A 243,793-nucleotide genomic window follows, 5' to 3' on the forward strand; every position below is an offset into this window, starting at 1 on the left:
CGCTGTTGTGTTAGCCTCCACTGCACAACAAAATGAATCAGCCATACACATACAGACATCTCTTCCTTTTTGGACTTCCCTCCCATTTAGGTTACCACAGTGCATTAGGTAGAGTTCCCTGTGCTATACAGTACGTTCCCATCAGTTGTCTATTTTATATGTAGTATCAATAATGTATATGTGTCGATCCCACCCTGCCCCTTTCCCCCTTGGTATCCATACATTTGTTCTCTATGTCTGTGTCTCTATTTCTGTTTGCAAATAAGATCATCTATACATTTTTCTAGATTCCACATATATGCCTTATTATACGATATTTGCTTTTCTCTTTCTGACTTACTTCACTCTGTATGACACTCTCTAAGTCCATCCATGTCTCTACAAATGACCCAATTTCATTCCTTTTTATGGCTGAGTAATATTCCATTTTATATGTATACCACATCTTTATCCATTCCTCTGTTGATGGACATTTAGGTTGCTTCCACGTCCTGGCTATGGTAAATAGTGCTGCAATGAACATTGTGGTACATGACTCTTTTTGAATTATGGTTTTCTCAGGGTATATGCGCAGTAGTGGGATTGCTGGGTCATATGGTAGTTCTGTTTTTAGTTTTTTGAGGAACCTCCATACTGTTCTCCATAGTGGCTGTATCAATTTACATTCCCACCAACAGTGCAAGAGGTTTCCCTTTTCTCCACACCCTCTCCAGCATTTGTTGTTTGTAGATTTTTTGATGATGACCGTTCTGACCAGTGTGAGGTCATACCTCATTGCAGTTTGATTTGCAGTTCTCTAATAATTAGCGATGTTGAGCATCTTTTCACGTGTTTGTTGGCCATCTGTATGTCTTCTTTGGAGAAATGTCTATTTAGGTCTTCTGCCCATTTTTGGGTTGGGTTGTTTATTTTTTTGATATTGAGCTGTATGAGCTGCTTGTATATTTTGGAGACTAATCCTTTGTCAGTTGCTTCGTTTGCAAATATTTTCTCCCATTCTGAGGGTTGTCTTTTTGTCTTGTTTATGGTTTCCTTTGCCATGCAAAAGCTTTTAAGTTTAATTAGGTCCACATATGTAACTTAAAATCTTTTACTGCTACATTAAAAAAGGCAGAAACAGGTGAAATTAATTTTTATATTTTATTTGACCAATATTTCCAAAATATTATTGTGTCAACATGTAATCAATATAAAAAATTATTAGTGAGATATGTTCCATTTAAAAATTTTTATTTTATTGAAGTATAGTTGATTTAGTGTTTGCTGGTATACAGCAAAGTGATTCAGTTATACGTATATATATTCTTTTTTCATATTCTTTTCCATTATGGTTTATTATAGGAGATTGACTATAGCTCCCAGTGCTACACAGTAGGACCTTTATCCTACTGTTTATCCAGATATGTTCTTTTTTGTTGTTGTTTTTAGTCTTTGGAATTCAGGGTGTATTTAACTCTCATGGCACAGCTCAGCCAGATGCTACATTTTCATTGGAAATATTTGATCTGTATTTATATTTACAGCTGAAAAAGTAGAATCACATTCCCAAGTTGTTCCAGACCTGCTTAAAAGTTTTCTAATTACCGAATCAAGTACCAAAAATCACTTGCCTTTAATACTCACCTCCACATTGACAAAACAAATTCATCTTTATTAGAAGAATTGTTTGAAGCAAAAGCATATCAGTTTCAAAGCTATGTTTGTCCAAGTTATGTTAATACATTGTTTCTTGCATCAACTCAGTGTTATTCACGTGGAATGTAAAGGAGTATTGCACAAATTGAGAAGTAACTTTATCAATACCCACAAAAATTTTTCTTCAGATTTCTTCCAGTTTTTTGGTAGGTTTTGCAGATAATTTACATAGTGCTGGTTATTACCATTTAAAGTATTATGTACATTGATTCATATTAAAATGTAAAAATTATTGATTTGCACTATAAAAAAGTTTCAGTTTCAGTGTAAATCCTTGTACTTTTCTAGCTTGGTCACAAGTAAGCTTTTTCTCTTTCCTTAGAGCTTCAAATGTATCTCATTCATACACACTATGATATCAGTAAGAAAACATAAATCATGCTGCCATTTTTTTAATCTTTGATTGTTAAATATTTGGTAAGAATTTCTTCTCTTTCAAGTAAATCTTGAATTGGAATTGACAGTACAGTAAATCTTTGTAAAACTCTTCCATGACTCAACCCATGAACATAGATTAAGAAACAAAATCATCATATTCATTGCTTTCTGTTCCTTTCCATAAACTGGTGATGATTCACAGCATTTGAATGCATACGCTGAGTAATTTTAACAACTGTATCCATAACACTTTCCATAGAGTTTACTTCTGAAAGTGAACACAAATATTTTTCAATATATATCATACGGTGGGATGAAGCAATAAGGGAAACATCAGTCTCTTGTTTTGAAATTCCAATAAATCCACATTTTTGACTGAACATAGCTGGAGCACCATCTGGCATGATAGAAACTATTTTTTTTTTCATATCTAACTGAAATTCATCTTTATCAGATGTCAAAGATTCAAAAATTCTAATCTACAGTTTTTTTAGAGCCATGAATTTACAATGTTTCTGTATAAATTTGGAAGACCTTTATATACCCAAAGTATTCATTTGGCAGTGTCTCATGGCATGATTCAGCTAAAATTTGCTATTTTTCAAAATTTGAATAAATTTATCTTTGATAAATTCTTTTATTCTATGGGCATTTGTTTGGTGGCTTAATTGAAGCTTGTTCACTTGTTATGAAATATCTTTTTAGTCTCTTCATAATTTTCTAACAAAATTTTCATAACTGAAAAAATAATTTCTTTTACCATCTTTCCATTAAAAATTGTGTGTGCACACATATGTGTGTGCAAGAATCATTTTATAACTGGCCAAATTTGCAATCTCTGATTCTGTTAACACCTATTTAAAATTTTTTTTTTCAGCATTTTATTCTGATTTCAGGCAACTAATTTCAGTGTTGTGTGTGTGCGTGTGTGTGTGTGTTAAAACATACTGAACATAAAATTTACCATTTTAACCATTTTTAAGTGTACAGTTCTGTGGTACTGAGTACATTCACATTGCGCAACCATCACCACCATCCATCTCCAGAACTTTTAAAACCTTCCACAACTGAAACTCTGTACCCATTAAAGACTAACTCTCCATTTCCCTCTCCCTGCAGCCCTGGGCAAGCACTGTTCTACTTCCTGTCTCTATGAATGTGACTACTCTAGGTACCTCATATAAGGGCAATCATGCAATATTTGTCCTTTTGTGACTGACTTATTTCATTTAGTATATGTAATGTCTTTAAGGTTCATCCATGTTGTAGCAGGTGTTAGAATTTCTTTCTTTTTTAAGGCAGAATAATATTCCACTTAAGTACATACCACACTTTGTATATCCATTCATCCATTGGCGGACAAATGAGTTTCTTCCAGCTTTTGGCTATTGTGAATAATACTGCTACGAACATGAGTGTACCAATATCTGTCCCTGCTTCTGCTTCTTTTGGATATATACCAAGAAGTGGAATTGTTAGATCATACGGTATTTCTTATGTTAGTTTTTTGAGGAATTACCATGCCATTTTCCACGGCAACGCACAGGGTTCCAGTTTGTCCACATTCTCACCAAAGCTTGTTATTTTCTGGATTTGTTATTTTGTTCGTTTGTTTGTTTTTTTCAGTAATAGCCATCCTAATGGATGCGAAAAGGTATCTCATTTTGCTTTTGATTTGCATTTTCTTAATGATTACTGATATTGGGCATTTTTTCATGTGCTTCACCAATTCTTTTTTGAATGTTGAGAGAAAACTTCTTATCAAATTCAACTGTATATTTGCTGGAAATGCCTCTATTTTCCACTTTATTATTTTTTAAAATGTTTGTTTCACAATAACACAGCATTTTCATTTTGCTCTGCCACAGCAAATTACAATTGAAATTCATTGTGAAATTTGTGACATTATCTTTTGCCAGTCCCTTTTTTTTTTTTTTTTTTTTTTACTATTTTGGTCACTAGCTTCTGCAACTCCATTTGATTCTGCATCATTTGTACGCCTTCATTTTATACCTTTAAAATTGATTCCTACGTAAAAATGTAATTGAATTATAATTAAAATAATACATATTTTGATTTAATTACTAACTGCAATTTAAAAGCTATCATGCAACTCATACTGTCTGCATAAGATATTCCAGTAAACACATTACAGTGATTTACATCAGTGCACAGAAAAAAATCATTCAAACTGAATCAGTCCATATACACCAATTAAATAGGTGATGTGTTTATATATCATCCTAGGAACGTGCACAAGTGGCCTACCTATACCAATGCATATGTGTCCTACATTATAACAGTAATATTTTATGCAATGCAATTATTTGTTTGTCCTACCAAAATTCAATATAACAAAAAAAAAAAAACCTTACTCTGATTCAGTTTCAAAATTTTAAAAATTAAGTAAAGCTAAAAATTTAGTTCTATTTCAAGTGCTCAGTGGCTATATGTGGCTAGTGGCTACTGTATTGGATAGCACAGCTCTAGAAATACAAAACAACAACAGTAAATTGAGCAATTCCACTGCTTAGTTTCTTCCCTAAAGCTCTGTATATGGACACAGGAAGGCATATAGAAGGAAGTTCCTTGCAACATTGTAAACATTGTTTACAGTGGCCCCCAAACAGAACAATCTCATATCCATCAATTGGGTTATGGCCAAAAAAATTGTGGTGTATCCATTGTACGGAATTATATGTAGCAATTTAAAATAGATCTATGGTTAGATCTCTAAAACATATCACTATTTGGGGAAGGGGAAAAAGCAAGCTGTACAATGTGATGTCATTAAAAAAATACCACATTTTAAAATTGATTAGATAGATGGATAGATGAGAGAAAGAGAGAGAGAGAGAGAGAGATAAAGATAGATTCACACCAGAGTGGTTACTTCTGTGCCTCTATAGAGGGAGAGAGGAAACTTAGACTAACTTGGATTTAATAAGAAGAATGCATTCGTGTCTTACTCATGTAACTAAAACTAATTTGGAAAAAAAGATCTTAAGAAAAGGGAAGCCTTGATAGAAGTGGAAAGATGAACAAAGACACCAATTAAATAGAATTAACTGCAATAGAGATTATATGGTGTCTAAATAAGTATAATCACATGATTATAATATTTAATGAATATGTCAAAAGTAATTCTTCAAAAAGAAGATATACATATAGCACAGGGAACTCTACTTCACTTTGCTGTACAGTAGAAACTAACACAACATTGTAAAACAACTATACCCCAATAAAAAAAAAAGAAGATATACAAATTATATAGTGGCCCTTCTGTAAACTGAAAATGGGAAATGCCAAACAGTAATCGAAACTAATTTATGAGGCTCGCCTCTACCAGCGTTTTGGAGAACATCCATCACCAGCTGCTATTGCATTAAAAGCCTCCAGTCTAAGGTCCCAACTGGCATCCAACCCCCTGACCTCAACGTTTTCCAACACATCGTTTTTGTAGTTCCTACTTTCATATCTACTGTTCTTTTTCTTCTGCTTCCTTTGTTTCTTAAATATAGATGTTGATTCAGTGGCAATTAGGATCCAAACAAGTGGTGATGAGATCAAACGACATAACCTTTCTCAGGAAAGAGAGGGGAAAATATCTGTTTGGGATCCTCAATTTGCCCTTCTGTACCTAGAGAAACCCAATTTCAAATTAATAAACGCCCCAGTGCTAGTTTTTTGCCTTCCCATAGATCAAGTTTACCCCAGGGCCTACAGGACATGGATTGATTAATTTCATCCTGATCCCAAATTCCCCTCAGCCTACCTGACATTGATTGAGTAAACAGATTAGTCAAGACAATTAAATCAGCAGAGTGGCTTGGGAATCTTCTTGAACTTTGTGTAAAAGTGTCCTGAAATTGGAGCTTCTTGGGAGCATTCGCTTCAAACCATTTCCTAAATTGAAATTGCATTCCACTTCCCTAAGATCACAGCCTTTCACTAAGACAGGATTATGGAAACTCTGAACTACCCAAGCAGAGGATGTGTGTCTGGGAATAAAACAAATGAACAAATCTATAAAAAGTAGAACAGTAACACCAACAAAGGCAGAATGATTCATATTGCAAATGACAAGAGGAAAAAATAAACAAGGGAGCATTAACTTCAGAAAGTATAAAGTAAGATGACAATGATAAGACCTAACAGAACAGTAATGAAAAGACTTAACCAATCCCATTAAAAAACAAAGCCCTTTTAGATGAGATTTTAAAAATCTAGCTATATCATGTTTCCAAGAGACAAACCTATGGAAAGTGAATCAAAAGTGTTAAGCAAAAAAAAAAAAAAAAGGGAGGAGGGTGATCTAAAATACATCAGAAATATAAAAATAAAAGAAACAGAACAGTAATATTAATTTTAGAGGAAAGAGGACAAAAAAGCATTTTGGACAGAGTATTATTTTATGGCAGAAGGTACAATCCTCCTAAAGGATAATAGTATTTGTGAACATCTATGAGATAAAAAACAAAGCACTGCAGAAAAAAAAAATGATAGGAACTGTCAAAGAAAGTGAGATTCTACTTTGTGGTTTTAAATAGTTTCCACTGTAATCGCCATTTATTTCTATAATATGACTTCGGTAAGGAGAAAAGTCTTAACAAGAGCTTTTCCTTAACTCCAAGAGAATATACAGAGTTTATATGCTGGCTGGGTTCATTATAATTGCATCAGTAAGAAAAATTAACCTCCCGTGATAAATGTAGCTTAGAACATTGAGGAAACAAGCAAAATTCTCTACAACAAACACTCTAGCAAATGCCATTTCCTGTATCAAATATTTAATTTTTTAAGATTTTAAATTAATGGTCCTAGGAGTATTAAAATAATTTCTGACTTTAAGAAAGTTCCTTGCCTTTTATAGTTATCAGACTTAGACCAAAACTTAATTTTATGGTGACAGAAATTCATAAAAGTACATATTTAACTTAATTTTATCACTAGATTGTAAATATGTTTTTAACATGTTTTTTAAAAATCTATTTAAGTAAAAGCCAGTGTTTTGCATTCTCAAAAGAACTGGAGTCAACAGTTTTTTTATCTTAGAGCTTTCATTAAGTGCCTTTGAATTTATTACCTCAAATTTAAAGCAAGGCTGAGGCAAAGAATGTGGGGATTAAAAATAATTATTTCGGGGCTTCCCTGGTGGCGCAGTGGTTAGGAATCCGCCTGCTAATGCAGGGGACACGGGTTCGAGCCCTGGTTCAGGAAGATCCCACATGCTGCAGAGCAGCTAGGCCCGTGCGCCACAACTACTGAGCCTGCGCTCTAGAGCCCGTGCACCTAGAGCCTGTGCTCCAAGACGAGAGAGGCCACCACAATGAGAGGCCCGTGCACGGCAATGAAGAGTAGCCGCTGCTCACCGAAACTAAAAAGAAAGCCCACGCACAGCAACGAAGACCCAATGCAGCCAAAAATAAATTAATTAAAAAATACATATATTTCCAATAAAATTTTTTAAAAAAATAACTATTTCCATGGAATTATAAGAAATATTAACAAAAATAAAATTAAGCAAGAGATTAACAAGCTATTCTCATTCTGAAAGAACAAAATACAAGAAAATCAGGATTTGAATAAAAAATGATAACACGTTAGGTCAAATGAAAAATAAATTCCAAAGGCAGAAATTGTACAGGTCAAATTACATATTTGATAAAAACAAACTATAAATGAATAATGTCAGATTACTGAAAAAATCAAAATACTTAGAATTTTTAAAAATCCCCTAAAAAATTACTTTGGGGAAAAGAGGAAATTAAAACTTTAGTTTCTGTTTGTGTACAAAATAACACAAAAAGAACACTACCTTTCAAAACTGATGAGAGAGAGGCAACCTAGTAATCAGAGGCAAAATCATAATTTTAAATGCTTTTATTAAGAAAGCATAAAAAGAAATGAAATAAATTTCTGATAAAAAGATGTTATGCGAAAGAACTAAATGAACTAAAATAGGAGGTAGGTAGAATCAGTCATGACAAAATCAGCCACTACTATATTAAACAATAGAAAAAAACAAATGTTAAATAAATCCATGAACCAGATCTTTGATAAGATCAATAAAATAAAACTCTAGAGAGATTTACAAAGAAAAAGAGAGTGCATATTTCAAAAATTGGAAATAAAAAAGGTTTAGCCAGATATACAGTAGAGATTTAGAAAGACGTTAAGAGAATATTTTGTTGTCTATGCTAATAACATTAAAATTTTTATATTATGGCGATTTTTTAAAAAAACAAAATGTATGGGGAACAATGATTATTAAGAGATTTTTTGGGAGTTCCCTGGTGGCCTAGTGGTTAGATTTCTGGACTTTCACTGTCATGGCCTGGTTCAATCCCTGGTCTGGGAACTGAGATCCCACAAGCCGTGTGGCCAAAAAAAAAAGATTTCTTAACACTTAGCATTACCTACATTCCTGAAATATGTTAGGTTTTCTTTAGAATTATCTTATTTGAGATGTAATATTTATAAATGATCTTGGTATATGGTTTTTGTGACATGATTTTCATGTTTTGATGTGGCTTTCACAGAAAATATGAACGTCTTTTACTTCTGTGTGCTCTGATACAATTTACATAGAAGCAGAGTTGTCTATTTCTTGGCTATTTAGAAGAATTCCTCTAAGAAACTCTGAGTCTGGTGGGTTTTTGGTAGGGAGCTGGTTGATAACATTCTCAGTTTTGTTCCTGCTTACTGTTTTAAGATTTCTAGCATTGTATTTATTTTGGTACAGTTATTTATATTTTCCTGGAAAGTCATCTATTTCAGATTTTCAAATTTAATTGCACAAAGTTTTGCTAGATACTAAATCTTTTCATTTCCTCTGTATTATGTTGTTTCCTTCTCCTTACTTTTAATGTGTTTTTGGTGCTTTTTCTGTTTTGTTTTTGTTTTTTCTAATTAGTTCACTCTGTAGTTTATCTATTTCACTTTAACCCACCCCATCCCAAAGAGTCAGTTCTTGGATTAACCAATTGTACTTTTTAAATTTGTTTTGTATTCTAGTTGATTCATTTCTTTATGATTTTCTTCCTTCTAATTTCCTAGAATAGTTTGTTGTTTTTCTTCTTCTTTGAATACTAAATTCATTTGTTTTCTTTGCCTTCTTTACTAATATATTTGTTTAAGGCTCTGTATTTTCCTCTTAACAACGCATATTTGCCATATGACACAGGTTTTGATATGTATTGACTTTATTTCATTATTTGAGATATTTTTTAAAAATAAATTTATTTATTTATTTATGTATTTATTTATGGCTGCATTGGGTCTTCATTGCTGCTCACAGGCTTTCTCTAGTTGCGGCGAGCGGGAGCTACTCTTCCTTGTGGTGCACAGGCTTCTCATCGCAGTGGCTTCTCTTGTTGAGGAGCATGGACTCTAGGCACACAAGCTTCAGTAGTTGTGGCTCACAGGCTCTAGAGCACAGGCTCAGTAGTTGTGGCTCACAGGCTTAGTTGCTCCAGGGCATGGGGGATCTTCCCAGACCAGGGCTTGAACCCGAGTCCCCTGCATTGGCAGGTGGATTCTTAACCACTGCGCCACCAGGGAAGCCCTATTATTTGAGATATTAAGAAATTTTGGTTTAAAAATTTTCTTTGATCTCTCTCTCTCTTCCCGCACTTCTCCCCCACCCAGGTGGGTGGTAGGTTTTTCCCTCCTAATTTTGTGGTTAATTTCTAGTTTTCTTGTGTTATTTGAAAATGGTCTGTAATACTTCTACTTTTTGAATTTTGTTAAGATTTTCTTTGTGGCTTGATACGCAGTCCATTACTGTAAAAATTCCACAGGACTATGAAAAGATGTATCCTCTATTATCAGTGTACAGCATTTGATACAAAACTACAAAGTCAACCTAATTAAATGTACGTTGAGGTCCTCTAAATCTTCATTTTTAATTTCCTTCTCTATTGTGGACTGGGAGAGGTGAGCTACATAAGTCTGTTAGTCCTTGGTGTCTGTTTGTAGTTGATGCTCTGATCATTTTGATACTGTCTTCAATTGTATCCTCATATCATTGAAGTTTTAGACTAATTGTGGCGTGTACACACCCTTTGTCATTATCAATTGCCCCTGTTGGTCTCAACTACCTCGTGTAATTCTAGATTCAACTTTGTCTGATATTAATATCATGAACCCAGCTTCCTTTTTGTCATCTTTACCTGGTATGTCTTTGTTCATACCTTTCAACCTTCCTGAGATATTTTGTTTGACATATTCTTTTGTTTTCAGCCAAAAGTTGTGTTTTGCTTTTTTTTTTTTTTTTCACATACACTGTATTTTATTTTTACAAGAGATAAATAGACTGACACCAAGCATTGTACATGGATGACAACAAAAGCAACAATGATTGCAATTACCAAACATGAAACACACTCATACTATGTCATAATATTGACATTCAGTCCAATAATCCTCCACTGTAACAGCTCCTTTACTTTGCAGTGAAAATTGATTTGTATATTCTTTGCCTCTGAGTTCTTGTGGGATTTTTTCTTTTTTTAAATTCAACCAGAAAGTCACAAAAATTATACTCATCCTCATCAGTTCACTCAGTCCCATGTAATTAATTTTTTTTTTTTTTTTGTCTTTAAATTGCTTTTATAAAACTCCACATACGTTTATGGAAATAACAGATATGATTTGTTTTCATTCTCTCATCTTTTCTGTTTTTAATATTTTCTTTGTTTTCTACTATTTTGATACGAGGATTATGTTTGTTTTGCTCTCCCTTACTTTGTTTCTGGTAATTTTTAGCTTTATAATTTTAGGTTGCCTTTATACTTTTAGGTAATATTTTAAACCTCCATTTCCTGATTTGTCAACTTTAGTAAATGTCTATTGAGTTCCCCAAATAAAGGAAAATGGGTGAGCTTGCTGGGGTTCTGTTTTGTCAGTTTTTGCGTTGGGATAGGGTGGGGCAGGCAGCAAAGGGAAACAGAGCTAGGCTGAGCCAATGAGCCACAGTGGCTGCTGAAGGCTGGTTCCCGTTTTCTGCAGTTGTGTTAAATGCCCCATCACAGGGCTCACTCCACCTCTGTTATCCCCTCACCCAACTTTCCCAGAGGTTCCTCCCACTCCCCTCTGAGCCAGAAGGCGGGGGAGAGGGGGGACAGGCACCAGGTACTTCCGCCTGCCACACACGCCATCGGGAGACTTATCTGATGTACTGATAATTTCTTTACTGTCTCCTCTTCCGTCCAGTCCTTTTATGGCAGTGAGTAGGTAGAGCGAGGTGGTCGAGACCGGTCTATGTCTCCTTTCCTGCTTTCCTGCCACCTGGGATATACCATGCCAGACCCTACCTGTTTTTCAGCTCTCTGGAAGGACACCGAGATGGAAGCAAGGAGCTTCTCCTCCCGTAGGTGTGGGAGACTTTCCCCCCGGCTGCTGGCTTATCCCCTCAGTTGTCTTCTCTCCAGATGGGGGGATATTACTAAGGTGTTTCAGGATTTTCACCTTTACCTTCTACCCCTTCCTCACCCCTCTTCACACTTCCTGGGGTACAGAGCAGAAGCTGCCTGTTAATTGCATGAAGCTTCTGTATTTTTTTCCATTGACGTTTTAGAGCCAAAACCTGAGGTCATACATCTTCCTCTCTTCCTCTAAATGATCCTGGTGGTTTTTTAAATCTAGATTTTGTTAATTTTTGTCCATTTCATTATGTTGGGATAGGAAAAGTCTATCTCTTTGCTTCTCTTCACCTTTATTTTCCAGAAGCTTCCCTTATTCTTTGCAGCATAATATTCTGTAGTATAAGTGTCCCGTAATTTAGCTAACTATCCTCTTATTGGTAGAGCAATTTGTTAATTAATGGAGCAAGTAATTAATGCACAGTGTGATAAGGAAGCAGGGAAACAATCATGTTTGCATAGAACTGGTGAATTTTTAATTGATATAGTCCTCAAAGAAAATACTCTATCAAAGATCTTAAAAACACTCGTACTCTTTAATTAAGAAATACCATGTATAGAAATTTATCTTAAGATAATAATTATAGAAGAGCCTGATGGTTACTATGCAAGAATCTTTATTGGTGCCTTATATGGAAGAGCAAAAATGTTGGAAATAACCCAAGTATCTAACAATAGAGAACTGGTGGAAAAAATTATGGTACATCCATACGGTGGAATCTACACAGTCATTAGCTGTTGGGAGGAAGTGATGAAGAGACCTTCACCTTATTTGCAGAGAGGTACACTGCCAATTGTGTTTCTCATTCTACTTTCACTGGACTTACGGTGAGTGGAAATGATTTCTAGATTCTAGCAGAAAAGTAACTCCCAGCCCTGGTTCTGGTAATGGTAGGACAATTCTGTGTGTGTGTGCGCATGTGTGCATGCACACACACACACATGCTTACAAAGTAATATCTGCAAAAGTATGTAATAAGCTAGAGAAAATTGTTTTTACCAGCCTCATTTCCATGGAGAGCACTGAATTTATTTGAAAGAAATTTATTGATAAACTACTTAGAAGAAAGCATGAGACCCCAAATGATCTGCATATGGTCAGAATTGCCTTACAAGAGAAAATAGAGGACTCTTTAGTTTATTCCAGAAGAAGTGAAAAGAGAGAATAGGGAGTGGGAAGATGTGTCAGGGGTCCCCAAGACCACCCTCAGGTTTGAAGATTTGCTGGGAGGGCTCACAGAACTCAGAAAAGCTGTTATGTTCACAGTTAAAGTGTATTACAGTGAAAGGATGCAGATTAAAATCAGCAAAGGAGAAAGGTACACAGGGCAGGCTCCAGGCACTGGCTTTCAGTTGTACCCTCTCAGTGGAATCATAGAGATACTGCTTAATTCTCCCAACACAACCAGGGAAGCTTACCTAAAGCTTTGATATCCATGGTTTTTGTTGGGGGTCAGTCATGTAGACATAGAGTGACTGTGTCACTGACCTTAGTTACTCAGTCTCCATCCTCTCCGGAAGTAGAACTAATACAGCATGGCCCAAAGCTCTCACCATAAATCACACGTTAGCATAAACCATCTGGCATGGCCCAAGATCCCAGGTATACGAAGACACTCTTATCAGGCAGGATATTCTAAAGGCTTAGAGGTCATCTCCCAGAAGCAGATCAGAGGCCAGTCCTTTTCTTTGATATGTACATGGTTTGACCATCCCAAGCCTGCTGAGTTAAGCCCAAAGTGCACAGAAGAGAAGGGTGAATAAACGTAGGGAGATATCAGAACTCTCCTGGAAAGAGTGTCCTGCCAGTAATCCCCAAATATCCAAGAAGAGCCTATAGTAAATCGTGAAATCTTCCTGTATATGAAGGTCTTAGGAAAATCTGTGAGCAGGAAGAGTCTTGCATCGGAGAAAAAGTGTTTGTTTGGGGCAAGTGTGGTGGAAACAGACAGAAGCCAGGGGAAGTAAGCCACAGGACTCAAAGGAATTACGCACAGGGTTGCAGTCAGATTCTAACACCAGGGGAGCAAGAATCCGGGTGCAGAGGCTACTCTGACAAAGAGAAGGGGCAAACATATTTTTAAAAACATCATTTCACTATCTTATTTGTATGACTCATTGTCCGCTACTTTTCCTAAAGTAGTGGTTTTCAGCCCTAGCTGTACGTTACAATCACCTGGAAAGAATTTTTTAAATGGCCCCACCCCAACTGAGTCAGAGTCTTTGGGCATGGGGGCTGGGTGTTGGTATTTCAAGAAAATTTCCTGGATGAATCTAATGCCTAGCCAGGGTTGAGATCCACTGCTCAAAAGTGTTTGCATCATAGTCATAATGATGGTCTTGTTTACATGTTATCTTAGAACGGGGTCTGTCGACCTCGCCACGACTGACATTTTGGCCAGATAAGTCTTTGTTTGGGGGCATTGTCTTACGCATTTAGGCTGCATATTTAACAGCACCCCTAGCCTCTCTCCACGATATTCCAGGAGCACCTGCACTGCCCAGCTGTGACAATAAAAGATGTCTCCAGACACCACCGATGTCCCCTAGAGGGTCAAAATCACTTCTGGTTGAGACCCACTGCCTTAAAAGAATTATTGAAGGTGCCATTTGTAGAAAATTTTCTTGGGACCCAAGTCTTTTCCTGCTCCTCCTTTATCTATTGACCAAATCTTTTTGAGGTGATGGTGCAGGGCAGCTGTGGTCCACATTCAGTGGAAAGTTGTGAGCTGTGCTGAAAAAATGATACCTACCAATGTAACTGGGAAATCTCAGTGTTCCTGAGAAATAGTGTTTAAAAGCACAGCCTGGAGGGGAAAAAAAAGCATAGCCTGGGAACAAATCCTGACTCCAACATTTATACGCTGGGCTAGCCGGGTTTTTCAGTTAGCTTTTACTAACCAAAGTGGCTCTAAAACGAACTAACCCCACTCTCTACTGCTCATGAGTCTATGATCAGCTGGTGGTTGTTCTGGTCTCGCCTGGGCTCACTCTTGTGTCTGGGGTCAGCTGCAGGTTGGAGAAGTGGCTTTGCTGATCTTGGCCAGGCTCTGTCACATGCCTGGGCTGCAGCTGGAACAGCTGGACTCTGCCCTACCCGACCTCTCGTTCTTCATTAGGCCAAATGGGCCTTGTGCACGTGGTGATGTCAGGGTTCCAGAGGGATGAGCAGAACCATGCCTGGCCTCTTGAGACCTACGCTTGGAACTGGCCCATCGTCCCTTCCCTACATTCTTCTGGTTCAAGCTGACCCCAAGGCCAGTGGGTGGGAAAACAGATTCTGCTGTTGATGGGAGAAACTGCAGAGTCCCTTTGCAAAGTGACTACAATGTGACAAACACGGGGAAGGATGGAGAGTTGCGGTCATTTTTGCAATCTACCACATTTGGGCAGCCACTTAACCTCATTGAGGCGTAGTTTCCTCATCTGTAAAACAGGGATAATATTGCCCCGTTCAGAGTTGTTGTGAAGATTCGATGCCAAGTGTATAGTGGTGCTTGTAAACAATAGCTATTTTTACTCTCTTATTATTCTACTCTTTAATATATCTCAATGGTTGCACTTTACTCAGTGAATGAAATTGGAATCCCTTAGTGCAACTAACAAAGCCTTTGTGATTTGGACCTTGTCGGCCTGCCCCTCCCTGCTTCAGTGACTCTGAACTACTTAAAGCTGCCTGATGGAGCATGGTCATAACGTGTGCCCCCACGTTTCACCAATGTCGTTCCTTCCACTGGGATGTCCACCTGTGTCCTTGGCGGCCTGAACGATTAGAAGCAGTTGAAATGCAGTCTGCTCTAGGGCCTACCTCTTGCCCACCCCCTTCCCCTCAAAGAAGAGGTAATTATTTGTTCTTAGTTAAGGTCAGCGGTGATTTCAGGGGGACACACATGGAGCATAAGATATCACTGGACCATATAGTGAGAAATTCATTCCCCTCCAGTGGTTTTCAATACTTCACACAGGAAAGTTTCATTTTGGTGCTAGTGTATCTTTAACAACCTCTTGCCAACCTCCTTTATGAACAGAGAGGGTGAGCCCGAGTCTCAAAAGTTTCAATAGGAAAAAAGTATTAGCTAGAATTCAACAGCACTGAATCGTTTCCATCACTTTTATTTTTACAGTTACTTTCTTTCATGGCAAGTGATACTAGTTTTACATTTTTCATAGTGCTATAAAATTTCCTTCAAAACCACATTTATTTGGCCAGTAAAAAGGGAGTCAAGTTCAAGGGAAGAACCTGAAATAAAGAACGACGTGGGTGGTACTCAGGACAAAAATAGAGAGGGGATACTTGAGTGACAAGTTTGGAAAAAGTCCTGAAATACATCAGCTGTACAATCTCTTCTAATAAAGATCCTATTGTTCTTCCAGGATTCCCTAGTTGTCTGTGGAGTCATGCTTTTGTCTGACCCTAGATTCACAGCCAGTGAGGGCAACAACAAGGTCTTCCCAGTCTCTGACCCCAGCTCCTCACAAAGGCGCTGGTACCATTTAAGGGAGAAGAGGCAGTTGCCAGTGAGTCATAATCCTTACTCAGCTGATTTGTGTTATCCCCGTGGTGACAGGAGGAGGAAGAGGAGGAGTAACAGTAGTCATTGTTATAGTAATAGTAAGAATAGTAACAGTAATAGTACCAGTAGTAGTAAGAGTAATAGGTGGAATAATAGAAATAGTTGTCGTAGTAATAGAAATATTCACAGTAGCAAGAGTAGAGACCACTTATTGAGCATCTAATGAGGGTCAAGAATTGGGCTTAACTCTGTGTGCATCTATTCCCTTATTTCTCATCACAACTCTGTGAGGCAGCTACTCTTCTTACCTCCATGTCACAGATGAGGACATTGATCTTAATGAGGTAAAGTAATTAGCCCAAAGCCGCTCAGCTGGGAAGTAGCAGGGCTGGGAGTCTAAGGTCAGTCTGATTCCCAGGTTGGCCCTGCTCACGACCAGAGACATTCCTTCCACTAAGGTTTCCAGTGTGCAATGCTTTGCACCTTTCCGAAGGCAATGGGAATGCTGCTTCAGCAATTCATGTATAATTTAAGGGAATTCTGAGGCAGTTTGAATATTTAAATTATGTCTTATCAAGGTAATGTAAAAAATCTGCTTCTCTTCAATCTACAATTCCCAGAAATTCAGTAGAATATCTGAGAACTCTCCTGTTTCCACCTCCAAACACCCCCAGCCCCACCCGTGCCATTCCCAGCCTCTGGTCTCTCGTTTACTGAAGAAATGAGATTCAGATGGAAAAGTACTGGCACAAGCTTGACCGAGGTTCTCTAATAAAGACACTGTGCATCACGCATCAGCTGCTGCTGTTGCTATGGTGACAGCCACAATTTCTCCCAGACAGCTTGGGTCTGAAGGGAGGGTGGACCCTAGGGGAACAAGTGGATTTCTCCAACCTGTCAGTCCCTCTCACCTTTCCCGTTTCTCTCACCTCCCCCACTCCCACCAGCTTCCCCCCTGCTTCCTTAGATGACGCCGACAGAGGGTACCAGCACTCCCGGGCTATCGTAATTAGCATCTGGCTCTGAGCCCAGTCTTTTGGCAGCACATTCTTCACCTTCCTCACCAGCCAATCTCCTTTCTCCAGCATCCCTCCATCAGCACTGCAGCAGCTGCAGCACCAACAAACTCAGCACCAAGGTCACCACCAGAGCCAACAATGACAAAGCAACTACTTCCTCCCCAGGTGGACATTACACCGGTTAATGCCTCACTATCATCTGAGCCATTTTGTAGTAATAAATCTGTGATGCTGAACAAAGAGGGTGTCCTTAGGAGGATGGGTAAATGCTAACCACCAGTTCTTGGAGGGGCTAAGAGATTCACTTGGCTTAGGATTAATCAATTAAGTTCTCCAGGACAGAAGGAACAGAGCAAGATGAGCATAAGATATCCCAGAAGGGTGAGGAAAGAATCAGGAAAGTTTGTGTACAACTGCAGCTTGGAGCCTGCGGTGCTGAGGATGGTGGTGGTGATGAGGAGGATGTGGACGATGAGGATGAGGAAGATGCTGATCGTGATGTGACAATAGTACCATTTATTGTGTGCCAGGTACCGTACTTTCCCAGCATTATTGCGTTTAATCCTCACATCGACTATATAGTAGTATTTAGTAAGAACTGGCAGGTACCGTTACTGCACCCATGGGTATATGAGCCTAGAAAAGTTAAATATCACACCCTGCCTGAGGAAACAATCACAGAAATCCAGAATGTGGGACATTCTACAAGACAATTGGCCTGGATTCTTCACAATATCATTAACAAAAGGGTAGGGATATTTTCTAGAAAAAAAAGGAAAGTAAAGAGACATAAAAACCAAATGCGATTTGTGATCCTACTTGCACTTGATATGGAAAGTAAAAACAGTCATTAAAGACATTTGAGGGAGGGACTTCCCTGGTGGTCCAGTGGTTAAGAATCCACCTTCCAGTGCAGGGGATGCGGGTTTGATCCCTGGTCAGGGAACTAAGATCCCACATGCCACAGGGCAACTGAGCCCTCGCACCCCAACTAGAGAGCCCGAATGCCACAACTAAGACCCGATGCAGCCAAATAAATAAATGAATAGTTTTTTAAAAAGACATTTGAGGGAGATTTGGTAAAATTTGAATATGGACTGTATATTAGATGACATTAGGAAATCACTGTTAATTTTTGCTAAGTGTGAAAACGCTACGTAGGGTGCTTATGTTGGAGAATGGCCTTATTTTTACGTGATACAGGCCAAAATATTTAGAGAAGTGTTATGATGCCTGTAATTTAGTTGTACATATACTTACTCTGTGATGTTGTCCAACACCAGCAACCAATTCTCTGGTCCTCTGGACACCAGTGGGGTGTCCTACAATCCAAGGGCTCAGTTCCACTAAACTGCCCCACTTCAAATGCCAGTCATGAGCCCCAGTTGTCACCTACACTTCTCACTGATAGCCTATAAATTCAAGGGATTCCCACAACCCCCTCCCCAGGTTCAATAATTTGCTAGAATGACTCACAGAACTGAGGAAAGCACTTACATTTGGGGGCTTATTATAAAGGATATGACTCAGGAACAGCCAAATGGAAGAGATGCATAGGGCGGGGTGTGGGAGAAGGGGTGCAGAGTTTCCATGCCCTCTCCACATGTACCAGTATCTCTATGTGTTCACCAACTCAGAAGCTCTCTGAACACCATTATTCAGAGATTTCTATGGAAGCTTCATTACATAGGCAGGATTGATTAAATCATTGGCCATTGGTGTTTAGCTCATATCTCCAGCACCTCTCTTTTCCCAGGAGAAGGGTGAGACTGAAAGTTCCAACCCTGTCATCAAACCTTGGTCTCTCTGGGGACCAGCCCCATCCTGAAAATATATAGTGGCCCCCAGACACCAATCATCTCATTAGCGTACAAAAGACGCTCATCACTCCAGAGTTCCAAGGGTTTTAGGAGCTGTGTGCCAGGAACCTGGGACAAAGATCTTTTTTTTAATTATATCACCCTTATACGTAAGCATATATGGCAAACATAGCAAATATAGTAAAATGTTAACAAATGTTGAATCTAGGTGGTTCATCATTGGGTTATCAATATAGTACATCGTATATTACTGTATATTTATCATATATATCATAATAGTACTATTCTTTCAACTTTTCTGTGTCTGTGAAAATTTTCATAATAAGATTATGAGAGAGGGTAGAAAAGAAAGCTTAAGTAACTTGCCCAAGACCCAAGGTCACACAGCTATTAGGTGTCAGAAGTGAACTCAGATCTGAACCACTGGGCTTCAAAGCTCATGTCCTGGGGGCATGGCTCCGCTGCCTTCCCGGAGAGAGAGGACAGGGCTTTGCTCTCCTAGGGATGCCAGAGAGTTCCCTTTGCAGGACCATGTCTCAGGCAAAGGTAAGGAAGAAGGTTGTGGCAGCATATGAGAATCCCACTGGCCCAAGCAGTGAAACAACCCTTCAGCAACTCACTCAAGAAATATTTTTGCGAGACAACTAGGTGACCTTAACCAGCTAACAAAATGCAGCTGTGAATGAAAACGGACCAAAGTTCCCACCTTTGTGGTAATTACACTGCATCCACTTTAGACTACATTCTCCTTAGCAGCAGAGCCTGGCATCAGATACCATCAAAACATAAAACAGCCTCAGAAAGGGAGTCAGGAATATAGACCATAATTTTGTAGCATTTAAAAAATATCTGTGATATCAGTAACAACGTTGACATTAGCAACAATATCAAGAGTGTTTTTTAAAAGCACTATGTCCAAAATTTACTTTCAACACTAGCCTTAATAAGCCTTAAAGGCTCCTGCTGAGATTTGTCACTTTCTCATTTAAGAAAATGAAGTTATAATAGACTTGAACTTAATAAATGTCTTTATTGTTTTATCTGTGCTTGGCTCAAAATTTAGCGCTATGGGCTAGCTTTGCTGGGTGTTTTTAGCTTCTACTGATAAGCCAGGAGATAGGCAGTGGTTCTCATCCTGGTTGTACAATAGAATCACCTGGCAAGTTTTGACAACTGATAGCCAAGCACTAAGCTTTGGGGATTCTGAATAAAGTATGGTAGGGTCTAGTCTTAAATACACTATAGAAATAGAGTTAGTGACCTCCTTCTGCCCTCCTGCTCCAAATGTTGGTTGAAGCATCTACTCAGTCTTAAATGCATTCTAGGAACACATATATAGATCAACAAATTAAACTAATAATAGATTATCAGTGAATAAAAAATAAAATGTTGGAACTTATGAAAATATTTAATAGCATGAGATGAATTACAAAGATGAAAGAGCTCAGAAGAAAATGTTTCTCCTGATACAAAGATTTACTGCAAAGAAGGCAGCATGTTTGAAAAACAGTCTACACTCAATGAGATAATAGGCCAAGAGTGAAAAAAAAATGAAGCAGATACAAAGGAAAACTTAAAACATCAACTGAACAAAAATCTTACTGGAAGCAAGAAAAGCAGAAATGATACAGGAGAAGGTTGTATCAATGCAACAAAAGAACTTGTGAAATACAGAGGAAATAGGTCAAGAAGTGAAAAAAAAATAACAGAATAAAGTGATCATGGAGCTTCTGAATTCAGTGCAGTGGGAAAGGACTGGCTGGGAAACTTAACACTAAAATTAATGATATAACACAGCAATGGTTCAGTCCCCAGAAACATTATCATGGGGAGGAGGAGAATATGGAAGGAGCTACACAAATCCTCCTCCATGGTGCACTGTTATACATGATAAAAGTCTGGTTGAGGAACATCACGTCAGACCTGGATGAGTCTCTCCCAAGGAGTAAAGTCTACAGGTTACAAATCATTTTTATTGTCCATAACATTTTGCAAAACTTGCCTGTTTTCAGGTCCTAAATGCAAGTCTAATGTCTGAACATATATTAATAAAATGAAACTGGGGGGATGGCACAAAATAAAAACAAAACAGCTCTTTGGATATGATTATTTGGGAAGCAAGTGAACAAGAAAATGCCAATGGCAAATTAGTTCTAGAATTTCCCAGCCCTGGCCACCTCTTTCTAAATGCTACCTCCCAATAGAAGGTCGATTCAGGTCAAATGCTAATGTTTAGAAATGGTCTACTTTTTATTTCCAACTTGTAAGTGATTCAAAAGTAAAATAGTATTAAATGGATCAGTGGGTCCACAAAGAGCAAGGTGCCAGTTTTCCTGGGTGGGATTAATAATTTGGGACTAGTTAGAAACGGACTTTGCAAGTAATAGAGCCTGGATTTCAGGTGGAGGTGGGGACATCCTTTTCTCTCCATTGCAACAGAGTGACACACAAAAGCAGATGAATTGTTCAGTGTATTGTGACAGAAGGTGACACCTGTAAAGGAAACTTTTTAAGCATTGTTTCTCTTAAAACACCTCCCCCCCTCACCCAACACACATACACACACATATACAGGCTGGTCTACATCTGAACAATTATGTGAAGTAAATTTTTTCAAAAGGATCACAAGAAAGATTATGAAAAGACTGCCAAAGGAACCATGTCAGTCAATCCACTCAAATTCTCCAATCAACACCATCAATTTCATGCAGTTTTCTGATCCCCAGGGGAAGAAAAAAAATTAAAGAAGCAAGGCCTCTGGTGGACAGAAAGAACAAGTTTATACTGCAGCAGTCCAAAAAGATAGTTGGCGTGAGAAAAGCTGAGATTCTTCCTACTTAGATAGTAAATGCTTGAATTTTCTAAGAAAGATTCCATCTTGCTAAAGGATATGGACACATTTCAGCTTTGGAAGAGGATTCAGTTTAGATAGAAGATATTGAGTACCCATAAGGGATCTAGGACTTCACAGCACCTCAGCCTTTGCACTCCTGGAGACCTCTGCTTCTCTCTTGACCGGAGGTTACACAGCCTCACAATCACAGGTCAGAAAGATGTGTCCCCCCACCCCGGCTTTTCTTCCTACTCTCTCCCCACTTGTCAAAAGCAATCCTATCCTTCTTGCCTAATAGAACTATTCCCAACCAAAGTATTAGGACTGAATGAGAAAGGAAGAGCTGACAGCCTCGCAGACACTAAAATAACATCAAGGATGGACATTTAATTCAGATAATGCCTCGGTATTCATATATGTGCCAATAGGATTAAGAAAAGTCAAGAATGATTTACTCTCACTATCTCTACTTCCTCACCCCTCAATCACTCCTCAACCTTCTCCCTTCCCCACTCCCCACTTCTGAAGCTCTTCTCATCATGGTCACCAGTGACTTCTTTGCCCCAAGGGAGACATCTTAACTGGGTTTGACAGAGCTGCTCACTCCTTTTTCTTCCAATTCTCTCTTGCGGAATCCATGACACTCCCTCCCCCCTCTCTGATTGCTGCTTTATCTTCTCTCTCCTTTTGCCTCCTCTTTCCTTTTCCCCACCTCACAGATGTTCCAATTCCTCAGGGTTCCACTAGCCTTCTTTCCTCTCTCCATTCATTGGTGTGGCTTAAATATCACCACCACGGCATTGATGTCTTGTTCTCTGTCTTGAGTCCAGGCATCACTGCTGAGCTCCTAGACTGGTGTCCATTGCCTCCTGAGTATCACCTCGTTGTTCCAGAGATTCTTTAGACTCAACACATCCAACACTGAGCTTATTATCCTTCCCTAAGTCTATTCCCCCTCCAGTTTTCTTCCTCTTGGGCAAGGTACCAGAGTCCACTAGTTGCCCAGCCTTGAAACATGGGAATCATCTTGAACTCCTCCCTCCCCCTCACTCACCACATCCTGTCACCAACAGACTGTGGTGAGTCTACCTGTTAAATCCCTTATGAATTGCATGACCGCTGTCTTGTTTCTTAGGCTCATTACCTCTCTAGTTGCCTTGTCTTGCCTCTGCTATATTGTAAACTCCATGAGAGCCTGAGCTTGGTCTGCCTTGTTCATCATTTTTTGCTCAGAACCTAGATTAGTGCCTGGTCACAATACATAATTGTTGGGCTCAGTACTTGTTGAATGAATGGATAACTCCTTACACAGCTCCTGCCTTGAATTACCTGTGCTTCCTCTATTATCTTTCATCATATCCATTGTTCATGTGGTTGCTTATCTTTCCCAGGATAGGTAACGGCCAAGATGGTCCCCAATGATTCTTGCCTTCTGATATTCCTGCCTTTGTATAATCTTCTCGCCCTTGCATGTGGGCTGGACCTAGTGAATCATTTCTAATGAATAGAATGTGGCAAAAGTGATAGGACGTCACTTCTAAGATTCAGTGACAAAGAAACTCTGGCTTTCATTTCTCGTGCCTTCTCTTGCTTGCTGTCTCTGAGGGAAGACAGCTACTATGTTGTGAGCTAGCCTCTGGAAAGACCCATATGGCAAGGAACTGAGGAAGAACTTCTAGCCAACAGACAGCAAGGAGGCCTGACAACAACCATGTGAGTGAGCTTGGAAGTGGATTCTCTCTCACTTGAGCCATCAGATGAGACCACAGTCCTGGTCAACACATTGAGTGCAGGCTTGTGAAAGACCCTGGTTCATAGAATCTGTGAGATAGTAAATATTTGTTGTTTTAAGATGCTAAATTCTGGGGTAATTTATTGTGTAAAAATAAATAATTAAATCATGACCTAAGGCTTAATTTTAAATTACAAGCTCTAAACCTTCTAAGGGCCTAAATTAACTTGGTGTACCCATACTGTGAATACAATGGAGTGGTTAAGAGAAACGAAGCCAATCTTTTGGTACTAATGTAAGGCATTTACAACACTGGATTTTAGAAAGCAAGGTGAAGAACAATACTTATTGTAGGATATCATTCATGTAAAAGAAAAAAACTCAATACACAGTATATTTTCTGTAGCTACAAGTAAATGTATGTAAATGCATGGAAATAAATCTGGAGGTAAACATATCAACTCATAGCCGTGGTTACCTTGGAGTAGTCAAGAAGAACTTAAACTTTGTCTATATTTTTTGAAACTTTAACACAAAGAATGTATTTATGTATAACTTTTAAAATTAAAAAAAATACTACTTTAAATGGAAAAACGCAGGCTTAGAGAGTTTATTGTTCAAAGTGAAAATATATTTTTTAATTGGCAAAGCTTATTCCAATAAAACTCAAATAATATAGACTGTATAAAATACAAAATGAAAGTCCATAATTACCTCATTGCCCCAATTAATAATCATTAAGTTTGTTTTATATTCATCCATATTTTCTTCTAAATCTGACAAATAAAAATGGGATCCTATTTTACTTACTGTTCCGTAGCCAGATTTTTTTTCTGTTAATGATATATCATGGACATCTTTCTATACTCATACATTTGGAACTACTAATTTTTTTTGTCTTTTTGCATGTCATTCATTATATACATGTGCTGTAATTAATTCAACTGCTAAAATGTAAGCTCCACGAAAATAAGACTTCATCAAACTTGTTTACTGCTAGATCCTTAGGGGCTAGAACAGTTCTTGAAGCTCCGTAGGGACTCAAAAAAATCCACTGGGTGAATTAATTTATCTAGTCAACTACTGATAGACAATTTGTTTGACTATAATAGAACATCTTTTCACACTTGTATGATTATTTTCTTGAGATAAATTCCTAAAGATGAAATTACTGGGTCAAAGGGATGTCTTAACATTTTGAAACATGTTGCCAGATTCCCCTGCGTTTAGCCTTTACTGTATTGCATTCCTACCCATCAGTATATAAAAATACCTACATCCCCTACACCCTCACCAGTATGGGATATAATTCATCTCTGACATAAAGTTGTGATGGGATTCGCAACTACAAATATCGTGTTGGGGAATTGAAGAGCAGATCCTTTGTGAGACTGGGCAGAATATAATGAGCCTACCATGCTTGGGAAATTAATTTAAATGAAGAGTGTGCCAGTCGGGGTCCCAGCAGGAAAGGGCACACTCAAATTAGGTAATTTAAAGGGCGTTTAATAAAGAAACTCTTTCCAAAGGAGGGCAGAAAAGGAGGGTGTCAGAAAACCATAAGTATCCCCAGGGACTAATTACATTGGGCTCTGTTATCACCCCTAGACCTGAAGGGGCCAAGGGGAAGAGTGACTACTGTAACCTGGAGACTGAGAAGCCCGTGTGAAAAGGGCCACCAGGCAGGAGCTGTGACCCTAAGGAGGTCACACCCACCCAGCAGGGAGGAAGCTGGAGGTTAAATCCATCCAACTTTCTCCTCCCCCACTCACCTTCTCCAGCTCCCTATTGGTCAAAACCAATGGGAAGCCACAGGGCAAGGGAGCCCTGTGAATAGTCCATCTTTTGGGCCTCCCAAAGGCACAGGGCATACAGCATACAGTAATTGCCCAATAAGTGTGTCCCTGAATTCAACCCTCACAACAATCCTTCAAGGTAGGCGTTTACATTCCACTGGGAAAACTGAGGCTCAGAGAGATTAATTAATTGCCCAAGGTCGCACAGCTAGTTTTGGAGGGCTCCCAAGCCCTGTGCTCTGAAGCGCTGTGGAACTTGGATCTGAGGGAAAGTAGATGGTTGTCACCACAAACACTTTGTCAAATAATGAAGTCCCCCAACATGGGGCAGGATCCAAGGAGTTGTGGTGGTCTCGAAAGACTCTCCTGCAGCTTCTGTGACAGGTGAGGTGGTAGCTCAGGTGAGGTGCAGTGAAGAGTCGCGCTCTCAGCTGTAGGTCCAGCACGGCGTCCCCGGGGACACCGGCCTCATCACTGACGCCACCTGGGAGAGGTGGCAGGGCGCAAACTGCCCGCGTTCAAATGCTGATCCTGTCACCCACCAGCTGTGTAACCTTGGGCAGGTCCCAAGGACATCTGTCCTGTTTCTTCGTGTGTTAAGTGAGGATCATCATCGTACCTACTGTGGTGAGGACCTCAGAAGTCAACACACGTGGTACCCATCACCTTGTTACTCGCATCACCGCTAACTCGCAGGGAACTGCCGCTTCCCGGCCTCGCTGCCCTTCAAAGGTCCAGATGCTCGATTTCTACCTAATTACACTCTGCTCCGCAAAGCCGGAGGCGTCTTGTCCAGGGCTCGGCAACTTTCTTCCATCAGGGGTCAAACATTCAATATTATCGGCTCTGTGGGCGGTGCATCTCTGTCTCAAGTACTCAACCCGCTGGCGCGGCGCCAAAGCGGCCAGAGCCCACTGGCCAACGTGGGCGTGGCTGTGTTCCAATAACACTTTATTTAGGGACACGGAAATCTGAATTTCATATAATTTTCACATGTCACAGAATATTTTTTCAAATTCTTTTTCAATGACTTAAAAACGTAAATGCCATTTTTAGTTGGCAGGCGTGTACAAAAACACGCAGCTGGCCAGACTTAGCGCTCAGTCTGGAATTGGCTAGCGAACCCCTAGTGTAGGCCCCTTCAGGCAGGACTGACCCCTGACAGTGACCGTGAAACCTGACTTTCTTCTGTAATCTCACAGCATCAGGACTGGGAAGGAACCCCACCTCTTCCCATTAGAGAGAAATCTACCGTGGGTACTATGTGATCCAGCTTCTGGCACTCTCCATGCTGCTCGGAACTGCAGCCCCTCTGGCTTCCAGTTCTTCCAAGGGGCCAAATCCTTCCTGCTTCGGGGCTCCCAGGGGGGCACTTCCCTCTGTCCTGAATGTGCCTCTGTCCATCTATAAGCTGCTTGATCTTGGGACTGTATTTGTCTTCCATCCTGCTGTACTTTCAAGGCCCAACATAGTGCCCCGCATGCAGCAAGTGCTCAATAAACGTGCATTGGATTTAACCCTAAAACAATCCTTCAAGGCAGGTGCTCTATACCACTGGGGAAACTGAGGCTCAGAGACACTAATTAACTTGCTCAAGGTCACACAGCTAGTTTTGGAGGCTCCAAAGTCCTGTCTTTGTTTGTTTGGCCATGCTGCGAGGCTTGTGGGATTTTAGTTCCCCGACCAGGGATTGAACCCCGGGCCCTTGGCAGTGAAAGCAACAGAGTCCTAACCACTGGACCACCAGGGAATTCCCAAAGTCCTGTCTTAAGTGCTATACTCTGTTGACCAAGAACTGTCCAAGCACCTCAAATTCTGATGCCACCATCAACAATCTGGTGACCTTGGGTGAGTCACAAGGACTCTGTGCTTCAGCTTCCTCATCAGTAAAATAGGTATGACAATAACACAATGCCTTCCTCACTGAGTTGTCACGAGGATTGGGAGAGTTAATAGATCTTGCCTGGCACCCAGCAAACACCATATAAATGTCAGTCCTTGTCAGCAGGGAACCCCCAGCCGTGAAGGAGACTGAGGCCTTAGGTCCAGGCAGAAAAATGGCTTCCTCCTTCAGCCCTGGGGTGACACTGCTCTGGGGACCCAGAGCAGGCTGGAGTTGTCATTCAGCCCTTGGTGCTAAGGGTCCTTGGAGGAGAGGCCACTGGACATTTCTAAAGAAAACCAGGACCTCTTAGACTAGGAGGTGAGGCTACCCTGGCTTCGTGGGGGTTAAGTCCAACCAGAATGTGTTTATTTTCCCCTGTGTCTGGAAGGGCCTCTCTGGTCTCCATGGCAACGTGATTTCCTGTCCTGGTTTTCCCTTGGATGAGATACCTGCTGAATGCAGAGGCGCCTGGGCTAAAGCTTGGGGTGGAGGCCAGCTCTGAGGCAGGCTGCTTTCCCTGCCTCTCCCACACGGCCGAGTGGCCAGCCAGGGCCCCTGTCACACGAGCCTTTGTTTACCAGTCCAGACATCCAACTTCAGGGTGACGTCATGGAATCCAGCCCGGAATCCTTGTTACGCCCCATTTTCTTTCTTCCTTTTCAAGTTTTTTTTTTTCCTCCTGAGGCTGAGGAAACAGGCCAGTTTGCAGAGAATATTTCAAAACCCTCTCGATCACAGGCCATACCCTGGGTATGGAAACTTCACTTACAATTATTCATTCATTCATTCACTGTTTCATTCATTCAGCAAACATTTGCATACTGGATCAAATGCCAAAACTGTGCTAGAGCTGAAGAAACAGAGGGGAATAGATCAGGTCTTCAGTCTTGAGGAGCCTCTCTACTGGAGAATGGAGAAAGGCGTGGAAATAATCAAACATATACAGTATGGTGTCTCCACAAAGCCCTCTTCAGGGGTGGTGTGGAGTTGTGACGGGGAAGAAGCTCAGTCTCTGCCACCTGCCTGCTTTCAGGTTCAGCTCCTAAACTCCATGGCCTTAGGCAAATCCTAGCCTGCACCTCAGTCTTCTCATCTGTAAAATGGGGATGATGCTGGTACCCACTCGAGGGCATTACTTAGCGTGGTGTTTAGGAGTCTGCCTTCTGGAGTGGGACTGACGGGTTCAGGTCTCAGCTCTACCACTTACTAGCTCTGTGTCTTGGGGCAAGTTACTTACACTCGCTGTGAAATGGGGACGGTCCTGGTGCCCATCACATAGAGCTGTGTGAGGTCTACGTAAGTGAGTGCATGTACTTAGGACAGGGCTCTTAGACCTGTTGTGTTACTACCACTACCTCAGGGGACCCTGGGAGCCCAGAGGAGGGAGAAACGGGTCCCCCTGGAGAATTGGGTGATGAGCAGTGAGAGGGACCTTCCCAGAGGAGGTAGCATGTAGATAATTAGCTATCCAATTAGCTATACAGTTGGCCCTCCATATCTGGGTTGCACATATGTGGATTCAACCAACTTGAAAAAATCCAGAAATTTCCAAAAAGCAACACTTGAATTTGCCACCTACTGAGCACTGTACTGAATCCGCATGAATGCAGTGATGTGTAGGCACGCCCTGCTGTGGCCTCGGGCCCCTCACAGGTCCTCAGTATCTCTCCAGAGCTCCTTGCTTGAGCATTGTTTGCCTCACCTCTTGTTCCCTTGCTCCTTGTGTTGTGTGCACCCTTTGTTTCTGTGAAAAAAAAAATAGCTTCTAAAGAGCAATTAAGTGGTCAAAGCAATCCATCAAATGCTAAGAGGGGGCCTAAAGTGCCATCACAACAAGAAAATAAAAATCTTAATCTTTTGAAAAGCAGCATGTGGCTTGCGGAAGTGGGAATAAGGTTGCTAAGAACGAATCAAGCATTTACACAGGGAAGCAGAAAGAAGCTGAAATTCGTGGAAGGGTCAGTGCTGGCCCTACAATGACAAAAATGGTCTCTCTGGTTCGTGATAAAGTACCTGCAAAGCCTGAGAAAGCATTAAGTGTGTGGCCAGAAGACACGTCACAGAAGGATGTCCCTGATGGTGGCAAAATTATGTGTGAAAAAGCACCCAGTCGCTGTGAACACTACTGTGAGGGGCTTGAGGAGAGTGAGAGGAAGGAGATGCAGGCTGGCAGGGGTTGGCTGGCTGGCTTTGTAAAGCTGCAGCCTCAAGAACTTAAAAATCAGGGGGGAATCAGCATTGGCTGATGCTGAAGCAGCATCAGTGTTCCCAGGAGAGTTCAAGAAACTCATAGATGAGATAGGCTATCTTCCAGAGCAAGTTTTCCACTTGCTCTGGAAGAAGATGCCCAATGGTACCAACATGCATAAGCGTGCCAAGCATCTAGAGATGATTTAAAGTATACAGGAGGATATGCATAGGCTATATGCAAATACAATGGCATTTTATATAAGGGACTTGAGCATCCATGAATTTTGGTATCTGCGGGGGGTCCTGGAACCAAACCTCTGCAGATACCTGGGGGACGAATGTATCTCCCTATACTTCCTTGAGGTCAGGGATTATATCTGCATTATTTCATCATCTTATCCCTACCTCCTTGCACAGTTCATGAAGCAGGGAATCAAAGAATGTGTGAATGGTCGAATGACTAAAGAATAAATCCAACCTGTTTATCATGGCATTCAAGACCGTCTACAATTTGACTAAGACCCACTGTGATGGTTAATTTTATGTGTCAACTTGACTGGGCCAAAGGGTGCCCAGATATTTGATTAAACATTATTTATGGGTGAGGTGTGTCTGTGAGGGTGTTTCTGGATGTAAAGATTAACATTTGAATCAGTAGATTGAGTAAAGCACATTGCCCTCCCCAGTGTGGGTGGGCCTCATCTAATCTGTTGAAGACCTGACTGGAATAAAAGGCTGAGTAAGAAAGAATTCTTTCTCTCTGACTGTCTTTGAGCTGGGACATCGGTCTTCTGCCTTCAGACTCAGACTTAGGCCAGAACTTACACCATCAGCTCTCCTGGTTTTCAGGCTTTGGACTCAGACTGAAACAATACCATTGGCTCTCCTAGGTCTGGACTTCTCAGTCTCCATAATCCTGTGAACCAATTCCTTATAATAAATCTCTTTCTATATACAACCTATTAGTTCTGTTTCTCTGGAGAACTCTGAAACACTCACTTGGACTAATTCCTGGAAATTCTTCCCAGCCCTACCATCCTAGGCTCTAGTTGTAACAAACCTTAAGAAGTCTTGGCTTTATGGGCTGTTCCAACTTTCTTGAACATCTTTCATCTCTAGCAGATGAAACCCTACTCATTCATTTATTCATTTACTCGCGTTTATTCAAAATAATAATTGTGATAATTGAAGGAATAGTATACGGGGTGCTGTGAGATATATTGTGAAGCACATTGTGTTATTCCTTCAACACCCTTCCCACCTCCTCTCCACCATTCAGAAGCCACTAGAGGCATTGACTCTCAGCGCCATGGAAGCATGGGAGGAGCCTGATTGATAAAAACCAATTATGATACTACATCCTCCAAGTCAGTGATTGATTCGGAAATCCAGACCTAGGTCAACCAGAGCATGGCTTTCTCCTAGAGGCAGGGACTGATTTAAGAAGGGGAAATGACCCAACCTAGTCCAGAGGGAAGTGAGGCAAGGGCTCATGACATTTGAGAGAGAGCCTTAAGATGCATTGGTCTCTCCATGGAAACAACCTAAATGTCCATCAACAGATGAATGGATAAAGAAGTTGTGGCATATATATATATGTATGAATCTGCCTGCCAATGCATACATATATGTATATATATGTATATATATATATATATATACATACACAATGAAATATTACTCAGCCATATAAAAGAATGAAATAACGCCATTTATAGTAATATGGATGGACCTAGAGATTATCATACTAAGCGAAGTAAGTTAGACAGAGAAAGACAAATACCATGTGCTATCACTTACGTGTGGAATCTAAAATACGACACAAGTGAACATACCTACAAACCAGAGCAGACTCACACATATAGAGAACAGACTTGTGGTTGCCAAAGGGAAGAAAGAGTAGGGGAGGGAAGGATTGGGAGTTCAGGATTAGCAGATGCAAAGTGTTATATATAGAATGGATAAACAACAAGTTCCTACTGTATAGCCCAGGGAATATATTCAATATCCTGTGATAAACCATAATGGAAAAGAATATTAAAAAGAATGTATATATATATATATATATGTATAACTGAATCACTTTGCTGTATAGCAGAAATTAACACAACATTGTAAATCGACTATACTTCAATAAAAATTTTTTAAAAAGGTGTATTGGTCTCTCCTCTTCTGGACGTTGTTGAGTGAGGAAGCGAGGCCAGCATTGAAGCTGCTTTCTCTCTACGAGCCCATGAATGAAACCTACGTAGGACTGAGCCAAGGCCAATGGAGCAGGAGCCACGGGGTCAAATCAGACTCTTTACTGGATTCAATTCATGTCCACATTGTTTCAGTTGAAGGTATGTTTTCTGGTTTAAAAAAAAATCCAGGAGCATCCTAACTGGTATAAACATGTAACATGGGGATCTAGCCATCAAGAGGCAACATAGATTCTTCCAGAGAAGAGTTACATGACCAGATCCAGTGCTTTAAAAAGAGCCCTCTGGTGGCAGTGAGGAAAGTGAGCCGGATTTGAGACTGAAGCAGGACCATGTTGTTAGATGCCTGGTGTGGACATGGGTCAAGGACAAACTGAAGGAGACACCTAAGACTGGAGGCTAAAATATACACCTTGACAAGAATCCTTCCTCAGACTCCAAATGTTCTGAGATGGTGGGACCGTATGCAGACCTGGAAAAAATTTAGGAATATTCATTCATGCATCCAACACAATTTTTGGAGCTCTTATGTGCCAGCACTAGGCTAGCTGCCAGAGATGCAGCAGAGAACAAGACGGACACAAATCATTGCCCCTATAGAGCTGACGTCTCAGTGGAGGGACAGGCAATAAACAAAAAGAATAAATACACGGATAAAGTTGGTTAGGTGGTGATACATGCTATGAAGAAAAAAAATTTTTAAGGGAAAAGGAATAGGGAGTGTCAGAGAGGGAAATCATTCAGCCAGAAGTTCCCATTCCATGGTCTTCAAAAGTGAGGTTTTTCTCGACAAAAACCTTCAAGGAATGGTAACTTTCTGTATTATTTTGTGGCTGATAAGGTACAGAAACATCCTTCCTAGATAAAGTAACCCTAACATTGATTGGGTGCCTACTATATGAAAACCAAAAGCATTGTTCCAATCGGTTCACAAATACTAGTTTACTTAAGCTCCATTTTATAGATAAGGGAACAAAAAGTGAGTGATGTAAAGTATGCCACCCAAGATGGCACGGTGGCAATAGCTGTGAACCTGGGTTCGTTCAACACTGAGTCCCTTGTTTTGCTTTTTGACTGTATGATGGTAACTTAGGGAGTAACTCCGCTTAATCCCAAATAAATGTTTCTCAGCAGCTACAATTAGTAGTATTAGATAAGACAGCCAAAAAGAAAATAAATTTGTTATGAAAGCTATGTTTGATTAGATAAATGCAGTCTTTCAAATGTGTTCTGTGAGAGGAAATATAAAAGTCTCTGGAGAGTAAAGATAGGTCAGCCTGACCTCCAGACTTGGCTAGTCTTTTCACCAATATTCTGATTCCCTCTTGCTCCACTGCCCACATATCTCCTCCTTTTTGCTTCCAAATTTATAATCTCCAAGGGCTGCCTGGAGTTTTTGGAGATCTGGAACAGACCCAGAAAGGTGAAGATCTTTGATATTTGGAGCAATGAGTCAACCAGATTTCAGATAATGGGTTCCTTGTCCCTTTCTCAAACAAACAAACAAATAAAACTCCATGTGGGGCTTCTGGTGGCGCAGTGGTTAAGAATAAAACTCCCTGGTGGCGCAGTGGTTAAGAATCTGCCTGCCAATGCAGGGGACATGGGATCGGGCCCCAGTCCGGGAAGATCCCACATGCCACAGAGCAACTAAGACCGTGCACCACAACTACAGAGCCTGCACTCTAGAGCCCGTGCTCCACAACAGGAGAAGCCGTCGCAATGAGAAGCCCGTGCATGGCAACGAAGAGTAGCCCCCGCTCTCCACAACTAGAGAAAGCCCGCACACAGCAACGAAGACCCAGTGCAGCCAAAAATAAATAAATAAAATAAAAATAAATTTAAAAAACAAACAAACAAAAAAAAACTCCATGTGGTTATGGAAACCCCATGTTAGAGACCCAAGGGCCAAAAAGCAAAGCAAAGGGTGCTCTGTGCATACCCTTCCTCGGGGCTACTTGGCTCCTCTCCCGCCCACTTGTTTTTCAATCATAAGTTAACTTGTTAGAAAATGATTTTAATTGTACACAAAATATATGAATATCTTATCCTTAAAACAGTTAAAATGTAACAGGTAAGGATAAGTCCCCTTTAGTTGCCATTGCCAATCCTGGGCTCCCCTTCCCTGCCTCGGTTCAGTGTGCTTGGAGTCTATCCCTCTGGATGTTTTTCTAAACGTTTCTTTTTTTCTATAGAACCCACAGACTGTTGCTGTCTATGTGCTTTTTTAAAAAAATAAAGTGTCATACTATACATGTAATTCTGTAATTTTCAGTCTTTATTTAAAAGATAGTCAGCCCTAAAGATATGTGGACCCCAATGTTCATAGCAGCACTGTTTACAATAGCCAAGACATGGAAACAATCTAAGTGTCCATTGACAGAGGAATGGATAAAGAAGATGTGGTACATACATACAATGGAGTATTACTCAGCCATATAAAAGAATGAAATAATGCCATTTGCAGCAACATGGATGGACCTAGAAATTATCATATTAAGGGAAGTAAGTCAGAAAGAGAAAGACAAACACCATGTAATATCACTTATACGTGGAATCTAAAAAAATGATACAAATGAACTTATTTACAAAACAGAAATAGACTCACAGACATAGAAAACAATGTTATGTATAACTGACTCACTTCATTGTACAGCAGAAACTAACACAACATTGTAAAGCAATTATACACCAATAAAAATTCTTTTTAATTAAAAAATAAATAAAATAACTTTAAAAATAAAAAAATAAAAAAACAATGTTATGGTTACCAGAGAGGAGGTGGGGAGGGATAAATTAGGAGTTTGGGATTAACATATACATACTACTATATATAAAATGGATAATCAACAAGGACCTACTGTATAGCACAGGAACCTATACTCAGTATCTTGTAATAACCTATAATGGAAAAGAATCTGAAAAAGAATAGATATATGTAGAATCACTTTGCTGTATACCAGAAACTAACACAACATTGTAAATGAACTATACTTCAAGTAAAAAAAAAGAAATAATATATTGCCAGCCAGCACCTTAAAAGAAAAAAAGATAGTCAACCCTTAATATCTAACACCTCACCCAGAACTGTTCTTAGTGAACCTTCTGGGAGGAAAACTAATATTTATCATGGTTCCAGTAGGTGCCAGACACTGCACTAAACGATTGATGACAAATCCTTGAGGTCTCAGATTTGAGCCAAAGCTGTATTTATTCTAGGATGAACTGGCAAATATATTCCCAACTGAAGTATATTTAAAATAATAGTTTTAAAATAATAATAGTAGTAGTATGAAAAATAATCATATAAGCATACTCATACTATGGCAAGATAATTTAGCCAGCTATTAATTCATAGTGTGGTCCCAGTGGATTTTTCCCTCCCTTGCTCCAAGAAGGAAACCAGACTTTGTGTTCTCTCACCTGAAAGGGATTGGCTGATATGGAGGAAAGCAGAAGGAACCTCAAAACAGCCCCCATCTCTGGGTTTGTTCTTCGAAATATTATTTGTTGCAGGACTTACGTTGGGTCATCGCTGAGGATGAGGGGAAAAGGCAGGTATCTTAGATGGAGGGGAGACAGAGCAATGAATACCGAGTGAAGCTGAACTGTCCCCAGGACTAGACATGGGCCAGAGACTGGCGTGTCCCCACCCACGTCCCACCTCTTACAGCACCCTGGGGAGGTGGCAGTACCTCGGAGCGAAATGATTTCATGTGGCCATTTGGACTGTGGCCTGGGGCTCCCATCTTAGCCAAGGACCCTTTGTCCAAGCTCCACACAGCAGAAGCCAAGCCACTTATCTTTAAAAGCCCAACACATGGGCTCAGACAATGGTGCTCAATGCACTGATCCAAGAGCAAGGCCCGAGAGCTCTCCCACGACCATCACCCACCAGCACGGGCAGCTGAGCAGGTCCAGTGAGCTGATGAAGCTCCCAGGGTTTTAATTTGGCTTATTTGTTTGTTTGTTTATTTATTCATTCATTTAAAATTTTTGTTTTATATTGGAGCATAGTTGATTAACAATCTTGTGTTAGTTTCAGGTGTACAGTGAAGTGATTCAGTTATACATATACATGTATCTATTCTTTTTCAAATTCTTTTCCCATTTAGGTTATTACAGAATATTGAGCAGCATTCCCTGTGGTTTAGCTAAAAGCCGTGAAGCACTGTGATATTCCTTGCACCTGTGTGCTGGGCCCTCTCAATGAATCCCACCGTGAGGGTGTTTCTTTTTCCCACTCTTGAAGCTGAAGAAACTGAGGCTTTTGGAAGTGATGTCAAGCAGTTAGCAAGTGACAGGAGGGGAATTCAACTAGAGTTTGTCTGCTGCTGGAGCCCATGCCCATAACCATCCTAAGTTACAATGCCTGACGGTATTAGCCACATGCTTTCAGCTGCCAGTGACCAAAGCCCAATGCAAACTAGCTTAATTGAAGGAAGGAATGAAAACACCAATTTGAAAAGATATATGCACCTCAATGTTCGTAGCAACGCTATTTACTATAGCCAAGATATGGAAGCAACCTAAGTGTCCAGCAACAGATGAATGGATAAAGAAGCTGTGATATTATATATATGTATATATATATATACATACACACATATATATATAAAATGGAATATTACTCAGCCATAAAAATGAATAAACTCTTGCCATTTGTGACAACGTGGATGAATACAGAGGGTATTACGCTAAGTGAAATATCACATATTGTATAATCCCATTTATGTGAAATATCCAGAATAGGCAAATCCACAGAAACAAAAAATAGATTAGTGGTTGCCAGAGGCTGGGGGAAGGGAAGTGAGGAGGGACTGCTAGTGGATATGAAGTTTCTTTTGGGGGTGATGAAAATGTTCTAAAGTTGATAGTGGTGATGATTGTACAAGTCTGTCACTATACTGAAAACCGTCGAATTATACACTTTAAAAGGATGAACTTTATAGTATGTGAATTATATCTCAATAAAGTTGTTATTTAAAAAAATAAAAGTAATAGAAGAAGGGAAACAATTGATGGCAGGAATGGGCAGAATTTCACTATTCCATTGCCCTCCTTATGTGTATGACAGTTTGAGAAGCTTCCTGGGAAAGACTTCGTGCTAAAGGTGCTTGTTCAGCTCAAAGATTATGCACCATCCCTGAACCATAGAGGCAGAGAAAAATTATTTTACTAATCCCATAATTTTCTGAGAGTGACAAGAAGTGGTGTGTACATGAATCTGGGCATATGCACAGACTGGCTGGTATTGCCAGTTGCTTATCTCTTATGCATTCCTCTCATTCTTTCTCATTTTGTTTTAGGCAGGACTGTGCCCAAACACCTTCCCATCCTTCCTTGAAGCTAGTGGTAGCCATGTGAAAGCATTCTTGCCAATGAGATGTAAGCAGAGCTTTGTTAGAAGTGTGGGGGATAGCTTTTGCTTTTGTATTAAAAAAACATGCTCAGAACTGGCCTTCCTGTTGACCCATCCCCCTTCTTTCTGCCTGGGTCTTGGACTTGATGGCTGGAGCTGAAGCAGCCATTTTGTGGCCAAGAGAATCACAGACCCTGACAACATTAAAATGCTAAAACAATGGTAGCAACTACCTATGTCAGGGTACCTTTTGATTTCTTTCTTTCTAATTCTCTTTCTAATATTAACTTATATGCTTGTTTCTCACTTATTTGTGAGAAAAACCAATCCTTATTGTTTAGGTCCTTGTTAAGTCAAATGTGGTCTGTGGACCTACAACATCAACATCACCTGGGAGCTTGTTAGAAATGCATCATCTTAGGCCTGCCCCAGCTTCCAAATCAGAATCTACAAGATCCTCAGTTGATTCAGAGGCACATTAAAGTGGGAGAAGCCATGGTTTCAGTAATCACATGAGTGTGGCTGATTGCAATCTAACCGAGACAGAGGTTGCCTAAACTCCACAAGATTGGATTAGGTGCCATTTTGTTATCAGCAATAGTGGGAGATCATCACAGGCAGCTGGAGTGGGAGAGAAGGAGCATGGCGGGACAGCCAGGAGGACTGGTGTGGGGCATTTTCCAGATGTTTATTAAATACTTTCATGGTATGTACTACATTCCAGGCACTGTTACAAGCGTTATGCCAATAGTAACTTATTTAATCTCCATGGCAACCTTATGACTCATTTCATGGGTGAGTAAACTGAGGCACAGATAGGGTCAATCATAGAGCTGGTGAGTGGCAGAGGCAGGATAGGAACCCATGCATTCTGTTTCCAGAGTCTGTGCTTTCTTCCCTGGAGTCTCCCCACAGGATTTGGGGAGAATTTTAAGGGAGCCAAAGCACCTACAGAGAGGGTACAAAGTGGGTAAGTATTCTTTCGTGTTCCTAGTGTGTTTTGGGAGGCATGGGCTAAACCTGCATGATCTCACTTCATCTTCAAAACTTCATTTCATTAACATTTATCTGTTGAGTGCCCAATGTGTGCCTCGAACTGGGGGTACGACGGTAGCAAGATCCTGCTCCTGCCTCCACAGACCTGGCAGGGAGACGGACAGGTAAAGAGTTCTGATGGGGTGCAGTTAGTCCTGGGAAGGGGGTAAGCGAAGCGGGCATGAGAGGGACACCTAATCAAGAAGGGCTTGCAGGAGACAGAAGAGAGCCAGATGAGATGCGAAGGATGACCAGGAGATATTCAGGCAAATCTGGCTTGTGTAAAATGTGCTTCTGAGGGAACAACCAAAACAAAGGCCCAGAAATGAACAGGAAAGTAGCACTGGACGGCCACTGACACCATCTCCACAACAGCCAGCCCTGAAGAGAAGAGATATTAATTAATTTCCATTTTACAGATGTGGAAGCTGAGGCTCCAAGAGGCTAAGCAGTGTGTCAAATTCTAGTGTTACACAGCAAATAAGTAGCAGAGACAGGCTTGAAGTCTACATCTGAGACCAAAGGCTATGTTCCTTCAACCACACTTCATACTGTCCCTTCTAGAATCAGGAACCCTATGCCTCCTGGTGCCCAGAGACTTAGACCAGCAGTAACTCCAGTATAACTCCAATAGCTGGGGTCAAAAGATATTTCTTAGGGTTCCCTGGCACCCTCCCCTTTCTCTTGTGATACTCCTGAACCCTAATGGGCTGAGGATCTCCAGGGTAAAGGTGCTTGATTGGCTATGCTCAGTAATTAGGTTCAAGGTGATGGGTGATGTGCCAGTCTGGCTGGCCTTACCCACCCCTGGGGAATGTTACCCACCTATGTGTCTCCACCCTGTTCCCTGAGCCCACACATTTAGACATTCGCCAACATGTTAAATATCTTTCTAGCTTCTTTGACAAACCACTGGTCTCCTTCCACCCCGCATTTTCCCGTGCCTAACAAGGGGGGCTGATGTATTATCAGACAGATTTCTGTCTGCTCTTTGGATTTGTTTGTCACTGACCCAATGCCGTGAGGCTGCCAAGGGGAATCTAGTCATCTTAGGTTGAATTAATGAAAGCACAGGGCTCAGAACCAGGGAGGTGGACTTGGATCAGCCCTCACCGGCCAAGAACACTCAGTTCTGGGAGGAAGGTTGCCAAAGGCAGCCAGTTCAGAGAAGACTATCCAGAGAGTAAGAGGCTCAAAGCCAAAATGTATGAGTAATATTGAAAGAATTGGGGTTGTCTGGCCCGAAGCAGGAATGACTCAGGAGGAGATGGCTCCTGAACGAGGCTGCAGGGAAGAACTGCAGGGGTCTTGTCTCGACATCACTTCAGAATCTATTCCTCTGCTGGCAGCCGGGTCTTCAGGCTCCCAAGCCCCTCTGGGTTCCTCGCTCACTCCCCTTACTAAGCTCTAACTTTCCCCTCTCCTCAAACCCACGACCTTGATCTCTCTTCTCTTGTTTTTACAAATGATTTTACCTTCTTTCCAGAGAAGATTGAGGCCAGTAAGAAAAAAAAAAATTCTCTGCACCATCAACTAATTAGTATCTGAACTCATCCTCTCCCCCTTCCTTCTGGTCTTATGGGAGGGAGGCTGGACTCCTTCCCAGGTGATTGCTTCCGCCCCGACTCTGGAGGTCATCCATCAACCTTGTTCCTATCTCTTCAGCACCTCCCACTCTGCTGGTTCTTTCTCCTCCTCTTATATGGGAAGTCGAAGTCTCTCCCATCCTCAGCAAGCAAACAAACCTCCCGCTGCCCCCACGGGTCGCCTCCTTTCCTATCTTCTCATGCAGGTAGTCTTTATACTCCCTCTTCTGTTCCCAGATTCACACATAAACTCTATCAAATCTTCAAGGCATACCATATAAGCCAGTACTATTTAAGATAATGGACAATATTGGGTTGAACCATATGAAATTGACATGTTTCTGGCAACAGCTTTCTTGAGATATAATTCACATACTCTACAATTCACACATTTAAAGTGTACAAGTCAATGGGTTTTAGTATATTCACAGAGTTGTGCAACCATCGCCATAATCAATTTTAGAACATTTTCATTATCCCAAGAAGAAATCTCAATACCGTTTATCTCCCACCCCAGTCCCCCAACTCTCCATCCCAGCCCTAGGCAACCACTAATCTACTCTGTGACTCTACGGATTTACCTATTTTGGACATTTCATGTAAATGGAATCATATAATATGTGATCTTTCCCGAATGACTTCTTTCACTTAGGGTAATGTGTTCAAGATTCATTCATGTCATAGCTGGTATCAGTACTTCATTCCTTTTTATGGCCAAATCATATTCCATTGAATGGATATACAACATTTCTTTATGCATTCATCAGTCGATAGACATTTGAGTTATTTCTACCTTTTCACTATTATAAACAGAACTGTTAAAAACTTCTGTGTGCAAGTTTTTGGGTGGACACATGTTTTTATTTCTCTTAGGTGTATACTTAGAAGTGGAGTTGATGGGTCAATATATATGGTAACTATATGTTTAATTTTTTGAGGAACTGATAGACTGTTTTCCAAAGTGGCTGCACCATATTACATTCTCACCAGCAGTGTATGAGGGTGCCAGTTTCTCCACATCCTTGCCAACACTTGTTATTATCTTTTTGATTATAGCCATCCTAGTGCATGTGAAGTGATATCTCACTGAGGTTTTTTTGGTTTTGGTTTTTTTGCATTTCCCACATAACTAATGATGTTGAGCATATTTTCATGTGCTTATTGGCTGTTTGTCTTGGACAAATGTCATATAGATCCTTTGCACATTTCTTATTTGTGTTATGTGCCTTTTTTTAAAAATTGAAGTATAGATGATTTACAGTGTGTTAAAGGTGTACAGCAAAGTGAATCAGTTATATATATATATATATATAAAACTATATATATGTATACACACACACACGTACTTATATATTCTTTTTCAGATCCTTTTCCATTATCGGTTATTACAAGATATTGAATATAATTCCCTGTGCTATACAGTAGGTTCTTGTTGTTTCTCTATTTTATATATAGTAGTTTGTATCTGTTAATCCCAAACTTCTGATTTATCCCTCCTCCCCTTCCCCTTTGGTAACCATAAGATTGTTTTCTATGTCTGTGACTCTGTTTCTGTTTTGTAAATGACTTCATTTGTGTCATTATTTTTAAATTCCACATATAAGTGATATCATATGATATTTGTCTTTCTCTGACTTACTTCGCTTAGTATGATAATCTCTAGGTCCATCCCTTTGCTACAAATGGCATTATTTCATTCTTTTCTGGCTAATATTCCATTGTGTGTGTTTTATATTTATATATATATATATATGAGACATCTTCTTTATCCATTTATCTGTCAATGGATACTTAGGTTGCTTTCATGTCTTGGCTATTGTAAATAGGGCTGCTATGAGCATTGGGTTGCATGTTTCTTTTCTAATTAGAGTTTCTGTCTTTTCCAGATATATGCCCAGAAGTGGGATAGCTGGATCATCTGGTAATTCTATTTTTAGTTTTTCAGGGAACCTCCACACTGTTCTCCATAGCGGCTGCACCAATTTACATTCTTACCAACAGTGTAGGAGGGTTCCCTTTTCTCCACACCCTCTCCAGCATTTATTATTTGTAGACTTTTTGATTATGGCCATTCAGACTGGTATGAGGTGATACCTCATGGTAGTTTTTATTTGTAGTTCTCTAGTAATTAGCGATGTTGAGCATCTTTTCATTTAACGGTTGGTCATCCTTGAAGAAATGTCTATTTAGGTCTTCTGCCCATTTTTTGACTGGGTTGTTTTTTTTGATGTTAAGTTGTGCGAGCTGTTTGTATATTTTGGAAATTAAGCCCTTGTTGGTCGCACTGTTTGCAAATATTTTCTTCCATTCCGTAGGTTGTCTTTTCATTTTGCTTATGGTTTCCTTTGCTGTGCAGGGTTTTGTGTCTTTTTATTATTGAGTTCTAAGTGTTCCTTACATTGGTTTTCTAGATACAAGCCCTTCATCAAACATATGACTTGCAAGCATTTTCTTCCGTTATATGGGTTATCTTTTCACTTTCTTGGTAATGTCCTTTGATGCACCAAAGTTTCTAATTTTCATGAAGTCCACTTTATCTATTTAATTTACATATTTTGTTGTTGTTGCTTGTGCTTTTAGTGTCATATCTAAGAAACCATTGCCAAATCCAAGATCATAAAGATTTACTCCTATGTTTTCTTCTAAGAGTTTTACAGTTTTAGTTCTTACATTTAGGTCTTTGATCCATCTTGAGTTAATGTTTTTATGTGCATAAGTTAGGGGTCAAACTTCATTCTTTTGCATTTGACTATCCTGTTGTCCCAGCACCATTTGTTGAAAAAACTACTCTTTCTCTCATTGAATTGTTTTAATATCCTTGTTGAAAATCAATTGATCATAAATGTGAGGGTTTATTTCCAGATTCTCAATTCTATTCCATTTATCTATATGTCTATCTTTATGTCAGTATCAAACTGTTTATTTACTATGTTTTGTAGTAACTTTTGAAATCAAGAAATATGAGTCCTCCAAATTTGTTCTTTTTTTTTAGATGGCTCTGGCTATTCTGGGTCCCTTATACTTCCATATAAATGTTAGGACTGGCTTGGCAATTTCTATAAAGAATCCAGCTAGTATTCCAATACAGATTGTGTTAAATTTCTCAATCTATTTGAGGAGTGTTGCCATCTTAACAATATTAAGCATTCTGGATGTCCTTTAATTTGTTTAAATCTTCTCCAATGCAATTGTTGTTTCTGTAGTTCCAAAACAGTTGAATATTGGCAATTTATTAATTTTCAACCTACTGTATAAAGAAAGTCAACTTTTTCCACAAAGCCGGCATATTGTTGATAAACAAACCAGAATCCAGTAGCATCTCAAAACCATAATGCACCACAACCTGTTTGCTGTAACAAGGGTGGTGGTTTCCTGGGGGGAGGTGTGTCGGGGTGGAAACTGGGAGGGGGATGTGTGGAGTTACGTGTGTGTTCACTTTTGTAGTTCATTCAGCTTTTTTTTTCACTAATTGAAATTTTTGTTTTATCAATCATAAAAGCATCCCAGTAAACTTTTTAATAAATTTTTTACTGGAGTATAGTTGATTTACGTTGTTGTGTTAGTTTCCGGTATACAGTAAAGTGAATCAGTTATACATATACATATATCCACTCTTTTTTAGATTCTTTTCCCATATAGGTCATTACAGAGTATTGAGTATCATTCAGCTTTTTTTTTAAACAGCTATTTTTAAACATTGTTCTAGATGTACCAAGATTTAAAGATAAGAAGTTTAAGAATTCCAATGTGGAGACAATATAATGATTATTCGCAGGTAGTATAATTACATATCTAGACAATCCAAGAGTACTATTGAAAAATCTCTTTTAAAAAGTTAAGAAAATCTCTTAGACACAATGAATTAAGTCTGAAAGGTAGTTGGTTGCAAAACAAATATCCAAAATCAACAGCATTTTTATGTTTCAGAAAAAAAGCTATGAAAAAAAAAGGAAGAAAAATATTGTACTTAAAAGAGCACCAACACCCACTTTTACAATGTTGGCAAAACAAAAATGAAGGAAAATGAAAGAAGAAGCAAATGAAAATACATACCCTGTTCATCAATAAGAAGATTTAATGGTGTAAAGATGCATATTCTCCCTAAATTAACCTTTATTTTTAACTTTATATCAATAAAAATACATTATGAGTTTTTTTTGGAAGTAGACTCACTGAGTCTAAAGTTCAAATGGAAAAATAAACAAGTGAGGCTAGCCAGGAAAATTCTGAAGAAGAAAAGTAATAAAGAAGGATTAACCCTAGTATGCATTGAAGCATATTATAAAGCTGCTTTTATGAAAAAAGTTTGGTACTGGTACATAAAAAGAAAGGCAGATTAACGAAACAGGTTAGAATTCAGAAATAGACCTAAGTACATTTGAGAAGCTAGTATATGGTAAAGCTGTATTACAAATCAGGGAGAAAAGAAATAAAATCATACAATGCAGTAATCAGTACTGGGGTATTGGCTAGCCATTTGAGAAAATATAACTTAAAGCTGGGTGCTTATCTGATTTCTTACACCAAATAAATTCCAGACGAATAAACAATTTAAATGTAAATAAGTGACACAAAAAATAAGAAAACATGAACATGTGTACACACAGATATAATTTTGAACTGAAGAAAATCTTTATAAGCAAGCCACAAAACTCAGAAGCTGAACAGGAATAAATGGCAACATAAAAATTAAAATAACTGCATAGTATAAAAACAGCACACACACACACAAAAAAAACAGCACAGACTAAGTTAAAAGATAACATGCTAGAAAAAAAGTGTTTACAATTCAGACTACAAAAAACAATTTCTTTAATATACAAAGAGCTCATAAATAAAAAGGAAAATATGAATAGCTTTAAAATTGGACAAAGGATATGAAGATGTAGTTCACAAAAAAGAAATCCAAATTGCTTTTAAACACATAAAAAGTTTCTCAACCTTGCTAGTGACTAAAGAAATATAAATTAAAATGAGATAACAGATTGGCAAAGATAAAAGTGTTTAATAGTGTCCAAAAGGAGTGAGAGGAAATAAATGCTTTCATAAACTGTTGGCCAGGGTATAAATTGGCACAATCTCTTTGAAAGGCAATTTGGTGATACTTACCATTTAAAGATGTTCATAACCTTTGACCCAGTTAGTCCACTTCTATGAATCTGTTCCACAGATATCTCAAATACATTAACAAAGTTGTAAATAGAAGAATTCTTTTTTAACAATCACAAATTAACAGAAAAGTTGGAAGTACAGAAAAAGAACTTTTTCCCCCCTGAACCATTTGAGAGTAAATTGCTGGCAACCTGAAAATAGACCCAAATCCATGCCACATCACCCTGGAATAAATTAGTGTATATTTCCTATGAGCTAAGAAACTCTCCTGCATAACCTTAATACAATGATTGAAATCCAGAAATTAACATTGATATCATCTAATCCTCAAACCCTTTTCAGGTCCATAATTATCTGAATGATGTCTTTGTAGGGAAAGGATCCAGTTCAGAATCAAGCATTGTTTTTGTTTGCCATATCTCTTTAATCTCCTTCAGCCAGTCTTTCCTTGATTTTCATAACCTTAACACTTAAAAAAATTACAAGCCAGTTATTTTGAAGAATGCCCCACAATTTAGTTGCTCTGAGGTTTCCTCATGATCAGGTTCAAGTAATGCATCTTTGACAGGAACAGCACAAAATGATGCTGTGTTCTTCTCATTGCATCCTACCAGGTGGTGCTAGATTTAGAAGTATCCGTCTCTTGATGATGTTCACTTTGATCACTCGACTGAGGGGGTGTCTGTCAGGCTTCTCCAATGTAAAGTTACTCGTTTTCCTTTTACATTTTTGAGTATTTTGTGGGAAGTGTTTTGAAATTATGTAAATATCCTGTTCCTTGCCAAGCTTTTTTCTGGGGGGGGCGGGGAACAGCTTTATTGACTCACATATTTAAAGTGTATAATTTGATAAGTTTTGACATGTGTATACAGCTGTGAAACCATCACCACAATCAAAATAGTAAACATATCCATCACCCCCAAAAGTTTTCTCTTGCCTTTTTGTAATCTTTCCCTCTTGTCTTTCCCTGAATCTTCCCCATCACCTGGCAAGCACTGATCTACTTTCTATTACTATAAAATAAGTTGCATTTTCTAGAATTTTATATAAACTGAACCATACAATTTGTACTAATTTTGGTCTGAGTTCATCCATGTTGTATATAGCAATAGCTCATTCCTTTTAAGTGCTGAAGAATATTCCACCATACAGATTTATACCAGTTTGTTTATCCATTCCTCTGTTGATGGACAATTGGGTTGTTTCTAGTTTTGAAGTGTTACAAATGAAGCTTCTATGAACATTCATGCACAAGTCTTTGTATGGACAAATGCACTCATATCACTTGGGTAAGAATCTGGGAATGTAATCGCAAGGTTAAAAGGTAGGTGTGTGCTTATCTTTTTTAAAAAACTATCAAAATGGTTTTCCAAAATAATCGAATAATTTTACATTCCCACCAGCGGTGTATGAGAACTACAGTTGCTTCACATCCTTACCAACAGTAGTATAATGAGTCTTTTTAATTTTGGACGTTTTTTATAGGTGAGTAGTTGTATCTTATTGTGGTTTTAATTTGCATTTCTCTAATTACTAAAACTTTCCAGCATGTATATATCTTATTTACTGAAGGTCTGTTCAAATCTTCGGCCCATTTAAAAAAAATAGGTTGCTTTCTTATTGAGTTTTGTGACTCCTTTATGTATTCTGGATATAAATTCTTTATGTGATTTGCAAATATTTTCTCCCAGTCTGTGGCTTTTCATTCTCTGAACAGCATCTTTTAAAGAGTGGAAATGTTTAATTCTGATACCTTATGGACTGTGTTTTTGGTGACTATGAAATCATTGCCTAACCCAAGGTCACAAAGATTTCTCCTATATTTACTTCCAAAAGTAGTTGTTTTTTTTCAAAGTTTTTTAGTTTTTGTTTTCATATTTAGGTATATGATCTATTTTGAGTTAATTTTTGTATATGATATGAGGTAAGGGTTGAGGTACTATTTTTTGCATATAAATATCCAGCAAAATTTATTGAAAAGATTATCTTCACTCCACTGAATTTGCACCCTTTGCACCCTTTGCTGAAAATAGATTGACCATATGTGTATAGGTTTATTTCTGGACTCTCTGTTCTGTTACATTGATCCATTTGTCTATCTTGATAACTGCTGCTTTCTAGTAAGTCTTGAAGTTGGGTTGTCTACATCCACCAATTGTTTGGTCTTTTTCAAGGTTATTTTTGCTATTATATGTCCTCTACAGTTCTAGATGAGATTTGGAATCAACTTGTCGATTTTCACCAAACCGCCCCCCCCAAAAAAACCTGATGGGATTTTGATTATCATTACATTAAATCTATACATCAAATTGGAAGAACTGACATCCTAATAATACTGAGTCTTCCAATTCGTAAATACCATATATCTCTGTTTATTTAGGTACACTTTAATTTCTCTCAGTAATATTTTGTAGTTATCAGGGTATAGGTTTTGCACATGTTCTGTCAGATTTATCCCTAAGCATTTCATATTTTTGATGCCATTGAAAATGGTTGTGATTTTTAATTCCAAATTCCTATTGATCATTGCTATTGTATAGAAATATAAGTGATTTTTGTATGTTGCTTTTGTATCCTACAGCCTTAGTAAACCTACTTATTAATTCTAGTAGCATTTTTTAGATTCCATCGAACACTCTGCATAGAAAGTGAATAAAGACAGCTGTACTTCTTCATTTCCACTTTTTTGCATTGACTGGAACTTCCAGAACAATGTTGAATAGAAGACGTTCGAGCAGGCATCTTTGTCTTATTCCTGATATTAGAGGAAAAATATTCAGTATTCCATCATTAAGTACAATGTTAGTTGTAGAATTTTTATAGATACGCTTTATCATGTTGAGGAAATTCCCTTCTATTCCTAGTTTGCTATGAGGTTTTTTTTGTTTAAATAAGGAATAAATATTGGATTTTGTCCAAAGCTTTCTCTGCATCTATTGAGATGACTATGTGGTTTTTCTTTTATAGTTTTATAATATGATGAATTACGTTGATTTCATTTCTGGGATAAATACCACTTGGTTGTGGAATATTTATATGTCTTTTTATATATGGTTGGGTTTGTTTTGCAAAAAAATTTTAAATTCATGCATTTGTGTTCATTAGAGATGTTGGTCTGTAGTTTTCTTTTCTTGTAATATCTTAGCCTTTGTTACTGGAGTAATTTTGACTTCCTAGAAGGAAATGGGAAATAGTTCCTCCTCTTTAATTTTATGGAAGAGTTTGGTAGATTTTTGTATTATTTATTTCTTAAATATTTGCTAGAATAAATGAAGAAACCTTAACCTGGAGTTTTCTTCATGGGACGGTTTTTAACTATAAAGTTAAATTTTTAAATAGATAAAGGACCATGCAGGTCATCTCTTTCTTCTTGAGTGAGTTTTTGTAGTTTGTCTTTCAAGGAATTTGACCATTTTACCTAAGTTGCTGAATTTTTGGCATAAACTGGTTCACAATATTCCCTTATTATCATTTTAATATCTATTGAATTTGTAGTGTTATCACCTCACTCATTTCTGATATTACTACTTTGTGTCTTCTATCTTTTTTTCTGGCTAAACATTTATGAATTTTATTGATAAAACTAGTTTATCAAAGAACTAGTTTTTTGCCTCATTGATTTTTCTCTCTCTCTCTCTCTTTTTTTTTTCTGTTTCACTTATTACCACCCTGATCTTTATTATTTCCTTTCTTATTATTTTGGGTTTCATTTGCTTTTCTTTTTCTAATGTCTTAAGTTAGAAACTGAGGTCATTGATTTGAGACCTTATTTTCTAATATAGATATTTAGTGTGCTATAAATGTCCCTCTAAGTACTGCGTTAGCTACATTCTACAAATTTTGGTATATTTTCATTTTCATTTTTCATACTTTATAACTTCCTTTTTGATCTCTCCTTTGACCCTTGGGTTATTTAGAAGTGTGTTATTTTGTTTCCAAATATTTGGGGATTTCTCAGATCTTTTTCTGTTGTCAATTTCTAATTTTATTCTGTTGAGTATGATAACATGCCATGTATGGTTGGAATTCTCTTTAATTTATTGAGACTTTTATGACTAAGGATATTGTTTATCTTTGTAAGCAGTCTGCATGCAATTGAAAAGGATGTGTATTCTGCTGTTATTGTGTAGAGTATTCTGTATATGTGAATTAAGTCAAGTGGTTGATAATATTGTTCACTTGTTCTATGTTCTTACTGATTTTCTGTCTACTTGTTCTATCAATTATTGAGTGAGAGGTGTTGAAATCTTTGGCTACAATTGTGGATTTGTCTTTTTCTCCTTTCAGTTATGTCAATTTTTGCTGTGTTTTGAAGCCCTCCTAGCAGCTGCATAAACTTAGGATTGTTATGCCCTCCTGATGAAGTGACCCATTACCATTACAAAAGAATCATCTTTTCCCCTGATAATAGTCTTTGCTCTAAAATCTACTTTGTCTGGTATTAATATAACCACTTCAGCTTTCTTTGGATTGGTGTTAGCCTAGTTTATTTTTTCCATCCTTTTGCATTTGACTTGTTTGTGTCTTAGTATTTAAAGGGGGTTTCTTGTATGCAGCATACAGTTGGATCCTTCTTTTTTATCCATTCTATTTCTGCCTTTAATTGAGATGCTTAGACAACTTACATCTGATGTGACCTGGTAGATTTAAATTTTACATTTTGGCTATTTGTTTTCTGTTTCTCTTGTTTGTTCTTTCTTTCCATTTTCCTTTTTTTTTTTCCTGTATACTTTTAGTTCTGTAATTTTCATGACTTCATTTTACTACTTTGTAGGATGCCAAGAACTTTTAATGGTTGGAGGACAGTCTTTTAACAAATGGCGATGGGAAAACTGGATATCCACCTGCAAAAGAATAAAGTTGAACCCTTACTTTACACCTTTTTACTCCTCTGTTGGCTTATTAGCCATAACTATTTATTGTATTATTTTAGCAGTTGCTTCAGGGTTTGCATTTACAGTCTTAACTTATCATAGTCTACCTTTAAGCAATAATATACATCTTAGTAAACAGACATTACAACAATACATCCATTTCTCCCCTCCCAGATTTTGTGTTACTTTGTCTTACATTTTATTTCAACATATGTTGTCAACTCCACAATATGTTTTTCTCATTTTTGTTTTAAACAATTATCTTTTAATGATATTTAAATAATAAGAAAAATATTTTTCATATTTATCTATGATTTACCTATGTAGGTACCATTTGCAGTGCGCTTTATCATTTATATAATCTGGATTTCTATCTCGCTCATTTTCCTTCTGTCTGAGGACTTCATTTTACCACTTTTTTTTTTTTTTTTTTGTAGTACAGATCTGCTGGTGACAATTATTTCAGATTTTCTAAGCTTGAAAAGTCTTTTTTATCTTTAATTTTAAAAGTATTTTTGCAGGTAATAGGGTTCTAGGTTGACCAAATTTTTTTCTTTTAATGCTTGAAATATGTTGTTCCATGTCTTCTTGCTTGCATTGTTTCTAACAAGAAGTCTGTTGTTATCTGACTCTATTCCTCTAATCCTTCCAATATTTCCCAATCTTGAATTATTTCATGACATGAAGGTACTATTCAGTTCTCAGCTAAAGACCCAAACATGACCCTCTGCAGATCTCCAGAGCCCTCCATGTGTGTGGTTCTCTGCTTTCTGGGGCTCTGACCTGTCAATCTAGCCACCTTGACTGCTCCAGACTCTCAGCTACATTGTCTCAATTCAGGGAGTCCACTCTGCTTGGGCTCCCCCTCCCTGTACCACTGTACCATTGCCTGGAAACTATCCTCAAACAGTAGTCTAGGGCAATCATAGGGCTCACCTCATTTGTTTCCCCTCTCTCAGGGATCACCCTCATTCACTCCTTGATATTCAATATCTTAAAAACTGTTGTTTCATAAATTTTGTTTGTATTTTTAGCTTTTTCAGAAGGGAGGGTAAATAGAGTTTTGGTTGCTCCACCCTGGTTGGAAGTGGATGAGGAAGCCCCTATTCCTCACCTAATGTTTAATGAATGAATGAATGATATACATTTGTGTCTATGCAGATATATAGTTTCCTATTTTATTGAGAGGGTTGTAATCCCTTACTATCTTTATTTATTTTAGTGTTAAAATTACCCTAAATTTGGTCAGTGGGTATAAAAAATTTTAAATATAAAAATGCTCAATGCAGCATTTCTTCATCAAAATTAATGGACTGAGAGTAAAGGAGATTTGCCCTCAAGGCAAAGCAGGTGCCATTATCACTTGTTCAGTTCAGAGAAAAAGGGAAACAATAACTGATTACTTTAGCAGTAAATATTGAGGGACCTAGTAGGAGGTAGATGTACCTACTTTATCCTCAACAAAACAATGAAGATGCCTGGTGGATCTGGTGGAAAACAAAAGCATTATGAAAGAATGTTGCTTGCATCTGTAAGATAAAGCAAAACCCAGCAGATCTAAGAAAGTAAGCAGATGTCTAGGAGAATCTATTTCTTGCTGGTAGTCAAGATGGTCACAAGCAGGTACCTGGGAGAACAATGATGCTCCTTGACACACCTGGTGGGACTGCTTGGAAGAAAGACAACATTCATTCTTCATCATTCAACAAATATCAATTCGATGTTTGATACTCCTGGGCACCGCTCTAGGTCATGGGAATACAACTCTGAACATCACAGACAAGTCCCCACTCTTATGGACCTTACATGGCAGCAGTGACTGGATAAAATGAGTTATCTCATGAGAACATGTAAGATTCCAGCCCTAAATGCTCAAGGGGTCCTTTCTAGGGGGGCTGAGTTTCCACCTGAATAGGAGGGGAAAACAATCAGTGAAGTCTAGGTTAGTTTTGATACATGAATCCCATCTATATTAGTATGAGGTCCAGAGAACCTCAGCGAAGGTTTATTAAAGTAGGAAGCATTTGAGCTGGGCTTTGAAGTAGAAGTTTATGTTAAGTATACATAATAGGAGAGATGTTCCACCCAGAAGAAATAACATGTTTAAGTCAGAGAGGCTTTGGAAAACATGAGAAAGTAGCAATAACTCAGTGTCACTGGAACACAAAATAGGAATTCTAAGAAATAGGGTAGGTTATGTAGTAAGAGTTCTTGAAGAAGGGTTCTTTTATGCTAAGCAAGGGGGTTCAGTTAATATTCTATAGAGTACAGAGATCTCTTTAAGAATTTTTAGGTCCTTCAGCTCCAGTACGCTACCCCTCTGCTCTGTTGGAACCTGTGCTCAACATCCTTAATTACAGCCACTTGGGCTCTGGGAGAAATTGTGGAAAACTAGACAAGTAAAGTCAAAGTGAGTTTCAGATACATTAGAAGGGTGGTTCAGCTGTGTGGCTGACAGGGTCTTGGTGAATCGGCCAGGTGTCAGGCCTGAGCCTCTGAGGTGGGAGAGCTGAGTTCAGGACATTGGTCCACCAGAGACCTCCTAGTCCCACATAATATCAAACAGCAAAAGCTCTCCCAGAGATCTCCATCTCAACGCTAAGACCCAGCTCCACTCAATGACCAGGAAGCTACAGTGCTGGACACCCTATTCCAAACAACTAGCAAGACAGGAACACAACCCCACGCATTAGCAGAGAGGCTGCCTAAAATCATAATAAGTTCACAGACACCCCAAAACACACCACCAGACATGGTCCTGCCCACCAGAAAGACAAGATCCAGCCTCATCCACCAGAACACAGGCACCAGTCCCCTCCACCAGGAAGCCTACACAACCCACTGAACCAACCTTACCCACTGGGAGCAGACACCAAAAACAACAGGAACTACGAACCTGCAGCCTGCAAAAAGCAGACCCCAAACACAGTAAGTTAAGCAAAATGAGAAGACAGAGAAATACGCAGCAGATAAAGGAGCAAGGTAAAAACCTACCAGACCAAACAAATGAAGAGGAAATAGGCAGTCTACCTGAAAAAGAATACAGAGTAATGATAGTAAAGATGATCCAAAATCTTGGAAATAGAGAAAATACAAGAAAATTTAATGAGGACCTAGAAGAACTAAAGAGCAAACAGGGCTTCCCTGGTGGCACAGTGGTTAAGAATCCTCCTGCCAATGCAGGGGACACGGGTTCGAGCCCTGGTCCAGGAAGATCCCACATGCCACGGAGCAACTAAGCCCATGCGCCACAACTACTGAGCCTGCGCTCTAGAGCCCACGAGCCACAACTACTGAACCCATGTTCTGCAACTATTGAAGCCCCTGCTCCTAGAGCCCATGCTCCACAACAAGAGAAGCCACCGCAATGAGAAGCTCATGCACTGCAATGAAGAGTAGTCCCCGCTCACCGCAACTAGAGAAAGCCCACATGCAGCAACGAAGACCCAACACAGCCAAAATAAATGAATAAATAAAATTAATAAAGAGAAAAAAAATAAAGAGCAAACAAACAATGATGAACAACACAATAAATGAAATTTATAATTCTCTAGAAGGAATCAATAGCAGAATAAATGAGGCAGAAGAATGGTAAGTGACCTGGAAGATAAAATAGTGGAAATAACTACTGCAGAGCAGAATAAAGAAAAAAGAATGAAAAGAATTGAGGACAGTCTCAGAGAACTCTGGGACAACATTAAACGCACCAACATTCGAATTATAGGGGTCCCAGAAGAAGAAGAGAAAAAAAAAAGGGACTGAGAAAATATTTGAAGAGATTATAGTTGAAAACTTCCCTAATATGGGAAATGAAATAGTCAGTCAAGTCCAGAAAGTGCAGAGAGTCCCATACAGGATAAACCCAAGGAGAAACACACCAAGACACATATTAATCAAACTATCAAAAATTAAATACAAAGAAAAAATATTAAAAGCAGCAAGGGAAAAACAACGAATAACATATAAGGGAATCCCCATAAGGTTAACAGCTGATCTTTCAGAGAAACTCTGCAAGCCAGAAGGGAGTGGCAGGACATATTTAAAGTGATGAAAGGGAAAAACCTACAACCAAGATTACTCTACCCAGCAAGGATCTCATTCAGATTCGACGGAGAAATTAAAACCTCTACTGACAGCAAAAGCTAAGAGAATTCAGCACCACCAAACCAGCTTAACAATAAATGCTAAAGGAATTTCTCTCAGCAGGAAACACAAGAGAAGGAAAAGACCTACAATAACAAACCCAAAACAATTAAGAAAATGGTAATAGGAACATACATATCGATAATTACCTTAAATGTAACTGGATTAAATGCTCCAACCAAAAGACAGAGACTGGATGAATGGATACAAAAACAAGACCCATATATATGCTGTCTACAAGAGACCCACTTCAGACCTAGGGACACATACAGACTGAAAGTGAGAGGATGGAAAAAGATATTCCATGCAAATGGAAATCAAAAGAAAGCTAGAGTAGCAAGTCTCATATCAGACAAAATAGACTTTAAAATAAAGACTATTACAAGAGACAAAGAAGGACACTACATAATGATCAAGGGATCAATCCAAGAAGAAGATAGAACAATTGTAAATATTTATGCACCCAACATAGGAGCACCTCAATACATAAGGCAAATGCTAACAGCCATAAAAGGGGAAATTGACAGTAACACAATCATAGTAGGGGACTTTTAACACCCCACTTTCACCAATGGACAGATCATCCAAAATGAATATAAATAAGGAAACGCAAGCTTTAAATGATACATTAAACAAGATGGACTAATTGATACTTATAGGACATTCCATCCAAAAACAACAGAATACACTTTCTTCTCAAGTGCTCATGGAACATTCTCTGGGATAGATCATATCTTGGGTCACAAATCAAGCCTTGGTAAATTTAAGAAAATTGAAATCACATCAAGTATCTTTTCAGACCACAACGCTATGAGAGTAGATATCAATTACAGGGGAAAAAATCTGTAAAAAATACAAACACATGGAGGATAAACAACACACTACTAAATAACCAAGAAATCACTGAAGAACTAAAAGAGGAAATCAAAAAATACCTAGAAACAAATGATAATGAAAACACGATGACCCAAAGCCTATGGGATGCAGCAAAAGCAGTTCTAAGAGGGAAGTTTATAGCAATACAATCCTACCTCAGGAAACAAGAAACATCTCAAATAAACAACCTAACCTTACACCTACTGCAATTAGAGAAAGAAGAACAGAAGACCCCCAAAGTTAGCAGAAGGAAAGAAATCATAAAGATCAGAACAGAAATAAATGAAAAAGAAATGAAGGAAATGATAGTAAAGATCAGTAAAACTAAAAGCTGGTTCTTTGAGAAGATAAACAAAATTGATAAACCATTAGCCAGACTCATCAAGAAAAAAAGGGAGAAAACTCAAATCAATAGAATTAGAAATGAAAAAGGAGAAGTAACAACTGACACTGCAGAAATACCAAGGATCATGAGAGATTACTACAAGCAACTCCATGGCAATAAAATGGACAACCTGGAAGAAATGGACAAATCCTTAGAAAAGCACAACCTTCCGAGACTGAACTGGGAAGAAATAGAAAATATAAAGAGACCAATCACAAGCACTGAAATTGAAACTGTGATTAAAAATCTTCCAGCACACAAAAGTCCAGGACCAGATGGCTTCACAGGTGAATTCTATCAAACATTTAGAGAAGAGCTAACACCTATCCTTCTCAAACTCTTCCAAAATATAGCAGAGGGAGGAACACTCCCAAACTCATTCTACAAGGCCACCATCACCCTGATACCAAAACCAAAGATGTCACAAAAAAAGAAAACTACAGACCAATATCACTGATGAACATAGGTACAAAAATCCTCAACAAAATACTAGCAAACAGAATCCAACAGCACATTAAAAGGATCATACACCATGATCAAGTGGGGTTTATCCCAGGAATGCAAGGATTCTTCAATATATGCAAATCAATCAATGTGATACACCACATTAACAAATTAAAGAATAAAAACCACATGATCATCTCAATAGATGCAGAAAAAACTTTCGACAAAATTCAACACCCATTTATGATAAAACCCCTCCAGAAAGTAGGCATAGAGGGAACTTACCTCAACATAATAAAGACCATATATGACAAACCCACAGCCAACATCATTCTCAATGGTGAAAAACTGAAAGCATTTCCACTGAGATCAGGAACAAGACAAGGTTGCCCACTCTCACTACTATTATTCAACATAGTTTTGGAAGTGTTAGCCACAGCAATCAGAAAAGAAAAAGAAATACAAGGAATCCAAATCGGAAAAGAAGAAGTAAAACTGTCACTGTTTGCAGATGACATGATACTACACATAGAGAATCCTAAAGATGCTACCAGAAAACTACTAGAGCTAATCAATGAATTTGGTAAACTAGCAGGATACAAAATTAATGCACAGAAATCTCTTGCATTCCTATACACTAACAACGAAAAATCCGAAAGAGAAGTTAAGGAAGCACTCCCATTTACCATTGCAACAAAAAGAATAAAATACTTAGGAATAAACCTACCTAAGGAGACAAAAGACCTGTATGCAGAAAACCATAAGACACTGATGAAAGAAATTAAAGATGATACAAGCAGATGGAGAGATATACCATGTTCTTGGATTGGAAGAATCAACATTGTGAAAATGACTATACTACCCAAAGCCATCTACAGATTCAATGCAATCCCTATCAAACTACCAATGGCATTTTTCACAGAACTAGAAAAAAAAATTTCACAATTTGTATGGAAACACAAAAGACCCCAAATAGCCAGAGCAATCTTGAAAAAGAAAAATGGAGCTGGAGGAATCAGGATCCCGGACTTCAGACTATACTACAAAGCTACAGTAATCAAGACAGTATGGTACTGGCACAGAAACAGAAATATAGATCAATGGAACAGGATAGAAAGCCCAAAGGTAAACCCACACACATATGGTCACCTTATCTTTGATAAAGGAGGCAAGAATATACAATGGAGAAAAGACAGCCTCTTCAATAAGTGGTGCTGGGAAAACTGGACAGCTACATGTAAAAGAATGAAATTAGAACACTCTCTAACACCATACACAAAAATAAACTCAAAATGGATAAAAGACCTAAATGTAAGGCCAGACACTATAAAACTCTTAGAGGAAAACATAGGCAGAACACTCTAAGACATACATCACAGCAAGATCCTTTTTGACCCACCTCCTACGGAAATAGAAATAAAAACAAAAATAAACAAATGAAACCTAATGAAACTTCAAAGCTTTTACACAGCAAAGAAAACCATAGACAAGACGAAAAGACAACCCTCGGAATGGGAGAAAATACTTGCAAACGAAGCAACTGACAAAGGATTAATCTCCAAAATATACAAGCAGCTCATGCAGCTCAATATCAAAAAAACAAACAACCCAATCCAAAAATGGGCAGAAGACCTAAATAAACATTTCTCCAAAGAAGATATACAGATTGCCAAAAGAAACATGAAAGGATGCTCGACATAGCTAATCATTAGAGAATTGCAAATCAAAACTACAATTAGGTATCACCTCACACCGGTCAGAATGGCCATCATGAAAAAATCTACAAACAATAAATGCTGGAGAGGGTGTGGAGAAAAGGGAACCCTCTTGTACTGTTGGTGGGAATGTAAATTGATACAGCCACTGTGGAGAACAGTATGGAGGTTCCTTAAAAAACTAAAAATAGAACTACCATATGACCCAGCAATCCCACTACTGGGCATATACCCTAAGAAAACCATAATTCAGAAAGAGTCATGTACCACAATGTTCATTGCAGCTCTATTTACAATAGCCAGGACATGGAAGCAACCTAAATGTTCATCGACAGATGAATGGATAAAGAAGATGTGGCACATATATACAATGGAATATTACTCAGCCATAAAAAGAAACGAACTTGAGTTATTTGTAATGAGGTGGATGGACCTAGAGACTGTCATACAGAATGAAGTAAGTCAAAGAGAAAAACAAATACTGTATGCTAACACATATATATGGAATCTAAAAAAAAGAAAAAAAATGGTTATGCAGAACCTAGGGGCAGGACAGGAATAAAGACACAGACATAGAGAATGGACTTGAGGACATGGGGAGGGGGAAGGGTAAGCTGGGACGAATTGAGAGAGTGGCATGGACATATATACACTGCCAAATGTAAACTAGATAACTAGTGGGAAGCAGCCGCATAGCACAGAGAGATCAGCTCAGTGCCTTGTGTCCACCTAGACCGGTGGGATAGGGAGGGTGGGAGGGAGATGGAAGAGGGAGGAGATATGGGGATATATGTATACGTATAGCTGATTCACTTTGTTATAAAGGAGCAACTAACACACCATTGTAAAGCAATTATACTCCAATAAAGATGTTAAAAAAAAAAAAAGAATTTTTAGCAGCAGCAGCACCTGATGAGACTTACTTGTTAGGAAACCAGTTTGGTAGCAGTGTGGATATTTGGATAGAGGGAGGTAAGCAAGCATGGAAGAATCATTCCTTCATCCAATAAATTTTATTAAGGGCCTAATATGCACTAGGCAACGTGCTAGATGCGAAAGATATAGTGAGAACAAGGTAGTTATTGTCCTTGCTCTCCTGGAGCTTATAAAGAATCTGGAGAGGGGCTTCCCTGGTGGTGCAGTGGTTGAGACTCCGCCTGCCAATGCAGGGGACACGGGCTCGAGCCCTGGTCTGGGAATATCCCATATGCCGCGGAGCAACTAGGCCCGTGAGCCACAACTACTGAGCCTGCGCGTCTGGAGCCTGTGCTCCGCAACGAGAGGCCGCGATAGTGAGAGGCCCGCGCACCGCGATGAAGAGTGGCCCCCGCTCGCTGCAACTGGAGAAAGCCCTCGCACAGAAACGAAGACCCAACACAGCCAAAAATAAATAAATAAATAAATTAATTTAAAAAAAAAAAAAGAATCTGGAGAATCAAAAATTAAACAAATAATGATGGAAGTACTACATTACAAATGTGATCATGCCAGAAAGCAGAAGTAGAGGATGCCTTTAGAATATGTCATTGGGAGACCTAATAAAGTCAAGGCGGGTGGTGGTCAAAAAGTCTATCCTGAGGAAGTGACATGTGGTTGAGAGCTGAAGGATGGTAAGGCTGGGTGTAGAACTGGACACGTTTTAGAAAATGAAAGAAAAGCCCTTTGGAGAGTTCTCTGGTGGTCCAGGGGTTAGGACTTGGCACTTTCATGGCTGTGGACCGGGTTCAGTCCCTGGCTGGGGAACTAAGATCCTGCAAGCCATGTGACATGGCCAAAAAAAACCCAAAAGCCCTTGGATTGACTTGTCTGGAGCAAGGAGAGAGGGGTGGTGGCTGGGGATAACACTGGGAGACCTTGCAGACCATGTTAAAGATACTAGGCTTTGAATCAAGAGCCCTGGAAAGCCTTTGAATTATTTTAATAAGTTCAGGAGTAAGATGATCAAGTTTTCAATTTAAGAAAAATCACTGAGGCTTCTGAATGGAGAATGATTTCATGTGAACGTGTATAAAGCTGGTGAGGATGTGGCACACCAGAGCCCCTCCTGGGATTGGAAATGTAACCTGGTGTAACCACTTCAGAAACACTGTACAGCTTCTTATGTAGTTAAGAATGAACTTATTCTGTGATTCAGTATTTCTATTCCTAGCTGTTTATCCAAGAGAGATAGAAACATATGTCTACTGTCCACAAAAAAAAAAAAAGAAAGAAAGAAAAAAAAATACTTGTACAAGAATACAGCTTTATTCATAGCAGCTTTATTCATAATAACCTCAAACCGGAAACAAGTGTCAATCAACAGGAGGATGGTAAACAAACCGTGGTACATTCATTTAATGGGATAATTCTCAGTAACAAAAAGGAATGAACTTCTGACACGTGCAACAATACGAATGACTAGGATATGTTCAGCAAGAGAAGTTAGGCACAAAAGTATATATATACGCATACTATATGACTCCATCTATATGAAGTTCCAGAACAGACAGTACTAACCCATAGTGATATAAATCAGAAAAGTGGTTTCTTGGTGTCAGGTGTGTGTGGGGGGCCAGGGGCGGGGGGGATCAGGTGAGTGATGAAAAGGGGCTCAAGGGAATTTTCAGGGCTGACCAAGTGTTCTATATAGTGATTTTGGTTACACTAATTTTGGTATTTATTTTGACAAATTACTACACGGGTGTATTTATTTGTCAAAACTCGTCAATTTTTTTTTTACTTCAAATGTGTGCATTTTATTGTATGTAAACTATACCACAACAAAAAAGAGAGGGGAAGAAAAGTGAATCGGTGGCGTTTTCAGGGTATACCATGGGGGCTGGCAGTGGAGAAATAGAGGAAGGGAAAAGTAAGAGAAGTTTGGAAACAAAGTAACAGTGATACATTGGATGAGTGGGAAGGAAGAGTCAAAATTGACTCAGGTTTCTGGCTGGGGCAGCTTAGTGCGGGGTATTACTGCTACTTGGGGGAAATTGTCTCTTTGGGGACAGGTTTGTGTGTGGTGGGGGGAATGGGACAGAGAAGGAATAAGGCTAAATTCTTTTATTTATTTTTTTATTTTATTTTATTTTTGGCTGCATTGGGTTTTCGTTGCTGCGCGTGGGCTTTCTCTAGTTACCGCGAGCGGGGCTACTCTTTGTTGCGGTGCGCGGGCTTCTCATTGTGGTGGCTTCTCGTGTTGCAGAGCACAGGCTCTAGGTGCGCGGGCTTCAGAAGTTGCAGCACGCAGGCTCGGTAGTTGTGGCTCACGGGCTCTAGAGCGCAGGCTCAGTAGTTGTGGCGCACAAGGTTAGTTACTCCGCGGTATGTGGGATCTTCCTGGACCAGGGCTCGAACCCGTGTCCCCTGCATTGGCAGGTGGATTCTTAACCACTGCGCCAGCAGGGAAGTCCGGAATAAGGCTAAATTCTGACACATCAATCTGAGAAGCGTCATTTGTCCCCATTATACTACCCTTAATCCTGTTAATCGTGCCTTGCTAGGTTGTCACTGGAGTAGCATTCCTCTGCTCTTTCCTCAATCCACAGCAATGGTTCTCCATAGAGTAATATTTCACCTCCACTCCTCAGAGGGGTGAGGGAAACTGCTGAAGGGGTTTGGGTTGTCACAAAGAGGTGGGATTCAGTGGAGAGGGGCTGGACAGGGACAGTCCCACAAAATGTAGGACCCCCCCCCCCCACCCGGGACATTCTCATGAGTGAAAGCATGTTTATAATTATCCGAGGACCTAACTCTTTACTTTTTTCAGCGTTACTATACACTTAAATTTTCAGTAATTCAATGTTCCCCTAAATTGAAAGAGAATTGTTCTCTAGTTTTTCAGAACTTGACTGAGAGTTGTTCTCTCTTCCAGATAAATTACATCTCCAGCATCACTACAGTTCTTGGTGTATGAGTAGTTATTTCAACACTGCTGCATTTGTAGGAGTGATTCAACACATAGGTGCCAGGATCTGCCTACTTTACTGAGTCTTCCAGTGTAGACCATTACTGAGTATTTACTTAGTGAAAAACATTTTATTTTATTTACTTTTCTTTGACTTCTTTATTTCAGATATGTCATTTTATGTGATTTTAAAATTACATGTTAGGTAGCTTATACTATCTATGATGATCATTTAGGGATAGAAAGGGTGGTGTTACAAAATATTTCTTATCAAAGGGAGCTGCGGGGTCTAATTCAGTTGAGAAAAACAGATCTACAATGTAGTGGTTAGTGATCTAGGCTCGGAAGCCAAATTGCTTGATTTTTACCACTTATTATTTAGGTGACTCTGGGCAAGTTAATTATCCTCATCTGTAAAATGGGGATAACATCATTGGGCTGTGTGAGGACAATGATAATGATGAGTTAATATTTTTAAAGCACTTAGAGCAATGCATAATTGGCATGTATTAAGTACCAAATAGATTTTAGTTAAATAAAATAACTATACTCTTTCCAGCAAATCTCATTTGTGTTCATGTTTTCAATATCCATTTATACATTATTGTGAAAATTTTTCTAAATTTAAAAATATTTTGAGTGAGCTTTGTCTAAATATATATATATATATTTCACGATGGTATTTGGTAGAGACTTGGGAGAAAAAATAATCCTTTCAAGTACATAATTTTTCAAGTATTAGGCTAGTCATTTACCCTTCTTAGATAAGGAAGAGAGGGTTGAAGAATACTTAAGCTCTGGTAACCTCAGAAACCAAAGGAACAAAAAACCCAAGGAAGAAAGACAAATGGAGAAAAGATCTTATTTACGTTTAATTTTGTACAGCCTCTGTTTCTTACTATGCTCACTGAGAAGAAGCAAGAAGCTTCCTGAGATAATTACAGATTCTTCCAGAGCTATTCCATAAAAAGCTATGGTAGGAAAGTCATTTAATGTTATATACAAATTCTCAAACTGGAAACTTCAACCATAAGGCATGCAACATATTATAATTTCACTTAATCTAGAGAATATGCTTGTTGTAGGAAATGGCATTTGCTTACTTAAACCAGCTATGTTAGTGAAACCCATTACTCTGTAAAAACCTTGTTTCTGGTTTTGTCCCTAATTGTTTATACAAGTAAGTAAAAATGGTGGCACCAGTGGATTTAAAGCTAAATACAATACGAAGCCTGTTTTCATCCACAATAAGGACCCACAGTTTAAGCCTCCAGCCTGAGACCCTTCCTCTGCTGTTCCCTAGGTGCTGGGTTGGCTGCCCCTTATCTTTCAGCTCTCAGATGAAGCTTTACATTTTCAAAGAAACCTTCTTTGACCACACAATCTATGTAATGTTCCTTTGTTTCATGCTTAGCACAACATTTCTTTCCTTCTGTGCACTTGTCATAGTTTATAATTATACACTTTATAGTTTGCTTTAAAAAGAAAAAATCTGTCTGCCTCTTAAGACTTAATGCACAGGAGTAGTTGCTCCTGTATTGCTGAGAACTGGGCCCTAGCACGGTACTTAGCACATGTATTTGTTGCCCAGACAGACTGGAATTTTAGCATTCTGGGGCACACAGGTGAGATATGGGCTAAAAATATGAATTTGAGAGTCATCTACAGTTAAATATTATTTAAATACAAGAGAAAGGATGGAATTACTCATCCCAAGGAGGAAGTTGAGAGACAGAGAGGGGGAAGAGTCTGGAACAAAGCCTTGGGGTTCTCCAACATTTCTTTGGTACAAAGCAAGAGATGATGGCAAAGGATACAAAAACAAGAAATGGCTAGAGAGGTAAAAAGAAACCCAGGAGAATGTGCTGCCAAGACATTCTGGAAAAGAAGCTCTCTTAAGAAGGCAGGACTGGTCAGCCGTGGCAAATACAGCTAAGAAGTAAATCAGGGGCTTCCCTGGTGGCGCAGTGGTTAAGAATCTGCCTGCCAATGCAGGGGACATGGGTTCCAGCCCTGGTCCAGGAAGATCCCACATGCCGCGGAGCAACTAAGCCCATGTGCTGCAACTACTGAGCCTGCAAGCTGCAACTACTGAAGCCCACGTGCCTAGATCCCATGCTCCGCAACAAGAGAAGCCACCGCAATGAGAAGCCTGCGCACCACAACGAAGAGTAGCCCCCGCTCGCCACAACTAGAGAAAGCCCATGTGCAGCAATGAAGACCCAAGGCAGCCAAAAAAAAAAAAAAAAGAAGTAAATCAAGAGTAGGATAGAAATGTTACTATTGAGTTTGAGAGCTTCAAGGTCATTTCTGACTTTGATAAGAGCTATTTGGGGGGGGGAGTGGGGATGTCAGGTTAGAGTGGGCTGGGAAAGGAGGTGAGCAACTGGAAGCAGCTGGTATAGAACACCTTTTCAAGAAGTTTTTCAGGGAAAGAGAGAAAAAAAAGAAAAGAAATGAAGCTGGAGAGGAATGAGGCATCCATGGAGTTGTTTTTTGTTTTGTTTGCATTTTTTTCTTATTGTGGAAGTTACTAGAATATGTTTGTATGATGATGGGAAATATTCAATAGAGAGACTAATTATTAATAAAGAGAAAGAATAATAAGAGAAGACCCCTTAGTAGGCTTCTTTTCTTTTTTCTTTTTCTTTTTTTTGGCCACACCATGCAGCATGTGGAACTTCCCCAACCAGGGATTGAACCCATGGCCCCCTGTATTGGAAGCATGGAGTCTTAACCACTGGACCACCAGGGAAGTCCAGTAGGTTTCTGATAAGGAATCAGTGCTGGTTTTCTGTTGTCATTCTTCTTTGACCTACCCCTATGCACCAAGTTTAAGAGATAATCAAAAAGTGATTAGCATGACTTCATAATGCAGCCCTGGAGAAGTCATATGTGATTGTGTCAAACCACTCTGAAAAGATCTTCAAGAAATTATATCTTCTCAGCTTCCCTGGAGCTGAGAATTAGTTCCAGGGTTTCTCAACCTTGGGTGCTATCGGTATTTTGGTTCAGATACTCTCACGCTGGGGGGGAGTGGGGCTGTGCTGTGCACTGTAGGATGTTTAGCAGAATCCCTGGCCTCTACCCACTAGGTACCAGTAGCATCCAGTTGTGACCATCAGAAACCAGAAATTGCTAAATCTTTGTGTGAGGGTTAGGGAGCCAAATTGCCCCAAATGAGAATCAATGATTTATTCAAACCTAAGAAAGTCTAATTTTTTTAAAAAAATCAGTTAATCTTAACAGCTGTGTAAATGTTGACAAATATTACATTGCTTTATGCTCTTGTGGAAAACTATTCATAAACCTGGTATGAAAGCATACTGTTCTATATATAAATGTTCATTTTTTTAACTCCTAAAGAAATGCTGTAATGTAATTTTTAATGCTTTAAGTAGAAAGAACAATAAAAGGAAACAAACCCAAATATATGCATGGATGAATCAAACTTAGGGATATGGCAAGAAAAGGAAAGTCACTAGCATTTATTTGGTGCCCCCTACATTTTACATTTTGTAAACCAGATTTAAAAAAAATTTTTTTTTACATGCTCATTGTATAAAAATGAAAAAAAAAAAAAGCCAGATACATTAAGAGAAGGAAATTAAAAACTTAACTATATCATCAGTTAACATTTTTGTACATATGCTTTAGGACTTTCTGTGCATCCATTCATTCCTTTATTCATTAACTTATTACACATCTCCCTGAGAGAGGACAGGAACTGGGCAGTCAAGGGAGGTTTTGTTTCTTTTTAATGGAAGAGATTTGGGCATGTTTTAAAGGCAATGAAAGGATCAAAGCCAGTAGAAAGAGGAAAATGGGATGATCCGTAAAGTGAGGTTCCTGAGAAGGAATGGATTGCAAGCACAGAGTTGGAATCATCTTTAGGGGGAAGAAAGCGTCGTGAGGGACTTCCCTGGTGGCGCAGTGGTTAAGAATTCGCCTGCCAATGCAGGGGACACGGGTTTGAGCACTGGTCCGGGAAGATCCCACATGCTGCAGAGCAACTAAGCCCATGTGCCACAACTACTGAGCCTGCGTGCCACAACTACTGAAGCTCATGTGACTAGAGCCCGTGCTCTGCAACAAGAGAAGCCACCACAATGAGAAGCCCATGCATGGTAACGAAGAGTAGCCCCCACTCTCAGCAACTAGAGAAAGCCCACGCAGCTACGAAGATCCAATGCAGCCAAAAATAAAGAAAGAAAAGAAAAAAAAGAAAAAGCGTTTTGAGAGGATGGAAAGAATACACACATATGCACACGAATATATGTATCTTATTGTGTATACAGGTATGTATATTGCTGTATCTACCCGTAGGTATGTATCTTGTATCTACATGTAGGTATATATTTTTACTTTATGTACACATATGTATCTTACTGTCTTCATATATAAGTATCTTACTGTATCTACCTGCTTTCACAGTGTGAGCTACTTAGGAACTTGCTTTTTTACTTATTCTATTGTAACCATTTTCCGCTGTGCCATTACTCTTCCTCTCCAGCATTTTTATAGTATCCTAACGCATGCAGTAGTTCACTTTTTTTTAAAATAGATCTTTATTGGAGTATAATTGCTTCACAATACTGTGTTATTTTCTGTTGCACAACAAAGTGAATCAGCCATATGCATACACATGTCCCCATATCCCCTCCCTCTTGAGCCTCTCTCCCATCCTCTTTATCCCACCCCTCCAGGTCATGGCAAAGCGAGGAGCCGATCTCCCTGTGCTATGCTGCTGCTTCCCAGCAGCCAACTGTTTTACATTCGGTAGTGTATATATGTCGATGCTACTCTCACTTCACCCCAGCTTCGCCCTCCCACCCCATGTCCTCAAGTCCATTTTCTATGTCTACCTCTTTAATCCTGAACTAGTTTCATCAGTACCATTTTTTTTTTAAGATTCCATATATATGCGTTAGCATACAGTATTTGTTTTTCTCTTTCTGACTTACTTCACTCTGTATGACAGACTCTAGGTCCATCCACCTCACTGCAAATAACTCAATTTTGTTTCTTTTTATGGCTAATATTCCATTGTATGTATGTGCCACATTTTCTTTATCCATTCATCTGTCGATGGACATTTAGGTTGGTTCCATGTCCTGGCTATTGTAAACAGTGCTGCAATGAACAACCACTATGGAAAACAGTATGGAGGTTCCTTAAAAAACTAAAAATAGAACTACCATATGACCCAGCAATCCCACTACTGGGCATATACCCTGAGAAAACCATAATTCAAAAAGAGACATTTACCACAAAGTTCATTGCAGCACTATTTACAGGAGTTCAGTTTTTAAAGCCACGTCGTAATGTTGGACATTTTGGCCGTTCACAATTTTTCACCACCATCAACGCAGGACTTAATATCACGACGGTGACATTATCTGTAGCTATCTAGGATTATTTTTTGAACAGAAGTTCATGCAAGTGGAATTGCTGAGTCAAATGGTCTGCAAAATTCGAAGGATAAAAATCGCTTTTAAACCTGTCATCCTCAGGTATGCATTCTTACCTGAGGAGGAAACAGAGAAGCAGAGAGGTTAAATAATTGGCCCAAGGTCAAAAATAATTAGAAGTGGCGGATTTCAAAAGCAGCGCCGGATCATCATGCTGCGGCTGGTGTAGAATTTGCGTTTTAGGCGATTTTTTTTTTTCTGGTGTGTTTTGGTGGGGGAGGGGCCGGGCAGCAGGGAAGGAAACTTGTGTCGCAGCAAAGAAGGAGGAGGAGAGGGACTCAAGTCAGAATCCGAGGCGGCCGTGCCAAGAAAGGCTGGGCTCGGAGTTCGGCGAGGCCCCCTGCCGCTGTGCGGGGCGCCTCGGAGGCTGTGACTCCCCCTCACATCCCCCCAGGGAGGTCCAGCCGGGGGCCGCGTCGCGCCGGGGCGGTTGCCAAGGGCCTACCCCGTCTGCGGCTCTAGTTGCTAGGACCTCCATCTTGAGGCCGCTGGCCGCGGCACCCCCGGAAGGGGTTGCCGAGTGGGGCATTCACTTCCGGTTTGGGGCCTGCAGCGGCGGCGGCGGTGGCGGCGGCGGCGGCGGCGGGTCGGTGTAGAAAATGGCGCTGGTGCAGCGACTCGGGCCTCTCCCCGCGGCGCTACGGAGGGCTTGAGGCTCGCGAGCCTCACTCGCCGCGCCCCACTTGCTCGTGCACTTTACACACATGAGGTGAGCGGGGCGGGGGCCTCCCTCCGGGCGGGAGGAGCCTCGGGCGCTGCCGCAGGGCCCGCGACCGCGGGCTGCAGCGGCGGCGCCGGGCGTCCCCGAGACCTCGGGCCTCGGCGCGAGGGAAACCGGCTGCGCTGCTGCGGAGGCCGGACGGGAGGCCCGGAGGGGCCGCGCTGCGCGGCTGGGGCCGGGCCGGGGGCTGCGGCTCGCCCGCGCCGCCTGACCGCAGTCGGGGTTGCAGCCCCGCAGCTTTGTGAGCCCCCACGGGCTCCCGTCCCCCTCCCCCTCCCCATCCGGCCCCGGCGCGAGCCTCTGCCGCAGCAGCTCCGTTTTCATGCGCATCTCTCTCTCTCCCTTTTTCTTTTCTGTTCCAGAGAATTGGAAGCTAAAGCTACCAAAGACGTAGAAAGAAATCTTAGCAGGTAAGATGGGCGAGCTTACCGCCTCTCGACCTATTAATCTTGTATTTCCACTCTGGCTCGCCCTTGCTGGGTTTAGAAGTTACCCGGTGTCATTTTCTTTCGCACGCAGGGAGCAGACACGGAGAAGAGGCCGGAGGGAATACTGGATGGAGGGATTGCGGGGAGATGCGTAATTACGCGTGTGTTCCTTTCTTTGGGGGGGGAGAAAAAACCACAGCGAAAAGCAATTCTTGTAAACTTAGTTAAAGCATTCTCACCCTTTTAGAATTTAATTAGGGGACTTGTGCATTAATTACTATTGTAAATGGTTGCAGGCATTGTGTGACTCATGATTGAGGCGGCCCTTATGGCGGGCTGTCAAACTGTTTTGGCTTCCCCGTTATTACTTTGTAACTCAAATTGTTGCCTTTATAAAACGATACTATGTGTTTGCATTTTTTTTTCCAACACATTGTAGTCAGGCGGATTCTGTTGCACTGGAAACAGTGTTGCCCTTGAACTTTACCAAGCATAAGCTGCGTTTTGTTTTCTTTTGAAAATACATTTTTATCTACGTTCGGTGTGTGCTCTTTTTATCAGCTGGTAAAATAATTAAAAATCTGTTCCCAGTAAGTGGTTCTCATTCCTCTTGGACCTGAGTGCTTTTGCACTGGTAATTTAAATCATCACCACAAAGGGGTTTTTTGGTCTTTTTAAACGATGCCTTTATGGAAATGTTGAGCTTTATTGAGCTGTAATTGCTTAAGCATCAGGGCATTGCACCGTATTTAACTCTTTTTCACATTCATTTTCTGTCTTACAGTCTTTTCCTTTCTTATTCGCTGCCGTTTTCTTTTGCATCGTATTGGGACACTCAGAGAAACTTCTAGATTAACCTAATCAGTGAGCATCTTTCTTTCACTTGAACAGAATAAAATAAAATTTCTCTGTCTCAGGTCTTAATGTAGTTTGTGCTTGGTGATTGTAAGTTTTATGTTTGTGTTGAGGTTCTTAACATTCACAGTTCAAATCATCTGAATATTTTTTAGCATATAGAATCATTTCAAGCTGCTAGTCTTTTGCGTTTTATAGATATTAATTTGTTAAAGTGATCATTAAAGAATCTGTTCAGTCGGTGAAGGATGGACGTCATCGTCTTACCAAATAAGAGATTTTCTGTTATTCAAAATAATTACAGGATCATTTAAAGGAAATTAAACCCGATGTCACTGACTAAATAACTGTTGGATATTTAAATAAGTTTTGTCAAAAGCTATTAAAGAAATGTTAAGATATGAAACCGTTAAATAAAACAGGTTGAGTTTTTAAGGTGTAATTTCAGAAAGGAGCTTGGAGGTATCAGTCTCTCTGTTTTTGGTTTGTCAGGTAACTATATCAGTGTAATTCTTATGGAGGTTTTCTGGGACTATAAATTAAAAATGGTCTCTACCACAGGTATAATTTTTATATGCTATTACAGTTGGATAGAACTTGGAGTCGCTGTATCAGCTATGTATCAGAGTCTGAATCCCAGCTTTGGCACTTACAATATGACCTTGACTCTTGGCAAATCACTTAGCCTCTCTGTTCCTAATCTATAAAACAAGAGGTTTGGGCCAGCTAGTTGCTAAGGTCTGTTAGGTCCCTAGGGTTTTATAAAAAGGAGTCAAGTGTTGTCCCTGGCCACAGAGAGCATGTGCAATCTAGGAGGAGGACTGTCATGGGTACATAAATAACTAATACAAGGTAGATGATGTAAGAGTCAAAAGAAGATACCATTCCATTCATATACTTAAGTCTCTTCAGTTGGTCAGAAGGAATGAAAAGGAAAAACAACAGGGCACTGTGTACTGAGGACCCTGTGAGAGGGGAACACTTGCTAAAGGTTAAAAGTTTCCTGAGGAGGGAGAGAGATGATTAGGTGGGTAAATGCTTCCTTTCAACTCCATCCTTAGCTCTGTGCTTCCTTTTTCACAAATAAGGAGAGTATATGTTTACCCATTTGTGCTCTCCCCAGGAAGGCATTATCCTATATTCATTCAGTAAACATTTCTTGAGCATCTTATATGTTCCAAATGGAAGACTAGGCACTAGGGAAGGGAAGAATGGAAGTAGCTGAATTTATTGAATGTTTTTTCTGTCTGCCTGGCACACTTTTCTGAAGGTCTTATATTGACTCATCTGATCCTGGAACACTGTGAGGTAGGTACTTTTACTGTTCCTGTTTTATAGGTGAAGATTTTGATGTACAGAGAGGTTAAGTAGCTTTCAGGAGGCCACACCACTGGTATGCTTTGGACTGTATTGTGTTGCCTCACAAGAGGCATGGTTCTTCACCTTGAAAAATTTGAAAAAATCTTTGGGGAGGTACAACCCACACATACAAGCAACACTTCTAGATCAGAATTTCTCAACCTGGGCACTGTTGACATTTTGACCAGATCATTTATTATTGTGAATTCTGCCCTGTGCATTGTGGGATGTTCAGCAGCATCTACCAGAAATACTCAGATGTGACAATCAAAAATGTCTTCAGATACTGCCAGAGGTCCCCTGGAGGGCAAAATCACCCACACTGTTGTAGATCTTCATGTTTCACGAAGATAACCAAACATTTGGATTTTTAACGTTAAATCTTTAAATGTTAAATATCCTTTAATACCATGGAACTCCAAATTCCCATTGTGTAGACCCCCTGTTTGGAAACTCTAGTCTCTGAATGAATGACAAAGTTATATTGCCATTCTCCTTTCCCTTTGCTAAACTGCAAACCCTCAAGACAGCATGCCAGGTAGCCCGTGCCAGTTAAACAAAATTGGCACAATAGATAAGTTTAGTTGCCCACACGAGGTAAACTATCTTAATTTACTGTTGGCCATTAAAATTGTCACTTTTTGTCGGTATCCTGGGCATTCAAAAGAGAACTGTAATGTCTAGATCTGCGAGATTGCCATTGGAACTAAATTTTAAAGAATGGAATGAGTTTTGAAAGGCAGAGGAAAAGGCAATGTAGGAACAACAGCAGAAATGAAGGCACAAAATCCAGAAAGTATAGGGAATTTTGAAATAGCAGTAAGTAGTTCAGTTGGATTGGCGTATAAGGGTGGGGGCAGGTGTAGAGTTTCTTGAATATCAGGTTGAGGACTTCTTGCATAAATCTTACATTGTGGGAAGCTACTAGGTGCTTTTAGGTAGAGTGGTGGTAGGATAGAAAAATGATAACTAGTGATCTGGGCAAGAGGTGTGATGAAGACCTGAATTAAAATGGTAGTAGAAAAGAGGGGAGAGTGTGAGATACTGAAGATGTGGAATCTGGGGTTTGGCAGCTACTTAGTCTGTGATTAGTTGTCTAAATACACGGGGTCTCTATCTTGGCTGGATGGGAGATTGACCCAGCTTCTGAACAGAATAGATGTGAGAACAGAAATAGGAGTTTGGAGAGAAAAGATGGTAAGTTACAGTTTATAGTTGTAAAAAATCTCTTGTAACTCAACTTATCTAACTTAAAATATATATGTATATATATATATATCCAAAGTGATAGAATCATTGAATATTTAGATTTGGACTATGATCCCAGCCAATATTCTGATCCCTTCATTTTACAGATGAGAAAGCTATGGTCAAGGTTATAGTCTCTAACAAGTGACAGAGCTGGGATTCAAACAGGCCTTTTGGCTCTCACTATAGGGTTCTTACAGCTAGGCAGTATTTTATATTGCACAATAGAAAAAAGATAACTTTGGTTTCTCCTTTCTTTCTGAAAATGTGAGAACAATTCCCTCAATATATTTCGTGACCATTTTATTAATTTACTATAACGTAAGGTGTGTTGTCTAAAGTAGAACTACATGCTTCATGTTATGCTGATTTTTTTTCTCCCTAAACCAACCATTAAATGCCATCATTTAAGAGAAGTCGTTAAAGATGCTATGTACCATATAATGTAGCATCTAAATTGGAACGTTTTTATCTGAGACACCTTTACTTGGGACATGCTAAATAAGAAAAGACTAGGGACAGCAGGAGTAAACCAGGGCATTAGGTCTTCCTAGATAAGGTGGACCCTGCTCTTGGAATTCACCAAACTTTATCTGGAAAAAAAAAAAAAAAATCACCTTCTGATTTTGTTAAGCTTTTCTGTTGCTTTCCTGTGATGTAGTTTGTAGGCCAGCAGTTTCATATTAGTTGGTTTCTTTCTAGCTTTATTTGGTAGCTATGTGGTATATCAATTGGTAGAATAAATGAATCACAAACTGTAAGCTTAATTTTAAAATGTGTAACAACCCTCTGGAAGTTTTAAATATAAACATCATTAAAAAATCTGAGTACCATTCTGTAACTCTTGGGAGTTTTGGCATCTGAAGTAAGTGTGCAAGTATAAAATACAGTCCTTTACAGTTCTGTTTTATGACAACCTCAGAAGTATTGCCCATAATTGGAAAGACTAAAATAGATATGGCTGTATATATTCTTGTCAGACTGACTTATGACGTCTCTCACTCAAAATCAAGAAAATGTCCTCTCGTTTAAAAAGTTTAAAAAATCATTCTAATCTTCAGCAAAGTAGCAAGAATAGTGCAGTGAACACCTGTATCTCCACCTAGGTTTACCAGTTACTAATATTTTGCTAAATTTGTTTTATCATGCCCTCTCACCCCTAAATAAGACAACATGTATCTCCCAAGAACAAGGGCATTCTACATAACAGCAATCAAATTATCACAGTCGGGGAAGTTTAACTTTGTTACAGTACTATTTGGTCCATATTCAAATTTTCCCAGTTGTCCTAATAATGTCTTTTATTTTTTATTTATGGATCTTTTTTTGGGGGGGTCGGGTAGCTATTTAATTTTTTTTTTAAATTTATTTTATTTTTGGCTGCGTTGGGTCTTGGTTGTCGCGCGCAGGCTTTCTTTAGTTGCGGCGAGCTGGGGCTACTCTTCGTTTTGGTGCACAGGCTTCTCATCACGGTGGCTTCTCTCGTTGCGGAGCACGGGCTCTAGGCGCGCGGGCTTAGTTGCTCTTCAGCATGTGGGATCTTCCCGGACCAGGGCTCGAACCCGTGTCTCCTGCATTGGCAGGCGGATTCTTAACCACTGCGCCACCAGGAAAACCCCTAATAGTATCTTTTAAAATGTAGTTTGTTCTTTTCTCTCAGTTCTTTAATCCAGGGATGCATTTAGTCATCTGTAATTTCCTTCCATCAGGAGCAGTTCCTTATGCATTTCTTCCCCTTTCATGACATGGACATTTTGGAATAGTCCAGACAAGTTGTTTTTGCAGGCTTCAATTTGGATTTGTCTGGTTGTTTCTGTATGATTAGATTCAGGTTAAACCTTTTTGGCAGGAATATCACAGAGGTGACGTGTTTGTTCTTAGTGCATCACATCAGGTTCTCTCCCTGACCCCTTTGAAGGAAATTAGCTAAAAGTTTGCCCAGTACTTTTACCTTTACACTAGCTGTGTTTCTTCCATTTTAGGATATGCCAAACAATTAGTTGAAACTGAGGTATAATTTTAAGTAGTTGAGGTTACAGTAATTACAATCTTTTTTAAATTGACCAACTATAATGATTGCAGCTTTTTTGAAGGGTTATTCTGAAGGTAGCTCTTCTATTGTTAGACATAAAAGTTGCGTGTTTTTGGCTTTCACCAGTAGTAAATGGAACCCTGGTAAGAAAATGAAACATAGGACTGGGCTTGTGATATGCATTCTTCAGAAGAATACCCCAATGAAATTAGAGTGGCATTGTGCCACCAGAACAGGGTTTCTCATCCTGGATTCCACAGAGGGACCACAGGTGGTATGAGGTAGTTTGAAAAACTGAATGTGTGCTTTAAAAAAAAAAGAAAAAGATGATCCTCAGCATTTATCAGATTTCAAAGGCTCATGGCTCCCCAAATATTAAGAAACATTGTGTTATAGAGAGGATGTTAGAGGAGCTGAATAATGTCAGTAAAAGGGAGATTTTAAGATTTAAAAGGGAGAAAGTAAAATTTGACTAAGGCATAGGTTCTCTCAAAAAGAAAACAAACCCAAAAGACCAACAACATGAAAATACAGTTGTCCCTCAGTATCCGAGGGGGATTGGTTCCAGAACCCGCACCCCAGCCCATAGCAAAATCCAAGGATGCTCGAATCCCTTATATAAAGTGGTATATAGTGTTTGCATATAACCTGTACACATTCTCCTGTGTACTTTAAATCATCTTTAGTTTACTTATAATACCTGATACAATGTAAATACTATGTAAATAGTTGTAAATACAATGTAAATGTTATGTAAACAGTTGCCCATGTATGGCAAATTCAGGTTATGCTTTTTGGAACTTTCTGGAATTTTTTTTGATCCTTGGTTGATTGAATCTGTGGATTTGGAACCCGGGATATGGAGGGCCAACTGTATAGTTTAAATGTCATATTAAGGTGGTCTTATTTTTAAAATGAATTGCATATTCTGTGTGAGCTGGTTATGAAGCAGAAATCCTAACATTTCTACTCTTGTAACTAGGGAAAAGCATTTTGAATTTTAGGCAGTAGTGTGTTGTGTGACCATGACTCAGCTGACTTCCCGTTTCAGATGGAATGTTCAAAACAGATTGAAACTTGGTTAAGGAATTTTATACTTTGAACCTTACAAGATATTTTCTGCAAACAGCAATTGATTGGATTTTGTATAATAACAAACAGGATTAAACCAAGTCACTTGTTTTGCTATTCTTACTAGTGGTTTTGAGTCAGCCAGCATTTATTGAACAGCTTGCTGCAGTGATATTGAATATTTTTATAATTTCGACATCTGTGCTTTGTTGACTTGGGTCCCTTCTTTCTCTTATTCTTTTAGAGTATCCCCCTAAAACACAAGGAAATAGTGCTGTGTGGTGTGAAATATGCACTAATTTAAAATGTATTTTTAAGCATTACTTAGATAATTCACCATACAAAGGCTGTCAGAGAAATATGTTTTACTTAATATTCTTCTTGTGAATCCCTAGGTGATGTGAGGCATATAAATGAGAATCTTACCATGTAAAAATAGAAAGGGACATAAAATGTGCATTCTCTACACTGCTGCAAGTTAATCATGCTCAAGCCACAGTTCTGAGCCTGTCACTCACTATTTCTTAGAAACCTCTGCTGCCTCCCTAGTGACTCTGGAATTGAAGCCCAAACTTTTGTCTGTGCTAAGCTTATCTGTTTAGCTTTATCCCTTCTACCTTTTGCCCTGTCCTCAGTTCCTCCTTCTCTGAATGTCTCCTTCAATTTCTCCCTCAATTTTTTTTCTAACAGCTTTATTGAGATTAAATTCACATACCATAAAGTTCACTCTTTTAAAGTACGTGATTCAGTGGTTTCGTATATTTACAGAATTGTGCAATCATCACAACTACCTAATTCCAGAACATTTTTTTATACCCCCCCCCAAAAAAAAACCCATACCTGTTAGCAATCACTCCCCATTCACTCCATCCCCTGGCAACCACTAATCTATATTCTGTATGGATTTGCCTATTCTGGACATTTCATATAAATAGAATCGTATAATACGTGGCCTTTTGTCTTGCTTGTTTCACTTAGCATGTTTTCACAGTTCATACATGTTGTAGCACATACTTAATTCTTTTTATGGGCAAAAAACATTCCATTGTATAGCTGTACCACATTTTGTTTATCCATTCATCAGTTGATGGGCATTAAGGTTGCTTTCACTTTTGGGCTATTATGAATAGTGATACTGTGAACATTCGTGTGCAAGTGTTTGTGTGGACGTACATTTTCAGTTCTCTTGGGTATATACTTTGGGGTGGAATTGCTGGGCATATGGTAATTCTATGTTTAACTTCTTGAGGAACTGCCAAACTATTTCCAAAGCAGCTGCACCCATTTTACATTTCCACCAGTGGTGTATGAGTATTCCATTTTCTCCACATCCTCACCCATACTTGTTATTGTTCTTTTTGATTATAGTCATTTTAGTGGATGTGAAGTGATATCTTACTGTGGTTTTGATTTACATTTCCCTAATGACTGATAATGCTGAGCATCCTTTCACGTGCTTACTGGCCATTTGTGTATTTGATTTGGAGAAATGTCTATTCAAATCGTCTGCCCATTTTACATTTGGTTATATTTTTATTGTTGAGTTGTAAGAGTTCTTTATGTGTTCTGAATACAAGTCCTTTATTAGATACATGATTTACAAATATTTTCTTCTCTTCTGTGGGTTGCCTTTTCACTTTCTTGATGTCCTTTGAAGCACAAAAATTTAAAATTTTGGTATGGCCGATTTGCTGTCTTAACCATTTTTGAGTGTACATTTCAGTGAAATTAAGCACATTCACAGTGTTGTGCAACTGTCACTGCCAGTGACTCTTTTCGTCTTGCAAAACTGAGGCTCTGTACCTATTAAACAATAACTCCCCATTCTCTCCTCCCCTCTACCCTTGGGAACCACCATTCTACTTTCTGTCTCTATGAATTTGACTGTTATAGGAACCTCTCTTGAGTGGTTCCTAGAACCACTCGTAATATTTGTCCTTTTGTCACTGGCTTATTTCACGTAGCATAATATTCTCAAGGTTCATACATGTTTTAGCACATTAGCCAATTGATTTTTGTATGTTGATCCTGTATCCTGCAGCTGTGCTGAACTCGTGTGTGTGTGTGTGTGTGTGTGTGTGTGTGTGTGTATTTCTTAGGACTTCTATGTATAGCACCATATTAACTGTGAATAAAGAAAAGTTTTATAATTTCCTTTCCAATCTTGGTGCCTTTTATTTCTTATTCTTGCCTAATTTTCCTGACTAGAACCTATAGTAAAATGTTGAATAGGAATGGCAAGAGTGAACATCCCTGTCTTGTTTCTAATCTTAGAGGAAGAGCATTCAGTCTTAACCATTAAGTATAATGTGAACTGTGGGCTTTCTGTAGATGGCCTTTATCAGATTAAGGAAGTTTCCTTCTATTCCTAGTTTGAATGTTTTTGTCTTGTCATGAAAGGGTGTTGGATTTTGTCAGATGCTTTTTCTGTGTCTATTGAGATCATGTTGGTTTATCCTTTGTTCTATTAATGTTGTATTACATTGATTTTCATATGTTAAACCAACTTTGCATTCTTGGGATAAATCCCTTTTGGGCAAGGCATATAGTCCTTATTATATGTTGCTAGATTCAATTTATTAGTCTTCTGTTAAGGATTTTTGAGTCTGTGGTCACAAGGGTTATTGATCTGTAGTTTTCCTTTCTTGTGATATCTTTGTCTTTTGGTACCGGGTATGGTCTGGTTTGGAATCTAGAATCTGGGGTCTTGAGCTGTTTGGTTTGGCATCTACCTCATTCTGCATTGTGCATTAATAATTGTTTTTACATATCCAGTTCCATTTTTTCTTTTTAATTTTTTCCCACTTTATTAAGGTATGATTAACAAAATCAATTCCATTTTCTTTTTCCCCCCAGCAGTTAGTGCATTGCCCGTGTATGTGTGTGTGTTTTATTGAGATATAATTGACATCTAACTTTGTGCAGGTTTAAGGTGTACAGCTTGCTGATTTGAAATATTTATATGCATGTTTACCCTTGAACAACATGGGTTTGAACTGTGTGGATTTTTATATGTGGATTTTTTTTTTTCCACTAAATACATATTACAGTACTACACAATCTGTGGTTGGTTGAATCGGTAGGTGTGGAACTGTGCGTTTGGAGGGCCAACTGTAAAGTTATATGCAGATTTTTGACTGCATGTGGTCAGTGCCTCTAACCCCTGCATTGTTCAAGGGTCTACAGTATTCCAATACGATTACCATTGAAGCATTAGCTAACACCTCTATCATGTCACATAATTATCATTTCTTTTTTGTGGTGAGAACATTTAAAATCCAGTCTCTGAGCAACTTTGAAGCATATAACATAGTATTGTTGACTATAAACACTATTCATTAGATTTCCAGAACTTATTCCCCTTAGTTTCAGGAGTTGCAGGTTTGTACTATTTAACAACATCTCCTCAATTCTCCTATCCCCCAGCCCCTGGTAACTGCAAGTTCAGGTTTTTTAGAGTCCACATATGAGTGATAATCATATAGTATTTGTTCTCTGTCTGACTTACTTTACTCAGCGTAATGCCCTTAAGGTTCGTCCATGTTGTTGCAAATGGCAGAATTTTCTTCTTTCTCGAGGCTGAATATTATTCCTTTGTATGTGTATACAACACCTTCTTCATTCATTCATGGACACTTAGGTTGTTTCTGTATCTTGTGAATAATGCTGCAGTAAACATGGGAGTGCAGATATCTTTTTGATATCCTGTTTTCATTTCTCTTGGATATATACCCAGAAGTGGGATTGCTGGGCCATTAGTAGTTGTATTTTTAGTTTTTTAAGGAACCTCCATACTGTTTTCCATAGTGGCTGCACCAATTTACATTCCCACCAACGGTGCACAAAGGTTCCCTTTTCTGCATGTCCTCGCCAACACTTGTTACACTTGTTACCTCTTGTCTTCTTGATGACAGCCATTCTAAGAGGTGTGTCAATTCCATTTTCTGCTGTATGCTCTCCTTTCTTTGGTCGCAGTCTTCTTTGTGTTCTAACGTTAGTTTAGTGCCATATTTTGTACCTAGTTTCTTGTAGCTAATGTTTAGTGTACACTTATGTGCATCTCTTAAGCACTTCCTCTGCATTACCTAATTTAATCTTCACAACAACCCTCTCAGGGAGGTGCAGTTTAAGACCTCTTATAAACGAGGAGATGGAGGCTTTAGAGAAATTAAACAAGTTGCTTACACAAGTCGGTAGTGGAGCTGAGATTTAAGCCCACATCTCTTTGGGATCAGAGCCAGAGCTCTTAACCTCGTGCTGTGCTGCCCAGGAAATGCTTGTTTGAATAGATTGGATTTAAACTGGTCCTTAAAGAAGTAGAATGTGGGTAGAAGAAAGAGTGACAGGAGTGCATGTGTGGTGATGGATGGGGTTAGAGTGTTAGTAACAGCAGGGAAGAAGGAATTGGTATTAAATTGGAGTACTAATATAAGTAGAACTGGTTTTTGTCCCCAGAACAGTAATTAGTTCTATTTGGAAGAGTGAGATTAACATCTGAAATAATTAGAAAATGAGCATTGTTTAATTAGAGGTCAAGGGTGAGTTTTGTATGAGTTGGAAAGAATTATGAAGGAACTAGTAATTGTTAAGCCTCAAAAGAGGAGCAGATTTAGGAGAGTAGTTTAGCAAACCAGATTTGGGGTCAGCCTTTACCATTGTCTTATACTATACAGGTCACTTAGAGCTTCCAATCCTTGGTTTCTTTTAGTGTCAAATGGGAATAACATAAATTCTGTGTTTTGGCGTTGTGGGTTCAAAATGGATGATCTCTTCAGAGCACCTTGTAAACGGTACAGTGCTCCTGTTACTACGGTGGGGGGTTCCAGTTCTTTTAAAATTTTAATATCACTATCCTCGACCTGAGCTTTTTATTTGAAAATAATTTCAGTCCGAGAGAAATTTTACAAGAATAGACAAAAAATTCCTGAATAGCCTCCATCTGTGTTCCTCAAATGGTGATATTTAACCACCTTTGCTTTCTCATTCTCTTTTACATGCATACTGGGTTTTTTCCTGAACCATTTGAGAGTAACTTAGAGACATGATGTCCCTTTACCCCTAAAAACTTATTTATTTCCTAACATACTCAGCCATAAAAAAAGAATGAAATAATGCCATTTGCAGCAACATGGGTGGACCTATGTTGCTGCAAACATAGGTTATCATACTAAGTGAAGTAAGTCAGAGAAAAACAAACATTATATGATATCGCTTATATATGTAATCTAAAAAAATAATACACATCAACTCATTTACAAAACAAACAGACTCAGACATAGAAAACAAACCTATGGTTACTGAAGGGGAAGGGAGGGAGGGATAAATTAGGGATTTGGGATTAGCAGATACACACTACTATATATAAAATAAACAACAAGGACCTGCTGTATAGCACAGGGAACTATATTCAATATCTTATAGTAACCTATAATGGAAAAGAATCTGAAAAAGAATGTGTGTGTGTGTTTGTGTATAAACTGAATCACTGCTGGACACCTGAAACATTGTAAATCAACTATATTTCAATTTAAAAATAAAATAAATATTTCCTAAATTCAAAGACATTTTCTTAGTAACTACAGTGCCATTATCAAAATTGGAAAAGTATTATTCAGTACAGTCTTAATAGCAAATCTGCAGATCTTACTCAAATTTTGCCAGTTGTCTCAGTAATACCTTTTAGAGCAAATTTAAAAAAACAAAACTTCTTTCTGGTCAGAGATTCGATCTAGGAATACAGGCTGCATTTAGTTTTCAAGTTTGTTTAGTCATCTGTATTCTGGAACAGTTTCTCAGTCTGTCTTTGTTTTTGAAGACCTTGATATTTTTTAAAGAGTACAGGTTAGTTATTTGGTAGAATGTCCCTCAATCTATATTTGTCTGATGTTTTCTCTTGATTAGATTTACATTATGTGTTTTTGGCAGGAATAGCACAGGACTGATGTTGTTTTGCTTAGTGCCTCATATAAGGAGGTGCATCATGTCCATTTATCTCATTATTGGCGGTGGTAACTTAAACTACTTGGGTAAGTTGAATACCAACTACTTGGTATATGTCAGGTTTCACCACTGTAAAGTTAGTACTTTCTCTTTGTAATTAATAATTATATTGTTGGGAGTACTTTGAGACTATGTAAATGTATTATTTCTCATCAAGATTCTTGCCTGAGTCAATGGATTGCTAAATAGTGATTTTCTAAGTCCATTATTTTTGCTACATTAGTTGACATTCTACTGTATGATCTGTCCCTTTACCCTGTTAATTCATCCATTCATTCATTTATTCATATCAGTAGGAACTCATGGATTCTTCATTTATTCAGTGGGTTGTAATCCTTTACTAGCATTATTTTATTGCTTAGTTTATGAGGCCAGTAGAAGCCCCCTTCAAGCTCAACCTCCTACTTTTTGAGGAGATCCAGACTATGTATCATCTGTATCTTCACTGCTATCTCATCATATCCTATTTTCTTATTTTCTCTTCATTCTTAAGAGGAAGATATGCTGACTTCACTACCACCTATGCTTCACTACCTGCCTATGCTTTATGGTTCAAAATCAAGTGCTATCTAGAAATACACAGTGTTGCTGCCACCCTGTCTTTTGTCCTCTTTCTCCACATATTTCTATCACAAATAGGTATTTTTATTAGTTTCTGTATGTGTGTGCTTCTAGAATTCCTTTACGCAAATACAAGCATATGGGGGATATATATTCCTATCTCTTCCCCACTTTTAACACAAAAGATAGTATACTGAACCTTAGTTTTTTCCCTAGTTAACTATATACCTTTCAGATCCTTTCATATCAGAATATGGAGGCCTTCCTTATCTGTTTTACAGCAGCATAGTTATTCCATTTTATGGATGTATCAATTTTATTTGACTACTTTAGCATTTGCAGGTATAAACTATCTGTGACTGTAAACAAGCTTCTCTTGTGTTACCCCATCTATTATCACCTTCTCTGATACCTTTATTCCTTAACCCCTTTTCTACTTCCAAATAAGTACTAGTCTTCCTTATTTAAAAAAAAAAACTTCAGTTTTATCCTGGTTTTTTTTTTCATATCATGGCTAAATTTTTGAAAATCTGATGACTCTTAACCTCTTTTGCAGCAGTTTGGTTTCCATCTTTACTATCTGGTGAAATTATAGCTTTGAAGGTTACCAGTGACTTCCTGTTGTGTGGTGCTAGACTGGCTTTGGTGATTAATTTAGGCATAGGAGGACAAGAAGGAGGAAAAAAGAGGCTGACAAGCAGATAGGAAAAGGGGAAGCAGGAAGGCTGGGAGAATACAGAATAAAGTGTAAGGGAAAAAATAGGTGAACATTTTTTGGCAGAAGATGTGAAATTATTTTCAAAACTAGCTTGTAACATACAGCTGGCTTCTGTGTGAAGGTGAGCTGACTTATGGTAAGTTGTGACTGATAGGCTAGTTGGGCCCTGTGGAAAGTAACCCCCTATTTTCTATTATCATTTCTTTTTTTTTTTTTTCCTTTTTAAAATTAATTAATTTATTTATTTTTGGCTGTGTTGGGTCTTCGTTTCTGTGCGAGGGCTCTCTCTAGTTGTGGCAAGCGGGGGCCACTCTTCATCGCGGTGCGCGGGCCTCTCACTGTCGCGGCCTCTCTCGTTGCGGAGCACAGGCTCCAGACGCACAGGCTCAGTAGTTGTGGCTCACGGGCCTAGTTGCTCCGTGGCATGTGGGATCTTCCCAGACCAGGGCTCGAACCCGTGTCCCCTGCAGTTAGCAGGCAGATTCTCAACCACTGCGCCACCAGGGAAGCCCCTCTATTACCATTTCTAACAGCAGAGCCTCCATTTAAAAATTTTTGCTTTCTACAGTCTGGAGTTGTCATTAACCTGTCTCTCTTTTGTCATTCTTATTAATATTGTCAGCTATTCCAATTTCTTGTGATTATCTTGGATTTATTCTTTGCTATTCATTTCCACTTGCCACCACCATGGTTCAGGACATAGCACTTTTACTTGGATTACTGCAACAGTCTTCTCACCCTATTTAGCAAATTTATTTCCTACTTTTACCCAGTGTTTTTCCTCCCTTTTCTATCCCAGTCAACACTGGCCCCTGAAATTGCCATGCTAACAGGTCTCCATGCTTTGCTGGTGTCCATGCCCTTTTGTGCTCCCTTGCTTGAAAAAGCCCACCTCTCTTTAGAAATCCTGCCTCTTCTTTAAGACCCAGATCAACTTCTTACTGCTCAATGAAGCTTTGCTTAGCTGTGACAGCTCATATGCATGTCTTATTTTCCTGAACTTGCTTATGGCCTCTACCAAATGATTTCCTGTTTCCATGTTGCGGGTGTGTCCAGTTGTTGTTCCTACAAAATTGTAGTTTAAAACCATGTATTCTACTTGGGTTCTCCCAGTACACAGCAGACTGCTTGACTTTAGGAATCCCCAGGCACATTCTTATTGATTTATTGATTAAACATTGTGTAGGTTATTATTAAATGATTTTGGATGCAGAGAGTCAGATCATCCAGGTACCTTGAGGATCTGCTTCCTTGCTATCCTGTGGGTGTGTACTTTTTTTAATGGGATTTTGTTTTTGTTTTTCTAACAAATGATATACTGATCTGGACCTTGACCTTTTTTCAACTCAGCAGTGTGTCTTAGAGATCTTTTCTGTAAGGCCACATTTGGGGGGGGTTCCCCAAGACCACCCTCAGGTTTGATGATTCACTAGGAAGGCTCACAGGATTCAGCCATATAGTCATACTCATGGCTGTGAATCATTACAGTGAAAGTATACAAAACAAAATCCGTAAAGGGAAAAGACACATTGGACAAAATCCAGAGGAAACTAGGTGTAAGCTCCCAAGATTTCTGTCCCTGTGATGTCACACAGGATGTGCTTAATTTCTCTAGCATCAAATTATGATAACATATGTAAACTGTCTACCAGGAAAGCTCATTAGAAATTCAGTGACTAGGGGTTTTCTTAGGGGCTGGTTATGTAGGTACCCTCTGCCTAACGTGTACCAAAATTCCCAACTGCCATAAGAAAAGTAGGCTTTCAGCATAACTCTACTGTTTGTACTAAGCTTACCCATATCAGTTAGGGATTGGTGGGAACCTCCCTGAAATCCAAGTTCCTTGACACCAGCCAGTGGCCAACCTTGCAGTCCTTTCTTAGGATCACAGTCTCAAACCTGCTGTGTTAATAACTCCTTTCTGCACACCATGGAAATCTATAACTCCCCTCCTTTTTTTTTTTTTTTTTAAACTAATGCGTAGTATTTCATGGTATGAGTACATTATGATTTGTTTAATTTTTCCCTATTGATTGGCTTTTAGGCTATTATTTCACAGTATCTATTTTTGTACATTTCCTTTTGTAGAAGCTTAGATTGAAATTGATGGGTCATAAACATAGTGACATTTAAAAGTTTAGTATTAATAGATACTTCTAAGTTGCTCACCAGAGGTCCTTGCTAGTCCGTATCCAACAGCAGTTTACAAGAGTATCCTTTGGAAGTGATTGCTTTTAATGATACTCCTTTTGGGAATGTAGGGAAAACTGACCAAGCATCAGGAAGAGCAGTTCCAGGATGGGCTTTCTAGATCCCAGGTCTGCCTTGCTGCCATTATGGACACTTGTCTTACCCATTCTCTTCCTGTTCCCAAGACACTTGGTTCACACAGTTATCTGCTTCATCTATCTCTAATCTCCCACCTTGTTGCCTTTAATCATTTGAGTGGAGGCTTGTGGTCATTTTTGTCTTTTATTATGGAAAATTTCAAACGTACACAAAAATAGAACAGAATAAAGAACTTTCATATACCTATTACCCAGTTTCAGCAATTGTCAACATTTTGTCAATCTTGTTTCATTTTTCTGTTTTCCTTTTTTGGGAAGATGGGGTGGGGCCTGGAGTAGTAAAAGCAAATCCTAGACATGATGTTTTTAAAAAACATTTTTTTGGTACTAATTTACAAAAATAATGCATGTTTACCATAACATTTTCCATGGGGATATGCTTTTTAAAAAAGTCACAATTTCCCCAAACAGTTGGTTCAGTTGTGAGGTTACTCTGATGTCCTAGTTCAGGAGGGTATTTCCTCATGTCTTTCCTTAAATTTGTATAAAGTTATACAAATGTACAGACAACTTTAAAAAAATACGGGCTAACACTGTTCACAGTTCTGCAAATTGCTTTTTTTTCATTGAACAATGTTAGGGACATTCCTTCAAATCAATAAACAGATCAACTTCTTTTCAATACAATATGCTATGCTATTATAAAGCCATTTCTTTATTGATGGACATTCAACTTTTCTGCTTTTCAGCTCTTGTGAACCTTGCAGTGAACCTTCATACGCATATGGCCTTGTGTACTAGTGCTTTATTTCTGTAAGACACATTCTGAAGCATGGGGTGGCTGGTTAGATTATGTCTTCCTTCCTTCCTTCCTTCCTCCCTCCCTCCCTCCCTTCCACCCCCCCCCCCCCCCCCCCCAGCTTCCCTCCCGCACCACGAGGTATCTTAGTTCCCCAGCCAGGGATTGAACCAGTGCCCCCTGCAGTGGAAGTGCGGATTCTTACCCACTGGACCACCAGGGAAGTCTCAGATTATGTGTAACTTTAATTTTTAAAACTGTTACCACAATACTTTCCAAAAGGTTATAGTAGTTTTCTACCAGTAATATAAGCAAGAACCTCTTAACTTTCATTTTTGCCAGCACTGGATATTATTATTCTTGAACATTTTTGCCAATGAAATTAGTATAAAAAAATAGTGTAGCATTATAGTTTTTTGCCTTTATTAGAAAGAAAACTCAGCAATTTATTTTAAAAAATAATATATTGAATTGGCTTTATACTAGGAAGTACAAAGCTTGGTTCAATACTAGAAAATCCATCGATAGAGTTAATCTTATCAGTGATCAAAAGACAAAAATTCTGTAACCATTTCAATAGATACAGAAAAAAAATCTAACAGAATATAGCATGCATTCATGACTGAATCTCCGAGCAAACCAGAAACAGAACAGCCTTTTACTTTTTTTTTTTGGCTGCGTTGGGTCTTCGTTGCTGCGCATGGGCTTTCCTCTAGTTGCGGCAAGCGGGGGCTACTCTTTGTTGCGGTGCGTGGGCTTCTCATTGCGGTGGCTTCTCTTGTTGCAGAGCACAGGCTCTAGGCGCGCGGGCTTCAGTAGTTGTGGCACTTGGACTCAGTAGTTGTGGCTCGCGGGCTCTAGAGCACAGACTCAGTAGTTGTGGTGCACGGGCTTAGCTGCTCCGTGGCATGTGGGATCTTCCCAGACCAGGGCTCGAACCCGTGTCCCCTGCATTGGCAGGCAGATTCTTAACCACTGCGCCACCAGGGAAGCCCTAGCCTTTTACTTTTTAAATATTAAAATTTAATATTAATACTGGAAAAATTTTAATATTTAAGTTTTTGAATACTTACATGGCTCAGAAACTAAAATACTGTATGAAAAGGTTTATACAGTGAGATCTCCCTTCCTCTCGGGCCCCAGATGCCTAGTTCCTTCTGCTTCCTCCCTCACAATTACTGTTAGTTTCTTAGGTGTTCTTTTAGAGTCATTTTAGACACATACAGATGAATATGACTACATAGGCTCTCTCGCTTTATACACAAATGATAGAATACTATGTACTCTGTCATGCACCTTTCATTTTTCATGAGTGTTTTTTTAAAAAAGACAGGCATTTTTGCTCACTTCTGGTAGCTTTTTAGCTACTCTCCTACTTCTCTCTCTTCTTAAACAAACAAAAAAACCCCCACAAAAATATTGAACTCCTCAAATATGGACCTTACAACTATTCACTAGTTGTGGTCTAGTTGTTTCTCCCACATTGTCCTCCCACAAACATTCATAAAATAAAAAATACTGAATTTGCTGTCTTAAATATCACCAATGCCTGGTCCCCTCTTGTTAAAACCAGTGGTTGTTCAGTCTTTGTCTTTGAGTCTTTTGCAGTTCTTGCTCCTGATTATACACCCCATGGTTTTTGGAACTCCAATACTTTGTATTTCCTGTAGTACATTGTTCTTAAGTGTTCTTATAAAAGGTGGAAGGAAATAAGAAAAGGATTGTGGAGGCACACAGTCTGGAGAAAAGATAAAAGTGAGAAGATCTATCGCTTAACCTATCTAAAGGAAAAGGATTATTCTCTGTGGCTTCTGAAAAGAGAGCTAGTACTTTGGGAGGTATTATGGTGTAGGGGAAAGGAAGGACCATGACTTTGAGAACCAAGATTTGAATCCTTACTCCACTGTATACTAGCCATATGACCTTGGACAAGTCACTTAACCTTTCTAAGCTTCAGTTTCTTCATCTATAGAAGGGAAACCTGTCCCTATCATTTAAAAAAAGTGACAAATGGGAAAATAAACTGCCCAGCATAGTCACTGTAACATTTTAATCACTCAGAGGTTTGTTCTCATTCCTAGATCCAGAACTTGCATATTTAAGATATTTTGCTACTAACTTTCAAGGGATGAATGATTGCTGACTGGAATGTTGTCTTTGTGGAGCATGTGCAACTTAGCATGTACAGCATGGACAACTTAGACCTATCAAATCCATCAACCCTTATTCCTTTTGATAGATATGGTGAAAGAATCAAATATCTTAAATGACTCTCTACTAGCATTTAAATTCTGAAAGTCGAAGTGTTTGGGTATATTTATATATTTTTTTCCAGTTGGCTTTCTGAAGGAGATGTGGGAAAAGTGTGGTTAGTTGGTGGTGATGACAGTGTTGAAGAAGAGAACTTTTTTCTCTTATGCTTCTGGTATCAACTGATACTATAATATTTCCTTGAGGAAATATGGTTCATCTTTTAAGTACTAAAGAGACCAGTTTTGGTCAGGAAAACATTTGCTAATGTCATCAAAAAGTCTTCAAAATGAAGTTTGAGAAGGGAGAAAAAAATTCCGGGTAAATAGTAAAGGAACATCCTGTAGAGTAAAATTATAGTGATGTAGAACAAGGTTAGAAAAGGACTTGTCTGTAATTCACAGGCAAACACAAAGAACAAATGCTAAAGATTCCTGAGTTTCTGCATAATAAGTGACCTTAAATATCTTGACAAAAGTAGAGTGAGTACAGTCTTAGAGATGCCACTGAGAATTGGTGAGCGGGGTTCCTGACTAGGCATTTGAGTTGCTTACTCAAATGTGTTAAGTAAGCATTCTTCATTTAAACCTTACAAAAATGCTAGGAAGTAGATGCATACGGTAATTTATCCCCAGTTTTGATGACGAAACTGAGGCTGAAGGAGTTTAGGTATTTGGAGCTAGTACACAGCTTTGGTTGAGTAACATGACAATGATGTCACTTATTTGCTTTTGTTTACGAATTTACTCTTTCTCTCACATGCTGTGGCTATCTCAGCCTTGGCTCCCAGGATTACAGTGAGTGAGCTTGCTCACTCTCATCACCTCCCTCACACAGAACGCTAGAGAATGAGTCATGGTTACAGTTGGCTTGAATCTGTTTTGCTACTCTATTAGCCACATGACAGTGCTGCTTTGAACAAAACGGAATGAAATACAGCAACAGTTATCATCCTCTTCTTCCAACTTCTGATTTTAGCAGTTGTATACTTTACTAAATTATCATCAATTTACATAATGTCACTCATTTTGTTTTTCATGGTCTCCCTGCATCTCCTCTCAGTTTCTTCCATCAGCAAAGCCAACTTAAGTTTTGTGTAATCTCAATGGGATGCACCTATAGCACCCCTTCTAGTTTTGTATGTATTTGTCTGTGTTTCCCATTTTATCTTCTACTGCATCCCCACTGCCATATGCATTCCAGCCTTAATAAATTATTTACAGTTTCCCAAGTGTCTCGTTCATGTCCCTTGAACCTTCTCTGCCTGGTATTCATAATGTCCCCTCTGGAAAGCTTCCTCAGGGCAGAGTTAGGTACTTTTTCTTTGTGTATTGATTTTCTTTAAGTATCTCGTGATTTTTGGTTGTCTGTTGATATTATGAATGAAGGTTTAGGTTCTAGACTCTAGGGTAATTAATGTAGGTAACTTGAGTATGGTTCCTCCAACTTTGTGTAGATTTCATTACCCAGTAGCCCCCTACCTTGAAAGGGTTGGGGGATGCTGATGGGGAGCCCTGTGTATGTGAAGGGTGTTGATTGTTAGGCTTCACTTTAGAGTTGTTTTTTTGGTTTTAGGCTTGATTTAAATGCATTTGCTACCTGTGGCCATGTAGCCATATAGGAATGGAAAGTGGATGGAAAGAGCTGAGTAGTTGTGGCCTTTCTATTCCTTATGCAGTCTTTGCTCTGTGCCTATTTCTGCTAAACCAGCTCTAATCTTGGAGCCTCTCTGGAGCTCTACCAGAGGATGGCACATGCAGCCATTTAAGACTTCTCTTGTGTTTATTCTTAGGTTGCAGCTTCCTTTGCTCTTGTTTATTCATCAGCTCTGAATAGATTTAGTACCCTTTTCCCTATCATTTCAGTGAGGGAGAGTAGAAAGGAGAAGACAAATACATTTGCCCATTCATTTTGAAATCCCGAGCCAGAGGTTCTGTTGACAAATTTGAACATTTCTGATTTTAAGAATTGAAACAAACTTACATATGTTAGTGCATTATGGATTGTTTCCCAAGTATTGATAGAATAGTTTAGAATGTTTATAGGATATGAAATTAGTATAATGCTAAAATACAAGTCATCTATTTATGAATAAGTTGTGTTCTAAAAATAGGTATAAAGCTTTTTAGAACAAGGAGAGCTGAAGATACCCCAGATACCTGGTCAGGAGAGGATTGTGGGGAAGGTTCCAGGCATTGCCATTAGCTACTAATTGATAATTGGGGCCAGAAGCAAGGTAACTCTGCTCATGAGATGTTGTTTACATTCTAGAATTGGAGGAAGTTGCTTGTTTCCCAGTGTAAAATTTGCTAACTTTAGGTTGTCTTCCTTGATATAACATTAAGATAAAAGCTCTACTACTTGTGGCTTACTAAAGAAAAGTACTGTGCAGTGGCTGTATAGTTAGACTGAGGTTGCAAGTTGTGTTTTATTTCAATGAATGATAAAAGAATAATTTGCCATGTCTTTACTTCTAATAAGAGTGAAAATGAATCTATATGCAACATTACTGTTATTAATTCATTTTGGGAAAGTTAATTGCAACTGTGTGGTTCAGGGATTTAGTGCAAGAAGAAGAACAGTTGATGGAAGAAAAGAAAAAGAAAAAAGACGACAAGAAAAAGAAGGAAGCTGCTCAAAAGAAGGTAGTATATGTATAAACTAATTATTTATATTAAGCAGTTTAAACATAGATTAAAAAAGAAAATTACTCTTATCGGATTATTTAAAGCATTTGATTTAATGTTTTAACTTCAGTGGAGATTCATTTTAATATTTAATGTCTTTGAATATGCATTAATAGTAACTTGTTAAGTGTGTACAATTTAATGCATAGTTATTTGATTTTGCCAATAATTTTTTTCGAAGGTAAGTGCTTTGCATAGGTCTTTATTTTTCGATTAGGTGTTCCTAGGTTTTCATAATACATCATTTTATAGTGAGAAGAGCATGGAATTTGTAGCTGCATAGAGAGGCTTTGAAATCGGGCTCACCCACATAGCATACAGAACAGTGTGGCCTTCAACTTTATTTAGCCTCTCTGGGCCTTAGTTTCCTTATGTTTTGTAAAATGAGAGTTGAATAAAGTAAGTTAATGTAATACATACACATAATAGAAAATAAAGTAATAAAGGAAATAGTAATAAACAATAGGAAACAAAGTGTCAATTTCCTTTTCTCTTTTTATTTAGTACCTGGGCTGATTTTTTTAATTTGCAGATTATGTTAGGATATTTAAAAATAAGCCAAAGACATAATTGCTGCAAAAGATCTTTAACCAATACATTAATCAAAAACTGTAATCAAAGCAACACAAATTGCAGAAAAATAAAAGATGCCTGTAAAGATTTTTCCAAATTAATACTAGAGGCTGATGACAGTTAACTGAGTTAGGCACTCATCTCCTACTACATCAACGTTTCAAGGACCTTAAAAATGTTCCAGAAGACCCAGTGATGTTACTGTTCCATTTCTGTATTCTAATGAAAAGTTATGATTTTAATTTTTAATATATACCTTTCTTGTGCTAGGAACTGGATATAGACTAGAGCAACATAGTTATCTCCACACTATTTAGTAGAGAAAAACAGGATACAAAACTATGGCAGGTAGGGATCTGTTGAAGCACAGAGAGAAGTGCTTAACTCAGCCTGAAATGGGGTAGAGGGACAGGGAAATTTTCTTAGAATAGAAATTAGCCAAGTGAATAAGGAGCAGAATGGAAAATGATTCCAGCAGTATAAACTGAGAATTAAGTGTCTATAGCCTGTATGTGTTAAAGTATGGGTTTTGATTGCAGGGGGTGGTGGTGGGAAGGAGCCAAGTGTAGAAATGTCAGGATGAGACTGGAAGGGTTGGTCATAACTGTTGGCACTTCTCCCATTTTGGCCATCGGGTGTTGGGGAAAACACCAAAGACATTTTAGTAGAGTGACATAAAAATTTGTATTTTAGAATTATATTTAGAACCTTGGCCAATTGTGGAATTGGATTGGAAGGGGTAGAAGCTAGAGGCTGAGATATTGGTGAAGGGACTATTAAAAGAATCCATAGAACTTGTTGAAAGGATATGAAGGGAGAGTAACCTAGATTGACTTTTAGGTTCCAGAGTGAGTGGCTGAGTACATTTTGGGAGCAGTTAACCAGGCTAGGGGATATACAGAAAGGGGAAAAGAAATATAATTCAGTTCTGAACTTGCAGAGTTTAGGGGATGATGAAGCAAGTAAACAGGGGAAGAGCAGAGTACAGAGCACTGTGGAGGATTAAGAGTGATGAGGATGAGTTGATTTAATAGGTGACCCTTGTTGTCGGCCTTTTGTTTACTCAGGAGTGATGGGAAGAGATGCATTGGTAATTGTCATAGGGTTTGGAATAGATTCCTAGTATAGAGTTTTGGCATTGATGATGCCTTAGGCCGTTGTCAGAGGCCTGTTGGTGGTATAGGATGGTCTTTGCAATTTGATCAGTCTTTGCTTAGGATTTGTTATGAAAAAGTTGTGTCCTCTGTAAGTCTAAGGTTGGGAGGAAGGCTTATCAGACTCTTGTTCCGTGTGTGAAGGCCAGTTACTTAATGAAAAGAGCCTCTAAGAAACTTGAGATATATTGAGGAAGATGCTTGAGTATACTTTGTATAGAATCATTAGTTTGGCAAGCATCTGAGTGATGCATTAGGCCATGTTGATCCCTGCTTCTAAGGAGTTCAAAATTTAGCTGGTAAGTCAGGATGTATGTGAAATGACTAGAGAAGAGGCCTTAAGTTATTATATAATGAAGCATGTTTATTTGGAATTTACTCTATTTACTGAGGAAATTCTAAGAAAGAGAGGAGTCCCTCGAATGATTTCTTTAGTGTTTGTTTTTTTATTTGAGGTATAACTGGCATATACAACATTTTAATAGTTTCGTTTGTACAACATAATGATTCAATATTTGTGTATGTATTGTGAAATGATCACCCCAGTAAATCTGGTTAATCGTATCCATACTTAATTGGAGAATTTTTTTTCCTGTAATGAGAACTTTTAAAATTTTAAATATTGTCTTTTTAAATATGTAATGTGAGTATAATTTTTAAGTTGTAACATATATAAATAAATGACTCTAATTGTTAAAGTTTACCTTTATATTCTTTATAACCAAATCTAAATCACCAAGGCAGTGTCTTTAACACACGAATGATGATTTTCGTGGCATTTGGCCCCTCACAAAATCTGAAGTGAGTTCTTCATACTGTTTACCACTCCATCCCTGCCTCACTGAGGGTTCCAGGCTCTCACCCCAACTATGTCCCACTGGAACCATCATCAGAGATGTGGTTCCATAACCATTAGAGAGATGGGGAGGGTTTTTTTTTTCCCCCTTTCTTTTGTCAGATCTTCAGCATTGATAGGGATTCCTATGTATCCTATAGAAGAAGTAATATCTAGTGATTGAACACAATATAAAGGAATATTTAATATCTCTAATAAATGTTAAGCTTAGTAGACTAATGCCACTGTAAATAAGACTGTTCTCTAGTTAACCAGCTTACAACTGAATTTGAATACAACCCATTGGTGAAATGAGGACAGCTGGTATTTCTGTAGGCTGTTACCACATAGCTCTTTAAAAACAAAATAAAAGGAAAACTATCCCAGGTTGGCACACTTATAGCCCATATGAAAGATTGTGAGTCACAGGAGTTTTAAGATAAGTTTCCTGGAGCTTGTCTTTTGTCTGTAGTAGGAGCCAGCAGGTGTATCCAGGTAGGTGACAGAGATCTCCATAAGCTAGGGAGACAGGCCCATTTATATAAATGTTGAAACATGAATTCACTATGGTAAAAGCAGTCTGTTTGTTTTATGTAATCTATGCACACTTTGAAAAAAACTATATATTTTTGTTTCTGAAAAAGACTTCAGATACTATCTGTTTTAATCCATTCATTTTATGTATAAGGAGCACAAGCATTAAAATGAGTTAAGTGTCACCATCAGGGTGACAGAACAGGAATAGAATTGAAATCTTCTAATTCCCCCAGGTTTTCCAAAACTCGGTGCTATGGCTTTATCCTTTTGGTACAGAACATTATCTTATACTCTTACTTTATTTTTCATCAACTAAAGGTGAACTTTAAAGCTGGAAATAATATGGTGGTTTTTATAAGGCATTTAATAAGTCTTTATGCCATGAATACAGAAAACAGATTTAACAGTCCCTAACTGTGGTCTTTTAAAGAAATTTAAATTCAGACCAGAGTTAATTTAGTTTCTATTTTAAATAAAAAACTAGATACACAACTCCTTATATAAACAATTAGGCACCAAACAAAGCTCAGTGCACTATTTGTACTATGATAGTTTTTCTAATTTTGTTAATTAGTTAAATATCAATTTAAATATTTAAATTCCTTTAAAATTTTTTGACACAAAATTACATGGTTTTTATTTTATTTCAGTTCCATACATCTCTAGTTAATAATAGAAATCAATGGATGATTTTTTATTTTTTATTTTTTGAAAAGCCTCCTATTTCACATCTAAGAATTATGGCTATTTGCTTATCTTCTGATTCTAGGCTCAGAAAATAATTTGATATAGCACAAGAATGTAGTTTCTGTACTTAAGAAAAGGGTAACAATAGTAGTAGTAGGTTGTTACCATGGATTTATCTCTAGGTTCTGTTTTTAGAAGAAATTTCTAGATGGAATCTTGAGGGAAATGTAGTGAGGAGGAAAAAGGAGGATGAGAAATAGGTTAATTATAGAGGGATCATTTAGTATAAACTTTACTTTAAACATGTAATTGTAGTTCCTAGAAAGCATATAATGGTTGAGGGTTGGAAGGAGGCACCAACACAAATTGGGACCTTTCGGTTGAGAATGTTTAAAAGTCAGTGTTCATGGATATTTTTGTTATTGTGTTAAAAGCTTGAAGGGATTTTTATAAAAGGCTTTGTGGATTTAAATGTACTCATTTCGAGCTTAAATTGGACTTCCGTTGTAGAAAACTTCCAGTTTCATTCCTCCTTTTTGGAAATTTTAGTATTTACTAGTTATGTCTCCCAAAGGCTGTTTTGTTCTGAGACTAGAGATCATATTCAGCAGTCTAAGTAGCAAATTTTCTCAGTAACCTCAGTGGTAATATAACCAGGCCTGGAGCATTGCACTCATCACGGGCAGTTAGGTATTGTCTTTACAGTCCTGGCCCTTATTTAAGCTTACTCTTCTCTTTTCTTTTTTTAAAAAAATCATTCAGCAGACCTGGGTTCTAGACAGTGTGCTGCTTGCTGAGAAATCACAGAAAAGATCTCTAACCAGTAATTATCTCATTTAAAATAAGTGAATCAAACTATTAATTCTTTATTCCTTGTTTTAGTTTCTAATACCTGGCACTGTTAAGACATTTTAGATGATTAGAAAAAGAGGAAAAAAGTAAGACCTGGGAGCTGGGAGTGAGTTTGAGTCAAGTTTGTGAGAGAAAGGAGCCAAAGCATGGGCGAGTAGGGCACTAGGGAATATCTGTTGAATGCTTTCTGTGTGCTAGGCACTGTCCTAAGCGTGCTCTCTTTTTTTTTTTTTCCCCCCTAAGCTCTTTATATGAGTTAAATCCTTTTAGCCTCACAACAACTCTGAGGTAGGTGTTTTTGTTGCCTGTCTTATAGATGAGGAAACCGAGCTTTAGAGAAGTTAACTAATTTTGACCAAGGTCGCACTGTAAGTGGTGGAGCCAGTAGTCAAAGCCAGGCAGTCTGGCTTCAGACTCTGAGCTCTTAACCACCGAGCTATACTTAGGGGTCGAGGAGCTGGGATAAGTGGTGCAGAGCCTGACAGAAACAAAGCACCTGGCATGGACCTGGCGTGGGTGTGTCTGCCACTTGTCTGATGCCTTCACTAATAAACTGAGCCAATTGTGATGATTGCTTGTGGAATCACAGCTCAGGTTTTTTGTTTGTTTTTAAGAAAAAAATATTCAAAATAGAAATATTTTTGCTTCTCAGTTTGCCAGAATCCTTTAATTCTGTTGTACAAGATCCACAATGATACCTCACGTTTGAATAGTATTATTTATCCAGAAAAGATCTTTTTATATTTTACTTGAGCCCTATAATAGCCCTGAAAAGGTAAGCAGAACAGGTTTTTTTTCTCTTCCTCCATTTGAGGGATTAGGAAACTGAGACCCAGAGGGTTTAAATGACAAGGTCATTTAAAAGTAAGACAAACAAAAAAAAGTTGAAGTTAATTTTAATATATTTTATATAACCCAATATATCCAAAATATGACTATTTCAACATGTAATCAGTATAAAATATTATCAGTGAAGTTATTTACCTTTTTAAAAAATACTAAATAATAGAAATCTGGTATGTATTTTGTGCATATCACTTCACACTAGCTCTGTTTCAGTGGTCAGTAAACACATGGGGATAGTGGCCACCTTTTTGAACAGTGCAGACAAATATTCTTAAAATCACTGACCCCACTTGGAAAATTCTCTTTTTAATAGTTTGAGTAATACACAAGTTCCCTGGACCAACCAACAAAAACCTATTTGAACGAAATGGAACTCTTTCAGTTCCATTTCCTCCTAATCAGGAGCTCTTGGGTTCTATTACTTACATTCTTTCACTAGATCAGTTGGTGTTCTGATGGGCAGACTCCTTTGAGTGTCCCCTTGGTGCTGTTCTCTGTAGATGACACAGTACTGAATGAGGTTGATCATTGTTCTAAGGCAACATGGAGGTTTTTTCCCCAAAGGGGTTGGCATAGTAGATATCCTTCATGTTGTAAGGCCTAGAAGAGCAACACTGTATATCTTGGGGTTTAGTAATGTGGTCATGGTTTCTATGTACTGTAGCCTAGTTTCCTTTGGAAGTAAACCATGGAAGAGACCAGGTGAGTTAAACAAAAAAACAAAACAACACACAGAACAACACATAAAATCTGTTTTCAACATGTCGAATAATTTCCGTGTTTATTTTTTGCGTTTCAGAAAATTATGTTATCTTATAGTTTGACGTGATGCTTGTAATACTTGGAAGTATTCAGATACTGAGTTCTCTCTAATAAGACTATTTTTCTATTACCAGATTTTAAAAACAATTTCTTCCAGAAATAAATTAAGTGTTCAAGCTAGTTGACTGGTCTTCTGCCATTGTCCTTCCATCAATTTTTTTTTTTTTTTTTTTTTTTTTAATTTTCGATCCATATAAAGTAAAAGATGGGCCTCCATTATTTTATGTGTCACTAGTGCTCTAAAACTTGGTAAAGTACTTCAGTGCATAGATTCACTCTCTGGCTTTCCGGGGAAAGATTAATGTTTGGTGTGGCTTCAATATTATGGTAATTGCCATATAGTTCTTTACCATATAGTTCTATAATGATATAATTTTTAAAATGGTGTTTTTGGTAACAATTTAATATGACTAAGCAAAATGAATTATCCTGCCCTATGACAGTTAAGAAAAGCTTTATCTTCATTTAGAAACAATTCCTGGTTATTCAGTTACTAATTATTCAGTCTTCCCTCACCTCCCTGCCTATCCTTGTATCTTTTTTTTTTTAGGATTCGCACACAGTTGGGCATAATCAAAAAGTTGATTTTCACTTGTGGCCTTTGTCTGTAATCAGTTCTTTTTGAGGCCCTTGAAGTTTGAGCCAGACACCTTGAGACAGGCCTACTGTCCTCAGGCCCCTCTCCCTGTTGTGTCAGAGACAGTGGAAGTAGGGGCAGGCATGGGAAGCAGGGCCCATGTCAGTTTAACTTCAGAACACAGTAATTTTAATTGAATTGTCAGATGTGTCAGAAGTGACAAATGTTTCAAAAATTTTCCCACCCAAAAATACTTAAAAGTTCACCATGCTTAACTGTAGCAGCCTAACTTCCAGGAGTTAAATATATTACTAATTTGGCCAAAGAAGCTTTGTGCAGCTTTTCTTCCAGAAAACTTAATTCATGTTTTATCATGTGAAACAAGAAAATTTGAAGCCCTTTAAACATTTGCAAAACTCATTAGATCCATTAAAGGTAAAGGTGACAGTTATATAATTGTAAAACTAAATGATGAGAGAAGTGAAGTTCCATTTATCATTATTATTATTATATACTGTTGTACAGTGGTGTCTCTTCTGCTTTGTGCCTAAAGCATTTCAAGAATTTTTTTTTTTACTAATAAACATTGTGTCAGGGACAATGGGGCACATCTGTGGGAAAAGCATGCTTTCTTTGCATATCTTTTCCTATGCAGTTCATCTAAATGACAAATTCCTTATTTAATAAAAATGTATATGTCTTATGTAATAGTAATATATGAGCATTTTATCATAACAATCCATTTCTTTCAGTTTCATAATTACATTGTTTTTTGTTTGTTTGTTTTTATTTTAGGCCACTGAACAAAAAATCAAAGGTACGTTGTTTAAAGCTATTTTTTATTCTTTTTTCATTAAAGGAAGGTTGTTGATATGCATTTTTATTCACCTCCAGGATGGGAGAGAGAAGAGCGTGAAAGGAACAGGGGGTGGGGACAGACTTCTTCAGTGACATCACCGTGGAGTCATCTTTTGGGGTTTATGATTTATTGTAGTATATATTACCACCTTAAAAATATACTGTTTCGAGACCTACCTTACATTTATCTCCTAGAATAAACACCACTTCCTAACATACTTCCTTGATTGGAGTCTTTGAGCACATGTGCCTTTCCTTCAGTCTTCCATCTAAAAGTCTTCTTGTCTGGAGCTACCTTTAGGACTTTATTCCTTGTTCTCTGTATAATATTGTCCCCCACTCCTTCCTGTAGGCAGACAGTGACATCCATTCTATATTATCACTGAGAATAGTAGATTGCTAACCTTATGGTCAGGTTGAACAGCCCCCAGTACATGCCAAGCAAAAGACTTCAGGGTGGTAAGGAAACAAGAACCTAATTCCTCTCACATCCTGAATCAGGAGTTCTTCACCTTCCCAGGAGTTGACTACCTGTAATGAAAGGTGTAGGGCTCTCTGATGCTGAACTTGTTAGGCCTAAAGATTCTGAATTTTTACGTAAGCTATACCAAAAGTATAATCTCTGCATTTGGCTGATACCTGCACTCAAAACTGCTTGTTTTTATTAGAGGTTAAGGTAAGGCATTGCTTTTTTTTAAAATAAATTTATTTATTTATATTTTTATTCTTGGCTGCATTGGGTCTTCGTTGCTGCGCGCGGGCTTTCTCTAGTTGCGGTGAGCAGGGGCTACTCTTCGTTGTGGTGGCTTCTCTTGTTGTGGAGCACGGGCTCTAGGTGCGTGGGCTTCAGTAGTTGTGATGTGCGGGCTCAGTAGTTGTGATTCGTGGGCTCTAGAGTGCAGGCTCAGTAGTTGTGGCACACGGGCTTAGTTGCTCTGCGGCATGTGGGATCTTCCCGGACCAGGGCTCGAACCCGTGTCCCTTGCGTTGGGAGGCAGATTCTTAACCACTGCGCCACCAGGGAAGTCCAAGGCATTGCTTAAGGTAACATTTTTAGGTGCAGCTGTATGAGAGTGAACAAGAACAGATAAGGAAGACCTTTTTGAGGTTGTGAGTCTTAAAGATGAGACAGCCAGTCAAAGAAAGAATGAAATGGCAGAGGGATCTGCATGATTGAAGGCACAGAGACAAGACATAATGTGATGTTATGTGCATTGGTGGTATACCAAGAGCATTAAATACCTAGTGATAAGTGGTCAGGGTTGAAGGGTTTTTCTGAAGGAAGTAGGCAGGGACCAGGTCAGAGCGGGCCTTATATGTTAAATGTACTCAAGGAGCCACTGAAGAGCTTAAGAAGAGGGTGACATCATTTGTTTTTTCATTCTTTTAAATCTAGCAATCACTTACATGGAAAGTTTTGGTTGAAAGATGGGCAGGGATTTGAAAGATGGAGCTAACAGAAAAAGACACTGGGCAGAAGAGGCAGGTGGACAAGAAGAGGGAATATTCAGAGAACGAGTATAAGGGTGTTAAAGGGAAGGGGCCGAATATAGGCATAGAGGTAGGGGGAACCAGAGGACTTCGTGCCGCTTAAAGAGTGGAGAGCTAGCAAAGGTTCTTGCATTTAGAGGTCATGGTCATAAGCTATGCTTTAAGAACATTTCTTTGTCAGTTGTGTCTAGTGTCACCAAAAAGGAGCAGTACCAGAGAGAGAAGAGAAGGAATAGAGAGGGTAATGAGGATATGAACTGAGGTCTTGACAGTAGAGGTAGGAGATGGATGACAGATGTTTGAGATATAATTGACAGGATTGGCAACTGGTGAGATCAGAAGAGGACCTGAAGGTGATATTGTGGCTTTGAATTTGGATGTCTAAGAAAGTTACAGGGATGTGGAATGATGTAGGCAGTAGCACTGCCAAATTAATTTAGTAGGAACATGGGGAATTCCCTGGCCGTCCAGTGGTTAGGACTCTGAGCTTCCAGTGCAGGGGGCACAGGTTCCATCCCTGGTTGGGGAACTAAGGTCCCGCAAGCCTTGTGGCGTGGCCCCCAGAAAAAAAAAATTTTAGTAGGAACATGACCAAATTAGTTTTCTTAAAACTCCACTTTTCTCACACCACTCGCCTGGATAGGAATGTTAAGTTGTTCCTTGTTGCTTTGCTTCAAAACCAAACTCCTGGTTGACTTTCAAGTCCCTCTTTAATCTGACCTCCCATGATCTAACCAACTTGTTTCCCATCACTCCTTTATACTTTTCAGATCATTCGTTTTCATGTTCATTCCTGTTTGTTTCTTTTTGATCCCATTTCTTAGCCAAGGATGCCTTTCAGCTTTTCTAACCCTCTCAGAACTCATCTTCTAATGGATCCCTCTAACTGCCCTTGATCCTTCCCTTTCCAGTTTCTTAGGATGTTGTGATGTGTATTAAGCTTGGGGCATTCACTTATATTCTTAGATTTTTAACTGGTCCATGGATATTTGTTTCTTCAGACATGATCTTTGAGTACCTACTGTTTATATCCTTTCCAAGTGTAAGTCATTCTTTTACATCCATACATAAAACATGAACATATTTGAATCTTTTTTTTAGATTTCCCACAATTCTGAGAATGTTAGGCTGAGTATATGAAAGTCACTTCAAAATGCTTTATGTTGTTTTGCCAACTATTTTACTCACTTCATCCTTCTTTTGATGGCAGCTCCCTTCATACTTGGTCACGCTTATTCTGATTCATGAAAATGTATTTATTTTCATGGTGTGTACAATATATGGTGTTTATGGCAGTGATTAGATTATAAATTGGAGGCTTGTGGTATATGGGTTTGGCTCACACAGTTGTTTTTTTTACTAAACTTTATTGGAATAATTTATGATTTACTGAAAAGTTGAAAAGATAGTACAGAGAGTTTCCATATAGACCTCACCCAGTTCCCCGTTATTAACATCTTACATTTCTGTGGTACATTTGTCAAAACTAAGAAACTGACATATGTTGGTATTACTGAACTCCAGACTGTATTTAGATTTCACCAGTTCTTCCATTAACTTTTCTGTTCTAGGATCCAATGCAAGATAATTTGTTTAGTTGTCATTTCTCCCTGATCTCCTCTGGTCTCCACACAGTGTTTTTATTGTTATCCTTTAAATTTTTAATTGATTGCCAACATTTAAAAATCAGGAGAATTCATCTAATTCAGGATTGTAGTTTATACTGTCAGCATCATTTTTGTCTTTCTGTATTATAGAGTCTATATAAAGCCCAGGTTTAGTCACATGTGGCTATTAAGTACTTGAAATGTGGCTAATGTGACTGAGGAACTGAATTTTAAATTTTATTGGACCACATAGCTCTAGAGCCTTCTTGGTTGTTAAGAGTCAAGATTTTAGTGCTGAGACTGAGCACAACTGGTTAGGCCCGGCACTCCCTGCAGACTTCTGCCTTAATGAGCTATTTCCTTTTCTAAGGCTGCTGCCGTTCCCGACTAAATACTACCTACTGATGCTGCTCTCATTCAGTGGTGAAACTGTATAAAAGCTGGATTTTTGTAAGGTGTCATAAATTAAATTCTTGACCAGCTTTCTTATATGAAAACAATATGATGTTTATTTCTTGGTGCAGTGGACTCATGCGTCATCTCATAAAAATGTGGACCATTATAATGAGTGACATAATGAAATTTCTGAAAATTTTATTCTTACCTTGTGACTTGAACTTTGAAAAACTTGTAGGGAGCATAGCTACCTGAATGTTTGAATATTTGAAATTCCTTTCTAAAATATGTATATGATGAGTATCTCTTTGATACAGCAGGGGAATGAAGTGCTAAAAGAATTATGGTGAGGTATAGGAACGGATGGGTATCCTGTGGACCTATACATTGTAAAGACAGGGAAGGACTGGGAACTCTGTCAAGAATAAACGTCATTTTTTAAAAACGGCTTTCCAGCTCTGACACTGGCTTGTTTTAGAAGCATACTGATTGTACATTCCTTGCAAAAGAATAAGCACTGTTAATTTTTGACAGCTAATATTTATTTTTCTGTCTGTCTGTCTATATCATGCCAGTGCTTTCTTCAAGTGGTTTCATAAGCAAGCTAATTATAGAGAATAACAAACCCTAGAGCTCCTAAAGGAGATGAGGGGAGCCTGGGATGGAAGCAGGAATAGAGAAAATTTTGATACAGATTTTTTGTTTTCTGGTGATCACATAGGGAAGCATACTTTATTGTGGCTGTTCTCTTTCCGGATTAATTAAAAACTCAAGAGAATTGAATCAGCATTTAAAACACATTTTTGTTCCTGCCATAGTTGGAAACCATTATTTGTATTCAATTCTAGCCTTTCTGTTTTTCTATCAAACACAATTTCATTACTTAAATCCATTGATCTAGGGAGTGATCAAAATATTAAAGAGCTGTTAAATCAGCTGCATGTCACATTATATTGGAGGCGTCATGATAGCTAACTCTGAGCACTTACTCTGTAGCATGCACTGTGCTTTATATTTATATTGTGCTTGATTATATTTCATTTAGTCAAGGTGAGATTCTAAATATTTAATTACGAATAGTGAATGGGCACCAGTGATTCATAACACTGTACTGGAGCAGACCTAAGATCTTAATGTGCTAAGAGTAACCCTTAGCTATTGAATTTTGGGAAGTGTGTGGGACCCAGCGAAGGGACTAGGGCAGCAGCCTGGGAACTGTGAGATTTAATGCAGTGGATATTTAAAAACTAATACAGGAATAGGGCTTCATCAGTGTATACTAGCACAATATAAGCCTGCATTTAATCGTTTCAACAGCCCTATGAGAGTGGATAGTATTATCACCATTTACAGGTAAAATCAAGATTAAGAAAGGTTAAGTAACTTGCCTGTTGGTTATGCAGCTGATTGGTGTCTGAGTAAGGGTTGGACTACTAACCCTACTGGGCTCTACTGCTTCTTTTTCTTTGAAAATATCCCTGTAGTTAGTTACATGGAAGACAGAACAGGAGAGCTACACCATTGCCCATGCTTTAATAATATGCAACGAATGAACTAAAACAATGCATCTTTTAAACATATTACAGAAAGATCTTCCAGCAGATTTTATAGTATTTCCCTGTTGACTGAGCACAAAGAAATAAATAAAAAATTGTATTACCAGCAAAATTTTTTGAATCAGAGAGGTTTCGACAGTTTTGTGATGTGTGAAGTGGTTGACTTTTCAGGAATCATTTAACATTCATGAAGTGCTTATTTTGTGCCCACCCTGTTTCATGCACTGTTGTGGTCACTGTTGTGCATGAAACAAAACAAACTCCAAGTCCTTGACCCCACTGTGTTTCCATTCTCATCTTTGTTTTAAATGTTTTTACCTGTGATCTCAGCTTAGCACTCTGTTTTCCCATGAGATCATAAGTTTCTCAATCACAAAGCCACCTACAATAATGAAATTCAGGAACTTTGGTGGCCTGACAAAGGATCACTGTACTGCATAAATTTTCAGAGGAGAAAATTGAGGCCCAAATAGATTGTGACTTGAAGCACATTGCCTGACCTTGTTCACATAATGGCACATGTAGAAAATGACATTGGTGGGGCTATTGTAAACAGAAGAGGCTGCTCTCAGCTGAGGATGACGATCCTAGAGAGTCTGGTCCCCTGGCCTCTGAAGTGCTGCTCCCCTCAGCATCCCTGTAACCGACTCCTGTCACACAGGTTGGAAAGGTCTGCTGTTAGAATCGGGGTTCAGTTCAGTGTTTCTCTCCACAGTATGCATGGTAGAAACATGACTTTTGTACTACAGGCAGGTATTAGGTAATATTTGGAAGACCAGGTTCTGATTCCAAATGTGCCATGATAGTACTTTGGCTTTATGAGAGATTTTGAAGGCAAATGGGTACTGACCTCTTTGAAGAAGAAGAGGTTGTTACTGATTAAGAATTTACTAATGGTGAATGTGTTTCTATGAAGATGTCTTTGAGCTGTGTAACAAAAAGATTTCTAACTCTGCACTAACAGGAAGGGGGGAAATGGGCTTCTACTTCCATGGGAGTCAATAAAAAGTACTGTTTTTAGGTATATCAGAGTCACCATTTTTCCTTTTCTCCTATTGAGAAAGAAAAATGATTTATATAGATTTATACATGTAAATCTAGATTTATGTACTCAGGAGGTTATGAAGAATGCTAAGGACCCCTTTTTGTTTTAGGTAAGAACCATTTTATTTCTACCAAATGTAGATGTGTTTGCTTATAAATACTAATAAATTATTAAAATAAGTAGAAATTAAAGATTTTGGTGAATTCAGATGTCTGATGAGACTGGAGCAGGACAAAGGTGACAGGAAATAGATATGAGAAAAGCAGAGATTACTGCAGTTAACAAAGTAAACTATTGTCAAAAACTAGATTCAGAGACTAATGAGCCTATAGTTGTTGGAGGCATCGTATGGTTGTGTCCTGATCCCTGAGATACTCTGCCTGGGCAACAATTAGGTCTTCAATTTCAAAGAAAACAAATCAGGAGTCTTCTGGTTTAAATTTTGGAGTAGAAGTCGGGATGGATTAGCAAGAATAGCTTTATCAGTTATAACCAGGTAAAAGAAAGCTCCAGACTAGGAAAAAACACATTATATATCATAATTTTCACTTTTATATACTTGTAGTTCTAATTAGAATAGTAGCTGTGCTTCAGAATGCTTACTAAGAGCTCTCTCTCTCAGTGCCAGTAGCCTTAGTGAAAGTAGGCCTGATAAAATGTTACTTAAAGGCAGCATTTTGCCAGAAGCAAAAAGCATTGATTCATCTAATAAGATAATCCTGGAATTTTTGCGTAAACCAGGCATAGTGGTTAAAAGTCCAGTCTTCTGAGTCAGATAAACTTGGATTTGAATACTGCCTTTGTAGTTCTTATCTCTGTGACCTTGAGCAAGTACTGTAACCTCTAAACTTCGGTTTGACTCTGTTAAAAGGAGATAATCCAGGTTACTTAATGTGGGAATGAAATGATATATAATATAGAACATAAGTCACTGGAGGGTAGTTAATGCTGAGTATGTAATAGATAACTTATTATTATAAACACTGGTTAGAAAATTTTGATTTGTAGCTTTCGAAGTCATTAAGCCAGAATTAGTCATTCCTTTATTTTTGGAGAGTTTGATTTTGCTCTTATAAGTAAGATGAAAATGTATACTAGGAGGAACATTAGTTTGGAGGTCAGATTTGGTTTTAAATTTTAGCTTCGCCGTTTACTAGATGTTTAGTCATGGGCAGCCTTCTTCTGCCCTTAGTTGCCTTATCGGTAAAATGGAAGTAATAATTCAAATGCATAGAATCATGGTGAGGATAAAGAGATATTAGATAAATTGTGTGGCATCCGACTGATACTTGGTAAATTGTAGCTCCCACAACTATGGTTTTGCAGTATCCTAGCAACCTTTTAGTCCCTTGAAACATCATACTAGCAGTTTCCCCAGTCATTTCAGAGTTCCTCCTCAGCCAGACGATGACTTGCTTTTTCCTCTCATTAAAGTAGAACCCAACCCAGCATGGGTGAATCACAGTGCAGTGTCTCTGCCATAGTGCAAGGAATATGTCTTGCAACATAAGAATGGGATATATTATCTTTATAAATTTGTCAGGCCAAAATTGGTATTTTATTGCTTTGATTTAAATATAAATCAATTTGTTTACTGATAAAATGGAGTATCATATGTTTAATTGTTTGTACTTTTTTGCTCTTATGAATTGCCCATTCTTCTCTACCCATTTACCTCTTGGGCCTAGAGTTTTTGTTATCTATTTACATGAGCTCTCTGTATAAGAAGCTCATTAACATTCCATTTAATGTGTTTGATGCAAAAATTTCTAAGATTATGGACTGTATTATATGTTTGAGGTTGTTCTGAGGATGAGATACCAGGTAGAAATATCTAAGTATCAGACCCCATAGGGGGTACATATGCAGAAGATGCAAATATATATTTAGAAGAAGGAAAGCGAAATTAAATAACATTTATATTCTTAGTTTAAGACTCCGGTCCTAAACTCTAGTGACTCTGTTGAATGCTTTCCTATGTTAGGTTTAGCAGCCTTAAACCAAAACAGTACCTTTTCCCCTTTGGTTAGGGAAAATTGGGGTGGGCAGTGGGAGGGGAGGGAATGGGTCCCTTTAACTTGTTCCAAAGGACAAATATTTTCCAGTTTGCCTTTTAGTTTGGAATAAATATATACACACAGACACCTTTGAAAAAATAAAATATACTGCATAATTTTATTTGCTCAAACTTAACCAATTTTTACTCTTTGATTTCTTGACTCATTTTTATGCTGAGAAAACCCATCGTTTATCCAGATTTTAGAAAAAGTTTTGCGTGTGTTTTCTGAAAGCTTTTTAAAAATTTAGCATTGTATAGTATAACTGTTTAATTTATCTGAACTTCATTTTTATATATATTTGGGACCATTTTTTCTAATTAAGAAAATCAAATTAATCAAAAATTAAATTTAAAAATTCCTTTATTATATAACTTTTGCAAACTTTTTTTTTCCCCCAGTGTGTTTGGGACTTTTTTTGTTGTTCCTGTCACTAACTTGTAGTTGAATTGTTAGGTATTATCTTTTGTTTTGTTTTGTTTTGTTTTGGACTCACAAATGGAAGTCAAAAGCTCTGTAGATGTTGCTACAGTATCTAGTAGAACAGTTTTCCAAATTTACTCAGAAATGAGAGCCATGTGATATGTGCTTTTAAAAATACAGATTCTGATTTAGTATATCTGTGAGGCTTGAAAAACCTGTTTTTGTTTTAAACACATGCCCCATAGCACTTTTAATTAAATAAATTTGGGGATCACTTCTAGAATTGTTAGTTATGAAAGAGAGACTTGAGGGCAATCTGACTTTTTTAGTTTAATTTTTATTTTATATTGGAGTATAGTTGATATACAGTGTTGTGTTAGTTTCAGGTGTACAGCAAAGTGATTCAGTTATACATATATCCATTCTTTTTCAGATTCTTTTCCCATATAGGTTATTACAGAATATTGAGTAGAGTTCCCTGTGCTATACAGTAGATGACTTTTTTTTTTTTTAAAGCACGTGCCTCTGCCTGAAAAATAAATCTTTCATCATCCCCCTTTTCTGTGCATCTCACATATTTGGACAAAATTTGATGGACAGATTAACCAATATCTTGGAAATACCATATTGTGAATATTGTATGGGTATCCTCTAGCTCTTAAAGAAGATCTGTACGTTAGAACAGATGTACCTTGCCTAAGGTATTTTGCTGAAGAGCAGAATTTGTTAATAGGGTCGTTTCATCCAGAAATTCATTAATAAAGCTCGGTGGAAGAATTTATTCAGTCAGCTAAACCTAGAGGATTGTAGGACAAATCAGCTATGTTCCTCTTTGTGTTGGTAATTTAAGATGGGAAATTTTGGGTAGGAAGGTAAGAGTTCCTTGAAGAAGCAGAGCTAAGACCCAGGCAAAGGTATATTTCTGATTTCTCTAGGATTTTTGAACATGCCATTTGCTGTTCTTGGTGCTGGGAACACCAAGTGGAAAAAGGAAGAAGAAGTAAGAAACCTGCACTTACAGAGCACATGTAGTGTAAGGCAGGGGTCCCCAACTCCCGGGCCTGTTAGGAACCAGGCCGCACAGCAGGAGGTGAGTGGCAGGCCAGGGAGCAAAGCTTCACGTGCTGCTCCCCATCTCTCGCATTACTGCCTGAACCACACCGCCCCACGCCCATCTGTGGAAAATTGTCTTCCACGAAACCAGTCCCTGGTGCCAAAAAGGTTGGGGACTTCTGGTGTAAGGAATGCCTAAGAGTTTTATGGGAGTGCGGAGGGGATGTTGTCATAAAATACTTCTAAGATTAGCTGAATAGGTGGGTAGTGGGGGGTGATTAGTTGTTTCCTAGGAAAGGTGGTAGACAGAAAGATTTTCAAGAAAGGAATGTCATGAAAGAGCATGATGCCTTTCAGAGAATTGGAGGTATTTGATGCAGAAGAGGAGATGTGTGTGGATGTAGCAGGATATGAATCTGGAAAAGTGGTAGATAGGGGCTGTGCTAAGGACTTTGCATTAATTCTGAGAGCACTTTAATAATATAGATAATGTGGGGCAGAGAGATGATAGATTTGGGGAGAGTGAAAAGGAGGTGGGATGGGATCAACACTTAAGCCAAGGAGACCAATTAGGTTTTTGCAAGATGAAATTGATAAGGGCCTAAATCACAGCAGTGACATTGGAGATACAAGGACGCATTTGGATTGTATCAAGGAGATAATTAATCTGTTGGACCTTTAGACTGACTGGACCTAAAGGGATAGGGAGAATTTGAGGAAGATGTCCCTGCTTTAGTAATTAGATAGATAGTGAGGCCCTTGACTAAAATAAACAACAGCGCTCCTACTTCTCTGGCAGTTGTAACTTATTCTTGCCATGACTTCTCTTCTTCTGTCTGCTATTTAAACCTATTCTTTAGGTCTTGCCATTTCTTATTTTACAACTTCATAACTTCTTTTTCTACCTGTATGCTGAATCCTAAATCCATATTTTTAGTTCAAACTTTTACTAAATTCTAGAACCATATATTCAGTAGCATTCTTATAGCAGTGGTTTTCATAGTTTACCCGAGGACACCTGAGAGGCTTCCTGAAGCTTTCATGAGATTCACAAGGTTAAAACTATTTTCATAAAAAAGACTTTGTCTAGCCACTTATTCTCTCATGAGTATATAGTGGAGTTTTCTAGAGGGTACATAATGTGCAAGTCACAACAAATTGGATGCAGAAGTAGATGTGAGAATCCACCTGCCTTCTGTTAAGCCAGATGTTAAAGGGATTTGCAAAAATGTAAAACAATGCATACTTTACTTTTTTTGTTTTGGAAAATTTTTTTTAAAAAACATTTCTTTTAATATATAAAGGACTTTCTTAATGAGTCAATAAATATTTTAAAATTTTCTTTGTTTAAATTCCTAGTATGGTAAATATCTATAGATGTAACCCACATAAACAAAAGATTTTTGGTGTTCTCAGTAATTTTTTAAAGTGTAAAGGGGTCTTGAGACCAAAAAGCTTGAGAATGGCTGTCCAATAGTAATAACAAACCTAACAATTAAAAAAACAAACAAAAAAAAACTAAACTCATTCTCACATACTTCCCAAATTTAATTTTTGTCTTCCATTTCATATCTTAGTAAATGGTACTACTGTCTACTTGGATTCCAGGCCAGAAACCTGAGGTTCATCCTAATTCCTCCTCCCTTTTTTTACCCAGATGGTAATAGTAATCACTAACATTTATTGAGTACTAACCATGTTCCAGGTACTGTTTTTAGTTCTTTACGTCTATTATCTTGTTAAAACCTCACAAAAACCTGATGGGTGTACGTATTAATACTTAACTCTGTTTTGCAGATGAGGAAACAGGTACAGAGGGGATAAGTACTTTGCCCATGGTCATGTAGCTAGTAAGTTGGAGAGCCAAAATTTGAATCCAGCCAGTCTTTTGAACCTTTACTTCTTTGTTCTGGAACAGTTTATGTAAGATTGATATTATATATGCTTCTTGAGGATTTTATTTACATACTCCCTGTAAAGTCATCTGAGCCAGGTGCTTGTTAGGGAGGTAAATCTTGCAGGATCTTTCAGTGTCCTCTGCTGTTATTATTCCATAGGATCTTCTACTCCTCTGTGAGCTCATTTTGGTAAATTACATTTTACAGAGCAGAGGCTGGAAAACTACAGCCTGCAGGCCAGATCTGGCCCACTGCCTGTTTTTTTTATGTGAAGTTTTGTTGGAACACAATCATATCCATTCATTTACGTGCTGTCTATGGCTGTTTTTTTGTGCTACAGCAGCAAGTTGAGTAGTTGCAACAGAGACTGTATGGCCTGCAAAACCTAAAATGTTTACTCTCTGGCCCTTTACAGGAAAGATTTGCCAAGCCATGTTGTAGAACACTCAGTTTAGCTGGGTTTTCTGTTTTATTGGTATAGATTATAGTATTTTCTTGTCTTTACAGAATCTCTGTATTTGAAGTTATGTCCTTTTTTTCCCCAGTACTATTTATATTTCTTCTTTTATTTCCCCCATTGTTTAGGATTACGAAAATCTTGTCTGATTTATTTGTAACAGTGTTAATGTTGGTATCCCATCTTATGCTGTGCCCTACAACAATTTAAATAGCATTTGATTTAGAGATAAATATTTCTTAAAAGTATGCTAGTTAAAAAAAAAATGAAGAAGTATGCATGGTAGTATTGATCAAACTATGTGATCCTGATTGATGATTTCATAAATTTCTCCACCACTTCTATGCTAATTAATCTATTTTTTTCTGCCTCTTCTGGGATCAGTGTTAAATAATTCCCTCCTCCAGTTTTTCCAATTATTTATTGAGTTGAACCTTAAGAAATATCTTAATTTTAGAAAATCATTTCTTATTTTTTTTCCATTTTCTTTTTTAAAAATTAGGTTAATTGGTAGTTTACTTTTTTCATAGAACCATGCCTTGGATTTATTGGTTCTCTTATTTGCATTCCAAAAAACTTTTATTGAATCAACAATGTAAAATATTCCAGAGATCAAAATGTAAAATTATAGCATATATTGTTTATACTCCTTTTTTATATTTGTGTCATATATTTATTCAAATCTTTATTTGCTATTGGTTCACTTTTAAAGTCATTGATTTCTACTTTTATTTTTACTGATTCCTTCTTACTGCTTCCTTTAGTTCGATTTTTAACTTGAGTTGGTTGCTTCACATTCATTCTCATTTGTTGAAAATAATTAAGTCTATGATATCTTAAAATTTATTATGTGTATTGTTTTCACTATTGTTTTTTTTTATATATAATTCTACAGTTTTGGTATTTATTTCCTCTTCAACTCAAAATTTATTTAAGTAAGGCAGTTGTATTTGCTAGTGTTTCTAGTGTGATGCCATTGTAGTCCAGAAATACCATCTGTATTATTCCTACTTTTTGTAATTTATTGATGTTTTCTTTAGTGCTGAATAGTTTGTGTGTGCACTTCATGACTGTTTCTTGGGTACTTGTCAAAAAAGGTGTTACCTCATTTCAAGATATATGGTTTTGCTTTTTCTCAGTTTTTCTTTTCTGTCCCCACTTGGTTTACATGTTTTGATACTAAGATTTGGTATATAAAGGTTCTTAGCTGTTTATTTCTTCTTAGTTGTTTTCTTTTATCAATATGCAAAATCTTTATAATGCTTTCTCTTTGAATTTTAAAAGTCTGATATTAATGTTGCTTTCATCTAAGTTTTGTTAGCCTTTCTTGTTAGTATATCTGTCTCTGTACTTTTTTCCACCAATTTTCCTGAATTGTTTCGTTTCAGGAGTGATTTTTGATAAGTATATTCCTTAAGTTTGTTTTTTCTTTTCTTAACCCTGTTTAAGGTCTTTTATTAACTAGTTAATTTAACCCACTCACATTTTTATTGTGATTACAGATATTTTGAGTCTTACGCTTGACATTTCATTTTGTATTTCATGTTAACCACAATTTAAAAGTAATTCTCTTTACTGCATTTTCTGTGTCTGTTGAATGGATCGTTTTGTCATTTTTCCCCCTTCCAATGGTTTAGATATTTACTGACATAATTAACCTAAATTTTAACTACACATATACAGTAGCGAAAACTATTCAGTATTTATATCTGTTACCCAGCAACTCCACCCTTACCCTGGCACACCTGCATGCACTGTTAGCTTCTCCTCTACTCTTTACGACTATATCCCATGTTTACATCTGAGATTTTACTTTAGATTATTTAGTTTAGTTTTATAATCAGTAGTTACGTGTCTTAATGTTTTTACTGGTGTCAGTGAAGTTTTCTGGCCCTAGAAACTAGTATCTATTTCAGCCTTATTTTCCCCATGGCGCTTTATTGATAAGAAATACAGGAGTTCTTTGAATTTTTGAGGTAGGTGTGGGGTTGCTGGGTGACCGATGTAAATACTGCTTCTGAGTTCCTAGTCACTTCTGAAGTAGTGTTAGGGTTCTTATACACGTCTTCATGTAGGTTATTCACAGTGTTTGCATGAAGGATATCTTCTAATTCCTTGAATGTATTAAACAACACTTTACTGTCTCACATAAATAACATCTTGTTTGGGTATTAAATTGTTGTCACAATCTTTTCCCTTTAGTCATAAAGTGGCAGGCAAATTTGTATTTTAGCAGTGGGTAACTGTACCACTTTAAGGTTACATTCAATTGCCAAATACCATACTGAGCCCAATACTAGGCATGTAAAAGCTGAGTTAGAGTTTTTATGTGCCTTATAATTTCATAGTTACATATACTTGATCTTCTTTTGGTTTCAGAGGTACTTTAGAATATTCTAGTTCCTTATTTTCCTCATGACAGAGGAATATACATTATTGTTACATTCTGGGAGCATAAAATTGTCTAGGAGGCAGAATTTTCTACATAAAGTAATTAGACCTAGAATGCACTTGGCCCAAATGCTAATAAGAGGCTTTTCGGTTGCCTTCAAGAATGGAAGGAATTCCAAGCAATAGATGTAATGTTTGTGATTTTTCAGTGTAATTCCTCCTGAAATACAATTTTTTTGTATTACTTTAGAAAAATCAAAATCAGATTTTAAAAAATAAGAGGTCAAGATCATATATTAAAAAGTATCAGTATTAGTGATATAGACTAAATCCACCAGTTCAGAGAAAGAAGACAATAGTGAGGCTAGACTGTTAAATGAAAGGTAGCTCTAGATCTGAGGGTTTGTAAGAGGAAGTTGGGTGGCTATTGGAAACAACCCATGTGACCAACACTTTATCACAGAATCGTATACATTTTAGGCATTTGATAAATATTTCTTTTATTTGGGCCACAGCAATAGCTTTTGTTTACTGAGTGTTTACATTATGCTGGGTGCTAGATCAAGACTGTCTATACCATATAGACAAGGGAAAAGACACAGATATAGCGTAGCTAGTGAGTGGTGGGGTTGGAGCTCTTAACTCTTGAACAGTTTTCTCTGACTGTCCTCACCGATCACATGGAGACGAATCACTTTATTTATCTGACAGTGGCATCTGTGAAGATGCATCAAAATCTCAGAGAAACATTAAACTGCTACAAAAGTATAAAGTGGTATGCCAATCATTAAAAAATAGGCACTCTACAGGCATACCTCAGAGATATTGTGGGTTCGGTTCCAGGCCACCGGAGTAAAGTGAATATATATTTTTATTTTTATTTTAAAAACTAATAACTTAAAACGGCCACACACAAAATGATAAAGTGAATATCACAATAAAGCGAGTCACAAATTTTTTTGTTTCCCAGTGCATATAAAAGTTATGTTTGCACTATCCTGTAGTCTGTTAAGTGTTTAATAGTATTATGTCTTAAAAAATGTACATACCTTAATTTAAAAATACTTTATTGCTAAAAAATGCTAACCATTATCTGAGCCTTCTGTGGATCGTAATCTTTTTGCAGCGGTAACATCAAAGATCACCGGTCATAGATCACCATAACTAATACTAATGAAAAAGTTTGAAACATGGCGAGAATTACCAAAATGTGAAACAGAGACACAAAGTGAGCAGGTGCTGTTGGAAAAAATGGCGCCGATAGACTTGCTCGGTGCAGGGTTGCCACAAACCTTCCATTTGTTTAAAAAAAAAAAAAAAAAACCAAAAGAACCACCACCGTATCTTCTAAGTGCAATAAAGCGAAGCACAATAAACCAGAGTATGCGTGTATAGCTTTGTGTTTGGTGCTCTGTAAACATGAATATATTTAACCTTAGGATAGCTCTGCAAGCAATAGGTGTTATCCCTCTTTTACAGAGGAGACCACAGGCTTGGGTTTTTACAACTTGTCCAAAGACACAAAGCTTACTAAAGGCAGAGCTGGGATTGAAACCTGGGTCCATCTGGCACCAAAAGTTCATATACCACGCTGCCTCCCTGTAGTTTTAGAGATGGGGTATATTTTCACTGGTTTAGAGCATTTCCATCAGTTTATTTACTTATTTAATCTCTTTTAGGAGTCCAGAAATTCACTATAGTCTCTGACTGTTCATACAGTAGACAGATAGCTATTTTTCAGACTCGCTTAAGACAGGGTATCCAAGTTATTTCTCCAATTTTGGTTAGTCTCATAGATTTCAGTCTATGATCTTTTTATTTACATCCCAATTCTGAATTTGTCTTATTTGATTCAGGCTTTATATTTTAATAACAAAAAACATGTTAACTTTGCTGTTTTGTAAGGGAACTAGCAGGATTATTTTCTACCCTTACTCTTGTGTTGTCTTTCAAAGATGAAAAATAGGGACCAAACACATTAAACATGAGGCAGATTAAGAACAGTTACTGGGGAGTTGAGGATTCTTTTGGGATTACCAAAACTTGATTTGTCACCTTTGTTCTTTTAGTTATTGTGAGTTCCAGAGTTGTATAATCAGTGCTTGTTCCCTAATTGGAGATAATATGGGAAAGAGATGGTGAGCATGAACTGTCATCCAGGACAGGGAATGCTGACTGGTGTCCATTCCCTTACCGGATAGGTAGTTAGCAGAAGTAAAATTTGACACTTGGCAGTGATCCTTCTCAAGAAAACTGGAGCCCGTGAATGAGGATATCCCTGCACACGTAAAGCTTCTGTTCCTTTAGGATTGTTTTTCTTAGTGCCTTTTTACTTAGATGGCTTGCAATGGAGGTGCACTTTCCTGGCTAATCTTTTCCACCCCTTTTCTTTTGTTGGGATTAGTGCCAGAACAGATAAAGCCCAGTGTAAGCCAGCCTCAGCCTGCCAACTCTAATAACGGCACTTCCACAGCAACCAGCACTAATAATAATGCCAAGCGAGCCACAGCCAACAATCAGCAGCCGCCGCCACAGCCGCCGCCGCAGCCACAGCAGCCGCCGCAGCCGCAGCCACCACAGGCCTTGCCTCGGTATCCGCGCGAAGTTCCACCTCGATTTCGCCACCAGGAACATAAGCAGCTTCTAAAGAGGGGTCAGCATTTTCCTGTCATAGCAGCAAACCTGGGATCTGCTGTTAAAGTGTTAAGCAGCCAGTCAGAGAGCAGTGCTTTAACAAATCAACAGCCACAAAATAACGGAGAGGTGCAGATCAGCAAAAACCAGTCAGGTGAGAGAAGGCATTTCTTACGAGACTCCAACTGTCATCATTAGCAGTGTAGCAAGTTTATAAATTCATGCCTGTTTGGTGATGTATTTGTATTCATCAATATCTGTGTTGTAAAAATAAGAATTCTGTACAGAAGTTATGAATGGGGAATCTGAAAATGTTTCCTGTAGGTTAACTAGAGCTCTCCCTCCAGATCTTACCCATTTTAATACACAGCTTATAGCTAAAATTGAGCACCCCCCCCAAGTTACGTGCTAAGCAACTGTGCACGTTATTGCATTTAATCCTCAACAACCCTGAGAGGTGTAAGCTGTTCTTACCTCTGCTTTTCAGTAGAGGAAACTGAGGCACCAAGACAAAAATGGCTTGAGATCAGTTACCACGTGCAGTAAAGAGACTACCACCCATGAAAATTCTATTCAGAGCACATGCATTTCAGTTATTGCCTCAGAATGGCTTTTCTCAGCTCAGTAATGATTGTGAGGCAGAAGATATATCCAGTATGTGATTACAATTTTCTCAAAGCCCAGTTTGTTTTGATATGTTCTGACGACTGGTTTGTCCATTCACTTATTGAACTATTTTGACACTTTTACCACAAGTCACATAGAGAATTGAGGATAATCAGGGTTCCCACACATGAAAACAGTAGCAGACTGGTAATGAACAGAGTCTCTAGAGCCAGATGGACCTGGTTTTGAAGTCCTAGCTCCACCATATACCAGCATGTGTGACCTTGGCAGGTTACTTAATTGTTCCATGTGTTCGGGTCTCATTTGAGCAGCCTTTCCTAACTATCCCAGGTAGAATATTCACTTTCTACCTCTATGCTCTCTTATATATACCAGGAACTACTCTACATTGTAATATGGTATTTCACAGCTAATAAGTAGCAGAGCCTGCACTCACATCGAGATCTGTCTGACTCCAAAGCTATGTTCATAACAGCCGTGCTTTGCTTTGGCAGCATATTGGTAGTGATAGGTAAGGAGGAAGAGGACACAGATGTGATTTTTCTAGCATAGGTAATCAGAGAAGCACATTATTGGAAAGGATGCAAACTTAAATTATCAGCCCAAGTTAATACTTCTACTCCCCTACACACTTTCTTGCAAAAGCTTGGCCAAATCACTTAACTTATCTGACTGTCTTTGCTAATCTGTAAAGCGTAGTACCCAATCTGTAAGGTTGCTTTGAGGATGATTTTATGTGACATGTTAAAGCAGCTAGTTTAGTGCCTAATATTTAGGCACTGAATGAATTATCTTCCCTGAAACTTTTACCGAAGGACCTGCACTTTTCAGGAGGAAGAGTCTGGTTTAGACATGTTAGATCTAATGCCAAGCAATTAATAATTTGGTTTGAAGTTCCTCTGGGAAGTCAGGTTGGAAGCAAAGCAGATGTACTGAGTCATCAGCATCATTGTGGTTAAAACCTAGGAGAGGTTATTTATACAACAAATGCTTGAGTACCTACTGCAAGCTAAGTAATAGTGGTATGATAATTAACAAACAGGAAAGTGGGATAGTAGATTTAGAAAATATATGTTGAATATGCTTTTTCAATTTGGAAAATGAAAAAGCAAAGCTGTTTTTGAAATGGAAACAATGGGAGTATAAGAATCTTATTTCTCAAAAATTGATATGGGTCAGGAAACCCAAAAGTGTTATGGGTATACATTCAGATGAAAAGAAAGCCTAAGATGTGGGCATAGGAAGAAGTCTTCAAAACAAGGCTGAGAAGGAAAAATATCCCACCTGTTTCTAAAACAACTTTACAAAGGTGGACTGAGTGAATGTGGAGGTTAAGATGGAAATAAGGAGGGTGCAGCAATCTGACTGAGGCTTAAAATTAAATCCCCACACAGCTAGAGACTGCCGAGGATGAAAGCAAAGCATTCTGCAGAAGAACCAGACTTGTGCTTTTGTCTTTTTTTAAACATTTATGAACCCCCCTTTAACAGCATAGTCACATATTTACCTTGAAATGTTTTTTAGGTGCTACTAGAAATGATAATAGAAACACTAGTCACATAATAGAGCATTGGGTGTCTGTGAATTAGGGAGGACTTCTTAGGTCTGTCCTGGCTCCTGAAGGGCTAATAATAATATAACAACAATAATAATAATAATATAGTGACTAACCCTTATGGGGTGCTTAGGACCCACACACTGTATTAACATGTTTAATTTTCATTTTGCAGATTAGAGAATAGCCTAGCAATCAATGAAGAGCAGCGTACTGGACAGTACAAACAGCATGAACAATAGCCCAGAAACCCAAAAATTGCATGTTGTGAATTATATGTAGTTCAGAAATGTGGGAACATAATCTTAACTGTTTTGTCTGTTTGTACTTGTGTTTGGTTTTTTTGTTTCCTGAACAGAGATAGGTAATGGAATAGATTTGACATGTAAATTAATACATGCAATACATACATAGAAATTTACTTAAAAGTTTGCATGGTAAAGATGAGGAGTGCTGGATACACTTCCCTTGTACTCACAGAATGCATTTCTTGTTTATTCACTGCAATCAAGGAAGAGGGTTAGTACCTAGATGACATTAGGTATTTTCTAAATTAGAGGTCACAGAAACTAAATGCCTTCATAGGCTAGCAGGTAAGTGGAGTAAAGGATGAAAAGAAGCAATGGGAACTGTGGTAAATGTATTAATTTTGTACCCTGCCTGACTACCTTTACATTCTCATTTTAAGTTTTTAGAACCCTGTGCTGGTCAAACCACACAACTCTGCAGGCTGAGCTGCCAGTTTGTGGCTGTGCCTCAAACACTTAGCGATGGTTTCAGTCATCACTGAAGGCCCTCTCTTTTGCAGTTGATTTCTTAGAGCCTTAAGGTATCAGGCCCTGCTACTCCCACAAAAAACCCTTGAATTTGGGGGGCCTGAAGGCTATGTGATAAAGGATTTGGGGGGACTTAATGCTTAACAGGGCTGGCAGCAGTATTGTTCTTATGGGCCAGAGTGTTCCAACCCACATTTTTATCATCCAACTGACATGACACATACAGAAAAGTTAAACAAATAGATTCAAATCCATCCGTTACTAGTAGATTATATATACATACATATGCACATGTGTGCACAGATGTTCATTGCACTTCACCTTTAATACTTCCACAGGTAATTTCTTAAAGAATAAGGATAGTCTTCTATACAACCATGATACCACAGTCACTGTTAAGCAGAAGAGGAATATTTTCAGCAATATCCTGTGATACGTAGTTCATGTTCACATTTTTGCAGATGGTACCAAGAATGTCTTTTTGTTTATAGTGTGATATCATTTATATAAAATATAAAGCTTGCAAAACAACATATTTTGCTTATGAATAAACTCAAATATAGCATTTTATGTGGTTACCACTCAGTTACTTACTGTAGAAGAAAGGAGATGTAATCAAGAGAGGGGTACACAGGAGTTTTCTATTATATTAGTAGTATATTTCTTAAGGTGAGGGGTGTGTGAGTGTGTTTTATATTGCACTATAGATTTTCCTACATTTCGATTTTTTTAAGAAACTTAAAGTTTCCAGAGATGTTTAAAGATTAAAATACTGTCCATCCACCTGTGCTCTTAGCTGTCTTTTCAGTATAGTACACGTCCTCGCTGTCCTGTAACTTCCACTTCTTGCTCTCAGCTTGTCCCATGGTCTGTAAACATATTCAGGTCTTTATAATCTTTAAAATAAATTCCTTTAAACTCCCATTCTCTTGGGGCTATTGTAGAATTTCTCTCTACTTTTAGAGTTCTTAAAAAAATCTATACTTGGAATCTCTAATACATTACTTCATTCCTCTGTAACCTGGCTCCTGCTCACTTGATTCAAGTGGCTCTTACTAAGGGCACTGATCTTCTATATGCCAGATCCAGACTTTTTTTATTTTTAATTGTGGTTAAAAAACGGACTTTATCATTCTTAATATATATCTACATTTTTTATCATTGACCATTTCCTCCTTTTTAAAGCTCTTTCATTCTTTCATTTTTCTTTGACCAGTTTTCAGATTTTATTCCCTCCCATGGCTTTGTTTCATCTCTTTCCCCAGTTTTAGGTTCCCTGTCTTCTGGATGTCTTCAGCTGATGTTGGGCCCTTCAAACTCAGCATGTCCAGAGTCGAACTCATTATCTTGCCACATACCAGCGTCTCCTTCTGGATCCCATTGCTCAGAAGGTCGGCAACCCCGTTCATCCAGTCACCCATCTAGAACTCTTAAAATCATGCTTAACTCTCCTTCTTCTTCATGTCTACAGGCCACTGGTTTATCATGCCCTGCTGATCTTAACTCCAGAACATCTCTCAGCTTTCCTCTCTCCTCTGCACTGCTGCCACCATTGACCTGGTTCAGACACTCACCACCTGGTCTAGAACAACAACCCTATGAATGTCTTCTGTAGTCGTCTCCCCACAGTCCCTACCCCAGAAACCAGTCATGATCCATACATTGCATTTGGTTGTGGTATTGCATTTGTCTTCTTTAACCTGCCATGCCCGTTCATTTACATGGTATCTATGGCTGCTTTCTAGCTACTATGGTAAGTAGTTACAACAGAGGCCATCTGGCTGGCAAAACCTAAAATATTTTCTAATTGGACCTTTACAGAAAATGTTTGCCAGCCCCTGGACTAGAGGCTAGAATAACTAAGGATACATTTTTTTTTTTAATTTTTTTTGGCTGCGTTGGGTCTTCGTTGCTGCGCACAGGCTTTCTCTACTTGAGGTGAGCGGGGGCTACTCTTCGCTGCGGTGCGCGGGCTTCTCATTGTGGTGGCTTCTCTTGTGGAGCGCAGGCTCTAGGCGCGTGGGCTTCAGTAGTTGTGGCTCGCGGGCTCTAGAGCACAGGCTCAGTAGTTGTGGCGCACGGGTTTAGTTCCTCTGCGGCATGTGGGATCTTCCCGGACCAGGGCTCAAACCTGTGTACCCTGCATTGGCAGGCGGATTCTTAACCACTATGCCACCAGAGAAGTCCCTAAGGAAACATTTTTAACTTTCTCACTCAAATACTATTTGAAATTGTGCCTCTAAGGTTCTCTTATATTCCCAATGATAACAGTTCATACTTCCTGGAAATACTATAAAACCTAAATACTGTTAACTTCTGAAGGTCTTTCTTTTTGGTGAGATTGGAAGTCTTTAAGGCAGAAAGCACATATTTAGCCATTTTGTTACATGATACATATTTAATTAGAAAATTGTATGAATTTTCCTGGATCTAAATTCTTCTTGAATGAATTACGCAATTCCCTTGAATTATCACCAGTCTTTGCTCTACCCCACATATCTTCTTTCTGAATAGGTGCTACGTAATGCACTGCTATGTCCTTTTTTTTTCTTCTTTTGGCCATGCCTCATGGCTTGCGGGATCTTAGTTCCCCGACCAGGAATTGAACCAGGGCCCTCGGCAGTGAAAGCGCAGAGTCCTAACCACTGGACCGCCAGGGAATTCTTTTTTTTTTTTAATATTCTTTTTGAGGTGTGGTACTAGAGCTGCCCTCAGTCCTCCTAAGGCAATTTTGTATGAGAGTAGGATGCTGCTGATATTTTGAATTTCACATGTTTCTCAGTGCAGTCTTCCAAATTTTAGTTTAAAATTTGTATTTTGCATTACACTCAGTAATACTGAACTGTCCCCTTTCCTCCCATTTCCTGGGAAAGTGTAATTATCATCTTCTACTTAATGATGTTTCTATATGTTTGTCTTCCAGATCATTTGTAATGTTGGCTTTTGGCTTCCTTATGTGTAAGGGAAATATATTATTTGACTTCTTCCAATTCTGAAGTAGTCTCCGACTCTGAAATGTTTTAGTCGTGATTGCTGAGGAGTCCTGCACTTTTTATAATTTTAGTCAGGCTAGTAATCTCCCCACCCCCACCCCGACTCCCTACCCCACTCCCCTACTCTTAGATTTTTATTTTTCTATCTAAGCTGCAGTGTTTTTCATAACAAAAATGTCTTTGTGATCCAGCCTTGGTAAATGCAGGTTTTGAGATAGCCTTTTTTTTTTTTTTTAAATAAATTTATTTATTTTTGGCTGTGTTGGGCCTTCGTTTCTGTGCGAGGGCTTTCTCTAGTTGCAGCGAGCGGGGGCCACTCTTCATCGCGGTGCGCGGGCCCCTCACTATCGCGGCCTCTCTTGTTGCGGAGCACGGGCTCCAGACGCGCAGGCTCAGTAGCTGTGGCTCACGGGCCCAGTTGCTCCACGGCATGTGGGATCTTCCCAGACCAGGGCTCGAACCCGTGTCCCCTGCATCGACAGGCGGACTCTCAACCGGTGCACCACCAGAGAAGCCCGAGATACCTTTTAATTTAGGTTTTTGGGAAAGTGTCAAGTAGATTCCAGATTAAAAATGGAATTTTAGCTAATAATTACTGATGGCATCTCTTATTTTCCTAAAATGCATGGGAGTACACGGCAAAAGGCAAATTTAGAACATTACCACCTCCAAACTAGGTCATGACCAGATTGTGAGAGAAAGTTTCACTAACATTAAAGGTGATAGAATTGGTTTGCAAAGTGTATTCTGCTGTTTTCTGGGGCTTTTTGCTTTTGATGTATTTGGGCATTAAAAAAAAAAACAAACTTGTAAGTAGTCAAATCTCTGTTTTTTTAATGGTTTCTTTCTTTGCTTTTATGTATAAAAAATTCTCATTCACAAATAACTTCTTGGTTTCGTCTTAACACTGAATCATTTGGAATTGTTTTTGATAGGTTGTCCATTTAAAAAAATCTTTATAAAGTATTGAATATTCCTTTTCTTTTGCTGATTTAAAATGCTAACCGTTGACATATAACCTTAGATAATATACTTGGGTCTGTTTCTGGATTACTTTTTCTGTTCAATTGAAGTTCTTATGTACTCTGGTAGTACAATGCTATTTAACTGTTACATGATAACAAGAGTTTTTTTAATCCTCTTATTTGTTTTACGTGAACTTTTAAATCACTTTAATCAAATTACAGGCTCTTGTTAGTAATTTTTTTTATAATTGAATTAAACTTAAAAGGAACATTGTTATATCTTCCTATTGAGGAACAAGTTTCTATACTTAATCAAGTTGTCTGCTATGGCCTACAGTAAAGTTTAATCATATATGATTTTTTAAGTATTTATGTTAGCTTTATTCCAACTTTCTTTACAGTTTTTTATTTTTTGGCTGTGTTGGGTCTTCATTGCTGCGTGCGGGCTTTCTCTGGTTGCGGCAAGCGGGGCTACTCTTTGTTGTGGTGTGTGGATTTCTCATTGTGGTGGCTTCTCTTGTTGAGGATCACGGGCTCTAGGCACACGGGCTTCAGTAGTTGCAGCACGCAGGCTCAGTAGTTGTGGTGCACGGGCTTAGTTGCTCCGTGGCATATGGGATCTTCCGGGACCAGGGCTTGAACCTGTGTCCCCTGCATTGGCAGGCGGATTTTTAACCACTGCGCCACAAGGGAAGTCCCCCAACTTCCTTTATAGTTTTTGTGGCCATTACAATTAGGATCTTTTTTCATCCCATTTTGCTGTAGTCCATGAGATGATGATGATGATGGCTTGCTTGTTTTAGATTTGGAGAAAAGTGGATGGATTTGGGACTTCGTGATGTTTTGGACAGGAAGGAATCAAGGATAAATGTTAGGTTTTAGGAAACTTACGGAGATGAGGAAAACTAGTAAAGAAGCATGATTGTTTTTTTCCTTTGGGAGGAGGCACCTGTAGGGGTATAATCTAGGACCTGGCATCCTTTTTGAGATATCTAAGTGGAGATTTAAAGTAAGCAATTTCTTCTATGATTTCTAATTTTGTTCTTCATGAGGGAGGCATGGTGGAATGATATGCTTTAGAGATAGGACTGAAAAATAGTGATAATCACTGATACACATTAATTAGTGAAAATAATGGTCCTCATTTATTAAGTACCTAATCTGGATCAGATATGGTTCAAAGCACTTTTAATTATTAATCATTTAATCCTCACAGCTGTGTGAGATAGGTACTGTTCCTATTCCCACTTTACAGATGAAGAAACTAAGGCACAGAAAGATTGAGGATCTTACCTGTGGTCACATAGCTGGTAAATGGCAGAGCGGCTTTTAAACCCAAGCAGGCTGGCTTCAGAGTTTTGCTCTTAATCACTACATCAAACTGCCCTTCATGGAGCACTTATTTGAAACCGGCACTGAGCTACATACTTCGCATATGACAGTAGGTTAACTAAACAACCAGGTAAAGAAGTACGTATGTACTGTTTGTATCCCCATTTTGCAGGTTTGGTCATACAGCTACTACATAGAGTCCAGACTTGAACCTGGGTATCTCTAGAGTTCCAGCCATGTTCTGAGCCACCTTGCTTTTTTACCTAATGATGATTCTTGCCTTTCTTACCTTATTTTCTACAACCTTTGAGCCTCAATTTCCTCATCTGTAAAGTGAAGGTAATGCCTGTGCTCTAGGGTTGTTTCAAGGATTCTGTGACAACATTGCACATGAAGCACGTGCTCCAGGGTGTCAAATGGTGTTGCTGACAGTGCAGTGCTGGTCTGTTGACCTGCTTTTACCCAGTGAGACTGAGTGACATTTTAGTATCCTTTATTTCATGAGAAAAATCCTCCTCATGGGCACTGAAAGATGAAAAGCTTTACTTGGCAGCTTAAAACTGCCAAATGATTCTTAATCAGAGAGCAGAAGTCAGAGTCACAGAACTTTAAAATATATATATATATATCTATATCTGTATATCTATATTTGGTGAATTATGTATACATTTTTGGTCTCTGTCTAGTCCTTTTTTTTGCTACTCTTTCTAGCTCATCACCTTTTGCTACTTAACAGTTGTGCTTTGAGAGAAAATGATGCAAGATGAACCTGATTTTCCATATTAGCAATACCCTTATAGTGAGTGACACTTACTTTCTGGGCTTACAATGCCTGGTGGTTGGTTCATTGCATCTGGGACATGACTTGAGCATATGTATTACTTAGAAACACTACATATGATTCTGGTTACTACTGTAGTAGAGCACTACAATATGAGCAACCCTCTAGGGACAGTCTAAATGCAAACATCTTATGCAGGTTAATATCTCTGAGGAGTTCTAACTACCAGATCCTTAAACTGAATGAGAGTAATGAATTTGGGAAAGCATTAGAAGCACTAAAACTGCCTGCCCTACATGCAGTACAATAACTAGATGATAACATCAATACATAGCAGTAAGTCTAAGGATTATGTGACTAGTCATTAATGCCTTCAAATGTCAGCAGTTGATTTTTTAATCATAGTAACTTTGATCTTCAGCATATCAACCATTTTTCTGTTGTCTTCTAATAAACATGGCTATTAAGACATTTTTATGAAGGAGAGTAGAACTAAAATTATTTTTACTTGCATGCAGTATTTTTCAGATTGAATATGAACACTAATGAAATGGAAATATAATGGAAAGGGCTTTATAATTCTTATAAACTTGTTGTAATACCCAAAACAGTTGTGTGAAAAAGCTATTCTAAAAAAGTATGGATAGAAAAGGATTCCTAATATATTTCTAATACATTTTATCAAGTTTGGCCTGTTCACTTGTCCTTAACCATTTATATCCCAGCACCTTCTTTCCCATGTTGGGCCTCCAAGCCTGGGTTGCTCCATTATCCTAATACATCATTACTACCTTGTCCTTCCTGACTCCAAATTCTTTACTTGCTGATATGTTAACAATTCACTCATTCAGATATTTATTGTGGAACTCTTATGTTCCAGGTACTGCTCTAGGCTCTTGGAATAACATCCACGAACAAAGCAGCAAAATTCCCTGCCTATGTGGAATTAATTATTGGATATGGAAAATTGGTGGCTGAGATATAACCAGTGCCCTTGTAATTACACTGCCAAGTATTATATCTTGTTGATGTTGAGGAGCCACGTACATTTATAATATATTCATCAGTTTTCCAAACATTTCATACATTTCTGTGCTTCTCCTTTATTCTAGATATAAACCACAATACTTCAGGATCCCATTATGAAAATTCGCAGCGGGGACCTGTGTCTTCTACAAGTGACTCTAGCACAAACTGTAAGAATGCTGTTGTAAACGACTCGCCTGAAGAAGAAGCATGGCCCTCAGTCGCTGGCAGTGACCCAGAGTTGGCCTCAGAATGTGTGGATGCTGATTCTGCCTCCAGTTCTGAATCAGAGAGAAACGTCACTATCATGGCTTCAGGGAGCACAAGTGGTGAAAATGATGGCCTTCGGAATAGCACTGGACTTGGATCCCAAAACAAGTTTGTGGTTGGTAGCAGCAGCAATAATGTGGGCCATGGAAGTAGTACTGGGCCATGGGGTTTTTCCCATGGAGCCATAATAAGCACATGTCAGGTCTCTGTGGATGCTCCTGAAAGCAAATCAGAAAGTAGCAACAATAGAATGAATGCTTGGGGCACTGTAAGTTCTTCATCAAATGGAGGGTTAAATCCAAGCACTTTGAATTCAGCTAGCAACCATGGTGCCTGGCCAGTGTTAGAGAACAACGGACTTGCCCTAAAAGGGCCTGTAGGGAGTGGTAGTTCTGGCATCAATATTCAGTGCAGTACCTTAGGCCAGATGCCTAACAATCAGAGTATTAACTCTAAAGTGGGTGGTTCTTCTACCCATGGTACCTGGGGAAGCCTTCAGGAAACTTGTGAATCTGAAGTAAGTGGTACACAGAAGGTTTCATTCAGTGGTCAGCCTCAAAATATTACCACTGAAATGACTGGACCAAATAACACTACTAACTTTGTGACCTCTAGTTTACCAAACTCCGGTTCAGTACAGAATAACGAACTGCCTAGTAATACAGGGGCCTGGCGTGTGAGCACAATGAATCATCCTCAGATACAGGCTCCGTCGGTTGTAAATGGCACTTCCCTTTCTCACCTTAGCAATGGAGAGTCAAAAAGTGGAGGCTCTTACGGTACTACATGGGGTGCCTATGGTTCTAATTACTCTGGAGACAAATGTTCAAGCCCTAATGGCCAAGCTAATGGTGACACTGTGAATGCAACTCTAATGCAGCCTGGCATAAACGGGCCTATGGGCACTAACTTTCAAGTTAACACAAATAAAGGAGGAGGTGTGTGGGAGTCTGGGGCAGTGAATTCCCAGAGTGCATCATGGGGAAATGGTGCAAATTCTGGAGGAAGTCGAAGAGGATGGGGAACTCCTGCACAAAACACTGGCACTAATACACCCAGCGTGGAATGGAGCAAACTGCCTAGCAATCAGCATTCCAGTGACAGTGCAAATGGCAATGGTAAGAAGTTTACAAACGGATGGAAGTCTACTGAGGAAGAGGATCAGGGTTCTGCCACATCTCAGACAAATGAGCAAAACAGTGTGTGGGCCAAAACGGGAGGTACAGTGGAGAGTGAAGGTAGTACAGAAAGCACTGGACGCCTTGAGGAAAAAGTAACTGGGGAAAATCAGAGTAGAGATAGACGAAAAATTGATCAGCACACATTACTCCAAAGCATTGTAAACAGAACTGACTTAGATCCACGTGTCCTATCCAACTCTGGTTGGGGACAGACTCCTATTAAGCAGAATACTGCCTGGGATACCGAAACATCACCTAGAGGGGAAAGAAAGACTGACAATGGGACAGAGGCCTGGGGAAGCTCTGCAACACAGACTTTTAACTCAGGGGCATGTACAGATAAGACTAGCCCTAGTAGTAATGATACCTCATCTGTATCGGGGTGGGGAGATCCCAAACCTACTCTGAGGTGGGGAGATTCCAAAGGCTCAAACTGCCAGGGGGGATGGGAAGATGATTCTGCTGCTACAGGAATGGCCAAGAGCAATCAGTGGGGGAATTGCAAAGAAGAGAAGTCTGCATGGAATGATTCGCAAAAGAACAAACAGGGATGGGGTGATGGACAAAAATCAAACCAAGGTTGGTCCGTTTCTGCCAGTGATAACTGGGGAGAAACTTCAAGGAGTAACCATTGGGGTGAGGCTAATAAGAAATCTAGCTCAGGAGGTAGTGACAGTGATAGGTCCGTTTCTGGTTGGAACGAACTTGGTAAAACTAGTTCTTTTACTTGGGGAAATAACATAAATCCAAATAATTCATCAGGATGGGATGAATCTTCTAAACCGAATCCTTCCCAGGGATGGGGAGATCCTCCAAAGTCTAATCAGTCTCTAGGTTGGGGAGATTCGTCAAAGCCAGTCAGTTCTCCAGACTGGAACAAGCAACAAGATGTCGGATCTTGGGGAATCCCATCAGCTACAGGCAAACCTCCTGGTACAGGCTGGCTGGGAGGACCTATACCAGCCCCAACAAAAGAAGAAGAGCCCACAGGCTGGGAGGAACCATCCCCAGAATCCATACGTCGCAAAATGGAGATCGATGATGGAACTTCAGCTTGGGGAGATCCAAGCAAATACAACTACAAAAATGTGAACATGTGGAACAAAAATGTCCCAAATGGCAGCAGCCGTTCAGACCAGCAAGCACAGGTACATCAGTTGCTACCATCTGCAAGTGCCATCTCAAACAAAGAGGCAAGCAGTGGCTCTGGTAAGTTTTTATTTTATGGAGTCTGTGTTACAAAGTACTTCACAGTATTGTGAACCTTGTTTCAAGTTACTGTTATTATAAGATTTGTTTAACGAAGTATTTGGATGTGCACACAAAGCTTTTTTTAACTCTAATCCAGGAGAAGTTTATAGGGAAGAAAATTATGGGGAAGGTGTTTACCATCAGGGAACAGAGCTCTGCCTTTGGCAGTGTTGGCTGTGAATCCCACATACTCCATTCTCTGTTAGGAATGCTGTAGAAGGCAGAATTGGAAAAGTGATGTCAAGCTGGAATGCTGTACACTTTCTTCAGTTCTTCTGAGTCAAGCCATCACGTTTTGGTTTTATTATTTGACTAAAATATCCCCAGAAATAAAACAAGTATCTAATAAGCACAGTGCTCTCTAAAAAACTAGGTACTATATTTGGCCTTAGAAGGAATTTACTTAAGTAAGCATGAAATCTAAGTCTGTTGGATATAGCGTGTATGTATGTTTGCTTAAAACATTTAATAATATCTTTCTAGTATATTCCACTTTCGTCTTATAGCAAGGAACTAATTCCTATCTTCTGCAAATTATCTTGACAATGACATTTTTCATTAGTTGTCATTGAGATGTGTTGTCTTTGTTAATGGAGGTTTTATTGAATAATAATCCCATTGGATGTAGGGACGGAAGTGTTTTCATGAACTAACCTTTCAGCACCTATTTTTTTTTCTGAGTATTATTAATTCAGATATAATTCTTAGAAAAAACAGGTATGTATCTAAGGGAAAGGCTGTTTTGGTTCTTTTAAACAATGTGTTTATGGCTTGGCTTTGCCTTGCTTTGGACAACCTAATAAAAAATTTTTAAGAAGCATTGTTCAGCATGTATAAAAGTAAGATGCCTACCTATTATTAGTCTTATAGTAAATTGCTTTTTCCAGAACAGTGATGTTGAAAGGTTGTACGTATAGTAAAAATTTTATACACATACTGTACCCAGCTTGATCACCTGCTTTAATTCACTAGGTTTGACTCAGAATGACTTGACTTTTCCAGGAGTTAAATTCATCTTCAAAGGAGGATGACTTGCCATAATTAAGGTTATTCAAAAGAATCTGCTGTACACCCAGAGGGCAATTCTGAAAGAAGAGGTGAAAAAAAAATTCATACCATATAGTTAAATTATAATAATGGGAAATTATTTGTCTTCTTTACATAAAACAGAAGCCATCCTTTCTGCCTATCACAACATTATTATTTAATACATAAATGTGAAGGTCTTCTTTTTGTTCCCTAAGTATTCCTTATTGCCCCTACCATGTGCTGATGACTTCTTTTCCCACACTTTCTAAAGGCTGGGGTGAGCCCTGGGGTGAGACTTCTACTCCAGCCACAACTGTGGATAATGGTACTTCAGCATGGGGTAAACCCATAGACAGTGGTCCCAGCTGGGGCGAACCCATTGCTGCGGCATCCAGCACATCCACGTGGGGCTCCAGCTCTGTTGGTCCACAAGCATTAAGCAAATCTGGTAAGTTATTGATAATTCCTGGTTTCCGTTTTGTAGCAGTGGTGATCTCATTGACTATAATTAAGTAATTGGATAACGCTTACGTCACTGATAATGTATCTGTGTATTATCATACTAGAAGATTTCACTATTTGTTTGGCTCTTTGAACTTGTTAACGTGGTTTGCTTTATTACCTTTCTGAATTTCCTATCTTTTCTTTTTCTTAGAAGTGTATAACTATTAATGATTTGCATGTACTTCACCAAATTTAAATTATATTTTACCAAATTGGATTATTTAGAAATAGTCAAGCAACTTTCATGCTATCCAGCACGAGAGACTGAGTGTAATAGTCATGGGGACACATGTCCAAACTGTCTGGCTCAGGTTCCAGATAATTCCCTGAATATTACACAGAAAATGAACAGAGTTCAGGAAGGACCCTCAATATTCAGATGAACATTGTCACTATTCCCATAGGAATTCCAAAGGCCGAATATAGAGATGAAATACTTTCTGCTTTTGACTTGCTGTACTTCTGGGCCATTCTCCTTAAAAATATGTATTAAAATTAATTTTTAAAAATTCTGTTCATCCTCTTGGCCCTGTGCGTCACCATGCAGCTTGCTAAGCAGGTATGAACAAGAATGCCACCGATGTCCCATGTTTAGGAACCCTCTGATTTGTAAAAGCTTGGCAGGTGTTTTATTGAAAATTTTAATAAAAATAAATTCTTGTTTAATGTAGCTTTTAGCTCAGCATATAACGTACGTTTTTGCCATGCAGATCTGGTAAGGGAGATAAAAGAGGGTTTTTTAGGTTCTCCCCCAGCTCTGCCTGCTTAATGAATGCTCAGCCTCCAGAAAGAATTGTTTGATTAAAGCATGTTTCTCTTTATCACAAATCCACAATCAGGGCCAAAATCTATGCAAGATGGCTGGTGTGGTGATGATATGCCATTACCTGGAAATCGCCCCACTGGCTGGGAAGAGGAAGAGGATGTAGAGATTGGAATGTGGAATAGTAATTCATCTCAAGAGCTTAATTCATCTTTAAATTGGCCACCATATACAAAGAAAATGTCATCGAAGGTAAACATTTCAAGGGCAAAGCCCTTGAAACTTTAAATTCCAAAGGTAGTTTACCCACAGAAAACTAATGTCCTGCCTACCCGTTTATGGCAGTCAGTATAGTCTATGCAGTCCCCAACTTAGGTAGAACCTCTTGTATGGGCAGCCACCTAGAAAAACATAAGAGTACAGGAACTTCCTTTCTCCCCACTGCTACAGCTTGGGATTTCTCTCCTCCTCCTCCTCCTCCACCAGTGCTGCCTGGGACAACCCCTCGCCCCAGGGTGGTGCCTGCAGTGCTGAGGATGAAGAGAAGGGCAAATCTCCATGTTGACTCTTTCCATCCCACTGCCAATTCGTCTCCCATTCCACCTCCTCACCTGGAGTCCCCGACCTCCCCATTACCCAGTTACCATCCTTCTCATTCATTCCCCATCTTTGTCCCTTCTCCACCCTGAAAGGTCCTGTGACAAAAATCCCTAGGAATGAATAGAGTTTTGTTTTGCTTTTAAATGTGGACAGATCTTATCCCAAACCTGGCTGTTCATCAGAATTGTATGGCATTTGTTTAAAAAGTATAATTTCCTATACCCTAGGCTACTGTTGTTTTGGAAATTGGACCAAGTTTCTTGTCCTGAACAAGCTCTCTGAATGTTTCTGATGCAGAGCCAGGTTTGAGAACACTGGTGTCAGATTTTCTTGGGGACCATTTTGAAAATATGTGCCTAGTCCCCCAGGTGATTCTGATATATCCTCTCCACCCTATTTGAGAACAGTTTCTTTTTGAGGGACCTTAGAAGTCAAATACCCAGTAGCTAACTGCCAGGGGCCCTCCCTTTTGATCCTGGGATTCTAAGTCTAGGACCTGCCATTTTCATTTTTAAAATTTTTCATTTGGCTGAATTTGCCTATTGCCTCACCATATAGCTTATGAAGTGCTTTCCCATATTTTACATAAATCATTTGATCCTCATAACCTTCTGAGATAGAATACTGATGAGGAATTTGAGACTGGAAAAAGTGGTGACTTGCCCAAAGTTGCATAACTAGTAAGTGACAGAGCAAGGACTTAAGTTTAGGTCTTCCAATTCCAAACCCTGTGTTCTTCCCACTGGACCATGCTGTTTTGTGACTTTGTCTTTCCTTACAGGGTCTGAGTGGCAAAAAAAGGAGAAGGGAAAGGGTGTGTAGCCTTTTTACTCTTTCTCCTTTGTTTCTACTAGTAAAAATCTTTTAGAAAGCAACTGCAAATATTTATTTAGCCTCTGCTGTGTGCCAGGTACTGTGCTTGGTGCTGGGGGTTCAGAAACACTAGGATAAGAGCATACCTTCAGGGAGCTCAGGGTCTAGTATGGGGCATTAAGAGTTGCTCTAAGGAGTGTTAGCTTGAATTTGGAAGATGCCTGGGGGTGGGGTGTGTTAGGGAAAGTGTTAGCCTGATGTTACTAAAATACAGAATTTTAGGGAAGAGGTGACAGTCTAATCTGTAGTTAGATTAGGGGCAGATACCAAAGTGTTTTCAGTAACATGCCAGAGAATTTGAGCTTTATTTTGTATAAAATATGGAGCCAATCAAATTGAATAGAAGGCAACATCAGTTTGGTTTTTAAAATTAATTTCTTTAAAGAAAGCTAACCAGTGATAGTATGAAAGATAAATTGGAACAGAGGAGAGACCAGAGTTAGTGATCTTAGTTAGGAAGCTTCTGCATTCATTCTGGTTAGAAAGGACAGCCTGAATTGGGAAGCAAGAATAAATATTTAGTAGAAGGGATTGTTGTGAGAGACATTTGGAATAAAAGAGACAGGTCTTGGCAACCAGTTAGGCATGGGGTGGGGGTGAAAAAGGAAAAGGAATCAAAGCCCACTTCAGAAACCTTGGAAAGGGTTAGATGCTTGCTTCAGAGACCTGCAGTTAGGGGGAAATTACGAAGCTGTGTTCTGTTCCACAGTCAGAAGGAATAGGTAGTAGCAATGGGAAAGGGAAATGAAGGCAACAAACTGAGAATGGTTCTGTGATCCTCACGTTAATGGGAGGCCTTGGTCTCTATGGCTTCCAGCCTCCCTATCTACCAGACTGCTAATCATGGACCATTTATCCTCTCAAGTCATGTCTCCAAGTAGTTTCCGTACCTCCCATACCCTAAGCAGCCACAGAAAGCCAACACCAAGTAGGAGGAATCCCAGCTTTAGTTGCTGCTGGGGATATTGTGTTCTTGGCAGCATAAATTGGAATTTTAAAATGCTCTTTCATATGGAAACATATGGTGTTTTTTCAGTACAGTGCACATAGCATAATTAAATTATGGGTTTAATTGGTTTCTTTGGACTAACCTGAAACCTGGTGACTCTTCTTACTTTGGTTTTGTGTGAGAATTCTACAAATCCAAATTATAATTAATCTTGTAGGACACAGTTCATTTATAAATTGGAAACTGTCGGATGAACAGTTCTCCATTATCCAGAGGACCTTTTTACTTTTTGTGGGTCATCAAGGCCCTTTGCTTCTGTCTTTTCCTTCTGACTGCTTGCCTTTAGAGATTTCTCTGTGCATTACAGCTATACCAGAGGACTGGAGCAAAGGAAGTTGAAAATCAAATAAGTTGATTTTTAATTATGAACAACTCTGTGAGAAGAGTTGGTTGGAGGAGAAATTTATTGGCTAAAAATGAGAGTTGGGAATTGTCTTGAAGTTTTATTAATCCATCACTATACCCAGATAAATAGAGATGGCCATGGCATCTTTCTACTCTTTTATTTTACAAAGGGAATGATGAAAGGTGGAAACAAACAAGAAGAAGCATGGATAAATCCATTTGTTAAACAGTTTTCAAATATCAGTTTTTCGGTAAGTATGTTTTCTTGGCAACCTCCTCCCCTTTTAATGGTGATCCATAAACTTACCCTAATTTCATTTTCTTAACAAATAATTCTTTTGAGTCCTTATGAATATGCTGAGGTTAGAATAAAATTTTCCGTGAGGTCGTCGTCGTCTTTTTTTTTTTTTTTTGGCTTTGAGGTCTTCTTTATTTTTATAGTTTTAGCTAGAAACATTGATCACGTATCTTTTTTTTTCACGTCTTATTTTTTAAAATATTTTTTTATCATATTAGGCAGTGAAAAATGAAGTTTTATGAGCCACTTAAATTTCACAGATAAGGAAATAAAGTAAAATTCTTCACTTTTAATTTATTTTCATTGATAAATTAAGGTTTACTAACATGCTACTTCTTCCTTCTTCAGAGAGACTCACCAGAAGAAAATGTACAGAGCAATAAGATGGACCTTTCTGGAGGTAAGAAAAATTAAATCAGTTTGAGTTTTATATTCATCATTGATGGAGAAACTTATCTGTGACATGATCCTACTAAAAGAGCACTGACCTTGACCAGGAGAGGGAGACCTGGGTTTCTGTTTCAGTGTTCCTATTCTCTCTAGCATACATTAGAATGTGGGGATTTTATGAGTTAGTGTGCCTTTTAAAGTGTAAGTCACTGTGCAGATCTAAGGTAGTGGTACTGTTAGTCTTTGGTTACCTCAAATTTAGTCCTGTCAAGAATAAGTTATCCAGGTTGAGTGATATAGTCTTCTTAATTTAGGGAACAGTGTTTACAAAGACCCAGATACATGATAGAGATATCTTAAACCATACTGGAGAAATAACAAGTAGTTCCACGTAATGGAAGAAGAAATATAAATTGATTGTGGTGGTGGGAGTGTGGTGACGGTAAAAGCTTTACCTAGGTGAGGTTGCTAGAAAACTAGGTAGGTGCTAAATCATGAGGAGCTTGGGTGTCTGAGCTTTATTCTGAAAGTATGGGATTAAAGAATTTTAAGCCAGGAGAATGAAATGATTTGGTTTTATGTTTTACAAAAATAATCATGGCTGTAGATTGAAAATATCTTGGGACAGAAAACATTGGCAGCAGAGGAAGACTAAAAGATACTAAACATAGCAAAACCGATTAGAGATTTGTTGCTCTAGCCAGTGAGAATTTTCAAAGCTCTAAACTAAGACAGTTGGTGGGAAGAATCTTAATTCAGTGGAGATATAGGAATTAGAATCAATAAGAGTTGATAACTGGCTTGAATCGATTTGCTATGGAGGATGAGGGTGAGGGTGTGGTAAAAGATAATTCCCAGCTTTCTTGCCTGGACAGTTCAGTATGTGGTACTGTTGCTGTTGTATTAGTCTGAGTCCAGGCAGAAGAGAGAAACTACATAGTAATTTGAACAGGGAAAGTTTAATACAAATGTAAAGAATCACTATTAGACTAATGAGGGATTGGCTAGGAAGAGGTAATAACGAGACTCCTCAAGAATATATGAATATATGAATAGCAGATATAAGAAGTAACGTAAAGACTAAATTGTAAAATCAACAGCTTAAACAGCTGTTCAGCAGCTTAAAAAGTGAAAAAAGGGAAGAGAAAAGAAAATGGCCTATACAGATAAGCAATAGATAACATGCAAAACCACTGCCATCCTTATTTCTGTAATTGGTCACAAGCTCTTGTTGGTATCTTTGGCTTCCTTCTTTTACTACCCATTCCATACTTCCCCACTGTCAGCCAGCACCTCAGCTGCTCTGGGTTCTTTTGCTGGTGGAGTGACCCAAACCTTCATTCCTGCAGGGTCTGAGCCCTCAGTCATCTTGCCTTTTTTGGTTGTTATAGTTTTTTCATTAACCTTTGCTACTGGGCATGGAATTACTAAGAAGCACCCCCAGAAGCACACACCCACCCCCTGCCCACCTGCCCGGATTCCGGAGTCTTCGCTGCCTTCATTTTGTAGCAGGAAACCAGGTCCCCCTTGGTAATCAGAGTCGGTCACTCCAGCCAGCAGGTGACCCCCCCCCCGCCCCCTTGCCAGCTGGTTCAGTGACATCGGTTCTTAACTGCATCCTGTAGGACAGCAGCCCATCCTTTTAGGATGTTGTCTTTCAGCTTGCTTTGTAACTGGGTCTTCAGGAACCACTTGTACCTATCAGTTTGGCTAGCTACTTTCGGGTGATGATATATGTGGTAAGACCAGTTAGTTAAGCCCATTACTCTACTTCCTTTACTATGAAGTGAGTTCCTTGATCACTTCCTCACAGTGCTGTGAGGAGTGATGGGTAAGGCCTTTTGTGAGATCATGGATGGCAGGGGAAAAAAGTCCATATCCAGAATATGCGTCTATTCCTGTGATGACAAGGCTCTGCCTCCTCCATGGCTCACTGAATGGCAGAGAGGTTGCTGTGCTGCTGTGCTGTTGGAACTTGCTGGAAATCTACCCTTCTAGGGTGCTGGGAAAAGCTGTTCATGGAGAGATGTCTCACCTTAGACACTCTGCTACAAAGCTGCTTGGAGGTACGTGGGAATGCTGGGAGAAGCTGGCCTCCGAGTGAGGCTGACCACCCTGTACTGCAAGTGTAGGGCACAGGAGAAGCTGGAAGCACTGCCGAAGCCGCCAAGGGCATGTAGGCAAAACTTCCGCCTGCAGTGTCTCTCCAGCGCCCTCTAGTGACAAAGCCTCAGTGCCACCTGGCGAAGGAAAGAAATGTAGAGCCCAGATATTTTCACAGAGCAGTCAAAAAGTGTGAATTTGGAGCTGAGAGACAATAAATCAATAACTGGCCATTATTTGAGATAGGAAATATAGTAGGAGAAACAGGTTTGATAGACAAGGTTACTGAGTTTAAAGTTGCTATGACAACCATGTGGTGATGTCCAGTAAGCAGTAGAAAATCTGGATGTGGAGCTTAGAAGAGATAGGGCTGGAGATAATAAGTGTAACTAGACACTGATGATAGTACAGCCTCAAAAATAGGTTGACTAGGGAATTCCCTGGTCGTCCAGTGGTTAGGACTCCACGCTTTCACGGCCAAAGGCCTGGGTTCGATCCCTGGTTGGGGAACTAAGATCCTACAAGCTGCGCCAGCACGGCCAGGAAAAAAAAAAGGTAAAAAAGTTTAACAAAAAAAGAAGGTTGGCTAGAGGCTTATAGAGTAATGGACCAAAGACAAACTCTAGGGGGAATAATGACATTTAAGGAAAGATCTGAGGAGAAATGGAACAAGTTAGAGTAGAATAATTTTTCAGTAGTCAGATGAGAATAGAGATTTGAGAAGAGGAAAGTGATTGTCTTGGAATGGATTTGATCCTGGGGGTTAGGACAAGTCATTGGTAACTTTAGCCAAGGGCCTTCTTAAAGGATTGGTCAAGGGGCGGCTGCCACATTTGGCATTCAGATGGTTTTTAAAGTGATGCAGGGACTTCCCTGGTGGCCCAGTGGTTAAGAATCTGCCTGCCAATTCAGGGGACACGAGTTCAAGCCCTGGTCCAGGAAGATCCCACATGCCGCGGAGCGGCTAAGCTTGTGCGCCACAACTACTGAGCCTGTGCTCTAGAGCCCACAAGCCACAGCTTCTGAGCCTGTGTGCCACAACTACTGAAGCCCGTGTGCCTAGAGCCCGTGCTCCACAACAAGGGAAGCCACCGCAATGAGAAGCCCACGCACCGCAACGAAGAGTAGCCCCCACTCGCCGCAACTAGAGAAAAGCCTGCGCGCAGCAACAAAGACCCAACGCAGCCAAAACTAAATGAATGAATGACTGAATGAATAGTGACGCGGAATGGTTGGAGGAGTGGTTTGGAGAGAGGATGTATCATGCCACTTTTTGAAAAGATTTTATTTAGGTAGGCAAAAATAATGTGGATTGTTAGGAAAGAACAGCTTGGAGAGAGACTTGGAAGAAGAGTTGGTTGGGTTTGGTTACAAGATTAGATGTGGAGAGTGAGGAAAAGAGTTCAAGATGGCTAGCTTGGGTGCGTCAGTGAATGGTGACACCGTTAACGGGGGAAAGAGAACAGAGGAGAGGTTGTTGCAAAAGTTCATTGCCAAAAAAAAAAAGTTCGTTGCCATTTAAGGGAGAGCTCTTAATTACAAGTGCTGAAAGGTGGGTTATTCACATATCTGGACCAGTACTTCTGGAAAGCAGCAGCATTTGAAAATTGTACCTATTTTAAGAATACTTTCCTTTTGTTAAAATTTTTCTTTTCCACTTGCCTAGGATGAGGGTAGTAGGGGTGAGTGTTGTGGTGGCTGCAGCAGCAGGCATCTCAAAGAAGGACAGCAGTTGCAAAGAAATTATGGGTGAGATCTGAGGACTGAGAAAATGTGGAGCTTGAAGAACAGGGAAATGGGAGGAGAAGGTATTTTCGCAAGGTGAAAACCAAGGTCTCAAGGCTGTGTGACTAGGAGAATGAAGATGCCACTTTTGAGTCCCGTGAAGATCTAGGGGCGATATCATGTGCTTGGTTTCACCTGTTAAAAGTGACAAAGGGGCATTCAAGTGGCTGTGCTTAGCAGGCAGTTAAAGATGTGCGACTGAGCACAGGAGTGAAGTCAGAGTAGGCACTTGTATTTGAGGGTCACCTTGGTAGTGAATAAGCCTGAGGGAGGCCAGTTAGAGAGAATTGAAAGAGTGAGACCTTGAACATACTGAGTACATCCCAGCATTGAAGAAACACAAAGAAGTGGGCTCAGCTATGGAAAGAGGAGGAGAAAGAGAACCCAGAACGGGTATAATAAGATAAGGATGTGAAGTTAGAGATTTGTTTTAAGTAGGATTGTAGCCTGGGAGCTGGCTATTTTGAGTAAAGATTTTTTGCCAGACAGGGGCTTTCCATGAGAGGAGGTCATATTTATTGCAGCTTAGTCAGAATGAGGAGAGCGGAGCAAGCCCTGAGGAAAGAGGAAGACCTTTCCCTGTCTGCTAAATGGGGGTGATGATAGTAGAGTTATTAGCATTAAATGAGAATGCATGTTCAGAACGGTGCCTGGCACTTTGTAAGCATCTGCTAGATGATGGTTTGTCTTGGTGCTATTTCTGTTGTTTGTTATTGCAAACTATGTTGTTATTTTAAAAATTAAGCAGATTATAGATGACCAAAGATGTCTTAACTGTCTATTTCCTAGTCTATTTTCAAGTTAATTTGGTTCAATAAAATAACAGTATTCGCTAAACCCAACTTGTGAGGAATGCAAGATTTATTAAATGCTAGTGCATTCTTCACATGTCCTGGTCAAGGCAGAAGTCATTTTGGTTTGGAAGTGAGTATTTTTCTTTCTACTGTACATTTATCTGAAACCATCTAGGTTAATTATCTTCCTACTTGATAACGTAGTCTCCTGCATTTATTAGGAATGTTACAAGACAAACGAATGGAGATAGATAAGCATAGCCTAAATATTGGTGATTACAATCGAACGGTCGGGAAAGGCCCTGGTTCTCGGCCTCAGATTTCCAAAGAGTCTTCCATGGAGCGCAGTCCTTATTTTGATAAGGTAAGTTGTTCGTTTGTTTTTTGTTTGTTTTACCCTGTGGCTAAGAAAGCAATACACTTAATAGCATAATTTTCTCATTAACAGTTTAGAACATTTAATATAATATAAAGTGTTATAACCCAGTGCCAAATATTACTGGACTTGTAGTTCATTGTCCTTTTATGTCTCGATTTATCATAGGGGTTGCATTTATATTTTCCTCTTAATCCCATAAAGTATGTTTGGTTCTTTTTATGTACTCTAGAATTAACACTAATCCGATCTCTTCTGTTTTCTACCTGTTTCCTGTTGATGCTGGAATGTCATATGACTTCTCTTCTGTTCCTGCAATGATTTCTCCCTTCCACTTGTTTGCTTGGCTGGTGTTGCACATCTTTCTGTCTGTCCAATCAGGATGGCATTGTAGCAGATGAATCCCAAAACATGCAGTTTATGTCCAGTCAAAGCATGAAGCTTCCCCCTTCAAATAGTGCACTACCTAACCAGGCCCTTGGCTCCATAGCAGGGCTGGGTATGCAAAACTTGAATTCTGTTAGACAGGTAAGTCCACATGAGTATTTTAGGCTCTCTGTTGATTTGTATAAGTAATAAGATCTCTCTTACATGTAGTTGCTGTGTTTAAATCAATATTTCAGTGTGGTAATGAGGTGTTTATCCCTAAAGAATCCCAGTGTTATTTGGTGGTGGTGGTTTGTTTTCGTAGAATGGCAATCCCAGTATGTTTGGTGTTGGAAACACAGCAGCACAACCCCGGGGCATGCAGCAGCCTCCAGCACAACCTCTCAGTTCATCTCAGCCTAATCTCCGTGCTCAAGTGCCTCCTCCATTACTCTCCCCTCAGGTAAATAAATTCCCACTATATTCTCTACTCTTTATCTGGAAAAGAGCCTTGAATAAATTTATATTTGAATGAGATGACTAGTTGATCATCATAGTATTTATTGGCAACTCTGAGATGAAACTAATTCTGAATTAGTTATTATTACAGAGGGATGTGGGTAGGGTGAAGAAAATGAGTCAAAGATAATTTAAATCTAAAATTTATCATTCTCTTTCATAAAATACCTTGAGCGGAGGAAGACAATAGCAAAGTAAATTGACTGGCTTAAGATTCATCTCTGTCACTTTATACTTAACACGTGAAAATATATGTGAACAATAAATTAGTGAAGTCAAGAAAGACAATTATTAGAACACAATCCCCCCCCAGTAATAGTCCACAAATTTTAATTGCTCTACTGATAATTTAAAATACACAGTACATTTTGTTAGCTTGAGTTACTTTTATTTACTTTTATTATTAACCTACCATTGTGATCCTAAGGTTCCAGTTTCATTGCTGAAGTATGCACCAAACAACGGTGGCCTGAATCCGCTCTTTGGCCCTCAGCAGGTAGCCATGCTGAACCAGCTATCCCAACTAAACCAGCTTTCTCAGATCTCCCAGTTACAGGTAAGTAGAATCATAGCCTTATTCAGTATACATTTATTGAGTGTCTGCTATGTGCTAAACACTAGAATGTGCCCAGGAAGTGTTGCGGGAAACAAAACGGGCATAGTCATGGCCTTCAGGGAGCGTACAGTCCATGTGTGAAGACAGATGGTGAACTCGAAGGGCAGGGTGCTCTGTGAGCAAGGCCAGCCAAGTCTGGGCTGGTGGTCAGGGTATGATGATCAGGAGAAATTTCCCTGGTGAAGTGGAAGTTTAGATTGAGCAAAAGACTGAATTCAACAGAATGGCTGGAGGCCAGAGAGTCCAAACAAGAGATATTAGATGAGGCAGGGCATGTGGGCATTGACTAGATGAAACCATGCCTTTGTAGGTCCCTCTGCCACCGTCACTCTAGGGCACGCTAGTCTATGATGACGTGATACTGATGACCTTTTTGCAATCTTCCCTCCAGCGATTGTTAGCGCAGCAGCAAAGGGCGCAGAGTCAGAGAAGCGTGCCTTCTGGGAACCGGCAGCAGCAAGACCAGCAGGTAGATCTGATCCTTCCCCTTGCTTTGCTTGTACTCAACTTATATCAATTCCATCGTAAGAAGACAGTCGAAATGCCCTTATTAAACTATAATGGAAAAGGTTGTTTATTAAGTCTTCTGTCTGCCCAGAAGTCTTATTAACTGGTATATAGTGATTCTTCACCTTCCTGCTGAGAAGGAAGTGAATTCCAAAATGAAGAGGAATGAAGGTGTCTGTAAAGACTTTTCTCCACAATTTTTCACAGTCATCTTGTCGTTTTAAGGGTCGACCTCTTAGTGTGCAGCAGCAGATGATGCAACCATCTCGTCAACTTGATCCAAACCTGTTGGTGAAGCAACAGACTCCGCCGTCTCAGCAGCAGTCACTCCATCAGCCAGCCATGAAATCTTTCCTTGAAAATGTCATGCCCCACACTACACCTGAGCTGCAAAAAGGGCCATCACCAATAAATGCTTTCAGCAACTTCCCCATAGGTGGGTTTCTCCTTGGCCAAAGCCTTCGGCTGGTGCTTCATGACCACAAGTTAACATCCTGCTCTCTTACCTGTCCAGATATTCTCTTGTGAGTGCCACGCTGATCTTTAGCTGTTCCCTCTCAGAGAGTGGCCACGCCCCTTCTAGCGTTAGCCTCTTCATGCTTCAGGAAGGCCCCTCTCCATTCGAGAAAATCACGCTATTTAAAAAATCCCATGCTCTTTTGAAATGAGTTAGTGTAAAGATATTATTTCTTTTTAACACTCAGATATCTTAATTGTAGGATGTGAATTGGAGGGGAGGACTGAAATTATTAGAGCACGCCAGAGAAATTTTGAGCAGTGCTGCTTTGAGGAAACAACTGGGAACAGTCACATCTGAAATTTTAATTACTGTTTAAATATTTATAAATGATTACTGGCATAAATGTAGAAAATAGGGGTGAGAGAAGGGATTGCCTTTATTCCTTTTGCCGTGGCACCCCCCCCCCCTCTTTTTTTATGATGTCTCCAGGCTTTTTATTCCCTCTGGGAATTTCAGGCTTATATGTCTTCTCCTTCCTTAGGTCCCTTTTCTTCTTGTGCCTTTGAATATATTTTGACCTTTGATTGTTCACACCCTATTCATTTTACTTTTTCTTTCTCTTTTGTAAACCAGCTTTGTTGGTTAACAGGCCCAGTTTTGTTGAAGACAGTCAGTTAACTAGCACATTCTGGGCGGTGGGTAGGAGTTGGGCCTGCTGTTGCCCCTGGTGCCGTTTCACTTTGGCTGAACCTGATACATGATTTGGCTCTCCCTGGTATTGCCATGGACTCTCAGCTAGGACATAGGTGGAACTTTGAGTTTTAGGGGTTGTTAGCAATCTCTTTACATTCCCTTGTCAGTTACCACTGTAGGTGAATACCAGAGAAGCCGGGTCATCCCAGAGACAACAGTATAGTGGTAAAAGAATACCCAAGTGTACACTGAGAGGTTTTGGTCTCACTAGTGAAAGGAAGTGACTCTCACTGATTACATACTGGACATATAAATTGGGCCAATGAGGAGATAAGTTTCTAAGTAAGGGATTTCCTAGCCTCACTGCCCTGACAGCAAGAGACTTTTTCTTGATTAAGAAAGTCTGCTTAGTGGCTTCCCTGGTGGCGCAGTGGTTAAGAATCTGCCTGCCAGTGCAGGGGACACGGGTTCGAGCCCTGGTCTGGGAAGATCCCACATGCCATGGAGCAACTAAGCCCCTGCGCCACAACTACTGAGCCTGCGCTCTAGAGCCCGCGAGCCACAACTACTGAGCCCATGCGCCACAACTACTGAAGCCTACGCGCCTAGAGCCCGTGCTCTGCAACAAGAGAAGCCACCGCAATGAGAAGCCCGCGCGCCGCGACGAAGAGTAGCCCCCGCTTGCCGCAACTAGAGAAAGCCCGCGCACAGCAACGAAGACCCAACACAGCCATAAATAAATAAATTAAATAATTAAATAAATACATTTATTTTTTTTAAAAAAAAAAAAAAAAAAAAGGAAGTCTGCTTAACCCAGGCAAGCACCAGTATGGTTGTCTAAATCAGGCATTGGCAAACTACAGCCCATTGGTCAAATTTGGCCAGCTGCCTGATTTTATAAATAAAATTTTACTGGAACACAGCCATGCTCTTTTGTTAATGTATTTCCTATGGCTGCTTTTGTGCTGTAACAACAGAGTTGCATAGAGACACTGAGACCATGTGACCCATAGAGCCTAAGATACTTACTATCTAAGCCTTCACAGAAAAAACTTGCCAAGTATTGGGTCTAATTAATGAGTCCAGAGAGCAACAAATTTAATTACTCTCTCCAAATAGGGGTGATATTAGAGAATTTATATTATTAAAGTTTTAAGCTTGACCTGGTATCACAGGAACTCATCAGACCCAAGTATCTAAAAACCATTTGTTTCGAAACTTTAAGAACCACCTCGATGTGTGTTAAACAAAGATTCTGGCTCCCACTGAAAAGTTTTCTTTTTTTCTTTTTTTTTTTGGTCGTGCCGCATGGCATGCAGGATCTTAGTGTGAGTTTCAGCACTGAGAAGATTGAAGCAAGAAAGTAACAGAACCTGACTTACTTTTTAAGAACTCATCCTGACTTTTCGTTGTGTGCCCATTTATATACTTTTTTTTTTATTATTATTTTTAAACTGTATTTTTTAAATAAATTTATTTATTTTATTTATTTATTTTATTTATTTATTTTTGGCTGCGTTGGGTCTTCATTGCTGCTCCCGGGCTCTCTCTAGTTGTGGTGCGCAGGCTTCTCATTGCGGTGGCTTCTCTTGTTATGGAGCACGGGCTCTAGGCGTGCACGCTTCAGTAGTTGTGGCACGAGGGCTCAGTAATTGTGGCTTGTGGGCTCTAGAACGCAGGCTCAGTAGTTGTGGCACGTGGGATCTTCCTGGACCAGGGATCGAACCTGTGTCCCCTGCATTGGCAGGTGGATTCTTAACCATTGCGCCACCAGGGAAGTCCCTATACTTGTAATTTCTTACCCTGTGCATACTTCAGTTTAAGAAAACATCTATCATCAATTCTTTTCGGGGGGCGGGGGCGGGACACGCTGCACGGCTTTTGGGATCTTAGTTCCCCAAGCAGGGATCGAAGCTGTGCCGCCTGCAGTGGAAGCAGGGAATTCCGAAAAGTTCTCATTTTTAACAAGCATCTCAGATTATTCTGTTGATGATGGTCCCCAGGATCACACTTTAAGAAACACTGGCTTAATGGTCAGTTTTCTGACTATAGTATCTAAGATAGAAATTTCCATCTTTGTTCCAAGAGAATATCTAAGTCTGATGTGTGTCATCAGCAAAGTTCAGGTAAGTTGCACCTTGGGATACGGGAGTCTTGCCCTAAGGTACAATTGTTAGAGCAAGACATTTTTACTTTTAAATGATAATATCCTTTGGCGGGTGAAGCAGTTGAAAATTGTTTATAAGCAAAAGTTAGCAACTGAAAGTGATCATATGTAATTCTTCTCTTGGGAAGTACCTAAAAGGTATATTTTAATAGAGAGATAAACTTTAATATTTGGCTGTCGTAGAATTTTCTGTTATTTTGCCAAGGAATTTAAAAATAATCAAAATTATATGGAGTAGTTTCCCACAGTTAATGCAATTATAGTACTAACAGTTTTATGGTACTAACAGTTTTGAAAATGTTATATTAATGAGTGTTAGACAAGCTATTTAGGATTTCTGTGTGTTGCTTTCTTTGATAATCTAGCCATGGCTCTTTCTTCTGACGTTGTTTCTGCGTGGCATCAGCCAGGAGTCCAGAGTGTCTGTCCTGCCTGCCTTGCCTTTGTCTATAATCATTTGGCTGTGCCACATTTGCAGGATGATATTTATTAAGGAACATTAGAATTGAAAACATTAGATTAGCTACATATGTTTTTCTAGAAAATGAAAGTTGTGGTACCAGAAGGAAAATATGCTATATTTTATAAAGTGGTTTTTTAAAATTATTATCTTATTTTTAGGCTTGAACTCAAACTTGAATGTAAATATGGATATGAACAGTATTAAAGAGCCACAGTCAAGACTAAGGAAGTGGACTACAGTGGACAGCATTTCTGTGAACACATCTTTGGATCAAAACTCCAGCAAACATGGTATAAAATACATTCTTATATTTTGACTTTAAAAAAAAAACTGTAGAATACTAAATTTAGGCTTTATTTTATTTTAAATATATATTTTCATAGCTAAATTCTCTTAAGAACCTTTTCTCATTATTAAAAAGTGCTTTATTAGTTATTAAGTCTTAGTTAAAACCAAAAAAATTGACCTTTACTGTGCTATTGTGAAAAACAGATCAGATTACACATTTATTTTTTGATTATTCCCTCTTTAGATGGTCATTTAGTTTTTTGCTATTATTTTATTGTTTTAGTGTTCTACTTAACGTTTACTCAATTTAATCTGATATAAGGGATTAAAAACTTCCACCATAATTTGATTTCTAACGGTTTCTTTCCATTCATCTAGTAATTGTTAATGGAGTATTTTCTGCTTTCCAAGAACTGTGCTAGGCCACCTGGAATATACATAGATACATATGTACATACATGCGCACAATTGACTGTATGTAAACAAGTAAAAATACTTGCCCTGAAGAAGCTCATTGGTAGCAAAAATAAACATGTAAACAGCTTTACTACACTGTGATAGGTGCTATAAAAGTTAATACATACAATAGGATAAATAGTATAAGAATGTGAAATCTAATGGAGAAGTGAGTCAGGAATAACAAACAATGGGTCTGAACTGAGTCTTCAAGTTTACCAAAGGAGTGGAGAAAGAACACCATGGAGAGGATAGCATGTGAAACGTTCAAAGACAGGACCTCCTGGTGAGTTCTGCTAGGTGGGCATGTCTGGAGGTGAAGGTACAAGTGAGAGAAAGGAGGAAGGTGAAGCTGCAGTAGTAGGTATTGAGCAATCATGGAAAACTTTTGTGCCAAAAAAATCACCTTAAACATGAAAATGGTGGATATCTAAAGGCACCTAAGGCTTAAAGGAGTCTAAGTGAGAAAGAGGGCAACGGACATGAGAAGACGGAGTGCATTGAAGAGAGTGTTAGAATTAAGGACAAAAGAGCTTGGTAACTAACTTTAATTCATTCTGCAAATATATGATTATCTGTGATGTGCCTCCTGTGCTTCTTGCCTTCCCCAGTCCAACCCTATACCTTACCCTGGGCTCAAGAGTCATTTCCAAGAAGCCTCCTCCAGGCATTGTGTTCGAATAGCACCTCTTATGTGTATCTGTCTTGTGTAAGTATCCATTTAGGCCTGTTTCTGTCACAGGACATAAATTCCTGGAGGAGAGAGTCCATGCTTTGCTTACCTGTAGCCCCACTGAGCACATTGCAGCACTTGGGGGACATTTGCTAGGTGAAAGGATGAGTGGACGGTAATGCAGTTAATGGTAGAGTAAATGTAGGAATTGAAGCAGGCCTGCTGGGACAGGTAATGGATGGATTGTAGACTTGTCGAGTGTGGTATTTTAGGGATAGCTCAATGTGGAAAAGCCCAGTAAGAAATTAGAATTAGAGGCCTGGTACTCAGAAGAAAAATCTGGGCGAGAGTAAGATTTTGTGTTCATCAGAATGTTGATGTCGTCGACGTGGACGAGGTTGCCCAGAGAGACGGTGCATAGAAGGGAATAAGGGCACACCATCCTAGAGCCAGTAGTAGTAAAGAAACCTGGAGAAGAATGGGTAGAGAGATAGGACGTGGAGACCCAGAAAAATGTTTCTGCCGTATGGTTTTCTGTCTCCTCTGATGAAAATGAATTTTTCCGTGTCTGTTTTGCATGTCTGACCCTCAGTTTCTTTGTAAAAATGTTTCCTTCCTGTCACTGCTGTTTTAGGTGTAATGTATATCATATATTCTCAAGTGCTCGGCATACTTACCTAGGGCATACTGGTATATAGTATGCGTTATATAAATGGCGTGTCATCATGCAGCATAGGTTTTGAGGGCAGATAGACTGGGGATTTGATCCCAGTTCTTAACCTGTTTAAGCCACAGTGTTTGCATCTGTAAAGTGGAAACGATACATCATAGAACTGTTGAGGATTGAATGAGATAATAACTATTAAGCTCCTGTCTCATTGCCTGGCATGTGACATGCAGGTAGTGGGTGGTGGTGTCTTCTTATAAGCAGCCTATTATCATAAGTTTGTTTTTCATTCAATTCAATTAGTAATTTTATATTTTAATTTTGTATTTTATCTTCTCTCTTTTTTTAAACTTAGTATCTGTTTTTTGTCATTTTTTTCATCATGCATTTTATTGTTTGATTTTGCATAAACCTGGAATGTGAGCAGTGAGTTTTTGTTTTTTAGTAATTAGCTTAAACAATAAATAGTTTTATTCCTGTATACATAGCAATCTAATGAACATATTCTAGTAACATTCTCTTCTTCAGAATAAGGAGGTTGATGCTCTTCCTCCTTTACTTCAGTGTAGGTTCCTGTTATTCTTTTTTTTTAATTAAAATATAGTTGATGTACAATATTATATAAGTTACAGGTGTACAATATAGTGATTCACAGTTTTTAAAGGTTATATACTCCATTTGTAGTTATTGCAAAATATTGGCTAAATTCCTTGTGTTGTACAGTATATCCTTGTAGCTTATTTTATGCCTAATAGTTTGTGCCTCTTAATCCCATATCCTTATCTTGCCCCTTTCCCCACTGGTAACTACTAGTTCTCTATATCTGAATCTCTTTCTTTTTTGTTATATTCACTAGTTTGTTGTATTTTTTTAGATTCCACATATAGGTGATATACAGTATTTTTCCTTCTCTGTCTGACATATTTTACTCAGCATAATGCCCTTAAGGTTTGTCCATGTTGTTGTAAATGGCAGAATTTTCTTCTTTCTCCAGGCTGAATATTATTCCTTTGTATGTGTGTACAACACCTTCTTCATTCACTGATGGACACTTAGGTTGTTTCTATATCTTGTGAATAATGCTGCAATAAACATGGGAGTGCAGATATCTTTTTTTTTTTAATTATTTATTTATTTATTTATTTTTGGCTGTGTTGGGTCTTCGTTTCTGTGTGAGGGCTTTCTCTAGTTGCGGCAAGTGGGGGCCACTCTTCATCGCGGTGCGCGGGCCTCTCACTATGGCGGCCTCTCTTGTTGCAGAGCACAGGCTCCAGACGCGCAGGCTCAGTAGTTGTGGCTCACGGGCCCAGTTGCTCCGCGGCATGTGGGATCTTCCCAGACCAGGGCTCGAACCCGTGTCCCCTGCATTGGCAGGCAGATTCTCAACCACTGCGCCACCAGGGAAGCCCCAGATATCTTTTTGATATCCTGTTTTCATTTCTCTTGGATATATACCCAGGAGTGGAATTGCTGGGTCATTAGTAGTTGTATTTTTAATTTTTTGAGAAACCTCCATACTGTTTTCCACAGTGGCTGCGCCAATTTACATTCCCACCAACAGTGTACAATGTTCCCTTTTCTCCACATCCTCATCAATATTTGTTGTTTGTGGTCTTTTTGATGATAGCCATTCTGACAGTGAGAGGTGATATCTCATTGTGGTTTTGATTTGCATTTCCCTGATGATTAGCTATGTTGAGCATCTTTTCATGTGCCTGTTGGCCATCTGCATGTCCTCTTTGCAAAACTGTTCAGGTCTTCTGCTCATTTTTAAATTGGGTGTTGTTGTTTTATTTATATGTTGAGTTGTATGAGCTGTTATATATTCTGGATATTAACCCCTTATCAGTCATATCATTTGCAAATATTTTTTCCCATTCATTAGGTTGTCTTTTCATTGTCAGTGGTTTCCTTTGCTGTGCAAAAGCTTTTAAGTTTAATTCGGTCCCATTTGTTTGTTTATTTATTTTTTTTAAAAAAAATAAATTTATTTATTTTATTTATTTATTTTTGGCTGTGTCGGGTCTTCGTTGCTGCACACGGGCTTTTCTATAGTTGTGGCAGGCAGGGTCTACTCTTCGTTGCGGTGTGCAGGCTTCTCATTGCAGTGGCTTCTCTTGTTGCGGAACATAGGCTCTAGGTGCGTGGGCTTCAGTAGTTGTGGCACACGGGCTCAGTAGTTGTGGCTCGCGGGCTTTAGAGCGCAGGCTCAGTAGTTGTGGCGCACAGGCTTAGTTGCTCTGTGGCATGTGGGATCTTCCTGGACCAGGGCTCGAACCCGTCTCCCCTGCATTGGCAGGCGGATTCTTAACCAGTGCACCACCAGGGAAGCCCCATTTTTTAATTTTTGCTTTTATTTCCTTTGCTTTAGGAGACGGATCCAAAAAAATACTGCTACAATTTATGTCAAAGAGTGTTCTGCCTATGTTTTTCTTCTAGGAGTTTTATGGTTTCTGGTCTTACATTTAGGTCTTTAATCCATTTTTAATTTATTTTTGTATATGGTATTAGAGAATGTTCTAGTTTCATTTTTTTACATGCAGCTGTCCAGTCTTCCCAGCATCACTTATTGAAGAGGCTGTCTTTTCTCCATTGTATGTTCTTGCCTCCTTTGTCGTAGATTAATTGACCATAAGTGCGTGAGTTTATTCTACTATTCTTTATTTACTTGACATCTTGAAACTGTCATTTTTTCTTTTTTAAAATTATTTTTGTATTGTTAATACAAATTAAGTTTTTATATGCTTCCCCACCCCCAAAATGTTCTCATTTTCTTTACTTTAGCAGGCCCTGTAACTAATCTGAACCAGCCCAAGACTAGTAGTCTTCCCTTCATGGATATTATTTTGAGATCTCCAGGCTTTTACTTTATCCCCTTAAAAATCAAGAATGTTTGATAGAATTTCTCCTCTATGGTTGCTTTTATTCTTTCTTCATTGTTGTATTTTTTCCTTCCTTGTAAAAATGACTTCAGAAACATACCTTGACCTGGTGTGGTTTTGGTCTTCATCTCTAGAAAGAAAGACCAGGTTAGTTTTATATCTGTATATAAGAACCCTCTAAATTTCAGGTCTTAAAAGGTTGGGGTTTTGTTTTTGGGGGTTTTTTTTAAGCTTTTCAGTCTGTTTAAAGACAGTGCTTTTTCTTATCATAATAATTCTCTAATTGTTTATACTATCATTTTCTCCCAGAAGTGCTCCTCTTTGCTCTGTGGTTCTTTTCCTTCTCTTACTATCTCTCTTTCTCCTGGTAGAGACTTAGAATCTTCTTCTCAGGCACACTCTTTTTATTTGTTTGCTTTGTTTTCAGTTTTCCTTATATTAAAAAAATAGAGAAATGTTAATCATCTTATTTCCATTATTATTTTGGTGCAGTTTGTTCTTTTGTCCTTATAAAGATAAAATTGGCATCTAACTTTGTATTCTAGAAGAGATCCCAACACTGCTGGTCTGTGTGTTATGTTTTGTTAGACACTATTTTGAAAATAATTTTTTTGAACCAACATCTATTTAAGCATTCAGGAAATTTCATGTACAGATTCAGATTTCTGGCATCTCTGTAGAAATGTGAAGATCTGCCAGCACCAAGCTCGAGAGCAGTCACCACCCAGGGTTGAGTGGCTACTGCCCATGTGCTTACTGGCTCATTCTTCCCATTCCCCTCACACCTGTACCTTCCCTCCCATTGGTGGAGAAATATTTTTCTGTACCCCCTAACCAGAGAAATATTTCCCTGTAGTCATGTTTCTATCTGAGGAGGGACCATGGGATTTTTTTTCTGTAGGCAACTTGCTTCACTTGTATATGAAACCTGATTATCCCTCGCTGCGATCTGTTGAAAGTCAGCCCTCGACACAAGGGTTTGTAAAAAATAAAAAAAAAAAATGAATTTTTTTTAAATAACAAAAAAAGAAAAAACAATTAAAAAAGATTAAAAAAAAAAGAAAAACTGATTGGCCTCATTGGCGTTTGTATTTCCATGTTGTAGAAAACGGGGGTTGTTTTTCCATAGTACCAGAGTAGTGTAGAGATCATTTTTTAGGGGGGAATGATCTGATAGCAGTAGTCAGGCTGGGCTGAGATGGGCTGAGCCTGGAGACAGGAGAGGCCTGTGGGGACGCTTGGCTGGCTCTGATCTTTTGCATCACAGTCTTACATGGGTTCTATTTTTATCCCCATCTAGTGAAGCTTAGAGGGCTAGTAAGATAGTTGTGGAGCAGAGAAGAAAGGGCAAATTCAAGAGACTCTTCCGTGTCAGAGATCCCCAAGTACACTGGTTTCCTAGAAGAACTCACAGAACTCAGAAAAACAGTAATACTCATGGTTATGGTTTATTACAGCAAAACAATACAGATTAAAATCAACAAAGGAAAAGGGCACATAGAACAGAGTCCAGGAGAAACCAGGAGAAGCTTTTTGTTTTCATCTCGCAGTGCAGTTTCTCAGACTTAACTCTCCCAGCAACAATGTGTGAGAACATGTACAAAGTATTGCCAGCCAGAGAAGCTCACCCAAGCCTTAGTGTCCTCAGTTTTTTGTCAGGGGTCAGTTGTATAGACATGGAGCACACCTGCTTGTCAATCTCCAACCCCCTGCAGACCCTTCAGAGTTCAGACAAAAACAGCATGACCCAGGCCCCATGCAAACAAAAACAGATGTTCACCATAAATCACATTGTTATCATAAACTCTCTGGCGTGGCCATGACCCAATGTATGCAGAGGAACTCTTATCTGGCATGCTATTCTGTGAGTTACAGGAGCCCAGGAGCCATCAAGGGCTAGTCCCTGAAGCTCTTTGCCATGTGCAGTCTAGCCCTGTGCTAACCCTTTACTGCACACCTTCCAGAGTCAAAAAACGAGATTCATTAAGGGAAGTAGAGTAGAGTGGAGGCAAGGCCGTTTAACAGGGGAATTGTGGGTCAAGTGAGGTTCCGACTGGGGTATTTGTGATACTTTATGGTCCTAAGATTCTGTGACTTACCAGAGTTTATAAAATCCCTTTCCCCTCCTCATTGCCCAGAGAAAAGTACAATGTTCAGGAGCTGGAATACATTTATTTTAGTCTTAAGAGTTAGTTGAGGGCAATTGGGAACGGTTTCCAGGAGGCCTGTGATCCCTTAAGCTGAGATATGAAAGATAAACAGGCATTAGCCAGGCAGAGGTGGAAGGAGGGAAAACCATAAGGCGTGAGTAGAGGCTAGAGTTTTAAGAGCCTTACAAACTATTGAAGAGTTTGAATTTTACTCCTCTGTAATGGAGAACTGTTGAAGAGTTTTAAGCTGGAAAGTGACATGATCAGATTGGCATTTTTGAAGAGGCAATGCGAAGAACTGGGGAGTAGAAGTGGACAGAGAGATTAGTTAGGAAACGTCTACCTAATCCAGAGCGTGGCCAAATGAGAGATCACAGTAGTCTGATCTCATGTGTCATTATTCAAAAGCTATATGATCATTTCACAATGTATACAAGTAGCAAATCATTATGTTGTACACTTGAAACTAATATGTTGTATGTCAATTATATCTCAAAGTATTCTAAAAAGAAATGAAGATTAAATGTGTAAGTTATAAAGATACCCACTAAACAAAAACTGTAAGCCTTCCACAGTTTCAGAAAAGATAAATCAACATTTTCAAAGAGTTTTTAAAGAATCTATAAAGAAATGAAAAGAAATTCATATTGAACCATAAAGCAAAATCTGACTCTATTCTGTATACCGGGGGACCCAGAACAAAATAATTCAGAAATCTTTGCAATCACAGGAGGAGAAAAAAGAGCTAGGTAGGCAGCAGGATTGACAGGACTTAGTGATTTTAAAATAATAGGGAAGAGCCAGGAGAGACTCTTGTTTTCTGACTTAAGTAACACCAAATCATTGTTCCTCTGATTAGTATTAAAAGGATATTTTGTTACATTCATTCCTTCCCTTTTCATTGGATTTTAACTTGAAACTTTGACTAAACTTGGCTTAAAGGTCAGTTTGCTGGTTTGTAGACATTGGACTGATGATTATCAGAAATTAAAGGTGAAATTGTCATGTAATTGAAGGAACATTGGAACATGAAATCAAGCAGCCCTGAATTCTAAGCTAATTTGCCAGGCAGTGGTATATCACATTTGGAATTTTCCTTAAGAGAGGGAGTAGGAACTGAGACAATGGCAAAATGTCAAAATAAATATGGACCCTAGAATTGACACCTACCTCTGCTACTAATTAGCTCTGCTGTTTATTAGCTACTGGCAAGTAACTTAACCTTTCTGAACTTTGGTCCCTCATCTGCTAAATGGGAGTAATAATAGTACCCCTTATGATGTTTTGATGATTGATAAGGCAATAACTCTGAAGCACCCAAGCACTAGAACAGGGTTAGACACATAAGTGGCCAATGGGTCTCAGCCTTCATCATTATTGTTATTGCCATCATTGTCATCTCATGAGTGCCCTACCTCTAAGACAGCACCATTTCTCCAGTGTAAATCCAGCTCTATTTGCTTAAACTAAACCTACCACATAAATTTTACATTTCATTTTTCTGATGCTCTCCCATGCAGTGTCTAATAGAATGTAATTGGATCGTGGCTGCCGCTTAAGTTATGTCTATTGTCCTTTTTAATAAAATGAAGTTTGAATAAGTAGATATTGTTTCTTGTTAAAAAGGGGGGCAGATGCTTTTATCATTGCTGGTTCTTGCGTAAGAATTAATCACTTCAAATTTGGCGATTATGCTTGCTTACTGTATTACTTGCAACTACTACTTTATATATCCCACTTTATTTCCAAGTGGGTTTTTTTAAATTATTTATTTATTTATTTATTTATTTATTTATTTATTTATGGCTGTGTTGGGTCTTCGTTTCTGTGCGAGGGCTTTCTCTAGTTGCGGCAAGCGGGGGCCACTCTTCATCGCGGTGCGCGGGCCTCTCACTCTCGTGGCCTCTCTTGTTGCGGAGCGCAGGCTCCAGACACGCAGACTCAGCAATTGTGGCTCACGGGCCTAGTCGCTCCACGGCATGTGGGATCTTCCCAGACCAGGGCTCGAACCCGTGTCCCCTGCATTGGCAGGCAGATTCTCAACCACTGCGCCACCAGTGAAGCCCCCCAAGTGGTTTTAATTAGGCTAAGATACATAGTTCACTCAGATAAAAGTAATAACTAGATGAGGAAGCCAGAGAAGAGAGGGAAATGGAATTGGTGGAATAACTGAATCAAGTCAGGGATAGGTTAGTGCCCACCAGTGAGTGGCATGAGGTCCTGTATTTTACCAGAAGCTCATAGCTGGAGCAGCCTTGAGTCCATGAACCAGGGCTTTCCTTACATCTGTTTCAAACTCTACATGAATGGACAAGACACTTAGTTTTCCTTTTGTTGTCAAATCCAAGTTCGTCTGATGCACAGTGAGGCCAAACAAACTGAAATGTCGGAATTTGGAATAGAGAAAGGAGTATTGCAAGGCCAAACAAGGAGAATGGACAGCTTGTGCTCAAAAAGCCCAAACTCCCCAATGGTTTTCAGGAGGGGGAAGAATTTTTATGGCGAAATTGGGGTGGGGGGCTACAGGGGGTGTAACCTTCCTCTGATTGATTGGTGGGGAAATAACAGGGTGGTGTTCCAGGAGTCTCAGTCATTAGCCCTCTGGTCCCGTCCAGTCTGTGGTCCAGTGTTTGTGATCAGCCTGAAGTTACCATCCTCCACCTGGGTTGGGGGCCTCAGTTCCTGTAGAAGAACTCAGATTTCTATCAGGTTGTTATGTATATCTTTTGAGGAGGAACCAGGATCTGGCCCGTGGCTACACTATTGTTGCTTGACTGCCTTTCCTTTGTTTCTGCGTTCCCTCACTCCCCAGATTAGTAACTGTTTGAATCTGCCCTTTGGAGCTCAGGGAAGGTCTAGGAGGCTGAAACCTTTTTTCTACAAACAAGAAATGGGGGACATGGAATGGCTTTTGTACACGGGAGGACCCCACAGGGACCTGCTCAGTTTCACTTTCTTCACCCTTGCTCCTCCCCATTCCAGAAATTGTACCTCCTTCGATCAAGTTATTGAAGCTAGAAATTTAAGAGGCGTTCTCTTTTTCAAAAAGTTTGAGATAATTTACATATAATACAATTTCTCCTTTTAAAGTATAAAATTCTGTGACTTTCAGTAACATTCTCAGAGTTGGGTATCCATCGAACAATCAACTTTTTTTTTTTTTTGGCTGCGGTGGGTCTTCGTTGCTGCACGTGGGCTTTCTCTAGTTGCGGTGAGCAGGGGCTACTCTTTGTTGCGGTGCGCGGGCTTCTCATTGCGGTGGCTTCTCTTGTTGCAGAGCACAGGCTCTAGGCGCGCGGGCTTCAGTAGTTGCGGCATGCGGGCTCAGTAGTTGTGGCTCGCAGACTCTAGAGTGCAGGCTCAGTAGTTGTGGCTCACGGGCTTAGTTGCTCCGCAGCATGTTGGATCTTCCCAGACCAGGGCTCGAACCCGTGTCCCCTGCATTGGCAGGCGGATTCTTAACCACTGCGTCACCAGGAAAGCCCCACACAATCAACTTTTGAACATTTTCCTTACCCTAGAAGAACCCCTTAGGTGTCATTCCTCCCACCTCCATTTTCCCATCTCTCTAGCCATAAGTAAAAACTAATATTTTTGTTTTCTACAGATTTGTCTGTACTGGACATTTCATAAAAGTGGAAGCATATAATATCTGGTCTTTCATGACTGGCATTTTTGGCTTAGCGTAATGTTTTCGAGGTTCATCCGTGTTGTAGCATGCACATGTATTTCACTCCTTTTTATAGTTGAATTGGATAATATATACCACATTTTGTTTATGCATTCATCGGTTGATGGATATTTGGGCCTAAGAGATATTCTTGATTTCTTCCTTTCTCCAATCTGCACATTGAGTCCATCTGTGAATAGTACCCATTCTGCTTCCCAAATACATAGTTTATGCATCTGTTGTGTCTCCTAATGGTCTCCCTGCTTCTAGGCTAGCCTTCCTTCCATTTTCCACACTGCAGCAAATGTGACCTCAAAACAAATGGGATTGTATTACTTCCCTTCCTAAAACCCCTCAGTATAAAGAACTCCTTGCCAAGTCCTACAAAGCCCTGTCTGAGGGTGTTGTAAATTCTGATGCCTTTGGGGAACAGGCAGGGCATAGGCCAGTCTGGAGTGGTAGGGCCTGGGACAGCTAGAGTGTGCACACCCCACCTCAGGATCTTTGAATTCCAAGCATTTTAAACAAAATGTACTTGGTCATCCCGGCCCTTCAAGATCAGGGCCCCACTCCTTCATGTTGTTCTCTCTCCCATTTACTGTTTTTCAGGCAAAATGATCTTTCAGTTCCTCAAATGTGCTGAACAGTTTTTCTCCTCAAGTCTTTGTGCAGGCCGCACCCACTGGCTAGAATCTTTTCCCCCAGACTCTTTCCATGTGGTCCCTGCCCCCTCCTTGACACACATTCTCTCCTTCTGCCCTCTGTCCATTTACTTGGCTTTTTGTGAGAATATACTGTCATTGTGGGCAAGGACCTCATTCATATCAGAGACTAGAAGTGATTGAAGCCTGGAAGAAAGCACAGGGCTTTCTTTCCTCCTCACATCTTCACATAATCTACAGAACAGTTTGGAACCCACAGATCTAATAAGAAGTTTTCTTACTGTATTTGACAAACTACAAGAAATAAATGTGATACTATATTTTGCTCACAGTTCCCTTCCGTTTTCTCTTTTTAGGTGCTATTTCAAGTGGTTTCAGGCTGGAAGAGTCTCCGTTTGTTCCCTATGACTTTATGAACAGCAGTGCTTCACCAGCCAGCCCTCCGGGTTCCGTAGGGGACGGCTGGCCACGTGCCAAATCGCCCAGCGGCTCTAGCAGTGTTAATTGGCCACCAGGTAAGATGCCGACATCTTCTTTTATGAGAGTTTGTGTCCATTAAGATGTCAGTACCTCTAGATATACTAATGATTTGGCCCCGATTCTGTGTGATTGGACTGAACTATGCGAAGGATGAGCAAGAACACAGAAATGCGAATGGGAAGTTGAGCCCAGGTCTTGGGCTGATGAGTGACCTGGCCCATTACCAGTGCCTTTATGCTCCAATCTGTGAAGGTGGGATTAGTCCCACAGAGGGATTAGGCCAGTGCGAAGAATGATATAAACCTTCGTTCGCTGTTCTTCTCTAGCTGTGTCTGGGGACAGAGGTGACAGCATTTCCATTTATTGAGGAATCACCAGAAATGCACCTATGACCTGTTTCATCCTATCCAAGTTGCTGTGGCTTTGTGATTTGTAATAAAGCACTTTAAAATGTTACTTTTAAGAATATATAAACCCAGAAAAAATTTGCAAGTTATTCATAAAAAACAGTTTATATTAATTGTGATATTGAGTCAGCCTGTTAGGGTATTGGAAAATAATTTGAGAGTATTGGAAGATATTTGATAATTGCATAGACTTTAGGAATAAAACTTTTGGGTAGTTACTGATGGATTTTCAGATGATGATTAAGCCTGAACAAATTTTAAATTTTTATTTCCAGAATTTCGCCCTGGTGAACCATGGAAAGGTTATCCAAACATTGACCCTGAAACTGACCCTTATGTCACTCCTGGCAGTGTCATAAACAATCTTTCAATTAATACTGTGCGGGAAGTCGACCACCTCAGGGACAGGAACAGTGGTATGTAGGCGGATACGACTCAGGATTTCTGAATGATGCAGGACAGTGGCTCAAAGTAGATGTGAAACTTTGAGCAGCGAGAGTCACTCCAGCACAACACAGCGCCTGACCTCCAAGGGGCTCGTGACAGTGATAACAGAATTCTCGATTTCCCGTAGGTGACTCTTTAGCCACTTTTAAAATGATGAGGATTTATTATCACTTGATATGGTAAACGCAAAGGACCAGCAAACATTTGCTTTCCAGTAACTGTATTAACAACTGAAGGTTGTTACCCATTTTATAACAAGTTTCTGTATTGTGGTTATTAAGAAATGGGTGTTTCTTATGGAAGATGTTATATTATTATTTCTTTTTACGCTCTGGATGTTAAAGAACTTTCATCTGGAGAAGGAATTGGCTTTCTTTGTCTCACAGAGAGTGAAAATAAGAAAAATTTAAGGGTCCCTACAGTCCAGATGCACTTTTTAATGGGTTATCAAATAAAATCTTCCTCCTACCTACCACATGGTTATTTTTCACCCCAGGTATATACAAGTATTCCATGCATGCAGTAGAAGAAAGGTGAATGAAATGAATGACGATATCTTCTCTTTCTGTAACATACAGCCTCACAGCTCTCCCTTTAAACAGTTTGTAATAAAGAAAATGTAAAACAGTCAACACTTTTTGTTAAATACATAATTTGTTAACAGGTGTTTGCCAGATCACAATGGTAAGATAAGAATCCTCATCATTCTAAAATGACTGAATTTAGCAGACAACTATGTATAGAAATAGTTAAAGCCACTACTTTCACAGGAGAACGTGGGGACAGAGCCAACAATAAAACCTCACAGCCTGGTAGTTAATGAAAGAATCTGGCAGCAGGAGCTGTTGCAGTGATCCACATAATGGTCGGGTCTGGAGCTAAACTAGGGTAGTGGTCAAGGGGGTTTTTTAAAAATAGGAAGAAAGGCTAGGTTTTCGAGACTGAATGTGGGGCACGATGGGAGAGGACAAAGGCCTGGCTCGCTGGTAGTGCCAGTGCCAGGGGACCTTGGTGAGCTGCCCAATAAGAAGTCATTAGAGTTCAGAGACAGGCTGGGAGCTCCGGTGGAGCCCACTACTGAGAAGCAGGGCTGGTGTTGTCTCTTGCTGGATCCCATTGTTGGGGTGCGTTCTCACAGACAGTTATGAGAAGACCGGAATGGGAGGGATACCTCTTTTGAGCCACGGTGGAAACAGTGAGCAAGCTCTCCACATGCTGTTTTAAAGGCAGGAAGGAAGCTACAGTCATGGGCGCCGTTCCCATGGCCCTGAACATGGCTGTTTCCTTTCTGTGGCATACTGTTAAGTTGCAGGTTCACTGGGTGCTTTTGCTTCTTCTCTAATGCCGTGTCCCCTGCTCTGGGGATGACTGATTGGGCTCTTTTTCCCGTGTAGGGTCATCCTCATCCTTGAACACCACGCTGCCTTCAACTAGTGCCTGGTCATCCATTCGTGCCTCCAACTACAACGTTCCCCTCAGCAGTACAGCACAAAGCACTTCAGGTGGGCCTTGTCCTGAGTTTGCCAAGGCTCTGGCAGAGGAAGGGGCAGAACCTGGGGCCAGGGCCGTTGTGTTTACCTCTTCTTTTGATTCAATCTTCTTTTCAGGGAGCTGGGAGAGTATATTTCTGAGCCTGGGAAGATATTTTTAACACCATTTGCCCCCTTTTAAAATTTACTGTATCCAGTAGTCATTTACTAAAATAATCAGGTTTCACTGAATAGCCACTCTCATCTGAGAGCTGTCTCAGATTCAATGTAATTTAGTTCGAAGCAGTAGTCCTCAACAATCTGTAGTGAAGGACCTTTTATTTTTTTAATGCCCAATCCTTTGCAGACTGATAACTTTTGTAAAATACAGTAAACCTGAACTTGGAATTGCTCAAGTACACACGGGAGTTGCAGCAGCGTCCTGTTGCTGTTAGAGTTTACAAACGCTCACTCTGAATTTCTGTGTTTGTACTGTCACAGACCAGTAATAAACTGTGTTGTGACCAGTCTTCCCATCACACTTCAAGACGTGCTGACTTAAAGACATGCTCCTTATGAGCAGGTAGAAAAAATAATTGATGGTGACAGAAGGTATAAAATTTTCTATCCCCTTCTGCTCTCTCGTTTTTTTTAGTATTATTTCGATGTAGTTTTCTGTGTTCCTGGCTGTGCACTGGACCCATAGGCAAGTTGCTTAACCTCTCTGAACCTCAGTAGAATGTGTGTGAGGATTAGAGGTAGCGTACGCCAAGCGCCCAGCAACCCAGCGCTCAGCATAGAGCAGCCCCCGGCGAATGTCTGCTGTGAAGACTCCCTGAGTTAGGGCTGCTTTTGTAGTCCTTTTTTCATGAATGAATAACACAATGCTAAAATCTCATGGCCTAAGTGTTGGTCTTGAGCAACTCATTATGGTTGTTAAGGTATGGAGTTCCCACTTGCTACTTTAGAGCAGCTCAAAGCAGTGTTCAGTGTAGTTGTATACGCTGGGCTAAGGGTCTCACAGGTCTTAAAACTATTAATAAGAGACATACAGTCTGTTTTGAGGCAAGGGAGCAGTTTCCTTTTGGCTTTTTGTTTTTCTTCTGCAGTTTAGTTTGATTTGGGGTTTTTTTAAAGTTTTTTTGTTTGTTTGATTTGCTTTTAGTGGGGGAATGGGTGTTGTCATTATTTAATTTTCTCTTTTCTGAAAGCATTTGTCTCCCCTCTTTCCCACTTTGTTTTCTTCCTTTGAGTAGCCAGAAATAGTGATTCCAAATTGACATGGTCTCCTGGTTCAGTTACAAACACGTCTCTGGCTCATGAGCTGTGGAAGGTCCCTTTGCCACCTAAAAACATCACTGCTCCGTCCCGCCCACCTCCGGGACTGACTGGTCAGAAGCCACCCTTGTCTACGTGGGATAATTCTCCCCTTCGTGTAGGTGGAGGATGGGGAAATTCTGACGCCAGGTACACCCCAGGTGAGACGACATGCGTAAGGTGGTTTCATGTGGCTTATTTGCTGAACACTAACCAGTACCAACAGTCTAGTTTAACAGAGACCTAAATAGCAGACTGTTGCATTATCCTCTGTAAAGTAAGATTAGAACTTAACTAAACATAAGATTCCTAGTTCATTGCTATCTTCTGCAATTTCCATGCTTTTGAGAGTCTTAAATTTTATTTTAAATTTTGCCCAGTTTACTTACATGTCCCCAAAGACACACACCTGTCAGTGATAAAGTTAATGGAATGGGGATCTCCTTTCTTTCAGAAGTTCCTCAAGGGCTCATCTTATTAGGTATAGTAACTTCCTGCTCATGGCAGGCTTGTCATGATACCGTGTCACATGGAGCAGAGGTGTCATGTGACAGGCCTGGGGAGGTGGGAGCAGCCCATCTGGGCCTTGAAGAATGGGGTCTGTTTGGGTGAAAGCTTGGCCTGTACTTAGGATGATCATAAAATTTATTGATTAAACAGGGACGTTTGAGAGTGAAAAGGGGTGCTGTTAATTAATTGTACAGGCCTAAACCAGACTGTCCCAGGAAAACTGGGACAGATGGTTCCCTTACCTCTCTACTCCTTCCGTAAATGACTAGCGCTGGATTTGTACTGGCATCATGTCCCCGCCCTCCTCCCCCCAACACACACAACACACACAACACACACAACACACACAGCCACAAACACAACTCAGAGCTCGTCTGCCAGTTCATCCGTTCTACCCCGCCCCCCAGATGCACCACACTTTCTCATCTCCAGGCGGAAAATTGTAGTAAAACCTCATTAATAATTTTCTGATCTTTGGACAGGTGATTGGCTGAAATAAAACTTGCAGTGTTTCCTTTGGGGGAAAGTTTTAATTGTGTGAAAAAAACACATGAGTCTGTTCCAAGCTACTGAATGCAAGTTAGTGTAATTGGTGTCATGTGTAAGTGGTTCTTTCAGGCCACAGACGTCTTTTGGGTGCCAGCTAAGTGCCTGGTGGCACACTCCCCCCTCAGGAGGGTTGGTGGAGTTGAGTGGGCTCAGGAGGCCTGTAAGAGTCAGCCAGGCCAGCAGAGGGAACAGCATGTGCCAGGCGCAGAGACCTGGGAAAGCACAGGCGTTTCCTGCTGGAATTATGGGAGCTTGGCAAAGGGTGGTGTTCAGGGCGAGCTGAGTGGGCACGAGCTGTGTCACGCAGCCATCTTCCTAAGCCACCCGGAGTGTTTCTGAGGCACTTTTTTTTTTTTTCACACACACACACACACTGTATTTTATTTTTACAAGAGATAAAGAGACTGACACCAAGCATTCTAAATGGATGACCACAACAAAAGCAACAATGATTGCAATTACCAAACACGAAACACACTCATACTATGTCATAATATTGACATTCAGTCCAGTAATCCTCCACTGTAACAGCTCCTTTACTTTGCAGTGAAAATTGATGTGTATATTTTTTGCCTCTGAGTCCTGTGGGATTTTTTTTTTTTTTTTATTCAAACAGAAAGTCACAAAAATTATAATCATCCTCATCAGGTCTGAGGCACTTTTAAATAGTTGTAGACAGAAGTGACTTGATCATGTCTTAAAGCTCTGCTGCTGGGAGAGAGAGACGATGCTGTAGGGCTGGGCAGGAGAGCCAGATGTGGAGCCCCTGTGGTAGCCCAGACTAAAACGAGGAATGTCTGGACGACTGCCAGCTCTTAAATCCCCTCGAACTTCACACCCTGTGGGACGTGCATGCAGAGCCATCAGTTGATAACCTGAGATCATCGTGAGCTGAGGCTATTCCCCAAAGGCTACCATTCTGCGATAGTTTTAGCTTTATAAATGGGAAGACCCCAAAGGCATCTGGCCTTTGGTTCACTAGCCCACCATGTGATGAGCTGGCAGCCCTCTGAGCCCCCACCCCCCAGAGGCAGAGCCCTGTGCCCCAGAAATTAACACCTGGTCAGAGCTGGAGTGAGCTGGCATCCTGGGCCCACAGAGAAAATACCCATGTAGACGCACAGGTAAGTAAGAAGGAAGAGAAGGACGCCACGCGCCCAGATGATCCTCCTGAATGTCTGCAGTTTGACTGGAGTATGTTTGTCCTGAACAGTCATTCAGGCCACAGTCTTGGAAAACTGACTTGTCCTTTTTCTTCCTTGTTTAGGTTCCAGCTGGGGTGAGAGCAGCTCAGGGAGAATAACAAATTGGCTTGTTCTGAAAAACCTTACACCTCAGGTAAGAACATCAGGTATCCTGGCTTACGTGGATACGCCAGGCAGCATGGAAGCAAAGGTTTCCATTCTGGTTTAAGTCTGAGATGAGGACTGCCCAGGACTTCCAAGTGGTGCTGAGTAGATGTCAAGGCCGGGCAGAGGAAATAGCAGAGAATGGTCTTTAGATGCCTCAGGCAGGCTGGTGGTCTGATCCAGTGGTTTTTACACTATAAAATGCACGGGAGCTGACCAAAAATACAGAGTCCTAGACCTCACCCCACAGACTCTCATTTAGTATATCTGGGCTAGGGTCAGGGATCTGCATTTCTGTAAGGGCATTCAGATGAATTTGATGCAGGTGGTCCTTGTACTGCACTTTGAGAAAACTTGTCTGCCCGTTTAGATGAGAACGTTTTCTTAATCCCTGGACTGCCCCCTCCTCTGGAGGCTAGGTGTTAAGAGCCCACCCCCCTCCTCCCCAGGGAGCAGTGCCTTGCTGCATCCTGTCCTCAGGGCAGGGAAGAGAGAAGACATGAAGCCACAGCAGGGGCAGTGACTAACTAAGGAGTTGGGGATCTGGGGAATGCCCGGGAGTCTAGAGGCCACGGAGGTATGGCTCTGGGACCAGTGGAGGTGGGGAGGGGGGCACTGTACCCTGTCACAGCAGTGAGTCCCAGTGAAGAGTGGCACCAGGAGTGAAGAGCCTTGGGCAAGAGAGAAAGGACCAGAGTCCCAGCCTGGGACAACCTACCTGGACAGTCTCCATGGCGGTGCATCTAATTGGCGGTTCCCACGCTCTGTTTCCTAGATTGATGGCTCAACTCTGCGTACTCTGTGCATGCAGCATGGCCCACTGATAACATTCCACCTGAACCTCCCACATGGAAATGCTTTGGTCCGTTACAGTTCAAAAGAAGAGGTAGTGAAGGCACAAAAGTCTCTGCACATGTAAGTTGGCCATTCTGCGCATGGCACCTGGAAAATGCCCTTGGGATTGCAAGTTTGGAATTCTCTCGTTAGGGCTCCCTTGTGTGTATGAAAACGCAGCTGGTGACTCTGTGTGCCATCTCTGGGCCAGCACTCGGGGTCCCGCGGTGAGCGCTTCATAAAAGCTGCAGCCTCACCGTGTCTTGGGCTCCGAGGGCAGTGCTCAGAAGGGCATGCATCACACCAGATCCAAATGGCCCTAGAAAATCCCTTAAATTGCCTGGTAGGAGACAAGAAGACATGATCTTGATGCCACAACAGCACCGGGTGGCACGGCTGGGCCCGGAGAGCCCGGGGCGCTGTGCCCCCGCCATGTGCAGCCTCCGGGGCACACGCTGGCTGGAAGGGAGGGCACGCTGGGTCCTTGTGTGTGCCGCCCTCTCCCTCTCGCCCTCCGTTGCTTTTGTAGCAGAGACAGTGTCACCCTGACCTTGACTCAGACCCCTCAGCTAGCCCGCTTGTGTCTCTCTCCTCCAGGTGTGTACTGGGGAACACTACTATTCTTGCTGAGTTTGCCAGTGAAGAGGAGATCAGTCGTTTCTTTGCACAAAGTCAGTCTCTGACCCCTTCTCCCAGCTGGCAGTCTCTCGGGTCCAGCCAGAGCCGGCTGGGCTCCCTCGACTGTTCCCACTCATTCTCCAGCCGGACCGATCTCAATCACTGGAATGGTGCTGGGCTGTCGGGAACTAACTGTGGAGACCTTCATGGCACTTCCCTCTGGGGGACCCCACATTATTCCACAAGCTTGTGGGGTCCTCCAAGCAGCAGCGACCCCCGGGGAATTAGCAGCCCATCCCCCATTAACGCTTTTCTTTCTGTTGACCACCTGGGTGGGGGTGGAGAGTCCATGTAACAGTGTAGACTCGACTCAGAACTGCGACCTCAAGACGCGAAAGAAAGGAGCACTAAGTTGGGCTCGCCGCCTGCAGCCAGGGCCACCTGTGGGAACAGCTATTCTCTGCACATTTTCCACTTTGTTTTCCCTGAAACATATCAGTTTGAATACTTGAATCATGCAGGCCAATATTATAATGTGAAAAGGTATCTATCTATTTACACTCCCAAATAGCGCCATACATGCTACACCGTATAGAATGAGCTCACTTGTGTATATTCATCATGTTTAGCCTTTGGGTTCTTTTTTTTTCCCCTTTCTACCCCGGCCCCCCCCCCCCCCCGCCCCATTCATTCTTTTTCTCTTCTTTTCTTTTTTTCTTTTTGCAAAACCATTTTTTGGGCTGATAATGTATGAGCTTTTAACTTTGCACTGAATGATGTTCTCTCCGTCTAATCGGCAATATGGGGGGGCAGCTGTTCCAGTGTAAATGTTTACTCAAGGATGTTCTTAAAAGGTGTGCGCTCTCTACTATGCCTTGATGTTTGCCTACCTTATTGTGGTATCGTGGAGTTTAAAAGATCAAGTTATGATACTGACTTAGGACTATAAATGAAAGTATTGCACCAGTTTTTTCATGTTATAAAACTAAAGAATTTCGCTCTGCAGTTTGAAAAACTGTGGCCACAGCTGTGACTTGCAGCCCACCTGCCACCCAGGACGGGCCCTGCACTTTGAATAGGCTTTCCATTTTGTTTTGAAGGTTCCCACGTTGAACCTTCTTGTTTACAGATTTTTTTGTTTGTTTTTTGAGAAAAAAATGTTTACTCTTCCATCATTTAAAAAAAAAATTAAAAGACAAAAAAAAAAATGGAGGATGATTTAAAAGATGCTTTCTATCTCTGGGAAAAAGGAGCAGCATTTGGCCATGTTCTTTTGTTTTTCTATTCCTGTCCTAAATCAAAGAGCATGGTTCTCAGGAAAACCAGTTCCCCAGTTTAAAAAAAAAAAAAAAACAACAAAAAAAAAACCTCCTTGTAGTTTCTTATAGGAAAAAAAGAAAAACCCCAACTTTTAGCACTGATACTACATATTGCTCTGTTAAAGAATTTTCTCTGCCAAAAAGAAAAAAAAACAAAAAAACGCTTAAAGCTGGAGTTTGAGATTCTGCTTTCAGATGCTGTCTTTTTATTAGTGAGTGATGATGGTTTGCTAATTATCAGTAGGTAATAATTTTTTGTAATCCCATCAAGTGGCTCTATATGTTTCTGCTCTCTTGTGACTGTGTTAATGTTTAACTGTTGTACCTTAAAGCCGAAATCAGTAACTATGCATACTGTAACCAAGGTATTGGGCTTACAGGATTGTTCGTTGTATAAAGAAAATTTTAAATGTTGTTGCAAACTAACGAGTTACACCATTTTTAAAATTTCTTTCTCTCCTTTCCCCTTTTTTTGCCCACAAATGGTATTATAATGCTTGCTTAGTCAAAGAAGAGAGACTAAACAAGGGTAAAAATTTTAACAGTACAGAATTTGCCATCATTTCATTGCCTTGATTCTAACTGTTTGTGTCCTAAGATGCAAAAGAAGTCAGTGGCTTTTAACTGTTTACAAATAGAATGTGATTGTAAAATGTACAGTTTGGTTGTGTTTGAATTATGAAATTTCTTCAGATATAATAAACCATGACTTTTTGGCTGCTCAACATTAATTGTCTCTTTTTTGTGAATTTATTTGTACGCTCTTTTTTATAATGAAAGTTTCAAAGTTGCTATGTATGAGGTTTCTCATAGAGCAACCGGTAAAAATCTAAGCAAATATTTGAATATTTTATCCGAACTTATACACAATTTCACCCTGAAATAATGTGAGGACAATGGGAAACTGTCGCTTGCTCCTTCCTGCCCTCTTTGAGCATCTTTGGGATCTTGTTGCTCAAAACTCTTCTGTGACTTCATCTTCCCCACCATTTGTGCCCATCTCAAGCCTCAGCAAGAGACCATTTGGAACATGAAGCTTAATGACTTGACAGTGTTCTAGTGTTAAACTCTCATACCTCTGTTACACAATGAGAAATGCCACAGCCTGGACTGGCCTTTTTCCTCCCCCTTCACGGCCCGCCTCGCTCCTCACTGCAGGAGCTCCGGGGCAGAACCTGTGTACGTATTTCAGTGTATGACTTCAAATCATGCTCCAACTTGCCAGGTGTAAGCTAATGTTGTTGGACACCTTAATATAAGCAAATGTTGTTCAATGCATTCAATGTATATTGACTTCCATACTGGTTTTTCCAAAAACCAAAGGTAGCTTTGAAAAACCACGTCTGGAAATGTTTGGAACGTTAAGCTGATTGACCTTTTGGGGCTTTGAGTAGTATATAATTGACTTCATAACTGCGTTAATTGTATTGTTAAAGTGTTTGGGAGTTTTTTGCGCTTGTTATGTGAAAATAAAGTGTTTGATTTAAAAAATTAAAAAGTGGTTTGGTGTTTGCCTAGTCCTTACATACAACAGTTCTGGTCCCTAAGCGACTGTGTTACTCCTAAATCTTTCTTAATCTCTCCCAACTGCCCGTCCCTCTGTCCTTAGTCCAGGCCATTAGTTTGACCATGACATTCCCCTGGCTCTGTGACCTCAAGTCGCTAACAGCCTGTAAGAGTTGATCTAAACATTTTAACACATCCAGTCACGCATCTCCAAATATAGCTCGCAAGGGCCACACAGCTGCTGTGCCCCTGGACGTGTGTTAGCTCTGGACATCCTGAGCTGCTGTGCCTTGCTGCTCTGGCTCCACTCTCCTTCCCCTGTAGGCCTGCCCAACCCTGCCTTCCCCTCAAAGACAGTAATCACTGGGTTCAGCTTACCCGGGGTGGTTTTTTTCCTCCATCATATTTAGGTACCTCCTCCCGTTGGTGCGTGCTTCAAAACCATGATCCCCTTTCTGGTCATTGCTGTTGATGCATGAGCTGCAGCCAGTGAATCATCTCTTGCTAGTCTTTGTAATCCACGTGGTCACACACACAGTAGTTGCTGAGTAGATACTGAAGGGATAACAGCTGTTGGCGGTTGACATTTGAGGACCAAAAATTGTGGTAGTGCCATGCTGTCAAACTGTGAGGGTGGATGAACCAGGGAAGGTGGAGGTGAAGTCCTTGACAGGTAGGGTCTAAATAGTGTTAAGATAATGACTGAGGTGACGGAGGAGATAGCTGAATCAAGACGGGAACGACAACGAGGTTGCACTGAGCAGGCTGGCTTAATATTTGGCTGAGAGAGAATTTGCATGCATTGGGACTTGACTGATTTTCCCTCTTCAAAACTTAGGAGATCTTTTCCAGTCGATCCTTTGATTTCAGATGTGAGCGGCGGGGTCCCTGGACGAGAGCCAGAAACCACCCAGATGAAACTTGAGAGCCCCTTACAGAGACCAGGGCTTTGGCCCTGCCTCTGAGTAGGTGTTTGCAGTGTCCTGGGGGGAGGGGATAACAGTAACAGTATGTTAAAGGCTTCTCTACCTACCTAGTGTTCGTACGTGTTTTCTCATTTTCAGAGCACCCCAGCCTGGCCCTAGAACAGGAAACACAAAGTCCTAGTACAGTGTGGCTCAAATTGTCCACCAACACACTCCCAAAGTTAAGGAGAGGATGGAAGATGTGGATCTCTCTGGGATCTGGGGGCAGAGTTTTGAACTCTTCACTTTAGGTTAAAGCTGCATATGAATGTTGCATTTGGCTCTATCATACCCATTTTCACCTAGAAATAATGTTTCAAATAGCCAGTTAAATTGCTGTTCTTCAAAAAGTCTCTGATGCTTCAGGAAGATGGGCCATGATAAGGCCCACGAACCCTACTTGAACTGAAGAAGCAGGGCTGGAGAGCTCCGGCTCTGGATGACTTGAGTGGCAGAGATCACTCTGGTAAAGGGGCATCAGAGTTATTTCCCAGTCCTGATGTTAACACAAGTTCGTGTGCCCGACGCACAGTGAGGCCAAACAAAACTGAAACGTCGGAGTTTGGAGCAGAGAAAGGTTTATTGCAAGGCCATGCAAGGAGACAAGGTGGCTCACGCCCTAAAAAGCCTCAAGCTCCAAGGGTTTCAGCAAAGCATTTTTAAAAGCCAGGTGAGGGACCGGGGGTCGCGGGGTACGTGATCAGCTCGTGTACAGTTCTCTGATTGGCTGATGATGAGGGAACAGGGTGGTGTCACAGGGGTTAACTTTATCAGTCCTTAGGCTCCAGGAGGCGTGGGGCTATGTGCTCATGGTCATCAAGTAGTTAACATCTTCCATTTGGTGGGGGGGGGGGGCAGTTTCACATCTGCAGAACAACTCAGGAAATTTGCATCAAATACCATTATCTAGGTACTTCATAGAGGAGCTAAAGCAGAGTATCTGGGGGAAGGCCCCCATAGGGTCCTGCTAGGTTACACTGAGTCTCTGGGCCCTGTCTCAGCCCTCAGGGACCAGTATGCCCTTGTCCTGGCCAGCCATTGACTCACTAGGTAGGGAAGCACCCCAACCTGCTGGTACAGCAGGGCTGGGCTTTGGATAGTGAGGGAAGCTGTATCCACAGTCCAGCAACTTCCAGAAGAGGACAAACTTGGATCCCAAGATCTAAACAGTCTGCAAGCCTGAATCCAATTCATGGACCCCATTACCATGTTACCGTTGTAGCCAAAATCTGGCCTCTGTACCCGGTACTGAATTGAGTCTCAGAGACAGAGTTTTGGGTGAAGTAGAAAAGAATAGCTTTATTGCTTTGCCAGGCAAAAGGGGCCACAGCGGGCTAGTGCCCTCAAAACTGTGTGTCCTGACCTGGAGGGGGTAGTGAGGAGATTTATAGTAATGGTTCCAAGAGGGTGTGGTCAGCTCGTGGACATTCTTCTGACTGGTTGATGGTGAGGCAATTGGGAGTCAGCATCATCAACCTTCTGGATCCATCCAGTCTGGGGTCTGTGCTTGTGGACAGCGTACAGTTAACTTCTCCCACCTGGTGGGCGTTTCAGTGTCTGCAACATAGCTCAAAAACATTGTTATGTGAATCCCTTGAGGGGGCCCCAGGACCCTGCCCCAAGGCTGCACTCTTGTTTCTAGGCTGCTCCTCCCTTGTCTCCCCAACTCCCCCCCTTCCCTGATTAGCAACTGTTTAAACCTGCCCTTTGGAACTCAGGGAAGGGCATGGAGGCTGAATGAAGCCTTTTTCCTGAAAACAAGAAATGGGGGACCCAGAAAGGCTTTTGTGCCCAGGAGCCCCACAGGATCCTGCTCAGTTTCACCATATCACTGAACCACCTGGGTTTTCGCTGATTTCATAGTTTTCAAAATCAACTCCTGGTGGCGCAGTGGTTAAGAATCCGCCTGCCAATGCAGGGGACACGGATTCGATCCCTGGTCCCGGAAGATCCCACATGCCGTGGAGCAACTAAGCCCATGTGCCACAACTGAGCCTGTGCTCTAGAGCCCGTGAGCCACAACTACTGAGCCTGTGCTCTAGAGCCCGCGAGCCACAACTACTGAGCTCGCATGCTGCATCTACTGAAGCCCGCGTGCCTAGAGCCCGTGCTCCACAATAAGAGAAGCCACCATAATGAGAAGCCCGCACACTGCAACAAAGAGTAGCCTCCGCTCGCCGCAACTAGAGACAGCCCGCACACAGCAACAAAGACCCAACACAGCCAAAAATAAATAAATTTATTTTTTAAAAATAAAGACCATCTTAGTTATATAAGTAGCTGTTCAGGTGGTGGGCAGAAGTGGGATTTCCTGAGTGCCTAAGGCCCAGGGAACATGGCAGAGGGAAAGCTCTTCCCATGGGCCCACCCATGCCCTTGAGAGTAGGTACCATTTGGACTTCCCTGGTGGTCCAGTGATTAAGACTCCGTGCTTCCACTGCAGGGGGCATGGGTTCGATCCCTTGTTGGAGAATTAAGATCCCGCATGCCGTGTGGCCAAAAAAAAAAGAGAGAGGGAGAGAGTAGGTAAAATAACCTTTATTGGTTAAGGGCATGGCTTTTGGAATTAGACCACTCTGGGTTGAAATTCTCATCAGACCACCTACTAGCTCAGTCCCTGACCCCCAACATCCAAAATCCATCTGCTTTTCCTCCAAAAGAGATCCTTAATCTGACCATCTCTCCATCCTCAGCCCCACGACCTCAGCCCGGACGTCTCCTGCTGGAGCCACTTCTCTCTTCTCCCAGCTTCTGCTCCTGCCCCACAGTCCACCATCCTCACAACAGCTAGGGCGGGCTTTGCTTTTTATCCTTTCAAAAACCAACATAAATTTTGGACTTCTCTGGTGGTGCAGTGGTTAAGAATCCATTTGCCAATGCAGGGGACACAGGTTCGAGCCCTGGTCCGGGAAGATCCCACATGCTGCAGAGCAACTAAGCCCGTGCGCCACAACTACTGAGCCTGCGCTCTAGAGCCCGCAAGCCACAACTACTGAGCCCACGAGCCACAACTACTGAAGCCCATGCACCTAGAGCCCATGCTCCGCAACAAGAGAAGCCACCGCAATGAGAAGCCTGCGCACTGCAACAAAGAGTAGCCCCCGCTCGCCACAACTAGAGAAAGCCCGCGTGCAGCAACGAAGACCCAATGCAGGCAAAAATAAATAAAATTAAAAAAAAAAATTAAAAACCAACATAATTTTCATACAGTGCTGGAGCCCAGTTCTAAAGTGTACCACTCAGTGGGTTTGGGCAAATGCCTGCACTCATGTAGCCCTCATCCCAGTCAAGATATAACCTGAGTCCATCATCCCAGAAAGTCCTCTTGTACCACTAAACTCTAGGGCCTCGGCTCAATTACATCACCACCACGTTTACGACCCTCTGATGGCTTTCCGTAGCACTTAGGAAAAAACCCAAACCCTTACCGCAGCCTGCAAGCTGGTGTACCCAAGGCTGTCACCCCCTGTCCTCACCTGCTCTCCTCTCTTCAGTCCTCCCCAGACCTTCTTTCTCACTCCTGCCCCGGGGCATCCCCTCTTCCTCTGAATCAGTCATGACCCAGGTGTTCAGCTGGCTGACTCCTGATCCCACCCCAAGCAGAGGTGCCTTTGCACGGAACCCTTCCCCAGACTCCTCTCAAATAGTCCCCTCCCACCCACAGCTGTTCTCTAGTCCAGGACAGTGGTTCTCAACTGGCGGCGATTTGGGGCCCCGCCCCAGGGGACAGTTGGCAATGTCTGGAGACATTTTTTCTGTTACAACTAGGGGGAGGGGAGACTGCTCCTGGCATCCAGTGGGTAGAGACGGGCATCCAGTGGGTAGGGATGCTACTAGATGTCCTTGAATGCACAGGACAGACCCCACAGCAAAGGATGATCCAGCTCCAAGTGCCAATAGCGCGGAGGATGAGAAGCCAGGTGTAGCACGTGCCCTGTTTTATTTCCTTCACAGAATCTCTTGCTATCTCCAAGGAGCCCAAGTGCGTTACCAGAACAAACGCATTGTCATCCTGCCATCAGGCTGCGGAGTGAAGATCAGATCCGGTCACTCCCCAGCTGCCAGCCCTTCAGTGGTTCCCACTGCACTTGGCAAAACTGCAAGCTCCTTCCCGTGGCCTTCCAGGCCCTGCAGGACCTGCCCTGTTGGCCTCGACCTCCCCTGTTGGCCTCGACCTCCCCTGTTGCCCTCGACCTCCCCTGTTGCCCTTTCCACCCGCTCACCAGCCTTCCACTGGCTTCCCTCCAGCCCTCTCTCCCCACCAGCCTTTGGCTCCCTGCCGGCAATGGCTGGATGCTCCGCCCCCCCACCCCCACCCCCGTCAGCTCCTCATGCACCTCACATGGGGGCTGGGACATCCTTCTCATCCTCCAGTCACAGCTGGGGGGAGCAGGCCCTCCCTGCAAGACCTACTGAGAACAACTGAATCCATCCGTATTCAGGGATGGGGGAGATAGAGCCCACCCTTTGGGGGATGGGGATGCAGTTTCCCTGGAGAGGCAGGACCGGGATGATGGAGAGGCAAGGGAGGTACGTGGGGTGTGAGATGGAAGGAGGCACTCACTCCCAAGGGCACTTGCACACCCCTGGCAGTGAGGGTCTCCACCCTGGGGAGGGGGGACAGGCTAAATAAGGGTGTCTCCATCCTGGGAGTGAGGGGACAGGCTAAGGAAAGAGGTTGCCACCCTGGTGGGGGGAAGGGGCAGGGTAAAGGAGAGGCTCTCCAAGAAAATGACCATTAAAAAGGGGAGGGGGGGGACTTGTTCTGAAGTGACCTGGCCCTCAGCCATCTGTTCCTGCCCCTGGATGTTATTATTCTGGATGTTTCTGTGAGAGTGTTTTTGGATGATATTAACACTTTAAAATTTTTTATTTTATTTTATTTATTCTTTAAATATTTATTTATTTATTTATATTTATTTGGCTGCATTGGGTCTTAGTTGTGGCACGTGGATCTTCACTGAGGCATGCAGGATCTTTTGTTGCGGCACATGGGCTCTAGAGCGCGCAGGCTTCGTTGCTCCACGGCATGTGGTGTCTTGGTTCCCCGACCAGGGATCAAACCCGTGTCCCCTGCATTGGAAGGCAGATTCTTAACTACTGGACCACCAGGGAAGTCCCGAGATTAACATTTAAATTCGTAGACTTTGATTAAAGCAGACTGTCCTTCATAGTGCAGGTGGTCCTCCTCCGATCAGTTGAAGGCTTGAATTGAGCAAAAGGCTGATCCTCCCTGGAGCAAGAAGGAATGAATTCTGACAGCAGATGGCCTTTGAACTTGAACTACACCGTTGACTCTTCCTGGGTCCCCAGCCTGCTGGACTACCCTGCAGATTTTAGATTTGCTAACCTCTGTAGTCACATAAGCCAATTCCTTAAATGTCCTATTGTTTCTATTTTTCTGGAGAACCCTGACTAACACAGAATCTTAGATCCCAGAGTGAGACTGTCCTCATAACAGAAAGCACAATAACTGAGCTATTAGACGTAGAATAGTTAGGAGCAGTGATCAGACAAACTAAAGCTGGTTTAAGTGTATGCCTCCAGTAGGTTGCCACTTCTGGAAAAAATCAGTTGTATTTTTGTCTTTATTGATCTACTTTCACTCCAAGAGCATTTGCTTCTTTTTTTTCATAACAAGTTTGAGAGATAATTCACATGCCATAAAATCCAGTGGTTTCTAGTATATTCACAGTTGTGGGGTCATCACCATGGTCAGGTTTAGAACATTTTCATTATTCTGTACCATTAGCAGTCACTCCCCATCTCCTGTCCGTCTGCCAGCCCTAGGCAACCACTAACCTACTTTCTGCCCCTATAGATTTGTCTATTCTGGGCATTTTATATAAACTATCTATATCATATGATATGTGACCTTCCTGTCTGGCTTAGTGCAAATTTCACTTAGCATAATGTTTTAAAGGTTCATCCGTGTGTGGCATGTGTCAGAAAATGGAATAATATTCCATTGTATGGATAGACCACATTTTGTTTATCCATTCCTCAGCTGATGGACATTTGGGTTGTTTCTACTCTTTGGCTATGATGAATAATGCTACTATGAACATTCATGCACAGTTTTTGCGTGAGAGCATTAGCTTCCTAAGAGACAGTGGTTGTCTGTTTTTCCCCCTCTCGATTCTCCAGTGCCCGGAAGAGTGTGTGGTTGGTGACAGGCAGATAATAACGACGTGCTGAATGGTTGCATGGCTGGATGGCCTTGCTGATGACATTGAATAGCTCTGAGTCTGCTTCCTTAGTTGTACAACAGAAATATAATACAATCTGAGTCCACTATCCCTAATCTACAATTTTTTGTTTGTTTGTTTGTTTGTTTTGCGGCTGCACTGCACAGTTTGTGGGATCTTAGTTCTCCGACCAGGGATCGAACCTGTGCCCCCTGCATTGGAAGGCGGATTCTCTACCACTGGACCACCAGGGGAGTCCTGGCTGTTTCTTAAATACCTAATTTTACACTGACCACGTAATCCAGCCATTCCCCACCTAGGCGTGTACTCAAGAGAAAGGAAGAAATGTGTCTATTCAAAGACTTATGCTGTTGTTCACAGCACTTTATTTACAGTCTCCCCAAACTGGAAACAACTCAAATATCCGCCAACAGATGCACAGATAAACAAATTGTGGCTTCCTTTTGGCCGGAACCGCCATCTTCCAGTAATTCGCCAAAATGACCAACACAACAGGAAAGAGGAGGGGCACCCGCTACATGTTCTCTAGGCCTTTTAGAAAACATGGAGTTGTTCCTTTGGCCACATATATGAGAATGTACAAGAAAGTTGACATTGTAGATATCAAGGGAATGGGCACTGTTCAAAAGGAATGCCCCATAAATGTTACCATGGCAAAACTGGAAGAGTCTACCATGTTGCCCAGAATGTTGTTGGCATCATTGTAAACAAACAAGTTAAGGGCAAGATTCTTGCCAAGAAAATTAATGTGCATATGGAGCATATTAAGCACTCTAAGAGCTGAGATAGCTTCCTGAAACATGTGAAGGAAAATGATCAGAAAAAAAAGAAGCCAAAGAGAAAGGTACTTGGGTTCAACTGAAGTGCCAGCCTGCTCCACCCAGAGAAGCACATTTCGTGAGAACCAGTAGAAAGGAATGTGAACTGTTGGAGCCTGTTCCTTATTAATTCATGGCATGATGGTGTAAAGAAAATAAAAGACCTGGACTGTAAAAACAAACAAACAAACAAAAACAAACAAGGACTTCCCTGGTGGCGAAGTGGTTAAGAATCCGCCTGCCAATGCAGGGGACACGGGTACAAGCCCTGGTCCGGGAAGATCCCACATGCCGTGGAGCAACTAAGCCCGTGCACCACAACTACTGAGCCTGTGCTCTAGAGCCCACTAGCCACAACTACTGAGCCTGCATGCCACAATCGCTGAAGCTCGCGCGCCTAGAGCCCGTGGTCCGCAACAAGAGAAGCTACTGCAATGAGAAGCCCATGCACCGCAACGAAGAGTAGCCCCCTCTCACTGCAACTAGAGAAAGCCTGCGTGCAGCAACGAAGACCCAACACAGCCAAAAATTAAATATAAATAAATAAATAAATAAATTTATAAAAAAACAAATTGTGGTATATCCATACAACAGAACTGTCATGGAAAAGAATGTATGTATATAATGTATATATATGTATAACAATCACTTAGTTGTACAGCAGAAATTAACACAACATTGTAAATCAACTATACTTCAATTAAAATTTTTTAACTAAAAAAAAAATCAATTGATCAATCAGTCAATACAATGGAACTATATAGATAAACCCAACAACATGGATGAATCTCAAAATAATGATGCTAAGTGAAAAAAGCCAAACAAAAAAGAGTGCATGCTACATAATGCCATTTATATAAAGTTCTAGAACATGCAAACTAATCTATAGAGACAAAAAACAGATCATTGACTGTCTGGGGATGGGGTGGGTGCTAGGAAACTTCAGGGGATGTTGGATATTTTCTTGTGTCAATGGTTTCATAGGTGCATGCATATGTCAAAACTTAATGGTTGTCTTTGACATAAGCCATAGCAATATTTTTTTGGATCTGTCTCCTAAGGCAAAGGAAATAAAAGCAAAAACAAACAAATGGGACCTAATTAAACTTAAAAGCTTTTGCATAGCAAAGGAAAGCATCGACAAAATGAAAAGACAACCTAGTGAATGGGAGAAAATATTTGCAAATGATATGACTGACAAAGGGTAAATATCCAAAATATATAAGCAGCTCATACAACTCAACATCAGAAGAACAAACAACCTAATTAAAAAATGGGCATAAGTCCTGAATAGACATTTTTCCAAAGAAGCCATACAGATGGCCAACAGGCACATGAAAAGATGTTCAACATTGCCAATCATGAGAGAAATGCAAACCAAAATCACAGTGAGACATCACCTCACATCTCTCAGAATGGCTATCATCAAAAAGTTATTTGTAAATAACAAATGTTGGCGAGGATGTGGAGAAAAGGGAACCCTTGTACACTGTTGGTGGGATCGTAAATTAGTGCAGCCACTGTGGAAAACAGTATGGAGGTTTCTCAAAAAACTAAAAACAGAGCTACCACATGACCTAGCAATTCCACTCCTGGGTATATACCCAAAGAAAACAGAAACACTAATTCGAAAAGATACGTGCACCTCAATGTTCATAGCAGCATTACTTATTTTGACGAAAATTCAATTAACAATCAAGTTAAGGAGAAAAAAAAAGAATTTTATTTGAGCCAAATTGAGGATTATAACCCAGGAAACAGACTCTTAGAAAGCTCTGGGAACTAACTTGCCTGTTAGAAGCCAAAAGCACAGTCATACACTTTTTCGAGACTAAGGACCATACATCAAAATGACATACTGATAATTTTACATAAAGTTCACCAAGGATACATAGTCCAAGTAAGCATGTACAAGGCGAGAAGCAGGTCACCATGACCCCCTGCAGAGTTGGGAAAGAACACTATTCTTTTAAGAATTTACAATGCTAGTGTCAGAAGAAAGAAAAAAATTGATTTTTACGGTTGAGCAGGCACTCCCATCTTTGAGGAGCTCTGGTTAATGTGTAATGCAGATGCACACTGCACATTAGGAGGGAGAGAGGGAAGAGGCCCAAGCAAACACAGAGAATTTTTTGTTTAATTTTTCTTGCCTTGCCTTAAAATATAAATTTTATTTCATCCCTTATGCTAGCCAAGATATGGAAGCAACCTAAGTGTCCACCAACGGATGAATGGATAAAGAAGATGTGGGATATATATATATTGATACAGTAGAATACTACTCAGCCATAAAAAAGAATAAAATGTTGCCATTTGTAACAAATGGATGGATGAACTTGAGGGGTATTGTGCTTAGTGAAATAAGTCAGACAGGGAAAGACAAATACCACATGATATCACTTACCTGTGGAGTATAAAAAATAAAACTAGTGAATATAACAAAAAAGAAACAGACTCACAGATACAGAGAACAAGCTAGTGGTTACCAGTGGGGAGAAAGAAGGGGCAAAGTAGGGGTAGGAGATTAAGAGGTGCAAACTGCTATGTATAAAATATATAAGCTACAAGGATATATTGTACGGCTCAGGGAATATAGCCAATATTTTATAATAATTGTAAATGGAGTGTAACCTTTAAAATTGTGAATGACTGTGTTGTACACCTGAAACATATAATATTTACATCAACTATATGTCAATAAAAAAAAAACTCATCCATTGGACTTTAAAAAAAAAAAAAATTTATGTATTTATTTATTTATTTTGGCTGCACCAGGTCTTAGTTGTGGCATGCGGGCTCTTAGTTGCGGCATGCGAGATCTAGTTCCCAACCAGGGATCGACCCCAGGCCCCTTGCATAAGGAGAGCAGAGTCTTACTCACCATACCACCAGGGAAGCATTGGACATTTTTTATATGTATGGTTTGTTGTGCAACAATTATGTTTCCATCTAGCCATTTTTTCGGACTCTTTTTGTCAGTCTTGCACGGGCATGTCAGTCCTCTTGCATACAGTCCTTTGCTTGCATGACCATTGCAGCAGTTCTTGTGAGGAGTAGCCTTGAAGGCACCCAGTCAGCCCTGGTGAGAGCATAATCCTCATTTGCTCTGGGGTTTACTAACCCTTGGCGGGTTTGGGGTTGCAAGGTCTTTTAGCCCTGGACCCACTTGCCTGTAAATGGAGAAGACAGCCACCAGGGAGCGTACCGTGATTTCCCTTTTTCTAGAAGAAGGTATGAGAAGTAAGGTTTTCTGAGATTTTCCCACTAGAAACTTCTTAAATCTTAAAAAAAACAAACAAAACAAAACAAAAATATCAAAAACAGCCAAACAAATACTCTCAAAAACTTTTGTAAAGGTCCATCTTCCATGGACCAGCAATCCCATGCCTAGGATCTGACCTAGAGAGATTCCAGTCTAGGAGAGGACGTTGACCGCAATCGTCACTGCAACCTTGCTTGTAATAGAAAACTGCAGACAGTGGAACCGCCCTTCATTAAGGATATCAGATCTGTCCTAAAACTTGAACGAGCTTGGACTCGCCTGGAGATTTTGTTAAAAGGCAGAGTCAGAGTCCCGAGGTCTGGGGTGTGGCCAGGTGATGCTGATGCTGGTCGGAGGACCACATATTCAGGGTATTGGCTCACTCGCTGGACTAGAGACTCCAAAGAGTAGTGGCTTCACTAACAGGACCATGTTGCTGTGGCTTCTCTGTCACTGAGCAGTCTGGCTGTCAGGAGTCAGGGCTGCTTCTCTGTCACTGAGCAGTCTGGCTGTCAGGAGTCAGGGCTGGTACCCCAGGTTCCCTCCATCCTTGCAGTGTTTCTTTCATCTGCATGGCCCGAGATATCTCCTTCTCTTGGTCACATCCCAGCCAGCAAGAAGAGATACAGTGGCATGGAGAGTACATGCCCCTTCTCTTTAATGGCAGGACCCCCATGTCGATGCCTCAATTATGCTCACCTCCCACGAGGCAGAACTTAATCATGCCGAGCTGGGGGGCTGTGACTTGTAGTCTTTATTTGGAATGTCATGTCCCCATAGACAATGTGAGTGTTCTGTTATTAGTGAAAAAGTGGAAACTGGATATTGGGTGACATCGGCAGTATTTGCTCCAAGAAAGGACTGGTTAAATAAACTACAGTTTATCCAGAAGCTGGAATATTCAGCCACTAAGACAATGAGATAGATATGGATAAGCCACTACGGGAAGGCATCTCTGACATAGTTAAGTGAAAAGAAGTACAGTTACAGAAAACCCTATTAGGATAATCTCATTTTTATTTGGGTGAAAATAAAGTTGATGGGTCACACATGCATTCTATGTCTACATTGCTTAGTTTTAGAAAGAGTCTGGAATGGTTCACAGGAGGGTATGGCTCCTCAGGGGATTATGTGATAGAAAGGAGTTACAGAAAGATGACACAGGACCGTCTCCATTCTTGGGCACATCTACCCTCTCACGGAAGGGATTTGGGGCATTCAATTTCTGGGAGGGAAAGGATAGAGCCACATGTTTGTGGGCGAGCCCATCATAAACCATGCCCCAGCCAAGCACTTTTCACTCAATCCTCATAATGAACCAATGAGCAAAGGGGGTGGATGTGCATTGGTTTTGTCTGTCCAGCACAACTTCCCCCTTCTTCTAGAAATACCAACCTTGATTTTCTTTGGCAACAACTCAAGGACGGCAGGGAAAAAGAGCTTGCGTTCTGTGGCTCAGGTGATTGGTTCAAGAATAAGCATGTGACCCAATGTGGACCAGTAAGAGTCAGGCCAATGGCTGTTAGGACTGTTGTCAAATATGTTGGGGAATCTTCATTTCCTACTGGACTTAAACCTGAGTGGATGTTAGCTGGAGCCTCTCAAGACCATGGTGAAGAAGAAGGCTGCTTGAGAGCAAAGACAAGACCAGAAATCACAGCCAGTGAAATCAGGGCCCGATGACATGACACGAGACACTGGATCCTGCCAGACCTGAAGCTTGGGATATTCCAGTTGTGTGAACCAATATTTTTGCATAAGTTAGTTTGAGTTGGGTTTCTGTAGCTCACACTCAAGAGGGTGTTTAAAGATACCACTCCCCATTGCCTGCAGGAAAAAAAAAATTTTTTTAACCATTGTTTAGAAGAGCAGATAGCTAGACCCAGGAAAGCCTTTCTCCTGGAAAATCTACTAAATTTATGCCAAAATAAATAAGTAAGTAAGTAAGTAAGTAAGTAAGTAAAAGGTAGAATTTCACACCCAAGGTCCCAGGAACCGAGGAGAGGAGAATAATCCCAACAGAGTGTGTCATATGGAATTTATCCTACAGACAATGGGAAGCCTTGTGAGTCAGGGTTCCAGCATGAAAGAGATATCACAGTCTAAAGAATTTAACCAAAGACACCATTTTAAAGGGACTGTTTATTGAGATTTAGGTGGGGTTAGGGGTACCAACAAGGGTTGGTATAGTCGTATAGTCACTGTGGGGAACAGCTATTCCTAGACTGGAAAGAAGGAGGGAATAATGTTACACAGCTTCTGCGGAGCAGTGACCATGGAAGAACGAAGCCACTGCCAGGACCGCAGGGACGCAGCAAGGGAGCAGGGGTAGTGTGGCCCAGGGGAAGGGACAAATTACCCCGACCACTCTCCTCTACCCTCTGATCTCCTGCTGGTGCCTCCCATTGGCCAAATCTAACTGGAGGCCGGAAAGCAAAGGAGGCCAGGTGATACAGCTCATTGAGGTCAGCCTCCTGGGGCACAGAGCACAGCGGGAAGAGTAGAAAAGGAATCCTGGATGGGTGATGTGGTTGAACAGTGGAGATTAACCATCTCCTTCTGGAAGTTTGTAGAGGAAGAACTGGAAAGAGGTCCTCACTGCTTCCCTTTCATGTTGCAATGGTCTGTGTTTCTCCATAAGAACCCATTTACAGAAGACTTATACTTTTTATTTTGTTTTAGTCTATTTTTAAGACACACTTCTTTTTTCAATCTGAGTTCTCTTTGTTTTTTTTAATTAAAGTATAGTTGATTTACAACGCTGTGTTAGTTTCAAGTATACAGCAAAGTGATTCAGTTATATATATATATACATACTTTTTCATATTCTTTTCCATTATGGTTTATCACAGGATATTGAATATGGTTTCCTGTGCTATACAGTAGGACCTTGTTGTTTATCTATTTTATATATAGTAGTGTATATCTGCTAATCCCAAACTCCTAACTTATCCCTCCCCCACTTTCCCCTTGGGTAACTGTAAGGTTTTCTTTATATCTGTGAGTCTGCTTGTGTTTTATATATAGATTCATCTGTACCATATTTTAGATTCCACATGTAAGTGATATGATATTTAAGACTCATACTTTTTAAAACAACTTTGTTGAAGTATAAATGGCCTACGATAAAGGACACATATTTACATGTACAATGGGAAGAGTTTTGACAAATGTGTAACTGATAAAACCATTACAACAATCCAGCTAATAAACAGACCCGTCACCTCCAAAATTTGCTTGTTCCCCTTTGTAATATCCCTCTGTCCTGCCATCCCCACCCCCAGGCAAATGTTAATCTGTTGTCACAACAGATTCATTTACATTTTCTAGAATCTTGTGTAAACCGAATCATTCAGTATGTACTCTTTTTTTGTCTGGCTTCTTCCCCTCAGCAAACTATTTTGAGATTTTAAGTATGAAAGCATGTAACAGAGAGAAGTCTCTGGAGATTGCTTTGTTCACAATCCCGTCCTGTTTGTTGCTTTTCTCAATGGATCTGATAAAGATATAGGAGGATTATATTTACGTTAAAAGCCTCAAAATAACCATATTGATGTTCATGGCTTGTTAGTCAGACTGGAGGGCATTTTTTTTTTTGGCTGCACCAAGCAGCTTGTGGGATTTTTGTTCCCCAACCAGGGATCGAACTTGCAGTGGAAGGGCGGAGTCCTAACCACTGGACCACCAGGGAAGTCCCCTGAAGGGTTTCTGAGAATGGCTTATCTTTCTTACCAGAGAGTTGCTTTGGATTACATTTCTTTCCACTCACATTTCCCCAACCAGAGGGTTGTACTATCTTCTGAGAGGGAAAGTTGGGGATGAAAATCTTTCCTGTTAGTGCCCTAAACTCTGGGGACACTAACTCACTGGGTGGTGCTGTAGGTCAGGGGGCAGCAAAAGTTTTCTGTAAAGAGCCAGATGGTAAATATTTTAGGCTTTGCAGCCCATATGGTCTCTGTCACAAGTACTCAACTCTACCACTGTAGCACAAAAGCCGTCAGAAACAATATGCAAATAAATGGGCATGACTGTGTTCCCATAAAACTTGATTTACAAAAACAAGCAGGGGGCCATATTTGGTGGGTGGAACTGAGCAGGACCCTGTGGGGCTCCTGGGTACAAATCCTTTCTGTGTGTCCCGTTTCTTTTTTGTAGGAAATAGGCTTCATTTAGCCTCCATGACCTTCCCTGAGTTCCAAAGGGCAGAGAGCAAGGGCAAAACTTGCTAATCAGGGAAGGGAAATAATGCAGAAACAAAGGAGGGAGCAGTCAAGAAACAATAGTGCAGCCATGGGGCAGGGTCCTGGTTCCTCTGCAAGGAACAAACATAACAATATCTTTGAGTTCTTCTGCAGAACTAAGGCCCCCACCCTGGTGGAGGATGGCAATTTTAGGCTGAGAGCAAGATCCCTGGAGCACCTCCCTGTTACCTCACCACCAACCAATCAGAAGAAAGTCACACACCCTGCAGCCCTCACCCCAAATTTTGCCTATAAAAACTTTCCCCCAAAACCACTGGGGAGGACTTCTCTGGCAGTCCAGTGGTTAAGACTCTGTGCTTCCATTGCAAGGGGCATGGGTTCGATCCCTGGTTGGAGAACTAAGATCTCACATGCTCCACCGCCTGGCCGAAAAAAAAAAAAAAAAATTGGGGAGTTCAGGTTTCTTGAGCTCGAGCCACCCGTTCTCCTTTCTTGGCCCTGCAAGAAACCTTTCTCTGCTCCAAACTCCTGTTAGGGAAAACACTGACTGAAACTGCCTGCCGTGGCCAGGCAAAGACAGAAACAATTTGCATGATTTATTTTACGACAGGAGATCCTGGTAAGGAACACGGAAGTAACAAGCCATCACCAACAGGAAGAATACGGGAAAGGTCAAAAGGAGAGAGGAGATGCCAGTTCATATGTCCTACCAACCTCCCAGAATCCTTCTCGCTGGAATCCATCTTCATTGAGCGGTTGCATGCACATGGCACCAGGGAGGACCCTGAGCCAGAATGATTGGCCAGAGACAACCCGGAAACTAACCCCATCACCATAAAACCCGAGACTGCGAGCCACGTGGCAGAGCAGCTCTCCTGGGTTCCCTTACCCTCCTGCCCTCCACCCGGGCGCCCCTTCCCAATAAAGTCTGTTGCTTATTCAGCATGTGTGTCTCCTCCGACTATTCATTTCCAAGTGTTAGAAAAGAGTCCACTCTCAGACCCTGGAAGGGGTCCCCCTTCCTGCAACACTGTCTGTTTCATTTCTCCATCCACGGGGAGGCTCCACGTTGGTGGCTTCTCTGCTTCACCAGGAACCCAGGCTGCTGGCAGCAGTTCTGGCTTCCACATGTGCCTCCAACGTCACTCCGGTTCATCCCCATCCTGACCAGCAGGAAGGCAGGAAAGAATGGCTCTCTCTTAAGCAAGGGAGACAGAAATCACCTAGATCACACCCCCTCTTGTTCCACCCCCTCTCACATGTCATGCAGGGAGGGAGAAGGGCAGATTTTGCTGGCCAGTCACTACTTCAAATAATTCTTTTATTTAATCCCTACAACAACCCTAACTATTTAAGCCACCAAGTTAGTAGAACCAGGATTTAAACAAACACTGGAGGCAGAGCCCAGGGACTCAAGTACAAGCCATACGGCTGGCCCCAGGCTGGAACTCACATGATGGCAATGACCATGGGCTGTCACTACAACCACCTCTTGTAACCCAGACTCGTGCAGTGTCTGGTGGGGCAGTGGGGGCAGTGTTGGTCAAGCTGGCTTTCACGGGATCCTGTTCCACTCCAATAATCTCCAAGTGTGTCCATGTCACACACCAAACTTCAACCTCGCTGTCACAGATGACCTGCTGTTAAAGTGTTTAGTGATTAAGGAGAATCCTTGTTGATTCATTAACGATCCACACTTTACACTGACCGGCAAGGTCTCCTGAGTTACAAACAACTTTCTCCCACAGACCCTATGGCCACGAACAGGCTTCCCAGGTAGGGTCCACTTGATCAGAACACACCTTTTAATGAATTGTATGGATTTGGGTTTAGACAGACCATTTCCAAGAGTTTTCCCAGATCCACAGGCTCCTATCAAGTTTGTCACAGCGCAGGGATACTCAAACCTTTTGTCTCAGGATCCCATTATAAGGAGGAACAGCTTCATTTCATTGATGTGGGTTATAGGTAGAGATATTTACCAAATTAGGTGTTTAAATGAAGAAACAATTTAAAATATTAATTAATTTCAGAAGAACAATAACAAACCCTTTGCATGTTAAGTAAGTAACATTTTTATGAAAAACAACCATATTTTCCCAAAAGATTTAGTGAGAAGAGTGGCATAGTTTTACACATTTGCAAATCTCTATAATGACTGGTTGAATAGAAGACAGTTGGATGCCGACATCTGCATCTGCCTTCAGTCTGTCGTGATGCCTCAGGTCTTGTAGTTTTCCAGAAACTCAACTGGACATTCATGAAATAATGAGAGGAAAAAAGAAAAAAATAGCATCTTAGTACTATGGAGAATGTTATATGGATTATCTCGTTGAGTCTTCCTGATAAAATGGCTCGGGACTATTGTTATGGCATCCCCTTTTTCAGATGAGAAAATCTGGGTTCAGAGCACTTAAGTCATTTACACAAGAACACACAGCTGGCAGCAGAGGAACCAGAAGGAGGCTGGGGTCTGCCTGCCCCCATCTCTGGGCTTCTGAGCCGCGCACTGTCCTGCAGCCGCTGCGGATGAAAGGCCACCCAAGTCACAGATTTGTGGGAAACGTGACTCTGGGAGCAGGGAACAAACATAGCCAGAGACAGAGAGAGAATGCTCAGTGTTTCCTGGTTGAAGCCATCAGAAAGAGAAAGAATAAGGCTTGAGATTCCCAGTGGCAACTAAACGTAAGGCAGGCAGCACACAGGTAACTGGGGGTTATGTTCAGGCAGAGGGAAGGAGCCAGCGTTGACCAAGCACCTTCTACTAGCCCGGTGTTTCTCGTTCTCCCGTGGCATCTCGTTTGTTTCATCCTCATTTCATCTCCTGCCAAGCAGGCGTGTGAACATCAGTTTGCACCCAGGTCTCACAGCTACTAAGTTAAAAAATGTATCCCGTTTTATCCCCCAACTGGGTTCACTGCACCACCCTTGCCTGCTGGTCAGGAAAACTTACCTATTTCAGGGTTTTTAGGGTTTGCTCTTTTCAGTTGTTACTATAAATAGCAACACTGGACTATAGCGTGTGGGTGGATGAAGGTGTGTTTCTAAAAGGCTGTAGAAAATACAGGAAGGCATCACGACCTCGTGTGGAGCTCAGCCTGGATTCCAGTCTAGCAGAGGGTGTGCCCTGGGGATACTGGGTAAGATTCTGGGACCAATGTCAGCATGTGGGTCCCTCTCCCCAGCCCCCTCCCCTGGCCACCAAGCAATGCTCTGATACCAGCGGGGTGTCCAATTCAACTCAATTCTGACACTAACTACCTGGAGGTAGCATCAGATACCAAAGGTTAAGGGCTCAGTCCTATGAGACTACCCCCCTCCACCACCTCCCCCATTTCAGACGCCAATTGCAAATCCAGGTCTTCATGTGCTTCTGACTCACCGGCTCTAGATCGGTGGTTTCAAAGACCCCCTCCTCAAGTTTGATTTTTTTTTTTTAATAAATTTATTTGTTTTTATTTTTGGCTGCGTTGGATCTTTGTTGCTGTGTGCGGGCTTTCTCTAGTTGCGGCGAGCTGGGGCTACTCTTCATTGCGGTGCGTGGGCTTCTCATTGTCGTGGCTTCTCTTGTTGTGGAGCACGGGCTCTAGGCGCACAGACTTCAGTAGTTGTGGCTCGTGGGCTTTAGAGCGCAGGCTCAGTAGATGAGGCGCACGGGCTTAGTTGCTCCACGGCATGTGGGATCTTCCTGGGCCAGGGATTGAACCTGTGTCTCATGCATTGGCAGGCAGATTCTTAACCACTGCACCACCAGGGAAGCCCCTCTCAGGTTTGATTAATTGGCTAGAGTGGCTCACGGAACTCAGAGGAACATATTACTTATTAGATAACCAGTTTGTTATAAAAAATATAACTCAGGAACAGACAGATGGAAGAGATGCCCAGGGCAAGGCATGGGGAAGGGGCCAGGAGCTTCCATGCCCTCTCCAAAAGCACCACTCTCCCCAAATCTCCACGTGTTCATCAACCCAGAAGCTCTCAGAACCCTGTCCTTTGGGATTTTTTTATGGAGGCTTTATTACATAGTCACGATTGATTAAGTCATTGGTCATTGGTGACTGATTCAACCTCCAGCCCCTCTCCCTTCCCCGGTGGTCAGAGGGTGGGACTGAAAGTTCCAACCCTCTAAACACCTGGTTAGTTGTCCTGGTAACCAGGCCCCAACCATAGGTGAGGTCCCAGTGTAGCCTCATTAACAAAACAAAAGACACCTTACTCACTCTGGTCACTTAGAAAATTCCAAAAGTTTTAGGAGCTCTGTGCCAGAAATGGGGGCGAAGACCAAATGTATATTTCTTCCTATAAATCACAACATCACACATGCATCACTTGATACACACAGTGGTCCCTTGGTATCCACAGGTGGTTTGTTCCAGGACCCCCATGGATACCCAGATTTGAGGATGTTCATGTCCCTTATATGAAATGGTGTAGTATTTGTATATAGCCTACACGTATCACATCCTCCTGTATACTTTAAATCATCTTTAAATTATTTACACTGCCTAACACAATGTAAATGCTATATAAATAGTGGCCCACACGTGGCAAATTCAAGTTTTGCTTTTTGGAACTTTCCAGATTTTTTTTCCCTGAATATTTTTGATCTGCGGGTGGTTGAATTCCAGGACGCAGAACTGCAGATACAGAGGGTTGACTGTACAGCATTTCAACAGTTTTTGTTAATTCCAAATTACTTGCCAAACCTTATAAACAGGAGCGTTCACATAAAAACCCAGACTTTGGGATTTCTCTTGAAAAATCAGGCACTTCGACAACATGGGACCCACATTCTTACGTGGAGACAATGGGCTGGAGCTAAATCCTGGGAGGTAAGATTTGAGTAAAGACCACAGTCTCTACCATCAGAGAAGCAAAAGCTGCATTTGCCAAACTCATCATTCACACTTTCTGTCCTATTTTTTTTTTCAGGTGTAATTTGCATGTAATCAAATGCACAAATCTTATTCAGTCCAATGGATTTGAACAGTGGTATATACCCATATAGTTATCACCTAAGTTAAGATATGGAAATTTCCATCTCTCCAGAAAATGCTTTCAACTCTCTTGACTTCTATCACCATAGATTCATCTTTCCTGTTCTTGAACTTCACCTAAATGGACCATAAGGTGTGTACTTCCTTGCATCTGGCATAATTCTGAGATTCGTGCATGGCGTTATGTGTCACTAGTTTGTCCTACTGAAAACAAATGTGGTTTTCCATGGAGTTTTGCTACCCAAAAACTGGGTTTGTCGCAGGAAGGGGGACCCCTTCCAGGGCCTGAGAGTGGGCTCTAGTCTAAGACTCAGAAATGAATTGTCCAAGGAGACACACGTGCTGACAAAGCAAGAGACTTTTTATTGGGAAGGGGCGCCCGGGTGGAGAGCAGGAGGGTAAGGGAACCCAGGAGAACTGCTCTGCCACATGGCTCGCAGTTTCAGGTTTTATGGTAATGGGGTTAGTTTCTGGGTTGTCTCTGGCCGATCATTCTGACTCAGGGTCCTTCCTGGTGGCACGAGCATCGCTCAGCCAAGATGGATTCAAGGGGGAAGGATTCTGGGAGGTTGGTAAGACATATGGACTGGTGTCTCCTCTCTCCTTTTGACCTTTCCCAAATTCTTCCAGTTGGTGGTAGCTTGTTAGTTCTGCGTTCCTTTCCAGGACCTCCTGTTGTTAGATAACACATGCAAGTGGCTACTATGAGGCCTGGCCAGGGCGGGCGGTTTCAGTCACTCGTTCCCCTAATGGGTTTGCAGCTTAATGGTGTCAGTAGACACAACCAAGCCTAATATCGGAAGAAGGAAGGATTTATTATTACTTGAAGCAAGTAGGGAGAACACCGGGGATCCTTCCCAAAGCAGTGTTTTCCAGAACAGCAAAATTGGGGAAGTTTTAAGGGAAGGGTACATGCATCTTCATGAGGGGACTTGAGCAGAGGAGAATTCAGCATAGAATTGGGTCAAAGGTCAACAGAGTCCAAGCTTTAGTTGATTGAAGTTAAGAGGGTCAGCATCATCCTTCCATCCTCCAACTGGCTGGGGGCCTTAGTTCCTGCAGAACTCAAAGGTATATTATTATGTATATTCCTTGAGGAACCAGGACCCTGCCTTATCACAGCACCATTGTTCGACTGCCTTTTTTCTCTTCCTGCATTCCTTTGTTCCCTTAAGATCATTAAATACTGTGTTCCAGGGTAAGCATTGTGGCCAGGTGTAGATCACAAAATGTCTTCGGCCAAAATGGGTTCTCTTATGTCAAGAAAGCCATGCCTGGTTCTCTTTCTCCAGGGACCCCCTAACCTATCTGCTTACAGTATGAAGGCATCACGGTTTGTCCATTTATCTGTTGATGGACATTGTGTTGTTTCCCCCTTGGGGCTATTGTGAGCAAAGCTGCTTGGAACATGTGTGTAAAGTCTTTGTGGAACCTATGTTTTCATTTCTTTTGATAAACACCTAAGAGTGGAATTGCTGGCCCATAAGGTAGGGGTATGTTAACTTTATAAGAAACTTCCAAAACATTCTCCAAAGTGGTTGCACCATCTTCTCTCCTATTCTTTACAGCACTAAGAGAGGGCCAAAAAAGCCTGACAATCAGAGAAACTGTGGGAGGTGACATGCCAGTGACCAGTGGGCCACAATCAGCCCTCACAGGTAAATAATCATGAGGCTAAAAATTCTGGACTTCCCGTTTTCCTAGGACAACTGGAAGGTCTGGCCCCACTGGGCCTGTGTTCCCCCAGTTGGAGCTGAGTCATGGCTGGGATGTAGCTCTCCTGTCTGCCACAGCCGTATCTGGCCCACCTCTCTCATCTGTGTGTGTTGTCTGTAGCACCGTGACCGTGGAACGTGCTACGCCCGTGGTCCCCCAGACATGCCCCCAAGAAATCAGGGCTGGACCCCAGGTTGGTGAAGCAATGCATCTTCTGCCTTCCTGGTGTTGAGTCCTCCGCTGCAGATCACAGGCTCAGGCCGTCCATTCCCTGGCTCTCTGTCCACCCATCTCCTTTCTCCAAATTCTAGCTGTTCCTTCTGTCCATCTGTCCCCCCAGGCAGGCCACCACCTTACAGGCCCCAGTTCATGCTGACGTCAGTCCAACTGCTGAGTCTCTGTGCATCCAGGGTGCCCTCTGTCCAGTGGGATGCGTCTCTAAGCCACACCCACTGGCCCTGTAGCGTTCTAGAATGAAACGCCCAGGCTTCAAATCCTGGTTCTGCCACTCACAGCTGGTGACTTGGGCAAGTTACTCACCCTTCTCTACCTCTGTCTTTTCATCAGTAAAGTGGACATAATAATAAGATCTGTCCCGGAGGCTTGTTGGAAAGACCAAGTGAGCAGAGACATGGAAACATTTAGAACAGAACCAGGAGCATATTGATTCTCACCATGCTTTCTGAGCTACTCTGTGCCAGGGGCTGCCCCCACCCAGGGCCCGGGCAGGACAAGGGAAGGAGAGAAGTGGGCTGGAGGTGGGGTCTGTGGTGGAGGGGGGAGGGATGGCCACGCCTCTGCTCTAGCCAGTGGCCGTCCTGTGTCCATGTGGGCCTGGTCTGGCCAGATCTTCAGATTGTTCTAGTAAAGTGGGAAATCCAGAGTGTTATTCAGTCTCTCGTTTTGCAAAGGCTAGTAGCTATCTTTTTTTTTTTTTTTTTTTTAATTTTGAATGCTCTGAGCATCCAGTGCAAGCCTTCTGCTGTCCCCCACTGCCTGTCCTCGTGCTGTGGGCTGGACGTGGGCCCCCGGCCACGGCTCGGTCACTCCTGACAACTCATCTGGGCTCTAGGCGCCTGTCTTTGTGCTGCCTTGGTCTGGAGATCTCACGGAAAAGGAGCCGAACAAAGGTGGTCACTGTTACTGCTGCAGCAGCGGTAGGGCCGCGGCAAGTGCCCTCCTGGGACTTTCCCTCTGTCCCCTTCCTCCCCTGCCAGCGTCTCCCCTCCCCCCACTCCAGCTCGTCCCAAGCCCGCCCGTCCCCAGCGCGGAGGCGGGCCAGTGGCAGAGTGGGTGAGTGGAGCAGGACGGTGCCCCGGGCTGCAACAGCTCCCCTCCCCTCCCCAGCCATGGGCCCCCCACCAGGTGAGGAGGGGAGGCCATGTGGGCGGGGCTCAGGTCAGCCCATCTTCCCCGCAGGGGCCTGCTCAGAGTTCAAGTTCAAGTTCAGGGTTCAGGGCCGGCCGGGGACCTCTCCTCTGCCCCGAGGGAGATCATTCACGCTTCCTCTAAGCCCTGCTGTAGCCCAGGCTGGAATTTGGATTTTGACCTGCAAGGAGCCTCTCTTAGCAGGCGGTGCCGGAGGGAGGGCCACTGCCGTTCTTTCAGACTCTGGCTGCGAGGGAAAAGGAGCCCAGTTTCTCCCTCCTCACAGCCACCTCTCTCTCCTTCTGCCTCAGACGCCACCGACAGGACCCAGGGCAGGTGGGCCCTGCATCCAGAGGACGGTAAGACTCCCTACTCCCAGCCCCCCAAACTGATACCCATTCTGCAAACTGGGAAAGCTGGTCTGGGGACCGGAGGCAATGCTGGCAGGAAGGACGGGGTGAGGGGTGCACAGCTCCCCTCCTTGGGAGAGGGCTTGTCGAGGCAAACGGAGTGCGTTTCGGGGGGTGGGTACAGCCAGCGCACCGGGCAGGCGCACCAGGCAGGCGAGGCTCGCAGCTCCTCCACTCAACCGAGTTCCGGGACGTGGAGCGATCATTTCACCTCACTTAGCCTCCAGTTCCTTATCTGTCAAATGAGAGCGTGAACCTCAGCACAGCCCAGGCCACAGGTGTGGCGGACTCACGAGGACCCAAGAGATAAGCAGGTGAAAAATACCTACAAAGAACAACAAAACCCTGGGGGATGTGTAACTGCCGTGCAAAGCAAATATGCCAGGCACGTGCTGAGAGCCTCACATCCTGGGCCTGGTCTGGCTGGCCCAGCCACTGTAACTCACAGACAGAGGCTGAGAGCCATTGAGAAACGTGCCCAAGCTTGCACAGATAGTGAGGAGGCAAAGCTGAGACCCAACTCCCACGGCCGGCCGTGAGCTTAGACACAAGGTCTGGTTTTCAAATGATGTCTTGATGACCGATTCCGGGGAAGCAGCTGAGAGAGATGCCCTCCTCCAAAGGGCATCCTGAGGATATGACTTTGGCAGCGGCGGGGTTTGGGGGTGGGTGTCACAATCGCAGGCTGAGAAAATTCCACATTTGTCTGCTATACAAGTGTTTATTGAGTGCCTGCTTTGAGGACACGATGTGAGCGAGATGGACAGGGTCCCTGCCTTCGCGGAGCTTACAGTAGAGTGGGAACGGGAGGTAATGAGAGAATCGTACAAATCAAATGTCCTGCTTGATTCAACGGTTATGGGAAGTCATGTTAGCTATGATGGCAAATCATTTAGGGATCCAACTTAGATTGAAGCCAAGAGAAGACTCCTCTGGGGCTGTGACAGTAGGGTGCCATCTGAAGGATGAGTAGGAGTTCGTCAAGCCAAGAGTGCAGGGAAGAGCATTCCAGGCAAGGGCGGGTGGGATGGGCAGAATGGCAAAGACCCTGAGGCAGAACTAGTGCTCACGGATAGAAATAAGAGCAGGGTGAGATGGCGCTGGGGCCACAGCAGAGCACATCAACAGGCCCTGATTCTTTGATCAGGAAAAGGAACTGATCTGATTTATGTTCAAAGATCTCTCTGGCTTCCATGTAAGGGGAGTGGATTCCAAGGAAGCAAGAGTGTCATCGGGAAGGCAAGATGGGAGATTCTTCCAGTGACGGTGGCTTGAATGAAAGCAATAAAAGTAAAGGTGAGGGGAAATGGATAGATTGCAGCTCTGCTTTAGAAGTAGAACAGAATGGAATTAGAGGTCAGTAGATTCCGGGAGTTGAGCAAGAGACACTATAATGTCTTTGATGGTATGTTTGCGAGCCCTGGCATCCTTGGTGCTTAGACATAGTGGCCAGCACGTAGGAGGTGCTCACAGACCACTGGATGAGTGAATGAATGAATGAATGAATGAATGCAAGACCTAAGGATGACTCTCGGGTTTCTGGCCCGAGCAGCAGGGTGGATGAAGTTGCCATTTAGTGAGATGGAAAGGACTGACAGCTCTTGAAGACTGCGGTCTCTGAGTTGGATGTATTACGTTTGAGATGCCGACTGGGCATCCGTGAGAGATTCCACGCCGGCATTTGGATGGACAGGTCTGGGGCTCAGAAGGTGTTCTTGTGACATCTATTCTCTCTAGGAATCAAGAGACAAGGTCGTCACTGAAGGGGGGAGGCGGGGGGAGGAGAAACCTCACCTGGCTCCCTTGTACTCACACCTGTTAACCTCCTGAGCCAGACCCTACCGTGCCCATTGTTTCCTTCCTAATGACCGGAGAGGTGGCTCTTTCTAACAGGCTGGGGAGAGTCCCAGCCTCTGCTTCAGCTCAGAGACCCCTGGAATCTGTCCTCTGGCCCTTTTTTCTAGAGACCCGTTCCTAATGAACCACATAGCATCAGCTGTTGAGCAGGCTAGAGGTGGTCCTCCTTCGGCCCTCGCTTCTGCAGTTTTAGGCTCTGACGGCTCCGCTCAGCCTGACAGAACTGACCCCCTCCCTCTGATTGGGCTCCGTCTACCACCAGCCTCTCTGGGCATCTTGGACTTGAGCCAAAGGCCAGGCTTGTGGCTGAGGAAGGAGGCAGTTACCTCCACAAAGGAGTGGAAGGAAAGGGTGTGAGTGTCTGCCGGCCCAGGAGGTGCGGCCTGTGCAGGCCCTTGTTGTCACCTCTGGAATTTTCCCTGCCAAGGGCCCACGTGCTGAATAGTGGTTAGGAACTTGCAGGTCAAGCCCCGGTTGGAAGCCCCTGTTCAGTCATTTACCAGTGGCGTGACCTTGGGGCCCCAGCTTGGGCTTTGTTTTCCCCACCTGTTCAATGGGGTTAATCAGAGACCTGACCTCTTAGGGGTGCAGTGTGCTTAAAGTGAGATTCACACACGTAGGGGTCAGGGTCTGCGTGACCACAAAGTCCATGCTCTTTTTCTTTTTTCCTTTAATGGTTTTACAAGAAGGATGGAGTCAGACCAAGTATTCTGGACCTGATCACGTTCTATAACGAACTCGATGAATGCTTTTAGCAAAACTGTGACATAGGTCTGATTAAATATCCCCATTTTATAGATGGGAAAACTGAGCCTCAGAGAGCTTATTTGCCCAAGATCACGGAGCTAGTAAGAGGTAGAGCTGGGATTTGAACCGGGCAATGCAGTTCTAACATCTTTACACTTGATCACAGTGTATCTATTTCCTGGGGAGTTTCTGCCTATAATTAAAATTTGCAATTAGATGGTCATTGTCATCTTTAGCCAGTGCAGAGTCCTTCCCTGGTTTCTCTCTCTGTCTCTTTCATTTTCTGTCCCTGCTAACGTGTTTGCTGTTCTTCAGCAAATAGGCCTGCATCCTGGCAAAATAGTTGGTACTATTTTCTGTCTCAGAATGTATTTAATATACACATAGGGTTTTATGCTGTAAATCTTTTTCCGCTTGTTCCTTTTCCTTCCATCATGAAATGTTTCAGATGCACACATGTTGTAGAGAATACTGTAGCCCCGCCAGTGCACACACACACAGGAGACGGCCTCAGAAACCGAACGCAGGGAATACAGTCAGAGCCCTCACCCTGCTGTGGATGCACTTCCCCATCCTTGCCTCGCACTGGGGAAAATTTCCACATCTGCTCTGGCAAATTATGTAAGCGGCTGAAAGGAAAGGGGAGAGCAGCCATCTCTGCTTGCTGAGTTTCCTGTGTTCTTTGGCCAATTGGCAACTGCAAGGGTAGTGTGTTCTTGCAAACAGGGCCGTTGTTACAACGCTCGCTTTACCTAGACTCCTGTCAACCCTGGCCTCCCACAGGGGAGGGTCCCTCCCAGGAGGTGAAGCCCTCCTGGGGCAGTGCAACGGGTGGCTCTGGGCACACAAGGAGCTGCAAGGGGCTGAGTGAGATCTCTCGAGGATGGGGGGGCCACATCCACAGTAATCACCACTTTGTCCTCCGTGCCTAGCACAGAGCCTGGCACACAGCTGGTGCCTAATAAATGTTTGTGGAAAAGAAACAAGTGGAGGGAGGGAAGGACTGAAGGAGGGGAGGAGAGAAAGAAGGAGAGAAGGGCAGGAGGAAGGGAGGAAAAAGACACACCAGCTAGTATTGGATAACAATGAGCTTCGGTTCAGGACCTGGGTTCAAATCCCACCTCTGGCACTTAGTGTGACCCAGAGGCCAGTGGCACAGCCAGGCCCTGAACCCAGCTCACTGTCACTTCTTGGTGGCTCCATTTCCCACCTGTAAAATGGAGGTGTAATGTGTTTGTCTCACTGGGCTGACAAGGATGAGATAAGAGGACCAATGTAAAGCGAGCTCCAGGCCTGGCACTTCAACAAATAGTGCTCACTAAGCTTTAGAGATGATCCCTGTTACGGTGACAGCGTGACTTTACTGAACGAGGGCACGTGGAGGGCTCCGCCTGGGAGCACGTGGCCGAGGCAGCAGCACTGGGGTTCCACAGCTTCTCTGGTCCGTGGTCTGAGCTCCTATTCCCACCCTGAAGACACAGTCAGTCCCTCCTGGGTGCCGACAGGGCCCCCCCCCGCTCCCTGGGACTCAGGAAGAGCCTGGAGTTGGTGCCAGCCTGCCCGGAGCTGGTGATGAATGACTTGTTTATCTGCTCCCGCCCCTCTCGGTGCCTGGCAGGCAGAGGCCTGGAAGAGGCGGCTGGGAGCTGGGCTGGACACGGGGGAGGGCTGGCTCACCAGTCTTTCTGCTGCCCCTCTTCCTTCCTTCCCCCCCTTCCTCCCTTTCAGACCTGTGGGGTTCTGGAACAAGCTGCCCCACTCCCCAGTTCAGCATCAATCTCCACCTTAAGCTGCTTCCTCCAAGTCCCCTGTTTTGGAAGCATCAAAGTACTTCAAAATACTTCAAAGCAGTTGAACTGTTTGAAAATGCAGGCTCTGAACCCTCCTACTCTGTTGGTGGGAATGTAAACTGGTGCAGCCACTATGGAGAACAGTATGGAGGGTCCCCAAAAAACTAAAAATGGAGTTAGCATGTGATCCAGCAATCCCACTCCTCGGCATATATTCAGAGAAAACTCTAATTCGAAAAGATACATGCACCTCAGTGTTCATAGCAGCACTATTTACAATAGCCAAGACATGGAAGCAACCTAATTGTCCATCAACAGAGGAATGGATAAAGAAGTGGTATATATATATATATATATATACAATGGAATACTACTCAGCCATAAAAAAGAATGAAATAATGCCATTTGCAGCAACATGGATGGACCTAGAGATTATCATACTAAGTGAAGTAAGTCAGAGAAAGACAAACATCATATGACATCACTTATATGTGGTATCTAAAGAAATGATACAAATGAACTTATATACAAAACAGAAATAGACTCACAGACATAGAAAACAAACATATGGTTACCAAAGGGGAAAGAGAAGAGATAAATTAGGAGTTTGGGATTAACAGATACACACTACTATATATAAAATAGATAAACAACAAGGACATACTGTATAGCACAGGGAAGTATATTCAATATCTTGTAATGACCTCTAATGGAAAAGAATCTGAAAAAGGATATATATATATGAATATATATATACTCATATGAATCACTTTGCTGTATACCAGAAACTAACACAATATTGTAAATCAACTATACTTTAATAATTTTTTAAAAATCATGGCAAAAAAAAAAAAAGAAAGGACGAAAATGCAGGCTCTGAAATCAGACAGATCTGGATTTGAGTCCTGCCTTGGGCACTCAGTCATGTGACACCACTTCCTTGCCTGTGGAGTAGCAATAAGAACACTACCTACCTAACAGGCGCTTCACCCCTGAGTCAGCCTTAAGGACCATCTACCCTGTCCTTCCCAAGCCTCCAGAGTCAGCCTCCTGGTTAGACCCTCATTTATGAACCTCTACTTCCACCCTAGGGAGGGTCTCCAGCACCAGTCTTCCCTTCCCACTTTCTCCCTGCAAGTTCTCTGGTTCATTTAGGTTATTACCATCCCATTGGACAGATGACAATGATCATAAAACCTAGGCATGACTGAGGCAGGGAAGGCTGAGGGGTGATCTGAGGTAGAATTGGGGCTTCCACTACGCACTCCTGCATTCGAGCGGGGTGAGTTGGGTTTGCCTGATACTGGCAAGTCTATATTCCCTCCTTCCCTCCTTCTCTTGTCCTTTCATCTTTGGATGAGAGCTATGGATCAGTGATTGCTTGAGTCTTCTCACAGGTCTGAGAAGCTGTGAGCATCCTCTCAACAGAAGAGCAAGGCTCGGCCCCAGTATACTGTACTCGGCGTGGGAAGGGACGTTAAAAGTTATTGAGCGCCCCCCTGAGGCATCTTCTCTAAGTGAATGTCCAATCTTCTAGGGCTCAAAGGCAGTGGTTCTCAACCCAGGGGACATTTGTGGCTAACGGTGCTACTGGCATCTAGTGGGTAGCTACCAGGGATGCTGCTAAACATCCTACAATGCACAAGACAGCTCTCTATAACAAAGAATTATGTGAGCCAAAATGCCAATAGTATTGCAGATGAAAAACTCTGCTTTAAGAACAAGGAACATCCCGCCCAGGTGACCAGGCTATTCCGTCTTTGGGCAGCTCTGATTAGAAGCAGGAAACTATCCCCAGTTCTCCCCCTCTCTCCCTTACCCTGTTAATTAATCTCCAGGTCCTACCGATTCTAACCCAAATTATTTCTCTAATGCACTTTCTCTCACCCTCCATATACTTCATCTCAAATCTGCGTCATTTCAAAATACCCTTCCCGCCCAGCTTTTTTGCTTCCAGTCAAGCCTCTCCTGCCCTGCACCACCTCCACCACCTTGTTCAAAATTCTTCAGTAGCATTTCTTAACCTAGAGCAGAGGGGTGCCACAGAGGCATTGCTGCCTACCGGGAGATGTTCTGAAAATTTATCGGATATTTTTGATTGTCACAATGACTTGGGGTACCATGGCTGGGTGGAGACCAGAGGTGCTAGACACCTTGAAATTCACAGAACTTCCCCAAGCAACCAGGACTTTCAGATGTCCCACCTGACCTTCATGCAGGCGAAAAACATGCTTACAATTATCCGAGAGTAGAACCAGTTTGCACAAAACACAAAGTGTTGGCTGTTGATTTTTTTACATTAAAAAAATAGCACAGGGAACTATATTCAATATCTTATAATAACCTATAATGGAAAAGAATCTGAAAAAGAATATTTATCACTTTGCTATACACCTGAAACTAGCACAACATTGTAAATTAACTTTACTTCATTTAAAAAATGGTTTTAAAAAAATGTACCTGCTTTTTATTTTCACCAAGCTGTCTCTGATACTTCTCAGAGGGCTCTATCTTAGTTAAGAGCATGGTGTATCGTGGGAGTTGTTTGGACTTCTTCATAACATTTAAAATCACAAAGCATTTTTCACAAATGTAAACATTCTGGTGTTCCTCTGTAAATTCAGGCTCTATTCTGTGCTTCTGGAATAGAATGGATTCCTATTTTCTTATTTCTCTTAAATTAAAAATTTATTCAGTATAATAGGTAAAATGATCTGACTGTCCCTTTGAGTCTTACAGTGGAGTCAGATGGAGCAGTTACATTTTGGATTATCCATCATTTTAATCATAAATTGCTTTTATTTCTCTTTTATAATAGAGTTAGAGCATTGTACTGATTTTTTGAAAATTATGTGTGTAGGTAGGTAACACTAACTATGAATTTCATTTCAGTTTTCAGTAAAAGGAATATTACAAAATATTTGTTATAAAAACAGAGGATGGGGCTTCCCTGCTGGCACAGTCGTTAAGAATCCACCTGCCAATGCAGGGGACACAGGTTCGAGCCCTGGTCCGGGAAGATCCCACATGCCACAGAGCAACTAAGCCCGTGAGCCACAACTACTGAGCCCGTGTGCTACAGCTACTGAAGCCCACTCACCTAGAGCCCGTGCTCCACAACAAGAGAAGCCACCGCAATGAGAAGCCCGCGCACTGCAACGAAGAATAGCCCCTTCTCGCCACAACTAGAGAAAGCCCGCACGCAGCAACGAAGACCCAACGCAGCCAAAAATAAATTAATTAAATAAATTTTAAAATGCTCAATTAAAACTTAAAATTAAAATGAAAAACATAAAAACAGGGGATGATATCTGAAGATGATGACAACTGATGTTATCTTTGAAAATTACTGACCTTACAGAATCCTTTGAATGACATCAAAGGGCTGGTATAATGTCTTCATAGCATTATACGAGCCTCACGGCCCATCTCCCTCCTTCCAATCTTACTTAATACTCAGGCAAGGATCTGATGGTTCCTTAAGCATGACATGTTTTTTCACACCTCAATGTCTGTAGGTACTGTTGTCTTGGCCTGGAATGCTCTCTCATACCTGCTTATGCTGTGTAGGACCACCCACTCATTCTTCAAAACCCAGCTCATATGCTACCATCTGGATTTCTCCATGTAAAATTAGGTGGTCCTTACCTCATTGCACATTGTAGAAAATTAGTAATAGTAATAATAGCAGCTACAATTTACTGAGCACAGCAGTGCATGGCACTGTTCTTAACACTTCACAGGTACTAGCTCACAGCAGTCTATGAAATGTAAACTCTTATTGCCCCATTTTGCAGATGGGAATGCTAAGGTTTAGAGAAGTTAGGGAACTTGTCCAAGTTCTCAGGATCGGTAAATGATGGAGGCAGCTTGATGACTCCTAAGCTTGAATCCTTAATACCTCTACCTCTGTACCTCCACTGTATGAAACATCATGTTGTGTTATTATCTGAGTGGGTTTGCTGCATTATTGGGGTGCACATCATAGAGGGCAGGACTGAGTTTTTCATTCCCGAACCCCTAGAGGCTGACACCTCCAGAGTGGAGCCATCTTAACACAGGCATAAGTCAAAGCCCAAATCACTTATAGTAAAAAAATTACCCTTGAGAATTGTATTAGTTTCCAGTTGCTGCTGTAACAAATTACCACAAACTTAGTGGCTTAAAACAACACAAGTTCATTATCTTACAGTTCTGGAAGTCAGAAGTTCTCAATGGGTCTTACTGCGCTAAAGTCAAGGTGAGAGTAAGGCTGACTTCCTTCTGGATGCTCTAGGGGAGAATCCATTAATTTGCTTTTTCTAGCTTCTAGAAGTCACCTGCATTCCTTGGCTCATGGCCCCATTACTCCATTATCAAAGCCAGCAACATTAGGCCAAATCCTTCTCACACTCTCATCTCTCTGGTTCTTTCATCTAATCTCCTCTTCCACTTTTAAGGACCCTAGTGATTGCATTAGTCCTACTTAGATAAACTCCCTATTTAAAGGGAAGCTGACTAGCAACCTTAATTACATCTGCAAATGTAATTGTCCTTTGTCATATAACGTAACACATTCACAGGCTCTGGGGATTAGGATGTAAACATCTTTGAGGGGGACACGATTCTACCCACCACAGGAATCCCTTAAATTGCCCAAGGAAGTGCAATATACTGAGAAATACCTTAAGATACTGGTTCAAAACATGGATTCTGGAGCAAGATTATTAGCCTTCAAATCCCAGCTCTACCACTTGAACTGTGTTACCTTAGGCAAGTTAGTTAACTTCTCTGTGCCTCAATTTTGCCAGCTGTAAGATGGTATGATAACAACAGTGCCCACTTCGCAGGTTCATAAACACTTAGGATGATGCCTGGCATGTAGTAAGTACTATATAAGTGTTTATTAAATATATGCATTTTTATGGGCATATCCAGCTGTGAAACAAGATTGTATTGACTGGCTGAGCCTCTGACAAAATTGATGGCTTGACTTTCACCCAGCAGTGAGGTACCTGGGGAACAGAGACTGACACAGTTGTCTTGTTTTTCTCTCACTCCCGGATATGTGGAAGAGGGTGGTGAAACATCTGTACTACTTAAATTGTGTGTTCTTCTTTGTATTTTGCCAAGTGAGTGGTTGGATTGGTAAACATTAACTGTAGATTTGACGTGACTTCCTTGTAAATGTTTGCTGAGTGAGTGAGTGGGTGGATACGTCTGCCTTCCCGAGGTTGTCTCCTCCACGTGTGTCCTCTTGCTCGGATGTCGCAAGGAGGCAGTCACGGAGAGGGTGAAAAGAGTGGCCCCGGGTCCTGGCATCTGACGCACATTTGCTCTTCCACAGGGGTGAGAGAGTTCATTCAGGACCATGGAGAGCAGCCCCAGCGGTCCTCAGCCCACGCGGTCAGATCCCCTGGAGGCATTTCCCCAGAGGACACTGGAACCAGGTGACATCGCAGTGCTGGTTCTGTACTTTCTCTTTGTCCTGGCCGTTGGACTATGGGTAAGCCAGGTCAGGGGGAGGGAAAGTGGCTGGGGCGGGGTGGGAGACTAGCTCAAGGTCATACAGTAATCAGAACTTTTATTATTTTTATTTCTGGCCGTGCCACACGGCATGTGGGTTCTTAGTTCCCAGACCAGGGATCGAACCCGTGCCTCCTTTAGTGGAAGCACAGAGTCCTAACCACCGCCAGGGAATTTCCTAATCAGAACTTTAATATTTAAAGAATGCATTGAGTATCAACTGTGTGTCAAGTACCGTGTTAGGCACTTTCACTCATGTTACCTCATGTAATTTGCACAGGTCGCAATGAAGAAGGTACTATTGCTATACCCCATTTTATAGATAAGAAAACTGAGGCTCAAAGAATTTAAGTTCCTTTTTCTGTTAGTAAGTTAGGAGAGCTGGGGTTAGAATCCATATCTCCTTCACTTTGAAGCCCATGCTCTTCTAAAAAAAATTATTTAAAAAGTAGTTTTTCTTTTTAAAGGCAATGAAATAAAAACAACTTAAAATGACACACAGTGAAAAGTCTTACTACTACCCTTCCCTCCACAGGCAACCACTGTTATTAACTTTTTAGTACATTAGTGTATTCTTCCAGAGTTTCTTTAGGTAAATCCAAGCAAATTTTAACGTGTATATTTCCCTCATTCTTAAGTAGAAGGTAGCTTATTATACATACTGTTTTTTACTTTGATATGTTTCACTGATCAGTGTCTCCTGGATATCTTTTCATATCAGTATATGGAAGTTTCTGCATCTTCTTAAAAGTTGCCCAGTACTAACACACCATTGTAAAGCAATTATACTCCAATAAAGCTGTTAAAAAAAAAAAAAAAGTTGCCCAGTATTCCATAGATGATCATACTGCAATTTATCTAACCTGTTTCTTGCTGAGGGTCATTTGGATTGTTCCCCATCTCTTAACACTAAAATTTATGCTGTAATAAACAAGTCTTGGACACATTATTTTGGATGTATACAACTATAATGTAGGGTAAATTCCCTGTAGTGGAATCGTCAGGTTAAAGGTTATATGTATTTGTAATTATGATAGCTTGTGTCAAACTGCCCTCCTTAGGTGTAGTGCCAATCTGCACAAAATCATTAAATGTATGAAAGTCACATTATCATATCCACAGCAACACTGCATTGTCAAACTTTTTCATTTTTGCCAAACTGACAGGGAAACACAATATCTCAATGTACTATCTTATAATGAGTGAGGCTAAAATAAACATCCTTACATATGTTTAAGAACCACTTGTTTCCTTTATGTGAAGTATGGTTTCATATTTTTTTTCCATTTTCATTAAGTTCTTGCTCTTATTCTTATCAATTTCTAGGAACACTTTACATATTAAAGAGATAGTAACTTTGGGATAAAGGATAGTGCAGAGAAGGTGCTGCTATTTGATTTTCAGGTCAAATGACTTGAAAACTGTAGCCTACTGAGGTGTCCCCACTTCAGTTTGACTATTCGTAGATCATTTCTCTACTCTTAGCCCTTAGCTTTCCCTCCTCCAGATCAATCAGGGGATAAAAGTGCTGGACATCCCAAAGACCATGGATCTGATATTGAGATGGGTGAGATGTTGTTAAGGGTCAGGGCATTTATCTATCTATCTATCTATCTATTTATTTATTTATTTATTGTCGTGCTGCACGGCTTGTGGGATCTTAGTTCCCTGACCAGGGATCGAACCTGGGGCCCCAGCAGTGAAAGTGCCGAGTCCTAACCACTGGACCGCCAGGGAATTCCCAAGAGTCAGGGCTTTTGAGTCAGACAGGTTTGAGATCAGGATTAGGTGTAGGGGTAGAGTTAGGGTGAGGGTTAGAGGTCCTGGGAATCTATATTTTCACAAGAGAATTGGGAGACTCTGATGTATTACTGGTTTTTGAAGTCATGGATTTAGATGATCCCTTTTAGCACAAGGAGTTCTTTACTCTTGGAAAATATTTCCTGCGTCAGGGTTCAGCAGGCATGAGCCATAGTGTCTGTCTTCTATAGTAAGATCATTTGCAGGGATGAAAAGGTATCATTTCATGTCATCTCCCATGCAGTAAGACTCCTCTCACCAACACCTGCACCCAGAGGCTGGGAGAAGTTAAACAACTTATCCAAGATCACAAATAGCTACTTAGTGGTTAAAATGTCTCTGTTAAAGCACCTTTAATGCCAGGAAGCTCACTCCTAAAGAGCTCTGAAATCAGGCTGACCTGGGTTTGGGTTCCCAGCCTTCTGCGCTGTAGAAATATGGCACTAGATACGTGACTTTACTTCCAAGCCACAGTTTCTTCATCTGTTAAACTGGCCTGATGACATCAACCTCATAGGAGTTGGTGAGGATTAAAATGAGATGATGGGGCTTCCCTGGTGGCACAGTGGTTGAGAATCTGCCTGCTAATGCAGGGGACACGGGTTCGAGCCCTGGTCTGGGAAGATCCCACATGCTGCGGAGCAACTAGGCCCGTGAGCCACAACTACTGAGCCTGCGCGTCTGGAGCCTGGGCTCCGCAACAAGAGAGGCCACGATAGTGAGAGGCCCGCGCACCGCGATGAAGAGTGGCCCCCACTTGCCGCAACTAGAGAAAGCCCTCGCACAGAAACGAAGACCCAACACAGCCAAAAATTAAAAAAAAAAAAAAAAAAATGAGATGATGCTTCAAAATGCCTAGTATAATGTCTGTCACATAGTACTGATACTCAATAAATGATATCCATTGTGAGCTATCTATAGCTCATTGTGGCTTGTCTATACAAGCCATGAGTCTAAAACTCAAATGCCTAGGGGGATCTAATGGGTTATTATACATCTGTGAGGCAGGGAGTCGTAGGGGCTGTGTTGACCTGAAGAGTTTATGTCTCCTCTAAGGGCATTCAGATGAAAATCTTCTTAAAAACCGTGGGTCAAACAAAATATATTTGATCTAAAAAAATAAACAAACTAGTGAATATAACAAAAAAGAAGTAGAATCACAGATATAGAGAACAAACTAGTGGTTACCAGCGGGGAGAGGGAAGGGGGGAGGAGCAATACAGGGGTAGGGTATTAAGAGGTACAAACTATTATGCATAAAACAAGCTACAAGAATATATTGTACAGGGCTCCCCTGGTGGCGCAGTGGTTAAGAATCCACCTGTCAATGCAGGGGACACGGGTTCGATCCCTGCTCCAGGAAGATCCCACATGCCACGGAGCAACTAAGCCCGTGCGCCACAACTACTGAAGCCCGTGTGCCACAACTACTGAAGCCCGCACGCCTAGAGCCCGTGCTCTGCAACAAGAGAAGCCACTGCAATGAGAAGCCTGTGCACCGCAACGAAGACTAGCCCCCGCTCGCCGCAACTAGAGAAGAGCCCACACGCAGCAACAAAGACCCAATGCAGCCAAAAAAAAAAATTAATTAATTAATTTTTAAAAAAAGAATATATTGTACAATACAGGGAATATAGCCAATATTTTATAACAACTATAAATGGAGTATAACCTTTAAAATTTTTTAATCACCATATTGTATAGCTGTAAATTATGTAATATCACACATGAACTATACTTTATTTTTTTAAAAAATTATTTATTTATTTATATTTAATTTGGCTGCGGGGTCTTCATTGCGTCATGTGGGATCTTTTAGTTACGGAATGCATGCGGGATCTAGTTCCCCAACCAGGGATTGAACCCTGGCCCCCTGCATTGGGAGCGCAGTCTTACTCACTGGACTACCAGGGAAGTCATTTTTTTTTTAAAGGACCTCAGAGTTTTGTACTTTTTAAAAAATTTCTAATTTTTATTTTTTGGCCGAGCCATGGGGCATGTGAGATCTTAGTGCCCTCACCTGGGATCGAACCTGTGCCCCCTGCAGTGGAATCGTGGAGTCTTAACCTCTGGACTGCCAGGGGAGTCCCTCAATCTTTTTTTTAATTATAGTTGAGGGACTTCCCTGGCGGTCCAGCGATTAGGACTCTGTGCTTTCACTGCCGAGGGCCCGGGTTCGATCCCTGGTTGGGGAACTAAGATCCCACAAACCACGTGGCAAAAAAAAAAAAAAAAAGTGAAGTAAGATATTTCAGGCAAACAATGTCCATGGGAAGTATTGCTCAGGGACCCCTGCAAAAAAACCAAAAACAAACAAAAACCCAAAAACAAATAAACAAAAAAAAACCAAAATAAATTTGATGTCTGAGTCTGGCCTGCTGGACTCCCGGGTTATAATCTGTGGCCTAGACCATTTTGGCAGGTGTCTGATTGCTAACATTTCCCTCACCCACCCCTCTTCTTCGTTTCAGTCCACAGTGAAGACCAAAAGAGACACGGTGAAAGGCTATTTTCTAGCTGGAGGGGACATGGTGTGGTGGCCAGTAAGTAGTCTTTGGTTCAATTAAAATTACTTCTCAAGGACTCTTCAGGTGCTGATATTCTGTCTAACCTTTGCTCGCTCAGGACTCTCTGGTTCCATGTTGTCTGGAAGTCACAGTCTAGACTAGAGAAGGCTTAGCTCCAACTCAAATTTGTTTGAACAAAAAGAATTCATCAGCTCACCTAAGGGAAAAACTTAGGGTTGGTCTGGTTTCAGGTATGGCAGAGTATAGGGGCCCAAGTGATAACTAGAACCTGGTTTCTCCCTCTGTTTATCCTATCTATCTATCTATCATCTATCTATCTATCATTTATCTATCCATTATTTATCTATCATCTATCTATTTCTATCTGCTTCTCTTCTTCTGGATGAGTGCTATTCCCAAACAGGCTCAACTTCATGTCAACAAGATGGTGGCCACTGCTCCAGACCTTTCATCCTCTCAAGTTCCAGCCTAGCAAGGGAAGAGCACCTGCCTCCATGGCAGTATCCCTGGAAAATATCCCATCTTTGATTGTGTCCCTTGCCCATCTCTGTGCCAATCACTGTGACCAAGGTAGTTTGATGTGCTAACTGGCTCATGATGTGCTAACTGGCTCAAGCCTGGGTCACACACTCAGTGCCTAAGCTGTGGGGCATGGAGCCTGCTCTGAGGCATATGTGATGAGAAATGAGAGGGGCTAGACCCTGAAGGAAAACTGGAGAGCATGACTGGGACAAGGTGGAATGGGTGTTGAGAACATAAATAACAAATACAACAGTGCAATTAGTATTTTCTTTTCAAGGGTAGCTAAAGGCATTACTAAATACACACACACACACACATGTGCACACACCACATACACACGCACACAGACCTCTGCTTCCTGGGCCCTGAGTAGGGGATCAGGAATAATAATTTTATTCATGATCTCCTAATATAAGTGTTAAATCTTTGAACTAAAAAGAGAGAAGACATCTCCCATTTGCAGGAAGTCCAAAAGATGTAGGATGTAAGATGCAGAGATAACAGGTATATAAGATTCTGGTCCATGAGATGTCTAAAGACAATGACCACAGTGTCCTCAAAAGATACCAAAAATGAGCTCTGGATTATATATTCAACGAATTCATTTAAAAAATTCCCTGAGGAATATGTCCAGCAGTGTGCCAAACACAGGAGACATTAGTGAGCTCGTCTTCACCCTCAAGGAGCTTGTAATCTAGTGAGGTGTTTCCCAAAATATAAGTAACATGTGCCCCATGATTTTTCAGTTGTGCACAGACACAGCATTAAATAACATCAAATTACTTAGTGAGAACATTATTCCCTTTCCTATTCTCTGTTAATCCTCCTGGTTACATAAAAGAAAAAGTCAAAGTTTGGTACTAATATGGTTTTACCAACCTTCCAGCACTGGCTAATCTCTGTGTTTAGAAGAGAATGCAGGGGCTTCCCTGGTGGCACAGTGGTTGAGAATCCGCCTGCCAATGCAGGGGACACGGGTTCGATCCCTGGTCCAGGAAGATCTCACATGCCGAGGAGCAACTAAGCCCGTGTGCCACAACTACTGAGCCTGCGCTCTAGAGTCCGTGAACCACAACTACTGAGCCTGCGTGCTGCAACTACTGAAGCCCGTGCACCTAGAGCCCGTGCTCCACAACGAGAGAAGCCACCTCAATGAGAAGCCCTCTCACTGCAACGAAGAATAGCCCCCGCTCGCCGCAACTAGAGAAAGCCTGTGCGCAGCAATGAAGACCCAACGCAGCCAAAAATAAATAAATAAAATAAAATAAAAATAAAAGAGAATGCAAGCCTCAGGCTAAGTGAATTTGGTTGTCCAGAGAACCTAGCTAGAATTTAATAATTTTATTTTCATTTTCATTTTGTTTGTATGGTTCTCTTCTATGTAGAGCAAGTGATACTGATTTTCTACTTAAGGCTGTGGATACATACATACATACATATATATATATATATGTATGTATATGTATGCATGTACTATTATATTACTAATATATAGTATTAATATATAATACATTGATTAAATAATATGTGATTCATATATATGAGTTAAACAAGAATATAAGGTAAAATATTAAGTAAATAGCAGTGCAGGTGCAGTGAACTTAGAGAAGCCTACAAAGGAAATATTCAGCGACAGTTTTAAGAAATCCTGGTCTAGTGGTCTCTATGATGAGTGATGCTGAGTTCCTAAAATTCAGTAGGAATACAGCATCCCACCTAAGTATGCCTGCTTTTGCATGTCACTTCTGGGACCATTTCTCTGCTCATATTCCTTGGATGACCCTTCCCCAGGTCAAGAAAGAAAGAGAAATTTTGGAGCTTTTTTTGCCTTCTTCACCGAAGGAGAATGATGTCAATGTGATGGAGATGTGGTTAAGAGTATGGGCTTTGGCTTGATAAAATGTTAACATCTATAGAAAATCAATACTAGCTCTGATAGGAATTGGTTCTGGAGGTTTATGTGGTGTCTCACAGCCTTGGCCCACCTAAACACTGTCCAGGGGGCAGGTGCCTTTGTGCAGATCCCATCATATCATTTCAAGTAGCAGATGTCTATCGCTGGTAAACAGAGTCTGATAGCGCTAAACATTTGAATCACATTATGAACTGCTCTAGTCCACAAAGCAACCGTCTGATTATAGTTTGGCTTCTCACGTAGCTTATCTACATGGAGAGGCTGGAGAGGCTGGACAATTTGAATATCTGGCTGCATACCCAGTTGTAAGTCTCACTGGAAATCAATGAGCTTTCTGCTTTTATGTGTAAATCTTAGGAGTTTTGTTAATCCAGGTCTGCCCCTGATGAATAAATCCATTTTCTCTGTAATGACTAAGTAAAAAAAAAAAAGAGAGAGAGAGAGAGAATAGGCTTTGGAACAAGTACATTAGTTAGCTGTTGTTGCCTAACAAACCACCTACAAATTTAGTGGCTTAAAACAGCTACAGTGTATTATTTCTAATGATTGCATGGTTTGAGTGGGCGGTTCCTCCCCTGCTCTTTTAGAGTCACTCATGGAGCTGCGTTTAGCTGGTGGCTGGGAAGGGCTGGAAGTCCAAGATGGCCTCATCACAGATCTGGGGCTCTGGCAGGAGCTAGACTGGCTAGAAGGCTAGGACTTCACTCTCTCTATATGCCTCTCATCATTTAATGGCCCGGCCCAAGGTTTTTTACAAGGCATCTGATTCCAAGGGCAAAAATGAAAGCTGCCGGGCTGTTGTGTGTTGGCCTGGAAGTCACACAGTGTCACTTTCACCACATTATATTGATCAAAATAAGCCACAGACCAGCGCAGATTCTTTATGGGAAGAGTGGAAAATCAGAGGAGCACACAGAGTGGTGTCATTGGGAATGGCAGAATAAAGATCTTTGAAATCTCCTCCTACATAAAAGCAATGAGAACAGTGGCAAAATTGTCAAAATCAACTTTTTCAGAACTCTGGAAATTGACCTAATGCTAGTAACCATCCAGGGAGCTTTAATTCAAGAAAAACAGCTGAATCTCAATAAGAACAGGAAGTTTTGTGGTGTTTTACCTGGCTCTATTCTCATTCCCTTCTCTTCAGCTCTGCAGTAGTCTTGAAGGCCAGTAGGTTAGAACAGGATTGGATCTCTTTCAAAGTCCCATTCTCATATTTGTCAGTATTTTACCCATCTTGCTGTTCCCTGGAAAGCTTCCCTTGCACAACTTGTCTTTATTTGATCTGACTCAGTGATCATCCAGTGTGAGGAGCCCTTTACCCAGAGGCATTAGTTAAAAAAAAATCAGTGGCAATTGTTTGGCATTGTAGCTGCCTGAGCTAGCAATAAGGGAATTAAAATGGCACACTAGATAGTATCTATTTAACATAAATAGTAATACTCCCTAAACTGAACTACAGACTCAACACCATTCCTATCAAAATTCCAGCTGCATTCCCCCCCTCTTTTTTTGCAGAAATTGACAAGCCAATCCTAAAATTCAGATGGAAATGCAAGGGACCCAGAATAGCCAAAACAATTTTGAAAAGGAAGAAAAAAGTTGGAGGACTTATACTTCCTGATTTCAAAACTTACTACAAAGCTACAGTAATCAGGAGAGTGTGATACTGGTATAAGGACAGATCAATGGAATGGAATCAGATGAAAACCAGAAACCAGAAAGTCAATGGGAGGCACAACAGTCCTCTCACAGATAGCTCCCTCTCTGTCTCTTTCTCCCTCCTTCCCTCACCTATCTATCTCTATCTGTCTCCATCTCGCTCTGTCCTCTCTTGATCTGCCTTTCTCTGCAAGTCTACCTCATTCTCCTCTCTCTCAGCAGAGTGGCAGTGATGAGTGCATAGCTGAACATGCTACTCACTGCTCCCCCCATCCCCTTACTACACACACACCTCCCTGGGTTACACACCCACCTCCCTGGGTTACACACCCCCAGTCTAAGGGACCAGCAAATATGGTTTCCCAGTTCCAGATTCCCAAGAGAGAGAATGTAATTGGCCCAGCTTGGGCCAGGTGCCCAGGCCTGTCTCATGCAATCAGCTGAGACCAGGGATTGGGGTCATCAAGTACTGTCTTGGCCACTTAGATTTCTACTAGAAGGAGGGCTCTCTTCTTTGCTAAGTTAGAAGCAGAGCTGGGGAATAACACAGGCTTCATGATTCTCATCCTGAAGCACTTTCTACAACACCTGTCATCCTCCCTCCCCCCCAGGGATGCTGCATACAGTTGTTCAAGTTGTGCACTGCACAACCCTAGAGGGGACACAATTCACATCTTAGGCATCATAGATATGTGTATTTGTTATGCCAGTTTTCTAAAGGTGGAAGTAAAATAGTCTTAGGGAAGAAGGGACTTCTAATTTTTAAAAGGTTGATTAGATGGGCTAGGGATGGCCCTGCTTTCTCCACTTCTCCTTTTGTCTTGGTCTCTTTGGCGAACGGGAAGAACTGGTGGTGGGAAGAAGCTACACCAGACCTTGGCTCCAAGATCTGATCTATCATCTCCCCACAGGTGGGTGCATCCTTGTTTGCCAGCAATGTTGGAAGTGGACATTTCATTGGCCTGGCAGGGTCAGGTGCTGCTGCGGGCCTTTCTGTAACTGCTTATGAATTTAATGTACGTATGTTACCAGGACATGGACAGCCCACCCTCTACCCAGTAGGTAGATCCCGGGGGGCAGTTGTACGCATGCTCTGCTCTTTTAAAAATAGAGTGGTGCTTTATGAAAAAACAAACAGGGATCATCAAGGGCACCCCTAGTTAACAAAAATCAGTTTGATCTGCAAGTCCCAGGCCTCCCTGTGTTTGCTTGATTGGGAGCCCATAAGGCAAATATATGTGTGAAGAAGGTTCAGAATCTCTCCCGTGTGGATGCAGAAGATAGAAGTTTTTGTGGGACTGGAGGGTGTTTCTGTGTATTAGATATCAATTGCCCATCACAAAACTTTGTGGTTCAGTGGTTCTTGATCTTTTTGCCACCCCACAGATACCCAAGAGATAAGACACACTCTTCTATGTAGCAGGATGATTTTCACTCAGTGGGAAGGGATGCACTTATTAGTAGTGATCTTCATCTTCATAATGACTCACATTTTTTAAGCACTTACTCTGTGCCACAGACTTAACTACACCACATACATCATCATATTACAGGATTCAATTACAAACTAGAACCAGACTGGGTTCACATCTGGGCTCTAAAACTTATAAGCTGTGTGACCTTGAGCAAGTTACTAGATCTCTCTGAGCCTCATGTATAAAACAGAGATAATGATGGTACCTGCCATATCGAGTCATTGAGAGGATTAAATGAATTCATGCTTATAAAGTGTGCACAGGAATGCCTGGTGTATCGTAAGTGCTCAGTAAGCATCATCTCACTGATTTCCTTCCAACAACCCAGTGGGGGCAGTTACTCCCATTTCACAGGTGAGAAAAATGAGTCTCAGAGACCTGTGTAAACTCTTCCAGCATCACCAGCTACTCATCAGCATGGCCTGCCTGAACTCATAGGCTTGATTTAACCCCAGCCCAAGGAGGGGAGGGAACACAAGGGGACGAAGGGGGACACGCAAGGTTTAGGACACACAGCACTGGGAGCCACGAAGAGCTTCTAGTTCCATTCTGCCCCACTTCATCCCTGTGTCCAATTTAAACATGAAAATGTGACAGCCCAGGGAGGGCGAGCTACTCAGTAAGTAAGAGATGGAACCAGAGGCAGATGAGGCCAGGTTCCATCTGGACACAGGGAAATCCATATTGGCACCACAATGTGGGCGGGAGCTGAATCCTGATTCTGCTTTCTCGGGCAGGGTTTATTTTCCGTGCTGATGTTGGCCTGGATCTTCCTCCCTATCTATATCGCTGGTCAGGTGAGTCTGAGGGGGGTTGGGGTGCTATGGAATAGGAAGACCCTTTGGGAGGGTCAGCTTTGCATTCCCTCCCTCCCACCAGCATCCTTCCCTCCCTCCTGCCTGTGGACATCCATTATACCAGCGGTCCCCAAACTTTTTTTTTTTTTAATTAATTGATTTATTTATTTTTGGCTGCACTGGGTCTTCGATGCTGCGCACGGGCTTTTCTCCAGCTGCGGCGAGCGGGGGCCACTCTCCGTTGCAGCGAGTTCGGCACCAGGGACTGGTTTCGTGGAAGGCAGTTTTTCCACGGAAGGGGGCATGGTGGGGATGGGTCAGGCGGTAACGTGAGCGATGGTTCAGGCAGTAATGCAAGCAATGGTCCAGGAGGTAATGCGAGCGATGGGGAGCCATGCGGAGCGGCAGAGGAAGCTACGCTGGCTCGCCCGCTGCTCACCTCCTGCTGTGCGGCCCGGTTCCTAATGGGCCTCGGACCGGTACTGGTCTGCGGCCCGGGGGTTGGGGGCCTCTGCGTTAGTCCCTAAGAGGTCCCAGCATTAGTGTGGGATGATGCACAGCTGAGACAATTAGGGACCCTGTCCTTAGCATTTCCCACCTAGTAATGGACATCAAAGATACATGGGGGGCAGGGGCTTTCAGTAGCTGGAAGAAACGTAGGCTCAAAAAAATTTTTTAAATGCCAAAACACAAATGTAAAAATCACAGTCTTTTCTAAATGTTTAAGCCACAACATATTACTGCTTTTAACATACACACACACACACACACACACACGATTCAGTGATTTTTTTTCTTCCTTTGCACCCAAAACCATAATAATTGAGTTATTTCTGGCTGATGTGATATGTCAAAATTTTTGTTACAAAATAATGCTGCTTCAGACTTTTTGAAAAAAAAAAGTAGTTAAAAAAATCACTTCTAGGGACTTCCCTGGCAGTCCAGTGGTTAAGACTCCGTGCTTCCAATGCAGGAGGCGCAGGTTTGATCCCTGGTGGGGGAACTAGGATCTTACATGCTGTGCTGTGCAGACAAAAAATAAAATCAAAAAATAAACTTAGGGGCTTCCCTGGTGGCACAGTGGTTGAGAATCTGCCTGCTAATGCAGGGGACACGGGTTCGAGCCCTGGTCTGGGAAGATCCCACATGCCGCGGAGCAACTAGGCCCATGAGCCACAACTACTGAGCCTGCGCATCTGGAGCCTGTGCTCCGCAACAAGAGAGGCCGCGACAGTGAGAGGCCCGCGCACCGCGATGAAGAGTGGCCCCCACTTGCCACAACTAGAGAAAGCCCTCGCACAGAAATGAAGACCCAACACAGGCATAAATAAATAAATAAATAAAATTAAAAAAATAAAATAAAATAAAAAATAAACTTAAAAATCACCTGTGATCTTACTGACAGCTTTCTGTCATTCATACCATCTAGACTTAATTCTGTTTTAGACATTCTACTACACAGGGCAAGATCATACAATATCATAGTGTTATTCATCAAGCAATAACTGATTTTAACTTTTTATTACAGAAATTTAAAAAAATACACAAAGTAGAAAGAACTACTTAATGATCAGAGAAATCATTGAAAAAAATAAATCACTCTGTACCAGAAGTAGTGCAATCTTATGCAAAGGGCAGTGATGTAGGGATAAATAACCTCACTTGGAGATAATACTGAGTCTAAAAGCACGGTTTTTGGTGACTTGGGGCCTGGGTCTGCCCATACCCGCCTGTGATTAGCTCCCACATAGATAAAATCTCTGGGATAGAACAACACTGACTGCGACTGAGGATCTCTGGGCCAAAGCATCAGCAGATATTTCTTGAGCACCTAGTATAGGAAAGAGCAAAGGATGGTGGAGATACAGGTTAATTCATAGGTAGGGTGGCCAGATGTTCTCAGCTGATGGTTTCCATTTTCTCTGGGAAGTAGAAGACAGTGTCATTTGCTGAATGAGGAAGGAATTTGTGTGGTCGAAGGTTAATAAGAGGCATGAAGAATTGAAATGACTTCTATAGTTTGCAATAGAAAAACCTGTGGACAACCACAGTATCGCTCATTAGGGGACTGGGCATCTGTACTGTGGATATCATGCTGTGAAAAGGGCTGAAATTGACGAGTTGTGCTGCTGTGAAAGGATCTCCAAGCTCTGTTGTTCAATAAAAAATTCCTGTGGCTCTAGACATTCTTTGGACAACATCTTATTCAGAGAGAAGATTAAGCCCATATTAGATAATAAATGCCAGAGTGCTGAAAAAAGATTAAAAGCTACCCAATATATTTTTATTGGGCAATAAAATAAACACAGAGAAAAGTGGTGAAACACAAATGTGCAGCTTAACAAACTACTGTAAAATGAACACCCAGATCAAGACACAAAACAGGGACTTCCCTGGTGGTCCAGTGGTTAAGACTCCGTGCTTCCACTGCAGGGGGCACGGGTTCAATCTCAGGTCAGGGAAGTTCCACATGCTACATGGGGCGGCCAAAAAAAAAAGACACAAAATATAACACTCCCCCACGTGCCTTTAGCAGATCACAATGCCTTCCTTTCACAGTGACTTTCATTAGACTCACTTCCTTACTTTTCTTCACAGTTTTAATTGTGCATGCCTGAACAGATGGTTTAATTGTACTTTTTGGGAATGAAATATACATGGAATTGGGGGGATTACATTCTTTCCTTGCATGTAGCTGGTGTGTTAATTTCCATTGCTATGTAGTATTCTGTAGTATGACTATACCCCAATATATTTGTCTATTCTTTTGTTCGTGGGCATTTAGGTTGTTCCTAATGTTGGCCTATGATAGACAACGCTGCTGTGAACATTTTTATACGTGTTCTGATGCATATTAACATGCATTTCTGGAGAAAATCTACCTAAAAGTGGAATTTCTGGGTCATTGGATGTGTTTATCTGGCTTTACTAGATATTGCCAACCTTTTTCCCAAAGTAGCTCTGTCAGTTTATACTCTGACCAGCAGTGTATGCAAATTCCCTTTGCTCCATTGCTCCACATCCTTGTCAACACTTGGTATTTTCCAACTTTAAAATTCTTGCCAGTTTGGTGGGTGTGTTGTAATGTCTCACTGTGCTTTCCTTTTTTTTTTTCCCTTAAATATTTATTTATTTATTTATTTTATTTTTGGCTGCATCAGGTCTTAGTTGCGGCACGCGGGATCTTCATTGCAGCATGTGGGATCCTCTGCTGTGGTGCATGGGCTCCTCATTGCAGCACATGGGCTTCTCTCTAGTTGTGGTGCACGGGCTCAGTAGTTGCAGCACGCGGGCTTGGTTGCCCCGTGTGGGCTTGGTTGCCCCACAACATGTGGGATCCTAGTTCCCCAACCAGGGGTCCCCTGCATTGGAAGGCGGATTCTTAACCACTGGATCACCAGGGAAGTCCCCCTCACTGTTCTTTCCATTGACAATTCTGTTTATATATTTTCTGGCCATTTGGATTTTCTCTTTAGGGAAGTAACTTGTCTAGGACTTTTGCCAACTTTTCTATTATGTTATATAGCTTCTTCTTATTGATAGAAGCTCTTTATACATTCTGGAAACAAGCCCTTAGGGTGATTATATGTGTTGCAAATATCTTTTCCCCCCCTACTCTGTGGGGCCCACCCTACTCTCTAACCACCAGTTTACTCCTGTCAGTTCATTCATTTATTTGTTCATTGAAGAAACATTTACTGAGCTGAATGCCAACTGCATTCCAGGCACTGGTCTAACAGTCCCTCATCCTCACCAGGCTCTCTACTTCCTCAGCCCATTACAGTGCTTTCCCCTCTTGCTGGAAAGTTTTCCTTTTCCTTTGTGGTTCGGTTAACTCCTATCATCTATCCAAATCCTACTTCAAGCAACTATTCCTCCAGGAAGCCCTTTCTGACCTCTCTGATTAGGTGAAGTCTCCTCCTTCATTGTGTTTGCCATAGTTGCCGTTTTGCATTTGCTTGTGTGATTATTAAATTAATACGCCTCTCCCATTAGACTGTGTGTTTTTCCCACTATACTTTCTCAACATCAGCAGTACTAACATTTGGGGCAGGATGATTCTTTGTTGTGTGTTTTTATGCATGTGTGAGGGGTAGTCTGTTCATTGTAGGATGTTTGCAACATCCCCGATCTCTATCCACTAGATGCCAATAGCACCCCCCAATTGTGGCAGCTGCAGTGTCTCCCGACATTGCCAAATGTTCCCTGGGGAGGTATGAAATCTCTTCCTTCCACTGAGAGCCACTGCCCTAGACTGTGTGTCTCTCCCATTAGACTGTAAGCTCCAGGAGGGCAAGAACTATCTCTGTTTTCTCCCAGTGTCTAGAATAGTGCCTGATACATAGTAGATATTTGAAAAATATTTGTTGAAATTACTCAGTAGCAGGGTCCATGATTTCAGAAGGAAGTGAAATGAAGGATGAGCTTACACCCAAAAGAAGAGGCACCAATTAGGGACTGAAAGTCTTGGTCAGGTCCCAAAGCCGGGGTCATCAGAGTCAGCAAACGAAAGGGTTGCATTGATGAAAATTTGGGGTATTGGAGGTGAATGGGGTCCTGGAGGTGATGAGGTTTGGATGTTGGCCAGAGAAATGGGTTGGTGGAGTGGAAATGCCCATCTGTTGGGGTTAAACAAACTAAGACACTGTACAAGACGTCCCAGTGGGCGCTCCTCACTGTCCTTGAAGCTGCTTCCAGACTCGGGGAAAGTCTAGAAAGAGGGGAAGACAGTGAAGGAGCTGAATTCTCACTGGCTGCTGGACAGTGTTCCCGGGAGGCTTGGGGTGGGCGGAAGCTGCTATGGCCGGATGGCATGGGTTTCCGAGGAAGAGGGAGGGGTTTTACATGAGGACCGAGTGTGGCTCTCTGGACGTGCGTGATTCAAGGGAGAGTAAGAGAGATGCTGAAGTTCCCTCACTGCCCTCCACCCCCAGGAGATGAGGAGCCACCAGAGCAAGGAACTTGGGCGGTCCTCCCTCAGGGCAGTCGTCATTGGCTGCATTTATTTCCTGTTAACCTTCAACCAGCAACACTCAGAGGGTGGTTCCTGTGTTAACAGTCATTCACCTCTCTGTCTCTGTCTCTCTCAACCTTGCTTGCTGGCAAATTGCCTTCTTAGCTACTTTATGACAAACAGCCTAGGCTCTGCCTCCCATCTGTCAGCTAGCTTCACATTTCTCCCCAGAGTTTGATTTCTAGATACCAGTGCTGCTCGGCTTCTGATGACTTTCATGCCTCCTTCCTTTCTTAGCTCATTAGAAACTTCCTGCATGTAGCAGGCTGTGCGGCTCTCTGTAGATCGCAATGGAGGCCAACTGATAATAAAAGCTGTCAGCCAATGATAGGAGCCTCGCTCCCCAACAAGACCAGCTGGTGGTTGTCATTCACAGACGAGATAGTGAATCCTCTTGAGGAGCATCTTCCTTGGTCCACTTATCTGAATGGGCTGAAGTTCTCATGCACTCTCTCTAATTAGCTTTCATACCATCACGAAGAGTGTGTCCATTCAATACGGTTTGATTGAATCTCTCCATGTGTTATTCCCTGATACAGTGTCAGAGCTCAGTGCAATGTGCTTCTGGAAAATCCCTGCTGTGTTTGCCTTGCAGCAAATCGGAGGGTTGAGGCAAGCCACTCATGAGGGTCAGAATCCCGAATTGCCCTTTTGGGGACAGGGGGAGGAAAGAGATGCTTCTTTTCTTTTTTTAAATTTTAAGGTGTCTGTTTATTCCTAGAGTTCAATTTTTTTGGCCAATATTTTATTATGAAAAAAATTTCAAACCTACATCAGTGTTGAAATAATTTTATACTGGACACCCTTATAGTCTTGAATACTGTACCCAGATTCTACTATTAACAACTTAACCATTCTTGAATCAAGTCTGGCCATCCAGTCTCTCCCAGTCTCCACTCCCAGCTTCTTCTGCCTTCACAATCTGACCTTGGGATGGATGGTTTGCCATTTATCAGCTCATGGTCGGGTACCAATTAGTCTACTCCCTGGGTTAGACTAAGGAACACCCAAGCAGCAACAGCCTGGACGAGGGCCTGCAAACATAATCAATACTCTTTTCCCATCCAACATCCGGGACCTCATGGAAGAACAGTTGTGCATTTGAGGTTCCATTGTCTAGACATGGCGTTCTCTCAACCCCCAAGTCTGCCAGTACAGTGAGGAGACTGGGCAAGGACATGCTATCCCCAAAGAAAAGTGCCACCCAAATAATGGTTCTCCTCTGTGTGGCTCAGCCCCTGGGGTGCCCTATATGGTAATGGCACCTAGCTTTGGCCCACCCATCTGGACCTAATTCAGTGCTTCCCTGGTTTCTCTGCTGTCTCTAGATTCTCTGCTCCTGGTAACGTGGCTGAAGGGTTACATGAGAGCAACTTCCCCAAAGGTTAGAACATGGACAAATGGAGATGCTTGAGATGAGTTCAGGTGTTAGACATGGAGCCAACTACACTGAATCATCTGGCAACATTATTTCCTCTTCCATCATCTTTCAATGAGCTCAAGGGTAAAGTCTCATATTGGTGTTAGTGAGCATTTAACACCTGTTGAACACTTTTCCTGACAACTTCTTTTTTTTTTTTAAAAGAAAGAATGAGTAGGCTCTGGGCCCAGGGTTTTTGGTGTTCAAGAGGAAGTTGCCAGGAAAGAATAGAACATGAATGAGTGATTTTATTATCCATGTGCATATTTTTGCTGGTTCCCTTAAGTTTAGGATTGATTTTTCATTTACAGTGGTGATTCGAAGTTTTCTTTTTAGATAAGTTTACTTCAATATAAACATGAGTGGGTTTAAAGAAAAACATTAAGTTTTATAATAGTAACATCTATATTAAGTTTTATGTAATAACAATAATAACACAGGAGGGGGCAAAAATTGGGGTGGCATATACATTTGGGATATATGATAGTTGGGTACATAACTCTGCACAGAACCCCGGTCCATCCTCACTCCACCCCTTTGTTCCCATTTTCTCCTCTCTTTTAAGTCTCCCATTGAGAATCCCAAGAAGACCATCTGTGCTTCTGAGTTTGGGGAGAAGGGGGGAGGGGGAAGAAGGGCTGTTGGGTGGCAAAATCTCAACTCTGGTCCCCAGGTCACCACGATGCCAGAATACCTGAGGAAACGCTTTGGCGGCAACAGGATCCCCATCATCCTGGCTGTGCTCTACCTGTTTATCTACATCTTCACCAAGATCTCGGTAAGGTGGGGACACAGCCTGGTGAGAAGCTCAGCTGGTGGCGTCCCTCCGCATCCACTTTCTCTTCCTATTGAGGAAGCTTCTGGGAGGTTCAAGGAAGATGGGAGGGGTGGGGGCAAAAGCTCAGCAGGGGCAGAGGAAGTATGGGAAAAAGGTAGAGGAAAGGACTCCTCCCCCTCATCCTGCCAAAGCTTCTTCAGCAACATCTTGGGATGGTGCCCATCACTGAATGGGACTCAGAGAGCCCTCAGGTGGGTCTGTCATCTTCCTTCTGGGATCAGGCAGTTATCAACTATTAATCATATGTGCTGATGGTCCACTGAGCCTGCCCCACCCTGACGTTTGGATGGGCAGATCTTCTGGAAAGCAGCCAAGAGCAGATGCTTTGCAACCTCCAGGACATGCTGCTCAGCCTGACTCACACTGATGCCCTCTTCTCTTCCATCTGGAGCTGGGGGGAACCTTGTCCTAGGTGGGGGAGGGGGTGGGCAGAGGAATTCCATTCAATTCAAACAACAAAAACTGACTCTGTGCCAGCTCCAGATGTGAAAGGCAGAAGGACAATGCTCGCTCATTCTGGTGGGAAGCTACAGATGTGGGGAAACCTTCCCAAGGAAAGTTACATCTGAGGAAGATGTAGAGAGGATGTAGAGAAAGGGGGATTGGCATTCCAGAGGGCTGGACAGAATAAGCAAATGCTTGGGGGCATGAATAAACATGACTTGTTAGGGAAACAGGGTGTATTTCAGTGCGTCTGGAGAATTGGGAGCTTGAAGTGAGTAAAGAAAATGAGGTCAAGTGGCAGGCAAACCATGAAGGGCCTGGTATACAGCTCTAACTTATTTGGACATTATCTTGGGGGCAGTAGAGAGCTACTGAAGAGTTTTGATGAGGATGAGATGATCATGATGGTATTTGATAAAGGCTGCAGTGTGGAGGATGGAGAGTAGGCAGATCAAGAATAGAAACAGGAAGACGACTGAGGCGCTTGTATTAGCCCAGTGAAGGGGTCTCAAACATTATCACCCGTAGGGCTCCCGTTTGAGACCCCTGATCTAGGAAGAGATGAAGAAAGGACATCATATGTTGTTTCTGTGTTTGCCAGAATCAAGGCTAGGGCCTGAGCCTGGGGAAACTGTGCTAAAACGTCCATTCATTCATTCACCCGTCAACTTCATGTCTCTCCAGGTAGACATGTATGCAGGTGCCATCTTCATTCAGCAGTCTTTGCACCTAAATCTGTACCTGGCCATAGTCGGGTTGCTGGCCATCACAGCTCTATACACTGTTGCAGGTACGACTGAACAAGGGGTGACTCTGGGAGAGGTGGTGGGCAGGGGCTGTGGGCCACCCTGTCTTTTCCTGGCTCGTCTTCTGATGTTCCAGTGTGCCAAGACCATGTCTTCATGAACCCTCAGTCCATCACCCCAGATAATATGATTTCTCTTGGTCATTGTCCAAAGGAAGAGGGATGCCTGATAGAAGGGAGGATTTAAAAAGGTACCACAACTGCATAAAGCTATTTTCCATTTATTTATTCAAGAACTATTCATTAGAACCTACTAACTGCTGAGCATGTGTATTCACACACAGTATACAAAGCTAGACCATAAACCACTGCAATTCTGGAGCCTGAGGCCAGGGAACCTCAACTTTCCCCCTCAGACTTGCATCCCAGAAGAGTGGCTGGTGGAGTGCAGCACCTGGACATGTATCTGCTTTTGAATATTCACCTTCTCATCTTCTGTTCCAGTTTCATCCTTCTCTGCCTCCTCTTGGTGTAATTCATTCCACAAATTCTGTATCTATATCTATCTATGTATCACCTACCATATGCCAGGCATCGTGCTAGGAAATGGGGCATAGCAGTGAACAAGATAGACAAAATCTTTTTTTTTTTTTTGGCCGCGCAGCTTGTGGGATCTTAGTTCCCCCACCAGGGATTGAACCCGGGCCCACGGCATTGAAAGCGCCCAGTCCTAACCACTGGACCACCAGGGAATTCCCATGACAGAAAAAATCTTTACTTCAAAGGAACTTACATTCTAGTGGGGAAGGGGAGACAGACAATGAACAAGGAAGCCAATAAGTGATGTCAGAGTGTACTGTTATAACGAGATGGGGAATAATGGTGGGAGGATTCTTTTCCATCCAACGTTCAGGCAAGGCCTCTCTAAGGTGACATGTGGACCAGATTTAAATCAGATAAAGGGAAGACTCTGACATGAGAACCCGTGTTGTTTGTTTGAAGAATAGCAAGGGGGTCAGGGTGGCTGAAGCTGAGCGAGCACATGTGTTGAGGCTGAGTCCTGTCCAGCTCCGGGGGAGGCCACTCATACAAGCTGGAGTGACAGTGGTGACGCCGGCATCGTGCTGTGCCGCAGCCCTGATGGGAGGAGAAAGGAGTGGAGGAAAGGGCAGGCACCGGAGCATCGAAGGAAATCAGATGAGCCTGGATTTAGTCCCAAATGCGGTGGAACACCACTGGAGGCTCTAGACAGAAGAGTGACCAGTTCTCAGAAATTCAAAAGCCCGCTGATGCAGAAAGATCTGGGCTGAGTTTTCAGCGCTAACAGAAGCCATGTGTCTGGGGCACAGGGAAAGGAAAGGTTTAGTCACAATTGCCAATCTATCTCTCTGTTTTCTTGTTTGGGGGTGTCTCCCCCATTAGACTAGAAGCTCCGAGGAGACAGGCAACATGCTGTTTTGTTTGCCTCTGTATCCCTACCACGTAGAACTAGGTTGGGCGCTCACCAGATGTTTGGTGAGTGATCGAATAAAACACTAGATGCAGTGCCTGGTAAGTGATAAATGCCCAATAAACATTAGCATAGAAACGTGGGTGGGTTTCAGTGGTACCAATCTTCAGGATCTCACCACACTCAGGCTGACTAATTGCCTGAGTGGGGCCAGCAGAGAATTGGGGCCAGATGCTAAGCCAGTTCTCTCTCCATTTGTGAGATGACCCTATTCCTGGGGCAAAGAAGGAGGAATCACAGAACAACACACCCACATGAATGTTTGTTTGGTTTTTTTAGTGTACTGTGACTTTACCCATGAGTAAATATGTTCATGTCAGATAAGTGTCCCTTCTCTGTAGGGAAAGAGGAAGGAGAAAAGGATAGGGAAGAGACTGGAAAGATTGTTTTGTCCAGATGCTGATGGATTTGCTACCACGATTGTCATTACAAAGATTTTTCTAGGTGGCGAGACCAATAAGAATCCTCTGAGGCCAACCACTCTGACCCTCTTTGGGAAGCCTATTAGACTCTGAATACCTAGTACTCACATCCTCTTTCCAATGTTAAAATAAAGGTCTTCAGAGCTTGGGGACCATGGCCCAAGCATCACTTCCCATGTCAGTTAGAAATTACTGTGTAACTAACCACCTACCCCCCATTAGAGAGTTAATGGTTTATTTCCATCCACAATTCATTCCATGCGTTGCCTGGGTGGTTTTTCTGCTGTTCTCACCTGGCTCGGTTGAATTATATTAGTTAGATGGTACCTGGAACAGCTGGGTGGAACAAAATGGTCTCACTCAGGTGGCTGGTGGTTAGCTTGGCTGTCAGCTGGGCTTTCCTTCCAGGTGGCCCATCATGCTCCATGAGGCTAGACTGGGCTTCTTAAAGAAGCATAGTGTTCTCGGGGCAACACAAGAACAAGAGCAGGAACTGCAGGCCTCTTGAGGACCAGACTTGGAGCTGCAAACATCACTTCCACCGTATCTATTGGTTAAAGCAAGTCATTCGGCCAAACCATATTTAAGAAGAAGAGAAATCAACCTCACCTCAACATGAAAGGAGCAGCAAAGCCACATTACAAAATGGGCAGGCACCTGGGAAGGAGATATTGTGGTCATCTTTGCAAACAATCAACACTAGGAACTCTCCCCCGTCAGGTCTTGAAATTCCAAGTTCCCTCTGCCACCAGAGTAACTCCTCTCCACCAGAGTACCTGACCCTCACCTCAGTGCTCATCTTCCCACTAGGTGGCCTGGCTGCTGTGATCTACACGGATGCTCTACAGACTCTGATCATGCTTATAGGAGCGCTCACCCTGATGGGCTACAGTAAGTGGGGTCCCAGGGTCATTTGGGTGGATGACAGCACCTCTCTCAAGCATGGACATCTGCTTTCATCACTGTTTCAAACCCAGCTGGGGATTCCTGCTTGAAGCATGGTAATTTTAGCTGGAAGAGAACTGTGCATATCATGGAAACTTACTGTTTTTTAAGGAAAAGTTAATAGATCCTCCTATGTTGACATGGATAAATAATTAAATAAACGAATAAAAGGGGGCAAAAGGAAAATTCTTCCTTACAGGAAAATTCCAATTAATAAATGAAGACAGACTGAGGGAAATAGAATATCACTATTAGAACACCACAGTCATAATTACTACAGACAAGATCCAATGATAAATGCTGCAGTCAGCACATGAAAGTTTATGAAGAAATAAGATATTTGCTTGGTCTCAAAGTATCACGTCCAAAATATTTATTAATTACAAAGGTCAATATAGCCACCTTACAGTGGAGAAACATGGCACGTGCCACTGTAACTAAGCGATCAAGGCATATTAACTGATATTACAGTAATCAGACGTACCAATATGTAGCTCCCGATATGGCACACTGAGAAGGACACAGCATCACCTCTGTGCCATTCTTGCCAAAATATATAACCTCAACTTCATCGTAAATAAACATCAGGCAAACCCAAATTGAGGGACATTTTACACACTACAATGACCAGTATTCTTCAAAAGTATCAAGGACATGAAAAATAAGGAAAGACTGAGGAACTACAGAGAGAGGAGGAAACATAAATAAACACAATGTGGGATCCTGGATTGGATCCCAGAAGAGAAAAAGAACATTAGTGGTGCAAATTGAACAGCTAATAGTAAGGCACCAATGTTAATTTCTTAGTTTCTGTAACTGTACTTTGCTTATGTAAGACAGTAACACTAGGTGAAGGTGTATGGGAACTCTCTGTACTACTTATACAACTCTTCTGTATGTCTATAATTATCTCAAAATTAAAAGTTTATAAACGAATACCTCTTAAAACACTTGTGATCCAGATGTTTTATCATTTAATGCTCATAACAACCCAATGATATCAGTATTATTTTTACCCCTTTTGTTGGATGAGAAAATTAAGGCACCAACTGTTAGCTCAAGGTCACAAAGCTAGAATTCAAAGCCAGGATTCAAACCCAGTCAGATTGACTTCAGATCTCATACCCTTCCTTCCCCATCATACGCCCTGGTGATAATAGTGGGGAGATAATGTGGTAATAACTTTTGTGGGAAGAGTCTAAGAGCAGGAGGCAAAGAGTATAGGCAAGAATTTTTACCTTAACATCGTGCCTTTCTGCACAGTTTGAATGTTTGCATGTGTCACTTCTACCTTTCAAACAAAAATTCATGGAATAATACATTAGTTTCACAACAAGAACAGCAACAAGACTTGCTTATTATTAACTTTAACAGGAAATGTTTTGGACCGTCATGTAGAAGAAAAACTTCACTGATATATATAAAAAGGAAGTACAAATGAGTAATAAATATATAAAGGACACATGTCCGGCCTCACTAGATAAATGTTTGGTGTAGTTGCTATCATAAATAGCAAAACTTTGAACCTCCCAGTGCCACACAAATGACTCACAACACTTTCAGGTTTTAGAGGCAAGAGAGCCCAAAGATAGATCTTGACATGGTCTGTTATTGTTAGCCAAACTTCCTGATCTTTCTCCCTAAAAGTACGGGGTCTCAATGAGGAAGTTCCATTACTTAATTCATTACAATCAGTCAGGAGAGAGATTACAGATCAACCTTCATCAACCTTCATCATTCTGCTATATGTAGTAGACTTTCTCCCAAGGTATCTGCAGGTTTTTAAGTGTGGAAAATTGATTGACCATATATGCATGGTTTTCTTTATTTCTTTCTTCCTTCCTTCCTTCCTTTCTTTCTTCCTTCTCTTATTTCTTTCTTTCTTTCATTCTTTCTTTCATCATGAAGCTTATTTTTAAAATTTTTTAAAATTAATTTTTATTGGAGTATAGTTGATTTACAATGTTATGTTAGCTTCTGCTGTACAGCAAAGTCAATCAGTTATACATATACATATATCCACTCTTTTTTAGGTTCTTTTCCCATGTAGGTCATTATAGAGTATTGAGTAGAGTTCCCATTACGTTCTTATTAGTTATCTATTTTATATATAGTAGTGTGTATATGTCAATCCCAATCACCCAGTTTATCATGGTTTTATTTCTGCACTCTTAATTCTGTTCCATGATCTATATGACTGTTTTTGTCCTAATACCATACTGTTTTGAATACTATAGCTTTGTAGTTCAAAATACTATAGTTCAAAATCAGGAAATGTGATGCCTCCAGCTTTGTTCTTCTTTCTCAAGATTGCTTTGGATACTCAGGGTCTTTCATGGTTCCGTGTGAATGTTAGGATTGTTTTTTTCTGTTTCTGTGAAAAATGCCATTGGAATTTTGATAGGGATTGCATTGCATCTGTAGATCACATTGGGTAGTATGGACATTTTAACAATATTAATCTTCCAGTCCATTAACACAGAATATCTGTCCATTTATTTGTGTCTTCTTCGATTTCTTTCATCACTGTTATTTATATCAATAGTTTTCAATGTACAGATCTTTCACCTTCACGAATATAACTATTTGTGCTATTATGCTTTTATTTAGTCATATATTGTTTATTTTCTCAACAAAACTCAAGGATTATAGTTTGGGTTAAGAAAATTAAACTTTATATAATTTTTCACTTTATATAATTTTTCAGGTGGCACACATAAAACAACGTAAGGTGAAAAGCATTAAACAGAGGGAAAAGTCATTTTACATTGAAAAAAAGCAAACTTACAATGAAGATATAACTTTTATGTATTAAATAACTTTGCAGCAAGATTCACAAAGCAAAAGTTGTTATAAATAAAATAAATTGATAGAAACCAAAATAGTACCAAAAATTTTAACACATGACAGAACAAGAAGCCAAAACATAAATAAGCTTTTGGAAGTTATAATTATATAAATGAATAAACATTCTCATAATAGTGAGTATACCTTTTCCCCAGCATCATAGAACCATCTACAAAAATGAATCATTGAAAAACTAACTAAATTTTGCAAAAATATTCATGTAAATATTGTTCAGATTATATTATTTTACCTACACAAAACAAAAAAATTTCAATTCACTAGGAAAAAGTATAAATTTAAAAAATCTAATTACTTAGAAAAGCAGTCTCATTAATGGTGCTTGGTCAAAGAGGAAATAAAAACTGCAATTACAGACTTTAGAAAAGATGATGAGCACATTACATTTCACCCCTAATGGTGAAATCAAAGCTGTACTCCTAGAAAAACATTTACATTAATGAATATGAAAGTCCAATCCAGTGAATTAGAAAAAACTACAGAATGAATTACTCCCATATCTATTTATTTGAAAAGAACCAGAAAATACAGTGGGAAATCAAATAAAGGAAAACGGAGAAAAACAAGGCAGTATAATCAGGAATGAGAAAAGGAACTAAAAGCACAGAGAGAAAAATTTAGATGATAAGAATATAATTTACAAAGCTACATGAAAACTCGCTTAAAATCCATGTTTTTCTAGGAAAATTTTAGTTACTAAATTTGACTCAAGGGGTAGGAAACCTTAATGGAAATTAATAGAGATTAGCATATTTGTTTTAAAAACACACTCTAAAAGAGGCACCAAGAAAACTAGAAGCAATACCATTAGAATCAAAAAAAGAGTGCTATCTCATTATTTATGCAATAAAAAATAAAACTCATAAAATATACACACAGGAAAAAAAGACAAAATTCTTATTATTTGTAGATGACTGGTTATCTAGGGAAAACAAAACAACCAACAAAAAACAAGAGAAACTGAAAAACTAACCTAAAATGGAGCTTATTAAAGTGACTGAAATCAAGATCCCGCCACTTTCCTTTATACCAAGAGGATTCCAAATTTCATCTGGTACCCTGATGTCTCCTACATGGGTGCTACTCAGACTGTGGTCCATGGGCCAGCAGCATCAGTGTCAACTGGGAGCCCATTAGAAGGACAGAATCCCAGGCACCACTGCAGACTTGCTGAATCAGGATACGCTTTTTAATGGTTCCCAGGTGATTTGTGGGTACATTAAAGTTTACGATGCTCTGCCTACTTTATTTTCACCCATCCTGGGGTGATTCTTTTCTCAGCCTTTCTACCTGCTATTATCTATATGTATGTGCTTTACATACTCAGATGGGCAGGTCCAATTATTAATAAAACTTCCCTCTCTCCCACTACCACAAAATAATTTTTCAGGGGAAAAAAAGCATGACAAAAATTTATCATCACAATATTTTTCCCCCAGTAACCACTGTTCACCACAATCTTCAGCAAAGATAAGCCAGGCTGCAGGTTACATATCATTCCTACTCGAGTGGTAACACCAACCCTTTCTCTTTCCAAAAAACAAAGAAACAAACAAAAAACAAAACCAAAAATAAAACACAAGAAAAAAACAAAACAACAACAACAAAAAGACAAACACAACCCTCCAGAACATAATCCGGTGACAGCAATGCTATTTTGGGGATAATCTTGAATCTGTTCAATTAATGAAAAGAAGCAAATTATCTGCAAATTGCAGTGCTTTATTATTTTTTAAGGCCAACACACATTGGTGCCAGATGCTGTGCATTTTATGTGCATTATCTCACTTAGTCTTTCTCCAGCCCTATGAGGTTGGTGCTACATTATCCCCACCTGCAGATGAGGAAACCGAATCTCAGACAGGGAAGTGACTTGCTCAAGGCCATAAGTTACTTGGACCACTCTTGTGATACCATGAATTGAGAGTAGCTGAGAAGAAGTTCAGAGGTGAAAGAATGTTTCCTTAAGGCAGGCTTTCTTAGCCTGGACAGAATTCAGGGGTTTTGTGAATCTTGGATGGGAAAGAAATTCATCTCTATTTTCATATTAGCATCTTTCAATTATTAGTGTAGGCAACAAACCACAGGGATATTTGCAATATCTGTGACTTTGATACCAAAACATATCCCCCCCGAGGTTTTTATCCAAGTGTTTTTACAGTTGCTTCTGATGTATTGAAACACTGTGTCCATGGTTATTTTAAAACTAAATTGTTGTTTGACCCACTGTGGGGTCTTTCTACTTAATGGAGCAAATAAATAATTACTATGTCAGAGTTTTTATGGTTTGATGGGTGCCTTCAACATATTTGGTTTCCTTTACAATCTATGTATTTTGTACTGTATATTTAGAAATATTATTCTGAGAAGCAATCCACAGTCACTACCAAAGGCATAAAAAAAAAAAAAAGGCGAAGAACCTTTAAGTCAACTAACTTTCCTTGGTATCTCTGTTCTAAGTAGGATTTCACCAATCTCCGACCATCCCCTCATGAGTTGCTGTGGATCAGTCTGAGTTCCTGGCAAATTTGGGTTTCCTCTGAATACTAGGTTTTGCTGCAGTCGGCGGGTTGGAAGGCCTGGAAGAGAAATACTTCTTGGCTGTGGCCAGCAACCGGAGTGGGAACAGCAGCTGCGGGCTGCCCCGGGAAGATGCCTTCCATATTTTCCGAGACCCACTGACATCTGATCTCCCGTGGCCTGGGATCCTATTTGGAATGTCCATCCCGTCCCTCTGGTACTGGTGCACCGATCAGGTACAGGGCAGCAGGCTGAGCAAGCTGCTCTCTGGGACGCTTCCTTCCTTGGAGTATCTGGAGGCTGGGTTTTTTTTTCTCCCGCTATCTGTTCTCTTATTTGCATTTCTCCCCAGACATCCTTGAGAACTTCTTTCTCTCTACTGCTCTACATGTTATCTCCTTATTCTTGCTCATGTCGCAGCAAATCCAAAGCTGCTGACATTTGCAAAGGGGAGAGCTTGATACATCCTGCTGGATGTCTGGAAAGATCCAGTAAGCAAAAGAGATGAAACATTTTAAAGAGAGGTGAAAACTGGTATTGGTATTATTTGCTCCACAAATACTCACTAGGTGTCCTCTATGTGCCAGCCACTTGGAAATCACAAGTAAACAAATCAAACAGGCTCTCGGAGTTCACCTTCTTCTGGTGGAGGTAGACAGGCAATAAATAAATTATGGGGAACGTTAAAAGGTGATAACAACTGTCATTAAAAAAACAAAAACAAGCAGAGTGGGGGGTGGGGGGGGGAGTGGAGGGTGTGGGAGTGTCATCTAAAATAGAGTGATTAGGGGAGTCATGGTTGAGAAGTGACCTCTGAGCTAAGGAGGAGAGTGTGTGGGCTCTGGTGATTGTTGGGGAAGAGAGTTTTAGGCAGAGGGACCTGCCAAAGCAAAGCCCTTAAAGCAAATATATAACTGGTGTGGAAAAAAGAAATTAAAAAAGCAAAAGGCACTGTGGTGTGTATAATAAGCTCTTTTGTGTTAAAAGGTTGGGGGTGGGGAGCGGATAGAATCCATATTTGCATTTGCTTGTATGTGCTGAAGGAAACCCCGGATGGATGTATATAAAACTAAGAGCAGTTACCTGTGGGCAGGGAGGTGGGCAGATGTGCCAGGATGGATGGGAGCCATTTCACTGCACACCTGTTTATACTTTCTCAGGTTTCAAACCCTGTGAATATATCATCTGTTGAAATGTGTTTTTCCATTACATTAATGATCAGAGACCTGAGTGCCATTTTGGAAGCCCTATTTCATATTCAGGGCTGATGAGACTTTAAACAATGATCATGGAGTCGGACCACAGAATTGATGGAGGGGACACTGCAGAGAGTGAATCCAGGTCACCCCAAGGGTCAGAACTCCTGAGTGAAGAGCTAGAGACGGGTGCTATACTGCCCCTTTAAGAGAGAGCACCCCTCCTCTTCGTTAGCAAATCTCAGGCTGGAGAGACCCTGGGAGACAGCTCAGACAGAGGCTAACAGCCTGGGCTTTAACCTTAACAGGCCTGGAATCAAGTTCAGGTGGCATAACCTCGGGACACTGTCTAAGATCTCCGAGCCTCTGTTTCCTCATTAGTGGGGTTACTAATAATTGCGAAAAAGGGAAGCATTAGGAATTTGCTCACAATCCCTTTTGTTGCAGGGGCATTTAATAAACCGTTTAAAACATTTACATTTTTGCTATGGGTTTATGCCACGGCTCTTGACGTGGCTCAACAGCTTATATTTATTAATCCATACAAATATGTCCTTGAGATGCCTCACACCCTTACTAGCTGGGATTCCAGTGTGCAACCCTCGAAGCCCACCTCCACCCAACCTCGCATTGTTCAAGAGCCTGGGGACTTAATCCAGGATGACTTGATCTTCTTCCAAATGGCAGGCAGGGCCAGAGGGCCCAGAAACCCAAGCCCTCCTTGGACCCCATGACTTCTGGTTTTGTGGCTGCTGAGCTGAATTCTGTTGAGTCCAAAGACTGTGTTAGTCCATTGTGCTACTGCTGCCCTGTGCAGCTCATTTCAGAGCAGGAGAAAGACAAAGCAGCATTCGCTGTTCACTGATTGGGGGCGTGTTCCTCATCTTCCCGGGCAGAGACGGGCAGAGAAGAGGTAAATCACCGTCGATAATCGTAATGACACAAACATTGATTGATGCTGGACCATGTACCAGTAACTGATCCAAGCATTTCCTATATGTTAACTCATTGATTTTCATAACATTCCTATGAGTCATGTTCCATTACTTGGGTCCGGGGGTTGTCATACAGGGCGACACCCTCTTCCCAGGGCTTGTGGGGTTTTGAGCCGCACAACTCTCTTCAAACTTACTCAGCTGTCTCAGATTCACATCTGGAGGCGCCGCTTCATGGGAGTAAAAGCCAGCATTCTTTTCAGTCACAGCTTTGGATCTCCTGTCGAAAGGGCTTGGTTTTCCAAAGCTCTAAATTCTTTCCTCTCTGCTTCCAGATGGACTGACAAGGATTGAAGCTTGCATGCCTCTTTTGGCAGCTTAATGAAGCAATAAAAAGTATTCTATAGATGCTGTATCGTTCCATGTAACTATCACATTCTTAAGTGTTCTAGAAAGCCCAATAGGTGTTATGTTTGGAGTCCTGAGAAGTGACAGGTAACAGTTAAACAGCTGACTTCCCAGCTCTGGATAGAGGGAAACTCACTGCTCCTCCACCTTTCCTCACACAAGCTGACGCCACGTTTTAGAGTCTTTCACTAACGGCATCCAAACAAATAATAATAATCTGTGCAGGTGAGGGTACACTTGGTTGCAAGTCACAGAAAAAGAAAAATCAAATTTAAACCAACTTAGGAAAAGGGTAAGGGTTTTATTAGCTCATGGAATACAAACGGCAGGAAGCTGAACTAGCCTTCAGAAACTGCTGGAACTTATTCTGGTTTCTTTCTCCATTGTCTTTCTCTCTTACCTGCTGACTTCGTGGTCTCTCACTGCAGACCAACTGCAAAGAGACTGACAACTCTCCAAGTCCCAAATCCAAATACGCTGTATAAGGGCTCTGATTGGCCAGGGGTGGGTCAGGTGCCTACCCCTGGATCAAGCAGATTCCGTACCCAAGATGACAGGGTAGCCTTGTGGAGAGGGAATGGGTTTCAAAAGAAGAAGCAGGATGCTCTAGGAAGCCTATGCCATTGATGAACATTATTTTAAAAAATGGGGAGAATTCCCACTTTGTCCTGCTCACCATAGCACCATGATGGTCATGACATTTCACTCCTCTTGTCCACAGTTCGCTGAACCAACTCATAAAAGCTCTAGTAACTCACCAAGGCCTCTGCAACTTCTCCAGATGCTTCAAGATCCAAAGCCTAAGGAAATAGTAGAGAAAGTTCTGAGCTCATGTAGATTCAATCTGAAGCCTGGAGCAGGATTTTTGGGGACCAGTCTTCTACTCAGAAAACACTCTAGAACATGTCATTCTCTTTGAGTGGATAAATCTTTTTAGTTACTCGATATTGGTATATATTGCAAAATCATCACCAAAATAAATCTAGTTAATATTCATCACCATACAGTTATTGATACAATTTTTTTTCTTGTGATGAGACCTTTTTTGTGTGTGATGAGAACTTTTAAGATCTATTCTCTTAGCAACTTAAAAATATGCAATCCAGTATTATTAACTATAGTCACCATGCTGTACACTACATCCCTAGGACTTATTTATTTTATAACTGAAATTTACACTTTTTGATCCCCTTCATCCATTTTGCCCACCCGCCACCCTTTGTCTCTGGCAACCACCAATCTGTTCTAAGTGGATAAATCTTAACAAGACCTACCTTATGCCACACAACAGAGAGAAGGGGGTCAGGATAAGACCTAGGCACACCATATGCAGTAACTACACGTCCAGACATGCCAATCCTGTTGGTAGCAATATCTCAGATCCTCTCTTTCTCTTAACTCATCACTCCTAGCAAAGTATTTGCATTCCTCTTCTATCCTTCCCGTTCTTGATTTCTCTGCCTTGGTATAGCTACCCCAACTGGACCACTGGATCACAGGGATTGAGAATAGGAGAGATGTTTCCTTAGAGAAGGCAGGCAAACCAAGCTCCTGGGTCTACTATGCCTACAAAGAAGCCATGCACACCTAGTTGGCCTTAAGAGAAAGCTATCTCAACTTCCAACCACACCACTGTTTTCCAGGTGATTGTTCAGCGGACTCTGGCTGCCAAGAACCTGTCCCATGCCAAAGGAGGCTCTCTGATGGCCGCATACCTGAAGGTCCTGCCCCTTTTCATCATGGTGTTCCCTGGTATGGTCAGCCGTGTCCTCTTTCCAGGTAAGAAGACAGTTGGGAGGAGAGGTTGTCTGTGAGTCTCAGACCCTGTGAAGTGTTTTGAACATATTACTGACTGCCCCTCAAGAATGCAGCTGGAGTCCCTTCCTGGTGATTCAGCTGAGGTGTCTCCATCCCGGCAACTACTGACTCAGTGCTGTTTCCCAACATTGGTTCAATGGGAACGTCCTATAAATGTCCCAGGCCAAATCGAATGGAGACATATCTGGGGCCTCGCCTCAACTGTATATTTTCTGAAACCACAAACTAGGCTAAAATCTCATGGTTCCAGATGTCAGCTCCCTGAAATCTCATGTGAGGGCTCCCCTCACACTTCAGTGTTTGAACCCAGTGGTTTGGCAACTTTGGCCCAATAGAACCCTTCGGGGGTTCCTTTTCTTAACAAAATCAGGGTTATCAAAACCTCTAGAGTATTTGTCTTAGCTTTTTTTTTTTTTTTAAACTTGGTAGAGGGATGAGGTTTGCAGCATGGGGATTAAACAGGACTAGGGAAGGCGGATGTTACTGGGAGTCGCTGTGATGTCAGGAACTGGTGATTTGTGTGGAAGAAAGCTCCTTTCTGCCTCATTAAGTTTAACCCTGTATTGACCAAAGCTGCTATTAACTCAAAGGGGCAGAAATCTCCCTCCCCTATGCCTTATCTTACATGATGTTGCAGAGGTAAAGGAAGGGTAGGATGAAATGGTTAGTCCAGAAGTTTTGTCAAAATAATTTAGAACTATGAATTAGGTGGAAGGACTTGGGGAAGAGAAAGGATGGGGAGACGTCCGTGGTGCCAGATGCTGGGATTGCGCTTCTCCAGCCCTGATGGATGACGAACCCAGAGCCATGGGTCCTCTTTCCAGGGAAGCGGCACGAGGCTTGAAAAATCCCAGATGAGGATAAGAACTGGGACCTTGGTTTTATGGTGACTTGATGGAAAATATACAGCTAAGGGGCAAGGCGACATATGAACAAAGAAAGTGGCTTAAAGCAACCAACATTCATTGCGCTAAGGGCCAGTCCCTGTGTGAGGAGCTTTGTGGTAGAGTGTGGCGGTTATGAATCTGAACACTGATCTGAAATGCCTTGCCTGAATCTTGGCTCTGCCACTTCCTGGCTCCTGTGACCTTGAATAAATCACTTAATTTCTGTTAAGTGCTTCTATTTCCTCACTTGTAAAATGGGGATAATATTTCCTAAGGCTTAAAACATTTCCTGGCACATGGTAAGCACTATAGAAGTGTTCACTTTTACTATTCTATACATGTTTTATCTCATTGATTCCTCAAAAGGACCTTATGAGATAGGTACTATTGTTATTTTCATTTATAGATAAAGAAATCAGGGAATTCCCCGGCAGTCCAGTGGTTAGGACTCCACACTTCCACTGCCGAGGGTGTGGGTTCAGTCTCTGGTCGGGGAACTAAGATCCAGCAATCCGCGTGGCCAAAAGAAAGACAGAAATTAAAGCTCAGAGAAATTAATTGATTCACTCATTTATTATTCTTCCATGGATTCAACAAATATTTTGAAAGCCAATTATCTGCCAGGCCTTCTTCTAGAAGAGCCTGGGGATCCATAAAGGAACAAGACATACAGTATCCCTGCTGTTGGGGGGGATTACGCTTTAGTGGTGAAGGAGGCAAAAATACGCAAGTGAGCTATTCATTGATTGTGCTAAGTGCTGTGAGGAAAATGCATAGGGAAACATCACAGGGAATGCTGGGCAGGGGCTCCTTATGACAGGGTTTCCAGGGAAGGCCTCTGTGAAGAGGCAACAGTTTATTCATGTGGATGGTTTGAAAATATAATTTAGAGCGGAGCCAACCAGATGAATGATGGATTGGATGAAACTGTTAAGGAAAAAAGAGGACTCTATGTCACTCCTAGGTTAGGAGACTTGCTGGAAGTTACTTGGCTAGTGCTGGGTAAGCCAAGATTTAAATCCAGGGGCATCTGCCTCCAAAACCTGACTCTTAATCATGCTACTGTCCCTCTCAGGAAATCACATCTTTTTTTATTTTATTTATTTATTTATTTATTTATTTATTTATTTATTTATTTATTTATTTATTTATTTATTTATTTATTTATTTATTTATTTATTTATTTATTTATTTATTTATTTATTTATTTATTTATTTATTTATTTATTTATTTATTTATTTATTTATTTATTTATTTATTTATTTATTTATTTATTTATGGCTGTGTTGGGTCTTCGTTTCTGTGCGAGGGCTTTCTCTAGTTGTGGCAAGCGGGGGCCACTCTTCATCGCGGTGCGCGGGCCTCTCTCTATCGCGGCCTCTCTTGTTGCGGAGCACAGGCTCCAGACGCGCAGGCTCAGTAATTGTGGCTCACGGGCCCAGCTGCTCCGCGGCATGTGGGATCTTCCCAGACCAGGGCTCGAACCCGTGTCCCCTGCATTGGCAGGCAGATTCTCAACCACTGCGCCACCAGGGAAGCCAAGGAAATCACATCTTAAGCTTTGGATCAGTATCAGGATGATCAATAACAAGACCCTGACCCTCACTCTTAGCAGTCAGCCAATCAATAATGGTTGTTAAGTGAAACATAATGCCACATTCCATGCCCCTAGGGAGTTTATAACGTAACAGATGAGTCTGGTACTCGTGAAAAAGTACGAGAAAATTGATATCAAAACACTCTAGCGTTTGGTACTAGCAATAGTGCAAAAGGAATTTAAGAGAGTGAGGTAGGGTGGAGATGGTGAGGTGGGTGTGGTGTATTTGAAGGTCTTGACTAGAGCTTCTCAAAGTGTGGTTCCCAGTCTAGCAGCATCAGGGTTGCCTTGGAACTTGCTAAAAATGCAAACTTTCACGTCCCGTCCAAGACCTTTTAAATCTGAATCTCTGGGGGTGGTGCCCGGCAGAAGATTGAGAAGCCCTGGTCTAAAGGGCCAGGTGCCAGGCCAAGCCACTGTTCCTACCCATTTCCACTCTTCTCTCCATCTCAGCTCCATCAGCAACCTGCTGAATCTTCAAATGGATCCAGCACTGCCTAAAAGGATGCTCTGATCCTGAGCTCTCTTGAACCTGGACAAGATCCTCTTCCACTTAGTCTGTCCAAGAAATAGCACCCACTTATAAAGGAACTCTAGTGGAAACCAAGAAAGAAACAAAACAACCCTCAAACCAATGAAACACAAGAGTCTAGAAATGTTCCTGTTTACAAAGCCAATCATCTCCACCTGAGCTTTGGAATAAGCTAAGGTTTTGAATCCTATCCATGATACTAGCTTTATGATTTGGGGATGTTATTAGTCTCTATGGGCCTCAGTTTACTTGTCTCTGAAATGGGTATAATAGCAATATCTTCCCCATGGAGTTGTGAAGATTACATGAGAAGGTGTATGTACAGTGTTTATTTGCGGCATCCGAGTCATAGTGAACTTCCATGAATGTTGGCATTTGGAAGAAGGAGGTTTGGTGCAGTGTTTGGATTGGACTCTGCTAGAGCCATCCTTTATTTCAAGCGTCATAGGATCTGACAAGGGAATCCACTCCATATATGAAATGGTTGATTAATTCAACCAAGACAGGTGAGCTGATATTAATGAATGGTGGGTTAACAATCACAAGGCTGTTGGTTTCATTTATAACTTAGCTGAGCCAACTAGTTTCCCTATGATGAACATATTCTTTAGCCTGAACGAACAAACACAATTTTCTGCCCTAAACATGCTTTATAAACTTTGTGTCTGTCACGTGTTTCGTGGTTGAAGGTTGCATTCCTAGAAGGTTAAACAAAAACTAGGTCATTAAATGAATTATTTCAGGGGGAGTCTTGTTCCTTCTTGGTGTCCCTTGAAGAGAGGAGCTTTTGGACAACAAGAGTCCAAACCCACAAGATTTGAACATAGACAAGATCTTCGCCCCACTTGGGAGGCTCCATACCATGTTCTGGCCACAGGAATATAACTATTTTCTAATCTTCTCCTAAACTTCCGCAGACAAGTCATAAACAAGCCAAGAACTTTGACCTCTCAAAAGCATTTTTCTCAACGAGGTTGTTTCTTCTCAATACTTCCTGTCAAATATCATTTTTGGTCTGTGGTCTTAATTTTGTCTAAGACTGAATCAGAGTTTTGGAGGCATCTACTTTTATTCCATAGCAATTGTTACTCGTATTATGAATTGTGGCCAGAGCACCCATTTCCTCTCCCATTGGTGGATGTAAGTGGAGGGAAGGGTCCCAGCTTTGAGAAGACATAACAGTGAGCGGAGAAACTTTACAAAGACCAGATAGTCCTTGGGCTTCCTAATGGATGAAGGGGCCTGGGGTGATTTCCATTTCTTAGGTATTATGCTATCTTAAAAAAGCAAATGAAAGATCGGGAATTCCCTGGTGGTCCAGGTTCGATCCCTGCTTGGGGAACTAAGACCCCACAAGCCACATGGTGTGGCAAAAAAAAAAAAAAAAAGAATCAATAATATTAGGGGAGGGATAAATTAGGGATTTGAGGTTAACAGATACACGCTACTATATATAAAATAAACAACAAGGACCTACTATATAGCACAGGGAACTATATTCTTTATATATATATATATACATATATATATTCTTTTTATGTATGAATCACTTTGCTGTACACCTGAAACATTGTAAACTTCTATACTATACAACTATACTTCAATAAAAAAATTTTTTAATTAACAAAACCCAACAATATTAGATTTTAAAGTTATGATGTACTTTAAATGTTTACATTTATTAAATTAACAGTTTTAACACATATAAAAATATAAAGACTAGACATACCACCTCATCTGGAGATACTGTCAAACATCTCTATTTGAGGACACTTGTGAATTTGAGGCCTCAGCTACATGATCATCATGACGTTGATACTGCATCAGAACCGGGGAGGAGATGGGTGTGGGCAGTGAAGGGCTCCAAGCCCACCCCTAAACTGAGGCTCGAGGTAGTTCCCACTTGCCGTAGAAGGTGGGATGGAAGGCAGTGTTGCTCATCAGAATGAGGAAGAAGGACAGAGGCCTTTGGATTGAGCAGAGGGAGGGTCTAGGAGTTATTTATGGGAATTATTCCTAGATGCAACAGGCCAAAGAGACTTGAGGATTTATAAGTGGTCCGGGGGGGGGGGTAAGCGGTGTTGTGTTGGCATTGAGCTGGTGGTGAGGAGCGTGGCTCAGCTCAGATATGCGGAGCTGAGGAAGACAGAAAGTAACAAGAAAGCTATCATTCAAACACACGTGCCATACCACGGAAACAACCTGCACTCTCTTGGCCTTCCTCCTCTGAAAGATTGGATTGGATGGAGAGACCTGTTCTGTCTCCAACATGACCTTGCTGGGTGATTATAACCAGGTTCCTTCCCCTCTGTAAAGATTACACTAATAATGAGATAGCTAGTCTCTCCCCAAGAAAAATGTATCGAGCATCTACTCTGTGCCACACACTCGTATAATTTTTAAATCTCTTCTTCTGTCTTCCAAGCAAGAGGTCTATGCTTCTAAGCTTGGCATGTGTTCATCATGATAGAGATGAAGAACTAGAGGTGCCAGGAAGTCTGGGTGGATTTACACTAGAAAATCAAAATGCTGTTCAGGAGAGAAAAGAATTGATACAGAAATGGAGAAAGAGGAGGAGAGAGAAATTCAGAGCCTGGTTGGGTTCTTATGAGTCTAAAATGAGGAACAGCTGTTGAACTATGTATACTATTGAGAAGGAGATGGGGAAAAGAGGAGCTTTTAAAATATTTGCCATGTGTCAAGTGATGGCATTCTCCTTTGCACTTCCGATGAACTTAGGTAAAGATGTAAATTGCTTGTGTCCTTTTGGGGGGCTTAGGGAGCCTGATGTAGGGCACTGTGCTGAGACTGGCCGTGAGGTGTCTCGGCTTTTTTTTGGTTACAATAGTACAGCTGAAATGTATTCAGCACTTCCTGTGTCCCAGACTCTGTGCTGAGCGTGTAATGTATATCATTTCAGTCAATCCTCACTATAATCTTATGAAGTAGAGTTCTGTTACTGTCCCAGTTTTGTAGATAGACGGCAACTGAGGTCCAGAATGGTTAAGTAACAAGGCCATGGTTTATCAAGTCTAGGCTCCTTTTTATTTCATTGAACTGTACACTTATATACAGTAACCCTGTCTCCTGGTGCTGGCGTGCGCCAGGCCGTGTTTTGGCCAGGCCTGGGGCTCTGAGGGTCTGTCTGCTCAGCTCTGGGCTTGTTTCCTCCATAGACCAAGTGGCTTGTGCAGACCCAGAAATCTGCCAGAAGGTCTGTAGCAACCCCGCCGGCTGCTCTGACATCGCGTATCCCAAACTTGTGCTGGAACTCATGCCTACAGGTAATGGTCCCTCACCCCTCAGTTGAGTCCCCCCGGGGCACCCAGAAAGGAGGACGTTGGCTGGGCTCTAATCTGAGGAGGGGGACAAGATGGGAGGGCTGTGGGAAAGAATGGGCTCTGGGCTGAGGAACTAAGCCCCCAGATAAAGCTCCGGCCCTGGCTACGCAGGGGGCTCTGCCCCACCCGCCCCTCTGAGTCCCTCCTGTCGGCTCCCACCCCTGAGTTCCCCCTCCTCCGAGTTGAACCTCTTGGGACCAGCTGGCTATGGGCCTGGGAAATGGGGTCAGCGGTGAAGGCAGGAAAAGCCTGAGGCCCAAAGACCTCCCTTCTGCCCCCAGGGCTCCGCGGGCTCATGATGGCCGTGATGGTGGCGGCGCTCATGTCCTCCCTCACCTCCATCTTTAACAGTGCCAGCACCATCTTCACCATGGACCTCTGGAATCATCTCCGGCCTCGGGCATCTGAGAAGGAGCTCATGATTGTGGGCAGGTAAAGTCTTACTGCGTTGGGGCCAGGCAGGGGTGTGAAAAGTCCAGATAACCCAGGGAGGAGAAAGCTGAGCCACCCAGAGGGAAAGTCCAGCCTTCGACTTCTCCAGGCTGTCTCAGCCTCCTCTGATGGCAAAGGTGAAGTACATCAGGGCTCCGTGGATGAGTAAAGCGTTCATTCATTCAAGAGCTATTCAGTGAGCACCTACTACGTGCCAGGTGCCGGGCATATAGCAGTGAAAAGAAAAGACTCAGTTTTGCCTTTGTGGAGCTAGAAGAAGAAAAGGATAAGTAAACAGGCAGTTATAACCACAATGAATGTTATGATGGAGGAGCCAGGAGACCTAAGGAGTCAGAGGAAAAGTCTCCAACTTGGACTGGGACCTGAGGGGTGAATAGGAGTTAGCCAGGTAAAAGGGAGAAGGGTGTTCTGGGGGTTGGGGGCAAGGTTTCTCTAACAAGTCTTGTGCAAAGTCCTGATATCTAATGGGGGGAATGAAAATGACCGAAGTGAGTGGCATGTACATTTTATGTAAAATATATGCTAATAAGCATCTTGGGTCTCTGCCCCTCAAGAAGGTGTACCTAAGGGCTGTCTCAGCCTTGGGTTAGGGAGAGGTATGACATCAAAAGCATAATCCATTAAAAAAAAAAAAAAAAAAAAGAAATTAGACTTCATCAAAACCCAAACCTTTTTTGCTTCAAAAGACACCATTAAGAAGATGAGACGATAAGCCACAGATTGGGAGAAAATATTTGCAAGCCATATATCTGACAAAGGACTTGTAATCTAGAATAATCTAAAAAGCGAGATTGTAGTCTAGAAAGTTCCTGCAGGATACCACTACACACCCACTAGAATGGCGACAATCAAAAAGGCAGACAGGGGCTTCCCTGGTGGCGCAGTGGTTGAGAATCTGCCTGCTAATGCAGGGGACACGAGTTTGAGCCCTGGTCTGGGAAGATCCCACATGCCGTGGAGCAACTAGGCCCGTGAGCCACAACTACTGAGCCTGCGCATCTGGAGCCCGTGCTCCGCAACAAGAGAGGCCGCGATAGTGAGAGGCCCGCGCACCGCGATGAAGAGTGGCCCCCGCTCGCCGCAACTAGAGAAAGCCCTAGCACAGAAACGAAGACCCAACATACCAATCAATCAATCAATCAATCAATCTTTAAAAAAAAATAAAAAAGGCAGACAGGAAGGCAGAGAAGTTGGAACTCTTGTGCATTGCATGTGGGGATGTAAAATGGTTCAACTGTTCAAAAGCAGTTTGGTATTTTCTTAAAAAGCTAAGTATAAACTTACCATGTGACCCAGCAATTGCATCCCTAGAAATAAAACCATCTGGCTGTACAAAGACTTGTATACAAATGTTCATAGCAGCATTTTTTACGATAGCCCAAAAGTAGAAACAATCCAAATGTCCACTGATGGGTGAAGGATAAACAATGGTACACAATGGCGTATACACTCAATGGAATATTTTTCAACAATAAAAAGGAATGAAATACTGATACATGATAAGTGATGAACCTCATGCTAAGACATGCTAAGTGAAAGAAGCCAACTGCAAAAGACCATGTATTGTATGACACCATTTATTTGAAACGTCCAGAAAAGGCAAACCTATAGAGACACAAGTAGATAAGTGCTTATTTAGGGTGGGAACAAGAATAAATAGTAAATGGGCATGGGGGGGACTTTTCGGAGTGATGGAAGTTCTAAAACTTGATTGTGGTGTTGGTTGCACCACTCTATAAATTTACTAAAAGTTACTGGATTGCACACTTATAATGGGTGAATCTTATGGTATATAAATTCTACCTCCGAAAAGCTATAAAAAAGAGAGAGAAGTGTTCAGGGGAGATAAAACACTAATGGGGGGGTCTCTCTCCATCCGGCACCAGGGTGTTTGTGTTGCTGCTGGTATTGGTCTCCATCCTCTGGATCCCTGTGGTCCAGGCCAGCCAGGGCGGCCAACTCTTCATCTACATCCAGTCCATCAGCTCCTACCTGCAGCCTCCCGTGGCTGTGGTCTTCATCATGGGATGTTTCTGGAAGCGGACCAACGAAAAGGTAGCTCTGGATCAGCCCTTCAGCCCATTGGATGGGAGAGAAGGGGACTGGAGAGGGACATGAGGATGTCAGGTGTCATTAGGGAGGATGAGTTCTGTGGAGGAAGATACAGGGAGGGTGCTACCTGGCTTTTGAAAAAAAGCAATGAGGGTTCTATTTTGATGCATTTTGTCCTTAAACAGGGAAGCTGAATTAACAGGGAATTATATGTAATTGATTAATTATATGTAAAAGATAAACAGATAAGTATCTCCAGCCCTTTTCGAATCACTGACCCCTGCTGTGACCGTCACTAGAAAGCCATGCTCTTGAGGGGGCTTGTTGAGGTTTCCGGAGGCCTGTGCCGGCCGCCCCACAGCCCTGCCCGTGTCTAAGACGGCCTTGCTCTAATTCGCAGGGTGCCTTCTTCGGTCTCATCTTGGGCCTTCTCCTAGGCTTGGTTCGGCTGGTCCTGGACTTCATTTACGTGCAGCCTCGGTGTGACCAGCCAGATGAGCGGCCAGCTGTGGTAAAGGATGTCCACTACCTCTACTTCTCCATGATTCTGTCCTCCGTCACCCTGATCATTGTGTCCGCCGTAAGCTGGTTCACAGAGCCGCCCTCCAAGGAGATGGTACTTTTGGGTTTGACACTGTATCCATTGAGACCCTTCACTGCTAGTGACAGAAAACCCAATTGACTTCAGTGAAGAGGACTGATTGTTCAAAAAGCTGAAAAGTCCAGGGCTGGGTCTTGGGAAGAACTTGATTTCAGGACAGTGAAAATACCATCAGAATTCATCTCTCACCTCTCCTTCTGTTCTCAGGCCCCTTGTGGGCCCAGCAGCTTTTAGGGATACATCCTCTCTTATTCTCATTAAGCAAAAGCATAAGCATTTTGGTCCCAGCATTTCCAGTGAAGTTCCTGATGCCCGTTGATGGAGTCAGCTCAAGACACATGATCACCCATGAACCAACTTAGTCCCTGTGGCCAGAGAAATGGATGAGCTGAATGCTGATCACTGGGTTCCCCCCACACCCACGGGCTAGGGTTAAGCTCTGGGGACTAGAATGAGGAAGGGTGAGATCCCCACTGGAGAATTAGGGCTGTCAAAGCAAGATGGGGGACTGAGTGGGGGAAATGTCCATTGATTCTGAAGAGTGCTGGGAGCTGAAGCTTGTTGGAGGGTGGAGTGAGAGGGCAAGACTGGGAGAGACTCAGATGTGAAGGTTGAGCTTGGGGTTGGAAGGCGGTGGGAGAAAGGGATGAACGTCACCACTCCACCCCCATCTCACAGTTCATCTCTGCTCTGTAGGTCAGTCGCTTGACCTGGTTTACTCGCCGTGACCCCATGGTCCAGAAGGAACAGGTGCCACCAGCAACTCCCCCGCCTCTTACCCTCTCTCAGAACAGGACACCAGAGGCCAGCAGAACCAACATCCAGTTCGAGATTGTTCAAGAAAACATGCCCAAAACCCACAGCTGTGAGTTGCCTCGCTCTTCAGTTACAGTAGGAACCTCAAGAAGCATCGTATAATTAAGGGGAAATTTTTCTACCAAATCACAAACCAGAAAATGGGCACACTTGGAATTAGAGCATCGCCTGACTCCCAGGGTCTGGTCCTCCCTCACTCTCTGGCCACTGGAAGGGTTAGTAACTTTCAACAGATGCCTCAGGTGGAAAATTAGAGCCAGTGTTTGTTGAGTGCCTACTAAAACATGGTTCATTTGATCCTCACAAAACCCCATGTGGTAGGCTGGGGTACTGCTGGCATTCTCTAAATTACTGGTTTTAAACTGGCAGCTTGCAGGCATATTTTGCTTTAGCTCACCTACTCTTTTAATAAAATGTGAGTTAACATTTAAAAATTGTGAGATTTCACATAAAATTCCAGATTTCCATCTTCTCTTGAAAAACTGGAATATCTGGCAACATGGAGCCCATATGTCTGCATGGCGAAAGTTGTCTGGAGCTGCAAAGCAGCTGTTCCTTAGACCTGGAATATACAGTTAGCCAAGGTCCCCACCAGTCCCTACTGTCTCCATGACCCAAGGCTGTGGTTGTCATTAATCATCATACATGGCTTTAAAAAAAATAATAATTGTGGATATGAACCCATGTCATCCTACCGTGGGAAACTCCAGGATAGATCCAGAAGGCCATGTGTTTCAAGAAAGATGAGAGAGAGAATCTTTCTTGGTAGAGGTGACGTGTTTAATTAGAAAATCAGCTCCCCTAACTCCCATACGTCACCCGCCTGGCTCCACCCGCAGCTGATTTTGCAGACCCAGCTCTGAATGGGGAAAGAGAGTTCCCTGCAAGAGTGTGCATCTCTCTTCAGCCTCCTGGCAGGCGATGCGATACAGGGAGGGAGTCAGATAGAACAGGTCCTAAACCCACCTCTGCCTCTGCTAACCAGCTGTGTGCTTTGCTCAAGTTAGGCTGAGTCTCTATCTTTTCATCTGAAATTCTGCACCTGAAGATGGTGAAAAGTCTCAAAATACCAATCTTCTAGAACTAAAGAGTCTTCCAGAATCAAAGTCTTAATGAATACCTTCCAGAAAAGGAACATAAAGTATTTATCACAGTGCATGGGACACACCCGGTCTCTCTTTTCTCTTGCCTGGGAGACACAGCCCATCCTTATGACCCTTATTTGCTGGGTTCTTTTTAGGTGACATGACCAAAAAGCAGTCCAAAGTGGTGAAAGCCCTCTTGTGGCTCTGTGGGGTGGAGAACAAGGGCAAGGAGGAGCTGCCGAGCAGAGCAGACCCCGTCATAGTTTCCCTGGATGAAAACCCTTTGGTGAAAACCCTTCTGGACGTCAATCTCATCATCTGCATCAGCTGTGCCATCTTTCTCTGGGGCTACTTTGCTTAGCATGGGGGTGAACCCAGGGGTCCAAGCTCTCAGTCTGCTATCAATGCCCCAATTTTTTAATGAAGGAAAAAAAATAATAAAGCTTTGTTTGTTTACCACCAGGCTTCAAAGGTGTTTATGGGCCACTTTCAACATGACATTTAGTTAGCCCTGTTCTTCTTCTTTTTTTTTTAAATATTTATTTATTTGTCTGCATCGGGTCTTAGCTGCAGCATGCGGGAATCTTTAGTTGCAGCATGCAGAATCTTTTAGCTGCAGCATGTGGGACCTAGTTCCCCGACCAGGGATTGAACCCAGACCCCCTGCATTAGGAGCGCGGAGCCTTAGCCACTGGACCACCAGGGAAGTCCCAGCCCTGTTCTTCTTAAAAGGGAATGAAGGCTAGAAGCTGGAAAAAGAGAGAGGCATAAAGTCTTCTTTGTCTCAGAAGGCCAGTTATTCACTCTTCCTGTCCATCATGTAACATCAATAGCCAAATTCAAAGAGTTGGACAAGTGAAGAGATGCCCAGCCCCCCCGGTAGCCACATCCCCTGGGCTGACTGTTAGCACTTGAACTCTCTCCAGCTCACCTTCCAAGCACAGGGAATGGGACCTGCATTCTATCTCCTGCCTTTCACTGTTGCTGGCT

The 243,793-nt window shown here is 41.1% G+C and overlaps 2 protein-coding genes and 1 pseudogene across 9 annotated transcripts; all 3 read left to right on the forward strand.

Moving 5' to 3' along the window:
* The first annotated feature begins 66,926 nt into the window (after positions 1 to 66,926).
* On the forward strand, positions 66,927 to 164,348 carry TNRC6A (trinucleotide repeat containing adaptor 6A). 7 transcript variants are annotated; one of them, XM_061210032.1, is made up of 26 exons: positions 66,927 to 67,086; positions 67,461 to 67,508; positions 67,618 to 67,677; positions 89,265 to 89,352; positions 97,073 to 97,094; positions 113,914 to 114,297; positions 124,285 to 126,858; positions 128,201 to 128,377; positions 129,273 to 129,448; positions 130,578 to 130,610; positions 132,194 to 132,274; positions 132,670 to 132,721; positions 137,615 to 137,757; positions 138,151 to 138,297; positions 138,461 to 138,598; positions 139,082 to 139,210; positions 139,662 to 139,739; positions 140,003 to 140,213; positions 143,719 to 143,850; positions 155,365 to 155,523; positions 156,171 to 156,311; positions 157,737 to 157,844; positions 159,068 to 159,289; positions 161,455 to 161,525; positions 162,312 to 162,451; positions 162,968 to 164,348. In XM_061210032.1, exons 1-26 carry the CDS (start codon positions 67,082 to 67,084, stop codon positions 163,341 to 163,343), a joined length of 5,895 nt encoding a protein of 1,964 aa, XP_061066015.1. In that variant the 5' UTR covers positions 66,927 to 67,081; the 3' UTR covers positions 163,344 to 164,348. The 7 variants fall into 7 exon arrangements, 6 of the variants coding, with proteins under 6 accessions (XP_061066015.1, XP_061066010.1, XP_061066013.1 ...); XR_009703534.1 differs by lacking the exons at positions 67,618 to 67,677; positions 162,968 to 164,348 and adding an exon at positions 161,986 to 162,113 and having other exon boundaries at positions 162,312 to 162,388; XM_061210027.1 differs by lacking the exon at positions 67,618 to 67,677.
* Positions 164,349 to 173,463: 9,115 nt separating this feature from the next.
* LOC133103682 (large ribosomal subunit protein eL21-like) lies at positions 173,464 to 173,947 on the forward strand (annotated as a pseudogene).
* A 15,273-nt stretch (positions 173,948 to 189,220) lies between these two features.
* On the forward strand, positions 189,221 to 243,242 carry SLC5A11 (solute carrier family 5 member 11). 2 transcript variants are annotated; one of them, XM_061209988.1, is made up of 17 exons: positions 189,221 to 189,275; positions 189,662 to 189,709; positions 199,481 to 199,639; positions 203,931 to 204,002; positions 208,998 to 209,102; positions 210,299 to 210,358; positions 217,466 to 217,570; positions 218,759 to 218,864; positions 221,562 to 221,642; positions 227,112 to 227,317; positions 231,264 to 231,399; positions 237,632 to 237,739; positions 238,078 to 238,228; positions 240,136 to 240,304; positions 240,702 to 240,917; positions 241,599 to 241,767; positions 242,959 to 243,242. In XM_061209988.1, the coding sequence occupies exons 3-17, from the start codon at positions 199,505 to 199,507 to the stop codon at positions 243,162 to 243,164; spliced, it is 2,025 nt and encodes a 674-aa protein (XP_061065971.1). In that variant the 5' UTR covers positions 189,221 to 189,275; positions 189,662 to 189,709; positions 199,481 to 199,504; the 3' UTR covers positions 243,165 to 243,242. The 2 variants fall into 2 exon arrangements, with proteins under 2 accessions (XP_061065971.1, XP_061065972.1); XM_061209989.1 differs by lacking the exons at positions 189,221 to 189,275; positions 189,662 to 189,709 and adding an exon at positions 191,010 to 191,056.
* The last annotated feature ends 551 nt before the right edge of the window (positions 243,243 to 243,793 follow it).

The sequence above is a fragment of the Eubalaena glacialis genome, chromosome 13 (genome assembly GCF_028564815.1).
Source record: "Eubalaena glacialis isolate mEubGla1 chromosome 13, mEubGla1.1.hap2.+ XY, whole genome shotgun sequence".
Lineage (NCBI taxonomy): Eukaryota > Metazoa > Chordata > Mammalia > Artiodactyla > Balaenidae > Eubalaena > Eubalaena glacialis.

Bases quoted from the DNA above. Each gene is read 5' to 3' on its own strand.
- TNRC6A (XM_061210032.1), top strand. The intron at 132,722-137,614 runs GTAAGAAAAATT...TGCATTTATTAG, and splicing joins TAAGATGGACCTTTCTGGAG to GAATGTTACAAGACAAACGA. The intron at 161,526-162,311 runs GTAAGAACATCA...TCTGTTTCCTAG, and splicing joins TGAAAAACCTTACACCTCAG to ATTGATGGCTCAACTCTGCG.
- SLC5A11 (XM_061209988.1), top strand. From the start codon at position 199,505: ATGGAGAGCAGCCCCAGCGGTCCTCAGCCCACGCGGTCAGATCCCCTG. The intron at 210,359-217,465 runs GTGAGTCTGAGG...TCTGGTCCCCAG, and splicing joins CTATCTATATCGCTGGTCAG to GTCACCACGATGCCAGAATA. The intron at 218,865-221,561 runs GTACGACTGAAC...TCTTCCCACTAG, and splicing joins AGCTCTATACACTGTTGCAG to GTGGCCTGGCTGCTGTGATC.